Below are 227,886 nucleotides of genomic sequence, written 5' to 3' on the forward strand. Positions count from 1 at the left end.
CAAAGGTGAGACTTTTGTTCTCTCTACTAAAGAGCTAGTAGCAGTAACACTTTTAAAAACACATTCAGACCCAGTTTACTTAAATCTGCAAACACAGATCAGCGCTTCTGAGTCTCAGCAATTTTAAGAAGTGTAGACCTCAGCTCCCAGAATTCTGGCTGGGGAATTCTGGGAATTGAAGTCCACACATCTTAACATTGCTGAAATTGAGAAAACATTGATCCATAGTGACACAAAATGAGTGAACTAAATAACACAGTGACACAATTTGCACAGTACATTGGGCTATGAAATGAGCTTTACTTCCGGTTTAGCAGTTTGACCTCAGTTACTGTGCCTTAGAAATGACTTGTATTATGAAAAGTATGATAGCTTGATGTGATATTTTAATTTCCCCTTGAATATCACCCCCCCCCCCAAAAGGCAGTGTGAATTAGTTTTGGAAATTTAGGCCAGAAACAAATATCTAGGGAAGATGGAGTGACATTGTGTGCATCATGATGTTGTATGCAAATGACATGGATTACCTATTTACTTTATTTGCAGAAAGATGTCATGATTCGCATAACCTTTTGACATAATTGTGGTTTCTATCAGATGTCTGGGACCAGAAATGCAAAGCAATACATCTAAGCTATGTTTTAGTATGATAGATCCTCATTAGAAAACAAGGGCATTTCTATTTAAAGATTTACACCCTACGTATGTTTGCCTGAGATAGAACACATAAGAGGACAATTTTTGCAAGCTTGTGTGTTAATTTCAGTGCAATCAGCAGGTTCTGTGCATCTAAACCATTGTGGTTCCACTTTTATTATCTCATTGGAATTCATATAGAAAAATCCTGTGGCTCTGAAAGATATTATTTTTATAGATTAATATTTTAAAGTAATAACGGTTTCCAGAAGATAGCAGTGTAAAAACACATCTCATGCTGTCTTCAAAACTGAAGACTATTTTCATCAATTGCATGAGGTTTTATCTCAGAAATAGTTTTTGTTGCAATAGTTCAGCCTTGGAAAATAGGAGAAAAGAGTTTTAACCATTGCTTGGCCCAGCTCCCGCCCATTCAAAGTATGGTAAAGGGAAGAAAACAGAAATGTGACTCGTTTTAGCTACAGAGTGTCCTCGATTTAACAACCACAATTCAGCCCAGAATTTATGTTGCAAAGCAAGACAGTTGATAAGTGAGTTGCACTGCATTTTATGACCTGTTTTATTTTATTTTTGTTAAGCAAATTATTGCAGTTAAGTGAATCACTCATGTAGTTGTTAAGTAAATATGGCTTCCGCCATTGACTTGTCGGAAACCAGCTGAAAAGTTTACAAATGATGATCACATGGACCCAGGATAGTACAACTATATAAATACATGCCAGTTGTCAAGTGCCCAAATTTTGATCACATGACCATGGGAATGCCGCAATAGCATGAAAAACAGATAAGTCACTTTTTTCAATGCCATTATAACTTTGAATGGTCACTAAACGAGTGGTTGCAAGTCAAAGACTACTGTTCTGTATACTTACTAACTTACTTAGCAAAACCAAGTTCAACGTATTAACTCTGTTACTATAGAATGAATTTACTATATGTTTCAGCATAATGGAAGTGAATGTTTTGGTGAGCCACAAATATTTTCCACCATTTCTGAAGTGAAGATTCTCTGCCTATATAAATTGATAAATGTAGGGACAGTAAATTGATAAAAAAGGACAGTTCTCGAAAGTATCAAGACAGCGCTGACAAGGAATATGTTTCAAGGTTACATGGAGGCTAGAAAAGTACTCCATAAGTAACACAAATAAAAAGGTGCATGTAGAAAAATGAAAACAAGTTTGAAAACAGTGAGCTTTCCCACTCAGTATTTAAATGGAAAAATACAGTACCTGAAATTGGATCCGATCTATTTTCAGAAGAAGAAATAAGATCATCCATATTCCTATTTGTTTCTGCAACTAAAACAAATAGGAACGACTATCTGTTGAATTATATAAATACAAACAAAAGTAGATAATGACTTGTGAAACAGACGGGAAAATACTCCAGCCTGATGTAGAGGCATTGAAGAGGTTGTAAAAGTCCTATTAGTATAAGGTGACATAACCACAGCCGTTAAACGCTAAATTATGAGAAAGAGCTGGAGCTCTCCCTCTGGCTCATTTTATTTATTATGGAAAGAATACTTCAAACAGAAAATCCAGCCACACTGCTAAACTCCAGATTTTGTTGACTGTAAAAAGACCAGAATGTTTCAATTCTGTGTTAAACAATGGTATATTCAAAATCTGTTTTGCTTTGTTAGAGATAAATTTGTATTTAAACCACATAGTGTCATATCCCATTGGAGCCCAGTTCAGAGGAGGAAAAGTTGGAACGGAGACAGTCCAACAGAAATGGCATGTCTCCCTTGGCATGTTTAGAGAAGCCAGGGGCTGAGGACAATGCTGTCCTCAGGCCCCTCAGGCATAGGGGAGGCGGTTGACCACATGGAGAGTTCGACCAGACAGACAGCTGCCTGCACAGACACAGGAGAGGATCACTTGCTGACAGGCAGTGGTGCTGATAGACCTCTGATGAGGAACAGCTGCCTCCTCCACTCGATCCAAGGGCACAGAGAGTTGAGCATAGGCAAGCCCAGAGAAGGGCTACAAAGCTATTCTGGTGGAGGTTGACTCACCCTCCTCATGAGGAACACCTGGAATGGAGTAATTTAAGGAGAAGCAGTGGAGAGTTAGTCTTTTTCAGGAACAAATGTTTGTTTGGGATTATACTTCCTTGGCTTTGGCTTGTGCCTTTTTGGCCTTGCTTTGAGGACTGCCATTTGTCTTATGCCTGGACCTCGCTTTGTGGACTTTCCTGGTAATATATGGACTGTTGTTTGGGGGACTGAATAGAATAGAATTCTTTGTTGGCCAAGTGTGATTGGACACACAAGGAATTTGTCTTGGTGCAAATGCTCTCATTGTAAATAAAAGAAAAGATACATTCATCAAGAGTCCAGAATCACAAGGTACAACACTTAATAATAGTCATAGGGTACAATAAGCAATCAAATCATACTAGGAAACAGTCCATATAAATCGTAAGGATACAAGCAACAAAGTTACAGTCATACAGTCACAAGTGGGAGGGGGTGGGTGATAAGGAGTGATGAGAAGATTAATAGTAATAGGAGTGCAGACTTTGTAAATAGTGTTGAGGGAATTATTTGTTTAGCAAAGTGATGGTGTTCGGGAAAAACTGTTCTTGTGTCTAGTTCAGTGGTTCCCAAACTTTTTCAGTCCACCGCCCCCTTGGTGCTACAAACTCATCCTCCATGCCCCCCACCCAGGGGTAGGATTCAAATTTCTGTGGGCATGGCCTAATTTGAGGGTGTGGTTTGCTGGTCACGTGATTGGGTGGGTGTGGTTTGCTGGTCACGTGATTGGGTGGGCATGGCTTGCTGGTCATGTGACTGGTGTTGTGGCTTGCTGGTCACGTGAGTGCGGTTTGGTGACTGGCAAACCAAATACAAGTGGTCCTCACTTAATAGCCAGTTGCTTAGCAAGTGTTCTAATTTATGACTGGCCTCCGCAGAACTACTTGACCTGTTTTTGGAGTTTTGACAGCCATGCACACATATATACACATACTCCCTTCCAACCCTGCTGGAGCAGGTCATTGGACTAGAATCGGCAAAGCATCTCTGATTAGATTCTAGTAGTGAATAGAATCTAATCAGAGATGCTTTGCCGATTCTTCTAAAGTGCACTAATTTGCATTGTATTTCAGCCACAACTTTCCTGAGAACTTTAAAAACAGGCCCTACTTTATATACCCATATGTTCAGAGGCTAAGAATCTGAACACAGGATTTTATGCTGCAGCACCACACAGGTTTAATAAAGTCTCCCACAAACATTCTGTTTTGGATCAGGTTAAAAATGGGTTGAATTTAATGTTACTATAGCAAATGAAAAGGGCAGGCTATAATAAATATCAATATATTTTGGGCATACGTCCCATTGGTTCTATTACTTAACATGGGGAAAATTATTTGTAAGAGTTGGTTGTCAGACTGCTAGCGATTCGAGAAACAAAATTCTCCTTGTTAATCCACATGGCTATATATCAATTCTAAACTGAATATAAATCAGTTGTTGAATTCTTCTCATTTCATCCATCTGTCTTGTTAAACGAAATTTTGTGAAAATTGGGCTTACAAAAGCACTACTTTCAATTTGCACGGCAAAGAAACTGACAGTTGTTTACAAATAACAATTTCATCCATTTCTGCCCTTTTAAGTAAGATAGAGAAGGATTCGACCAGGTTATCTGCCTTCATCAAAGCCCTGCCACACTCAGCATTCCCTGTGAAGTGGAAGGATTTGCACATTTTGTCCAGTGTGCCATAAACACAGCTAAATCCAGCAGGTGCAACATGGTCTAGTTACATCAGAATTCTGATGCATTGGAAAGCGATTGAATAAGAGCAATAGTAACGATCAGAGAACATGCCAGAGGAGAGACATGACATCGCTTTTTAAAGAGGTAGCGAGTTGACATGCAGGAGATTATCAATCCAGAGTGCAGGAAGTGAAAGAATGGCTTGTATTTTCAATTGACTCTGAGGGCATCTCTACTTATTTACTAAATTTATATGCCTCCTGTTGTAAACTCAGGCCAGTTTACAATCTGATCAAAGAATTTTATAAAAGATTAAAACAGTAAAACAGTAAAAAGCAGCGTTACAATTAACAAAGAAATAGCTAAAATAGCAAGAGCAGAGGTGGTATTCAGCAAGTTCTGACCTGTTCTGGAGAACCAGTAGCAGAAATTTTGAGTAGTCCGGAGAACGGCAAATACTACTTCTGACTGGGCCCCCCATCTATTCTCTGCCTCCCAAGTCCCAGCTGATTGGCTGGGTCTTCCTTTGTTGCCCTGCACAGGAGAATGGAGCTGGAAAGCAGGTTAGTGGGGCAGGGATGGAATGGGATTTTGCAGTATCCTTCCCCTGGGGTTGGGTGGGAATGGGGATTTTGCAATTACCTTCCCCTGGGGTGGGTGGGAATGGAGATTTTACAGTATCTTTCCCCTGCCACACCCACCAAGCAATGCCATGCCCACCAAGCCACACCCACAGAACCGGTAGTAAAATTTTTTGAATCCCACCACTGAGCAAGAGGTATACAGTGTGGACTGAGGTGGGATCTTCTGTTTAATACAATAACCACCTTCAGCTCAACCCAGCCTCATTCGGGCTCCAGGCCAAGCCAGCAGAGCCAGGTTTTCAGGCCCTTCTGGAAGGCCAAGTGGTGGATCTCATGTCAAGGTGTATGGAGTTCCAGAGGGCAGGAGCTAGGGCAAAAAAAGACTCTTCTGGACCACACCAGTTGGAATTTATAGCTGACAAGAGTCCACAATGTGTCTCTTTTGCCAGTACAAGTACGCAGGACCATTCCCATAGGTGTGAGACAGTTCCTCGGGTAACTTTCCAATAGTAAGACCAGTGTACAGAACGGAACCAATTGCCTAAGAAAGAAGTCCTAGTGATTGTAGTAGCGAAGCAAATATTGGACATTACTATCAGGGACATTTTAATTTGGATTTCTTGGTTGACAGAGGGCTGGATTTGATTGCTGGAATGGGCTTCTATAGTTTTAAGTTCTATTATTGGTTGCCAATCCTGAATGATGTACATTGTAGTCTACATTGTAGTTTTAAATGATTTTTTTTTAAAGTGGGAGGAAGCTCTTTAAGATATTATATTATGCCTTGTGACTCCCAAGGGACAAGTTCTAGATGAGCAAACAAAAATGATTTATTATCCAGAATACAAGGCTAGTAAATATGAAACTGTGAAGAAAGAAGCTGGCATCTCCTTCCAGCTCTGCAGGCATAGCTGAAAATAATACATTTTTTCTCTCTCTCCAAGCAGAGTGGACAGAGAACATGAGATCAGTGATGCCTTAAAAAGAAATGAAAAGTACAAATCTGATGTGGGTTAAGGAATGGATAACACTAAGAAATACTAGATTGTTGACATTAGAAGGACATGATTTGTTGTTGGGGTGGCATGCTATTTTATGGTACAAAGGAACTAAAACACAGGGGTATTTTAGAAGACATTACATACGGGAGTCTCTGTGGTTAAACTGGGAGAAGATTAAAAGACAATGTTATTTGAAAATTCCAGTCTGGCTATTGACTATTGAAGCATTTTCGTATCCTATAATATACAAAAAGGAACAAACAGTTAGATATGGTGAAATATTGAATGAAAAGGGTGAACTTAAATCTATGCAAAAACTAGAGGAACAAGGTATAAAGATGAATTGGTTTTCATATGTGCAAATACATTCAAGGTATGATAAAGATTCTAAAACAGAAGGTTTCTATGATAAACTGACTGATTTAGATAAGATTTTGACAGGTACTGATGAAAAGGTGATTAAAAAATTGTATGGATATCTATTAGAAATTAAACTAGAAGAAGAACAAGTTAAAGAAACTATGATTGCTTGGGGGAAGAATTTTGGATATGGGATTGATTTAGAGAAATGGCAAAAATTGTGGTCTCAAAATTATAAAATGACAATGTCAACAGCATATAAAGAAAATTTGTATAAGATGTTTTACAGGTGGCATTTTCCCCCAACAAGAATAGCAAGAATGTTCAAGAATAAATCCGAAAAATGTTGGAAATGTCATCAGACACCTGGCTCATATTACCATATGTGGTGGACTTGTGCGGATGCTAAAAAATACTGGACTAAAATCCACGTGTGGTTGGAAAAAATGACAAAGAAACACATAGACTTGAAACCAGAGATATTTTTATTGGGAATTTTACCTGACATATATAGTAAAGACTTGAAATACCTGATTGTAAATGTATTAACAGCGGCTAGGATTGTATTTGCTAAATACTGGAAAAATGAGAAAATACCATCACAGGAGGAAATCATTAAGAAAATATTGGAATGTGCTGAAATGAGTAGATTGACATTTGAAATTAGAGAACAAGAGGATAAACAATTTTATAACATTTGGGATCTTTTCTATCAATGGTTAGACAATAAACTACAGTAATGAAATATGTAGACTTTTAGAAAATAATAAATATATAAAGATGTACTTCTTTCTTATTATATCTGAGCTATGCACAAATGCTAGCCTAACAGGTAAAGCAGTTTGCTTTACTGGAAGTCTAAATGTTGTTTCTTAAGATATTTTTATTACATTTCATCTTGTCATTCCTCCAGGGTGGATCTCAGGATGATCTACATCGGACTGCTGCATTTTATCTCATATCAACAAATGAAAGTAAAGGAAAGAATAGGTGAAGAATCATAATTTCTATCACAGCTGGAATATAAAAAATGGTAGCCTTTCTTTCCAGGAAGCAATAAAATACAAACATGTAGTATGTATTTAAATTAACCAAAATATCACCACTGTTCACATGAGAAGAAACTAATGGATTAATCATGCACTCTTGCACATTTTAATTATACGTTGTTGTTTTTTAAAAAATGAAGGACACAAGTACAATTTCATCATCTGCTATAACTGAAGTTGATATTATCACTTATACTGTCTGTTGGGACAATAACTATAGGCCATATCAGTTAACTGTACTTTTAATTGTACTTTTTCCAGGACTACTTTCCAACCTAGAGTTGGCTTTTTTAAGGAATTATTAAGTTTAATACCATTTTAGGGAAAAAGCTTCACACTTAATATAGAACAAAGTATGTCATCTTCCAACATAGCAAACATGGGCTCCTAATGTTTACTCTATCTTCTAACTGATACTATTAATTATTTCTGTTTTTCATTCTTGAAAGTTAACAAATGTTACACTAAATTATTTAACAAAGATTAATAACATAAATGTATGTTATAGTAATATGTTAACTTAATACTAATAAATAAAATGGTGATAAAGAAGTTATTTGTCCTTGAATAATATAGTTATAATTATAATAATAATCCTCAAGAACAAATAGTTCTTGTACCAAATATTCTATTCTTTACTTCCAAACTTTCACACTGACATTTCTGCATTCCATTCTAATCAGGAAGTATTCAGGATTTTAGAAGGAAATGTTTCTAGTAAAAGTAGAACCTTTTCTTTTTTCTCTCTTCAACACCTCGGTTTCTATTCTCCATAATCCAAAGCTATTTTTGGCTATATATAGTAGATATAGGACAGAATTGCAGGCATGCTTTAAGTTGTTTTTTGCAGCCAATATTTCTTCAGAATTTCTTAAGAAATGTTGCTTTATATACATGAGTGTATAAAAAAATGTGTTATATTAACGCAATATTTTAAGATGACTAGAATTACCTGGTAAGTCAACTCCGTGATGCACCTCTCATATTTGCGGACTCCTATCTGAGACTCAGTATTTCGACGAATTTCTGCCTCTAACTCATTTTCTAGCTCACGAATGAATCTGCACCAATACAGAAATATTGTTAGATTGGGTTTACCATAACACTGAGCTCAAGATGAACAAATACATAGATTGTAGATGTAACTCATTCTCCTGATTACTGATAATCTTCCAATTAGTCTATTATGTCATTAGAGAGGATACATTTTTTGCCATTTTAAAAGGTTCATGGAAAGTTTTTAGAATGGGAAGAATGTCAGTTCATCTGTCAGAAAACTGATGTTCCCTTTTCCATTCTTAGTTGTACATTTTTACCCAAGTACTGTATTGCTAAAATTCAGCTATATTGTTTCATGCTCTAGTGGTATGGTTTCAGTTTATTTTCTGATAGATGGAAAGAGGTTCCAGAGGCTCCCATTATCATATTTTATTTATTAGCCACCCAGTGGAGTCTGAGCAGTGTACAAAACTGAAAATCCATAAAAACAGGTATAATATCAAACCAAACCAACAGCCTAGGCTGCAGCAATGTTATAAACAACTCAAATCAAACAAAATAGGGACCCTAGTCAAACAATAATATGTCTAAGCCCAAGACCTTATTGGGCTTTTCAGAGATGTTCATAACCTTAGCTGAGAGAACACAGTCCTTGTCTCTGGCGGGATACTGTTCCAGAAGGTGGGGCTGCATTAGAGAAGGCATTTTTTTCCTTAGTCCCGCAAAGATGACAGTGTTTATTAGAAGGGACCTGCAGTGTATTCATTCTGCTCGGACATATCAGTCAGGGAAAAATTATTGGAGACAAATAGTTCCTCAGATATCCAGTCCCTTTTTTATCAAAAGATTATAATGCAATTCAGTTACTTTCTTCTGAATTTTGTCCCTACAAATGGGGTGAGAAGCATAGGACCTAAGCTATATGTTGTGGTTTGTAAACCATATTTTAGAGTAAAATATGTGAAGCCTATGGGCTATGTGTCATTGAGTTTGTAATTCAGGAAATTAACTATATATAGTCCATGAGATTATGGATCTGTGCAACCCTGTAATTTGCAAAAATGTTGGCACAAGGCAGCTATATAGTTTAATTATGGGAGGCAAGAAACAGGATCCTTAAAAATGATATCAAATAGAGGATTAAGTTGAGGAAGAGATATACCAGTTTTTCCTTGAATTAAAATAGCAGAGAATCCATACATAGCCCAGTCAATGTGGAGGCTGAACATATATATATATATATATATATATATATATATATATATATATATATATATATATATATATATATATATATATATATATATATATATATATATATATATATATATATATATATATATATATATATATATATATATCTCTTTGGTTATTCGGGTTTTCTCCCGCGTAAGATTGGAAGTTATCTAGGCAACGTTTCGATGAAGTCTCATTCATCATCTTCAGGCTTGTGTCTTCAGCTCTGTGCTTCTCAATCTCCACTGCTGACCAGATCTTCTCAAACTATGCCCAACACATTAGTCTATGTTTAGCACCAGGTCTTGTAAACATGGAATTCAGTTGTCTTCCCCTCCCCCCATTTATGGCATTGAGAATCTCCATTCACAGATACATTATCATGATGGCCCAATAACTTGTAGTTATATACCCTGAAATGCATTTACTCAGTTTCGACATGCACACCTGAATTCCTCCAATTCCTGTCACATTTAAACCGAGGCAATCAATTTATTTCAATGTTCCCCTGCTGACAAGATGTACTTCCATAAAATAAATTGGTTGTAGAAAGAAATAAAGTATCAAGGCTTATTCATTATTTCAGCATTAATGTATTGTGATGTTAAATTCTGATATCTTCTCACTCCCTTAAATCCTGACTTCTAAATACTGACAACAGAAATGTAAAAAACTAAAGTGAACTTAACAACATGTGTGGAATTTCTATCATCTATAAAAACCAGATTGTTATGAGCTGTGTCTCTCAATGTTGAGCAAGAAGCATTTGAAGTCAGTTGTACCCTTTCATCTACTAGTAGGCCTTTATAGTCAGTCATAATTAGTCTATTGTGCTACTTTTGAAGATCATCTAGAACAGGGCTGCCAAACTCTCAGACCGCAGGCTAGATGTGTCATGGGTTGGCCACAGCCATGCCCAGTTTAGCAAAGGGGGGGAAAGTCCCAATACGTCATGTGATGCCGCCATGACGTGAGTTTGACACCCCTGATCTAGAAGCTACATCTGGTTCAAAATGCAGCAGCATAAGCAATCTCTGTCACTTTTCTTTAAGCCCATGTGTCACTAGTGCTTTGTGAGCTGCATTGGTTGCCAGTTGTCTTCTCGGTACAATTCAAGAGGCCAGTTATAATATTATATGTAAATAATAAAACATATACTGTGACATCTATAAAGTTCTTCATGGCATTGGACATGGACACAAGAGAAGCCACCTAGCTCCCATTTTTTCTGCCTGCCTGATACTTTCAGGTAGCATAGGCGCACTCCATGTTTCCTCAGATTATGACCTGGTAAAACCAAGGAAGGGATCCTTCTTTGTTGCTGACCCCACCTTCTGGAACAACAACACACACTCCCTACGATACAAATGGTGTCCATTCTTCTGGGATTTCAGAAAGCCCTTAAAACCTGGCTCAGTTACCAGACTTGGGGTTAATATATGTTGTGAGGCCCCTTCGAAATTTTATGGTTTATAGTTGTTTTTAATCAAGAATGCTGTCCATTTTGCTTTAACTGTTTTAACTGCTTATTTATGTAACCCTCCCAGAGTCTACTGAGTAGGCAGACATAACAAATTTAAATAAATTAACAAATAAAAATAATAAAATGAAGGTTAAGCTATTTTGGAACCACCTGACAATGATGCAATTTGATATTATCAGACCATTGGCTAGGTTTTAATAGAAAACTTGGTAAATTAAGAAACAATGTATTGGGTGGATCACCTTCACCTATAGAATATTAAAGCTAGGACAAACATTTTGAAGTTTGGTGAATTAGAATTTTAAACAAGGCTAGTTTCCTGGCTTCACTGTCTCAGCTTTGCATTTTTCACTGTTGTAACGAAATCAAAGGACTTGAATTTTTAATGATGCTTTTCAAAACCCAAAGCTACATGACTCAAATTTACAGGCTGAAAGATTAGTCCCAATGGACCTGACTTTTCATCATTGCTTCATATTACTAGAAAAAAAAGATCCATATTCATTGAGAGTGTTTTTATTGGCAAAATGTTGTTAACTCTCATTTATTAATAAAACTAAAGACCATGAAAAATGACAAGGCTCAGGGACACATTAGTTTACATTCCACCATCTGATGATTTATATCATGGTCTTGTACTAAAAAATTATACCATAATATAATAAAAATAAATAAATTGGCTTTCTAATAATTCAAACTCAGCTACACCTGCATACATAATACCTCTTTCCTGGTCTATTGCAAGATATCATTTTGAGACTTCATATTTGCAAGTGTATTAAGAAACATTTCTTGTTTTTAAATGCAGCCCATTACAGTTCAAAGCAATTGAGAGGCATCAGTTCAGGAAAAAATAGAGTTAAGATTTTTCTCACTGGAATGATTAACCCTTTCCTGCCAGATTTCTAAGAATTAAGTTCTTAATCAGGATGTACCAATATACTAATTAACATCCAGCTATGAACCTAGTGATAACACATCTATGATCTAAAGTGCACTAATTTGCATTGTATTTCAGCCATAACTTTCCTGAGAACTTTAAAAACATTCTGCATAATTCTGTGCTGTGAAGGAACTTCTCTACACTTATACTTCAGTCTAAGACATTTTAAATAATCAGATAAGAGGACTAAGAAAAATATCTCAGAAACTTTGTCTCAAGTCAGACCTCTGCAGTGGTGGTATTCGACTGGTTCTGCCCTGTTCTGGAGAGCCGGTAGCAGCGATGAGCAGTGGAGACAGAACCAGTTCTCTCAGTTGCTCTGTGTTTGGCCTACCCACCCGCCTGGGATCCCACACTCACTTTTATGGCCAGAATTCAAAGCGCAGCTGCTTTGTGCGGCGCAGAATAGTGCCGTGCGGCAGCTGCTGGAGCGACTGGCATCGTGCAGGCTTGCAGGAGGCGACTTAAAACGCCTCTGCGCCTGCACAAAGTGCATGTTTGGTGCACGCATGCATGCAAAGTGTGTACACGCGTGCAAAGCGTACCTACCAAGCCATGCCCACCAAACCGGTGGCAACTTTATTTGAATACCACCACTGGACCTCTGTCACCATGATAGATCTCTTGTACAAGATTTCAGAGCTGTATTTTATATATTAAAATATATTCAAGAGACTATATGAATGGAGAAAAATTATTTTATGACCATTCCCATGTTGTTGTCTTTTCCCCCCCCTCTGTTGCATCAGTATTTCTGGATAGGAGTTCCCAAATCATTTTGCATTCAGATAAATCCTGTGCAACTTTTATACACTGCTCAAAACAATAAAGGGAACACTTAAACTACACAATGTAACTCCAAGTCAATCACACTTCTGTGAAATCAAACTGTCCACTTAGGTAGCAACACTGATTGACAATCAATTTCACATGCTGTTGTGCAAATGGAATAGACAACAGGTGGAAAGCAGAGGCAGTTAGCAAGACATCCCCAATAAAGGAGTGGTTCTGCAGGTGGTGATCACAGACCACTTCTCAGTTCCTATGCTTTCTGGCTGATGGTTTGGTCACTTTTGAATGCTGGTGGTGCTTTCACTCTAGTGGTAGCATGAGACGGAGTCTACAACCCACACAAGTGGCTCAGGTAGTGCAGCTCATCCAGGATGGCACATCAATGCGAGCTGTGGCAAGAAGGTTTGCTGTGTCTGTCAGCGTAGTGTCCAAAGCATGGAGGCGCTACCAGGAGACAGGCCAGTACATTAGGAGACGTGGAGGCGGCGTAGGAGGGCAACAACCCAGCATCAGGACCGCTACCTCCGCCTTTGTGCAAGGAGGGACAGGAGGAGCACTGTCAGAGCACTGCAAAATGACCTCCAGCGGGCCACAAATGTGCATGTGGCTGCTCAAACAGTCAGAAACAGACTCCATGAGGGTGGTATGAGGGCCTGACGTCCACAGGTGGGGGTTGTGCTTACAGCCCAACACCGTGCATTTGCCAGAGAACACCAAGATTGGCAAATTTGCCACTGGCGCCCTGTGCTCTTCACAGATGAAAGCAGTTCACACTGAGCACAAGTGACAGATGTGACAGGGTCTGGAGATACCGTGGAGAACATTTTGCTGGCAGCAACATCCTCTAGCATGACTGGTTTGGCAGTGGGTCAGTAATGGTGTGGGGTGGCATTTCTTTAGGGGGCCGCACAGCCCTCCATGTGCTCGCCAGAGGTAGCCTGACTGCCATTAGGTCCCAAGATGAGATCCTCAGACCCCTTGTGAGATCATATGCTGGTGCGGTTGGCCCTAGGTTCCTCCTAATGCAAGACAATGCTAGACCTCATGTGGCTGGAGTGTGTCAGCAGTTCCTGCAAGATGAAGGCATTGATGCTATGGACTGGCCCGCCCATTCCCCAGACCTGAATCCAATTGAGCACATCCGGAACATCATGTCTCACTCCATCCACCAATGCCACATTGCATCACAGACTGTCCAGGAGTTGGGGGTAGCTTTAGTCCAGGTGTGGGAGGAGATCCCTCAGGAGACCATCCGCCACCTCATCAGGAGCATGCACAGGAGTTGTAGGGAGGTCATACAGGCACGTGGAGGCCACACACACTACTGAGCCTCATTTTGACTTGTTTTAAGGACATTACATCAAAGTTGGATCAGCCTATAGTGTTTTTTTCCACTTTAATTTTGAGTGTCACTCCAAATCCAGACCTCCATGGTTGCTAAATTTGATTTCCATTGATAATTTTTGTGTGATTTTGTTGTCAGCACATTCAACTATGTCATGAACAAAGTATTTCATAAGAATATTTCATGCATTCAGATCTAGGATGTCTTATTTTTGTGTTCCCTTTATTTTTTTGAGCAGTGTAGTTCTCTGTTTCATTTAATCATGTAACAGTTGCTGTAATAAATTGAACCGCATGATCTTTTATTAATTTTAGTAGCATCTTTGGCCAATACGGCAATATCTCTTGAAATTGGAGAACATTTCTCTAGTATATGAACATATAGTGTATCCGATTTACTACTATTCCAAATATCAATTATACTTTCTTGCCTGAACAGCAAAGAAGCCTGGCTATATACATCATATTACAAGCCCAATCATTGATGAATGTTTGAGACCTCCAGATCAGAAGAAAACTGTTGGAACTGGGAATGTCAACATACTTTCATAGTCATTTCTCTCCCTGAAAATAACTTAGTGAGAGTGGAATTTCTGGAAGAGGGTTCATCGTAACAATGACTAGTAAGAGGAAATTCTTGCAGATCTTTCCCCACCCGCTCCAATTCTTCAACATACAAGGCTGAAGGTTGAAGACTCTATAGCAAATCTTCTTCTTGTAGTACAGGACTTAACCACAAATCTTGCTGGCACCAAAATATTTACCAAAAAACCCCAGATGATGTCTGTGCAAGGCCAATAGAAATGAAAGACAGAAATGGCAGCATTCTCATGAAGTTGCCAAAATTTGTAAGATTTCTCACAAAGTCATAAGCAAGAGGTATAAAATCTTGCAGGACTTCTACACAAGATTATAGGACTGGATTCATAAAAGTCATACCTGAGATTTTGGGCCATTTTATATAAAAAAAAAACATGATACCCAGTCTTGAGAAAGAATACCAATCTCTGTTGGAACAACTGGAAACAAAAAATGCCAAATTTGACCCAGAGATTTGATAAACCAAAAGTTGGAATGTCTAATGATTGATTCACACGAAATGATTAACACATTTCGAACATTTGCTAAACAGTTTGGAATAGATAGCTGTTTAGGAAGAAAGTGAATAACCCCAGGATGAAGTGATCTGCTTACAAAGACTTTATTGAAAAAATAATTCATTTTTAAAAGATTCCTTGCAATGTTGAACAAGACCAGAGTACAGAGCTTCAAGAAGCACTCAGAAATTACTGAACTGTTTTGCTTCTTGCAAAGCTTTTCGTCATTGAGGTGGGAGGGGCAATCACCTCCCAGCCTTACTCCCGAGTTGCCCCCTCTGCTTCAGCTGCTCTCGCCTTCTAGCAGCTCTGTGCATATGCGCATTGGGAAAAGGCTCCCCAGGGTCCTCTGCCTCACTGCTGCCAGCTCCGAAGGCTCCAAAGGGAGCACCCCACTCCCAGATGGGCCTGGCCCCATCCCTGCATTGGATGCAGGACCCTCATCCAAGTCATCTCCAGACTCCCTGACTGGTCCCCCTTTTCCCCTACTGTCCAATACCTTTGCCGTCTGCACTGAACCACAACATTACCTCCTGTTGAAAGACAGAGTATCCATAGTATGGAAACTTCAGTGAAGGATGAAAAGTTGTTCTGAAAAAGCAATTTATGAAATTCATACACGGGGGGGAAAAAACTCTACAAAATATTTAATGGCCATGGCAGTTACCAAGATTTGCATGGTGACCTGGAAGATGTTCCCTGTTTTAGACTGGTCTTAAATTTAATCTGTTTTACATGTTTCTTTTAAAAAAATGTGATTGACATGTTGGATGAGTAAAACCAGGTATATCCAGCTTAAATAAAACTATCAGCTAGAATATTCCTCCTCTTCCTCCTCCTCATTTTAGCCATTGTCTACCCACTGCAGGATGAAGGCCTCTTCCGCATGTTTCCAACAATATGGTCCTGAGCTTTCTTTTGCCAATTGGGCCCACAATACTTGCTGATACTTCCACATATTAATGAATAATAAATTCTAGGATATGATCTTGTATTTGATAGGAAAAATGATTCACAGGCCATAATTAACATCTTTTAATGTATATCAAGTATTACACATATTAAAACACAACATTTAACAATAAGATTCTTGCATTAAGATAGCTCTAATACAGGAAAATTTATTTTTATAGTGTATTAGACAGTGGTTTTAAATAACTTCTCTTTATAAAATAATAGGCATTTTAGGCACAACATATGAGAACTCTATCCTGCTAAAGTTAAAAAAAAAAAAAAAGATGAAGGAGGTAGGGCTTTTTCCCAAATTTCAATGAGATAAAAGCAGGATGTGCTTCTGACAGATTGTGCCGCATGTCAGTATATTACTTACAAAAGTAGAACCTTAAAATAAAAGTATCATTTTTTTTTTTACAAAATTACAAAAAGTAAATTATTACAAATCCTAATTTAATAGTTCTCACTTCCTTTAACAATATCAAGTTTAATTTAACCTCCCACCGCCAAAAAAAGAATTGGCATTTTAGTTTTCATATATTCACACCACCAGACTTTGTTAAAATAAACCAAGCAAGGTAATTAACACAAATGTAACATGTAAAACATTTCTCAAAAACAGAGTTAGAAATATTGCACATAGAAGAACATGCAGAACAGGTGAGCTTATACACGTTTATGAAGTATTTAAATTTTTTTTAAAATGGCAGAAATAAGTGAAAAGAGATTGGAAAAGGGATTGTTAAATGTTAAATTAATAAAGCACTGAGATTAGCTTTAAATGTATTAAAATTAACTTAGGTCTACAGCAAAGCATTTTGTAGGTATCTAGTAAAAAATAAAAAATAAAGGTGTAAATTTTTGATCTTCATAGATCACTTATAAAAAGATGAAGTTATTTATGAAAACCTTTCCATTATTTAGTGGATGGTAGGTATGTCAGAACAAGCAGTGCACATTTAACAGAGAATAAAAATTAAACTTAAGATGTCAGATGGATATCCAAAACTGTAGAAATTTAACATTCTCAAAGGTACTCTGCAATGCCAAGCCACCAAATGACACGAAAGACAGTTCTAGCTTAATAAAGCAAGACACGCTTGAGAATGTATTAACAAGAAAAAGTATATTTCCAATGTCAGAAAAAGAACAAAATAAAATTTCCTTTCCAAGAAAGGAAGGAGGCCCTTGATACCCCCTTTATATGGTTTCCTGCTTAGTGGAGGAAATCATACAAAATGGAGAAGATTATGTAAAATGAAAATGAGTTAAGTTGTTGAACTACAATTAGTTGTAGCAGATTATTTTTTTACTCAGAGATTACACATTTGACCATGTTTTCAAGTCAGGTAATAACAGATTTCTTCACAACACCAGGACAGCTGGTAATGGGCCAGATTTCTTATTTTCTCAATCAAGTTTTGGGAATCATGCCACCCTTTTCTCCTTTCCATGTATCACAGGCTCTGCACATTGCTAGAGGCTCAATGTGCTTTGTGTGTATTTGTGCCAAAATCTGCAAGATTGAGGGCACGGCATCCACCCACTGTTCCCTTTTGTATCCATATACAGACAGATGTACCGAAAGGGCAGGGCTTGGATTGTGAAACAACACCCACCAGTCAGAGATCCCACCCCCAGCAGGTGCTTTAAAAACAAGCTAACCAATCAAATTCATTGTACGGATGTAATAATGGGCATAATTTGTTCATAATATGAAGGCTGAATTGGGTGTTGGGTACAATGCATTTCTTACTAAGGCTATTGAGCAGCTGAATAAATGCACACCAGAAAATGATTTATTCAGGAAAAAAACATATATTTTAAAATGTGTAGTATAGGTAGTCCTTGTTCAGATACCCCCATTGAGATCAGCAACTTGGTTGTTAAGCAAAGTGGTAGCTAAGCAAAACCATAACTGTGCTGATGATCTTACTTACACAAATCTTACATTAAAGATCTATGAAGGCTGTAAATGCAAAGATTGATAGCAAATTTATTTTTTTTCATCATCCTTATTTGCAAACTGCCTCTAAATGAGGAAGTCACCAAACAAGGACTCCTGTAGTACTCATCCTGAAGAAACTTATTCTCTCCACATATAAAACATTTGTACAAAGATAAATCTCCCCATCTTTAGTGCTCATAAATATTTTAAGTCCTTTACATTTTTGTATGTACAATGAACTCATATGATTACAATTTTTATCCTGCATGTAAAAATACTTTGCTGCTCATTTATTTTGTCAATTTACAATGCAAGGATGGAAATCACTGGCCGTTGACAGAAAACAGGTTTGTTTAAGTCAAAAAACTTTTTGCATGAAAGCTATATATAATCTGTTAATATATATTCCTGAGACTTCTGTTACGTCAATAATAAATATACATGCTTGGAATTAAGTCCTTTTATTTATTCTGATATCAAACTAATCAATATCTCAAATATTAGAAGTAATAAAAAAAGAAATGCCTATTGGCTGATAATGCATGTAGTCAGAGAATCTAGATAGAATTAAACTGAGAGTCAATATTCTTGTCTAATTCAAAATAACTGCATTTTTTCTACTTGTTTTATTCAGAAGAAATGTAGCAGAGAATGAAATCTCACTTATAAAAGTTTATATTTCTCTAATAAAGGCAGAAATGAGATACAGTCCACTGAGATACAGGTAGTTCTCAACTTATGGCTGTAATTGAACCTGGAATTATGGCCGTAAGTCATGGCAGTAGTCAAATAAATAGATCATATGACTGTGTCCAATTTTACGCCCTTTTTTTATAGCGGTTGTTAACCAACCTAATGCGCATATTTTTCCCAGAAAGCAGAAGTAAATGCTGGTTTCTAGGGAAAAAATGCTGAAAATCAGGGTCTCACATGACCACGGGACAACTGCAAATGGCCATAAATGCATGCTAGTTGCCAAGCCCCCCAAATGTGATCATACAATTAGGGGAAGTGGGCAGATGAGCAGCCATTAGAATTTCAAAACTAGGCCATAAGTAGTTTAGGGGAGGTTCATTCTAAGTTCAAATGATTGCAAAGTAACCAGCCATAACTAAGACTATTATCTGTACTTCCCTTTAGAAGTTATATGGAAATGAATGGCATTAGGCCAAGATCAGGGGACTTAGCTACTTCTTAACTTTTCTAATTGAATTTGCATGAGGAAAAAAATTCTATGTCTATTTAATAGTTTATAGTGATTCTTCTACCCCTTACTATATATGAAATATGAGAATTTTTCACGCTACTGCTGAAATGTCTGTTTTATATGTAATTATATCACAAAAAACAATTTCTGCCCTGCCGGCAAATTAGAAATTAAAAATAGTTCTCCATGTCATTATCAAGCAAGATAATGAATAAATCACAACTGCAACCATAGGAAGTCTTTACAGACAATTTAGAGAAAATGGTTAAGATATTTCTTAACTTCAACTAATATGTATTTAGTTCCATTTTTAGTAAGACACACACAGAAAAATTTTCTCATGCAAATTCAATTAGTAAGAGAGATTTGTCTGCAGACTGTTTAGCGTTCTTTACATTATGTCTTTTCACAATACTGCATTTTTTGAATATAAGGCGGGCCAATTTGTTGAAAAGAAGATACATGCACTATATAACAGATCAACAAGAGATAATCACATTATCCTAGACAATGTTATGTTTCTGATGCATCAAATAGCAGTACAGTTTAATTTACACACATCATAAGAAAATGCCAAGCTGAATCCTAAGGGCATATTGGTAGCTTCCCTTCACTGAATTGAAGATTAATATTCAGAAATAATTGAGAATCGTGAACAAGGGTGCTAATAATTCTTTTGCTGTGAATTGCACCACTTTTATACCTAAGACATCTTTTTCTTTGTGTTTTGTAAGTCTAATTCTTAAGCTCATTTTAAAATAGAGTTCAAGATAAAAATGATAGAAGCTTTAACACACTTTCTAAGTAACATATTACATAAGCCAGAACAGACTGTACGGTACCAGGGTCTCCTATGCAACAATTTTCTTTTACAAAGAAAAGAATTTCAATATGAAAAACAGGAAGACTAAAAATGCTTAATTTTCATCCACTTTTCTTTTCTTTCTTTTTAGAAATCATGGACGAAAATAGCAGAATTTAACAGACAGAATAAAAGCATGGAAAAGTTTAGCATTCCTTCCCCTGTCTCTAGTGATTCTTTTCTTTTCTTTCTTTTTTTAAGTCCAAGAATTCTCTGTGTAAGAGTAGCTTGCATGAAACTTAGTATAAAATGTTTTATAGTCCTAATATGTTTTTATTATATGTAGAAATCACACATATCTATGATGGCAAGCTTGCAGAGATTCCAATAAAAATTATGCATTTTTCAAATCCTACTAATTTCATTAGGATACATTAAAGTTAAAATAATAAATTAGGTAGTAATAAAGTTTAATAAATACAATGGGCTTTACCTCTCAGCAAACATATTGCACTATGAAGCAACGTGAAACAGTTCACATTAAGTAAAGTATTGTTAAATTCTTTACTATGACTAACTCATCCTTTCAATATGCAGGTTGTCTCCTGCAACAAGCTACAGTAATCGTAACGACAAAAAACAACAACAACAAAACCCCTTATTCCAAAGAAGTACTTTCTCCTTTATTGATTTATTTTAATGCTAACAAAATTATCACGAGTGCAGATGGAATTCAACAGTACTTGAAATTCCCCAATTAGTCATATGTTGATTAATTATGTATGGAAAAACTGATCCTAGAGTGATGCATCATGGCGCCTGAAACATTGCAAATGTAATCCTACTTATGTTACAGCATAATCTCATGCTGATTTCTACATACATTGAACTGAGTTAGTAACTTTGCAGCCTTATTAATCTGGATGCTGCTAAAATTCTAATCACTTTCATTTTAAACTGGGTAAAACGGTGCATATAAACTAAAGGAATGCCTGTTCCTTTTGTTCTTAAACTGGGAAAAAAAACCAATCCAGAGAGAGACAAGTCTCCCTGGGCTTATTGGCCATCTTCATAGGAATTGAAATTTGGCAAATTGTATAAAACATTTTATGACATAAACATAACCACAAAACAGTTTATTACATAATAAAAAAAGTCATAAAACATTTCCTGTGTTGATGTTGGTGCCATACAGCTCAACTTGGGCTATTTTCAAGGAAAATACATCTCTGAATGGATGCCAATTTTTCCAGTGAAGACAGAACATTAGAAGTTCTGTCTCTCTTGAATTTGGTAAGGGAATATTTCTGAAAGGATGAGCCAGCGGATCACGGGTTGTTTAGTAACAGAGACATTATGCAAGACTACTACATTTATACACAAAAGTAGAGTGATTTTACTCAGTATTCCATATTGCTGCTGATCTATGCAAATTATAAGTTTGGGGGAGAATTAATACTGGACCAGCCCTGGGAATTTGAGAATTCAGGGCTAACTTGTCAAATGATGCAGGGTGTTTTAAAAATTAATTTTACAGAATCATTTAGAATTGTGCTTAAAGTTGCTCCATTTGCAGATGTTCTGAAATTAGACAGGACAGGCAGGCAGGGTTATTCAGTAACAATTACAGACAAGCTAGTCAAAAACTTGTGGAACAGCGGCATAAAGCTATCGCAAACTGTCAGCTACTGCTTAATAATGTGAAATATTTCAAGTTTGAATTTCCCTGACCTCCTGCGGAGAGATCCCCGACTGTAGTGCTAAAGTATCTTTCCCTGAAGCTCCAGTAACAGAAATGGCAGAGAATGCTGATGAGAGAATATTTAATACATGAGCTCTAATCTGATACAAGGGAGCAAACGGAACAGAAGCAAAAATGAAACATAACAAATGACAGAAAGATTATGTGTACAATAAAACATGGGCTATTTCTATCATACATTTGATGTATATGGCTTTACTACAGTCATAATCCAACTTGGGGCTTCTTGGCATTGCTCTATCAGGCAAACTCTGCACAGCCCCTTATTACTGTATAACAGGGGTGTCAAACTCACGTCATCACGACAATGTCATGTGATGTATCGGGACTTTTTTCTCCTTTGCTAAACCAGGCATGGCCATGGCAAGCACATGACACATCCAGCCCGCGGGCTGAGAGTTTGACAGCCCTCCTGTATAACAATGATACAGTGATTTACTTATTGATTTTATTTATCTATATCCCACCTTTGCTATTTTTACAAATAATTCAAGGCAGTGAACATATCCAACACACCTTCCTCCTCCTGTTTTCCCCACAACAACAACCTTGTGAAATGACTTGGGCTGAGAGAAAGCAACTGGTCCAAGATCACCCAGCTGGCTTTGTAGGCTAAGGTGGAACTTGAAACTCGCAGCTCTTGCTTTCTAGCCTGGTGCCTTAACCTACCTAGACCAAACTGGCTGTCTTTGTCTGAAAGGTTTTTAAGAAGTTAAAGTTTGTTTATTATTGGCAGCCTGATTTTACCCTTCTTGTTTCCCGAAAATGTGGGATATACACTAAGAACTACAAAGCATGGCTTACTTTTTATTGTTTATTATTATATTATAAAGTCTTTTATCTTTCATGAGCTTTTAAGATTCAGCTCATACAACCAGCACAGCTCACCCTTTAATGTGGCCCTTGACACCCTCCATAGGTACCATGGTAGCCCACTGTACCAAGAGCCAGGTCATTAAAGCATGCAATAATACCTTCTTTCTAGCCCATCAAGTACTGTGGCCTCATTCTATAATAAGACATCATATTACTCAACATTTGTGAAAGTTAATCTAAAGAAATAGTTCACTTATATATAGGAAAAATTACAAACAGAAAAGTGCTATTTCTGAATCATAATGACCACATGATGGTCATCTGGGGGACAGCACAACACATCCCTTTATGTGTGTCACAATCCACACTGAGAAAAACAAGCTATCTTCAGCAATGTATAACTTGTTTTAGATTTGGTGTACAGGAGACTTAAAAAAATTAATTGAAGATGAAAGAAGATTTGAAACAAGTCAAATAGAAATCTCCCTCTTAATATAGGATGCAGGAGCAGCAAAAGCATTATATTTTCCAGCTTATGCTAAATTTCAGAAACTGGGTATTCTGCAATTTTGATCTTGCAATTCTTATGGCCACTGAGACCACCAATAGGTCTCTTTACTAAACAGTTGTTAAAAAACAAAAGCAGAGCCTTTACATTGTAAACAAGTTTGAGAAGACTAGCCTACAATAGAAAAACTGTAATCTTTGTTTCATTGGCTTTGACAGATTTTGGGAAGAGGGCTTTCCTTCCTGATGGAAGGACACACAAATAAAAGAAATTCTTAGGAAACCATGTAAGAATCTTCAATACCAAGCCATATTTATAAGACATTATCAGTCCTTAAGAACAGAAATACCAATACCATGACTGCAATTCTATCCACTCACCTTAATGTCTGTATTAAGCTATAAGGCAATTACATTTAAATAATTTCAAATAATTTATAGCACCAATTGCCAAGAACCATTTAGTGAGAAGTCTCTCTCTCCCCCATGTGTATGTATGTGCCTGTCTGTCTGTCTTTTGGAGAGGAAAATAAAAGAATCGTATCTCTAGATTAAATAAGCAAAAATAGCTTTAAATAGAAAAACTAGGGAGATGTTAAAAGCTTTTATCTTGTATTTAACCAAAATCCTAGTGTAATTCCCTCTTAAACAAGATGATTCACAGTGAGAGAACAACAATTTGTTCAGTCCTAACAACTAAGTTTGAAATCTGGCATCACGGAAGCACTAGTATGAACATACCACAATGAACAAATAACATGTTATTACAAAGCAAGTCAAATGTGGGATTATCAGAATTCTCATTAAAACATCAAACAGTTAAAAAAGAAAAAGAGTTAAAAAGAAGCTTTTATCCATAAAAATCCCATCATTAGTTCCTAACTGTGATGATATTGCTATGATACTTTTGTTATAAGTAGTTTTAGTTGGCACACGTTTTTGCAGTCAAACAGCTTATTAAATAAAATATCACAGTTCAGATTTTTTCTAGCACACATTCTTCTGAATAGGTATTTTTTTAAAAAAATATTCTAATTCCATTCAAATACAAGACTCATCATAATAATCTAAATGATAAAATACCGTATTAGGAATTAAAAATAACCCTTTTCGTTTGTAAATTCAATCAAAAAATCCCAGTGAATTTGAATGTATGCTGTAACCTTTAGTCTATGTGTTTTCTAAGAAAACAGGTCAAACCCAGTACTATTTTCCATCCTCTTCAACTGCCTTGCTTTAGGTTTTCAAATGGAGACAATCACATCCAGATAAAGTCTGTCATAGGATTCCCTGAAGCATAAGATGAGTAGAAGGCTTAATAAGCAGGAACCTGGGAGGCACCAGTTAAACCAAGAAAATTCTATAGGGAAAAAAAAAAGTTTAGTTATTTGTGTAACACTGTATTTCACTTTAATAAAGCAGTAATTCTAAAATCAGGCTCACAATCTAGACTCCACAATACTTTCGGGGGCGGTGGGGGAACACTTTTAGCCTCAAAGCTAATCTTCAAGTGAAAATTAACCATCTCAAAATGAGTATTTTTTACCAGAAGGAATTGGTCTCATCAACAACAGATATTGGGAGAAATCATGTCATTAGTGACTTCTGAAAGGAGGACTGGGAGAGGTTTTTCTATTAGCTATCACATTTGAAACACAAAAAATTAAGTGTACAAAATTATGTTTCTGGAAAAAAATAAAATTGCAAATCAGAACCCAAATTTTAAAACAACAGTTCTATCATTGAGCTAAGGGCAATGCAACAATGAAAAGTGAAGAAACATCCACTGAGTTCTCTATTTCTCTAATTCTCTCTACACATTTATAGATCTAAAAACCCTGAAAGTATTGTGGATAAGGTCAATCCTATCTCTACAGGCTAAATATAAAATACAATGTATTTTCTTTAAAACCTTCATGTTAAAGAGGAAATATGCAATAAACCATTGCTACCAGGGACAACTATATATCTTAATGAATGGCTAATAATGCTATTATTGCTTTTATTAAAAAAAAACCACTTAGGGAGCATTATAGCAATAAAACTAAAGATAAAAAAGAAAGCATAGACATAAACTTTAATACAATTAAAGTCAAAATCAAGGATAATTAAGTTTGGAATGCAGTAGCCGAGAATGGAACTGATGAAAAGCTCCCATTGGCATCTCCCAGCAGTTTTACACAGAGTTTAATAACCTTGACAACAAGAGAGAATATCTGACTGGAAGTTCCAAAACCATTGCAAAAATCGGCCTCTAACAGCCATCCCAGCAGATGCTCACAGGGAGATATCATGGTTGAAAGTAGTTCTATTAGCTGAGCATCTGGTATGCTCTCAAACATACACCCAAATAAATTATCTGAGTTTTTTGCATCACACTACCATGCGATACAATTAAGTACACACCTCTCTAAAATACATTGAATAATAATAGGCAGAGCTAAGATAGCACCGTGGAAGTTAATGAGGATATTTTCAAACTCTCTTTACCCTTTTGAAGCTACAAATAAAATTTGTTAAAAAAAAAAAAGAACTTGCTAAGGTGAAGTTTTTTATTTGGAATTTAAATGAAGTAATCTGATAAGAATACACACGAAACATGAACATAAATATACTTTTTCTTTATCAAATTGTTTTGCATGTGTGTGTGTGTGTATGTAAGTATGCATATACTGATATCTATATCTATCTATCTATCTATCTATCTATCTATCTATCTATCTATCTATCTATCTATCTATCATCTATCTCTATCTCTCTATCATAAAAATACAGCTGTGAAACACTTATTGCTACATTGGGAAATTGATTAGAGACAATTTACAGGAAGAAAATAATTGCATTGTTTCTTCCCCCCACAGGGAATTAGATTATTGAAGTATGAGACTGGATTAGTTTTATCACAGGTTTAGATTGCCAGCTACAAATGTGATGGGTAGCAATAGCATTGCACTGATCCTTATTAAAATATGTACATTTAATAATAATCTCCACGGTGTTTAAAGATATGCTACTATTCCAATTTCAAAGGAATGCTTCCACAAAGATGTCAGTCTCTAATTGACAGACAGTTAGACAAACGGATGGCCCAGTTTCAACATTAGTAGAAGATGTTATGCAGTCTACTTTGGTGAATGAAATATATTCCACTGGTAAATTTATATGAGCAAGCATTCACTTCTTACCTCTATGGTAGAAACTAAAGAAAAACAAAAGAACTCCCATGAACATGTTATTTAGGAAGGTGACCACGCCGCAGGTAATCCCTTCAGGAACAGGATAGACCGTTTCCACAAAAAGTTCAAAGAAGATAGGGACACTGCTATTCAAGAAGACACCCAGCAAAATGCAGGAAGTATAAAGTGTGGCTGCAATGAAAGTACACAAGTTCAGTTATTCTGTATGACTACAACTCTGCTACTGTTCTACTGTATAGTTTTGTAATAATAATAAACTGATATGAACCTTTTTGATCAGATTTTTATAACTTTAAATATGAGGCATACATAGGGCTTTCACATAAACCATTTTTAGTATGTTAGGAAAAGAGAAAATCAATTTGCCAATTATTAATGTAGATGTGCAGATTTCCTGCTAGCAAGAGAAATACAATAATTAGTACATTTGAGCCAGTATGCCAGAAATGCAATCTAAACCAAGTTTTATACCATGCAAATGTGTGTATTCTATGTAAACCCGGATCTCTAATCTTGAGATTACCTCACTAGCTGACATATAATTGTCCATATCCCACTATGCTTAAACTAGTTATTGACATTATGAAAAAAGGGTTAGAATCAAGAATAGGTGCTACACGAATATAGATTAACAACGAATGTGTATGACCAGTGCATGAAATATATAGAAGCAGTTTGGTCATACAAATTTAGAGGAAAGGTAAGACCAAAAAAGTCATGCCTGGATGAAGTTACAAGGCTGTCAAAAAGAGAAACAAAGCCTTAAAGGTCTAAAGGCAATACATGAGTCCATATATTGATGTGGTAGAAGCAAAGATGATTTAGAAGGATAAAAAGTCACAGAAAGGTGTATTGTAGGATACAAAACAGATTTAGCTATATTTTCTTTCTGTGTTTCTTATATGGTATCATTAATTTTGTTTTCTTACAACTTATTAGTGTTCCCATGCTTTGCACAGTGCGGCTTATGTAAAAAGAAAATAGCTTGAGACAATACAGTATATGCGTGTGTGGTTTGTGTGTGTTTCTGTGTGTATGTGTCTTAACTATATTATTTGAGTATGTATAAATTTGATCCAAATATATTTGATCCAAATGTGTGCAATGATATATTGTACAATCATAGCTACCTGAAGGACAAAAGGTATATTACTTTGTTCACATAACATATAACTGAGTAGCCCAGCTGTACAGAAGAAAACTGGAGTTTCTGAATCTACCTTCTGTAATTGAGCAGAAGGATTAAGACATCATTTTTATTTCTCTTTGTAATGGGCAGATGTCACCCCGTGGTTTGTATATGTTTACTTAATGAGCAGAGAATTTACTGGTGGACTAACAAGTGGACCCAATTGAAAATATCTGTAGGCACTTGTATAAATCATCTATGCATACAGTTGTGTACATATTCTCAGAATTATTCTGACATCCTTTAGTCAGAATTACTGCAAATATATTACAACAATAAATGAGCTGTTACACAGACAGACCTGCAAATGTTCTTGCTGTCTTGAGTAAATATGTCTCTGATGGGCATTGGCTAGCTTAAACTTCTTGTTCAGAACAGTAGAAAAGTACACGAATACCATCTAATAAAAATAATTTCCCAATTTAGTAATATAATTCACTCTCAGGTTTCTAAACCTCAAGAGGCCTCATTTTTCCATGACTGAATATTCGAGTAGTATTTAATTGAAAGAGACCAATTTAATATTTTTACACAGACTCTTCTTGTATCAGAATAATATGTAAATAGCAGAGCACACTCTCAATGAGTTTTGTGCTTTTCCATTTCTGCTGTAGCATTGGCTCTGGTGAGATAAAGCTAGATCATCCAAAACAAAACAAAACAAAGCAAATCAATTCAACAAATGTGGTCTCAGATGGAGCAAAATAAATTTCTTGATAGTCCAAAATAAAAATCTTAGCTCCTGGGCTTTATAAGTTATTAAGAAGAATAACTTTATTCTCTTTGTTGTCCGACTGCTATTGGATGGATATAAACAATAATGGTATCCTATCCCAAACACTATGTGTCTGCTTTACACTTAGGTAATGTGCAGCCTCACTTGCATACAGAAAGGTTTTACTTTTTAAAGAATTAGGTCAGAGGGTCTGGACTGTGAATTCTTAGACTGAAGTTATTATTATAAAAAATGTAGCTTATTCCTTAAATATAAACATCTATATTTATTTTTATTTTAATTACTGAGTTCATAGTTCCTAATATTCACTAAGAATAACATTTAAAATTTGTGTAGATATTCTCAGAACATGTATCTGGTTTGGTGAGAAGGGATGGGATTCTTCAGATTTTTCTATAATACAATCCCAAACAAAATAAAAAAAAAGTGATCAAGGATGCAGAATGTTATTTGAAAGTGCTCAAGTCAACTGTAAATTATGCTGTGCTTATAGCAGTTCCCTTCCCATAAATATTGCCATGATAAAATGACCATTAGGTTACATAGAATACAGTGTCTTGACTGGGAGTGAACTTGGCCATTAACAACAGAGTTTAATTCCTCTGCCACTTTTTTTTTAAAGTTGTGCTCTTTCATAGCTAGAAATAAAATTTCTTGTGTTGCTGGATGACACATTTGCTAAAAGAGTTAAGAGGAAAAAGAAAATATTTGCTTTCTAGCAAATCTGGCCTTCAAAGACAATATACATGTTCCAGTGGGCTCTCAAGAGGCTAAGAGAAGGGTGGGAAATCAGATTAAATCCAAAAGCTCTTTCGGGGTAGGGGAAGGCTAGACTGCAAAGTTACAATGACGTTTCTATCAAGGCAAATATAAACCAGAAAACAAATGTTCAACATTGCATTTTCGCTGTGGAAACTTTGTGTCTAGCATTGTCCTAATGTAATTAAGACAGTTAAGGCAGAAGGCTTTTTATAATTGAAGGCTAGTGTTCAGTCCCCTCAGTTTCAAGTCCTACTAAATAACAAGTCTTGAACCGTATGCCAAGATTGGTGCAAGTGGAATATTTTGCCATTGTACTAACCTACTAATTAAAGTGGCATTGTTAAATGAGCTAGGGAAAAAGATGTCAAATAAGAAGATTTCAACTATCTGGTCCAATCCACCCTTTCCTGTCCATTTCTATTTTTTTTATCTCATTAATCCTGATTACCACCACACGCATATACAGACAAGTTACACAAAAACATACAGATAAAAACCCCACATCTATTCTGGTAACATCATCACCCTCATGAAATCTTAAGCAAGCTGAATAATATTGAATAATATTGTATCTTTGAGAGTGGCACACCAACAAAGATCCCCATTCACAAATATATTATGATTTATGAAAAACAAAGTTTAGAAGGTAGGAGGCACAGCAGTTTCTCTTTTTAACACGTGCTTGATTCCCCCCCCAAAGAAAACATTAAAAAAAACATGACATGCTAAGAAAAAAAATCTGGAAAACAAATCACATGGACTTTGAATAGAACAAAATAGGCTAGCTTTTATACGCATTGTGGCTTTATGTTATCCTTTTGACTCCTGTAACCAAGTCCAAGATTTTTTTAACTGAGAAATCATTAGCAGAGCTAATAGATTTTTCAGTAATCAATTTATGGAAGCAGTCTATTAAGAGAAATGATAGCAACTGATTAATTCTAACATTTATTGCAATACTATTCCTTTGGTATTGTAAGGAAAAAGAATTGAATACACTGACATAGGCGTCTGGATGTGATTTAAGAAAGCCACAATTTCTCACCTTTACCTTTATTTCATTAATGCCTAGGGCAGGGACTTCAGTCTTCTATATTGTATTTTCTACTGCTCAACCTTACACCCTCCTCGAAATATGTTGGACTGCAACTGCCATCATCCACATGCAACACAAGCAATGGTACCAGAGTGGGGAAAGCTATTAGGTTGTGTATTTGGGGGGGACTTTGAATATGTTTACTGAAAAGCAGAGCCCAGACTTCTAAACACACACTGCAACTAGGCCAGCTATCTTGTGTCTTCTTCTTTTTCCCAAGGACTAGGAAGGCCTCAGCCCTGATCTATCAGGGCTAAAGATTCAGAAACTTTCAACTTAATAACAATGTGGTTCGTTTGTTTGTTTATCAAGTTCACATAGCTGCCCATCTCACAAAAATTGACTCCAGGGGACATACAACAATAAATGCATATTAAAAAAGTCATTATTAAAATATAAAAATCATTATTAAATTGTAACGACCAGAAGGCATAGGAAAGAGTGAATATTAACCACAATGCTGGAGCCATCTTAGAATGTCTCTGGTTCCATGGGATGCCATGATGACATAGCCAGGTCTTGAGGGACTTCCCTGGAAAGTAGTTATTTACATAAGGACTTTTTGGGGGGAAATGTAAAAATTACTCAGTTTAAGTAATGGTAAATTACTTGGGGGTGCAAGCCGATCTAAACATACACCCTTCTCACACATCCAAAAAGGCCAAGTGTGCAAGAATATCACAGCCTTGGTCAACCACAGCAATTTGCAGAAATGGGAACTTCAGTTCCCAGAACTCATAGCAATTGCTATGCTATGTGGTGAAGTTGGAAGTTGGTGGTTACGTTTAGAACTTGACTTGTTGTTCCTTATTCAACCGGCTCTTGAGAAAAGTTATTCTGGAGCAAGCAGGCCAATAGGAAAGTTCAAGTTATAAAATTTTGCCTTCTTAGAACTCAGTACTATTTTAGCTTTGCTATACCAGTAATAGCCAAGAGATGATTCATGAGTTACTTTTCTGAAGTCTGATTGCTGCTTGAAATTGCTGTGTGTATTAGCCTTCTGCCTATGGCCAGCTGGCTGCCACCTGGTACACAATTTATTACTGCTGTTTATAATGGAGTGAGGCAAAGGAGGAGGCTGAACTGAAGAAAAGGATTTGCCTCCATAACAATTGAATCCATGAGCTTAAGGGAAGCAGGATATCCTTCATAATTCTCAGCAGAGCTGAGAAAACTAAAATGATTCTATAGTCATTGTAAATTGAAATGACAGGCATTAGGAATTCATAACAAGGCACAATCCATTCAAAAGTTTTTCTAGCTATTAGTAGTCATAAATATATCTTAGGATTCAAAGAATATATCTAATATCTAATATATCCCCCTCATATATCTAAATAAGGACAGCAAGTACATAAATATATCCAGTTAAAACAAATGAAACGTAAAATACCCATAGCATCTGCTTCTATTTAGTAATTTTATTATTTCCTCGTCTTTATGTGCATGAATGAATAGTTTATACAATAATGGTGAGCAAAACTAAGCACAATTTCTGTCAATATTTATTAACGAAGAAAACTTTCTTCCTCTTGATAAATCCTAGTGATTCCTTTAAAATAAAGACACTCATTCAGCCTGCATTACAGACTATAGAATAATAAAGAAGGGACCTTCATGGTCATCTAGTCCAACCCCCTGCTCAAGCACTTTCCTGACTTTAAATGAGGTTTATTTGCTCTAAAATATACTACTAAAATTCTCGTTGCCATGACTTTTAATTGGGTGAAACAGTGCATCATAGGACAACAATTTTTGAATCAAGGCTAAAACATATGAAGAACAGTTATAAGAACTGGGCATGGCTAGTCTAGTGAAGAGAACTCCTTGAGGTGACATGACAGCAGTGTTCCAATACTGGAGGAGCTGTCACCAAGAAGAGGGGGACAATCTATATTCCAAAGTACCTGAAGGCCAGACAAGGAACATCGGATGGAAACCGATCAAGGAGATTTAATTTGGAAATAAGAAGTTTTCTGATAGTAAGAACAATAAATCAATGAACAAGCTTGCCTTCAGAAGGTGTAGGTGCTTCATCACTGGAGGCTTTCAAGAAGAGACTAGACAGCCATTTGTCAGAAATGGTATAGGATCTCCTGTTTGAGCAGCAGGTTGGACTAAAGGACTTACAAGATCCATTACTACTCTGTTATTTTAAGGCATCTCAAATTGGCTAATGTACATATGAGCCTGGGACCCATATTCCACAGGAAATGAAATTTGGAAAAGTTATGGCTGCTCCATAACTGCAGTCACATGATCTTCATTTTGAACATTCTGTGACAGTTTCCCAGCCAATCTCACAATTCTCTGTTCCCTCCCCCACCCAGGAGCAGGGAATTGACTCATCCTTAGCTCTTAAAGAATCAACAACTTTCAGGTAATGAAGAAGGGCCTGGATAATTTAGTTGTTTTTGTGTGCCCCCCTTTTGGCATACAAACATGCACGTGTTCAGGAACAAAAGGCAGAGACATATTGCTCTATCCTTCTATGTTTTTTTCCACAACAACCAGCAAGGGTTGTGGCTGAAGATGGGAATAAAAACTGTGTCTAGTGTCAGTTAAATACATAAGCCACTGCACCCTTTATTTCTTGCCTAACCTGTTTTGGTTTTTTAACTTCCTACTCCGAAATTGAGCATAGATTGGCTCCTTTTTGGACTTTTGGAAATCCTATCCTATCCTATCTCATGGAACTATTTTTAAACTGTCTTTCACAGCTTCCTACAACTTCCTACAACTCAATGGAGAAGCCAGCAGGTTTTCTGAGGTGAGAAAAGCAATACACAACATTGTGGTAAAATAAATAAATAAGTACAAATAAGACAAAATATTTGTCAGCATAATCATGTCATGTGGAAAGAGAGGGGAGTTATTATTATGTGATGAAATCAAACATTATTGGGATGTGGTACAGAAGAGGAGAGATGAAGAGTTGAAGGAGAAAAGGGAAGAACACTAATTACTGCATGAGTTCCTCAACATGACCACACTAATTTTCAACAACAAAACCTCAACAGAGAAAGATCAAGGCAAAATGCATGATTTGTAAAATGTAATATTTCTGGTAATGTTGGTATTATGGTCAAAGTCTGCCTTCACTCTTGTGCATCCCTATTCCCTGGAAAAATGACCAAATTCTGCTGTAAAAAGGGAAAAGACAGGATAGGCAAATTGCAGCCTCTATCTAATGAACTCCTCAATTTATATTGCAAAGGTGAACCTATTAAAATGAGTTCAGGAAGAACAACAGACAACTCGGGTGGTCCTTGAATTACAACAGTTTGTTTAAAGACCATTCTAAGTTACAATGGCACTGAAAAAAGTGACTTATGACTATTTTTCAGACTTACAACTACTGTAGCTTCTCTGTAGCCACATGATCAAAATTCAGAGGCTTGGCAACTGACTCATATTTATGGCGGTTGCAGTGTCCCAGATCATGTGATCACCTTTTGCGACCTTATGACAAGCAAAGTCAATGGGAAACCAGATTTACTTAGCAATTGATTTACTAACTTAACAACTGCAGTGATTCATGTAACAACTGTGGCAAGAAAAGTTATAAAATGGAACAAAAGTCACTTAACAACTGTCTCACTTAGCAACAGAAATTTTGGGCTCAATTGTGGTCATATGTTGAGGACTACCTGTACAACTATCTCCTTCAAATGAAATCCTTTGATGCTAAAGATGTCCTTTCAACGAGGAACAAATAGAATCCTTCTACAATTATTCAAAAGCAAATGTCACATCTGACATTTAACATCAGACTCCAACCAGCAAGTCAAATTTATTCAAATTTACTTTATGAATTCTCAAGACAGCATCACAATGATGGCATTCAACATGATATTGCTGATTTATTGGAGAAACTACTACATCAATGAAATGTGTACATTACGTCCCTTCAACTTGCAAAAGAACAAGTTGAAGACATGCCAGAAACTTCCATCGTCATTAATCCTGACTGAAGACCAACATTTGAACATGAGAGCAAATTTAATGCACAAATGGAGTAAATTGCTGTCATTATAACCCTGAAATCATAGCACATTACGCAGAAAGAATGAGGAGATGGTTTGCAAATAATTTCAAAGTCCACCGCTCCTACAACAGCTTTCAATATATACTTTTCTTTCTTTGGACTGGCATCATCAGCTCCAGATGATGAACAACAAGTAAGTAATGGCAATGCATTAGTTGTGTCTATCAAATAATTAACCATGAGAATGAGTTTAATAACCTTCAAAGAGAGAGATGTCTATTCCAGTAATATGTGGTTGATATGACTGCTAAGGCTAAAGGCAAGAGGCTGAGTTACACAATATCAATCTGCCTACGGTCATTCTGTTTCTCTGTTAGGATAAGGAAATATCTCTGAAAGGATGACCCAATAGGGCATGAGTTGCTGGTGTGATATAAAATTAGCTACATAAAGTTGTTGTGTCATTCTGATGCTTCACCTGGCTAGAATTACCTGAATAAATTACCTGAGTAAATGAAGAAGCATCTCTCTTAAATGACTGTCTTCAGCTCACTACTATGATTAGGAAGATATACCAATTGGGCTGTACTGAAAGGCTAATATTGAGCATACAGCAGAAGAAAGACTCAGAAGAAATGGTAGTAGAGAAGGAAATGTGTAGAAGTAGAGAGGCCAGATAGGTGTGGAGTGGTTCATTCCTAGTAGTGTCTTGATAAAAAAAAAGTCTTCATACTTTAGTATATTTAGAAAAAGGAAAAGAGGAGAGAAAAATCACAGCAGAATCAGGATCAAATTAGGCAAACATTTTCATAATTATAGAAAGAATAGCAGAAATTCTAATAGCTGGATTGTGGTAGTAGAAATGCTCTTAGTTGATCGATCATGGCTAAGTGGCAGACTTGACTAGAGCCGTGATTTTCAGTTTCATTATCAACATATTTTAGAAAATTCCTCATGCTAGAAGAAAGCAGAATATTTAATTTGAGAAATATGACCCTATGGAATATGTATCATTAACATAGTGGTGTGCTTATAACAATACCTAAAATAGTTCCATGCGATATGGCAAAAGTAAAATATGCTACAAAAACAAGGAATTTCACAGGAATATTAGAGTAGGGAGATCAACATTGTAAGAGTATATTTTACCTACTAAGACTGGCCAGTGTTGAAGCTGTAACTAGAAAAAGTATTTATATAAAGATATGATTATAAATTTGATTTATTTGTGAAATGATTGTGCAACTTATTTAACGCTTTGGAAGACTATGTTCATGCCTGATGATGGAAAAAATGCCACCGCTGTTCCCTTAAAGAAGTACAAAAAATGAGAGAGTAGGGAGTTCGTGTGTGAAATGCACTTTGCGAAAGCTTTTGGCAGATTTTTGATTGTAAGGTCACAGAGGTGGCAGTGAATAAAATTTGTGAAGTGGTGCAATTCTATGCTGGGAAGGAGGTGTGCAGACTGGATTTTACTCTTCAGGAAATAATGGAGAATTATATGAAAGTGATAAAGTAAGCTTACAGCTTATAGAATGTTTAGAACAGATGCAGAATAAATTGGATATGCCTGATATACAAAACGTTTGCACCAATATGGAGTTGAAAGTCAGGTTCTTCAGTGTAATAACTGTGGCGTATAAGAAATAAAGCATGAGAATCATTGGTATGCTTAGCAAATGGTTCAACAATGGCAAGGAGGCAAAGCCAAAAAATGATTGTTCCCTTAGCTGTTAAATGCACAAGGAATGTGTCAGAGTATATTCATGAACTGGAATAGAGCATGGTAACAAGGTCAGCAAATGAATAGGCACAGCAACTAAGTCAGCCAATGAGGACTGTTTGGAAACTGAAACTAGGAGTAGCCTAGGCATGGCTCTATATTAAGCTCTGCAGCTCTGAAGCTATGTTAAGCTCTGAATCTGTCTATTGAAAATGAAACTGCTTTTCTCCTCTGCTGTGTCTCCCTTGCTTGTCTGCTGAAGTTAAGTTGCTGTTCTGCTCTGAACCTGTAACATGTCTGCTTCTGTTGGAGAAATCTACAACTGGTATTGTAAAATTTGTAAAACAAGTACCAAACAACAAAAGGGTTTGCAGACTAAAAGCAAGACTTTAAATTGTAACCAGAACTGAGTCAGCATCTAATACAGAGTCTGCAATTATGGGTGTTAGAAGCTCCCAGCTTTGGGTATCAGTTGATCCACAAAATACTGCATTCTGGACCAGATATAATTTATAAATATTCTTCAAAGGTAGCCTTATGTAAAGCACATTATGGTAATATGGTAGTCTATTTGCACAATAATAAGGACATGAGTTCTGTAGCCAGGTCCTCCTGCATCAAGTAAGGCTGCAATTGGCGTTCCCGCTGAAGTTGGACAAAGGCCCCTCCAGTCACAAATCTGCTCTTTTACATCTAATGCTTGCCTGTCCAGAGATAACACTGTTACCACTGGTGAACCCTGATGTATAAACAGCAATTCCATCTTGCTTAAAATAAACTTCAGCCTGTTTTCTCTCATCCTGATCCTTTGAACCACCAGGGCCTGGGATAGATCAAGAACAGTATCTCCTCTACATCCAGGAGTAGTAAGGTATAATTGATTATCATGAGCAAACCTTTGATACTGCACCCCAAAACTATCAGATGATCTCCCCATGCCCAGGAAGCTGAGTAAAGGAAATTTCCTTGCCTACCACCACCTTGGAAAATAGAAGAATCATAAATAAAATACCAGAAGATCAAGGAGGCTATGTTTGACAAGAAAAACATAATGATTAGGAACTATACTATATATAACTGGCAAAAAAATAGAGCATATAAATGAATTTGTATAACTTGGTAGAATGTTGATTAAAGATGTGAACATGAATGAAGAAAAATTAAGAGGTCAAATACTGGTAATAATGTATATAGCCTGTGATCTATTGTGAGGAATAAAAGTTTGTCAAAAAGCAAATATTGTTGGGTATAAGAGTGTACTTCTGCTGCCTTAATAATATAAAAATGAATGTTAAGTATGCCAGGAAACATAAAAGGAAGCTGAATGAAGGTAAGTGGTTTGCTTAAGAAGTATGTGATGAGAGAAGTGGAGACTGAGTCTATGGGTGATAAATGAATGTGGACTGCAAACAAAAATAAGTGGCCAATGTGAAAGAAGTATACCGAAGGAGTTTGATCAATGAGGCTAAAATTGCAAAGCAAACATGTGATGCAAGAATGGTTGGCTGAATGGAAGGCCAAGAAAGACATAATTATAAGAAGGGGGAGGGGGAAGGAGAGAGAGAAAGAGACACACACAGAGAGAGAAATCTGAAAAACAAGTGGTACCATACATTTGCAAGGAAAGAATGATATGGAGAGGTACTGTGGCAAGTGGTGTAGATTTAAACAAGGTTTAGTTAATTTCCTTTTCTTTTCTCTGATGTCCTTCCTTTAATTTCTTTTGACTGGTATTTCACCCTATATGATTTGCATCATACTAGAAATCATGATGATAGATAGATAGATTTCATACTAGAAATCTATCTATCTATCTACCTACCTACCTATTAAAAAATGATTTCCTCCAAAGATAAGAACAGCATTAAGTAAAAAAAAAATTAAGGTGAATTTCACTCATTTTCAAAAGATGAATGCAACTGAATTCTAATGATTTCTTCCAATATGTCAAAATCAAGAACAGTTAAGAAACAACTGCCACTTGCTATATCAAATTTGGAAGGTTTCTTGTGCAATGGTTAAAATGCAGTATCGCAGGCAAAACTCTGCCCATTGCCAGGGGTTCGATTCTGACTGGCTTAATAGCAATAGCACTTAGACTTATATATCACTTTACAGCGCTTTACAGCCCTCTCTAAGCAGTTTACAGAGTCAGCATATTGCCCCCAACAATCTGGGTCCTCACTTTACCCATCTCGGAAGGATGGAAGGCTGAGTCAACCTTGAGCCTGGTGAGATTTGAACTGCCAAACTGCAGGCAGCCAGCAGTCAGCAGAAGAAGCCTGCAGTACTGCATTGTAACCACTGCACCACTGTGGTTTAAGGTTGAATCAGTCTTCCAAGGTCTGACTCTCTAAACTGCTTAGAGAGGGCTGTAAAGCATTATGGAGTGGTATATAAGTTTAAGTTTGCTCTGTTATCCTTCAGGTGTATGGTCAACAATTCAAAGAATATATATGAAATGTACAAGAAATAAGAATCTTTTGCTGGAACTATGAGAGTTTAGTCATGATTGAGTAAAAGGACCTAGAGTTGAAGTTTTCTACAAGCACATAAACTCTTGTATCGGTTACAGACCCAGATGTTTATTGTCTATGGGGAAAATAATCTTTCTCTTAAGACAGTGGAGTTATCCCTCATAGCTACTATACAGTCTAGGAAGAAAACACCAATAATTTTGGCATTCTAAAGAAGGCATCTTTTGGAAATTAACCGAATGGTAGCACAACACTCCAGAAGAGCAGATACAGTTACTTGTTTAACAGCCACCCATTCAGTGACCATTTGAAGTTATGGTGGTGCTTACAAACTGTTCTTTGTAGTTGTAGCTGGAACTTAGCTCACAATTACAACAGTCACAGTAACTTGTAGTCATGTGATCACCATTTGCAACCTTCAGTTATAATTGAATGAGCAAAGAAACATTAAGATTTAGTCATTTACGTACTACAAATAACTCATAACAGCTTGTTATTTCTGCACATGCTTGTTTCCACATAAGCATTATATATTATACAATCATAAAACGCAACATAGTACACAATTATCTACCGAGTTCCAAGTCAGCTGGGTTTAAGGATTATCATTAATCATTTTCTTTAATGTTTACAATTAACTAAAGAGATCTTAAAAGCCTTGTCAAAGACACTTGTTTAATGAACATAAGAATTTCCCCTTTCTTGCTTTAACCCACAAAGTAAAATTATAGGCTATACAGCCTATTTAGTCTAAGAAATTCAAGGACTTCCCACATTTAGATTTCACATGTATAGCTTAAGTTTATATCTGATAACAATCTTCTTTGTTATTCTGAAATTGGCTTAATAAATGTAAGAGTTTTATAATACATCTTGAAAAATATTGATGGTTTGAGATAGGGAACAAAGTAATTTTCCAATTTCTGCTTGGAATAGAATTATGAGTCTGACTTCAATTTATATTTTATCGTTTCATAGTGAACTACACTACCACATTTTCCTAACATTCTACATGGTGGAAAGCCATTACTAAAACAAATATTTGTCAAACCTGGAAACTGGCATTAACATACCTGTAGTTAAAGGAAGGTGAATGACAGTTTTTAAACATGTCAAAGTATACCAAAAGGATGACAGAGTTGCTCCTGACAGTAACAGAAGTAGGATAAGTTTCAGCATTCCTCTGATAAAATCGGCAAACCTACAACATAAACCATAATTTTAAAATCATTCATACAATATGTGATAAAAAAGTATAGATTAGCTAACATACATTACCTAAAGTGCTAGATAGAATTATTAAAACAGTGTTTTCTGATGTAATGGTTTGTTCTAGAAAGTTATCAATAGACACAAAGATGCATTACAATATATATGATAATTTTGAATTACTAAAATGAGCCTTAGATATACGGGTAAGTCTATGTTTTACTTTTATTTTATTCTTGGCTGAGAAAAATATCTTAGGAAGTGAAACAATTTGCTAAATATTGGAAATTAACCCTTCCCTCCAATTAATGAGGCATTGTAAATGGCTTCATACTATTTTTCTCAGTTCAACATCATCTTGAGCTGAGTATTTCTGCTAAGTTCAATGGGCTGGGCTAGATATAAAGTTTGATCTCAAAAGTATTGGAATACTCATTTTCACCCATTTTTGTAGAAACCTGGATTATTTTAGCCATTTATCCTGGATTACTCTAATGGGCTGATGAAAAATGACCACTGAATTAAGACCACTTATTATTATCACCAAAAAGGGATAACCAATTTAAATTTATTGGAATAACAGGCAAACTGGTGATATGTCAGAGAAAAACAGTGAAACCATACTGTAATATAAAATTATTTAAATGAACAAATCACATTATAATGAAATGCTTAATGAATCACAACAGAATACAATTATTAATCAAATAAAACAACTGAAACAAAATTTCCTCAACTACTTAGGGAATAATAAATGATGAATCGGGAACTATTGAAGGAATGATGAATACTAATATAAAATTAAACTTTTGCTAACTTCATTTTTTAAAATCAGAATGTCTTTCCATCTTATTGCGAGACATTAAAGGTTGGGGTTACAAAGAATTCAGGATCATATTTGGTGGCATCAAAAAGAAATACAGTAGTTGCCTCCTTTTTAACATTAGCATTTTTATAGACAATGGTATCTTTTAATGAAAAAGGATTTTCATGACCTAACTGGCTACTAAGTTTCTGATGTCAATCCTGAATATCATTTATTATTTTTCCCTAGTCTATATATTTGGTTGTTGTTTATGTGCTGACCTTTCAAAATTGATATTAAATTTATACATAGTTAGATGAAAGCATTACTTTTTTGCCTCTGGACTTTGCAGTCAATAATCTTATTGATATATGAAAATATAAATGGAACAGGTTTAGATTCCCTTCAATCATGAAAAAAGTGCAGAAACACTATCTGCTCAAGATTTTAAAATTATTTCTCCTAAAGTGTAATATATCTGTGATTTATTATTCATCAGATCTTTCCATGAATTAAAGCACATTGCAACTTCAGATTGTGGCTGAGTAGAGAGGAGCCCAATGAATATTTTTGAAAGCTAGTTCAGGTTCTGGGTCTTTAAACCAAGATGATAAGGATCCTTTAAAGATATGTTAGTTCAAGCCATGTTCCCCAGCAATCTTTCTAGTGCAAAGGTAGCCCAGATCAACCATCATTGTTCAGATTCTGTCTTCCAAATAGATCTGAACCCTCCTTCATCACACCCTTAAAGCATAAAAGTGACTCAGGCTTCATTTATCAAACATTTATTAAGTCCCTTGTTCATATAGCTGCAGAAAGTGGCTAGACTCACAAAGTTAACATTTTCTGAACTGAAAAGGGACAGCCTTCTGACTTTGTGCCACTTGGAAGACACAGGATCTTTGCGTTTGGGAGCTGAAGGACAGAAGACAATTTATCAGCTTGCATTAATTTACCAGCTTGCATTACAATGAATTGTTTGTATTGATTTTTATAGACAATTTTTATAAGCCTCTTAGTGTCCTATGAGCAAGTCATACACACTGAATGATATGTAAGCCAAGTGAATCTCTCAGACATATCTGCTGTTGTAGGGGAAGGGGAAGAGGACAGTACCCGATTTAAAGTTTCTGAATGAAAAGTAGTATATAAATTAAATAAACTACCTGGAAATAAATAAAGACTATATTGACCCCAAACCACCTAGCTATAGGCCATTCTGGTTGAAAATTCTGGGAATTAAGGTCCCAGCTTTCAAGCACAGCTTTTATGTGTAAAGTCAATGTCTTTTTGTTAACATTACGCACAGAGAAATACTTCCTTAATTATTAGACAACAACTGGCACTAATAATTGCCATTTCAGACCATGTCTTGCATTCCAACTGAGGCTAATAATATGCCCTAAGAAACAGCATTCTGCTTTTTTCTATCTAGCAACTAACATTCAGAAAAATTGGTCTAGTTCTAATTTATTCTCCACTCACACACTTTATCACGTCTGCTGTTCGTTTCTTTTCCTCCTTTTTTTCTTTCCAACAAATTGCAATGTAGCCCTTGACCTTGAGCTTCCACTGAGAAAGCAGTTCAATTCCTACTACAAGACACCATGGAGCATATTGCTGTCACCCTTTTAATTTGGACCAGTATTTCATGAACTAAAAATGTCACTTTGTATGCATCATTTAGTTCACAGTTTAATTAAATCTTTAAACCCCTCTCCTTATTGCTATAGATATCACCCTATGTTGCAAAGTTATTGCATTTTGACTTTGCTGTAGTTTAATGCTGAAGGAAATGTTGAGCTATGAAGGACAAAACTTGAAAAATAACTCTGGCCATTATGAAATATGACAAGAAAAATGCTATTTGTGTGTGTGTGTGTGTGAGAGAGAGAATCAGGTTGATTTGCAATGCTATGCAATTTAAGTTAAAAAAAAGTTTTTCTTTCCTTCCCCAACCCAAATTAGCTTCGTTCTATAGTGAATAAGAAAAGCATACAATACCTACCAGCCACTAAAATATCTATGGCTCTTCAATCATAAAAATCCCATATAAATTATCTCAAATTTCTGGTCTGAAGTCAGGAGAGTGGCATAAATCTCATGTGGAGGAAGGCGCTATATACCACTGGTAACAAAATAATGAAATTTGAGAGCTCATTTTCCAACTCTGCTTTCCTTTGACAGGCATAATTTTGTACCACAGGCACAAACGTTTCTATTAGATGCAGAGATTGCTTCACATCCAAATGATAGCTTCGGCACCATCCAACTGGAAAGAGGTTTAAATGTAGTGTCCTTTATAGATTGCATTTAGCCAGTAAATAATACTCACCAGGTGAGTGAAATTATATTGCAATTTATTGCAATGGGTGGTGGAAGGATTGGGATTGAATTATAGTGTAGGATGGAATAAATCTCCACTAGAGTTGTAAGAGGAAATTCCAGAGCTACTAAGCAAATTAGCAACTCTTGGAACAAAGCAAAACAAAGTCTCCACGCTTATAGATTATTAGAAGATATACCAAGCTGCCTTCAAGTCACAAGATCATCACAGAAATCCATGAGCCTGTCGGACCTGACAAAAATCATTATCTAATTTTCCTAATTACAACTTTCAGCAGATGATAGTCAGCAAAGACACTGATTTAATTTTATACAGAGAAACTGCTGAATAGGTCTAAGGAATGGGAGTCATTCATCAAAAGAAATAAATTGCTACTCTTTTTGCATTCAAAATTCTGTGCTTGAAGGTTTTGTAATTTTTCAGTCAGAAAGAGGTATTTGGCAAGAGGCTGTTAGCTTTTTATTAAAAGCACAAAAAGTTTGAAGTGCTGGAGTCAACAAAAATGTACTCATTGCTACGGAATCTGAAACCACTTGTTAGCAGATAAAAAGACATTAACAGATATTCTGCTACTAAAACTGAGCTACAAGTTTGAGTAATTAGTTTCTCTCAAAAGGTCAAAATTTACATAAAACTCCTTTGGCAAACCTTGAGAGGAGTCATCATAAAGCTAAAAAAGAATGGCCACCCATTACAATACACCAGCAAAAGAACGAACTATCCTTTGTATAAAAGATCCCATCACGTGGTAGAAGAAAAATCAATGTGATACAAGGCTTTGCTGACTTAAAGCAATAAGAGGCTCCACATATTTATAGTTGTAATTCTATGTCCTTGTTTCATTTCCTCGAGAGTGTTTTATCAAAAAGCTCTGTTCTCCAACAACCAGATATCTTATTTAGCAAAATCTAAATAAGCAATTCTATTTTTAGATATTTATTTGTCCAAGTATAGCACTGCAACCTTAACAATGAAAAAAGTAATTTTCTAAAATAAGATAAATGATTTTTTTAAAAAAAGTATAGCATCCAATTCTATTAGTCATATCCAACAGCCAACTATATTAGTTGTATTTTGATAGAAGAACCATCCAATGCCTTCAATAATATGGATTATCTTGACCCCACAATTTAAAGATATCTGCAAGTTGTTAAACCATAATCAGAAGCTTTAAAATTCCAGTTGTCATTGTATGTGAAGGAGGAAAAGCATGAGGGATTGAGAATCAGTGTACTGTACCCTCAATCCTTCTTATCCACTGGGGATACATCTTGAAACTCCCCCGCAAAAACAGAAACCACTGATACCAAAGCATTTAAGTGATTATAATCTGTACAGAAATGGAAATCTTCAAATATTTACCTATCATTTTGTCAGAAATATCTTATTCCATCAAAGAAGAAACTGCAGCTACAACTATTCCTAGCAATCTTATCTCTCCTTTCCTGATTAATTCTTTTTACTGTATATGAACACCTACATACAGACAAGTACTGTTGGAGTAAGGCCCCTTTAAAAAGAAAACCAATAGGATATGGCAACTATGCAGTTTTTCTGCACATCTGTAGAGTTTACACTTTACCACCAAATCTGACATAAACATGATGTCAGATTTGGTGGTAACGTGTAAGCTCCACAGATGTGCAGAAAAACACATCTATTTAGATATAATGCATTTTGATTATAGATTAGTAATCTTACTAAAGTAAACTAAGATTAGCTACTCCCAACCAACCTTAAACATAATTTTTTTTAAAAAAAATCCTATGTTGCAATTATTGCTATATAGCACCAGGAGTGAACATGATAATACTTTTAATTTTAATATAAGCAAATGCATTTAAACAGATTTTAAAAACCATGTTGAAAGCAATCAGTTTTCAAGCGAAGTGTGCAATTCTTCACGGCTAATTTATTCAAGGCTTCAGACCACCAGAGGCCGCAACTGAAACAAGCAGTGCCTCTTTTTCTAAAGTGCCATTGTTATTCCTTCAAGCCCAAAGGAAAGATATAAAGGAATTCAGAACTCAGTCTAGCCATCCATCAGCAGGACAACTCTTCGGGAAAAAACAACCCAATGGTACCAAATTTGGTGAGGCTGGAAAAAACTAGACACACACAAAAATACACACACACACACACACACACAAGACTGAGACTGAAAATCAGTCATATTCTGTCTAGGATTGAGGAGAAAAACAATCCAGAATAAAGTCCTTTCCAGATATCTTAAGTGAGATAGTTGCTTGGGAAGATCTCTGACTATTGCTGACTCCTCCATGCAATGTTCCTCTCCCTTCCTCTTCCTAGTCTCTGACACAGAGCAGTGCATAAGGACTCACCCTGTGTATCAGAAGGCACACATATACAGAAACACACAGAAGTATTCTACAAGGGAAAGTAAAATCTCTCCTCCACCTCTTCTCTCGCACGTCTCACGCACAAACTTTTTAGTTTGCTACATAAAAGGTGTTTCCTATGGCCAGTGCTGATAAGAGGCCTGGAAAGCATTCTAGAAACCATGATCTGCACAATTTTCATAACTTGTTTTCTTTAACATGAAGGAGCTAAGATGGTGAAGAGGCGTATAAATCTTTCTTTAACTTCTCATTTTCAGTCTTAAAGTTCTTTCTTTCAACAAACTCTTCTCTTTCTTATATACAAAAGACACCAAAGAATGGACAAATAGCTCTTGAAACTGATGTGAACTTTCAGAAGGCTTTGGAAATTAGGCACATGATGACATGAAATTATAAGGTTGTATGAGTTTTTCATACCAAAGATCTTAAAGGAGTTTTGTTGAGATAGGAAATAGGAAAGAGATAGGAAAAAAACTCCTTGATAAAGAATAATTATGCAGTATAACAAGAATTGTACCGTAGAAAATATTAACCATATGATATAATGAGGCACTTTAAAATTATGCCACTGTAAACAATATCACAGCCATCAAATCAAATCAATTCATTTGAATCAAATCAATTCATTGGAATCACGTGTTTACACGTAATTTATTTATAGCATTCCTGTTTCATGTTCCAATACAAAATAATGTGCAAGTGACTTAAACCATAAATTAAAACAATAACAATAAATACTAAGTCATTGTTTTGAAAGCTTATCTGGAGAAAAAAATCTGATCCAAGTTTGATGAAAAAGGATGAAGAAGAAAGAATCAGAAAGAAACAAAGGTGTAAGGCACTGACTAGTTATTCAAAGCACAGGAAAATGAAATGTTTAAAAAGATATTTATTTGATTTATTCTGCCTTTATTTTTTTGTCAACTCAAGTCATCATATACCTACCATACCCAATGCTATCACTTATTTTTATTTTTATTTAGTTTAGTTTTGATGCTTAAACAGTAGGCCTTTCTAAAGATAGTTCCTGGGTAGACTTCTGAAAATAACCTCAAAAGAAAGGCACATACAAAAAACTACAAAGAGCTTAAAATTAGTTCTGTGTTATCAGATATGCAACAAATATATCCTGCTAGAAAATGCTGATCTGGAAAATTTCACAGCTCGGTAAGTTATATTATATTCAGTTCTAACACAATGAATGTAAACTAGGGATGTTTTTTTTTGTGTGGCCATGAATAAAGGGGAAGCTGAGGCTATAAAATGGGAAGGACCACATTAACTAGTATAGGCAGGGCTTGCTGTTTTCAAGTTAAAATGGAGAAAATAAAAAAAAAAAATTATAAAACAATTTCCAAAACCACACCCCCCCAAAAAAAAAAAAAAAAAAAAAAAAAAAAAACCCCCCCCCCCTTATAATTAAAAAAAAAAAAAAAAAAAAAAAAAAAAAAGAAACAAAAAAAAAAAAAAAAAAAAAAAAAAAAAAAAAAAAAAAAAAAAAAAAAAAAATTACCCCACCCCCCCCCTCGGAAAAAAAAAAAAAAAAAAACCCCCATTAAAAAAAACCAACCCTTAATATCTGAACTACAATCAATAGTTTCCAAATAAAATAAGATCCACAACATACATTTAAATCATGGTTTAAAGCTGTCTTATGATCATAGCCAGCTTGGAATAATTACTTATAGTTTCTGATTTGGAAGAAAAGAGAAGGTATGGTTACATTAACATTTCTAGCTAGTTTACTCTTGTGAAATGCAGGAAAAAGTTTCATGTGGGCATATACATTTTATGGATATGTGATTTATTCAGCCATGAATTTCATCATTTAATCATAATCATATACATTAATTCCTTTTTGCATAAAAGTTCATTAAGCTGAACAATTTATATGACTAATATAATTTGGGAATACAATGATAGTAACAAGTCATTATAACATCCTCTACTTCTAAACATCTTTTGTATTAAGCGTTTTGATGTGATATTCAGAAGTTCACAACTCACACCTAGCCAATGGCTTACATTAATAGAAATACAACAAGACTTTCACAAGATGTTTAAATAATTCACTGTAACATTCAAACCAGCCCCATAATATCCAATTCCCCCCCACCCAAAGAATCAATCACAGCTGTAATGGAAGAGATGAAAGCAAACACGAGCAAAATACCCATTGTTTCTTCATTACTTCATATAAGTATTCTCCCACCTTCGGATGCAGTGGAAAGAGAGTGGTTAAATACAATAATACACCCTGCATAGTTTGATGATTGAACGAATGGGATTTTCAGCATTCAGAGACATTTTTTAAAAAAAGATAAACCAGGCAAATTACTACTCTAGATAGAAGATGAACATATTTGTAACCTATAGAAAATGATTTGTTCTTTTTACAATTGTCATGGAAGAGAGGAAATGATTTCAGGGGGTATTATTTTAGTATAACTAAAACACAATTTCGCTAAAGAAAAATAAAAGAAAAAAAGTAAAGCTTACCTTGCTAGTGCTATGCCAACAACACAGCCGCCTACAATGGACCAAAATCCAATCCAACCTGCATCCACCTGGAAAAAAAAAACCAAGATAAAGAAATATAATGTTGTTTCTAGCAGCACAGAAGGTAATTGGTTGATATTTGCTATTTGTATATAATTATTTTGGAGTACAGCTCGGAAAGTAAATTTCTGTTTGGCTATTGATTGATTTATTATCAATTAATTTGCCTAATCTCTTTCTAAACCATCTAAAGAAGCAGACACTTTCTTGAGACCCTCAAGTCTGGTTTCTCAAAACCCTCTTGAGAAAGCAAATACAAGACAGCATATTCAGTGTATGAGATATATTTTAGGTTGAGTTCAATCTGACAGAGGCATCCACAAGGGGAAGGAGGAATCTGTCCCTTTCATATGTGCATTGTGACATTGCATGCACATACAAAAGGGGCAACACTTACATTTCAAGAATCTGACACTGTTTTCATCAATTTGACAGAAGCATCAGATCCTGCAGACACCTCTAGATCTACTCCCAATCAATTTCAATATTAAGCATTAGGAATATGATCTGTTGATATTTTTTTAAAATCTTTCTGCCACTTTTCTCCTATAATTTTCTAAAAATAATGTATAGTTCAATTGATATCATTTTTCCTCTTTATGATATACAGCTGTTTATTTTTCATACCCTGAAAATACTACTATTTGCTTCAGCCTGAGACAAAGCACAAACACAGCAATATTGAAGCAATTCATGGTGATTTCTACCTCAATTCCGTTTGACGGAAATCTGTACCTCACTCTGTTCTTGATTAAAACTCCTCTAATATGAATTTGAGGAGGTTCTTGAATTCAAAAGGTCCAGTGTTGACATGGCAGCTCCAGTGGTAGGATTCAACATTTTCTTACTACCGGTACTGTGGGCGTGGCTTATTTGGTGGGTGTGGCTTGGTGGTCATGTGACTGGGTGGGTGTGGCCAATTCAATGTCACTCACATCAAGGGGTGCCTCACCTGGCCCTTCTCCTCCCAGCCATTCCTTGTCACCTAGCCTCAACTTATCTATAGTTCTGTAAAAATGTTGTTCACCTTTTTTTGACTTTATTATCTTCATACTCTAGATGTACTTTCATGGATCACTGAAAGGAGGAAATGGCTCACATGCTTTACCCGAGAGTGTGATAGGCAACAGGCTTTTAAGGGGCTGCCACAAAGAAAGGGGGACAATGCATTTCCCAAAGAAGCAGAATGCAAACAAGCAGCAATGGATGGAAACTGAACAGAAGAAGCAACCTAAAACTAAGGAGAAACTTCCTGACAGTGAGAACAATTAACCAGTGGAACTGCCTGTCTCCAAAAGTTCTGGGTGCTCAATCACTGAAAGTTTTTAAAAGACTGGACAGCCATTTCTCCATGCCTTTCTTCCTTTCTCCGGGGGAGAAAGAGGACGTGGGGAACGGAAAACTAGGAGAGCAATCGGGGCAAGTGAGCGACCAGGCGACTGAGTCGGGGGCATGGCCAGCCAGGGGTCACCACCGGTTCAGCGACTCATGCCAAATAACCGCTACCAGTTTGCCTGAATAGGTGCGAACCGGTTGAATAGTACCTCTGGGCAGCTCTCAGAAACTTCTGGCATTTGCCAAATATCTTGATGGGAAGGCATAGTATCAGAATAGGCAGAGCTGTCCTTAAATAAGAGTTACCTTACAATTAGAACTTCTTCTGACATCCCAATTACAGTTTTACGGATGAGTGTGAGAAACATGGAAGAGAAACATGGACCTGCTTTTGCTCATTAACCTACTAGAAAGACTGAGATTAGGTAGGGCAAGAATGGGTCTTATTAAAACTGAGCTCACAGAAGACCTCTGGGAGCTTTTTGAACTTTGTCACTGGTCTGATCAAGCAACTACTAAGGTCAGAAACAATAATTGAGGATGAAAAGAAAATGATCAACCATGACAGAGTTAGACTAGGTCTTAGATAAAGTTTGAAAAGCAATTAGATCCTATTCATTGAAAGGGGATAGGAAAGCATTCAGCTGGGACTTTGAAGGGGATATAATCTTCTTTTACGCACATTTCTCAAGGAACTTAAAATAAATAGGCAGTTGTATGCAAGAGTAGCTTATGAAAAATTCTTGAGTAAACTTTATGTGGAATTCCTCTAAGGAAACAAACTATAAAGGTACTCTAATAATTTTTTTCCCCTTCATGCTAGTGGGAAAGCTTTGGTTTTTTAAATTCACACTTGTGAACTAGCAATGAAATTTGAAATTACTATCTCTCTCCTCAAGGCCAACAAATTCAGGTTCAGGCTTTCCCCAAAGTTGACTTTTCAGACCCTGAGGCAGCTCAATCAAGTTCAATTTCTACAATGCCACTTTTAACTTCACAGAATGTCAGCCATTCTGCTTGTTATTTTAATTTTAAATCACAAAACCAATCTTTTGTCAGCAAACCATAAAACACACACACACACATGTGCACCTACTTGGCTTATGTGAGCTGGAGTTAATATCCAATCAAGAACACCAGACCATCCTGAGAAAACCCCCAATGGTATTGCATAGGCCAGAGCAATCATCAAAAACCGGGGATTGCTAGAAAGTAAAATATATATATATAAGCAGGTTTGTCAACAGTAACAGATCGAATTTCATTGCAATACTTTCCTCCTCCAATTAATCCTCAAGGACACAACAGGCACTAAATTGGACAGCAAAAAGTTACAGTTGATGAAATTTTGCTTAATTTACTTGGAGTTATGACGCAGCAATCGTATTTAAATGATGTTCTTTTTCTAGCAACACTGTATATATATAGATTTTATATATATAGAGAGAGAGATCTATATATATATATAGATTTTCCTGGAGGCTACATGTGGATAGTACAGCATTCTAACAGGCAATTTAGTCTAAATTATCTTTGGCTCACTTCAGGAACATGACTGTGTACAATTAAAGCATATCTACTGAGGCAAAACCAATTAATACAATATTTTGATGTTTTACTTAATGTTGCTGTTGTCAGGCTCTCATTTTCAGTTATTGTATTTGAAAAAGATCAACCACATTTCAGAGATATGATTTGTAAAATATGTTTCTCCTTCATACTTTGAGTTCAGCTTCTGTTCTGTTTCATGGTCAAGAGAATTTACATTGGCTTTTTACTGAACTATCTGAACACTACCACATGTAGAAACAACGAGAACCAGTCCAGAGCCAGTAACTAATAAAAGCTTTGCAGTCAAACATTTTTTCAGTTTCATTTACTGTTTATATGACATACATATTCCAGTTCTTTGAATATGCATCAGTCTGAACAACAAATGAAGAATATACTCCTGCCTGCTGCTCCATTTGTATTCCCTCTCCCAGTGGTACTTCCTTGCAATCACTCATGAAATGTAGGTAGTCCTCAACTTAGGACCACAACTGAGCCCAAAATTTATATTGTTAAATGAGACATCTTTGAAGTGAATTTCATTTTACCACCTTTCTTGCCACAGTTATAAGTAAGTCACTGCAGTTGTTAAGTTAGCAACACAGTTGTTAAGTGAATCTGGCTTCTGCATTGATTTTGCTTGTTAGAAGGTCACAAAAGGTGATCACATGACTCTGGGACATTGCACCTGTCATAAATATGAGCCCGTTGTCAAGCATCTGAATATTGATCACATGACCACTGGGTTGCTACAATGGTCATAAGTGTGAAAAATGGTTGTAGGTTACTTTTTCAGTGCTGTTGTAACTGTGAATGGTTATTAAACAAACTATTGTTAAGTCATGGACTATCTGTATGGACTGCAATATAGTTGGGCTATAGTATCAGACAGCATTTTGCTCTTTTTCACTTCACCTTCCTGTATTGTTTGTTTGTGTCAGAAGCATCACAATTAAATAAGGCATGCTACACAACATAAAATACAAAATGCAAGATTAAAAAATGTACAAGTTAAACAGATCTTGCCCAGAAACTAGGAACATGAATTGTGTCGTGTCACACTGCCATGAGGCCCTTGAGTGTGCACTGGAGGACAATCCAGAAGCACAAGCACCCCTCCTATAGATTCATAGCTTGTAAGGACACTGTTGGGAGGGGGGTTGTCCTAAAGGGCAAACTGGTTGAATATCCAAGCTTAGGTTCCAGGTAATTATCCATGTGTATATCTGTGGCCTTTCAGGAAGAGTAAAGATACACTATATCACACTTATTAAGTGCCTGAGAAAGGTATCCACACAGAGGGAACAAATTTATAAAGAGGCTGCACAGAGATAAACTATGCTTCCCCTCTAGTAATCTGGTCTCAACATGTGATTTTAATAGTTGCACAAAATTGCCCAATGCTCTATTGTTCCCTCTATTTGGATATGGTGCAAAATCTGACAATCAGCATTTTATATGAGACTCTCATAAACAATAGCAATAGCTCTTTGACTTATATACCACTTTATAGTGCTTTGCAGCCCTCTCTAAGTGGTTTACAGAGCATATTGCTCCCAACAATCTGTGTCCTCATTTTATCCACCTCGGAAGGATGGAAGGCTGAGTCAACCTTGAGCCTAGTTAGATTCAAACTGCCAAATTGCAGGCAGACTGCAGTCAGCAGAAGTAGCCTGCAGTACTGCATTCTAACCACTGCGCTACCACAGCTCTTAAGTCACAAATTTCATCCATTTGATATATAAACTGAGCCAACATTCATCATGCCACAAGGAAATGAATGTGAAATATATATATATAATATTCTAGGGTAGATATATCCCTACATTCAATTTCTATGGCTGCTCATCTCAACAAATGATTTCAAATCAGTTTCTGATGTTCTGTTAGAAAATGGTTTATATGTGGTCACGATCATATTGTGGAAACCAGCAGGGTTTTTTCTCCTTCACCTTTACTTGACACTTGAAAATGAGCAGTTTGTTGCACAGTCAGTCCTGGCTTTGTCTTTACTGTTCCAGCTGAGCTCTTCTACCTCCTTATCTAATGATATAGTAAATTTGATTTCCATCTGGCAATATGCATGTATACAGACGCTGTTCAGTTATTGGAAAACCATGTTAGCAATGAAAAGATAATTGGACTGGTAGAAATTTATATTGATAAGTTGTTTTTCTGCCTCATTTTGATTTCCTAGGCCAAACAGTCCAAATATATTTTTTTGTCTTCCATGTTCTGTATATTTCAAATTGAACTTGATCATATAAAACTTGACAAATTTTTCTTCTTCTACATCAGTGGTTGGAGCATAATGAAGTCTACTGACTGCACTTTACCCAAATATTGTATTTGTTACATCCTTCTTATGGAAGAAGTGCCACACCTTTGTTTTTCATGTCCCCGAATAGTAAACAGTATAATTTTCTGACTGAAAATGTCCATTTCCAAACCATTTCAATTCATTCTTGTCCAATATGTTAACATGTAGTTGTTTCATTTTTATCTTTCACTGTGTTGAGCTTTTCCATGTTCTTATATTCCATGTTCCTACTATAACTGTTATTACAAGCTCAGATTTTCTTTTCCTGTCCAACAGCATCAGCAACTAGTTATCCTAAGTCTTTAACATAGCACATTATAAACATTTAATGCTCAAAAGGATCCTTAGCTATTTATTGATAGCATATTAAGTGCTCTCCCTATCATCCAGAATTTTATCATCAATCACTTTATCCTACCTATCCTTGTGGTTTTCTTGATCAAATATAGGAGTGGTTTACCGGTCTTCTATGCAGTATGAAATTATTGTCTTGGTCATTCTTACTATAGTGATCATCCTCCACTGACATGTTCTTATATGGTTGCTGCCCAACAAAGGTGCTTGTTTGCTTTAGCTAGACAACTGGGATGAACTTCATCTCTTGGTTGACTCTGTTGGGAAAATATACCCCTGGTGTAGAATCCAGCATTCTTTGCTCATTCCTCCCAGGAACACCCCATTACAATTAATGAGAAAGTGCAGAAGAACTTGAGGAGGGAATGTAGAGATTGTGTGTCAGTTCTACAAAACTATATCTAAATACTTCATACAACATAGCTCAGTCAAAACTAGATCAACCTCCAACCAGTGTTTATCACTCACTGGATGAATTAAATATACTGCCAAATCCTGAAAAGGTAGAATACCTAAATTCTAGTATATATACACTGAGGTCTACTACTTTGTCCAAATTGCTTTGTATATATGGGATAAACTACAAAGTGATAAAATGAATTAAGAAAACAGAGTATAGGAGTGAACTAGAGAAACCAGAGTTTTTATCATCTATTCACTAGTACAGTAGTAGATACAATACAAAAAGAACTTGAAAACCTCCAGTGATGAAGCACCTACAACCTCTGGAGACAGTGATTAATTGTTCTGTCAGGAAAATTCCCCTTATTTCTAGGTTGAACAACTTGGTTGAACAATTTTATTTACATTGTTTTCTTCTATGGAAGAAGAAACAGAAAAAGTACATTTTTGGTAGGTAACTTCCATTATTCATCCATCAGCAAAGATATAACTGTTTCTTAAACATTCAACAAAATAAGTTTCAAGAAAAAAAATGCACTGAATTAGATACCAATAATTTAGATGTGTCTTAAGTAGCAAATTATCTGTAAAAATGTCCTTTACTAAAATTTCATTAACCTATTGAAATGAATAATGGCTCTGACCTACAAAACACATATGAGAAAGAAACATAGCTTCATTTAAGTGAGGCATTTTCACACAAACTTTTTAAAGGGACACTGTTATATTTATAGCATACTCAAAACAGATGATCTGATGCAAGATAGTACTATTTCATATTTATAAAAAATGCTAACTAAAGTAACGTGCTGAAATAGCAAACAAGATGCCCCCAAAAATCACTCAGAGGGATGCAAAATTTTCTTCTAATAACAATTCACCTTCAATGCTCACTAAAGGGAAGCTGGGGAAATTCTTTCATCAACCTCATTCTATCAAATAAACATTGGCTAACAGAAAAGCCCCAAAGAATCAGCTTTTGTGTAACATGAAAGAAGGAAAAAGCGCTGCTATCTGCTTAGAATGGTATAAATATTGCTTAACTGCTTACATTTGAAAACTGCAGGACAAGATAAAGCTTTAGCCTATATATTCATTCAGTGTTTAAGAGTTTGCTCTTTATTGTAGATACAATAATATCATTCAGTGGGTATCAACACTGAATGCATAAAGAAGTTTTGGCAAGTTCATGTTTCCTAACCAGTTGTTTCGCAGTTTATATGTTGCCAACGGAAATAATTTTCTTAAATTCAAAACTACATAATATGTGAATGATGAATGTAAATTTTTTCTTATAATAGAAGAATACCTGATATACTGAATCCAGTTATAAGCAATGTTGAACTTGGAAGAACAAAAGGTTCAGGTTTCAGAGCAGAAATTAATGCAATGTCTAGAAACAAAAATATCCCCATGCATGCAACCAAAAATATGGATCTAGTATGTATATGACACTTTTGTCCTAATAAAAAAGGAACAACTAGAGAAGACACATGAAACTATCCACAACACCTTCAAAGAAATAAAATTCATTAAACAACATATTCTCATCAGCAGAGGAAATGACCAGCAAATCAAAAATACAGTTCTACCATCACACTAACAAAATGCTCCACTGCTAAAGTAACAACTCAACACAAGAGAAGCTATGTAGCAACAGTATTTAAATGAGCACAAACACACTGCACAGCTCAGAAAACTAGAGAAAAGGAAAGAAACTGCCTATAAATTTTTCAACAAAATAGATACCCATGCAACTTTATCAAAAAGTGCCTGACCACTCAACCCACTACTACAGCACAACCAACACAAGCTATGAAAACAACAAAATTCCATATGTCAAAAATATATCAGAAATAACCAACAGATTATTATAATCACATATCATCACCGTAGCACACAAATTAACCAAATCTCTCCAAAAATCTTGGGTAAATGAAAAAAACCCAAGAATAAAAAACAGGAGACATCAAAATATACTATGCAAGGACTGTTTTCCTCCCAAATTTTTTCAATTTTTTTTTTCAAACCTTTGTCAACATGTGTACAATGAGATTGGTGCAGCCCCCAACACAAATACATCTCAGTAACTCATAGTGAAAGAAAATCCCTAACCCAGTAATCATACTAACAAACACACAATCCTCTATACATATATGTGCATAACATTACATTATATTATATTGCACCAATGTGAACACGTTGCACCATCCCTGCAAGTCTACATAGTTATACATAGTAATACTACATAGTTATTATGTTATGTTGCATTCAGTAACAGTCACTATGTAGAATAGACAGGCAGAAGACCAGCAGAGCACATCTATAAATATCAACTAGGAGTCAGAAGACATGATAAAACTCCCTAATTACACAATACATGGACAGACTTAACCATGTTTCAGTTGAGACTGATGATCATAGATCATAAATCAGCAATCAACAGACACACAGGGATAAACCACATTTTCACACTAGTCAAGAGACAAAAAAGCTAAAAGGAAATGAAAAGAGAACACCTCCTCTGCAGCAATCAACATTCAGATAAGCCAGACATAAGAAGCAGTAAAGAAGACCCTAATCAAAGAACTACGAACTCAGACACACAATCAAGAAATAGCTTAATCAACAAACTATCAAGGAAATCCCCTCCTGACTGACAGGGCAATAGCGCTTTGATTTATATAGCACTTAGACTTCATAATGCTTTACATCCTTCTGTAAGCAGTTTATAGAGTCAGCATACTGCACCCAACAATCTGAGTTCTCATTTTACCAATCTTGGAAGGATGGAAGGCTGAGTCAACCTTGTACAAGTCAAAATTACACTCCTGGCAGTGAGTAGAGTTAGTCTGCAATACTGCATTCTAACCACTATATAAGCAAGCTATATAAAGAGAGCAAATCCTATTCCCTTCTAGAACTGAAAATCTTATGTAGTCTGGTAACAAAACATTTGCAAACAAATACCTGATCTTGGACATCACGAAGAATTCCACAGTTCAACTCTGAGTTACATATCATCTTATTAGATCCATGATTGATCTGTAAATAACAATAGGCCTCTCTAAGCAGTTTACAGACTCAGCATATTGCCTCCGACAATCTGGGTCCTCATTTTATAGACCTTGGAAGGATGGAAGTCTGAATCAACTTCTGCCAACTTAGCAGTTCGAAAACATGTAAAAATGCAAGTAGAAAAATTGGGACCATTTTGGTGGGAAGGTAACAGCATTCCATGCGCCTTTGGCATTTAGTCATGCCGGTCACATGACCATGGAGATGTCTTCAGACAGTGCTGGCTCTTCAGCTTTGTAACGGAGATGAGCACCGCTCTCTAGAGCCGGAAACGACTAACACGTAAGTGTGAGAGGAACCTTTACCTTTACTGCATTCTAACCACTGCGCCACCATGGCTCCACTATGGATGACACTTCCTTCCCATAGATAAAGGAGTTACAGTATGCAGTTCCTACTTCAGTTATTTCCTGAAAAGATTTCTGAATAAGCCTTGTGCCACTTTGGAAGAATTCTATCGATGTTGTGGTAAAACTTGCCCACTGAATAAGGAATCAAAGAGTCTGGAGATGAATGCTATAAATATATTATTGGCATGCACATCTATAGTGATCACTGACCTCCTTGCCAAAGGAATGCAAAGGGTCCTGAAGCCCCAAAGGTTATAGGTTATATGCCTTTAAAAATGATACACGAGGAATAGAAAAGTAATGTAAATTATAACATGAACCTTACAGCTGGAATGCAGAATCAGATAAGAACGTGCAGGGACTTTAATACTGAATTCTACTTTTCTAAAGAGACCTCAAGCTTTCCCTTTCTTCTAACATAAACAATGTCCTTTACTGTGCCCATGTATTGACCCTTTTCACACCTGGTTTGTATTATCTGTCTCCTTCCATCTAGAGTAATCAGGCAGCTTCAATGTGTGTGCTCCTTCTGCTGCACAGTTCACAATTCCTCATAGTAATAATGTCTGTAAGTACAAATATGTTATATATTTACTACCCGGGATATCCATTTTTCAGTATGCTTCCCTTTTTCGGGGAAAGGTAACAAAAATAGATATCTAAAGCAAAATATATAAAAAATACAGATCTTAAGCTGTTTCATATCCAAGAATGAATAAAGCTAGGTGAAAAGAGTTTGAAAGTATTCACCATTCAATATTTATATGTATATAACTTTCATGTGGGAACACCTTTTGATATACAAGACTATATCTTCATATTTTCTGATGAAGTGAATGAAGTATACTTCTTTGAAAAGAAATTCTACGATTGGTGCACTGCCATGGAGAAAGCAATATTCATATTGGAAGGCAAACTACCTTTGAGACCGCAAGCAGAATATCCCCAACTGATCCTTGTGGACATATTGAATGGTACTAGTAATATTTCATTCTTGACTTCCAAACAACCTGTTTACAGACTACAGTTAATCTCTTAAATTGAGCCCAGCAGCTCAGAGATAGCCTAGACAGCATGTTCAACAGGTATTAAGACAGGTATTTCATCACTTAGCCATCCAACAATCAGGAAACTCTATGTGTACTTTTAATGTGCTCCAGGCTATCTTCAGGAGTGCATAGTACCATATAGAGATAATTATAAGTACTGTATGTTAAATATATAACTTATAGATGTTCATATAGAGTCAGAACAAAAAAGAATCACAAAAGATATCCAGGTTCCAAATTGTTAAGAACATTAAAGGCTAACAACCAACATTTTGAATTGAGTCTGAAAAGTAATTGATAATCTATATAGATCTTGAAGTATTACAGTGATAAGATCACAGTAGCGTATGTTCAAGTCAGCCACATAATTCCATTACATTTCATTAAATGAAGCTTCCAAAGACTCTTCTTTAGATTGTACTGTATTAGTATGAACAAGATGTAACAATAATGGGGGTAACTGTGTTCAAATTAAACAAAATATATAGTTGGCACTAAACGAAATTATAAAAATATTATTTACTTTTACTAATTATACCAGCAATAAAATAAATCAGAAAAATAAAAAGGACTTTCAACCTATGTACTTGATCTTTCAAATAGAAAAGGCCTTTTCAAGGTAGGTTGAATCTGGATTCCTGACATAATTTTTCTGTTAATTTCAATCTTACCTGAATTTAGTCTCAGTTTATGCATTTTTAATTACCCATTATTCCTAGAGTTACCTGACAAAACAATATTGCTGAGGCTTGTCAACATTCTAGTGGTATCTCATTGAAAAAATTCTTCTGGGGTGTTTCATGTGGTATAAATAGAGCATATTATAAAATAATTTTCTGAGAACGGAAGAGGAGGAGGAGGAAGAGGAGGAAAGAGAAGAACCATTGAAATAATTTCTCAGAAAAGTAAATATGTATCATTAACAACAACAAACCCCCAACATATATCTGCACGTAACTGGGGCCATGCAGATCTGACTTTCTGAAATCATTTTGTTCCTAGCTTGGCTATTCCAATATGGCTATTCTGGTAAAGTGGTAAAGCTGTTTTCAGTAAACTAATTCTTTCTTTTTGTAAGTGGTATTCCAAGCAAAAGAAAGAAGTATGCTTTGTGGTTGGACCACACAAATCTAAACATATCACTTCAATATCACCCTCAGCTACTCAATAAATAGGAGGTTGACTTAATAAGCTAAAGAGAAAAAAAATGCTTCAGGGTGTTTTCATGTCAGCTCTTTCAATAGTCCACAAATTAGTCAGGACTTTAAAAGAAAAACTGACTAAGGTGACAGAAAAATCACCAAGTTTATTTAGAAAATTATTCAAATCCATAAATCCTTATTAAAATAAGTACCTCCCATTGAAGCCAATAAATCATGAAAAATAAAAGAATCTGAATCGTAGGACAGACATTTTAGGAAAGCCACCGGGCTTGCAGAGATTCATGGGAACACCCAGCCTATTTTGACAAAATCAAAATAACAGGATTACATAAAGTTCCTCCGCTCTCAGATCATCAATTCCACTCACTGAAAATATCCATATAGTAAACCTATCTGTTTGAGAAGTCTAGGCCAGCTGAATATTGCCCCTAAGACAAGTCAAGCTATGGGGGGGTACTATTAAGCAATGGGATGGAACACACTCTCTGCATGGTCCTAGCAGAAGTGTTGAAAAAGATGGAGTAACTAGCAGTAACATTCTCATTCAGAATTAACTCCTGGATTAAATATCTGACTTGGCATTAAAACAATGGGTGCATTAGGTTAGATAGTACTACTTGTATTTCATGGTAGTACTTCATGGATAGTACTACCCATGAAGAAGCAAGGGAAAATATTGTGGTTGATTCAGATTATGTTGGTTTTCTGATTTACTGATATCAAAGGGTGATATTCATGTCAACCTGAGTCTAAACAAGAGGCCTCCTTCTGGGGCATTATTTGAGAATGTTGATGGCCCTTTTGAATTTCAAGATCTTCGGGCTACAGCTATTATGTGCAGTAGGTTTATGACAATTGAATTTTCTGAAGCATAACTGGGTAAATTTTGCTCTTCCTTCTAATAAAAACACATTCTCATTGTACTGTGCTGATTATATCTGTCTGCATCCATTATGTACAATACATGGTGCACTGATGGTTCAATGTGATTATCTTCAATAAAATGTTTATGAGACAAGGAGAATTAATGCAGTCAAATAGTATGATTCTATAATACATGATGTGCACATAACAGCTACACTACACACCAACAAGTATAAACCTTCTACTGACTTAAAATTTTAAAAAACAGCCCATAATTTATTTATTTTAATTTTGCTCCAGGGAAATTTTTGCATTCCTTCACCCCCCGACTTAATGTTTTATTAAATATTTTATTCATGCTTAATAATGCAATACTTTTGTGTAAATTGTTTTATGAGATTCATCAAAAGTACAGTATGCATAGCCTACGGTAATTTGTTGTGGGCTGACATAGCAATAAAAATACCGTTTCTCATATTGATGTTGCAAAGTTGCCATCAATGCTGATACTGCTTCATGTTCCTCTATTTAGTGTTGAAAATACTGAACTAAAATGGGGAGATCCAGGTTCGATTCCCCATTAGGTATATATACTTTTTACTGGATCAGTCAGAATCTCCAGTCTACGGGGGAATTCTTACTTCAGAGTTATTGTGAAGTTTTTTTAAAAAAGGAATAGAAGAATGCACATCATCTTGATCTCCTGGAGGAAATATATTGAACAGTAGGAAGAACAGGACAGGAGCCAGTTGCATTCAAAACACATACACATGATCTTCACCACAGCAATAGCGCCTAGCTTGAATTGGTGCAACATTTTTGCTAGCACCCTGGAATCTAAGACTGCTGCACACATAAACAGAAATTATGTGGAAAATCTGTGGCTAAATAAAAATACTAGATTTATTTATCATTGTCCAAGCTAGTATTTCTGGCTATATGCGTCTAACAAGCAAAAAATAAGAAGCCAAAAACATATTTCGCATTGTATTCTGGTTTATTAGTTGGGAATTTCAGTTCAGATACAACTGTAAACAAAAAAAGTTGCAAAGATTCTAGGTTATTTTAATTGCTCCCAGGACCATAAAAAGTCAATGAAGGCAATGAAAGCTATTTGAAAGTAATAAGCCAGAATTCAAAGCAATTTCATTTTTAAATGTGAAACAGATATACAGTTATCTATGTTTTCTTGGTTAAAATGAGTTTACATCGTATGATTAATTAAAAATGAGCTCCTTTATAAACCTCACTCATCTCATCAATAAAGCCTAGATCATCATTAAGTTTTAAGTGATCAGGAAGTTTCCAATACATAATACTGCATGTGAATATATTCGTACAACAATTACCTCTAAAGGTACTGGGTAAAATGTCTGCCCTCAAAATAATGAAATCTGCAGTATATTATGCTGCATTGAATACATGTGATGCATTATCTGATCAGGTAAAAGCAATTCCCCATGAGTGGATTACTTCTAAAGTATTGCTTGGGAGAAAAATATTAATGAAAGGTATCTGAAAGATAAGGTGAATAAAGAAATGGAAATAAAGTAGATTAGTGTGCGACTATAAAACTCGAGTGGTTAACAATGAATTAGACTGCTTTTCATTAATCAAAGCCTCAAGAACCAGAAACATGTATTATTTAATTCTCAATTATTTAATTATTATTAAAAGGTTAGTATTTTTTTTTATAATTCACTTTTTAACTTTACAGGAATTTCAGATTCTCTGTCATGAATCTGAGGTCCTTTCTACTTTCATAGTTCTCAGGTATAGTTCTAGAGTATAAAATGTCATGCCAGTAGACATTTTATACTCTACCTCCTGCTCTAGTTGCTATTCAGGTTTTTATTTGACAGTAACATTTTTACAATACAGCTTGGTGACAGACAGGATGCAGGCTCTCAGATGACAATATGGGTAAGAGTGCCAAATGTCCTAAATAGAATTGCCACTTTCTTTTTCAGCATCTTGGATAGGACACAATTTATATCAATCATCACATTCTGCTTCCGATCACCAAAAAACAAGTGGCAAAGAGCTTGTTTCTTAATCAACCAAATATTCAGTTCATGCAGTCTCTGTACCAACATTGCAAAAGTTCTTTGCAATAAATACTGTATATCTAGAAATCATCTCAGCTCTCAAAATATGCAAGTAGATAATGGAAACAGCAGAACTGAGAGAAATGCATGTAAATAGCAAAGTAAAGTGACATTTTCAAATAGCAGAAAATTAATTATCTGTTAATGGCTTTACTGAAAAAAGGTGGGGACTCATTACTGTAAGAATACGAAGAACAACAACAACAAAGAAACCACCACCATTTATTACCTCTCGGTAATAAATTAATCTTCCTGAGAATTTGTTTTACAGAAAATAATTTCATTGTGGGTCTGCCATTCTCAATAGACAGATGCATTATGTACTGTTTGGAAACAAAATAAATGCAGTACCTATTTTATTTTCTAGTCATAGTTGGTTATTAATGTGAATTTCTCTTTTTTGGTCTTCAACATTTATTAGGTACCCTTGTCCATAACACTTCAAGCTAATGCTTAACATAAGAAATAACTATATTACATGTTGTTCCATACTAATTAAATGAGATTCCACAATTTCAAAATTTAAGAAACTACAACAGAACGCTGTGTAACATTAAGGGGTAAATAAATAAATAAACAAACAAACAAACAAATAAAGGCAGAAATTGTATTGATTTTCTATCTAATTTAGCTATCGTGTACATACCTGAGCAGCCTACAAAAACTTCTTCCATAGCTGAGCCTCTGACTAGCTGCAGCCACGCTGGGTGGAAATGGAGGACGTGATGGAAAGTAAGCTAGTGCTGCAGAGAATATCACAGCCACAATGCCAAATTCTATGGGGACACAATTAAAGAAATCAGAGGGAAAAAATGGATTATAATAAAATATACATACATTGCCCCAAAATGTTGCCAACCTGTTTTAAAATGCTATGGGAACAACAGAGAATATGATCTGGAAAGCAGCTTACTAGATCCATGGAATGATCATACAAATATTGTCTGATTGCAATCCCCATTCACTAAACTATAACAATAGCAATAGCACTCTAAATTTGACAATCAGCATTTTATATGAGACACTCATAAACAATAGCAATAGCTCTTTGACTTCACAGTGTTTTACAGCCCTCTGTAAGTGGTTTACAGAGTCAGCATTTTGCTCCCTACAATCTGGGTCCTCATTTTATCCACCTCGTAAGGATGGAAAGCTGAGTCAACCTTGAGCCTAGTGAGATTTGAACTGCCAAATTGCAGACAGCCGGCAATCAGCAGTAGTAGCCTGCAGTATTGCACTCTAACCACTACACCATTATGACTCAACAATCATTGTAGGGCTCATTACCTATCCTTTCAATAAACAATAGCAGTAACTCGCATTCATCACAGAAATGGAATAAAATGGCAAAGATATACACTGAAGTTAAGTACATACATTTTCGTTTAAAAGGGTCAATATATACATTAAGAATTAATAGCAAACTAAAGCTACAAATTCAAATAACAGAAAATTAATAATAAGTTAATGGCGTAACTGAAGAAAGCAACAGGCTTTTGTTAAGGGACTGAAATGAATGAGGAAATAAAAACACTTTAAGGAAAAGGAAATATAAAAGACCTCCATGAGTTTTTCCTAAAAGAAAACTGCAGTTACGCTATGCAAATCAACACTGAGATATACTTTTGTCATGCTATTAAATATAAGGAAAGTTAAGCCGCAATGAGATTATCATACTTTAATTTCAAATGAAAGGGATGAGCAACATATATCAGCCAGCAGAAATAAACAGTACAATCAATTTTTTTGATTCATCAAATACTTGGTTTAGCAGACTTAAAATGGAAAGACAAAATCTGCTATATATGTTGTACAAAAATCCTATTCCCATTTTATAAATGCATAGAATATGTAAAATGCACAAAAACCAATTTGGATTTAACAGACATTCTGCCTTAACAGAACCGCTTTCCCTCACTATTAGGTGTTTAATATCTGTTAAATTGAAAATCTATTGGATTATGTAAAGAAAATTAACTTTTGAACACAAATAAATAATAAAAGAAACACCCACATAGAATTCAAACAGATAATGAGTCTACTGGAATACATCACTGTGCATATAATTTGATTTTCTAAATATAATGGTACAAACCATCTGGATGCTTCAGAGAAATGTTTAAGCATCCAGATGTTCTTAAATTCAACTTCCATTGACCATGCTGTGCTTGGGAACTGTAGTTAAACAATATCCAGAAGGCTACTTCACTCTTACTTCAAATGAAATCTATGTAACAGAAAACCAACTACAAAAATATTTCTCTTTTCTTTGAAAGCTATATCGACCTATTTATTTTAGAGAAGAGTTGAAGCCTTCACTCGTCCTCTAAGAGATCTCCAATGAAGCTTCTATAACCCATAATCTACAGAATCAGATGAGACAAAATATACATGAAGTTGAAATAACTTTAGTAAAAACCTTACACTGATTTACAATATAAAAACACCCACATAATTTTATATGAGGACTGTATTTTATTGATGTCTGAAAAGCAGAGCTGGCAGTGAAATACCAAAAAAAGAATAGGAATGTCAGTTCTATTTTAATACAACCACATACTAGTGGAAAAACGTTTGACAAGTGAATTGAATAGGTACGGTTGGTCACATTCAAGAAGATAACATTTATAGCTAGGGTTTGGTATTTTAATATAAAAAGCAAGTAATTCTATTATCTCTATTCTTGTAGCAAGAGACATTTTTTGCCAGATACATCACTAGAGGGCAGTAGCAAACCCGTAACAGATGTACATAATGCAGTAAAGTATAAAATTATTTATTAGTTACCTGCAAACAATACAGCCTCAATGCGGTCTTTTATGTATTCAGGACTATTTCCAAACACAGGTGGAACTGTTGATGTGCTATTTGGCCCTGGAACTACCAAAGGTCCTACTAAAAACGCACATGCTGCACCCAGGTAACTGATCAACGATGCAATAGCTGTGGCAGTGGCACGCTCATCTGGTGAAAACCATGTAGTAGAAAGAAGTGGAGAAGCGCTTGTTACAGTTGGGCCTGCCAATCCATTTAACAGCTGTCCTCCATGTATTAGCCTGGAGACAAAGCAAAAGGGAGAGACATACAGACTGAATTGCCATACACAAACTCCTAACAGTGTTATAAAAATCTATAGGAAAACAGTTCAATTGACATCTTTATGCTGGGTTTAAATGAAGATTTGACATATGAGCTTCAAAGGGTGGTTTCAAAAATTGGCATGAAGACAAGGATTAAAGTCAGCAGCCTCTTCAGGAAGTATATGACATCATTTTGCTGATGTTGTAGGCACTAACCAATAAAATTTTCAATATTTGCTATCAAGTGGATCATATTACCTCCCCCCAAGTAAAGACTAGTATTCAGTAATTATTTATCAGAGAAACCTATTAATTAAGAAATAGTCTCAAAAACTGCCACTCACATTGGGGTAATAGAAAGAACACTGGTACTATATTGTATATTTGAATAAGAATATCTACATCTGATGAATATGTGAGGCATATTCATTTTTATGCATGTGTTAACTTTAATTTTCACTTACATTGTACATTAAGCAAATGAGAATTGAATTATGTAAAGCCAAAACATTGCATATAGACTTCAAGACTTTGATAAAAACAAAGTCAACAGCAAATGCTAGTGCAGAACACTGAAACACTTCTTTATTTTTGCAATATTAGTAATAATGTTTCATAACACATTTTTGCAACATACACAAAAGGGATCTTAAAAAGGGGTGGGAGGGAAAATTACATCACACTCTTGTTTTCAAAAGTAAAAAAAGACAAGCAATCAATAAAGAACAAAAAGAATTAAAGAAATCTGCAAATCTTCCAGACCAAGAAACCTCAAACCAATGAAATTGACTAAACTATGTAAATGCTTAGTCTCATAATCATCATGTTGGGGTCTGAATGCAGTAATATGCTGTTTCTCTATCTATCTCTCTGTCTCTCTCTCTTTCCTGGTTGAAGATACTCCATTGCAGGAAGCAGAACTAAGGAGAACTAAGTGGACAGGAAAAACAACAACTGAAGCATCTAAAGTGGAAGTTCTGTTGCTTTTGATATATAGCTCTTGTCAGAACTCCAAGTATTCTTGCTGGGCATGTGCACATAGACTCAAGACAAACAAACAATCCCAGCACTATTTAATTTAAACCAGTACAAAAAGTCTTCGACTTATGACAATTAAGCCCCAAATTTATATTATTAAGCGAGATAGTTGTTAAGTGAGTTTTGTCCCATGTTTTGCACTTTCTTGCCATAGTTGTTAGGTGAGTCACTGCAATTGTTAAGCTAGCAACATGGTTGTTAAATGAATCTGGCTTCCCTATTGACTTTGCTTGTCAGAAGGTTACAGAAATGGTCCTGGGACACTGCAACTGTGATAGATATGAAACAATTGCCAAGTGACCATGGGGATGCTGTGTACAGTCATAAGTGTGAAAAAAGGTCATGTCATTTTTTTCAGTGCGGTTGGAACTTCAAACAGTTTGTAAATAAATGGTTGTACAGTAGGACTATCTGTATTTCATACAGAAATACTGCAAACACTGGCTCTTCCAATTTCATAAAGGTCCTGAATTTTTTTTTAAAGAACTTTATGTGATGAGACTCTAAAGTCATTTGAGTAGGAGTTGGTTCTAAAATGTAGTAGTTCAATGCAAGGCAGCTTACAATGTCAGCTGGCCATTCTGACATGTGGGAAAACTAAGGTCTGGTTGCAGGATCAGACCAAGGACATAGAAGCATGACTTCCAATCAAACTGTTCAAATAAATAACTATGGGTTTTGAATAATGTGATGATCAGTTACTCTCTAGTAAAATCTTGGACTGTTCTGGGATTGTTGAATACAACAGAGGAAAATCTCTTGGCTTTGGCTTTTCAGTTCATGCCTGGAAGTTGCATTGTAAGAGACTCCAGGTCAGGTGGCCTTAAAAGGAAAGAATACATACATAAATTATTGCCGCATGTGATGGTATCAGATATTCAGGATGGCAACACATGTGCTTTTTACATGGGAACTGAATGACTGGTTTTCCTGCTTTCCTTCAGAGACAGAATATAGTATTAATAGGTTCTTACTGTCACTACATGTCAGTGTTAGTTTTTAGTGCCAGTTCTCGATAGTCCTGTTGCATGAAATTTACAGTTTATTATCTGGTACTATTGATACTAAATTTTACAATTATCTATTCTGCAGGACTTCAAACCTTGATTTTCTGATGTTCCTTTTCTGAGTAGTTTACAGAACTAGGTGCTCTTGGTTACTTCAGTCTGCAGTATCTCACTGAACTCTTATCTTTTATTCATTTATCAATTGAAGATGGGAGTCCATTTAGACCAGTAGCCTCAAGCAAGGAAGAAATAATGCTGGGGATTGGATAAGCTTAGCACAGGGTAGAAGAGATTCAATTTATAGTTATTTCTTTTCCAGGTTCTTTCCATAAACAGATAATTTTGCATTATACCTACCATCAGACCTATCCATTTCTTATTTTTTACTGCTTTTTATGCATTCCAAATGTTTCGTTTTTGTGGGACAGACACTGTGAAATACTGTCTAGATAAAATCTCTTTACCATGCATTTGAATCAATTTCACTGATTTGTGAACTCTGAATTAAACTACTTTCCGCTTGGGGGTAAGATCATTTACCTTATCTTCTTAGAGACAAAATGAAAGAATATATTCAAATATAGTTTTACAGCAATCTATTACTAATGGGAGAGCCAAATTTGCCGTGGCTAATATAGCTGACAGAAATATGAATCCAACAGGACTTGTACAGATTTTGCCATCTGTGGCTTATGTTCACTGTAGCTGATTTCAACCTGAAAAGCTATCATAAGTTTTTCATATAGTCCATCACCCACTCCAAAAACTGCTTTATGCTTAGAAATATTTATTACTGTTATTCCTCCTCCCCTTGTTTATGTTGCCCAGAAAGAGCAAAAAGTGACTGCATTTTTCTTCAGATTTCACACTGCAATTTAAGTTTGAGTCAGAAATGTTAAATGCCTTGTATATGAAATATGAAGATTGAAATACAATTTTGTTCTCTATCTGCCCCAAAAGGAGAAAAAAAGGCCTTTTTAAATATGGTCAAACTAAGAGTAGCATTTTGATAAATTCCTGTACCCTGGGCTCTGCTCTTAGGTTTGTATGTGATTTTTCCAATTTTCATTTAATTATTTTTAGATCTCAAGCAATGTGGGGAGTAGCGAGAGTTCAAGACTAGGGTTTTCATAATATGCTTGAGGGAAAAATCATGGAAGAAAATATGAGGCCATTTCAACAGTTATGAAATAATCAATTATTTAACCTTTCCCTTGAGACAGAGGCTCTGACTTTATTTTAGTAAGTTTAGTATTCATACCAAAGCCCTTTATTTAGCATCCATTTTGCATTAACTTTACTTTTAGTTATTAAACTGGAAAAGCAAGATTAGCTTCAAAGAGCTGAAGTGAACTGTGTATGAATACATCACATCCTTTGAGCTACATAAATCATCATTGTATTTCATCAAGTCCAAAGTCAATTTGTCAAGAGGCATGGGGTGGACGCTAGGTAGTAATTACACACTAATATTTGTGCTAATATTTCCTGTTAGCAATGCAGAGTTTTTTATGTGCTGGCCAAGGCAAGCTGAAACATCTACTTAGTCTTTGGGACAGAAAGGGAAGAAAGATGGCTGAATCAACACAGTTTTTTTTTATTTTAAAATCTAATAAAAATAGTATACCAATTGGCCAGGATGAGTGGATTATATTTGCTTTCTAAAATACATGATGTTGTTGAAAAATCATTTTAAAAAAAACAAAACAGTAACACATGCACAAGCACAAACACTCAGACACATAGTAGCCACATGGTAATTCCAGAATATTAGATTATTTATTAATAATCAATAACTATTATTAATTATTGCAAGACCTTTGAATTGTTCAGAAATGAAGGAATGTAAAAGAGGTCTTTCAGCTGAACTCCTTTGTATATTTCAGAAAAATAATGAAACTAACATCACTCTTTATTGCATTCCCTCCCTTCTCCTCCCCCTCGAGAATGATATACCAGCTGTTTCATTGTAGCTCACTACCTGGGGACAAAATCCCCAAATTTGCCCTGCAAAAGGATTCAAATTTACCCTGCAGAGAAAATGTTTTCCATTGCATAATGAACAAACTTTGGTGTAAAAATGTTGGCTTGGCACTACATTAAATTCAGCTGATGTTTTTATTTGTATATTTGATTTAGGCACCGCCTGTCTCCAGTTTGACTCTGGGCTGCTCAGGATATAATATAAAAAGAGACAAATGAATATACAATCTTGTAGAAAATATTAAAATAGGATGGCATATCCAGTCAGCCCTACCAAAATATATCACACAGTCAGCAAGGGGCTCTAACCACCCTAGCTGCGGAGAAGAATCAGATCTTTTAACACCTTCCAGTATGCCCTCAGGGCGGAAGTCCCCCTGCATCTCAGGGAGAACTTCATTCCAGAGGTCAGGCATCACGGAAGAGAAGGCTGGCTTTCTGAATCCCTCACAATGACCCTGTTTAATTGAAGGGACCTGAAGTGAGAGTTTGTTTAGCTATTTTCAATTCTGTATGAACAAAGAAGACTCCAGGAATAGAGTCTATACCAGTCAAAAATCCTTTTTTTTTTTTTAACTTTTGTGAACTTGGTGCTTTATATTGTATTAGTTAGGTTTATTTTCTGTCTGAAGATGAATTGAAAATAATCCTCCTTCCATTTCTCCTCATAGCAACAACCCTGTAAGGTAAATTGGATTCACTGTTCCAATGTCAGTGTATTTCTATGACTCAGGGTGGACTTGATCCTGGCAGTCTCCATTGTCAATCCAACCCTTTAATCACCATACTAGACTGGATTAAAACCCAAGAAAATAGAAAAACTAGAACTAAATTTGAAAAAAAAAATTATTAAAATGAAACTTTGCATCATGTTGTTTAGTTTTACATTTTTCTAAAAGAAGAGACAATTCTGACGTTATATCCTTAGAGTTAGGGTTATATTTACTCCTTTTAGCAAAGTGAAAAGATTTTTACACAGAGGCACCATGACTTGAATGAGGAACTACTCTTAAACTGAAGAGAGAGAGAGGGAGAGAAAGAGAGAGAGAAAGAGACAGACAGACAGACAGAGATAGAGAAGGAGGCATAGCCTATTTCAATTCAGAAAGGTTTTGATGCTGAGTATGAATAACTTGGCTCAAATGCATTTGGCCATCCTTAAAGTTGTTATTTTACTGAAAACTTTTCAATTCTGAAAATCTTGCTATTTAGAATCTGACTGACAACTTGTCAAGCAAGAGCCAAAGATTTGCAATAAAGCAAATTCTCCCATAACAGGCCAATTCCATGGCATTTCTGTCAACATTCTGACAGTGAAAAGGCAACAGCATAATGATACAGCAAGACCTCTGGCAACACAATGACAATTTTTCTCAATCTTTCACATCATAATACTGTGTTATTGCAGTCTGTCAACCTCTTGAAAATGTTTCTTTGATCAAAGTTGCATCTAAGTTCAAAAGACATCGCCATAGGGAATCAAAGCTAGGAAGCAACATTGAGATAACTGGGGGGGAGGCCATCCAAACATTTTCCAAAACAAAACATGTAAACAGTAAACAATTATTTTAAAGATACACAAAGGAGCTTTTAATGGGTAACTTTTATTTCATATGAACCAACAATATATATAAATATCAAGAAGAGTTTGGTAAACAGCCACGTGTCTGGTCACCAGACAATTAAGCAAGAAGTTACTAGATGTTGGAACACAGAGAGCTCCTTCTTAAATTGTTAATATCGACTGCATTTACTTGAAAGAAAAACAACTCCGAATTTAAGAGGATTTCCCCAAAAGAGAAGAATACTAAGATAATCCTGACACAAATACTGTGTAAAGCCATTTCCCCACCTTGCCAACTTCAGCAAAATAACAACCTTGGAAATTCTCTATTCCTATGCAATAAATGTATGCATGGGATATTTGTGTATCCTTCTGTGCAAATAAACTAATATATGTATCTGCCAAGCACATATTTCCCAAAAGGAAAATTTTATTACAGTGATACCTCGGTATTCAACTGCTTCAAAACTCATCAAATTCGATACTTGACTCATTTTCACGTGAATGTCCCAGTATTCGTTGTTTGTTTGGTACTTTTTTTAATTGTCTTTTTTATTAATTTATAATATAAAATACAAAAATACAAAAACAAATAACGGGAAAAATAGGGGAGGAAAAAGGGAATGGAAGAGTGTAGAAAAGAAGGGAAAAAGAAAGAAAAGGCATTTGTTTGGAACTTGGTGTGCTGCAATAGGAAGAGGGAGATTGCTGTGGAGAATGGACAGAAAGTTGGTCATGTTGAGAATGTTACTACAAAGGAAACAGTGGATATCCACAGAGGGCAGACAGGAAGTCACCCATGCTGGAATAGGAAAAGGGACAGACAGCCGAAACAAAAGGTCACATGGTGATTCACATGATTTGTTTGGTCTCATTATTTTTAATACTTGTCGCCAATTAACGACAAGTATCAATTAACGACAAGTATCAAGATACCACTATAATTGAATTATTGTGTGTGTGCCTTTGAGTCAGTTTTCTTGCCAAATTTTAGAAGTGGTTCTTCCTAGGGTTGAGAGAAAAGGACTGGCTCAAGTTCACGCAGCTAGATTTGTGCCTAAGACAGTACTTGAACTCAAGTCTCTCACTTTCTACCCTGATGTCTCAACCAGTATAACAAAGCCCATGAATTACCTACTAATTCATATTAATTACTTGACAAGTAAGAGACCCTATATGCAGACATAATTGACCAGCACATGCATATGGCAAGCATTCATTCTTATATTTAGCAACATTGAGGTGTGTGTGTGTGTGTGTGTGTATCTCCTTCTAAGGGGAAACAGGGAAAGAAAAGTTAAAGAAATTGATAAATGTGAGATGGGGAAATGCTAACTATATTATAGAGGTAGAAAGAACAACAACAAAAAAAAAGCACCTCATTATAGAGTGTTACAATAGGATGAAATTTACAGGTAATCCCCTCAGCTTGTTTGTAGCTAATCTTCAGGCATATCCTCCAGGGTATCCCCACTTTGCACTAGTAATCTCTGCAAGAGAATCTGCAGTCTGTCCCATTTAATTCCAAAATGTACTTCAGAGCATGCAGAAACATGACACACATCAACAATCCAAAACACTTTGAAGCACTTCCAGCATTTTCCCAAGATTTTACATGACTGCCCCTTTGTAGCAAGGATCCTGGGAGAAGGTATTGTTATTTTAAAAACAGATGTTACATTTAGGCCCTGAGTGCGCCAAAGTACATTTTGGAATCCAATCTAAATGCATCACGTAAGTCCTAGGACTCATCTGCATATCTTGCTCATCTCAGTATGTGAACTCATCAATTCCCGAATATGTGAATGCATGCTGTGGTTCTCAGCCTGACTCTTGCCTATTGTGAAGGCAGCCACTGCTGATCCTTTTTTGTTGCATAATCAAAAGTAGTGTTTTCTAATCTCTCCGGGCACAAATGACACTGGGCCATCTGGCTGCAGGGCTTCATTTCTTCCAGGCAATGTCTCCATTCCAGTTGGCTAAGAGGTGCTTTGCTAGCCCTTCCCTCCAGTCACTGGTTGCTTCCCTCTGCTGCCATTTTATCCTGGGCTGCTAAGATTAGTGAAACAGGGTACTTTTTTTGTTTGAACCAGTCCACTAACAGATAAAGATTACTTAAAAGGTTATGGCAGGACCATAACCAGATTCTGACCAGTTCTGGAGAACCGGTAGCGGAAATTTTGAGTAGTTCAGAGAACCAGCAAATACCACCTCTGACTGGAGATTTTACTGTATCCTTCCCCTGCTACGCCCCCCAAGCCCACAGAACCGGTAGTTAAAAATATTCAATCCCACCACTCGGTAGGACTCTTCTAATTTGGCTGCTACAGCTGCAATCGACAGCAAAATGCTTAAAATGATTATTAAATCTTTAAAAGGGCATTTTTCTCTTAGCTAGTTCAATGTGCTAAGCAATGCTATAATCTATTTTTCAGCATCTGTACTCCATGCCACATACATTTATAGATTTTCAGAGGTCTAATTATGAAGTTTTCCTTCTTATTAAAATAAAACATAAGACATTTTAAAATCAATACTCCCAGTATGCTAATGGCATAACTTTTTGAAGCTAACAAATGTTTCTAAAGTTAAATGCTTGTAGTAGACAAATATGACTGCTTGTTCATGCAGAATTCTACTTTACTGATGTTTATGTCTCAATATTTATGGGCCCTCCCTAGTTTCTCTTCTCTTATCTATGTCTCTTTTGCGGATAGCATATTTATGGGCAGGTCACAGCATTCCCATGAATTACCTCTGCTTCATGAACTGCACTGTTTATTGGTGGGCTTCCAATAAAATTCAAGTTGCTGGTTACGTTGCTCTTTTCCAGGCATAGGGCTTGGTTATTTGAGGGAGCACCTATTTCCTATAGTTCCTGCCCAACCATAATGTCTGAAAACGTCAGTATTTTTATTTATTTATTTATTTGATTTGATTTGATTTGTTAATCGCTTACAAGGTAATAGATATAAAAATAAACATGAGTATGAATACAGGAAATAGGTACAAATAAGTGGGGACAACAGGACAGGGACAGTAGGCATGATTGTGAGCTTATGCACACCCCTTACAGACCTCCAGGTATCCTCCAGGTCTCATCAATTAAACAATGGTGGGACTCCAAGAAGTGGGCTTTCTCTCTCATGGCATTGCTGGAACACCACCCGAGATTCACATAGTCTCTACCTTGGCCCATTTAAATGAGTCCTTGATATCTGGCCGTATCCCCTGGCTATGAGCTAGAATTGTTGGCAGATCCTTGATGGGGCATTTTAGTTATTTGATTGATTGTTGGTTTTCTCCACAGTTTCTTTTGGATTCTATATTCTTCCTGCATCTTCATTGTTTTTACTGTTGTGTTTTGTAAATCGTGCATCAAAGATACAGTGCTTAATTCTGTCCTCTTGAGAGTCAGCAACTCTTAAGACCTTCAAAAGATATACCAGTCAGTTTAATTTTTGGCTAATCTATGAAGGATCTTTGTTTAATGGATCCATCTACAAATTCAATCACAAAACTGCTCTTTTCAATGATGTATTAACCAAAGTGTGTCAATGTTATGTGTTGTGCATACCACCAATCAGCCCCACCTCCTCCTATTCTGCACAGAAATGAGATATGTCTACAGTTTTTATAACAAATACTTTACTGATTTTTTTAATGAAGAAAAGTAAGCCAGTGCCCTGAATACTGTGCTAAATTTATTAATATTCTGAAGATCACTGGAGTATCAAAAATCTAAGCACTTTAAAAACAAATGAATTAAACATAGCTAAAGAAACTTAAAATTAATAACTAGGTCATGAAGATATAGTATTATACAGGTACTTATTTTATTAAAGGGAGTGATAAATTTCACACTTCAAACAATTTTTTAACGTTCTCATAGGTAAACTACATGTGGAGAACCAGATTTTGTGCACTGCTATTGGCAGTGAGTAGTGAGTTAGTCTACAATACTGCATTCTAAGCACTAAGCCACCATGGCTCTCCTATACATTAAGGAGATCCTCTTTTCAATGTAAACTGTCAGAGATGAAACCAACACACAGGACATCACTGCTGTATCAATCACAATTTGCAAATATACATGTATCATTTTTCGTTCTATATAGTTATTTGGATTAGATTGATTGGGATAAATTTATGTCCCTTCAATATATTAGGGATAGAAACTGAATTGTTGGTGTGACTACATACAATGACTAACACTTATATCATATATTATATATTATATTATTATATTTTATTAACTTTTTTCTCTATTTAAAACAATCATTCTGCCACTTAATAATTTGGGATCTTTATCATATATTCCTTATTGTGGTTTCCTACTGATAAAATAAATTATTAGTTTTCTTACCATTTCCTTGTTTCTTGGTTGGATACAGGTATACATCTCAGGCCAGCACCTACTACCATGAGAAAGGATGTTAGCAGCACAGTTTTCCGGAGGCCTGCAGTGGGGGAAAAGTAGACACTGCTTTAGCAAAACATGGCAACCTTGGCAAATATCAATTCAGGAACTGGAAAGTTCAAATTAATCAAGTACAACACTGTTAATAAAATCCCAATGATTAAGATAATAAAAACAGTGTTTCATCATAATTAAGGCCAAAATAGTGCTTGACCTTATTACACACAGTTGCCAAGCAAGAAGGCATGAGGGAAATAGTCTTATACTATTGTTATGTCCAGCAACTAGTGGTTAGAAGCGTATTGTTTTCAGTTCTGAAGGTATTATAGACATGGTTTATAGCCACATTGAGCTTCATCCTCTATATATATTTGTCTACTTTCCTTTTAAAGCAGTGAAGACTGCTGATCATGACACAAGCTTGTATTACTGAATTCTACAACTGAATTACATTCTGTACAAATAATATTGGAAAGATATGCATGCAGCAGGAACTCTAAGATACATGGAGGAACTATTGGAGTGTAAATCCACATTGCATTCCTTAAGAACATAAGGATAGCCCTGCTGAATCAAGCCAACATCCGTTTTAAATCAGCACTTGGTTTCTCACAATGGTCAGCCAGATACCTCTGGAAAGCATAAAAGCCAAACATGAAGGCATACTCCTCTTCAACCACCAGCCATTGTTTTCCTGATATTGGTAGCTGAAGGAATGTTGCCCCTTACTTCGTGGTATTAAGTACAATAACAGCCCTTAATAAACTTTCTTTCTATATTCTTGTGGATTAGATAAATGCTCTTTGAAATGCATTCAGGTCAATGATCATCATTGCATGTTGTGGTAATGAATTTTACTAGTTAATTATGTGTTCATATAAAGACATATTGCTTTTATCTGTTTTATATTTCCTCCCAATAAATGTTATTGGAAGATCCCTGGTCCTTATGTTCTGAAAAGGAATTTGTTTTTATTTTCTCTGATCTAAACTATGATTTATATCTTTTCCACCTTTTTTCTATGCTTAAATGGTCCTCAAAGTTCTATCATTTTCTCATAGGGAAGGTGTTCAAATCATGTTCTGGTCCTCATCATCATTTTTCCCAACTCCAGCTACTTTTTTTATAGTTAGCAACCAGAATCACACAGACTATTACAGATGTGGACATATCTGATTATGTTTATTTTCCATCCTCATTTTAATGACCTCTGGTGTGGAATTTGTGTTTTCCCAAATCCTGCATACTGAACTCATATTGTCACTGAACTAACCAAGATATTTTTCTTACTAATTTCTTGGTTCAATTGTCAACATTTATACATGTGAACTTGTAGTGTGAAGGTGGACGTTGACTTAATGTGCATCTGTTTACACTTAGTTCAGCTAACTACATTCATTATTTACCTGATCAGTTTTATTCATCAACTTCTAAGAGCTCTTTGCAATCATTTATGGCTTACCACTTGGAATAAATTGGAAACATATGCAAATCTGCCCAACTAATTGCTTATCCCTAAGTAAGTCAAGATCATATATAAAAATTGAAAAGTACTGGTCCCAACTCAAACCCTTGAAGGACTATATTTCTTACTTTCCTCCATTCAGGAAAATTCCTGTTTATTTCTACTCTATTTTTTCAATAGTTGGTCCATTAAAAAAATCTTATCACACAACCACTAAATAGATGTTAATGAGGAATTATATCAAAGGCTTTTAGAAAATCCCAGTATACAGTGAGGATTAAGTCACCTCTATGCACATGCCTCGACATTCATGTTCCTCTATGTGCTTAGTTTGATTACCATGTCTACCAATTTGCCTGGAACAAACTTCATCCACCCACCCATCCAATTTCTATGACTTCCCATCACAGTTAATTACTCTGAAGCTGACCAGTCTGGTATTCTTATGCATCTCCCTAAATCCCTTTCTAAAATTAGCATCATATTGTTTGCTTTCCAGTCCTCTGGCACCCATTCTGATTTGAAGGTCATTATTTTGTTTTGCCTTAAATTCCCATTTGATATGTAAGAATTTTAGAATGGCTGGCATCAGGACCTGGTGATAGGTCACTATCTCCTAGAATACCCTGCTGACAACTATAAAACATGTATAGAAAATGTTTTATTAGTGGCCTGCCAGTTGGGGGAGGAAGCAGGGTCAAGGGTGACAGTGAATTACTTGTCTCAGAGTCAGCTAAGCCCAGGTCATGCCGACCTGTTGACTTCCAGTAAATCCTTTGAAGTTTTGGGAGTATGGCTCAAGACTCATGATTTAATTGGAGTAACTGCCAGAATCCTGACCACCTGCATTGTTAAACCAATTTGCTTTAGCTGCTTTATTTCTCCCCCTCATTCCCCACCCTCAAAAGTCAAACCCAGCTTGGGTTACCTATCTTATGTCTGCTGTAGTAATGAAAGATGAAAAAAAAAATCAGTTTTCCTGCAATTTTAGTATTTTTCTTGATTTAATATTTTTACTATTTTGTTATCTAATGGCATTCACTTTTCTAGCTGGTTTTCCTTTCAGTCTTTTTTATTAACTCCCTCATTTTTCAGGATTTTCTATTTTTGTAATCTGATTTGGCTGTGCTGGACCTGCAGGCAATTTTCATGTATGGTAAACCTAAAGGTATTCGTTCTAGCAGTACCAACTCTATCTCCAGTAGTACTCAATGACCTTTTGTGAGACGGTTGGCTTTCTCTACTATCCTTTATTTTTCAACTTACTGTAGTTGTTTGCATTTGCACTTTAGGAATTTTATATTTAGGAATTCCCATCCACCTCCATTTTTCAATAGCTTCTACTGCTATGAAATACTATTTATCATGCTTTGACTTTCTCTCTTATACTCGGTTTCTGTTACTTCCATTTCCTCAGTTAAGCCTCTCTTATTGGTTAGTATCAAAATCAAGGACTGTTGATTCTTTTCTGCGTTTCTCCACTTATCAAAGAAGAAAGTCATCAGGAAATGTTTATACGTTTTGATCATTTTGCTTACATTCTTCTATGGCTTTCCAGATGTATCATTTTTCAAATTCAGTGACCAGAACTGTACCAGTATTCTAAATGCTGATGTTCTATAGATTTATATAAATGTATTACTGTACAATATAAACTTGGTGGCTTTCCTTTCAATCCCTTTCTTAATAATCCCTGCGGAGTTAATAACTTCCTTGAGCGCTATTCACTATAGAGTTCCCACATTTGTAGTCAAATGTGACTGTGCTGCACCCTGCAGGAATTTCCTATTTGCACGCATGTTTAACTTAATAGTATTACTTCAGTAGTATCAACTATGCTTCCAGGACCATTACAAAAGTCCCATGTTCTTCTATAAGGAAAAGAAGGCAAATTGGTTTCTTTTTTTTACTGCTACAGATTTTCAAACACAGCATTTTGTTGTACATTTTTATGAGAGATGTGGATCAAACATAAGTAGGTAGAAGCTTAATCTGCTCCTTATCCTTGTGCTTTCCCACCTTGGAAAATCAATGCTTTTGTGTCTTTAGCTTTACCATGAGTTGTGTCTCCTGGACACACTGTAATGCACTAGAATACTAAAAACTAATTCTATAGGCATTTTTACTAGACAACTGAGTTCACAATACATAATATTGATTTAACATGTTAAATATGTTAGAAAATATCCACAAAGACTATTATCCGCTTCCTATTTCTCTTTCCCACACATTTTCCCCCACCTGGGGAGGATAGTTGATGGATTTCCAACAACTCAAAATAAGAATGGATAAGAATGGAGCAGAAAGCAGTATTTTTTTTCTATTTTCTCACACTTCTTCAGGCTAAGAGAAAATTAAATAGAGGCACACTGAGTTTCAAACCACACAAAATACCTTTCTAAGCCTTTTAACTGTGTTGAGTTCCAGATGTACTTATTGGGAAGATATCTGTATGAAGACCCTTAAGGTATTTAACTGAACAACAGACATCTATATTTGTTTATCCATACTTACATTAATCTGTGTGTCACTAGAAGCTAACTCTGATTTGAAAATGCATAATCAGTTCTTCAACATTTTTAATGCTAAAACCTTTTTTCCTCGTATTGCATGCTATATCATCAAAGTCATGCCTCAATTAAGGCATTATATCTCCTTAAATATTGCATATTTTCTCTATACCATAAATGTTGACAAATGCTGTTCAAGAAAAGAAAAAACTAATGCTAGAGATTTAGAGAATATGAACAAGTCACAATTGAAAGCCGAGGAATAGTATGAACTGTTACGATCAATTGCTCTGGCAAAAACCAGAGTCAACAAATAAGTCTTTATGAAAACCTATTGAAGATGTAACTCTAATCACAGTAACAGAAGAAAGAACCAGTCACAGCTCGGGAAATAGAGATCTTTATAAAAGCATTTTCAAAGATTTCAACAAAAATAAAAAGATCTGTAATATATTTGCCAGGAAGCAGAGTCCTAATAACAATTCATCCTCTTATCAGAGTTCAACTTCCTTTCTAGGCTCTCCAACAATGCAATCTGGTTTCTACTATCTTCCAACCAATTCTCATATCAATGGTTAAGAAGCCTGGCTGGACATCATCTTTTCTTAAGTTTTCTTTTCTACACCTAGGATTAAACATTTTAGTTTGCTTGCTACTTAGTGTGTACTCTTCCACTGTCTACATTCTAAGCAATCTAATGCTATAAGTGTGATTTTACATCATCTTACAATTTGTAAATAGACCAACGCCAAGTATCTTGGATTTAAAGAACTTTTAATATTTTTTATCATGCATAGGTAGCCTTGTCCAAATGAAGAAGTATTCTATGTGAAAACTTAATTTAATTTTCTAATGAAAATTACAGTGGAGAATTAATCCTAATCTTTATAAAGGTGAATAAACTATAGACATCAGGATCAAAAAAAAGATTGAGTACCACAAGCTGAGTCTAGTTGGGCAAGGTATACTTCATACAGAAAGACCAATCACATTCTGTTCAAATATTAGTGCTGGCTATTTCCCCAAACACCATGGGGAAGAACAATATGTTGCAAAGAATAAACGAGGACAGATATTTGATGCCCACATAGTAACCACAGGAGTGAAACCGCTCTCTGCTCTCCGACTTAGGTGAATTGGAAAATTGTCAGATAACACTGATCCATTTATTGCTTGGAGCTGCTGTCTTGTATTCCTTCTTCTCCAATATTAAGCCACTCTAATCCAATTTGATCTCATTAAAAGGAGCAAATCCTTCTTTCGGTAGCTGTAATTAGGAATCAGAGAGCTAACTGCCTGGTTACCTGGTGAGGAAGCAGTGTTAATAAGCTCTTGACATCAAGTGGTTTGTGTGGGAATTGAGGATTGTTTGAAAGGGAACAATAATCATGGTATCCTTCTGGACTGCACTTATGTACAAGAGATTTAGGATACCTTTCCACAAAGTTCTGCTCCTCCCTAAATGGGTGGCTCCAACCAGTGTGTGTGAACCAGTGAATGTGGGGGGATAAGGATGGAGAGATTATCCAGACAACCATTTTCTTATGGAGTTCAATCTCATATTTTTTAACATCTACATGAAATCAATGAGGGAGATCATATATTCATTTGGAGTACAGTGTCATCAATAAGTTACAGTATGTTCTGTCCCAGTGTATAGAGGGTTTAGATGGGATGAAACAGGCTGAGACTCAATCTCAGCAAGATGAAGTTGCTGTTTGTTCAGTATGGTATTCTGCTCTAGAAGGGGTGGGATGGTGCGGCACTGTCTCTGAAGAAGCAGGCCTGTATCATGGGATTCCTCTCAGACTCTAATAGCTACTGCTATGTGAGCAGATAGAGGGCACGGGGAAACTTTGCCTAATTTCAATTGGTGTGCTAGCTGCAGCCCCCTCCTCACCTGGAATGAGTGGACTTTACAACAACTCCTAATATCAGTATTATGCCTGCAGTGCAGTCTACATGAACTGCTTTTAAAGACCATTCAGAAGTTTCTATTTGTCCAGAATCTGCAGCCCAATTATTTGCTGGCACTTGCTCCTAGAAGCACATTACAGCTCAGCTCAGCTCTGGTCTCTGCAAAGGCTTTATATTAGCTGCTGTGCTGATCATTATCAATAAATTCTGCATGGCTTGGCACTGAGGTACTTGTAGGACCAACTTCTCAATCCAGAATCTACCTGCTTGACTTTTGTGTCAGAGAAATTGTTAATAATCTCCCATTTTTGCAACGTATATGGAGTGGACTCTCTTAGTTGCTGCTTTTAGGTGATACCATCTACATTTTGAAATGACCTTCCATTAGAAATCAGGTTGGCCCCGCATTTTTTGTCTTTTGGAAACTTTTGAAAACTGAATTACTGTATTCTGGGGGGCATATGGTGAATAATAGGAAGCCCTATCTTGTCTAATGTTATGTGTAGTACTTATAAGTTATTAAGGTCAGGTCTTGAGTTCTTATTGTTTTCACCACATATGTTGTTGTTTTTTTTAAAAAAAAATCCATTTAATTTCTGTAAACCACTGGGCTTCTTTCGTTTGTACCATGTAAAAATATGACACATAAAGTATACTGTAATCGGGAATCATTAGAATTATGTAACAGCTCCCAACCTTATTCTGTTGACCTTTCAAATTGGAATATTCACTGGAGACCAAGTTTATGACCTTGACTATAAGTTTGGTGACCCAATATTCAGCAACATTTTCTATGGTAATCCTCATAATCTAAATCCCAGATAGAAGATTCATAGCACTTAAATTATCTTAGCACTTAAATTGTCAACATTTTTTAAACTGCAGTGTCCACTCATGGTGCTTAGTTTTCTTAAATAATCTCCTGCACAAAATACTAGAAGAAAAAGTAATATATATTGCATTATTCCTCAGATAAAACCACTCAACCATATAAGCAATCTACAGTCCATTCCTGGAAAAGATGCTGCTACTTCATGGGCAATGATTGATAGTTTTATACCCACTTACAGATAACCATTTAACATAAAACTATTTACCAGCAAGAACAAATGACATTATAAGGCAAGCAACAAAGATTTCACTCATAGCAACTGTGGAATATATACATCATCATTCTCTATGCCAGAAAGTGCTCACTGCACAATTTATCCAAATTCTACATATAATAAAACCCAAATCAATTCCCCAAAATATTGTACTGTCTTTGAATTCAAGATGATGATCCTTGAGAAAAGGAATTGAACAATGTCATAAAATAAATAAGCTAGAGAACTTCAGAATATTTCTTAGTTTTAAAACCATGGTTTGTTACTAGATAATGTGAGTTAACAAACTCATTTATAAAAGGCTATCTGTGTAACATACTTTTTTATTGTTACCATCTACTGATAATTCTGCCTCTCATTTTTCCATTTGCCATTCTCCCCTTCTCAATAGCATTCTCTCTCTCTCTCTCTCTCACTCACTCACTCACTCTCTGTGCATGTGTGTGTGTGTGTGTGTGTGTGTGTCTGGGCACACACACACAATTTTATTCCATGTCTCATAAAATATATTAAAATCCATAAACGTTAATGTGATTGTACATATTTAAGGTGTAGTATAACACTTAATGTTTTGGTAGTTTGTTCACAAATGCTGAGTTTGGGCTTATTACTTTAGTACTTCTTACATTATTATTATTACATATACACATGTAAATATATATATATATATATATTATTACTTTAGTACTTCTTACATTATTATTATTACATATACACATGTAAACATATATATATATATATATATATATATATATATATATATATATATATATATATATATATATATATTATATACACATGTAATAATCAAAGTTAATGTGCCATCACAATTTGCAATAATTTTTAAAAACAGGTTTTACAAATGAATGTGATAGGGGTTCAATGTGAAAAGAAGACACAGATGGAGACTATTAAAAACTCAGAGTGTTTCTGAACTTCTAAGGATCATTAAGACATTACAAAGCATTATAGTTAAGTGAAACAGTATTAAGAAGATTAGAACGCTATTTTTCAGAAAAGAGAGTTTTAGTCAAAAAGGAAAGGTGTTTATTTCTGAGTATTAAATAAAACAATTTAGCATTTTTACTGGAAGATAAAATGTATTAGCACATAAGAACAACTGCTACCATGTTTTTCATAAAACAAGGCCGGGTCTGAAAAAACGGCTACGATGTCTTTTCGGGGGTGACTTAATCCCCCCCTTGCATCCTCGGGTGGGTGGGCATCATCGTGGATGTTGGCCTTGGCAGGGCACCCAATGCTGCTGCTTCCTCTTGGAGCGTCCTCTTCTGTTTGGAGTGTCGCCACCGCATTTGGATCTGCCGCCGCTGCATTTGGAGCTGCCGCGTTTGGAGATTGCCGCCACATTTGGAGCTGCCGCGTTTGGAGCATCATTGCCACGTTTGGAGCTATCACCGCCGTGTTTGGTGTTCCAAACACGGGCGGCGGCAGCTCCAAACATGGCGGCAATGCTCCAAACAGAAAAGGACGCTCCAAGAGGAAGCAGCAGTGGAGGGCACCCCGCCAAGGCCAACATCCACGCCGATGCCACCCGCCCACTGACCCGGCCTGCAGCAAAGGTACTTGGCAGGAGTAGGGAGAAACACGGTAGATGAGTCCAATATTCTGTATCTCAAGCCAATCAAATACCCCAGGTGTTTGTAAGCACAGAAGGAACATAGCCCTTTCCCTCTATTGTCACACGGCAACTGGTATCTGTATGCACAGAATCCCCAATCCAAAGATAACATTGAGTCTTCAAAAGCAACAGCTCTTCACAGACATATTCTCCATGAATTTTAAAATCAATCACTTTTTTATACTATCCAAAGGTTAATGCCATAGTACATCTTGTAGTAATAGTATTTCATAAATTAATTACTTCCAGGTGAATCAGTGCTTTCCTTGTGCCTTTTATGTCTTAAAAAAGGCATTGGGTTGACTTTGTACTAGTGTTCTGAGAAAGGGGAAAAACTTGAATAAAACCAACCCAGCATTGTATTACTGAAGGAATTCTACATGCAAAGACCATGCATGAGCAAATGTATGTCACACCAACTAACAAAGACATGACTGGCTTTAAATTTTTTACCCTTCCTACTTCCTTGTTATTTTTGCAAAATTAAAAGATACAGTACATATAATTCCCATACAGCAACACACTGCAATTTATAATTACATCCTGTGTTACTCATAAGTTATTTTAAATAACAAAAACAAGATGCTCTCTCTTGATTATTCTCTGGGTTGTTTTTAGCCCATGGTATATTGTATTTATAATAATCAATTAGAATAAGAGATAATGTTGTAAATATCTTCTAATTTTATACCATTTCTTTTCTTTCTGTTGAAACAAGGACAGATTCTACAAATGCTTGCCAATCAGGTTGGCAAGGCAAAGTTTTTCCTGCCTTATAAAGTCCCAATGCTTTCCCCAAACCCTCCAACAATTAAGAAATATTCCTGAATAAGGTAAGGAGTGTGGCAGGGAACTTGAGAAATGAATATGCAAAGTTTGGTGAAACAGCTCCTTACCTTTATTTTTTGCTTTTGTTTCTAAAAAAATATTTATGTAACTCCTTAGCATAAATGTAGATGATCCCTTCTGTCTATGTATTCAGAACAGAAAGGAAGAACACCGAAGAAGACTTTCAGAGATGAAACCTGTTAGGTCTCAGAAACATTATAGAATATACTTAATTTTACAGATTATATGAGAATACTGTATGTTCAAGACTTTAAGGAACCCTACTCATTATTGCTCATAAGATCCAATCTCCATTCTAAAACTGAAAGATGTCTTACATTGCACTTTCTCGATCATCCCCTCCCCCTCAGAACTCTTATCAGGCTGACTGACAAACATGCCTGACCCAGTCATTCTGTGACTTTTTGTGCTCAGGAAACACCATAACATACCCTGCATTATACTAGCTCTATACATTGACAGTGTTAGGCCCCACCCAAAGACAACACAATGCAATCCAATAGAGTCTAATGCTTACATCTAATGGACAGACCCTTGCCAAACTAAAGCCACATTAACCTACTAGATATATCTTAAAATATTCTAGGGTGTGGCTACCTTGAACCTCTTCCTCTCTCCCTCCTCCAGCCCTGGACTGTGCACTTTCATAATGTAAACCTCTCTATGAAAAATCTGTTGCCAAAACTCTCCCCCACTGTTTGTCCGGGTGCACATTCCATCACATACAGGTCCAAATTGATCCTTCATGCCAGGGGAATCCTGCAGCCAATTAGGATCCTCTTTTGTATGGAAGAACTCTACACTGTGCATCTAGGTGCATTTATTTATTTAATTTCTAAACTATCATAATGATGGGCTCTTAGTGACATACAAGAATAATTAGTCATCAAATATCCTTGGTGTACAGTAATATATAATTACAAATTATAAAAATTAAAGCAATAACATAATCTGACCAATATAAATCTGTCTATGCTGTTATCTTAACTAATTAAGAAGGTCCTCTGGGAAAATTCTTTTTTAAATTCCTTCCAAAAGCACAGTACTATGTAGCTTCTTGGGGAAGGTTGCTCCACACATAGGGGTCTTTATGGAGAAGCACATGTGCAGAAGAAATGTTTGATGAACTAAGCACTTCACTGGGACTCTCAATAAGTGATCTAAAATAAACAATTGAAAATATGAAGATAGTATAGTGTCCCTGGAAGGAAAAGAGGATCTGAAGCGTCGGGGGGAGGGAGAGACTAAGTATCATTAGTTTTTTTTAATATTTTAAAAAAGGGAACAATGGTAATTTCCAAGAATAAAGATCCTTTGCTAATAAAACAATGGACAGTGATGTTCCTGTTTAGCAGGACAAGAACATTGTTTATTTTATATGATTGCAGAAGATGCAACTAGAAATTTCCAGAAAAAACTCAGATAAGACTATTCTCAAGGAGGATAAATATAAAACTTTAACAATGGTGTAAGGGAGAAAAATAGTAAAAACAATAAGCAAGCCTATATCTAAATCTTGGGGAATAAAATAATAAAAAGGAATCTATTAGAACCAAGCAATGACTGATTTTCATCAACTCTCCTTTACAACTACAAAATAGGCTGAGAGCAGACTGAGTGTCTTTATAATGTGGCTTTTGAGGATAAATTCAGAATCCCTTGGTGACAAAAGTTCAAATCTTGAAGTTCTAAAGATGGCACAAGATAAAAAAAATCTCATAAAACCTCAAAAACTCGTGAGATATCTGAATCAGATACCCAAATGCAACTCTATACAATACAAAGATTTGTGCTGGGTGGGGGGAAGGGGAACAAAGCAGAAACTACATAGAAACATTTGAGCAGTAATGTACAAAAGTGAACTCATCTAAATGATGAAGAATGTGCAAGGGTAGCACAGGGATGGTCTCAATGAAGATTCAATATCATTAATCTCCTGCAAGGGAAAGACGCTTGAACAAAACTGAACTGAATCCTTTTGCAATTGCCACTTCAATCATTTCTACCCAAAGTCCTGTTATGAAATCTTCAAGTCCTACGACAGTTTACTCCTTTTCAAGGGGGAGCAGGATATGAACATACTAGCCTTGTCCCACTCTCTCACTGCCCTTAATGGAAAGAGAATGAACATATGAAATGAGGTTAAAAAAAGTAGAAAAAGTTGCTACATCTTTCATAGAATAGAATAGAACAGAACAGAATACTTTATTGGCCAAGTGTGATTGGTTACACAAGGAACTTGTCCTGGTGTAAATACTCTCAGTATACATAAAAGAAAAGATACATTCGTTAAGAATTAGGAATCATAACATACAACACTTAATGATAGTCATAGGATACAATCAGCAATCAAATCATACTAGGAACAGTCAATATAAATCATAAGGATACAAGCGACAGTTACAGTCCTACAATCATAAGTGGGAAGGGAAGGGTGATAAGGAGTGATGAGAAGATTAACAGTAATAGTAGTGCAGACTTTGTAATAGTTGAACAGTATTGAGGGAATTATTTGTTTAGCAGAGTGATAGAAATAAATACCTGGCTAATAGAAAAAAAAATCCCTGGATATGGAAGGTGCTTCATTAATGATTTCACATATTCTTCTAGATTCCTAGTTCTGAGATTTTATTCCACAAATATAAAGTGTTTTTCCATGTTCTTCCATGTTTGGAGGGAAACTCCTTTCTAATACAGTAAAACTACAAAACGAAGTTGTTACACTTCAGCATTGTTCACTCTTCAGCATGGAAGAAACTCTGATATGTATATGCTTTAACTGCTTTAATCACTAAAACGCACTTTCAATTTACCGTTTTCAAGATTTGCTAAATTAAACAAATGTAACATCTTTCACACTTTTGTAATCCATTCTGGACCCCCTTCAAATCTGTGTATCTATTTCACTTTTTTGTCAAGAATGTAATCTTTTGATGGTAACTCAGTGGACTTCTTTTGATTAGGCATATCTGGAATTGCTTTGTAAACTGTTAATTTTAAAATACTACAATTAATTCAGAGCCTGGGGACATGAAAAGATAAACCACTGAAATAATGTAAACATAATCGAAAAGGCACACATGTGGATGACTATTTCTATGGGAATAAGCAAGAATTTCTTGTTTAAAAAGTTACACTTAAAAGCCTAATTGCTGTCCTTGCACTTTCAGCTGAACTAAGAACATTTAGTCTTGGGTGCCAAAGGCAAAATTGGCTGGAGAATTATGGGAGTTGAAGCTCAATACAGCCTTTCTTCTTAAGTTAAAAAAAATCTCTTTTAAAATTTACATATAGGTTTATATAATGAAGCAAGTGCAAATAGTTTGAGGTGTTTTACTTCCCAATCTGTATTCGCTCTTCAAAGCTATGAACAACCTGAAGGTTCAGATGGTGATTCTGACACCCTCCCACTTCTGCCACTTTCAACTAGCAAACCAAACTAAGGGTACACCTGCTCTGTGAAAGGGTCCAGAGAAGAACAGCATTTACTGAATCATTTGCACAGGTTTAAAGTATATTAATGTATGCTTCCAATTAGCATTCCTTTATTATTTATTTGCTTTTGCTTTTTGTTTTTTATTTTTCTTTTAAACAAGTTTGTTCTGCAAAACGAAAAAAGAAACATTAAGTTAGAAAAGGAACAAACATTTGTATTTTAATACCAACTTTTACCTCCAACCTTCAGTGAAACCCCAGTATCATTTTGCTGCTGACTTTTTGAAAAACCAGAATCATGCTCTTCCTAATTTTATATCAGTAAGAAGTCTTCACGAGTTTTATTTTATTGTCAAGATCTCATGTTCTCTGGTTATTTTTCGATGTTCTCTGTACTCAACTTGTCATTTCTCTTTGTAATCAAGACTTGCATGGTCCAGGGGCCGAGTATCTACAGGACTATCTTTCCCCCATAGTTTCGTTCCATCCATTAGGATCTAGTAAGGGAGAGTCCCATACAGGCCACACTGCATTAATCCAGCCAGGAGATAACTAAGGTATACGTGACTGTGAGCAGAACCTCTGGTCCAACAACAGGTACAATTGGTGCATCAGCTGAAACTGTGCAAAGGCTCTCCTGGCCACAACTGTTCCTGTTCCTCCAGCAGGAGTTATGATTCCTAGAGACTTCTGGCAAAATTTAAGGTGCAGGTTATCACTGTTCAGTCTGGTCACATTCTACAGTATTTCCAATAGCTACTGCATGTTCACTAAAATTTTACAAAGTTATGTGCACTTCAGGTCCCTTTGATCAAAACTGTCCTCTATTTCAGTGGTCCCCAACCTTTTTTGTACCAGGGACCAGTTTCAAGCACAAACACTTTTCAAGGACCGGGGGAGGGAGAATCCGAGTTTGGTGGTTTGCTTGCAGGCGTTTCATTACCTGACTAGGTAACATCTGATGTTGTTACCTAGTGGGTAATAAAACGTCTGCCAGCAAACCACCAAGTTCAGGAGCGCCTCGGCCCTGCCTTCCTCAGCCCCATCCCTCAGGTGTCTCCCTCCCTCCCTCAGGTGTCTGCCTCGTTCCTCTCTCAGTCACTCTCTCGCTGCTCCACCAGCCCAGGAAGAAACTGCTTCAAAGAAGCCGGGGGTGGCTTTTCCTGTCGCCGCAGCTCCTCCAGCGCCCGTTTACCCCACCCGCCCGCCCACGCGCGTTCAATCCACAGTGCTCCGTTCTGCCTGCCTGCCTTCTTCGTTTCGGAGCAGCTTGGCTGATAAAAAGAGGCGAATAGTTATTATTCTCAGCCGAAGCTGCTCCGAATCAACCAGAAACAAGGCAGGCAGGCAGGCAGAACGGGCACTGAACTGAAGGCGGCGGGCGGGGGGGGGGTGAACGGGCGCTGGGAGCTGAGCTGCGCCCCCGGCTTCTTTGAAGCAGTTTCTTCCTGGGCTGGTGGAGCAGCGAGAGAGCGACTGAGAGAGGAACGAGGCGGAGGAAGACTGACCTGAGGCAGACAGGCTTGCTTCCTCCCTCCCCTTCTTTCATTTGTGTCCTTGATCCCCGATCCCAGCAGCATTCACCGAAGCGAAGAAAGCCGCCATTTTTTTAAAAATTTTCTTTTTGCGGCCCGGTACAGAGTGCTCCACGGACCGGTGCCGGTCCGCGGCCCGGTGGTTGAGGACCCCTGCTCTATTTGGGTTTCAGAAGTATATCTTCTGTTGTAGTTCCTGCCCCCTAGAACAGCATGTTCCCCCACCCACCCACCCCTAAGAGGGCCACATGGCTCCCATTCTGATGATATTCAGAAAGTTCTTGGCTATTTTCCTAGGCCTTTGGGTAAGGTGTTGTTGACCTCAAACAACTTCTTGCTTGTTACATACAGTGTATGATTTCTTTTCTGCCCGTCTATTTTTTTTATCTTTTAAAATGCAGATCATTCTGACTTGGATGGACTTTAAACACAGTAACTAAGTAAATAAGTAAGTAAATAGTTCCAATTCTTCTTGCCGTCATACAGTGACATAAACGTACTGTATTTCTAAACTGTAAATGGAAGGTTAATTTCCAATTTACATTAATCTTTCAAGAAAATATTCACATGTAACAATAAAAAGACATTTTCACTGCATTCTATACTGTAAGAATGTTGTAGCTATAATGGTATTAATATTAGTTACTCTTCTTTCTTATCACCAAAAATAGTAGGCTAAGATTACTGAAAAGTTTACAAGATTATTAATGGTATGACCTATGTAAAGAGCAACATTAGGTGAATGAGCCCTAGAACTTTTGAGGGATTAGGCCACTCAGTGGGGATAGAATGATTCAGAACAGCCAAATATCTTTTCATCAAACACAAAAAAATCAAATTGAACTTCATGACTACAACATGTGGTAATGCGCTTTCAACTTTCAAGGCTATTTAAAGAAAAAAGAAGCCAAAAACGAGCAATATCCATGACAGAACTGACAAAGCCTCTATGACTATAAGCAATATCACTCGAGTACCGGGAAACTAACAGGATATCATTATTGCATCATACCCTCCCTGTAAACACTTGATAGCTTACATCTGACTACTACTGAGAAACAGAACACTAAAATTGTTCCAGAAAGGCACTGTTTATTATGGCTATCAAATTGCTTAACAGTCACTATTTCTTGTAAAATTGGCTGATTCTGTATTTACTTCTATGCTAAACCTAGAATTTACTTCCATATTTAAAAGCAAAATCAATAATTTGAAAACTAATTTATGCCTAATATATTAAAGAAGAGTAGGAAAAAAATAGCATGCTAACTATTAAAGTGTTGAGGCTAAGGTTCAAATCTACCTTCAGCCAAGGAAACTCATTGGAAGATTTTGGTTAATCTCCATATCTCAAAAATTGAGATATGCAAGTATCTAAGTTTCTGAAGGAAAGATGGGTATACATGTAATAATTAGGTAAAATCTAAAGAATCTTCAATGCTTTACTGTTATTTTCTAGGAAAAGTCCATGGAAAAGCCTGTGTGTGAGTTTGTTCTGCCTAATTAAATTATCTGCACTAAAAGGTAATTCAGAAAATCAGGATAGAGGCATTTTGGAGAGTTAATGTATTTTCCCAAACCAGAATATTTTCACTACACATTAATTAAAATATATTCAAAACTCAAAAACAGCAATTTATGCTGCAAGTATACACATTAAGACAATCAATATAAGCTCTGAGGTTCAATCTTTAATGAAGTCTAGATTCTTTCTAAAAACTTCCTGGAGATTTATGCTGACACTGAGCACAGGTGGACCCATAATTTTGACATTTCATAATATAGCTACCCAATTTTAGAGAGCGCTAACAATCCCAAATACTGTTCACTTATAAAATATGTGGACATCATAACATATAAACAAACTTTTATAGAGAACAAGGGGCAACCACAGGATTAGGTCTTGATAAACAACATTGCATCTCTTAAGTGGGGTCCCTTTGTGCCATTTAGCTACAAGAAAATAGCTCACAGAACCCAGTTTTTACATTTCACTTTGATATAGCATTCAAATATCACAATTATAGAAAAACAATAATCAAAATAGCTAAGCTGTTCTTAATGTAGTTTTGTTTCATTTCATCTTAGTTTTAATTGTTAATTGTTTTTAAACATTTCTGCAAAGTATTTGTCACTGATGGGCAGGTCATTATTACTTTCCCCCCTCGTTGTCTCTTTCCAATAATCTTCTTATGAATAAAAAAACTATTTTAGTTAATAAATATTTCTCTGTATAATCAGTCTTACAATAATACTTGACCATAAAGGTTAGCAATCAATCTAATTCATTCCCTTACTTTCTTTCAGTGATGCTTACCTAGCAATTGGAAGGCAATCACACTATTGTCTAAGCTAACAGGTTAACGGAAGGCTGCCTGAAGAGGAAGGGCTTCATAGCTTGGCTTGGTCAGAAAGATCAACATTTCAATATCCAATAACCAAGAGTGACTACTTCCATTCACTTGCCATTCTTTCTCCTTCCAGGGGGATAATCAAATTAGGTTCAGTATAGGCTACAAGAGGGCAGAAAACTGGAAGTCATGTCTTTCAGATACATAAATGGCAATATTAGCATGACTTCTAGCTTTCCCTTGTTGTATTAAAATGCAAAGAGGATCTGGGTTTGCTAAGATAACAGCAAGGCAACAGAGGACCCCAGTCCCATGGCACCACACTCATATGACACCTTTTACAATTTTTATTCAGCCAGCAGAGACAGTAGCAGCGGTCCTTTTGAACTCCATTGCTATCCCATTCTCCACTTAGAGAAGCAAGTAGCAGAGAGGCAGCTATAAAAAATAGTATTTGTTTAAATCCATTTGTTCTTTTTCTTTGCAGCATGGTGGGTAGGTGGGTGAAACATTAATATGGCCCTCTTTTTCCCACTAAAAAAATTCAGCAAGAAAATCATGGATTCTTTGACGCATGCCCTAAAATATATGGACCATTTGATGAATGCTTATATGAAACAAAATAAAGCCCTAAAAAGCACATGGTCTATCTAGAGCAGAGGTCTCCAAACTTGGCAACTTTAAGACTTGTGGACTTCAACTCCCAGAATTCTCCAGCCAGCATAGCTGGACAATTCTGGAAGTTGAAGTACACAAGTCAATGTTGCCAAGTTTGGGGACCCTTGATCTAGAGCCTATCTATGGCCTATATGAACTCTTTCACTATGAACCAGTATGGTAACTCAGGTCAGTTGGAAAGGTCCTTCTGAAGAGGTTCCCAAAGGTATGGGGGTAGCTTAGCTATCTAGTCTATAGCGGAGAAAGTTTTCTCCAATGTGTTTCCCAGACTTTGGACTGTCTTCATCAAGGTGGTGTTTTTGGCCCCTACTCTCTCAGTAAGATACAGTGATAATTACAAAAGTCAGTCTCTGGTCTTTCATTTGACCTGGACTGATTTTGATTATAGGAATTATAATTTCAGTTCTGACCTTAATTGTATTCTTTTTATTTTTAGATGATATAATTTGCATTTTTGGGTGCTGCAAGCTGTCCTGGGTATGTATTAGTCCATAGAGAAAGGACCAAATTTAATAAATGTCTCAAACGCTAGACATTTGTTTACATGAAAATTCTTTTTTCAGATGTAACACCTCACAAGAGAAACTGGAGGAACGCCAGGGAAACAGTACACGGGTTCTAGATCCATAAATATCTGTCCACCCCAAGGAATGGAAGTCAGGTAATTAAGGTTATCAAGCATTCTTTTCTCCAGATCTTTTGAATTGGATGGCAAAAGCTCCGTTTTTCTTTCAGGAAAGCAACCCAACTTTCCCGATGTTTCGGACTATAGTCATAACCAAAAATCAACATGGGTTTGTCAAAATCAGATCATGCCAGACAAATCTTATTATACTCTTTGATAAAGTGACAAAATTAGTGGACCAGAGAAATGCTGTGGATATAATTTACTTGGCCTTCAGTAAGTCATTTGATAAAACAGACCACAAACTACTACTTGATAAGATGGAAAAATGTGGGTTAGACAGCATCACCACCAGATGGATTCGTAACTGGCTGACCAACCGCACTCAACGTGTAGTCCTCAATCGAACTGCATCTAGATATAGGGAAGTACACAGAGCCTCAAGGCTCTGTTTTAGGCCCAGTACTCTTCTACATCTTCATCAATGATTTGGATGAGGGGATAGATAGGGAACTCATCAAATTTGCAGACGACATCAGATTGGCAGCAATAACCAAAACTCCAGAAGATAGGCTCAAGATACAGAAGGATCTTGACAGACTTGAACATTGGGCACTATCTAACAAAATGAAATGCAATGGTGAAAAAAGTAAGGTTCTACATTTAGGTAAGAAAAACCAAAATGCACAGGTATAGCACAGGTAATACCTGGCTCAATAATAGTAACTGTGACAGGGGTCTTGGGAGTCCTAGTAGACAATCACTTAAATATGAGCCAGCAATGTGCTGCAGCTGGAAAAGAAAGGCCAAAAAATAATAATAAAATAAAATAAATCTCCCACCACCCTGAAGAGGCTGGCTGAGGATGCCAGGCGTTGCCACTCAACACATCCGAAAGGCACCCGGTTGGGCCGGTCTGCTTTCATCGAAGGCGCCTTTCCCGTCTCTGGGGATGGCGGCTCCCGGTACAGCCGCCCTCGCCCTTCCCTTCCTCACCCTTCTTGTCCATCAGCCACATGAAGGCGAAGCAAGGCACGAAGCCGATGGGCCCCCAGAAGACCAGCAGGGCGATATCCAAGCTGGAGAAGTCGAAGGCCTGGCGGGCCGAGTTCTGAATAGGGCCCCACGTATTCCACACCAGGCCCTGCACGAAGGCCAGCAGCGAGAAGAGCAGTAGCACCAGCCAGCGCCGCCCGTACACGCGGCCCGGCACCGGCGGCAGGCGAGGCAGGGGTCCCGCCGGAGGCGTCCCTCTGCCCCGCGACTCCGCCGCCGCCGCCGCCCGATAGGACTGGCCATGCTGAGCAAACGGCGGCGGCCCGGCGGGCGGCGTAGGGGGCAAGAGGGGCTCTCGCTCCTCGGGGCTGCTCCAGGCTGAGCCCATCGCCGGGAAGGCGGCGAAGGCAGTCCCACCTGCCTGTGGCCGGCTGCTATCCTAATGTTACCCAACAGCGGTGGCGGCGGCGGCAGCAGCGATGTAAGCAAACCCCGCCCGGGCTAGGAGGCAACCTGGCCAGCCGCATGCGCGAGGCAGGCGGGCCTCGCCAAGGCGCCTTCCCCGCCGAAGCAGGGACGGCAAGAGAGAGGAAGGGGGTTGCCCTGTTGTTTGGGGGGGGCTTTCCAGATAAGCGGGGTTACAACTGTCCCTCTCCCCAACCGGGGTGCTTAGGGACAGAGGGCAATGTCGTCCCACCCATCGGGAGTCACTACCCCCCCCCCCCAAGTCGGAGTAGAGTACTTTAGCCTCTCCACGGGAGAAGTGGAGAGCCAGTCCACGAAACCCGTCGAATTACAAACAAAAAATGGAATATTAGCCTTGTTGTAGCGAAGTGTCAATTACCAGCGCGGGAGTTTTAATCTTGGCTGGAACTGGGGGAAAGGCCAGTTATATTAATACTCTTCGGCGACATAAGGAAGGTGAAAAGAGGAATAATTGGAAAATAAACGCTGGGAGCGTCTTTAGGTGGACCGAAGGCAACAGAGAAATAAGCCCACGCCTGTTCCCAAGATCCCGGGACAGTCTCCGGAATGCGAACTTGAAAACAAAGCCACGTGATTCGGCTCAAATGATCCCTCACATGATCGCGGGTAGAGGAAGGGCTGACCGGTGACGGTAAAAGGGTGAGCCGAGGAGGAGGAACTGGGAGCGGCTTCTTTCTCTCCCGCCCTCTCGGACAAGGGATGGAGTGCGAAGCGGTGGCCACGGAGGTGGCCGCTTTGGAGCCATTGCACGCTGGTAGGTACGCCTGCCTGCCTTGCTGTGTTAAGCCCTGTTTGTAGAACTTCGCCGAGACACGTAAAAGTAAGGAGTTGATTAAATGATGATAGCCGTTTTGACGAGCCGGCTTTTCCTGTCCTGTCAAACTTACAGGGCTCGCTACTTCAGTTACTTTCTGTCTCGGGAATGAAATGGAAAAGGACTGAACTTCTTTCAGGAATTGCTGCCAATCGCTGCGTTCTCCCGCGCTCCTTTTTGCGTTGAAGCGAAAGTAGTCACAGCTCTAGAAAATATGCTCAGCATTTATCCAACCATCCGTGTATCCATCCATCCAAGGTGCTATTTATTACTAAAACAATCCTAAAGCGACGATGTGACAACTTTTAAACAATCATAAACCTCTAGAAAATCCTCACATCTTAAAACTTACAAAACCTCCTGCTAGCTGGAACAAATAAAAGATCAATATCTATATTCAATATATAACAAATACAACAACATTATAACAAATACTATGAGTATCAAGAGAACTGATTTCAGTTCTGCTCGATGTACATGTACATCTTACTGTACAGCACAATGAGGATAGTCACGTCAGTTCATATATAATATCTCCAAGTGAATGATGGTCAGTCCCTTAAATATAATTTCTGTTATTAGATATTAACAAATGTTTGGAGACTAAAATATTAAAATCCAGCTATAGATGCTTTTCATTGGACATGTCTATGGAATCTGGTAAACGTATATAAGGTTAGATTCAGATATGTAATTTGTTTGACTATGCAATTAGCTGGGTTCACTTACCAATTTAAACTAACCCACTTTTGTTCATCTTCAGCCAGGCCGTGAGGGAGAGTGAGACTCCTCACTTCCTTCCATCTGGTCTATTGCACTTGCTACCTTTTATTGCTTTTATTTTATTTGACTGTTGTGAGCCACCCATAGTCATTGGAATCAGGCAGCATACAAGTTTAATAAATGATGATGAACATGATACTTGAACCAAGATAGTAATTGGTTGCATGCACATTCTCCAATCAATTCATGTTTATCAATTGCATTACTGTAATTCATCCATTGCCAACCCAGTGATCAAGAATAAAGAAAGTTATTAGGCCTTGCTTTGAATATCAGGTTCTTCTATATTGTTTCCTTTCACTTAAAAGTTGATGTAGCTGTCAAGCTATTTTTATTTTTCAAACACAATGCACTTTTCACTTCCACAAATTATACTTTGTGAGGTTTTTTAAATTATTTTCTGCTGCTCAGAAGAGGTGGGTTGAGGTTTCACTCAAGTAGAGTGGAAACTTGAATATACTCTTTATGTAGCTACTCCATTTTTAACTCAGACATTCTTTACCTTCAAAATTGTTTGGATATTTTCATTTTTGTGTCAAATACTGATGGCAGTTTAGTGAACTGACAATGCTGAAATAATATTTACCCAGGCTTCCATGTTACTGCAGTCAGAAGACTCTGAGCAGTATACAATTCCTGAATAGAATTAAGGCTAAACTATTATACTGCAACCAGTAATAATTTAAAAACATAACTAACACAACTGTATCCCTATCTCTTACATCCTGTGGAATAGAGTAATCCTTCTATTAAGTCCCATAAGTCAGTGATCCCCAACCTTTTTGATGCCGCGGCCCGGTACCGGCATCAGCTGGGCACCGCCATCTTTTTTTGATGAAAACGTGCTTCCGGTGAGCTTTCTACCCGGAAAAACTCACCGGAAGCACTTTTTCATCAAAAAAAGATGGCGGCGCCCAGCAAGCCAGCGGCCCGGTAGGAGTTGTTCCGCGGCCCGGTACCGGTCCGCGGCCCGGTGGTTGGGGACCCCTGCCATAAGTCCTACAAAAAAGCCAAGTCTTTACTGCTCAGAAAAATAGATTAGGAAAGAGGCCATCCTTATGTTGCTGGTGAGACTGTTCCAGAGGAGAGTATGTCAAAAAGCTTTAACTTCAGGGTCCCTGAGGAAAACATTCTTGTGGAGAAGGGATTGCTAGAATACCTTCTCTCACAAATTATACCCGAAGCAGGTGATCTCAGATATAAATGTTAAGAACTAAGTTGTTGTGGATGCATCAGATTTTTGGTCCATCTAGCACAATATTGCCTAATCCATCTAATATCAGGATTAAGAATCCTGAAACATTCTATGTCGGATGTCAGGTATTGCATCTTAAGTTATTTTGAATATAAAGCATATATTTTACCAAACCAAGAATATATAAGTAACTGTTGAGTTTTCAAATTCCTTTTTATGAATTTATAGTATCTTTTATTTTCCCTGGGCATAATGGATTTCGGGTTCTGTAGAATAATTGTTTTCACTAAGTAATGAGTAGCTGTAAGAAGCTCTGGTCCTCTTCCAGTGAGAGGAAAGATAGGCGGATTCAGTTTGGTCTAGAATTTTATTTTTCTTAGAGAGTCCTGAGAAGGATGTAGGTGGAAATTTCCTGATAAAACGATTTAGGTCAAAAAGTTGTGAAAAAACTGGAAATAATAGAGTGTGTAGAAGTGTATGGATAGAATTCATTTTAGTACTTCTGGCTCAGTTATGTAGCTTTCTTTTTATTCATATTTATCTTTCGTGTTTATTCATTATTTGTTTACTAATTAATGACTGCTAGATATTCTCTGCAGATTTAGTCACAAATAGCTATTAATTAAGCATTATGGAGGAAATTTTTAGGTTTATTGTTACTTCATTGCTGGGCTTGTTTTAGCACAATGCATCCCAAAACAGTTTCAGTCTGATCACTCTGATTTAAAGGGGAAACTGGAGACAATTATTTAAAGGTCTGGTCTTGAGGAAGAATTTCGATACATCTACAAACCAACATGATGGGAAAAGTTGTGCTAAACAATAAGTGTCATTGACAACCTTGAGACTTGCTCTTAAGTAAACACCGATAGGATTCAGCTGTGAAATTACTTTTAAAAAATTGAGATGGACTAGTATTATAGGGTATTTTTTTCAAGAGACTCCTTCAAAGGGAGAAAACATAGAAAACTTATTTCTTCGTCTCTTAAGGTTCTTTGTCCCTGGTGGGCATAATCATCAGAGAAAGCAACAGAATGGTCTGCATTGCTGATCAATGATTTCCCCAATCAGGGAAAGTTAACAGAGAAGTTAATATAGTAATCAGACAATTATGAAAAGTTGCCTTGTAACTTCCCAATGTGGAAATGATAGAGAAGAAGCAGGTAAAAAACAGCAAATGAGTTAGTATGGAAAATAGAATTTTCTGCATTTTACACACTTTTTCAGAGCTTCTTTTCCTCTGCTGATCTATAACCTAAAAGTATCAATTGGTTTTCAACAATTTTGTCATGGAATGTTGTTGCAATTTAGAATTATAGTTCTTGGACCCTTTTTTTTTTCCTGGAAGTTCATAACTTGACTCTTGGTGTTTTATCCATCAAACATACTTTGATTTTCTCTGGTCTTTGGCATATAGCATCATGGTTTAATTCCTTTTAGCATGATGTTATAGAGGCATTTTGGTGTAGGGCATGGGTCCCCAACCTCCAGGCCGCAGCCCACTATTGGGCCGTGAGCCATTCAGAACTGGGCAATGGAAGTGGCAGACGAGTGTGCATGTGTGTGCATCCCCACTTGCGTGAGCAGCGGACAAGTGTGTGCGCCGTGTGCCAGCCACTCACACAGAACCATGTCCTCTCCTCCCCACCGGTTGGCAAAGCCGGAAAGGTCGGGGAACTCTGGTGGCTTGGAGTCTGGAGAAACCTGGATCTCAGCTTAGAAATAAATCCAGCTGTGTGATTTAGGCTAGTCACTTTCTCTCAGCCCTAGAAAGGAGGCAATGGCAAATCAATTCTAAATATGGAAAAATATTGTCAAGGACCTGGTAGTCTCTGAGAATCAGACATGATTAAAAGGAAGAAAAGGAAAGGATGATGTTGCCCCAACTCCAATGTGTTGCTCTAGGGAAAAGTAGGGAATAAAAGGGATTTTCTGAATGAAAGCAAGAAGTAAACAGAAGGAAGGACATTGATAAATTCAGTGTATCTTTCGTGTCTACAAATAGAAATGCAGAAATGTTAAGAATATAAATAAGACAAGTAATTTAAATGTCTTAAAATAGAACTTCTATTTCAGGATAGATATTTCATGTTATTTGTACTTACTTGTAATTAAATAAATCAATAAATCAATAAATCAATAATTAAATCAATAGCATAGCAAGATGGCGACCAAGGCAGCTGCATAGTCACGCCGCTGTGAGCCCGTAGGAGAGAAAAGCACCAGTATCAACAGGAATATAAGTTACAAAAGTAACAAAATACATAGATACAGGAATAGAAGTAACAAAGTAACAAAATTCACAGATTAGGTCCTCGAGATCCACAAGTAGCAGCGTAAGGACTCGGACAAAGGCAGCCAGCCGATCTGGAATAAGAAGATCCTGCCAGGGTCCAGGAATCCCGTTCTGAGCAACCTTCCTTTGTCGGGTAAGGAGATCGAGAGATCTACTGGAAAACGACGGGCAGGAAAAGACGGAGGAGACCCGATACCGCTGCCGCCGCCGCCGCTTCGCTCCGGTCCCGCTTGCTGCCGTCTTCGACTCTTGTGACCGCCGCTTTCCTTTGTCAGGTAAGGAGATCGAGCGATCTGCTGAAAAACTTGAGGAGATGACGGGCAGCGAGGAAGGAAAAGACGGAGACGCCGCTGCCGCTGCTGCCGCTGACGCCGCTGCCGCTGCTGCCGCTTCGCTCCGGTCCTCACTAAAGCTGCCGTCTCCGACTCTTGTGTCCGCCGCTGCAACCGCCGTGAGCTCCCGGGGACTGGTGAGAGAAGGAAGAAAACCCAAGAAGCGCCGGCCGGGAAAATCGCTGGGTGAGAGCGCTCCAACTTTCTCTCCCAATTCGGTCTCCTGTTGTGGGTCGCTCCGGAGAGGTTTCCTTCTGGTTCTAAGTCCCCGTGTGAATCTAGAGAAAGGCGATTCGGTAGCCACGTTCTCCATCCCTTGAAGAAATTGAAGAGCTCCGAGGACAGTAATCCCTTCCTCACGATCTAAAAGCCCTTAAATAAGAGTGGAGGGGTACGCCATTTTAACTAGGACGAGCCCCTCAGACAAAGAAGACTCCTAATACTACCTCATCACCTCAAAACTTACAACTTTTCTACCTCATCACATATACCAACGATTAGATTATCAATTTCTATAAAATATTTTATTAATGGTTTAATTGATTTATTGTTTTTTAACTGATTAGTGTGATTAGAGTGTTTAGTACAAATAGTATGATTACAGACTAGTTTAAAAGACCAAAATCCATGCAATTTAATTGAATAGCAAAATCTTTGATTTAGTGGATTTAAATGAACAGTGTGAGTAATGATTAATGTAAATAATTGACTAGTGATTAGAGTAATTAATTGACCAGGCTGATTGTTGCTTAGAAATACTATCTGATTTGAGAGATTACTACAATAGATTGTTTGATATTGTTTGATGTAATATTGACTATATAGATTACCCTAAATTGTTCATTTAATTAATTCAATCAACGTACTATTTTACCAATATTACCATGCCAAAAGAAAATCCTACCTCAAACCACAACTCAATGAGAAGACAATCCCCACCAATGAACTACAAGACTCCTGCACCAATGAACCTCAAGACTCCTGCACATGCCTTAAATGCTGCAAAAATCTAATAGATAATAAATACTCCATCAAATGTTCTCTGTGTAAAAAATACACCCACCATGACTGCTTGGGATTACCTGAGCAAATGATTCGATACCTAGAATCATCCAATGAGTTTCCATATTTATGCAAATTATGCATATCCAAACTAAATCTGTCTAAAAGAGATGATACCGCCGAAACCATCAAAACATCCCCAAACATTGAAACCATTGAAACATCCTCAACCATCGAAACCATTAAAACATCCCTCAACACCATATTAGCATCCCTGGACGCCGTAAAAGAAAGAATAACCAACCTTGAAAAAAAAAGACACAACACAAAAACCTGAACATCAAATAGCCACAAACCACATCTCCACCCAACAACCACAATCCAATCCAAAACCCAATCCACAAATAAACGCAACCCAGACAAATATTGATATCCCAATCCTCATCAGAGAAGCTGTTGAGCGTGAACGGAAACGTCCAAACGCCATCTTATTTGGACTAGAAGACAGCATTGTCAATGATGACATCACAACTGTCCGAAACATCATCAGAGATTACCAAGCATCAACCATCTCCGGCGATGAAATACTTGACATTTCCGCATTGACCGAGAGCTTAAAAATAGAGACGGCTCTGTGGCCCCACGCTTGTGCAGGATCATTTGCAAAAATGAATCAAGCAAACGTAAACTCATTTACACTATAAACTCACTCGCCAAAACCAACACCAACCACAAAAACCTCCGTTGCCGCCTGACTTAACCATACAGCAACGTGCCCGCTCCCGTGCACTCCGCATCGAACTCAAAACCCGTCTAGACAATGGAGAGAAGGACCTGTACATTGACTACCATGCTGACTGCATCAAAAGTAAGACACGCAACCCAATACCCAACTTTTACCCTCAACCACTACCCTACCTCAACCACCCACCATCACCACCCACCATCAACCACCCACCATCACCCAAAACTACCCACCACCCACCATCACCCAAGACTAGGCACGCACGCCCCAACTACCTCAATCCCAACTGCTGCCGGACTTAAATGCAAACTACTCAATGCAAGAAGCCTCGTGAATAAAATACCTGAATTTCTCATCCTCTTAAATATGGCTAACTTCGACATTATATTTGTCTGTGAAACATGGCTCAATGCATCTCTCCCGACTCCATTACCACAGTAAGAGACTATCATGTTTACCGATCAGATCGTGAAAATCGTCGAGGAGGTGGTGTTGCTATATTCTATAAAAATCCTTACATCTAAAAATATCCAAGTTACCCAGGAGCTTGCCCTTCCTGAAACCATCATCTGTGAACTATCCTTAAATATCACAATTCGATTCTTACTATGTTACAGAGCACCTGATTATGACATCGAACATATAAACAAGCTAAATACACTACTAACATGGGCTACATCCTGCCCATACCCTTTTATCTTTCTTGGAGATTTCAATCTACCTCATATTGACTGGACCCTAAATAATTGTACAACTGAAATCATACACACAACCTTCTTCAATGCTATTACAAATCTAGGTCTTGAACAACTAGTAACCAACAACACTAGACTGAACAACTGCCTCGATCTCATCTTCTGCAATAGTTTGAATTTAATTTACCGAATACAAACCAAAGAACCCTTTTCCAGTAGTGATCACAATATGATTGACTTTTGCCTCAACATACGTCCACGCAAAAATCACCACAACGATGTCATCCCTAGTTGTAACTTCAAAAAGGCAATTATGATCTTATAGATAACGATCTCTCATCCCTCGATTGGCAATCTCTATTCACTGGATGCAATACTGTTGAAGATCATTACAACATATTTTTACTTGAAGTCAAAAGAGTCATCAAACTATATGTTCCAACAACAACTCCAATAAAAAAACAAAAAGCAGATTACCCATATCAATAAGGAAACTTCAATCCAAAAAGAGATCACTCTGGCGGAAAAACAAATCTGGTCACGTTGCTAATTTCAAAAACCGATATAAAAATTTATGCCACCAGATAAAGACCGAATGCACCAATTACCACATTAAACAAGAGGAAAACCTTCTAAGCACCAATTCCACCCGTGCTTTTTACAATTTTGTAAACAACAAACTAAAAGACTCAAGGTCCATCCCTCCCTTGATAGGACCTGATGGTAAAGACTGCAGCGACGACACCATTAAAGCCAACATCTTTAACACATTCTTCGGCTCAGTGTTTGTAAACAGTAATGGATCATGCCCAATGTTTCCTAGCCGTACCACAGACAACAATAATGATCTAATACATATCGATTTTACAGTAGACAACGTTGAAAAAGCACTACGCAACCTAAAACCATCTCTATCTATTGGACCGGATGGAATATGTGCCTACTTCTTAAGAAAACTATCCGCTGCCATAGCCAAACCTCTAAGCATAATCTTTGAAAGATCTTTCAGAACCAGCTCCTTGCCCAACCTATGGTTACAAGCCACAGTCATTCCCATCTTCAAAAAGGGAGACCCAAGCCTAGTTGAAAATTACAGACCAATCTCCTTATGCTGCGTCACCTGTAAAGTCATGGAATCAATTATTAACCAATCCATCATCCTCCATTTAGAGACAAACAACCTACTCTCCAATAAACAATTTGGTTTCAGAAAAAAACTATCCTGTAATCTGCAACTCTTACACTGCAAAAACATATGGACTACTCAACTCGACCAGGGCAAAGCAATAGACGCAATCTACATAGACTTCTGCAAAGCCTTTGATTCAGTGGTACACGACAAACTACTCCTAAAAATAAAATCTTATGGTATCTCTGGACAACTGAATAACTGGATAGAAGCATTCCTGTCAAACAGACAACAAATGGTCAAAATTGGGAACGCCCTATCAAATCTAGTACCTGTCAATAGTGGTGTTCCCCAAGGCAGTGTTCTAGGACCAACTCTCTTCATAATCTACATAAACGACCTTTGTGATCATATCAAGAGCAATTGCGTTCTCTTCGCTGATGATGTAAAGCTGTTCAATACCACAGACAATACTACTACCCTTCAAAAAGATCTAGACTACGTATCTGAATGGTCTAACATATGGCAACTCCAAATCTCAACAAATAAATGCTCTGTCTTACATATTGGTAAAAAAATCAGAAAATAAAATACAAACTGAATAGTCAAGATCTTGTTGATGACCCAAGCTCTGTAAAGGACCTGGGAATACTCACCTCTAATTATCTAAGTGCTAGAGCTCACTGCAACTACATAGCCAAAAGGCATTAAGAGTTGTTAACCTAATCCTACGTTGCTTTTTCTCTGGTAATATCTCACTACTAACCAGAGCATACAAAACATTTGCTAGACCAATACTCGAATACAGTTCATCAGTCTGGAATCCTTATCACGTATGTGATATTAACACAATTGAGAAAGTCCAGAAGTATTTCACAAGAAGAGTTCTCCACTCTTCTACCCGTTATAGAATACCTTACGCCACCAGACTCGAAATTCTAAAATTAGAAAACCTCGAATTATGCCGTCTTCGGTCCGACTTAAGCATGGTATATAAAATCATACATTGCAATGTCCTACCTGTCAATGAATACTTCAGCTTTAACCATAACAACACAAGAGCACACAACAGATACAAACTCAAAGTAAACCGCACCAAACTTGATTGCAGGAAATACGACTTCAGCAATAGAGTGGTCAATGTCTGGAATACTCTACCCGACTCTTTAGTCTCTTCCCCAAACCCCAAAAACTTTAACCTTAGACTGTCTACTATTGACCTCACCCCTTTCCTAAGAGGTCTGTAGGGGCGTGCATAAAGCGCACCAACGTGCCTACCGTCCCTGTCCTATTGTTTCTCTTATTCTTTTATTTTTCTTATATGTACCCATTTCATATATTCACAACTATGTATACACTTGTACTTATTATCTTGTAAACAATTGACAAATCAAATAAATAAATAAATAAAAATCATAACTGAAATAATAAAGTGTAATTAGAACATTTTAAATTGCTTTGCTTTGTAGTGCCGTGGCCTGTATTTGGATATTCCTGCAGTGGTCTGACCTTTCCTCCCCAATTAATTTAACAGAGTATAGCACTCAGTGGGCTTTTTCTAGGCTATAATGTCATCAAAATTAGTTAAAGGGAAAGAATGGCACTGTTGATAAATTGATAGAAGCCAAATTAATTTCTTCTTGCAGCCAGTTGATAGCTTTCTTTCACTCTCAGGACAAATTCATTTGTAAACATGCTAATTTCATTTGTTCATAGTGATGGCATTGTTACCCTTTCAATTTTTCACTTCATTGTGTTCATGGAAGTAGATTTATTTCTTTAGCCTGCTTGCAATATCTTTAGGCCTTCCTATAAATAGGGAGGTTTTAAAATATGTTACAGGTGCAGCAGCATGTTAACATAATAGGATTGGCTGATTATATTACACTGAGTAAGGCATTTATGCTATGGGATATTGAAGGATTCTAGTCTATATAAAATCTATATGAAAGGCAGGAGTGGATGGAGAGGGCTTAGAGAACAGTGATGTTACTATGCTCACAATAACTAGATTTTCAGAATCGAGAGAAAGCTGTGCAGGATCATGGAAAATAACTACATGCAATGGTGGATTAGGTGATTGGGAAATTATGAATAAGACTTCCTCTTTGGGGGGGAGTTAGGGACATTGTCTACTATGGACCAAACATGCCATTTGGAGATCTTCCTGGATCTGTTGCTTTCAGTGAAAGCCCAGGTGTTTTTGATGAGGAATTGTTGCCCTTTTCTGGCTGGCTCAAGGTAAGGATACGCATATTGATCCACAGAAATGATAACCTCAAGTTGGGAGTATTGTAAATATGCTTTATATGGATTGCCTCTGAGTTTGACCAGAAGCTGAAGGTGATACGGAATGCCATGGCAGGGTTGTTAAAAGTGTAACTCTGTATCACATCCCTTCTAAATAAACTGCAGACAAGACAAGGGGTGGGACTGGAATCATCTTACTAGAGTGGTTCTCCTCCTTCCTAAAGAATTCTAGTCAGTGGTGTTCAGGAGGCAAAAGATGGGTCCATAACCTCTGGAATATGCGATGCCACTGGGTTCAGCATTCTCTTTATTCTTCTTCAACATCTACATAATACTGCTTGGGGAGATCACCTGCCAATACAGAATTATATGTAGTGAATAAAGGGGATGGCCTTCAAGGACAGAGAGAAGATCCATTACCAAGACAGTGATTAGATAAATGAAACTTGAGCCCAAGCCAAAAAAGTAGTTTGTGTAAAGGTGTCAGGTACCCATCCACTCACTCCTTTTAATGGAATTAAAAAGGGAGGAAAGGAAGCATGTTCATACTTGCAAGATTTTATAACTTAATCTGTTCTATCTGGTGGGGCTAACATAGTAGTCTTTGGTGTGCTGAGGACATCCAGCTTTATATTTAAACCCCAGTCTAATTGGTAATGCAGTCAAGATGCTGCTTCAGTATCTGGAACCTGTTAGGTTTCAAATGTTGAAGGAATTGGAATATGGAAATAAGGAGTTCTTTGGTATGTTAAAGCCATGCTATTCCTGAGATTTCCATTTTTAGTATTGTATGGGGTTGCACTTTCGTGCGTCAAACTGATTTGTGATCTGGGGGTCCTTCCTGGCTCTCAGGCTCTGCTCATGGAGCCATGAGGGAGAGCATTGGCAAGGAGCACCTTTATACAACTTCATTTGCTATGAAATGTACAACTTTTCCTAAAGTAGGAGAAATTTTTCTCAGTCACTCATTCCTTACTCAATAATGTTTGGACTATTAGAAAGTATTTTACATTGGGCTGTCTGTGAAGACAACTTAAAGCTACAGTTGGTCTAAAATGTAGTAGGGAATAACTTCACAATCTGCTGATTTGACATTAATTCTTTTAAAGTTGCTTTGGTCACTCTTTGGCTTCCAGATGCAATTCGAGATGTTGGCCGCCTCTTTTAAAGCCCTTCATGGTAAAAGACCTGGATATTTGGCCGACTGCCTTCTCGTAATTAGTTCTTGTTGGATGGAAAGGCTCAATTTTCTTCCCTTCAGAGATTGCTATCTTTAGGAGCAAGGTGAAAGAAGTGGATCTTTTCAATTGATATAATCATCTTTGGAATATTATTCCCATTGTGATCCAGATGACCCTTATTCTCCTGGCTTTCAAGAGCGCCATCAGAATTTGGCTTTTCAACAGAGCTTGGAGTTATAGGGGAATGTTATAGGCTGCTTCCCTCCTTTAATCTGGAGTTTAGTGGATGTAGAGTTTCATTTATCTTTGGTGCTATGCTTTATATTACAATGTGATTTGTGTTTTAGTCAACATACATAGAATGGCTTCTTATAAGCGTCTCAAGTTGGTTTTGATTAAACCATCATATAAGCCTGTAGATAAATAAATCAATAAAAAATAAAGCAAGAGGTATGGGGTGTGTGCTTGATTTGTAGTGGGATGGCAGACCACCAGAGCTATAGACTAGACTGGAAAGCTAAAAAAAAATGCAAAAGCAAATCACTCCTATATTATAGATGAGGAAACTATGCGTATATACCCATGAAGACAGAGGGAATTTAGCTCAATATTAAGGAGATTTAGATACATAAGACTACTTTGTGAATCCATTAATAAAAAGTTGGTAATTAATTTTATAAGCATAAATAAAGTCGGTGGGAGAGAAATGATTTGACAGTTATAAAAAATGTACATCTTAAACGGTTGCACTTGCTATTGAAAATAATAGTAAAAATTAGATTAATCATGTTCCTGAAGACAATAAATGGATAAGTGTGTATGATTTAAATTACAGGGAGCTGCCACATGGCCATTTCATCAGACCCATCAACATGAGGTCTAATTTTAAGCATATTTCTTTAGAAGAAAATTTCATTAAATTGAATATACCTTAGTGATAATGTGCAGAATATTGCATATTTAAGTGATTGAGACCCAAGTAGTTGGTTTCTGTTTGACACTAATTAAACATTTGAGAATCCTTTTGGTGTATAGAGGTTCCCGCGATAGCATAAAAACCAAGACATTGTGAGTTCCAGACCTGTCTTAGGCATAAGAGCCAATGATGTATCTTGGTGCCAGTCCCTCTCTTTCAGCCCAACCCACCTCATAAGACTGTTGTTATGGGGAAAACAAAAGGCAGGAATATTAGGTATGGTCACTGTCTTGGGTTGACCAAAGTATATTTAAAAAGACAGGATAAAAATATAATAATAAATACTGAACCAAATTTAAATGACCACAGACTCATTTCAAAATCATATACTTTGTGGTTATATATATTTTTTCTTTATGCAGGTAGTCCTCAACTTACAACCGGTTGCTTAGTTCAAAGTTCCAAGCGATTTACCTGGGGGTTACTTATGACCCGGATTCAAAGTCCTGACAGCCCCCTGCCCCCTTGCAGTCACTTTGGATGGTTAGCAACTGGGCCACATTTATAAAGGTTTGTAGCAAGGCATAGTCATGTTATTACATTTTACAATAGTTTTACCAAAACCTGGCATGTCCTTCCAGTTTTCGGCCAAACTATACCCATAGCAAACCATTGGTTTGTTTAATGACCACAGCATTTGCTTAATGAGCATTGCAAAAAAGTTCATAAAGTTAGGTTGCTCATGTGACAAGCCCAATGATGAATTCTACTTAAAGTCATCAAATTTATTATATGTTGTACATCTCAGTAGGCAAAAATGAGAAGAGGGGAAGTGCTCAATTGAATAGAATTTGCAGGAGTGAGATATAGTAAGAGCTGTTACTATGATACGATCCTTTCCGCAAATATGTTTCTTAACCATCTGACCTCACTTGCCTTTTACGTAACCATATTATCAGTAATTTTATATTTCAGCTCTCTTACAGGTTTTTTTAAAAGTAATCCCATTGAAGTGAATGCAGCCTATTTTTAGGAAAGTGAGCAATGACAGTCTTAGGTAATCCTACAACAGGAAATACGCTTCATTTTAGCTCAGTGGGGTTTAACAAAGCAGACATATGCAAGATTTCGTTCTTTTTACAATTTACAGTAATGCACGGATTCCTTTTTTAATCTCACAGTTGATTCCCCAGTCTCCAAGATGTTATCCTGATAAATTATTATATGCTTGTTTGAAAAACAGCTGGATATCACTTACTCTAAAAATAGGTTGTTATTTTAGTAAGACAGATTCTTTCTTTGGAAAATTATTCTAAAACCTCTCAGTTAAACCTCATATTTAATCAGTGTGGTATGCTGGAAGAAGACAACTCCTGGCATGAAATGAATTCTTCTAATTTGCTAAATTATTCAAAATAATTGACAGTACATTTAACTTCTTAACAACTTTGAGACCACTTTCCTGCAAAAATCCTGCTGTGCTAAATTCTTTTATTTTTCCATGTTCTGCACTATTCTCAACAATTAATTGAGAATTATTAATAGTTTTCTCTTGTATTTTCAGGATGCTTTACCCCCCCCCCCCCCAATTTCTGAATCAGAATTAATTTCCCAAAGAAAGTATAATGCAATGAAAAGGTGAAAACACAGAGATCAAAATGACATGTTCTTCCTACTCTCTTGATTTAACATTGTTCACAGATAATACTAATAATGAAGGTGGAAAAAAGGGTTTCACTAGAGTAGTATGCTGAATATTCATTAAGGTCAAATAGTGGGTTAAATTAGATTATTACTTTATATTGAGAGACATACTATGTGGAAGAGGAAAGAAAGAAATTGATTGACTAGACTAATATATTACTAAGCCAAAGATTGCCGTAAATATATCACAGTTGGCTATGCTTACACAAAGTTAGTCATAGTTTATGAGCTACAACAGGTGAGTTCATACAACATGAGCCAAAAGTTTAAAACTTTGTATAGTATTGTATGAAAATGCTAAATGAACAGAATCCAGCCACTGAAAGTAAAGGTTATTAAATATTTCCTCTGTCATAGGCCACATTAGGACTTAAGAACATAGAAAATATCTAGGAAGAATGAACTTCATTTGAGAATGCTAGCAAAGTCAATATGGAAGCTGATTGATTGATTACGTGCCATCAAATTGCTGTTAGCTCTTAGCAATCATATACATAGATTTTTTTCCATGATGATCTGTCCCTTACCTGGTTCTTCATCTCTTCCAACAGCATTCCCATCACCACTATAATTGAGTCCATCCCATGTGCTGCTGCTCATCTTCTTTTTCTCTTTCCTTCCACCTTTCCCAGCATTTGAGCCTTTTCCAGAGAACTAGGTCTTTGCATAATGTGTCCAAAGTAGGATAATTTGTGCCTTCTCTTGTCCCATTTTTTCAGTGTGCTCCTTGATTACACTTTGATTTGTCTTGTTACACTCATTTAATTTCCATGGAAATCAGAGTATAATAATAGGAGTAGATAAGGAATAATCTCCTTAATACAAGGATTGTCCAGGATCATCTACCCTGTGGGCAAGACTCCAGGAGAGAAAGGGATGGGTTCAGAAGTCACTTTTGCTCCAAATAGACTTATTCTATGCATGCCTTTTATTGTCTGATAATACAGGTTACATTTTGTTGATATTGTAGACTGATTATCAGAATACAATTCCATGAAATAATCCAATAAAATAAAATGTATGTAACTCAGGTGAACTGTTGGGTTCTTCGGGCTCTCTGAGCTTTGCTGTTTTCTTTTGGACATTTCATTACCAAGCTAGATGACATCTTAAGTTATGGTAACAAAATACCAGTAAGATCATACCAAGCTCTGATCATACCAAGAACCCATGAAATGAATCCAGATAATCAAGGAAGAAAGGACACAAGTTGAGGGGGGAAAGCTATACTATTGAGCATTGTAGAGATGTAGACTTTGCTAGGGATCAGAAATCCATTCTAACCGTTATAAGCAGGGTATCTGCAAGATACCTCAAGCAGAACTTCTGAAGAGGAATATTTCACAGTTATGACCATAAAATGTACACAAATAAAAAAATACAACACAGCATTTTGTTTTTTAAAGCTGTTGCTTTCCATAAAACGATGTATAAAACTGCCAACAGCAATAAAGTGCAAAATAATATTCAAGTGTTGGAAAAAAACTGCTTCTGAAGTCAAGGCTTTGGCTGAACAAAAATATTTTCACTTGTTGGTAGACATCAGACTGGGCCTAGGAGAGTTCCTGAGCCGGAGGAAAGCTGTCAAGATCATCTAAATTTTCACTAGAGATGCTTCAAAAAGCAAAAAGAAGCATTTCTAAGTAGAGGCAGACACATTTCTTCAGAAATATCTACTTAATTGTAGATTAATAATGGCCAGATTGCCTAAGAACTACTTAATTTGTGTTTTTTATATTCTATAAAAGAGGTCTATGGTGGCTCATTTGAATGCAGAGAAAAGGAGAATGTGTGACCCACCCGATCGTTGATAAAATTATAGCTACCCACAAGCCATGCATCCCAATTAGCCATGTCTACTGAGACTTCTGGGACAGTAGTTCCAACAGTATATGGAGCTCTACAGGTTTATTAGCCCTAATGTTTCATGCACGGAGGTGAGATTTAATGAAGAAAAAAAAAACAATTTTCCCAACTTCTACATGTTAAACAATTTGTATATTGCATTTGTTAAGCCTGGATTCCCCAACGGGTGTTAAGGAAAACAAACTAAACAGAATGTGCAGCGAAGTCAGATAGGAAGACAGGTAAATGTGTGAGATAAGCCTTCTCGTTAACACGCAGTAAAAATACAGATACGCTTGTGCTATCAAAATTATAATTTATTCCATTTAAAATTATAGCATAGTCATTATAAACAGTCCATTAGTCATATACCAAATTCAGTCAAGTCTTGTCGAGGATACTCTAATTGCAAAGTCAAGTGTCGAATAGCCAGTGTCAGTACACATATAATAAATTTGTCCAAAACTTATCTTCTCTCCGTTGAAAATATCTTCAAAGTAATCCAACACTTCTTCTCCTCCCGATCCAGCAAGAATGCAGTCATCAATCCATCAAGTAATTAGGGATCATTAAGCCAGAGAGAGAGCTGCATTGCCTCGCTTCTTATATAGTGCTTTTACAACCACACCCTTAATTACATTCTTGCTGTTAAAGTTACACACACTTTAACTAACAAACCATGATACCATATTTATTATTTTTACCCAAAACAGTTAGGGTAAACAATGTTATCCCTAACAGCATTGACATCACTAGTAAAGATTTCCTGCATGCAAAATGATCTGTGACCATTTTCCATTGAATTTGAAGGTAATTAGACAGATATTTCAAACATTTCAGCCCTGTCAACGCCCAGGGAGGAACCCTTGAATCTCCTTTGATGGCTGAAAATGGAAAGCCATCTTAGGGTAGGACACAGATGAAAACTATCACAAAACCCTTAAAATACAAGTACTGAAGTTAAAAAAAAAAAAACCTTGGAAAATCCCAAGTGTTCTATGATTGCTGGAGAACATGAGAAAAGGCAAGTGCTTTTATGATTTGCAAGAAACTATGCAGACAGACTGGGGGGTGGGGGGAATGAATAAAGCCATGCCTGCTGTTTCTGTCCTTCTGCCAAGTTCCTTCTCTCATCTCCCTGTTAAGCACAGGAAGCTGGAAAAAGAAATGTGGCCTTTCAAAAGGTTTGGTAAGGGTAGAAACAGCTAGGAGAAGCCCCTGCTGTTTCTGTTCTTATCTAAATGACTGTGTTTGAGCAGTTTTTGCATCAGGAGCAAGAGGAGCAAAACATTTACCCTCTGCAAGCTGGTAAGTGACATAGCTGATGCTTGCAACTATTCTCCCCTGGTAGGCTAGTCCTTTCACTAAAAGTTAGGAGGAGGACCAGCAGAAATGTCGCTTTTTCCCTTAAAGTTTTAAAGCTCAACAGGGCTATTTATGAATATTAAATAGGCCATGGATGAGGTGTCACAGTTAGGAGACTCGCAGTCCAACAATTTGAATTTGCCCCTATGGAGATGCTCTTTTTTTAATCCGTCGATCAGTAGCAATTCTACATACAAAACTAGTTTGGTTTTTTCAAAAGATAGATTGGTTACTCTGTGTAATGAAATAGTCTTGCAAATGCAATCAGCCACATTTTTTTGGGAACCCTTGCAGTAAATGTCAAATACAACTGTTTCTTGAAGACTTGATCAAAAACCGCAGAAATTGTTAAAAAGCCTCCCTATTTGTAGAGATGAAGTATGTGCTTAGGATTTGGGTGATTTGATATGATGGCCAGATGTGACAGAGGTCAAAGCAAGACAAATGCTTCAGAGAGTGCAGGGACAGTCACTCTGTCAATCATTATCCAAGCCACTGTTTTCTTAGTGTGGTCCTACGTACCTTGAGACCTTCCAAGACTCTCTCAGGTCTACAAGATCAAAATGTTTTGTCAGTTGAAACATAATATTCAATAATATTAATATTCCATTAAATAATCTTGAGAAGCAATAGCTGCACCAATTTCAATTTTAAACAAAAGCTCTTTTGGGGTCCTCCATAATTTTTAAAAGTGAGAAAGGGTTGTGAAAGAAAAAGAGACATTTATCTAACCCAAAGCTCTTCCCTTTCCCCTACCAACATCATTCAGTTGATTTTGGATTTCCTGCAGCAAGATGAAACAAACAAAATGTTCAAAAGTTATATTTATATAGTTACTTACCAAGCACATCTAAATTATATTAAAGTAAGCAAAATATATTTACAATCCCCAAGGCACATCAAAACATTTGAGCACCCCTAATGTTTGGAAATTGAAAGTTGAAAAATTTGATACACCCTACAATGAGCATGAGGAAACCTTAAATCCAAGCCAGCTCCTCCTACAAAAAGGCCAACTTTAGAATTATGTTTGTGTCAGGTTCTGGTTTTGTAACAGTGGGCATCCATCTTGGAGTTTCTATACAATATGTGTATTCCCCTAAGATCCCCATAGAGTGAGGAAAGGGGGAGGCGGGGTCCTATCTTCAAGTCACAGTGAATTATTTTACAGTAGTGAGGCTTTCCAATCGTAGCTCCTCGGGGAAGGAAGCTAAAATGATAGATCATAGGACTAGCCTGGAGCTCAATGTTCTTTGTTTGTCTTTATACCCAGGAGCAAGAATATTAAAGCAGTCTTGTGAAAGGCTGCGGAATTGTGAAGGTGTAAACCTTGAAAATACTGAGAGTTCATGTCCTCCTGCCATTGTTTGTTCCACATCCATCATCTCCCCCTCTCCCATCCTATCTCATTTTGTGCCGTTGGTGCCAATTATGGAAAACAAAACCACCTTTGCTATTTTTCATTCATCGTATCGCCCTCACTCCAGCCCCAAGCCTCACATTTTGCAAGATGCTTGCCTAGAGAAATAGCTATGATATATCCCACATTACCCCCATCCAGTCTATGTAGGGAAGGAAGGAAAAATAAAGAACTCCTGTTTTTCCAAACCTTGGGAAAACATCTCACAACATTAAAAAAAAAATAAAGTATGAGAAATAAGCATAACTTTTTCAATGAACTCCAAAACATAAACCCTACTTCATTCAATACTGGAAAATGTGCTCTATATAAGCAAAAAATTCACTGAAGGTTAATTTTTTTTTAATGTTGTCAACAGCTCTCTTTAATTTTTGTGCATGTAGCCATTAGTATTAAATAGCTTTATATCTTGCCGTTATTTTGTACAGCTTCAGGCAGCATTTGTAATCTGTCTTCCCAACAACAATAACCTTGCGAGATGGGTTGGCTGAGAGGGAAAATCACCCAGCCCAAACTATGCAGGGTTTTGTGCCTGTGAGGGGACTAGAACTTGCACTTTTCCAGTTTTTAGCCCAGTACTTTAATCACTGCCTCAGGTTGGCTCTCCATTTCTTAAAAGTCTATAGAGATTCTCAGTCATCCAGGTTATGGTTGTCCCAAAGGTGCTTTTTCATGAGGAAACTGGACTTTCTTGTTTTTTTTCTTTTCTTTGAAGATGTTTCACTTCTTATCCAAGAAGCTTCTTCAGCTCTGACTGGATAGTGGGGAATGGAAGGATTTATATTTCTTGCGGACAGCGTCCTTTTAAAGGGTCCTTAAGAGAATCCTTTAGAGGGCCATTGAAGCTCCAAGTGCTTCAACAACCCTCTAAAATGTTGTCACTTTTACAGTTGAGGTAGAATCCTTTTTTTCCCCCTTCTAGACCATGGGTGTCAAACTCAATTGCGTCACATAACGTATCGTGACGTATTGTGACTTTTTTGCCTTTGTAGAGTTGGGGTGGGTGTGGCCTGTGCATGATGCACTGGACAGTTTATTTTGTAAGGAACAGAGATATGTCTATTGTCTTAACAGCTGTCAATGGGTGAGGAAGAGCTCACAGTCTGTTTTGAAAATATGGATACCACACCATGGATGGAAGACAATAGAAACATGGAATATATTTAATTTATTTCAGTGTTTCTTATATCTTTGTTTCAGAGTTGTCCACACAATCTTGCTACTTTCTTCAGACACTCTACCACCATGGACACTCTAGCTGCTTCTGTTGTGGAACCTGCCATTATTTTATCATTAAATAAAACAGTGACCTAAATAACAGTGACCTAAATGTAGTTAAGAAATGCAAATAAATTAAGAGCAAGGGGACAATAAGCTGCCTAATATTTGGAGAAGAACAGATAAATTAATTTCCTAATTTACTGTGGTGTACACTTTACCACAAGCATCCTGACCAATATTTCAAGCTAAAATTATTTAGCATCATATAAGCAAAGTTAAAAAAAAGTTTGCAGGTGGCAAAGCTTTTTTATTTTCTTTTGATCATCCATCACTATTGTAAAGTTTTCTATCTTCCCAGACTGATTCTTGAAAGACATCTGAATCCAAGCATATTTAGATCCCATTTTAATAACTGGGGATAGTTCATGTTGACTAATGTCCATACTGACTTCAGATTGTGACGCTTGTCTCCTTCATAAGGGGAAGAAGTAGGTGGCTCACTGAGGCAACTGATTTTTTGTACCCATTTGTTTTGGCTTAGATAGGTTTAAATTTACTTACCAATATGGGAACAGAATAATACAAAGAAGCAAGATCTGTGGTAATTGTTCCAGCAGATCCTAAAATCTGCAGGATTAATTGATTCTGGCAGAGCAAATATAAGAAGGCACCTGGATTCAAAGAAAAGTATTCCAGCTGCCAGCCTGGTGAAGTTGTGAAAACTTCCTGGACAAACAAAGCAGTAGCTCAGAAAGATGAAAGCTCCTGGTCTGATTAATGCACATGAAATGCTTTGCTTATGCTTGCAGCTCCCTGGAAAGGATGAGTGATGTACTATAGTTAAATGACCTACCCTTGAAAATGCTTCCCTGATCATGCTGACGGGATGAAATTAGCTTGTGCTTATAACAGTGTGTTGGGTTGCTAGGCTAAGCTTCAAACTGATCTAAAGGGATGAGGGTGAAAAGAGAAGCTTAAATCCCAGATGGGGTGGGATCAATTGGTGAGATGTTGCAATGAGTTGAGTTCTGGGCAATCAGAAGAATTCTGTTTTTTTGTACAGAGGCTGACATCAACAGTTAGATTGCAATTGTTCTTCCTGGATACCATGTCATAAAAGAAGCATTTGGCTTATTATTTCTTTATTTTCACGATAGAGTTGTCCTCGTTTAGCCTCTGTCTCATTTAGTGACCATTCACATTTACAACAGTGATGAAAAAGTAACTTTGCAATCAGTCTTTGCATTTATGACCTCTGCAGGTCTATAAAGTGAAGGAAAACTGAAATAAGATCGTAAGTACAATCGTGTTTTCACTTAGCAACCTTTTCATTTAACAACTGAGTTGCTGGTCCCAATTGTGATTGTTAAATGAGGACTATTTATATTTATAGCTTGCCCCAATCCTAATGAATAATTTGGCCAATAAAGGGCCTACATAAACAATGGAAATCAATAGTTAAAAAGCAAGGACATCAAAAGTTTAACCTAAAGGTCAACAGATTAATGGAGCGGTGTTGTTTGGCCCTACAATGCAAATGTTTTGAAAAATACAAGTATTTTTAAATACTTGTAAAGTAGGGACAAGCCATATTTCCAGGGAACAAAAAGGAGGGAAAGCACGTGCCATAAAATAAAGGCCAGCACTGAGACAAAGTTGCCTGGGTAGAATCCCATGAATCTCTCAAAATAATAGAAAGTTAACATTTAGCATTTTAATTATTAATTTGGGAGAAAAAAAGATACTCAGAGCTGTAAAAGGAAAGAGAATAATTTGATTTAACAGGTGTACTTGTCCCAATTCAGAGGAATATAATAGCCCAGATTTTTAGTCAAGATCCACTACAGCAGCCGCCGCAAGTGGTTATTGGTTCTCCATCTCTACCTAAAGCTAACTAGACTGTGGTCCATCCTGAAACTCAGAAGATTTCCTGAAGGGGTAGCATGTTAGGAAAAAGCACTGTGGTTTTTGTATCTCCTGCAACGGGCATCACATGTACTAACAAGGTGGTGCAGTTTTTATCGCACTAGGGTTTTCATCAGAGAATAAAACTGGGGTCATTCTGATTGGAGTATCTCTTCCTGCTTGATCATCAGTATTCCCATTTTTATCATCCATTCTGATAGTGCACTGAAGGAATGGGGAGGGCTTGGCATCTGCCAAAAAGTTGTCCTGGATTCTCTTTTTTGCCATTAGTGTTGGGAACAACAAGCAAGGGTTTGAGGTTTTTTTTTGTACCAGTAAGAAAGAGGATTTCTTCATCTATTTCTGTGGCAAAAGATCTATGTTCTTTTCTGGTCCCTAGTATCCCTTTCCAGAGACCTAGAATTTCAGTCCAGATATATTGCACATGATGAACCTTTGTAGAAAAGTCTATAAAAGCAAAAGGGGCAAAAGGACAGATGTCAAGCAGTTAAGGATAGTTTAACTAGGAATCATTGCATTTCACTGGGAGACAGTGCTAGAACAGCTGCTGGATCATAGAAGGCTACCTCTGTACTTCATTACCATGAAATAAATGGGTGTCAGGAAGCATGATAGAATTCTAATAAGTAAAATAGAATCTAATACTTCAGAAACAAAATGCCAAACACTGTCATTTTTAATTCATAAAAATATCCTGGAAACTTGTTCTCTTTTATTATCATGAAATATTTAAACACACACACACACACACACACACACACACACACACACACATCTTTGATCTTTAATCTCTGGTCAAGGTGACCACAATAGTATGCCCGATAACAACTAGTTAATCCATTCACAATGGCAGCCTGCCAGGAGTTGTAGCTGTGTCTGCAATTGTTGTTCAACACTGGAGGTGTCCTCTTGTCTAATTTTGCTTTCTGTGCATTGAGCTTATTGCCTGGTTACTGACAATGTTCCCTTTTGCAAGGCTGAAACGCAACATTTGGCAGAGAATACATCTCCTGTGAAACCCTCACTCCTTTAGATATGGAGAGCAGAGGGTGATGCTAAGAGCTTAGTCTCACTCCTGCCTTCTCAGTCTTAGGAATATCATGCGATCCAAATTGCTCCTTGTGAAATATCACAAAAATGATACTTGATATGCAAAACCAAAAAGTAAAAGATGACAATTAAATCCTTGTGGGTTGTTGTTATTGTTATTGGGTTTTTTTTATTCATCTGAAGGCACGGAACCTACCTAATATTCTTGCTTCCTATTTTCCCCACAATAACAACTCTAAAAAGAGGCTTTGGCTGAGAGAAAGTATCTGGACAAAAGTATCTGGACAAAAGCTGAATTTCGTGCCCAAGAAAGACCTAGAACTGACAGTCTCCTGATTCCTAGGCCAGCTCCTTACACCAAACTGGCTGTCAATCGCTCACAAAGCAAAATGTATAAGAGTGTTTGTAGCTCAGGGTTGAAATGAGGGGTCCTTGATGTTCTCTGAGCTGGGTTGTTTTCTTGAAGACATTTCATTACCCAACCTAGGCAACAGTATCATCAATGCTAGAGTGAGAAGAGTTTGTAGATTTGTTACAGTCCACGAACATTTCTGCTGGATGAGATTGAGGGACCATCATGATCTAGCATTTGGTTTCTTAATGTGTGGTCAACCAGATTCTTTGAAGTACTTGTAAGCAAGGGACAGGCACATAGCCTCCTGTCACCCATTCGCCTTCAAGTGGAATGTGGAGGCATTTTGCTCCTTGTACATGGAGTCTAATAGCCCTTGATAGGAATGCATCCCCTGACTGCATTCAATCTCCTTTTAAAGCCATCCATTGGACTCACCATTGCAACATAGTGTGGCAATAAATTATGTTGGTTAAATCATCTACTCTTTTTAAGAATACAATTCCCTGATTCTGATGTTTCCCCCCTCCTTGCTCTGGTAGACAGTAGTCCCAACTTTTTTTAAAAAAAACTTCTTCCAAAGAATACTGAGGCTTTATGAAATTCTAAAGCAGGAGCCCAGAATTCTAATTTGAATGGACAGGTACAAAACCTCGGGCGATTTCATGAATACTTAACACGCATTGCCCAGTAAACTATGCCAGACTTTTCAAACCGGGTTGCATCGATTACCATAATTCCCAGACGGTATGGCTGGAAATTAGAGAAGGTAATGTCTAACACACCTGAAGGAAATCAGTTTAAAGGAAGCTACTTTATATAATCCCGTGCTTAACAAAATTTTGATAAAATAATAAATGGCATAGCACCAACATTTTATAAGACTTGATAGTTATCTTTCCTCAAACTCAGTATTGTTCTTGCCAGTTTTGTTTTTATATTGGAAATGGTTTTATTCTATTTAAAGTTATTGTTCTGTGGCTTTACTTCTTTCTATGGCTTTAAATTGCTTCTCTAGTTGCTAGGGGAATATTGCTTATTAGGAGTAAACATATAAATAATCCATATAAATAAATAGCTTCCTGTTTGAATTGTCATTTAATGAAGAATAAAAAAGTTGGTTTCATTTGCATAACATAAAAATGTTTTTAAACAATTATCAATGTTCTGATTATTTTAAACTTCAACTGTTCCCTAAGGTTTGTTACCTATGATTGCTACCGATTTTCAAAAGTCTGAGAACCACTCAATTTTTTAATACTGAAAAGTGGAGTAGAAGTATTTTTGGTGAATTAGCTTTTAATTTTTCCAGTTGTTATCCTTAATAATATTACTTTTTTTAAAAAAAGTATCTTCAGTGAACCTTTTACAGATTTTAGCATTCTGAAAGCAGGATGAAGGAGGAAACTATTTTCTTTGATCCAACTTTCAGAAAGTTTTGTGATTTTCAATTACTTTGAACAAGCCAAAAATATTCTTCATCTTTTCAAAAACACTTTTAATTAAATAGCTACTTGCAATCATTGTTCGATATTGGAAAATATTTTTATAATTTCTGGCTATAACTTGCTTTTTTATTTTAAACTCTATAGGACGGTTATATTTGCATGAAAAAAAGGTCCTTTCATTTAACAATTGCCCTTTAGGGCAATTTTTATAAAAGTGCAGAGTTTATTCAAGGCTGCCAACATTTTACGATGACAGTTTCAATGGGCATATAAATCTAAGGTATATACTGAAATCTAGGATTAGCATAGACTTTGAGGAGGCACACTTCATGTTTAGTCTTTTTTCTTTTTTTTTAAGTTGAAGAGTTTTTTAAAAGTTTGATACTGCAAAAAATATTTAATTACATGAAACTGATTGCATCAGCATATTCAGCCATCTCATGACAATACCTTATACCAGCTTTTTCAAAGTTGGCTTCCCCATGTATTAGACTAAAACCCGCAATGAATGCCCAGTAACTAGGGATGATGGACATTGTTGTCCACCATAATCAGATTGGGGAAGATTGCTATATATAGATGTATCTGCATTTGGAAAAGCTGTTTTTTCTTCACTATATTTCCTTTAAACAGTCAGAGACGTGCAATTAATTTCAGATTAATTGTAAATCATGGTGCTATGCTGCACATTAGAAAACCATTGTTGAATTGTTATGTACATTTTAACATATTCCTGTTGAGATGGCATCAAAATTTGGTGAAACAAAACATTTGAAGAAGCAATAGATGCTTTATATTTTGATCCTGCAATTGTTCTCATATGATAGCTTAAACTTGATATCATACTCTGTTTCATTTGTAGGTGATCAAGTCAAACCGTTTACACCAGAAGAAGCTAAAGAAATTGTGATGACTCTTCAAAAACCAGTGGTCTTTAGCAACATGACCTTCGATTGGCCGGTACTTCGTTGGAATGTTACACATCTGGCTAGTCTATTGGCTGGAAAGAAAATAGTTTTTAGAATAGGAAGGAAGGACACAGGTAGATAAGTACAACCTTCTTTCTCATTTCTCCCTGTACAGATTTAGTACTTCAGGTGTATTTTCTCCTTAAAATAAATGGGAAATACTACAAGATGGTTCATAGTAATATCATTCATTTTAAAATGATAAAGAACAATAATAAAGCATGTCCATTGTGAGACGGATTAGCAACAAGGTGCCCTCCAAGTATACAATGAAATGAAATGAAACATCCATTGACATCCATCCACTAACCAGTATTCCTGAAAGAAAGAAATTCTTTCTTTTCCCTTAAGGCTTCCTCTGCATCTATTCTAAATGTTTGGAGGGATGGGAAGAAGTTTACCTGCATGAATGGAAGTGCGCTGACATAAAGTTTGACATTGCTTTCACTATACAGGTAGTCCCCGACTTACAACAGTTCATTTAATCACCGTTCAAAGTTACAATGCCACTGGAAAAAATTGACTTATGACCATTTTTCACGCTAACGACTTTTGCAACATCCCCATGGTCGTGATCAAAATTCAGATTCTTGGCAACTGACTCATATTGATCCTAGTTTCATTATCTTGGGGTCATGTGATCACCTTTTGTGACCTTCTGACAAGCAATGTAAATGGAGAAGCCAGTTTCACTGAACTTATGTTATTAACTTAACAACTGAAGTCATTCACTTAAGAACTATGCAAGAAATGTCATAAAATGGGGCAAAATTCACTTAACAAACACCTCATTTAACGTCAGAAATTTTGGGCTCAATGGTGGTTGTAATTCAAGGACTACCGATAACAACTGACAGTACAACGTATTTGTTTACATTGAACATTTATAATTTTTAATCCACAAAATGCTGTAGATTCAATAAAACATACTGTAAAATAACTATGTATAAATACATTGAACATAAAGGAGTTAAAGGAAGTACCTCTGAGTACAGAGTATATCGTTCGCTGTTCAAAAATCCTGTTAGAACTCTAGTTGTAAATTATTGTTTAGAACCTGTCCATAGTAAATAGAATACATATTAAGAAGGGATTTTATTACTTCTTCAGAAACGTCTGTGCTGTGTTTATTGTTCTGAGCTATGTTGATATACAAGTACAGTTGGGATTGGGAGAACACACAATGGCCAATCCTGCTTAAGCAATTTTATTTTGAGTTCCAGAAGTGTCTGGGATCCAAGGAGTTGTGATTAAGCACCAATATTTATTTCCATATTGAAATGAAAATGCGAAAATACTGTCTTTTATTATTTATATGGAACTTATCTGATTTTATTCATGTAAAGATCTCTAGAATCCTTTGATGAAAGATGCTGTTTAAAATGTTCTACCTAGAAACATGCTTGTACTAAAAGTGATCACTTTTACTCTAGGTCAGTGGTTCCCAACCTTTTTTTCGCCCCACACCCCTAAAGAAATTTCACTCGAACCTCGCACCCCCTGAAATAAATAATAAATAAAAATGCCAACATATAGCCAATATCCTATTATTTACCTGGACTTTTCTCGCACCTCCTGGAATATTGTCTCGCACCCCCAGGGGGTGCGAGCACCCCAGGTTGGGAACCCCTGCTCTAGGTTATATAGATGGGCAATTTCTTCTTCTTTTATTTGCTCCCTCCCCTTAAATGCCACACTTTTAGCTTTGTAGTAATCTATATATAGTAAATTTGGTAGCAACATTAATTGAAAGGGAGCGTATGGAATACTCAGTTCTAGATATAAGATATTATGATAAATACATTCAGGTCTGTAGACTACTCCCCATCTTACGATATTTAAAAAGGAATAAGAAGCTGAGAGAGTTAGCCTAAAGTGCATGACTTGATGCAAAGCATGAAAATTATGACTATCCTATCGCTTTCTATCATTCGGGTATCTTAATGAGTGCAGGTTTTCATGCTAACTTCATTTAAAAAAACTTATTCCATTATCATTGGACAACTGTACCTAATTGATAATTTTTAATTATTTATCATGGAAATATGAATAATTCACAACATAATGAATACTTTTTTATTTCTTGCTGAATCAGAGGTAAATTACTCAAAATCTCTGTTCAGAGGGCCACAGAACAAGCTATATAATCTTTTGACTTTGTCAGCAATAGCCAGAATTTTGCACATAAAATATCCAAGTAAATAAATTTAATAGTTCTTGCAAGAATTTGCAAGAAATTGAGGCTAGCTGAGATGACAGATTGTATACTAAATTCAGCCAGCCCAATGTACAAGGTTTTGAACCTACACCAATATTTCTTTGCTGGCTTTGATAGCTAAACGAGTAACATTTGAATCCCAAAACATCTGGACGGTACCAAATTGTCTGTCTTTGAAAAGCACTGGAATGAACTCTGGATCTTGCTTCCCTCAGCTTTTGCCCCCTTTCTTTTAGAGCAGATGGATCAGGCCCATGGTACGTTATTTAATTTTTGTTTATTATTTCTTATATAGTCCACTTTCATATCAGAGGCAGAACACAGTTGATCTTATTTCTGTGAATCTACTAAAAACTGCAGATTAACTGCATTTTTAAAAGAAGAAATATTCATTAAACTTTGCATTTGGACAAGAGCCAAAACTTAAGGGGAAACTCTTAAGTGCATACTTTTAAAAGAAAAGTAATTTCGGGTTTTATTTTTGCTTTTGTTTGAAATAAGTCTGAATATTTGAGAATCTCATAGCAGCCATTCCCATGCAGTCAGAATAATAAGAGATGCCTTGCTGGTAAGAATGAAAAGCATCCATACTGTAATTAAATAACTGCACCTGATGAGTTAAATGAAGAATTAACAATTGTTCTGCCATTCATGTATTCTGCTGCAATTTGGTTTCCCCAGCAACAGTAGTTTTGGCTAATGTGTAATATTGTGCATTATGTTTTTGGGCGGATGGACTAGTTCCTGTAATGAGAAATCAAAGTCTGATAAGCCATAAGGATCATTGCAATATTGGGGGGATAAAACACCCCCTTTTTCCTTCTATGGGAAAATTTCGGGGTGAGGAAGAAGTTCACTTTATACAAATATTGAGTTTGCAAGTACACTTTCTAGCTCTCTTTACATTTCTGCATTTCAGATAATGCAAAACTGTGCATGATTACGCAAAGCCAAAAGTAAGATTAGTTCCTCCAAGCCCTTCCGTATCTACTCTGGATAAAATTAAGCAGTTTTATCTAGAGTCTTAATTGTTTGCGCAGTAATAGATTTGCATTCCACTTACAATATTGTCAATTCTGTTGAGGTTGGCACACTCAGGAAACAAGAAGCACCCAGATTTCGGGAATACTGTTTATTGCAAGTAGGATAACTTAACAGAACCTTGAAAGCCTGCCAAAGCAAGTCTCCAGATCAGCTTATACTTGGCAAAATTAAGGTGGAGTTACAGAGTCTTTTTCTCATGCTTTCCCAGTCCCCTGGACTAAGGAATAATTTATGTAATGGTCTTCCATCCTATAATGGTCTTGTTTCATCCTCTGTGTTCCCAAGGTTTGTCATACATTCTGTTGCATATAGGAAAACTTACGCTATAAACTTTATTATATAAATAACACAGTAGAGTTTGCTTTGTGTCAAGCTTGATATCTGATGACTTTACAGACAAATCACTGTATTGTCTTGCCTTAAAAACACTGAACTGATTAGGCCTTGCCTTCTTCTGAGCCTTCCATTTACTTATTTGCTTACTTTCCCGACTAGGCACCAATCCTAGTTTTTTTTTTCTTAGTAGTTTTCTTAATGGTTTCCCTTGAAATCCTAATCAGGTCTGACCCTGCTTAGCTTTTTGAGATTAGTAGTGGGAAGTCAGTAACAGTCAAGCCATCTGCTTTCTCTCTAATATGACATTAGAAATTCAGAATATTGTCCATATGAATATAGTTTTACTTATGGGACATTCTCACTTTATGAAGTGGGGAAGCAATTCTTGCCCATTTTTCCAGATTACTCTAACTCACTGTATTTCCTTAAAGTCAGCTCAAGGGTTGGGGAAGCCTCCAGAGCAATATGGCCAATTGCATCGGGGCCAATGGGAAATAAAGGGAATTGACTAAAATTGCTCACTTCCTTCTCCATCAATTGGCAATGTTCAGAGGCTCTCAATATTCTTTATTATTCCAAGAAGAGACATATCCACCGGCTCTCTAAATAATATTTTTGGAAGAGTTTCGTGCCCCCATCATTAAAATTTGTCCTTGCCATTGATGATATTTTGTATAGAAAGGTCCTTGTCATTTTGATACTGCAGCATTATCCGCCTTTTATGGTATGAATTAAATATAATCATACAAGATAAAAGAATGCCAGTGGGTTGAGAGAAATTGTAAAAGAAGGAATTTTGAAAAATAGCAAACAGATGTTAATACGCACCTTTGTTATATGCAGTAATGTTGAAAAATGTCTTGCCAGCGTTTAAAATCTGTTTTGACTTTTAAGCTTTAAAGAGAATAAAAACAGAAAGGGAATCTTGCTGGAGGAGACCAAAAGCTCATCTAGTTTTGTACAGATTTTTGTTCACAAAAAGATGAATGCTAGTGGATTCAAATATGCTTTTCATGCCCTGGTGTGTATATTTGGCTGATCTATGAAATCCATCCCTCAGAAATCTATAATTAGTTTTTACAATGATCTATGTCTTTGAAATATAGATAAGCACAGACTTTTGATTGTATGTGTTCAGAGTATTGCAGCATAAATTCAGTGCCAGAAAAGTAAACGCAGATGGCTGAGTCTTCATTTAACTTCTTTATAAACACAAGTAAATTTTACAATACCAGTTGTAGATTTCTCCAACATGGAGCAAATTCAAACAGAAGCAGACATGTTACAGGTTCAGAGCAGAAAAGCAATTCAAGAGCTCAGAAACAGACATCAGTTTCACTTTGTTTCAGCAGGCAAGCAAGCAAGATACACAGCAGATCATTTTCAATAGACAGATTCAGAACTTAACATAGCTTCAGAGCTGCAGAGCTTAATATAGAGCCATGCCTAGGCTACTTCTAGTTTCAGTTTCCAAACAGTCCTCATTGGCTGACCTTGTTACCATGCTCTATTCCAGTTGATGAATATACTCTGACAGTATGCTATGAAATCGTTTTCAACTCCTAGCGACCATATAGAGAGATTTTTCTCCATGATGATCAATTCCTAACCTTTCAAGTCTCCCAGTGGTGCTTTCATTGCCACTGAATCCACCCACCTTACTGCTGATTCTTCCACCTTTCTCAGTATTTTCTAGAAATCTAGAAATCTGGGGGTTCACATAATGTGTCCAAACTAGGATTATTTGAGCTTCATTATTTGTGTCTCAAGTGAGAACTCTGAGTTGATTTGTTCAATGATCCATTGGTTTGTTTCCTTGGCTGTCCCTGGTATTCTCAGGAATCTTCTCCAATACCAAGATTCAAAGGAGTCAATATTCTTCCAATCCTGCTTCTTTAAAGTCATGGAGAATACCATACCATACTGTCCGATTCTGATCTTTGTAGATATAAACACATCACAGCATTTGTATTTTTTCCAAGGCCTTCGTGGTTGGTCTATCAAGTACTAGCCTTGATGTATTTCTTGACTGCTGGTTCCTGTACTGTTGATGGTTGATCTTAAAAGGCAGAACCTATTCATTACTTTGATATATTCATTGTCAGTTCTAAGACTGGTTATTAATATCTGTTGTCATTATACTAGTTTAGACTTTATATTTAATTTTAGTCCCATTTTTCCCCCTGTGCACTTTAAGTTTTAGTTTAGCTTGCAAAGCTTGGCATCCTTGTTTGCAGATCTTGGCATTTTTGGCTGTCAGGGAAGGGACATCAACATACAGTGCAGGTTACATTTTCTCCTCTTCCAGTGTTAAAACCAACTCATCTTTTTCCTGATTCAGCTTTTTTTAATATACTGTATATTCCATATGTAGGTGGAATAGATAAGGGGAGAGTATGCAGCCTTGTTGCACTTTTTTGCCAACCTGGAGTCAGTCTGTTTTGCCACATTCTGGTCATGCCGTGGCTTCCTAACCTGTATATAAGTGCTCATGAGAACAAGAAGTTATTCTGGGATTCCCATTTCTCTGAGCACTTTCTACAGCTTGATGTGAACAACACAATTAAGGGCTTTTCTATAATGAATGAAGCACATATTGACATCTTTTTGGCTTTCTTTAGCTCTTGCTATTACTCAGTTTGGATCAGTAATAATGCGTCATATTCCTCTGTCTTTTCCAAAGCCAGCTTGAACATCTGGCACCTTTTCTTCCGTGTAGGGCTCTAATTGGTGCTTGATAACCCTAAGCATTATTTGCTAGCATGTGACAATAAGGATATTGTATAATAATTTGCACAATAAACCTTTTTTTGCTATTGGAACGTAGATTTATCTCATCTAATCAGTTGGCCATGGTGTCATTCTTCAGATTTGCTAACATATCTTGGTTAATATTTTGATTAGTTCTTCTGCTGCTGCTTGCCATATTTCAGTAGGTATTACATTAGTTCTTGTAGCCTTCCCACTTGGTAATGACAGAGTGCTGATCTAACATCAACTTTCAGTACAAGAGGTTCTTGTAAATAAGGAATATTTTCTAAGGTACCTTGGATGTTGGCATCTCTATTGTACAGTGTTTCAGTATACACCTTCCATCTTCCTTAGATCTCTTTTTAATTGGTTACCATCTGTCTACTGGCATCCTTTGGCATATTAATGTTGTTCTCCTATGTATGCAGTACAATGCAATGAGTCATGTGTAGATGTGTACATTGAGGAAACAAAACAACCACTTCATAAACATATGGCACAACATAGAACAAACCCATCAGGACTAGATTCAGCAGTCCATCTGCATTTAAAAGACAAAGGCCACTCTTTTGTGGCCTTTTGAAGATAGCAAAGTCCACATTTTGGACAGAAAGGACCACTGGTTTGAAAGAGGGGTCAAAGAGACCATCTATGTCAAAATTGAACAGCTTTCTCTCAACAGAGGGGGAGGGATATGACATCATTTATGTCTAGTCTACAACAAGTCCTTTCAACAGTTCCAAGAAGATGCCACACACATTTGCTCTACTCAGGTGACCCTGATGACACAGATAAACCTCCAGGTAGCCTCAACAACTCTCTAAAAGAATGCAGATGACCAGGAATATAAATCCATTCCCCACCATCTAGTCCATCTATTGGTATCTTTGTCATTGACACTAAGGTGATCATCTGCTTCTGGTATCTTTCTGTAATTACGGCTGCTCAATATAGACATCTCCTTGGCTGAAGGATAATCTTCACACTTTGGGTGACACTGCTGGGAATAAATACTCCTAGTGCACAATCCAGCATTATTTTTTGATTCATCCCAGGAACACCCACCACCCACCACCATAGTGCAGCAGGTTTTGGGTTGGATAAACATCTTATACATTATCACAGTGATTCTCAACCTGTGGTCCATGGATCCCTGGGTGGGGCATAGTTTCATTACAGGGGGTCTTGAAAGCTTGAAGAAATGTTTATTATTGAAATCTTGAGTTAAGTCTTGGCCATGACCAAAAAGGGTATTTAAAGGGGGCCCGTGGTGAAGAAAAACTTAAGAACCACTGCATTATCATAAAAAGTTTGTTAATGCCTCGGTGCCCCAGAGAATTAAATACACTGTAATATCTACGTCTATATAGCCTTACCTTTCTTTTAAAATATTCGGAGTAAAGCACTTTTCCAAATGAACAATGAATCTATTTTGTGGGGTAAAAGGTCAAAAAAAATGTAGCGGTACTTAATACTTTTATGGGGAAATTATTACTTTTTTAGTTGTGGCAATAGCCTACTGAATTTTCATTTAAACAATCAAGGAAAAAGGCATTTAAAATATTTATTTGGAACATCATAGGCTGACTCCCAGACTATATGTACAACATTTTCTTCTCTCTTATGAATACTGTCAAGGAGAAAAGACAGAAAAATATCTGGCTATTTATTTTCGATATGTATTTCAGTTCCCAAAAGCTCAGATACTGACTGGTTTGACAGCATACAGATTCAACACCTGTTAAAATCCAGACATACTAAATGTCTCCACTTGTGAGCTGAACAATAATGTTTTTGCTGATGAATACAGGAAAGAGAAATGTTTCTGGGGAATATTTGGGGAACCTGCTGCTTGTAATCCAAAGTGAACTCTAGACCCTTGGTTTAAAAAAATGTCATTGCATAAAACAGACGCATTAATTCATTCATATGAGGTTAAATCACAATGGTGCCACTGATCCTCCAGCTTTTTATTTCATTTCTCTTTCTCAGAAAAATACAACAGGCAGTCTGAGTGCAAAGGATATCTAATTCTGGCATTATAGAAATGCAAGAAATAAGAACGTAATTCAGTCCCTCTGATATGCCAGCAAGGCTCAAAAAATTCTGGCTTATAATCCTGGAAGACAGCTGTTCATCCATGCCCACAGCAGCAGCCAAGATGGATCAGAGATTGACTTAATAGAAGGCAGCAACGTTGTGTTTCTGTGGACTAAAACCTAAGCTTCTTGGCTGGAAAGGAAACATTTCAGGAATCTTAACAGAGGCTCATATTCAAAGAGCCTCACAACTAGGAAATCAGTATCTTCGAATGGCAAATGAAGAGAATTTCAAAAGCAATTGAGAACAAGGCATAGACTCTAGGGCTAAAACAAAGTTCTCACTGAGGATGCCTAAGCAACACTTTGAATCTTGACAGAGGTTTTTAAGAGAGTTGGAAAAGCACTGAATTTCTGCAGTGCTACCAGTCTTTACATTAATGGCACTGCAGAAGCTCAGTACTCACTGTCACTTAAACCAGGGGTCTCCAAACCTGACAACTTTAAGACTTGTGAACTTCAATTCCCAGAATTCCCCAGCCAGATAATTCTGGGAGTTGAACTCCACAAGTTTTAAAGTTCCCAAGTTTGGAGAGCCCTGACTTAAATGATGGTGGGCACATTCATTGATCATGCACCAAAATCTAAGCCCAAATTTGCTTGGATCCTGAAACAAATGTGCAATTGTTGGAAGATTGGATTGCTGCTCTCACAGATGAGGTTACCTGTTACTGAATTCAGGAAGGCAGTTCTCTTTTCCTACTGGCACTATGCATTTTCGGTGACTATTTATGAAATACATAAAGCAAGCAGCAGGCTTTTGGTTATTTCTTCTTCTAGATTTCATTTATATATCAGTAAGGGTCCACATGAAGCCCTGATGAGATTTGGTGTCAACATTATGAAAAATTCAGAAACTCCAAAAGGGATAAACATTTATTGAAAGAACTTGATATAGTTTAAAGGCAAATGCAAAACCTCATTTACAGACTTAGGCACTAGAAAGGCTCCCAGCAGTAAAAGAGTTACGCATGAGCGTTGTCATATATGCTGCATCTTCAGCTGAAACATCTATAAACTGCTGTAATTTCATTTGTGATTTTTATATTGCATTTAACCAGCAGTCTGAGGCTGAGAGAGAAAGTTATTGCTTTCTCTCCTAAAGTGCTTTGCTTCATATCTGTCTTTTATTATTGGTGTTGTGCTTAATGTGCATGTAATGTTGTCTCTTCTGATATAGCTACGGCTCCTCTCTTCGAAACGGAGTGTGCGTATGCAGAGGCAACGCTCGATGATTTTCTGGCCTGGAGTGGAAGACAGCAACCTTGTCCTTCTGGACCATTCAGTAGTTATGATTTGTGTAAATACTGGATGTATGCTGACTATAAGTACATCGATAGGCTATTTGAAGACAAGCCAGAACATTTTCAGGTACATTTACTTTCCTTTGTCCTTTATTTATCTCATCAAAATGATAGAGTGATTCAGGAAATCCTGATTATTATAGAATTTTTTTCTGATATACTGAAAAATTAGTGTGCTGTGAAGGTTTTAAGAAAAAACATTTTATTTTATTTTAAAATATTTAATTTTATTTAAATGAATATTTAATTTCATTGCTAGTTTTCTTCTGAAAGATTCAAGAGCTCTACAGTATATATGAGCTTTACCAGTTCCATTATCATAGAATCAAAAAGTTAATAAAAGTCATATGGGCCACAATCCAATTTTCTGCTTGAATATGAAATCTAAAGACAAAGCTTCCCTGGTAAATGGCTGTCTACTCTTGGCTTGGACGCCTTCATTTGGAAGAGGCCCCATCTTTCTGAAGAATGTATTTTATTGTCAAACTATTCTTACCATCAAGAATTCCTTCTGTTATCCTGAAATTCCAGACAGTATCCTTCTGTAACTCAATCTCGTTAGATCATTAGATGTGGCCTATTTTCTGTCACCTTCTGCAGAAAGACCTTGAAGGATGCTCGAAGAGGACTATCACATATCCAACCAGTGTCCTCATGCTAGACACACTTACTTCCTTTATACATTCCTAGTAGCATTCCCTAATCAATAATAACCATTCCTTTCTTCTGAGTTCAATACAGTTAGATATAATGGTCTCTTCTTACAGCATTGCTTCCAGAATTGAATGCAGTGTCAAAATAGCCCATGAAGATTATTGGGCAGAAAGGCAATAATTAAGTCAAGGTCATTCATTGAACGTCCTTCCTTATCAGATTTTGACCAGCTCTTCCATACTGACTATAAATTAATCACTAAATATTTAAATCTCACAAACATATGCTAGGTAACCTTATACTACCCTTTAAATATGTTTTCATACTTGATTCTCCCTCTCCAAGCTGTAGGATAACAACACTGGCTTATCTTATTGGGCTGTTAGAAATAATTCTGATACATTCAATGCAAAGCAGTTTAGATATTCAATTAAATATATTTATAAATAAAACTATATATGTTGAACATTATATGTTCAGTGAAAACACTGTGTGATTAAAAACACAACACATAACCTTCAAACTCTTTTTGGATCATAATCCGTAGAATGTGAGGAGCTGTAATGGGATCTGTAATCCAAGAGCAGTTGCTGGATTATATGTTGCCTGTCCCTGAGGTAAATGGTAAGAATCATTATAGCTTTATAGAGAGGTGAGATAGAAAGGCTTTCAATAAATACATTTAAGAAACTGGAACATCAGACTTTGCTCAACATTTATTCAACCAGAGGAAGAGAGAGAGAATGAGAGATCTCATTATCTGTTCCTGGTGAAGTAGTTTGTGTATGACAATGATACATACCATCAGGAGTGTACATTCACCCAAAGCCACCCAAGATGAGTAGTCATTCATAGAAGAGGGGACAATATAAATATAATCTATTGGAGAATGGCAACCTACTGCAGTATTCCACCAATGAAACCAAATGAAGAATAACCAATAGTTTCATGTCAATGTGGTTCTGAAAGATGAGCTTCCTATGCTACTCATTAAAAAAAATGACAGAATGAATAGACTATACCAACCCTATGCAGAAAAAAAGAAATAGTAAGAGACATTATCTTCTAAGCTCAAAAATGCACAAGAATGTTGTCTATAGCCATGAAATAAAGAGAACCTCTGCTGCTTGGGTGAAAGACTTTGTCAGATCTAAACAAAATAATAAAAGAGTAGAAATTTCACACTGAAAGCAAACCAGTCTGTGTTTTTCCCACTCAACATAGGACTATGAAAGCGGAACCATAAAAAAAGATGAAGAAATATTATGAGCCTTTGAGATGGCTGGCTGGAGAAAATTGGTTGAGAATTTCTTGGACTACAGAAAAAAATAGATTAAATAAATCCAGACTTCCCACTGGAAGCACTAATAATGAAACTGAAGTTTATTTTGGACCTAACGATGAGAAGGAACAAATCACTGAAGAGAGACTCTGATGCTTAAGAAATTCAAAGGCCACCAAAAAAAGGCAATGGAAGATAAGGAAACTAGATAACTAATAGCAATAGCACTTAGACTTATATACCACTTTACAGTGTTTTTACAGCCCTCTCTAAGCAGTTTACAGAGTCAGCATATTGCGCCCAACTGCCTGGGTCTTCATGATGCAAATGATACAAATATGAGTTCTCAAACATTCGGAAAAGAGACTGTAGATAGCCAGCACTGGCAAGAAGAGTCAAAGCAACTGAATGGCTGAACAATGACAACAACCACCAAGAGAGCAACAGACAAAATGGCAACAGGAGTGAAACATTTCCTGTTCCTCTTTTCTCCCATGTAGCAAAGGCGTGTTTTAAAAATGCCTGTATATTGTAATCTGATTTGGTCACAACATGAAGAGGCGTTTAAAAAAAAAATGCTTAAGATACTGAGTATTATTAATGCCGTTAAACTAGCTGAGCAATTTGCTTCCATTGGTAACTTGTCTAAATTTTCATAGTGATCTGCTGCTTTGCATCTAGTTTTTATTTATGTTTTTTTCCTAAGGTGACTTGAAGGGTACAAGAAGGCAAGTTTACCTATTTTTTTGTTCACCATGATTAATTGAGCCATTTAGAAGTTGTTTGAAACTTAGATTGCACTGTTTATCATTTACAGTTATGTGGCTTAAGGTAATGATTCTATTATTTTAACAGGCAAACAATATCTCATGTCATCCAGAATTTTTGTTGTTGTTTTTGTTGTTAACTTGATATCACATTACAAACTTCTGACCAATAAATCAAAGGCAAGATAAATGTGTGGAGCTTAAATAGAAATGAGAGCTCTTAAAATGACATGGGTATATTAGCTCTGTTGTAAGTAGTAAGCAAAATAAATGTAATTCAGAAGTAATGTGCCACTTGTTATGGTTGGGATACTTGCATTTGTTTCAGCTGCTGATCTTTTTTCTTGCAAGAAAAGAGAATGCAGCCCATTGTGCCAGAATTTCAGAACTTACCAATTCCTTTTCAGTTCATGGGATAAAAACTATTTTGCCCATAATCTGTCAGATATTTATTGAAGCTATATACTTTTTTTTAAAGGGGAGTTTTCTGTTTTAATCTAATATTGATTATGTTCTCTCTCTTTGTCCTCAAGTTTCAACAGAATGCAGAAACCAGTTAGGTGTGAGATTAAAGTGTGGAATTGGCTATTACTGTTAACTTTATCACCGAAATACTTGGATTGGATTTAAAATTTTATGGCTGTGGAAAGCTGGAGGAGTAATTTTTTCTTTGAGGTTTCTTGAAGCTTCTGACAAATGTTTGCATTTGTCTTTTATATTTTTTTTCTTGTAGATCAAGTAATATCCTGCTGTTACCTCATTAGTGGGCAGCTTAGCATTTACCTGCGTGATTCTCCAGTGTAGAGTCTCAGAAAAATAGATATAATCTTACAAAGAGTTAAAACTGCTTTATAGCAAATCGGGATATATTAAATGTTGCCAAGGTTTATCTCTGAAGCTGGAAGAAGAAAGCTAAGAGAAAGAATTTAGGAGAGATAGTAGGGTTTTATATGTCATATGCCATGCATATATGAATATAGTGCTTCATGCTGGAGAAGCTCGTGCTAATACCATAAAATTTATATAGTATTGAATGTGAGGCAGTATTAAAAGGTCATGCTGTGGAAGAAAAAGTATTTCTGGATTCTGGGCCATTCTCTGAAGAAACAGTTCTTGTTTTCAGAGGCCATTTTGTTTTCTAGACAGAAAACCAAAGGCCACAAATATTATTTCATGAAAGAAATGAACATACTTCTATCTTCACTACTCTCTTCCTTCTTCCACCTTCCCTGCATTCTTTTTTGGAAGAGAAGTAAATGAACAAATCAAAATGCTATAGAAACTGCAGAAAGCAAAATATGCCAAAGATCAGTATATATATACTATTATATAATATACTATTATATTTGCTGCATACTTCCTTATGTGGTATGCAGTTGTGGTGCATTGAAAGAGTCAATGTGGTCTAGCTGTTAAGATGCAGAACTAGGAGTATGGACATCCAGGTTCAAATGCACCTTAGCCATGAACTTTATTGAGCATCTTTGGATCAATTGCTTTCTGTCAGGACAACCTACTGTACTTCACAGAGTTATTGCATGGAATATTACAGGAAGGAGTGCCATGTATAGGAAATTGTATGCACATTTCTTTCTCCATTGGTAGCATCAAATAGAAATATTCTGATCCAAGAATATAAACATATATCATTGGGTCCTGCACAAAAGAACTTACCATGCTTCTTGTTTCAGTTATACACTCACTGTATCTCTCTATGCTATGAAAATTAGCAGTTTACTCAAGGTTGAGGAGATAACAGCAGACAATCAATTCATAACAAAACAGGGTCTCTGAAAGAAGCTTACTTGAGTAATTTTCCCTTAACAGGAATGCACAGAAGAATAGTCAAATCTAGTCTAGAATTCTGAGAACATGGTCATGATTGCCAGTCAATCTAGAGATGGCATTAATGATTGTCAGTCAATAGATGGCATTAGTGATGTCCTCATCATTGAAGAAATTGGTGTTGATTCCAATTAGCGAATTGGAATGACCTTTGGCTTATTGGTTTCCTTTCATTTTTCAAAATTATTTTCAGGAGATTCTAAAAATATGCCACTATTAATCCCCCCAAACAAACAACATTATACAATAAAATTTCTTAGATTTGCTGTACATATAGCAAAAGTTGTAAACTGATATGTTACAAAGTGAAAGAAGAGATCATTTGGGGGGAAAAACCAGTGGTAGAACCTTTCTTCCACGGTAAGCCAAGTAAGATATTTACAGTGGACTACAAGCACCTAGATTGATTCTTTGTTTTGCATGCTATGTACCTGGACAGTTCTTATCTATCTTCAAAGAACTTTTCTGAATGAACCTTGATAATAGGTATCCTCAGCCACTCACAATCAACAGTACCTAAAGAGGAGGAGGTTAAAAACAGGAAGGTGGCATATGTGACATCATGATCCAAACCCCACTCATTTTATATAGATGTTGACATCACATATGTACAAAAGAGATGAAACTTGTGCCACCACATATATCATCATACATATGTACCATGCATTGTAATGTTACAACTCAAGTACCACAATAGCAATAGCACTTGGACTTATATGCCACTTTACAGTGCTTTATAGCCCTCTCTAAATGGTTTACATAGTAAGCACATTGCCCACAACAATCTGGGTCCTCATTTTATCCGCCTCAGAAGGATGGAAGGCCGAGTCAACTTTGAGCCGGTGATAATTGAACTGTCAAACTGCTGGCTGTCAGCAGAAGTAGCCTGCAGCATTACATTTTAACCACTGTGCCCCCATGGCTCTAATGATGTGAATTATATCCATTGTCTGGATTGCCTGAGGATATGTATTGGGTGATGTCCAAGCCAAAATTTTGTCCATTGTAGCTGAAGTCTGCTAAAAGTGATTTTGTAAAATCAAGGTTTTATTGTATAACCTTTGCAACAGGACATTAAATGGTCTGACTTTGGATTTCCTGGAAGAAATGGAAAGGAGAGCACTCTATGGATTGGCTCCACTGGAGCAAACACACCCTGTCATTTGGATTCCTATGGTTGCAACTTGGTGCTGCAGGTGCAAGGCAGGTAAGAAGGAATAGACAATTGCTCTATTTACCACCCTGATAAAGGGATTCCTGATTTTTTTTTGTTTTTACTTTTAAACTGCTCTGATGTTCAGAGCTTTTTTATGGTGCAAAGTGCCTAGGCTCATTATTAAGAAAGAGAAATGTTTTTAAAAGAGAAAATTGGTATCAGTGTTAATTAAATCACTACATTAATGTTCATATAAAAATCTTACTACTTCTGAGACAAATAGTTACAGTATGCTTATTTATAGATACAATCCCTTGTTTTCTCTCTCTCTCATCCACACACACAAATATACCATATGTATTCCTTTTCTGAAAAACATTTCTTTAAAAATGTACTGATGCTGGGAATAAGGCTACTTAATTTTTCTATTGTTCCCTTCTGATTAGGTCACATTGAATCCATTCACAGGGTTTTCATGCATTAATAGTTAACACAGGCTATGCAGATAAGCTGTAGCAGCCAATGACAAGCAGAGTTGAGCATTTAATAGTGGGACACCATAGGAATAGCGTTTAGGATTATATGCCACCCCATAGCACTTTACAGCACACTCTGGGCAGTTTACAATGTAGAAGCATTATTTGCACATTGCCCCCAAAGAATCTGAGTCCTCATTATACAATCAAACAAACTTTCTTTTTTCATTGTGATCATTCCTTTTCCTTGGCTTCCCTTTTTCTCAGGGGTTACACAACCTGAGGTTCCAACACACCTCAAAAGCCCACCAAACATTGCTTCTGACTGGTCATTTATAAACCGAGAAAGAGAAACATATTAAACACATGGGTAGCAATCCTATTTCAAGCATTTCTTTTAAAATTACATTCAGTTTTAATCCCGATCATGCCACTTTTTTTTGGGGGGACTGTTGCTCCTAGCAGAATTGTGAAAATTGATGTGGATATTGGCAATATGTAGTGCTGTATAATTTCCATTGACCAACAGGAACATGGGAGCTTGTATCCTTTTATTATTTTATTTTTAGGGCAGACATTCTAATTTTGTTTTATTCAAATTTCCCTTCTCAGTATTTTCCTCTTTGATTTTTTTTAAAGGGGTGCCAGAAATGTAACGCAGCATTCCACAGTAATATTAGAAATTACATTTCAAATAGTTTGGAAATTGCCTTTTTCTTTATTGATGTGCACAGACTTTCTTTCAACTGAAATTTTTATTAAGATTTCTTTCTTAGTTCATTGCCAATTGAGACTCTGCCGGTGATCTGAGAAGTTGAGATTTCTTTCAAAGTGCACAACTTTACTTTTAATGTGTTGGATGTTGTTTGCCATTTAACTGCCCATTCCACAAAACCTTTAGGCTTTAATAAATATTTGGGAACATCCCTCCCTTGTGTCTTCTCTTGTAAATTTGCTCTCTCTGTTATGATTTCTAAAACTCGTTTATGTGCTTGTTTTGCTCTGGTTTGCAAGTTGAAAATGCAGCATTATGGCATACGTACCCACAAACCATTTAGAAAGCTTGTGTTTTGCAACATTAAAATATGGGCAGAAGGTTTGTGAGTTTGAATGCAGTGAATCCACAATGAGGAGAAAGCTGAAAGGTTTTATTGAGCAAAGTACACCAAAATAGTAACTTTAATTACGAAATATAATATAGAGCGGAAAAATTTATAGACAAGGCAATGTTGGACTATAAATATAAGAGAGATTCTTACAGCTCTTTTACATCCAAGCTTCATCCTTGTCAGAGGACATTCCATAACTAACACATAGCACACTCTTGAGGCTCAGGCCTGTGCTTAAGCTAACCCATGGGTGGGTTTTTCAGCTTATACAGTATGGGACTTCATTTGTTTACATTTCTAATTTAGCACATATATTGTTTCTGCTTCTTGGGTAGCAGTTATTGAACACTTGTGTGAAACAGTACTTAGGTTATCTGCAGATAGTTGGCCTTGGAGTTGAAAGAAAACAAGTATTTTTAACCTAGGCTTACATAAGAGAACAGTTAATCACGGGGAGCAATTGGAAAGATGCAAAGGCTTGTTTTGAGAAATCTGAGTCATTCTATGCATATAGAATACCAAAATATCAAAATGAGGTCTTTTTATAGTGGAAAGCACAGAGAAGGACTGCATCCCTCAAACTTTCTTGTCCATATAATCCTTTTCTGCTATAGCTCTTCAGCTTGAAGATAGGATTGTAGCCAGTACCCCAAGGTCTCCAGAAACAGTTGGATGTTTCACTTGAGTAGGTATACCACGGCTGAAGCCTCACTAGATGTAAAGAAACTTGTTTTCAGCTAAACGTGGATCGGAATGTAGGAAGTTGATCTTTACAAGGTTAGATGGTCTCTTGAGCCTAATTCTGATAAGTGATATTCTTCAAGGTCTGTCAGATGGAACCCTTTTACAGTTTTGCAATCTGAAGCTTTTAACTAAGGGTGCCAAAGATAGAGGACAGTAAATGCAAAAACATGTAGACCCTCCAGCCTATAGGTTCCTGCTGTCCCAGCACACCAATATCTTAATCCGTCCCAAAGAGAAATAGCATGTGCTTGTCCATCAGAATTGAAGCAAAGCTTCTATTCTTTTCAAATAGCCCACTAAACTCTTAACAATCTGAGGAACGGGGCGAGGCATCTTAGTCATTTAAGGGAAATATAGCTGATCTGATCATTACAATTTTGGACATTTTGTCTCTTTTAGCTGAAATATGATGGCTGTTTCCTGCAGCACAATCCTCAGTGAAAAATGTCCCATTCCAAATTACAGTAAATGCAAACGATTATACAAAATACTTTGTAATGTGTTAATGGTATTCAAGCTAGGATTGATACATAAATATCAAAATAGTAAGACTTAACTATTTATGTGGCATAAATTGTATCAAAATAGTAAGACTTAACTATTTATGTGGCATAAATTGCAGAATAAGTAACAATACACAGAGAATGTTACCATCTTGAAGACTAGTATTCTATTCTATGCAAAGCTGATTTATCAGAATAAAAAGACAGTAACACATTTGTTGTATTGTTTTTCTTTGCAATATTATCCAAGCACATCCAGTCCAAATTTATAATTTGAACTGAAACACTCTACAATGTTCACAACTGTTTTCTGCAGACTTCCTCACTTTAGAATCCTCCAGAAATGTTGGATTTAAGTCACCATGATCATTTCTCATGCTATGGGGAGCGGTTAGACAACACATCTAGAGAGGACAGGTTAGTGGGGGGAAATGGATTTACCGTGCTTAAGCTATATGCACTTTTACTAAATTTGGATTCAAATTTTAACCAAAAAGGCAGTTCGCTTTATGCTAAGTAATAGTGTGCTTGGTTTGCTGTAGTATGCTAAGTGAACACACTTATTGTGATTTTTGTCATAAAGCATGAATATTGTAATGGATAATGTGGATGACCTTGGGGAAAAAGTGGAAGAGATATGCTCTCTAGAAAATCAGACAAGAGAGGGAAGAGCCCCCAAGGCGTAGTGGTTAAAGTGCAGTATTGCAGGCAAACTCTGCCCACAGCCTAGGGTTCAATTTTGATGGGGCTCAAGGTTGACTCAACCTTCCATCCTTCTGAGGTCAGTAAAATGAGAACCCATATTGTTGGGGGCAGTATGCAAATAATGCTTCTACATTGTAAACCACCCAGAGAGTGCTGTAAAGCTCTATGGGGCAGTATATAAGCCTAAACGCCATTGCTATTAAGGGTCAGAGATAGAAACTGAGGAAGGATCTGCTCCAATAGATCAGTTAAGAGTGATATTTAGAGGTTCGTACTTTCACACTTGCAAGATTCTGTTAACGAAGCCTTACAATACTGTAGAATTATATAATTGTGTTTCCTGTCTGGTTTTCCTGGGATGGTTAACAGATATGCAAACTACAGCTTATCATGATGTGTGAACTTAGGCACAATTTGCCTACTTGCACTTGTACCGCATATAACTTCAAGTGCAAGTCCATTATCTTTTTCCAGGAAAAGGTGGCATCTGTATCCACCTGAAGACTCCAGGCTACTTTACCCTACCAGAATTCCCTATGAAGAATCTAGTGTATTCAGCAAAGTCAATGTGCTTAATCCAAATCTGAGGCAGTATCCATTGTTCAAAAAAGCACAAGCTCATGTGGTTACACTTGTTCCCGGCCAGGTATTTTCTCTGCCCTTGTTGCTTCTTTTACTAAATATCAAATTGAATGAATGAACTGAATGTGAATGAGCTGGAACATCTAATTTAATTTGTTTGTTTGTTACATTGTTATACATCGAGACTCATTTTGGTATAGTGTTTAAGGCACCAGAGCAGACACCAGGAGACAGCAAATTCTAGTCCTGCCTTAGGCGTGGAAGTAGCTGGGTGACTTTGGGCCACTCTCTCACTCTCCGCCCAATTTTCTCACAGATTTGTTGTGAGGAAAATAGGAGGAAGGAGTAGTAGGTTTGTTTGCCCCCGTCAGTTATTTATAAAAAAATAAAAATGTATGTATGATGTATGTGTGTGTTACAGTTATTATATTGCTACAGTGGTAGGGGTGGAGTGGGGGCTGGCCACATATGCCCAGTTAATATCATTTTGTCTCTTCTAAGTGAAAATTGTACTTTGTGAAACAAATGAAAGAAGATCTGGGGTATATTTCTTGGTATGCCAGCAACTTTGAAGGTTCTTAAGTTTCTGAGGATGGAATAGAAGCTATCTCTGTTTTGAGAGTAGTAATTTGCTCAGTTTGGACCTTGGTTATGCAGATCCAGCCAAAAACTTTTACATTTTCATCATGATGGATAATTCCATAATGGAAACACTTGCCCAGCAGCTATCTCACTTCTATTTACAGCATGCATTAGCATTCGAATGCAAGCTTTCAAAGTAGTTTTAACAAAGTCATGTGAAAGTTGATTAATCATACTTTACCGGACGAGAAGACTACAATAAATGAACAGCGGCCCTGTGAAGGATTTTTCTATTTGCCAGAATTTGAGGGTCTCAGCCCCATCAGCATGATGCCTTCCAAATTAATTACTCACTCCTTTGTTCTAAGTATAGCTTTCATTACATAATGAGCTACTTTTCTTAGATTTGGGTTGTAGCCCTTTAGTCTCTGATGTCACTCAGTCCCTGGAACGTGTCCTTTAGGGCAATATGACCCTCACACCAAAGAAAGTTCTTATCCCTGCTATATGTACCCACCTCTATTCACTTTTGGTATTTTCTTGGATGTGCTCCAGCGTAGTCATGTATAGAATTGCATTGATGTCCTTCCAAACACTTGTCATTGCATTATATTACATTCAGTATGGCATGAAAAATGGCTATGATATGCAAAACATTCCACATTAAACCATTTCAAATTTGCAGCACCCCATTTTTCAGCTTGAAATCCTTTCTTTTGAGTGTGAAACGGCTATGTCAATTGCAAAATGGGTTGTTTTGTATATTCTTCTAGTGGGTTAAACTTGAAACAGTGTTGTGCTTTTGAAACACAGCTGTTCCAAATTCAGAATACTTCCAAAACGCTTCTAATGGCCTGTTTCAAACTCACAACTATTATTTCACACTCAAAACAGAGTGTTTAGAATTTGAAGCAGTTTAGATTTGAAATGTTTTGCACAAGCCAATAAATATCTTACTGATGCCAAAATCAGAATAAACTCTCTTCTGATTTTTCTCTTCTTCACAATTCATTTTGTTGCTTTTTGTTATGTTTCTGTTCTTTTTTAATGATAGCAAGGAATTGCCTTGCATTACAATTGGAAATTCAGCGCAGACTGTCTATTTCAGTTATTGCAAATGGTAATTGAAGCCGGAGTATCCCAATTTTTAATTAAAGTTAAACTAATTAAAAGTCAAATGTTCAGAATTGAAGACTTGTAGCAGGGCGCCCAAAATTCCATGACACAGAGGAAAAGCTGAAGACCAAAGAATGCTAAAATTCTCTAAGGATATCATTTCAGAAATACATGATTGAATACAATTCAACATGCAACAAGATTAGGTCAGGATTGTCTAGTCTGAAAGAGATGTTATGAACCAAGATGATAAAATCCTCTAGTAGTAAAGGAAATCATTCTTTTAGTAGGTACTATTCAAAAGAAATCAAAAATATTATGTCTGCAAATACAGTTACTTGAAAGTTTCCTATCAGCATTACATTACTAGATAATCTTACACTGTTCTCTATTCTTATTTGGCCATGAACTGTAATGTGATGAACTAAAATATCACAACAATTCGGGACTGGAAAACTGAAATAAAGGTGTGTTTTGAGATTCAGCATAGCAGTAGTTGGGCACTAGATGAGATTATTAAAAGAAACTTAATGTACCTAATGCCATCTTCTGGCCACTGTGTCTCATTTCACTACTTACCCTGAACTTGATGGAACTGAGCAATCTTGGTTTCTATATATATAATAATGCATTATATACATATAATGCAGCCTTAGCCTTATTTTTGGATGAACAGAAGCCAATATAAAATAGTTTCATCCATTTTAGAAGATTCATCTAGTCAGTTACGAAGGCTAAACAGGGTAAAATTATGAGGTGGCTTCTTAAATCCTGCCCTATATTTCAATTTTTGACATGATCTTTAAAGCATCTGTGTGATTCCCACTGACAGCCAAGTTCTAGTAAGGTTCTTTCTGCATCACTCTTGCACCTGCAGATGATAATTTGAGCCTGTGGGTTTATAATTGCTTCCTCAAAAATGACAGGAGAGCAATTTGAAAGATGCCTTTGTGAGCCTCTGAGAGTTTTGTTTTGTTTTTGTGTTAGTAAAATAGCCTTGGCTAGCTACCTAACTGAGTATTGAGAAAAACCACAGGCCCTCAGAAGTAGCAGCAAGAGATATAGACAGCAGAGTGGCCTCATTTTCACACATGCAGAACTCTTCTTTTTCCATTTGAGGAGCACAAATGTAAAGTGTAAATCAAAAGCTGTCATCAGGTATGGAGAAATGATTTGATAGGGGATTAAAGGGGACTGTAATCTCCATCTTGTTCACACTGAGATTACATTCACAACTCAGAGGTGACTATTTTACCTCAGGGAAAAATAAATCACACCCACCCTCTGAATAAACATAGAAAAGCTGTGGGCAGATTTTATATGGTGTAACAACTTACTTCTCTTGGAACAATAGTATCTATACTTTCTTCTCCAGTGAGAAAACATGAGAAGAGATACGAGTTTGAACAACCATTTTATGGAGGATTGTGAGAGTTGAATTCAGGGCTTGAAGGGGCCAAGTGGGTTGACTTAAACAGTTCTTGTTATGTGCAATTGCCTAATTGCCAGTTCAGTGGCTATAACATTCATTATTCATTATTCAGCAACTACATTGGCTTTTTTAAGCTTCAGGGGTACATTGTAATATCCAATCTACTATTCTGTTCTTTTCCTTTCCTATTTTCTACTGTTACAGGTACAATCATACTAGCCAGACTAGGAAAAGCTCATTCAGGTGATAATATCATAATCCTAAAAAGAGCCATGACTGTCTTTGAAGTCATACACACATGCACGCATATATCCAAACTCTTCTCTCATGTCAAATCATAGATCTATATCATGAACATGGAGGAAAGAAATAATATAAAAGCCTACATGAGTATAGATTTCTCTGCCCAGTTAGGGAAATGTGGATATGTAGACTTCCCTAATCCAGAGTGTGGTTGGTTGAATCTGACTTACTGTGTTGTTTGAATCAAAGCCTTGTTGGTTTGTACACATTGGCTTGTGGCTTAGTGCAGGGGTTGGCAATCTTAAACACTCAAAAAGCCACAAAGGTCCTAACCGGAAGCCCCCTGTTCAATTCTGGAGCCGACTAAAAGTCTGGGATGAAAGAGCCCTACACGGCTCCAGAGTCGCAGGTTGCCAATCCCTGGCTTAGTGTGTTGTGTGAATCCAGTAAATTGTGGATTGGATCCTTATTTCCTCCAGAAACACCAGGAATTGAGAGGCGGTTCTTCTTAGTCACAATTCCCTTGCTCCATGGCAACTTCCCAACCCCCAGGTTAGGATGGCTCCCTCCTTTTTAACTGTGTTTGTGTGTTTATTTTACCTGCCCAACTCCAATGGGAAATTTAACAAAGCCAAGACTTTCTTTTCTGTAGTTTTTGAAGCAGAATGTGCAACATAATAACAGAACTACAGAACTGGTTTTTTAATATGATTAGTTTGGCATTTTCTAGACTTATTATAGATAATATTTTTAATGCATTGTTTTACTGTTTTTGTTCCCGTCAGCCATCTGGAATTATAGATGAAGTGGCATTGGAATGCACATACATAATCAATCTTTAAAATTTGTCTTACTTAATAACAGAAGCTTTGTGTGATCTGTGAGAAAGTCCAGTTTGTCCTTTCAAATACCACTTTCCGGGAAAGATAAACAGGCAAGAGATCATATTTTCATTCCTAACTTGTGACCATAGTGTGAAACAGGATGGCAAAATAAATAGACTATTGTTCTGATACAGTGTGAGTCTTCTGATGTTTTGAACTAATCTGATCTTGCTCCCCAAAGTAGAGTATAGATTAGAATTTGGCAGGCCAGGTGGACTATGCGTTTCTGCTGAGGTTTCAGTCTACTTCTGATCTTAATATCTAAATGAATCAAAATACATTTAGATGCCCTGGTGATTATTAGCTACTGCATTTGCATTTCATTCCTCCAACAATGTTCTCTATGTCAGAACGTCAGTTCTGATATACTTCTATGTGCATTTTATGGTCTCTTAGCTTTTAATTTATTGATACTTCACTTACTTTCACAATTCTTAAACAGCTCAGCATGAAAGTGTAAAAAGATAGTCCTTGACTTACAACCCATCACTTAACCAAAACTATGACACCCCCCCCCCAAAAAAAGCTACTTACAATCCTTGAATTTACAACTGCCACAGTCCCTGGTCACATGATCACATTTTAAGTGCTTGGCAACCAGCACACACTTATGACTGGTTGCAGTGTCCCATAGTCACATGATTATGATTTGCTATTTTTTTTTGCCAGTTTCTGGCAAAAAACACCCATTTGGAAAAGGGATGTGTGATTCACTTAACAACCATATGATTTGCTTAACCAATGGTAATTCACTTTACCATTGTCATACGGATGGTCAAAATCCAGTCACTTGGTGCCTCAACTTATGACCGCAATGACTTAACAACTGAAATTCTAGGTTCCACTGTGGTCATAAATCAAGGACTAACTGTAGCGACAGCCATTGCTTGGTCTTTTGCTGGATTCAAAAATATATTATTTTTACTATTTATTGACTTTTTGCAAACTATAGTAAGTTCTTGCTCAGCCAGTCTTCCAGCTGATTAGCAGATGTTTTTGGAAGATATACAGTATATTTCATTTGATTATTTCCCAAGTATACAGTGTACAATCTACTTACGTTATGAAATAAGAAGTTAGAAGATTGAATTGGAATTGGTAGTTGAATTCCTGAGCAATTACACTCTAGTCTGCAGCATTTTGTTGAAGTTCCCAAATGTCTTTTCTAATGTTTCTTCCACTTTTTAAAAACAAATTATTTACAGGAATGCTTTTTACTTATTTTGGAAGATGAACATCTGTTTCTAAATAATTGATGGCATTCTTATCATAAACTAACAGTATATTTATGTCACTCTCATGTGATCACCCTATACTTTATGGGTGATGTGTGGGTAAATGAATGTTTAGGCAGGCTTCATGATAAAATATAGGATAATCACATTGAAAGGGACTCTAGATAAATAAGCTTTCCTCAATGTGATATACTCTTTTCAGTGGAATAGTGCATAAAATCATATGCCAGATTTATATGTAAATATATATTTCAATAGTTACATTGGCTGGATGTGGCAGAAGCCTGGCTTATCATTGATGACATTTCCTGCAAAATCTTTGTGGGTTTTCGTGTCTAATACTTTGGATGAATGTCTAACTGTCTTGTATGTGTCTTCTTCAGAAGTATTTGTACAGGAGAAAATGTAGTGTTGGGATCCATGGACTCTTTGCAGCTTGAAGTGACAGCTCCATTAGAAAAACTCTTGAAATATTATTTGACTAAATTTTGCCTGGACCTTTCTAAATCCAGTGAATTAAAAGAAAATTCTAACTCCTGCTTATATATGCACGGGTTCAGGTTTAAACCCCTGTTGGAAATAACCTCTCATCCCAAATGTTCTTATCAGTGACCCCCCCTCCCCAATAGTAAATACTGGTTGAATAAGACAATGAAATGTTTTCCTTCTAACTGGAGATAGGACGGTTTTAAAAATAGCAAGAACAAGTGAAACATTGAGATCTTGAAGTACCTTGACTACCCTATTCAGCAGTAAGGCTGCTGATAGAGGGCTTCTTGCTTCAATTTGCATGTCATCAAATCTCCTAAATTCAAAATTACCAGATTGCTTTCAGAGCCAGAAGTTCCACAATTCTGAATACTGTTTGCTAGAAGAAAAATATGGAAGAGGGCTTACAGACCTCTTGCCTTGTTTACAGACTTTCCATTGGCGGCTAGATGGTCACTGTGGAAAAAAGGTGTCCCTGCTTCCCACTGTAGCCTGATATCAAATTTCTTATGCCCAACTTATTTCTAGAATATGTTTCAATCTGTCTATTTTTTCAAAAACCTATGGCTTCTTAGGTTTTCTTTTTTTTTTCCCCCCGCCCCAGGCTCCCCCCGGCCAAGGCCCAACACCCCCCCCCCCCCCCCCCCCCCCCCCCCCCCCCCCCCCCCCCCCCCCGGCCCCCCACCCCCCCACCCCCCCCCCAACAAAAAAAAAAAAAAGAACTTCTATTAAGGGGCGGACAACCCCCCCCCCCCCCCCCCCCCCCCCCCCCCCCCCCCCCCCAAAAAACTAAAGAAGAAGGAGAAGCCATATTTGATGAACAAATTACTCTGACTGGAGAAGAGAAAAAAGCAAGAGAAAAAGGGGAAAAGGTCTTTAAGATCTGGAAAAATAGCCCAAAAAGAGAAGAATAAGGTGAAAAGGGGACATTATGTTAAGAAACAACAGAAAGGGGGAAAGCAGAATAAAAGGGAGGTGGAGAGACAAGGGGTTAAAGAGGATAAGGAGAAGAAGAAACAAGAAAGAAAGGAAGGGATGAGAAGTCCTAATGGTGGGGAGCAAGATGTTAAGAAGCAAATTTTTTTTAGAGATAATGGCTAAGCTTTATGGTTAAAGGGATTCTAGAAAGGTACATAAGATTGCATTTTTATACTTGTATTTAGAAGTAAACATAGAAAATTAGAAACAATATATAACCTAAAATGTGATAAAATATTTAACATAAACAAGTGAATTTTTGTTAAGAAAAAGGGAGTACTGTAATGAAATATGATTCAAGATTGTGATGTGGGGGGGTGTAATAATCGTGGAAAGCATAAGTGTTCCCACAAAGGCATGATATTCAATTGAAATGGATAAAATGTTTAAGATATAAATGATTGTTAATATTAATAATTAGAAGATGGTATATTAGCAAACCCTTTGTGAAATGAGATTTGAAGTAGAAGAAGGAGGAACATTTCAATGAAATATTGAGCTATAATATGTGATGTGGGGGAATAATTTTGAAAAATAGGGCTCTCATAAAAGCATGTGATTTAATTGAAAAGTAATGAGTTAAACATCTAAGATATGAATGAATATCAATATTAATGAATAGATTTGTATTATTTTTGATAATATAGTATAATTTTAGAATGTACCAGACAGAATCCCAATGTATGTTATGTATTTTATATTAAGTACTATAAATATAGGGGAAAAAGATAAAGGCATCATACTCCATATAGTGTATAGGAGAAGTACTTCTTCTTTTTTTTTAAAGAAGAAAAATAAATGATTGGCTGGAATAGAACAGACAAAGAATAATAAATATTACGATATGAATTGAGAGGAGATTAAAAAAAAAATTGAGAAAATTTAAAGGAGAGGAGAAGTTATATAGAAAATTGAAAATGTTAAGAAGATATGAAATGGTATGTAAAATGAATATGAAATTGAACTTGTGTCTGTACCAAGAGTTTTAACCCGGGAATAAGCAACTTTCAGAAAAGAGATTTTTTATACTTTTATGTTTTGTGTTTATGTGTATTTATGTATTGTTTGTCTTGAAAAATAAAACTTGTTTTTTTAAAAAAAACATGCAAATATAATAGAGCCCATCTATCCCAATTATTTTTTTGTAGCACTTGTTAAATGAACAAAGTGGTTGATAAGTGACCAATTGTTTGCTATTGGTTTTGGCAAAAACTGAAAGTGCCATTTTTTGGCAAAACCATTGTAAAAGTCAGATGATCATGGGATGCTGCAAATGGCATAAACATGACCACATTGTCAAGTTCAGTCAGATGAATATGGATCTGTTCCAACTTTGGATATGGATCATAAGTCCCATTTTTCAGGTAGTCGTAACTTTGAATAGTCTGTAAAGCAATCAGTCATAAGTCGAGGACTAACTGTCATTTATACCAATTCATTTCTTTAATTTGTGTTTTTCACAGAGTTTGATTTCATGATCGCTGACTAAACTCTGATTTTAATAGGGCATATTTTATTTTTTTCACTTTTTATAAGGTACCAGATAATTCATCTGCCTGGAAGAGTGGGTTAGAGGTACTGCAGAATATATTATCCATAAAAGTCATAATTCCTTAGATGTATCAAGTGCAAGTGGAGATCAATGATAAAAGATTTAAACTACTGTTAAAAGTATTTTTTCAAGCCTTTCTGTTTACATTGTACTCTTGTGCAACATACACGTTTGTAAGAAAAGAATTTACAACTTTTCATTTCTCATTTCTTTTTTCAGGTCTTGTTGGTTCCTAGACACTGGTGGCATTATGTTGAGTCCATTGACCCCATCACCGTTAGCGTTAATTCTTGGATTGAACTGGTATTTTTCTCTCCGTTTCTTAAAATTATTTTAAGATTTGACTCATTTTAATGATTTGACTCATTTTATCTGTTAAAATTGCCAGCTGCAAACCATATGGAGCAACCTGCATATTCACAAACAATCCACTGATAGCATAAATTTTGGGGGGTTAGTTTATAACAAAGATTGATAATAAAAAGGATGTTTTATTGGCAACTTTCCCACAATTTCATGCTAGAGTTTTTCTCCATAACGATCAAGGCAATTAAATGAGGAGCTCTTAGTATGGAAAGCATGTGTGCTACTATCAAGCTACACTCTCGGCCATGACATCTGTCTACCTTATTGTCAATTAGTATTATGCATATGTAGGTACAATAATTGCAGAGCAGTTACTAGAATAATTTTTTTTCTTCCATTCCCCTCCTGTTCCTTTTGGTTTCCCTAGCACTGAATCATTGAGGCCCACAAGAGGCCCATCCACTTATAATCTGTAACATACCACATACATAAATTATGCTACATAATTCAACATTTTGATTGCATAAATTTTAAATCAAAGTGATGCAGGTAGAAATGAGACCTGACAGGATGATTTGTAACAGACGTAGACACGGTATCTTCATCCATCTGACATCAAATATGTGGAGAGGAGAATGGAAAGTGGTATCATTGAAGCTTGATGGGATTAGAAATCCATTCAGGCTCTGTTTTCTTGTGTAGTTAAAAATCTATACAACTGTATTTCAACAAGTTTGACAGATCTCAGAGCAGTTCTTTTTTTTAGCACCGAGCCAATAAATCTACATCCTTTGATCAGGAGACAGATCATTTGCAGAGGACATGGAGGAGGAAATTTGAAATACCGTTATTGGATAAAGAGGGTGCCTTTATATTTTGTTGAGAAAGTAGATTAGTATGCAGCTGAGTTGATATGTTAAGAAATACTGGGTACAATAGGGTGGGAAGCTGATAGTTCCCCATTGGTGTCTAATGGTCTCCTAGGAGTTCCAGTAGGGAGGGATGCTAGGAATTGTGGTACATTAATAACTGGATGGCCAGAATTCCCACCCATCCCCACCCATACTGGATGCCTTATGCATTATTTCCCCACCCCTCTTGATATAGCGCATATATTTAAGAGTTCAAAAGTAAGCAGGTTCAATACATTCCAATTTTGCTTGCCATAACCGCTTTTTCCAAATTAAAAACCTCACAAACAATATAAGTTGAGCATGGAGGTTGTTTAACTTGAGGACTGCTGGGACTACACTTTGTGGTGACAGCCGATTATATCCTATTATCCCCAGAGATGATGGCAACATTCCTTTCTAGATGTAGGGTTATCCATCTTAGAAAAACAAAGCATGACATAGATGTTAAAAAAGTAATATCAAGAACATTTCCATTATTCACTCAAGCAGTACTCTGGCTTATGGCAATAAGCAGCTGCTATCATATTGATATGATAAGTGAATGCCATGCCAGTTTCAACCGCTCTACTGATACAATTAATTATTCTACTCATGCTTTACAATAAGAGGAGCAGGGTTTAGTTTGCTTCTGACACATTGAGACCACGCCAAAGTTTGCATTCTAAGATAAGTGATTAATATTATTCATGGGCTTCATCAGGCAGAATGAACTTTTCAGAGTTGCAGTAGCCTGACAATTTTCATATGGCTAAGATAAGCTGCTCTAAATATGCATTATTTCAGGTGCTAAAAGGTGGAGGCTAAATGTTTCAGACTTAGGAAGCTGTGTTGTGATAAAGAGTCGGTGGGAAACTATATACAAAGCCTGCAAGAGAAAGTAAAGTCTCTTATCCCTGAATGGTACCAATTTCTATGGAATGTCCACTTACTCTGAATTTACAGCTTTGTATCATAATTCTATATATTTCTGACTGTATGACTTACCTTGTGGCCATGAGAAAAATGAGCAGTAAGAAAAGCTTCCCTATATATTCAGCAGCAATAACATTTGAAATAAAATTGTTAAGACGTAATGCAATTCTAAATTCTACAAGGGTTTCTTCTGAATCTGCAGAGCTAGGATTATCCAATTTATTAATGAAAGAGACTTAACAAAAAAAGCATTGTATCCAACCTCTAATAGTTCACTTTTTTGTGTGCCTGTGAGTCAATGTTGACTCTTAGCAATTGGCTGGACAAATGCTTGTAGTTTTCTTGGCAAGATTTCAAAAGTAATTTGCCCTTGCCTATTTCCTAGGGCCTAGAGACAGAGGGAGGGAGAGGGGGGAAGGGAGAGGGAGAGAGGCTAAATCATACAATGAACAGTTGAGGAAACTGGGAATGTCTAGTCTAACAAAGAGAAGGTCTAGGGCTGGCATAAGTATTTGATGTGCTGTCACAGAGAGGGGGTCAATCTATTCTCCAAAGCAGCAAGACAAAAAGTAATGGATGGAAGCCACCTAGAGCCTACCTAGAATTAAGGAAAAGATTCTTGTCAGTGTGAACAATTAGTCAGTGGAATGACTTACCTCTGGAAGTTGTGGGTGGTCCATCACTGGAGGCTTTTAAGAAGGGGTTTGGCAGCCATTTGTCCGGAATGGTATAGAATCTCATGTTTGAGTAGGGAATTGTCCAACTGTTATTCTATATTCTAGTTTTAAATACCGGGTTGAGCGGGGAGGAGAGCAAGACAGAGAGAGCATAACTCGGCCTCCTGGTTTCTAGCCTGTTGCCTTAACCACTACAACAAACTGGCTCTTTGTAGTGCATTATACTGCACTAATATAAGGGAGGTTTGTACTGCTTTAACTTGAGCTACTATCCAGGGGTGAGAGGGAATGATATATGATCTGCATTGACTACATTGCCCATACAGATCACTTCTGTGTTTACAGTGTGTTTGTAGTAGGAAACAAGGCACAAGGGCTTCTCTTGAATGGTTTCAAGCAATCCTGTCACATGATATAAAGCTCAACCTCGGATGTAGGATGCTGAAGCCTGGTTGGAACTTAACCAGAATTTGGCTTACCAGAAAGCTCTGTTGATTTGTAAAGTATAACTTTGCATTCTTTCAGGCAGATATGAGTTATATGATTATAAATATGACATGGCATCATCAGAAATGCAAATGGCCTATTAAGTCTGCATAATGATGGCAGTAAATGCAGAGAAAATAGGAAGGGGAAAAGGAGGAATTTGGGGGGGGGGGGAGAGTTTCTGTGGGAAAGTTGCAAGCTACTGATCAAGAGCAAAGGTTGCATCTTGCTATCTCTTTGCTACATCCCCGTTTTCATATGTAAATTCAAGCAAACAAGCCCCACTTCTCCATTCTGCCTTCAGGACTGTACTGTAGGCCACCAGTACCATTTTTATGCAATGATTTTGTTCCTTGTTGCCCCGGGAACTGTCTTTAGCTCCAGGCAGTTCAGCTAAACATGAAGGCTTTGCTTTCCTAGGCAGCTCATCTTGATGAAATCCTAAATTGGTCTTTGTATTTCACCTCCTAAAGGCACCCAAGAAAGACACAACACCTTGTAGCATGTAAGAATCAGTCACGGAATTCTTGTTTCATCTTTAAAACACTGCATGCTGGTATCCTTCATTAAAGCCAACGCTGCTGTCTTTTTCACCCTTCTGTTGCCGTGTGAGACTGCAGTAATACATTAGTGGGCTGGTGATACTGTCAGATGACAGCAGGCTCTCTGGAATTTATAATTTAGTAATAGCTTGCAAGGCATTTGTGTTCTCCTAGTAATTTGTGTGTGAAGGGGAAAGTATATGTGTGTTTAACAGCTTAAATCCTTGAGAGATAGAGTTTGGGACATGCCTTTTTGATCTTCCTAAATTAAAGATTCTATATATTAGATGATATCCCCCTGGTATAAATTAAGGTTCGTAAGTCTCAATTTAACAAGACACTAATGCAATAGAACAACTGCCAATTAGGAAAAATTATATAATTGTTTGATCAGGCGGCTTTTATGGGCATTTTATGAAATTATGAAATCCCAGATAAAATAACAAGGTGTATTTACCCTGTCTGCTTATTTGAGAAATCACAGATCCTTTTAACACGAGTGCTATGATTTGTATAATATAAGAAAGTATTCCAAAGCTTCTAGAGCTGCTAGATAAATTTTCATTCTTCAGAATATTAGAGATCCCTCATAATATGATAATGAAATGAAGCATACTTCCTCTCTACCTCCATACCCCACTAGTATTTCTCAGCCTTGGCCACTTTTAGATTTGTGGACTTCGACTCCCAGAATTCTTCAACCAACAAGACTGGCTGGGGAATTCTGGGCGTTGAAGTCTACACATCTTAAAGGGGCCAAGGTTGAAAAACACTGGTTTAGACCAATGCCAAAGGAATAGTCACAGCTTCAAAATACATTGGACTCAGCATATCCAAATGTTTCTTCACCTGCTAACCAAAGTCTTTTCCATATATTCAAAATATACCATGTTTTCCTTTCTTTTCCCCCCATAGGATGCAGATCATGAAGTCCGCATAGAAGAGGCAATAACTCGAACAATGATATGTGCAATCAAGTCTGCAGAAAATCCCAGTGACACAGATTCTTGGCTCAACCCCACAGAGGTTTTCCCCTTCATTTTATCTTCTAAAGTTTTTGTGGCATTTTTGCCTGAATTATATATCATTGTAAGGTTGACAATCCCTGCCTCAGTTGTATGCAGCAATGATTAGCATCTCCAGAGTGACTAAGTATGAATCTCTATGGCTGTTCTATTTGATCTTAGATTTGATACTAAGCCAGAAATGTGATATTGGTCCAGACGGAGTACTACATCCTTCTCTAAGATATAGATTTTGCTATTATCTCTTTTTGTAACACTATACACAATCAGTGGATTTAGCAATCTGAGAACAGTAAATGTTTTGGAGTTGTCAGATTTTTGGAGGACAATGTAATAAATATTGATTCATTCCATGATTTTAGTTCAGCAATGTTTGTATAATCTCATTTAAAAATTATTAACATTGTGCTATTTAGAAAGCTTAAAGTATTGAAAATAAAAGAATAGTAGACATTTTATCAATTATTAATTGCCATTTAGGATGTCAGAGTAACAAACATAACTCTGTTATGTTTAACTTTTAAACTGTTAAGTTATTATTTAACTTAAATTCAATAAATAAAATTTAACTTTTCATCCAAAATTATATAGAAGAACCACTGCAATTCACATCAAAATATTAGTTATTTGATAATAAGATTCAACAAATTAGCTCCTCCTCCTACGGGAAATGTAGTTTGTATGTTTGGGAATGCACTTTAATAAGTTCATATATTATTATGATGGTGTAGGATTTTGTGGGAAAGGAGCACTTGGCCAGGGAGAGCTTCAAACCACACACCATTTCCTTCTTATGGACATGCAAAATCAAACATGAACATGGAGTTGGTGTTTCGCTGTCTCTCTTTTCTTTCACTGGGGTGGTTTGCTGTGGGTATGCATTTCCTTGGATGCTGCTAACATCCCATCTCAGTTAATGGGGTTGGAAATACTTTTGGGAAATGCCCAACATGTTCTTTAGTGCTCCCCCAGCTGAGTGAGAGGATTTATGCCTCAACCATAGCATGGAGAATTCACTTTTAGAGGGAAGAATAATGAACAATAACTCACTTACACTTCCTGAGTTTTAAATGGGAAAGGGGCTACAGAATTACATGGTGCCTTCAAGTGTCTGCCCAAAGCACAGAGATTTCTGGAAGTCTTTGACTACTTCAGTTAGTTTCAGTTAGTTCCAAGTGCTTTTGCATGCTGGTTCTTACGTTTTGATACCTTTTATTTTTTGTGTTGTTTAATTTGGGGGTCTTTGAAGATTATCTTTTTAAACTGCTTTGTTTTCTGAACCACTTTTAGTTCATAATTTAAAAAAAGCAGAGATGTAAGTGTTATAAGTGTTATATAAAATATAATTCCTTGTGTACCCAATCACACTTGGCCAATAAAGAATGCTAGTCTAGTCTAGTCTAATCTTCAAAATAAAGGTGTATGTTCAGATGAACTCAACTGGCAGATTGGATGCTCCTCTCTCATGATCCCATATATGCTTGATTGGATGGGAAGAAGTTAACCTCATGACATGGGATGTAGCACAAAATATTTTAAATGAAAGTAATACTGTGTGAATCTAACTATAGTACTTCTTGTAGGACAAGAGACAGATTTAGAGAGCATCCAGTCATATATTTTCAGAAATAGAGGTCAACCATTTTTTTTCCAATGTGTTTGAGTCCAGCACTGAGAATTTTTTTCAGGCTGCTTGAGACTTGCTGTAAAAGGTAACTTTAAAATTTTAATGAAAAAACTTTAAAATTAATTTTTAAGACCTTATGGTCTTAACATCTAGCCTAGGGGTGTCAAACTGGTGGCCCACGGACCAGATCCGTCACGGCCAGGCCATACCCACCCAACTCTGCGAATGGGGAAAATGTTGCAAAACATCACCTGACAGCAGAGGTGGCATTCAGCAGGTTCTGGCCAGTTCTGGAGAACCGATAGCGGAAATTTTGAGTAGTTCAGAGAACCAGCAAATACCACCTCTGACTGGAGATTTTACAGTATTCTTCCCTGCCACGCCCACCAAGCCATGCCCAGAACTGGGTAGTAAAAAAAATTGAATCCCATCACTGCATGACGGCAACGTGAAACGGTGAGTTTAATACCTGTGATCTAGCCCATTGGTTTTAATTAAATATTTTTTTCCCAATCCCTCTTTTTTTTTCTCCATCCCAATTTGATGAAGAGTTTAGAACAATTCAAATGCTGATACAGTATTTTCTAATATTTTAATTGATCCCTATAGAAACACCACTTAACTGTGAAGTTTACAAAAAAACCAAGGATGCTTTTTTTCTCCTAAAAGAAATAAATAGAAAGGATGTTAAGATACTACGGCTTTTCAAATTCAAGGATGGTGAGGTAAAAGAGTTAAAGCGGAGAAAGGAGCAGAGATAAATAAAATATACGTATGTATCCATGTGTATTTGTATGTCCGTGTGCATATATTTAAATCCTCACAAGACAAAAAACGAAGCAAATAAAAATAATGAGGATAGCTTCTGACGGGGAACTGCTTCAATAAATTATTAATATTAACATTAATATTAGTCATGTAGATATTAGGTTGAATTCTATTTTCTTTCTTTTTGCCAGGTTGAGGTAACCTCCCATAACACCAATCTTGAGTATTTAAATAAAGCCATGTCTGCCTATTTAGAACATCAGAAGACAAGTGTAATTAAGCACCAGGTCCCTCAAATGCAAAGTACTGATGGAATTCTTCAAGAGTCATACAAGAGGAGGAAAGTACAGATCAATACAGAATCTGAGTGCATAAAATCTAAACCCTGTGACTCTAGCAGAACAGTAATTGAAATAGAAAAGCTGACAACAATTCCCTTTGGACAGAGCCTTTTTCAGGTTTTACCACAGTCCCAGGAAACTTATCCAACTGGAGTAGCTGAATGTGACAATAAAGACCTTGTCAGTGAAAGTGAGAGACATTTTGGAGAATTACATCCTGCTGGGAAGACATCTGCAATGACTACTGATTCTGGAACCCTCGTGGAGGATCTAGAATGCATGACTACCTTCCCACAAACTCTCGTTTCTACAAATGATTTGCTAGATTGTGCACTGAACCCACAAGTCGTGAGTTTAATAGCTCGTCTTTTATTGGAGAAAGTGAATGTTCTGAATCCATTGAAATAATAATAATAATAATCATCATCATCATCATAACAACAACAACAACAACAACAACAACAATGACTAAATGTACTCTGGAAGGTCCTGAACTTTTGGAGAACTAAAAATAAGAATTGAAATGCATTTTAAAAAGTACAAATGTAGACTTCCAAATAGTATAATGTTTAAGCCTGTAATATGGGGCAGATAATACAGTAGGAGCATAATGGTATTATACACAATAGCAGTAATCATAATAAATATTTCACCTAAAGGTTTATAGGCTTTCATAATACTGTACCATCTTGGGAACTTTTGAATAGATCTGTTAGGTTAATGACATTATTGTTCTGACATGTTAGACGTGGCTCCTGAACCAGAGAGAGAGATTAGTTTATCTAAAGCCAGTAATCCAGTAGGTGATATTGAAAAAGTATTTCCAATCAGAAGCTCATGTTTTTACAGAATTAACTCAAAAGAAGTGGGGGACAGTTACAATATGTCTACTTTTCAGGGATTAAGTATTTTTCCTCCAGCCATTTAATTCCTAAATGGCAAATGGACTCTAGTCTCCCCAAATCTGTTTTTATCATAAATGCATTTAATCTTTGCCATACATAGTATGTCATTCATTATTTTCCATCTAGTCCATGCAGAAGGAATGAACCTGGATGGGCAAACATTAGTAATAAATATTACCACATGCAAGGATGTGTTGTTAGATCAAGGTTCTTGATTGCTGTGTCATGGTTTTCCATGGAAGTAATTCCCCAAACATACTTGCTTGTTGACAAAATTCCTTAAGCAAAGCTGTCCTTTCTTAAAGATGGACACTTCAACCTTTTTCAATTCCGTGCCATCTAGATATGTTGTACTACAAAATCCAGCATCCCCTTTTGTAAGGAAGGCTATAGTAATATGCTGTGTGCTACATCTTCTGTAGCCATAAAAAAGCCCACTTCATCATATCATTATGTTATTTACTGATTATTTTCTTTCTACTGAAACTCTTGTTGATGGACTACAGCTTCACACAAGCATATACTTGACAGATTTCTATCTTGCCTTTTAAAACAACAGCTGTTAATAATTACATAACAGTAATTTAAGACATAAAATAAAGGACCAATAAAATGCAAAATAAAAAAGGCAAGTAAAATATCAACATAATCTCTAAAATCTACCCCTAAACTCACCAATGCTTTAATAGATATGCTCATACGCACAAAATATACAGTATTATCTTGTCTAATGTTTTGCTTCACCACTAGAATTTGCTTGGCTGGTATCGTTACAAAACAACTTCCAATTAGTAAATGCACAAAGCACCTAAGATGTAAACACAAGCTTAGGTTTCCCATCTATATACTCCAAGACTTCCCCTCTGGGTTAATGCCTTGAGCACTGAAAATCTGAAAATTCTTCTCAAATCTGTGGATTATACCCATTGATTTGTGACTACCATACATTGCTGGAGAAGGGAAGTGAAAATCAATAGGCAGAAGAGATCAAGACGTATTTTCATTGCCTGTGCCTACAGCAAAGATTTGTTCCAAGCCACATTGATTGTCCTAAAATATGAATATTGATGCCCACTGAGTTACGAGTTGTTCTCCTTGGGTACTAACCAAATGAACAGTGTTTTCAGTAGCATTACCAAACAGGACTGTTCAAAATTGGATGTAGTCCTTTCTTTGCAGTGCTTAAGGCTTCGGCACTGATCCTGTTAATTGTTCAGAAAAGTCATTCAGAGTTCCTGATTACAATCCAATATATAATTAGACTTCCAAATCAACTTATCATGGTTGACTTTATTGAAATACCTGGAAACATATTCCAAGAAAGAATCCCATTCATGTAGTCAAAAAAGATTTTAGTTCAGCTTTATTCCATTTTTAAAGAAGTGATGCTTTGCTTGGTGCTAAATTTGAACTAAGTTCCCAATTTAAACTAAACTTGACAATCTTAACAAGCCAGATTTCACCAATGGACCATGAATTTGTCTTCTGAGGCTAACCCAGGGGTCAGTAATTTTTTCAAAGCATGGAATGGCCTCAGAAGTTTGCTGCAAAATTAAACGCCTGCTGTGCTATTAATTTTTTAAACATCAATAAACCAAATCAAAGTGTCAAATATATGAAATAAATAGCCTATTGAACAAGTGAGTTCTTTTGACTATGCAGGAGTGGTTTTTACCAGCACTGGGTCATGGTTAAATAGTTTGAAAAGAAACCCAGCAAGGGCTGAGGTAAGTTCTAAATATTATACAAATTATTTAACTATGGTTACCCAGTACCTTAACCACTATAATGAAAGTATGTAGGTGCTGACCTACTGTACGTTTCAGAATTGTGAGGCCTTAATAAAGTTATCCTACTTAAACAAGTTCAGATCCATTTTTTAAAGATGCATACTGGGCATTGACAAGACACATCTGCCAGTGCGGTCAGACCAGAAACAGGTATCCACTCCTTGCTTAGTCATTTAATAATTCAATTTTGTACATACTGGCAGAGGATCCATTAAATAGACCCTGACAGACTTCACAAAATATGCTTACAAGATAAGTATGACCCAAATGAGTGGTTCAGTAGCCTAGAGGTGGAGCTCTCGCCTCACAATCAGGAGACTGTGAGTTCAATCCTAGGTAGAGGCAGATATTTCTCTCTCTGGGCACGATGAGAATATATCTGCTGAATATAACTCTGCATTGGTGACAGGAAGGGCATCCGGCCAGTAAACACTCAGCTCCATTCAGTTGCCCAGACTCCACCCTGCAAGGGATTATGGGATCATTAAAAGAAGAAGATGATAATGATAAGTATGAGTCAACTCCTGGATCAACTAACTTTCTAAAATCATTTCACAACATGGGTTTTCTATCCAGCATCTACTCAAGAGCCTTCCAGGTATGGGAAATATTTAAAACAAAGAATCCTGAATATTAGTGCTCAAACTGACATAGAATTATTGACTTAAAAATAGATCCTGGATTGGTTAGCTAAGAATAAAACTATTTTTTCAGCTTGACAAAAACCTGTCATTGAATCTGACACATATTTTAAGAAGGGCCTATTCTAGAGCAAGATTTGAATTGTCCATGGTCAAATATGGATGCTTTCACCACTCGCCATATTAGGAGAGAACCTGCATATGTGGTACCCTAGCCATTGAAAATACTTCTCATATTTTGTTTTAACAGTCAATTATATGTCCCCACTAGGCCTCCATGCTTATCATCCCTATTGGAAAGAATAGCCCACTGGCATTTGAATCACAGATTTTTCTATTTCCTCCTGGCTCAAATGCACGTATTGGATCTAGAACTGCTAAGTTTATAACTAAGAATCTGATACATTGAACAAATTGAATCTTCCTGTGAGGGAGATTCATTTATCTGATTATTGAGTCTTTGTATTGCCACATACAGTATGTATTTGATCACTCGTTCCTCCTATCTATTTTATTTCAGAATTAAACTTGCACTGTATTTTTTTTTTATTAATAAGAGTGGTTGTTCAATAAACCACTACTACTTTCATTAGTACACAGCACACCAAATATTTTATAGATTTATTGATTGAGTATTCCAATACATCTTTTATATATACAGTATATTTCTTCTTAAGAGGAAAATATATTATGGATCTCAACAGTATCTATTGCTGCCACTTCTGCCTCACTTCTTCTTTTTCTTTATTAATTATTGAATACTCAAAGTTGCTGTAGTTTTAACTTTTGTTCCTGCTATATTGCCATATGGCATTCAGCTTAATGTGTTTATTTGATTTATTTACAAGTGATCTGTTCCATGCCCCAAACCCTGTAGCCTTCCAGATGTTCTGTACTATTATTCTCACCAGCTCCAGCCTGCACAGCCAATGGTGAAGTCTGCTGGGAACGGTTGTTTACAACATCTGGAAGTCTACAAGTACTTCAGCCTAAGATTATTTGATATTTTTTTGTATTCTTTTACAATAAATTAGTTTCATACTTGCACAACCACCACTACAATTATGGTAATTTAAGCAATATTAATCCTAATATGCCTCACCTTCCATTAAAAAAAACTTCTTCCTAGTACTCAAGTCGTTATGTCAGTCCTGAAGCCATTTTGGAAGCATCTTCAGGACTGCCACAGCAAGGCCAGCCAGAGCTGTGGAAACATGAGGTAGAGATAGCTGGGGATGTGTAGCCAAAATAACATTCTTTCCCATGGAACCAAGGACACTCTACCAGGTGTTGGAGACGCGTGGACCAAAGCTAGCCAGGATTGGGGCTGCGACCTAATTGGACCATGTGACCATGTAGGGGGAAGAACGTTGTGGTTTTGATTTGGGTGGGGAAAACCTCGGTGTCAGGGTTCCGACAGATGCTCTAATTAATTCAAAGAAAGCAACTCGAGAGCAAGCAAGGAATGCTTTACGAGTTGACACTTGGGTCCTTCAGAGTTGGGTTTTCCCCAGAATGCCAATATGACGCCTCATATGCCTAAGAAATGTGTCCTTTGAGGAATATTTCTGCCTTGGAGTTGTGATTCCATTGGGTGTGTTAACTGGAGCCCTGACATTAACTCGATTCTGACATATTATGCTCCTATTGTTAAACTTGGAATCATTTCTGATGAAGATGTTGACAATACCCTTCCACAAAACATCCTTTTGACTTTTTTTTAAAGAAACCATCCCAGTTATCATAGGCTAAATTAAGTTTAATTCTGTTTACATTGTTTTTTAATCATTTGTCCAGCATATACAAGTCATCCAACGAATGCAGGATTGATCCAAAAAGGTCGCTGCCTGATGCAAAGAGCACTTGATCTGAATTCATCCATTTGAACCTAAGCGCTGAAGCAGCAGAGACACGAATCTGGTCTGTTTGTGACCACTTTCCATATTTTTAAAGGGGGCTGTCCTATGACATCTTAATTCTTTTCCTGGATAAATAGATGCATTTCCTTCAAATCTTTTCTGAAGCATGTTCACATGAATTCTCAGAAACATTGTTTGCTTTTTGCTTTGAGTAGTTTGACAATTTTTCCTAGCATGCTATTTAGCGTCCAAATGGTTGTTTGGATGGATATTTTGAGTCTAATGGATTTTGTATAGACTGAATTGAAATGGATTCTAAAAGGATGTCCTTTAATAGTAAACTATCTCCCATTTTGATAATGACATGGCTTCGTATCTCTTTGTGGATTGGTATGAATTTTCAGCTAGAAAAAAAGATTAGCTGAAATATTTCAAATGCATGCAATGTAATGGTTATTAGCAGTGGCAAAGGGAAAAGTTTGAGCTGATTGCTTTAGAAGAGTGAGTGAAAAGAGAGAGAGAGAGATCCACAAGAACAATGGACACACATTTACTACAATCATCCTCTTTTAATGACCCCATAATCCCTTGCAGCATGGAGTCTGAGCAACTGAATGGAGCTGAGTATTTACTGGCCAAATTTCCTTCCTGTCACCAATATGGAGTTAATTTCAGCAGATATAATCTCAGTGTGCCCAGAGAGAGAAATATCTGCCTCTACCTAGGATCGAACTCACAGCTTCCTGATTGTGAGGCGAGAGCTCCACCTCTAGGCCACCGCACCACTCAACACAATGCTGGATACATTTTTGTGTGTGTCGATTTAAGTGTGTATACACACACAGCCCAGTCACAAACCACAAAATAACAGCACAATCGTAGGACTTTTGACACAGGCAAAAACATTCAAAGTCATACCTCTCAGAATGGCCAGCTTCTGTTCTGAAGGCAAAACATCATTTTTTAAAAACCTGCTTGTTTTCTTTTTGCTCAGAACAATCAAAACAGCTCTTTAAACACACACACACACACACACACCAGGATACTTCAGATGGATTTCTTCCTAACAAAAATTGTGCAATCATTTCCCCCTAATCCTCTACACAGTGTTCTTTTGATTCCTCTTACTCTTGACAACCCCTTGAAATATTCCAAGTTTTACCTGACACTGAAAAATGCTTCCCTCCTCTACAAACAACACTTTATTTTGCCTCTAACAATAGGATTTGCTCCAATTAACGACAAAGCCTTTCCTGAGCCACCAGGAAAGTCTGCTATGGGTAGAAAAATGGGGCTCGTCTAACTGCAACCTTGAAATATGTAAGCACAAGCTCGTTTTTTTTTCCTGAGAAAAACCACCTAGAACTCAACCTTAGGTTATTTGCTGTGGAAATTATATTATGCTTTTCCCCAAGTTACGTTCCATGTCACTAGCCTTTGCTTTTGACAGAAGATATTGGATTCTTAACTTGACTTAAAATTGGAGTTTTCCACTACCTTTTCATAGTTCCTTGAACTCATAATTGCTTTGCCATGGTTGAAGACCAACGATTGGTCATATTTTCCTTTCTCCTTATAATATTTTCTATCGCTTGCCTCGTAGAAAAGATCACTCATGTAATTCCTTTTCTTTCTTTCTTTCTCATGCTTAGATTGCCAACTTTTATTTTCCCATGCTTGGGATTGCCAATCTGTCTTTTTTTTTTTTTCATTAACTAATCCTTGTTTCTATATCTTTGATCATTGTTTGATTTGTAGCCATTAGCAGCCAGCCAGTGCGGTTTCATGGTTAAAGAATTAGATTTAGTCCAAAGAAGCCAAAGCTCAAATATTTGTCCTGCTACTTGATACTGGCCAATCAGTTTTTTATAACCTGAAGTCACAAGATTGTTCAATGAATAAAATGGGACAATTACCATGGATGTCATTGAGGACTTTCAGGACAGCTACAAACAGTGCATAAACCTACTGTAAGGTAGCCTGCATGAGAAACAGCATCCACAGTCCACATCCCCACAGGTGAGAGATGGCTCTTTGGCCCATACATAGATTTTGAGCCATACTAGCCCTACCCCTCCGCCCATCCTCTCAAAGAGAGAAATTCATGGGAAAAAGCTGAGTGAAGATGGGGCATTCTCAGCAAACTGGTTGACATTGGAAATCTTCAAGAAGATGGAGAATTCAGGAAATTGAGCCATAGGACCATTCATTTCAGAAAACATTCTATTTCTGTAAAACTAGATAAATGTATGTTTCATTAGTGGTTTCTTTTTTTAAAATTTTCTATAGTGTGCTTTGTCTATGGGGATTCTCAGTCATCTAGGTCATCGTTGTCCCAAAGGTGTATTTTAAAAGGGAACTGGACTTCATTTTTTCTTTGAAGACTTTTCTCATCCAACAAGGTTCCTCAGCTCCAATTAGATGGTGGGGAATGGAAGGATTTATACTCTTTGCTGACAGCTGATTATTTGCATTCTTTTAGAAGTCATTGAGGCCACCTGGAGGTTTATCTGTGTCATCAGGGTCACCTGAGTAGTGTAAATGGCTGTAGAGTAGAGGTGTCAAACTTGCAGCCCATGGACTGGATGCGTCGCACACAGACCATGCCAAAAAGTTGCAATACATCATGTGACAACAATGTGACACCACGAGTTTGACAACCCTACTGTAGAGCCTTCTTGGAACTGTTGAAAGGACTGTGTTGTAGACTGGAGGTAGATGATGTCATATCCCTGCCCCTCTGTTGAGAGAGGACTGCTCAATTTTGACATACATGGCCTCTTTGACCCCTCTTTCCAAAATGTGGTCCTCTCTGTCCAAAATGTGGACTTTGCTATCTTCAAAAGAGTGGCCTTTGTCTTTTAAATGCAAATGGACTGCTGAATCTAGTCCTGATGGGTTTGTTCTATGTTGTGTCCTATGTTTATGAAATGATTGTTTTGTTTCCCCCAATGCATAGATCTGCACATGGCTCACTGCATTGTACTGCATATATCACATTGCTCAGTTTGTGTCAGGGTGTTTTATCCTTGGGGTGGATAAAACCTATTGTACTTTGTTCATATCTCAGGTTAAGTTCATCAAGGTACAATCTTTTCCTTAATGCTTGCTTTTTTATTGTTGTGTTCTATAAGACCCCTAGAGTTGTAACAGGTTTGGGTGGCCTATAAATCCCATAAATAAATAAGCAAACAAATAAATACATTACATTTTTGGAGTGCAAATGGGAGTCAACCCAAGAAGAAAGTAGGAGGTAGGATAGCTCAGTCTTTTTTGCCTTCTCATCCCATTTTTGCCCCCCAAGATTTAATGTTTTCTTCCAGTTTTTTTCCTTTAACTGGGCAGCCTTTCTTCCCATCCTACCTTGTCTACCTCCTGCCCCTCCCATTTTCTTTTGTGGCAATTCTGAATTGGTTTTTGGTTCCTGTGTATGCATTTGATTCTCACTTGCACATTTTATTTATGTCCTACTGTACCTACTTCACCTCTTCAAGCTGTGAACTTTGAAAGTTTCTGCAGGGATCTTGGCTGTACTGAAAGTCATTGCAACTTCTCTACAACTGCATTTGTACAGCAGCTGTAAGAAAAGCAACCCGGAAGTACAGAAAGAGGTGATCCAACAGGAAACCAGAAGAACCAATTGGAACCACCAGTTTGCTGGCATGAATCACATTATTTCAAGTTGCATCATCCATTGGCTTCAATGTGCTCTATGCTATCTGCACTGGATTGGAATAAATTACTTCTGGAGTGGAGCATCCTTGGAGTAGTCCAGTTTTGGCCACTTTAAGATGTGTAGACTTCAACTCTCAGAATTCCCCCACCAGCATGTTGGTAGGGAGAATTTTGGAAGTTGAAGTCTACACATCTTTAAGTGGCTGAGAGTGGGAAATACTGGATTAGGCAGTGACATAGTGTACAGGCAGTAGCAAGCAGACATGTCTTGGAAATGTCTAGTGAATTGTCTTCACACTGTTACATGCAACAAGAAGCTTGTGTGGCTTTGTCTACATATTCCAGATAGAACATCTGTAATATGTAATATGTGTCACACTCCTCAAACAATGTAATCAAAAATAAATAAAACTGACAAATTGCCAACTAAGGGACTTAAAAATCATGTTTGTTTTTACAACAGTTTGGGATGTTAACTATGTTGTTACCACTAAATGCTTAAAACTCTTTTGTAAAAAACTTGTGCTAGCAAGCAACTATTAAGGAAGAGAAACATATGTCTGTTTTTCCAGCATTAGTTCAGCAAACCAGAAAATAACTTGATTTTCACAGCTAGATTAATAACATAGCCATGAAAGGAACAACACAGCTGAATATGGAAGCAACAAAGGAACCATGGAAAAAGCTGGATTGATTTGACATCAATTGCTATTGCTCAAATTTCTCTCTGTGATAAGCGTAAGATATGCTTGTCTATGAACCAGGTTCCTAAGACATCTGCTGCAGTTCTTCTTTTAAAGGGTCCTTTCCATTTAAAGGAATTTAAGGATACGTAGCTTAAATCTTGAGTCAGTTTGGTGTATTGCTTAATGCTAGAAACTGGAAGGTCTACTCCTGAGGCACAAAGCCAGCTGGGTGACCTTGGGCCAGTCACTTTCTCTCAGCCCTAGGAAGGAGGCAATGGCAAACCACTGCGGCAAAATCTTTGAGAATTGGACAAGATTGAACGGGCGTGGAGGGAGCTTAAATCAATAGCAAGAGCAAAAAGACACACAATATTTATACCTTTACAGGAACATTGATGATTTTTTTTCACATTGTTTTTTATCACTTGACAGAATGTCATAATGGTCTTGAGAGAGAGGGAAAGGATTGATTTTAACACATCAATCCCTTGCATAGAGGGTTCTCTCAGACCCCACATTTATTTATGTGTTGACTCTGTGTTTATTGCCTCTTTTTTCACCTCAACTTTTTGTCAGAGAACATACATTCTTCTACAATTTACCCAATCTCTATGGAGTTCAGGCCCACACATAGTTTTTCTGCCAGGTTTTTCCATGCGATAAGTCTGTAAGATATATGAGACTTGGCAAGAGATCAGCTGGGCTGAGGCGACTTAGCCAGCCTCATGGCTAAATAGGAACATCAAGTTGAGTTCCTGCAATCCTGATAATTACTGATCATGGCTGTTTTTATTTTGCTATTTTCAGCAATAGAAGCAGGTGTTCCCTTTATGTTTTGAATCATGATCAGACATATACCCAACTTGTGCCTATTATAAATACAATTACCAATATACATTTTTTCTCTCTACTTAATGTGAAATTGAACTGTTGTAAGTCACTTTGTACCATTTTTAACAATATGGAGCAGTAGGGTGGGGCACAGAAAAGCTAAATATTATTGGAAGAAAGTAATAGAGTTTGAGGAATACTTGAGCAAAATAATTGTCAGCCCTGAAGCCATTTTGGAGCATCTTCAGGGTTGCTACAGCAAGGCCAGTTGGAGCTGTGGGAACGGGAAGGGGGAGATAGAGTTGGCTGTGGGTGTTTAGCCAAAATAAAATTCATTTTCCTGGGAACCAAGGACGTTCTCACCAGGTGCTGGGAAGGTGCAGACTGAAACCAACTGGAGTTGGTACTGTGAACTGATTGGACCATGTGATGGATGTGTGGCCTGGGGGCAAGCGCTTTGGGTTTTGATTTGGGAGGGGAAAACCTCTGGTCTTTCAGAGTTGGGTTTTCACCAGCTGTGCCAATATGACATTCCTAATAAATTCATCCTTTGAGGAAACTCCAGGCCTCAGAGTTTTGATTGCATTGGGACTGTTACTTGGAACCTTGACAATAAGCGTAACATATTTGATGGTTAAGAAGGGTCCATTTTTATGAATAACAGGAGTTATGTTTGCAGTGAATGATTTTGGACTTGCTGAGATTGGATCGGATGAAACCCCTTTATCATTTTTTCTTCTAGATTACCATTTGAATTTGCTTCTTTACGTAGCATCTGAAGTACTATGTGAATTTTGAGCTATTGAAGCTAGGTAATGATTGACTAAAAAGCAACACCTACAATATACCTTCTGTTTCATAATGTTGAATTTATGGTAGATTCCAATTTTGAAAAACAGTTGGGATAACACATAAAAGACTTCTATACTTCCTGTGAACAGTAGCAAGTCTTTTTTTCCAAAGCAATATATTACAGTTAAAATAGCCAGTTTGCCCTTTGTTGTCTCTTATATCACCCCTCATGTTTAAAGATAAGCAAAAATCCTTTGCCAGCTGCATAATTCCTAAAAAAGCATATTCCTCTGAAAAATGAAGCCATGAAGCCATGAAAAGGTTTATTCCTTCTTATAGTGTTAATAAACAAGCATTAAAGACTGCTAAAGCCATTGCAGTCATAAAAGAGAAGCAAGAATATGTAGGCACATATTTCAGGGATGTTTCACAACTTTTTTTTTTCAATACCTGGGGGAAATACCCCAGTTTTCAGCACTCACATAGACAAAACACTGAAATCCTCAAGATTCCTGCATATTCTTTATTTTGTTCCAATTTCCTCCTGCAAGGTGGTCAATAGATAATTGAAGTAGGCAGTTAAAAGCTTTTTAAGTAAAATAATGCCAGAACTTGGGACAGTGAGATGATTGATATTAACATTTGAAATGCTTCCATCTCCGAAGGCTTCTGGGCTGCTTGCTTCTAACGTTATGCAATCTGTGAGCTGCAAATACACTCTTCTAGCATTATGGAAGCTCCTCTGAAATTTATCAGCTATTCTCCCTGTCTGGATTGCCAACAATGGAGATTGGCCAGACACTCGATAGGCCCCAATGCTGCATTCAGAGACATCAGGACTCTGGAAAATCCCATTCTATTTTCGGCATGTGAATCTGGCAATACAAAAACTGAAAAAGTCAGCCATAGGTCAAGAGATTTCACATTCATTGCCTGTGTGATGAACACTTGGATCACACAACTCTGAAACTGAAGTAATGCTGAGTATCTAGATAGAGGACACTTTTTTTGATTCCTATCCTGAATATGAGTATGATGACATCATGATACAAAAACATATATCATTTGCATCATTGGTGCAATGATGCCATGATGCACTCAAGGCTACTTGCTTTGGTAAGATCCTTAGACTTTGTACAAGGTGAACCTTGTCACAACTAGGGCTAATTGCTTGTGTTACACATTTCACCATTCTATCCTTGTCCTGGATGCCTGTGAACTCTCCAGCAGAAAGACAAGTTTATTGCATTGGTCTGGATGAAATCCTGACATCTGCACATGATCCTGCTGAAGGTTGATTCTTCTGAAGCAAAGATATCAGCTTTGTGCTTACAACCCACTGCTAATTGATGATGCCAGAGGAACTGGAACTGGGAACATGGAATTAGAGGGAAAATCGGGAGTGGCTGGCTTGCCTGACTAGAGCCAGTTAGAGTGATTTATATGCACTGTTCAGATTAAGGCTACCTGCTTCCTCAGAAGTGGCAGCTCCCATATTTGCTCAAGCAGCAGACATGTTAAGGAAGGGCTGCATGTTGTTAGGAATGAGATAGTACAATCTCTTTAGAAGTGGTTTTAGAACTGCCTTCAGAAGTTGTGGGTGTTCCATCACTGGAGGTTTTAAGGAGAGATTGGATAACCATTTGTCTGAAATGATATGGGGTCTTCTGATTGAGCAGCGGGTTAGATTAGAAGACTTCCAAGGTCCCTTCCAACTCTGTTATTTTTATATCATGTTTGATGATGACTGAGTACATACGGGTAGTTTTCTTGACAACAATGCAGAAATGGTCAGCCATTGCTTTTTTTCGATATTTCCCCTCCCCCAACTTCCTAACTTAACCTCCAGCTCAGGAATGCCTGGGATATCTCTCACCTACATGCCAATTAGGCTTTATATATTTAATTTTTGACATCAGCCAAGGTCAACTATATTCTGCCTTCAGTTTAATTCAGCTTCATTCATGGGCTGCAATTTAGGGTTCAGATAGAATAGTTTCCCCATGGTGAAGATCTCCAGCTGTGCTGGGACTGAAATTCCCAGGGAGGATTCTAGGAGATGCACCCCCAACATATGTTTTCCTGGAGGGCGAAGAAAACTTAACTGGTCCACTCTGTTCTTCATTGTGCAGCTCTTTGCCATCTGCATGAATCATCTTTAGCAATTAAAGAACTATTGTTGTCAGCTGAATTCCACAACACAATCTTATAAACAATTTTATCTATAATTATTACAGAAATTAAGCAACTTGAGTGAAAATAAGCAACTGTAATGTAATTATTTGCTACAAATGAACACAAATGATCTCAATATATTAAACATTTGTTCCAACAGCTGCTGAAATTGATCATCATTAAGAGTGCCCTTGGGCCAGGCAACCCCTTAACAGATTTGTTAGTGTGCTCAGTTTTGCATCTTCAGTTTCTCTTCTATGTGCCAAACTCTGGTTTTCTTCCTCCAGTTTATTGTTAGATATTGGAATTGTTCATGTTTATTCAAAAGTCTACTCCATCATTTAAAAATCACTAAACCTGAAGTACTTATATCAGGTGAAGTACTTATATCAGTACTTATATACATTCATTTTAGTGGCACTATTGCTGAACACCCACTAAATTCACATGTTTTTTTAAAAATTTTTTTAATATGGATTCAGTCCATCGAGTTACAGACAAGAAGGTGTTTTTTTTTTTTAATGGAAGGGATGTTAGGAGCATTAGGTAAGCTAGAAAAAAAGAGATATAGAATGCTGGAAGAAATATGTACAAGTGACCTTTCTAATTTATGTATTATCATTATCACTTCAAAAATGTTTCTAAATTCATGGGGATTTGGGCCTTCCTAATATCTCATTCATAATTATAATTCATAAAATAAATTTTTTGAGACTGATAGCACTGATCACAAACTAGTAGCATTGTTCACACAACTAGTAACCCTGATCATATAACCAAAGTTAGTGCATGGAGGAGAATTTGGAAACATGGGATTAGCAAAGGGGTACTTTCCATGTCTTCCTGGTTGCAAAGATTTGAATTGCTTCCCAAAGGACTCCATTTTTAGGCCAACTCGTGTTCTTTTGAGATGGTTAGAACTTCCGCTTGAAAAAATGGTGCTCTCTATTGGCAACTATTATCAGAAGCATTAAAAAGTCTGCCCGGACCAACAAAAGGATTTAGAAAGAGGATGGTCACATCATATTTGTGGACATACATTCCAGAACAGCCTTTGGAACTAATCTTATTGAATGTGTCTTGTAAGGTCTTTCAGTTTGTTAATAATATAGCTTTGGATCATTTTCCTCAATAAATAAATGAACAAATATAATGTTTTGACTCATTTGTTCATGACTCATTTGTTATCTAGTTTTAGAACATGTGGTGAACAGATCATGTTTTAGGTCATATTTATGCAGACATATTGAAAATTCAAACTGGTTCACATTTAAGTACCAATGTATACATTTACAAAAACACACTTTCAACCAAGGATTTGTCCTCCCTATTGGCAACTATGACACCCTCTATCTTCTTAATTTGTAGGCTTTATATTCTACTTGACCTTTTATTTGTGTGGCCTCAGTGGTTTTAGTGTCACACTTCAATATTTGCCACTGGTGAGTCAACATAGAAAAAGAAACATATTGATATTTGGACTTACATTTAAAAATTCATCACTAGAAACTGATGCAGTAGCATCCCTGAGCACCAAATTCAATAAATGAGAAAAGCATGGGACAAAAATCATCAAGGATCTTACTCTTGGAAGAGTATCTGTGCTCTTATGTGCTTTCTTTTTGCATTGGCACCATTATTATTATAGTCCTGACCTCTTCTGCTTTTTAAGAGGCCCATTTGTCATACCAGCTCCTGTAGCCCGCTCTCTGACAGTCACATTTTCTCTACCTTGTGCTGTTGTTACAAAATGCACCATTAAAGCCATTTGTTCCATATGGCTGATTTAGGTGTGCATTCCAGTATATTAGAGAAATCATACAATCTTCTCTTGAAGCTGATCATCTGTGGTGGCCTTTAACCTTTGTCTTATCTCAAGCTCTTTCCATCAATGGACTGCTTTCTGGTGCTTTAGTGCCTCCTCATGGCATGCCAGTTTTTCCTTTCTCCCTGTAGAAACTAATGTGGCTGTAACATTAGACTTGAGGATGCCGTTTGTCATAATATAATACTTCTGGACAATTATCTGGAATAATCTCTACAATGTAAGAAAGAGGTACAGTTTGTCCAACTGGAGAAGCACTGGGTTTCAGCACAAGAAGATTGCTCACCTTATCTCAGCTCTTTGCCACGAACTTTTTTTTAAAATTAAGTGTGAAGAAGTCCAAACTTCAATGTAATATAGCACACCCTCCCCACACACCCCATCACAATATGTACTTGGGAAGTGACCCATATGGCAGGTAATTTCTATTGTGGCATCTTGTGCTTTGGAACTCACTCAGGAAGAAATGGGCTTGCATCGAGATCTGACCAATGCAGAATAAGATAAAAGTACTGCTTCCCATGATGGCAAGTCAGCAAGTTTAAGACTTGTGGACTTCAACTCCCAGAATTCCTGAGCTAACATGACTGGAGGAGGAATTCTGGATGTTGGAAGTTCACAAGTCTTAAAGCTGTCAAGTTTGATTTAGAAATTATATTTCTGTGCACCCCTGCAGCCATGTTCCATTGTTGGCTCCTACTTTGTTCTGAACTACTATCCCAAATTCTTTTTTCACACATTTTATCTAGCCAGGTATTCCCCCACTGACCCCAGTGCCTCTGCATTTCAGTTCTATTTCTGAGTTCCATTTGTCTCTGATAAACTTCATTTTACTTTTTTCAGGTTGTTCCTCTAACTTATAGAGACCATTTTCAGTTAAGCTATTAGCCATCCTACCCGCTTTTGTATCAGCTGACAATGTATAAATATTCGTTTTTTGTTATGAGGGCCTAGGACCTCCTGTTGCAAGCATTGTACTTGTTTCTTTATCCAGTATGATGAGGAACAGTGAATAAACATATTTGAATACAATTTTCAAGCCAGCTCCATATCCACTAATTGTCATGCCATTACCTACGACAATTAACTACTCTGCTAATCAGAATAGATGTTAAATATTCAAGGAGATAAATTATTATTTGTGAAGTCAGTAAACACTCTCTGACAATAATGTCCATTGTAAATTGCTTTGAAGGTTGTATGACTTGTTCATTTTGCCCTGGGGATAAATTTGTTGGAGAAACAACAGCTATTTGAGACAGGGAAGTTAATAAAGACATACATGTTTTTCAGTTGGCTTAATTCCTAATAAAGAGAGAAAGGGAAATGTTAAAATTACTGGGTTTTTTTCAGTTCAGTTTCCAAATCCGAATTCAGTGTTTATATGTATTTGGGGTGTAGATGGTATTTTTTATTGTTAGTTTTACTTATTTCTTTAGTTTAGTTTAGTTTAGTTTAGTTTAGTTTAGTTTAATTTAGTTTAGTTTAGTTTAGTTTAGTATAGTTTACAAGATTTCTTGTCTGCCACATAACTGTTGATTTGTAACTGCTTTGAAGATTTAGGTAAACTCTGAGGCTGTGGAGTTGTTCATTTTTTCTGTTCTCCATTTGTTTTTGTTTTTTTCTTGAGAGGTTGGATTAAATTCCAAGATATTTAGGAATTTATGACTACTTAATTACCTTTATAGAACAGTGAAGATAGTTCAAACCGATTAGCAAAAAAAAAAAAAAAGAATTATTAATATAATAAATAAAATAAAATGAGATGTGGAAAACATAGATTACCGTATTTGCCGGCGTATAAGACGACTTTTTTGCCCGAAAAACATGCCTCCAAGTGGGGGGTCATCTTATACGCCGGTATATCCACTGCCGGCTTTCGGAGGCTTGTTGGACGCAGCGAAGGCGCCTCTGGCTTCCCCGGATCCCCTGCGTCGCTTCCGCTCATCCCGCCGCCTCGCTCCGCCCGAGGCTGCAGCCTTACTGCTCTTCCCACGGCCCCTGGCACTCTGCCCTGCCGCTGCAGCCCCGGGATTTCTGGAGGGCGTTTCCGGTGGTGGGGGGTCGTCTTATACGCCGGGTCGTCTTATACGCCGGCAAATACGGTATTTTGTCAGCCCTCAGGTACTATTGTCCAGATCCTGTTAACCAGAATGTCATGAGATGCTTTGTCAAATTCTTTGTTGATCAAAATAAATATTTATCTACAGGATAATCAAACAGATTAAGGAAGTTGCCCAATCAAAAATTAAATTTTAGACTGGAAAGACTTTATTTTTGACAAATCCATCCATGATTTAGTATTTAAATTGTTTTGAAACATATCAAACAATTAACTTGTTTTGAAACTAATAGATCTCTTTGTGGTCTGCTCAAGTTCCATGGAGTCTCCTTTTCCCCATTGTTGAATAAGGTCAATTAATATTTGTCTTTTTCCAGATCTCTGGCATTCACCAGCTTGTCAACATTTTTCAAATATAAAGATTCAGCAAGACCATCATCAAGTCTCTCAGAATTCCAAGATAGAGTCCATTTTGGACTGGACATTGATATCCCTTCATATATTGTCTTATGAATATTACCACATACTGTAAAAGTTGAGCCTTCAAAAGCTCTATTCCAGTCCCCCCTGCTCTACACATTTTAATGTTTCGAGTTGAAGGCTGAAATTGGCCATTAACAGCTCACCAGAGACTGCATTTCCAAAACTAGGCAGAACCAGATCAAGGAAGTAGAAGAAAACTCAAATTAAGCACAAGCAGAAGAAAACTTAAATTAAGGTTATATGAAATTAAGCTTAAATTAAGCTTATTTGATGAAATTAAAATATAAGTGAATTAATGTAGTATGGGAACAACTTTGTGACTAATTCTCAGGGGTCTGTTCCAGTCTTCAGGATGACTACTTGAGAGTATGAGGTCTTAAGCTTGGCATTCTGGTGTGAAATATCCCCACAGTTTGTATGTACAGAGAAGCTTGCATGCACATCTTATATGAAAAATCTCTTAAAGTTGTTTTTTTAAAGTTTCTTATTTGAAATACTAACAGTAACATACCGGTTGCCCTTAACTTATAATCACAATTGAGCCCAAAATTTTTTGGTAAGCGAGACACTTGTTAAGAGAAACACTGCAGTTGTGAAGCTAATTACACGGTTGTTAAGTGAACCTGGCTTCCCCATTGACTTTGCTTGTTGGAAGGTTGCAAAAGGTGATCATATGACCCTGGGATTCTGCAACCATCATAAACATGAGTCAGTTGCCAAGTGCCCAAATTTTGATCACGTAACCATGGGGATGCTGCAACAGTCGTAAAGTGTGAAAAATGGTCATAAGTCACTTTTTTTCAGTGCCATTGTAACTTCAAACAGTTGCGGGGCTGCGGCTATTGTAATTAAACTGTTGTAACTTAAGGACTGCCTGTGTTAAAAAGCATGATGATGGGGGTTACTAGAACCATTGTCTTACTCAAATATTTCTGTGTAGTTATGATTTAAAGCACGACTCTCCAACCTTGGCAACTTTAAGCTTGGCTTAAAGTTGCCAAGGTTGGAGACCCCTGATCCAAAGGACAAATTTCCCAGTCTAAACTTCTATTACAGTTAAAATCAGTTCAAGTCTCCTTCAACCTGTGCTCACCTCTTGACAGTGTGGTTATATGCAGTTTTCTTTGCCTCAGTACAGTAGCTGTATTCAGGATATTTCCTCAGTTCTATTCTAGCCCAGAATCCTGAGATTTCTGCCTTGTCTTCCATCCAAATACAAAAAGCAAATCTAGATCCAGCTCTGGTTAGCTTTTCTAAGATCAGGCAAAATAAGCTAGAGACTACCACTTGTGATAAATGTCAGTTTATAAAGTATATAGTACAAGAAAATGAGGGGAAAAAATCTGAGTCAGTTTGAATAGGGAAGAAGAGGATTTGACATGGAGACTATTAAAAACTAATCTAATCATAATCTAAATAACTATCATTATGTTTTTGGATTACGTTGTTCTATTCTGTCTATTCTTGTAGTAAATTTATCATCTGGATGGAGGAATGGAATTTAAAAGCATCAAATCCCATCTGATTCTTACTGGCTGAAATAACATATTGTAGACGTCAAAGAATGGGTGAGAGGAAATTGATCATTTATATAACTGTGGAAATAAGTACTAAGGTAGTCTTTGAAAATTATTTTAAAGCAACAAGTAAATGCAAGAATCTTTTTAAAATCAAAAATATCAAAAGAATATCCCCCAAATTTCTAGGAATATAAGTTTCATTTATGTGTTTATTAATAAATGGGGAAACTCTTCAGAAAAAAACTTTTTAAGTCACACTCTTTGCATATCCTAGAAGGATATCAGGAGCTAATATCAATAGCCACCGTGTTTCTCATAAAATAAGACCGGGTCTTTTTTTTTTTTTTTGAGCCCCGAAAAAACGGCTAGGATGTCTTTTCGGGGGTGACTTAATTTCTTCCCCCACGCACACCTCTACCTAGAGCGCCCCATGCGCACTCACCTCTCCATGAGGCTGCCACTGGAAGCTCCCCAAAGGTAGAGTCACCAGCCGCTTCTATCGGCCGGTAGAAGCGGCCTCGGGGCAAGCACCCACGCGCACTCACCTCACTGTGAAGCTGTTTCTATCAGCCAATGGAAGCTCCCCAAAGGCAGAGTCACCAGCCGCTTTGGGGTGAGGCGTGGCTGCCCACAGGGCGCTCCTGAGAGGAGCGCCCCACGCGCACTCTCCTCGAGGCCATTTCTATTGGCCGATGGAAGCTCCCAAAAGGCAGAGTCACCAGCCGCTTCCATCGGCCGATAGAAATGGCTTCGTGGCAAGGGGAGTGTGCATGGGAGAGTGGCTGCAAACTTTTCTTAGCAGAAGGGAAGCAAGCTGAGTTTCTCTCTCTCTCTCTCTCTCTCTCTCACACACACACACACACACACACACACACACACCACCCCTGCTAGCCCTCATCCCTGCACCGGGTCAGTCAAGCCCTTCTGGTGAGGGAAGGTCTCAGCATCTGCGGGGTTCCCACTGCCGCCCTCCCCTCCCCAGGCCAGACCTTTTCCGGGCACCCTGCCAAAGTCCCAGGGCAGCCGACCTCCCTTTACCTGCTGCTGCTGCTGGTTTGGAGAGCGGGGGGGGGGGCTGCCAGGGAGGGAAGAGGAGGCAGCAGAGCTCGGCTACCCTTAGAAGGGAGATCGGGCGGGCTCCTGAAAGGAGACACGGGAGCGGTCCTCATAGGAATGCGGTGGGGAAGCGGGGTAAGTGTGAAAGGGTCGCTGCCGCAACACAGGAGGGTGGGAGGGAGCTGGAGCGAAGAAGGGCAGGAGAGGAGCTAAACCATCCTTTCTATTGCTCTGGTGAGGGCCGAATATTTGCAGGGGCTGGTTGGAAAGGCCTAATTTTAGTATGAACCTTGAGTCATGGAGGGGGGGAGCTGAACGTCGAAGGCACTCTGCAAATGATCCGAGGCAATCCTGCCACAGCTCACAGGTGGCATTGCTAACAGTTGGGGGGAGTCTGATAACTTCAGCGACGCCTCCTTCTCTCTCTCTCTCTCTCTCTCTCTCTCAGCGCCTGAGAGAGCGCCCGTCATTAACCAATTAATCAATGCCAGCCTCAGAATCCCTTATTTTGGCATAATTCGGGATGAGAGAGGAGCCATAAAACCAGGGACTTGGCGACAAGGTGCAGGTTCTTTTTTTTTTTTTTTTGATTGAGTTCAATCACGAGACATTTCTTGATTTCATCAGACGTCAGAGGCGTTCAGAAGAACTTTTGAAAAACTTGTGGGTCTAACTTTGAGAAGCAATGAGTTTGGTCCTCTCAAATGGCGGAGGTTAGGGATGGTCTTTGGAGACCTCCCCTCTCTTTTAGCTGAGGGAGACCCGGGCAATTTTAGGCTAAAAGCTGCCCCGGAGAGATTGATCAGAGAATGGGCAAGAAAGCAAAATAAGAATACATTTGGGCTAAGGCCATTTCTCCCATTCCCTCTGTCGCAATCTCATAATTTTCATCCAGACACAGATACACGTGTGCTTTCTCTCCTGCCCCACTGGTAGATTCAAAGACAACTAATGCGTGCTCCCCTCACCACGAGGCCGTTTCTATCGGCCGATGGAAGCTCCCCAAAGGCAGAGTCAGTAGCCGCTTCTACCAGCCGATAGAAGCAGCTGGTGACTCTGCCTTTAGGGAGCTTCCATTGGCTGATAGAAACAGCCTCGTAGTGAAGGGAGTGCGCATGGGCACTCGCCCCAAGGTTGCTTCTACTGTCCGATAGAAGCAGCTGGTCACTCTGCCTTTGGGGAGCTTCTATCGGCTGATGTTCTATCGGTAGTAGATCAGGGTATTCTAGCCTAGGCTACCTGCATGGCACTCCTAAAGGCAAGTTTCTCCCCCCCTTCCCTTCCCCCCCATTTCTCTTCACCTCGTGTAGTTCTCATGAACGATGTGAGAAATGGTGGGGAAACGCATGGTTTAAATAGTCCTAAATTTGGAGGAGGGGGCTTAATTTCACCTCATGCCTAGAAATCATGCTGGGCCTTCCTATTGGTGGAGGCCGTATTGTTGGAGAAACACGGTATTAGCATTTGTGTAGAATAAACTATAGTCAATAATGGTGATTGGTGCAATCATTCTCATTTATTGTGTGAAAAATCAACTCTGTTTCCAAATTAATTACAAGTTATTGTAAAAAGCAGGTAAGTAAATTGGAAGTCTTTTTCTTTACGATCCTGGTTAGATTTATCACTTGTTCATGAATGGCAGTCCTTCAAGTTGATTGGAAAAGCAGTTCTGTTTGAGTACCATTTTTTAAATGGCATTACCTTAAATGTGCCGGGAACACATAGGACAGAGACTGACTATGCAAATTGCTAAAAATGGCTTGCAGATGCAGATTGATGGATCCTGAAATGTAAAACATAAGGATTTGCTGCTCAAGATCTGTAGTTATTCCAGTGTAAGTATCCCCAACCAACATGTTGGGGACTACATTTCCCAGAATTTCAATATTGTAATATTTCCAATATAGTCATGGTTAGACTTTCATATTTCTAACTCATCTGAAAGGCTCTAGAATGAAAAAGTTTATTCTAGCAAAAATTGTACAACCCATGTTTCCTATTTACCCCAACAATCAGGTTGAACATTGGTCCTGTGATACATCAAGATGAACACAGCACATGTGCCTTGAGACAGGCCCAGTATGCTGGTGTTATTGAAGGCTTTGATTCATAAAAGGAGGAAGGAGTATTATGTATGTTTGTCCCATTGAGTTACTTCTCAAGTAATAAAGGGAAGAAATAAAATTCTAACAACAAACAAACAACTTGTTCCTTAGATAGAATTTACACACCAATAGCCACAATTTCCTTTTTGGGTTATCTATCTTCCTACCTGGTCAATTATTCAAATTTCCTTTACAGTAGGGAAACATAAACTTAAAATTGTTCTTATTTATTACATTTATATGCCACTCATCTCACTATCAACGACTCTTGATAACATTGTTTGCCAGGCAACCATACTATAGGACTGAGTTGAAACAACCTCAACATATTGCTAAACAACTAACTAGGTAGCTAAACCATCAAGGTCCTATTTCAATCTAGTAAATGGTATTGGGATGCAAAGAAGAAAAGGATTCTCCTGAAAAGTGGATACTTGATTTATTTGCTTCAAAAACACTCCAAATCAGGACTTGTTAATTTATGAGACTGAATTTAAAAACCTCAAAAAATACATAACAGTATTACCAAAGAACCTGGGATAACCCCAGTCAATACAGATGAGATTAGAGCTCTTAATAATTAACTTCAGGCTTCCCGAGAAGATGGCTGATCATGTCATTTCTGATAAAGTTAATGAATTGATAACATCAGTATCTTATGGGATTTGCTTATTTTGTGATGCCATTAATCAAAATGATTGTTTTCTGCCCTTGTATAAATGTATTACTTCTTATGTCATAGATTATTATAGCATCCATAATGATATGTATTTCTTTTTTTTTTTCCTATTCCAGGGCTTGGCCCTTCATCTTCTCTTTGATTCCACCAAGCAGCAATGCATCTTAAAATGTACTGGATAATTCCACTGGTCATGCTGCAGATGTAGAATGAAACTCCACAATCCTATGTTTTCTTAACAATTCATGATCTTTTTTAAAAGAAAGCTAAATGGAATTCCAAATGGCTTTAAGCAAGAGTCAGCCCTCTTTACTATTTCCCAGTCATATAATTTATATATAACCTTCTGCTTGAGGGGCTGCTGTGAAATTCAACCCAGACAATTAGAATTCCCACAAAGTAATGTTGTCTAGGAATCTGACTCAACAGTGGTACATTTTTCAGGAGTATAATAAATCTATATGTTCAACCATCTGCCAATTTAGTATGTAGTTGACAAAGATATCATCTGTACGTACAAGAGCATTGAGGAAACATGGCCTTCTCCTCTAGGAACACTCCCGACTGAGGGCCGATTGTAATTTCAAATTGACGCATTACGATCGTAGTTTCAATGATGCTTTAATTATGGTTCTGTGTTTCTCTTCATTATTGCTGGAGACTTTAGACATCTTTTTGAGTAGAGAGGCAGGATATCAGTTCCAAAAGGAGGAAAAGCTGCAAAGAGGTTATAAGCATGCATTTTAAGAAGGCCTATATCTTATGCTATGGATGGCTGTCTGAAAATGCTCAGCTTGAATTCTTGCAAGGTACTTCAGTCCCAGAAATGCGTATTCCTTTTCTTCTGAAATCTGACTCCCAAGGGTCTCTTTGTTTAAATGGTCCAAGAGTTTTTGCTAAACTACCTTAGCAGAACTTGATGGATGGATGGCTAAATTCAGTGCCATTAAATAAATCATTGTATAGTCTCAGCAACCAGTTAGATATATTCTCTCCAAGATCATCAGTCTTTGGCTGGTTAGGTCTCTTTGAGATGCATTCATTGTTGTAATCAAGACCATCCAGCATCCAGCTGGTCTGCCTAACATATTTACAATAACTAAAATGTAGGAACTGCTTATAGTTTTTGGTCTGCTTTCCCCACACCCAGAAGCTTGCACTCAATAGCTAACTCCTGCTTTGTCCTTTCTGAGTTTCCCCCCATCATGTATGATGTTCGTTCTTTTCTCTCTCTCTCCAGTTCATTGATTAGGACCACATTTCACTACCTAGTGGACATTTGTGTTCTTTTTCCTCCCTCAATTTTTGGTGTTTTAGATGGATGTCTTCTCCGTTCAGCATATTGTCATGATTCCCATTTGAATGCTAGTAAAAGGTCACTGAGAAATGCTCACTCATAATCTAGCAAGTGAAAGAACATAGCCATTAAATCTGACCATCCAATCACTAACAGTCTCCCTCTGATTGAGCAAAGGAGTAACTGATTTATAGTGGTTTCAAAATGCCACATTATATATTTGTGGCAGCAGCAGAGAAGGTAATGTTTTTGCAAGATATTTCTGTGATGTCAGCAATCCAACTGCAAATCTGCCTTTCCAACATTTTATTACCTACTCCTAAAAACAAAAATTCTTCATGCTGCAAATAAAACTTTGCAGCCAAGTTCTTGATTTATATAATTTCTTTTTCAAAATAAAACAGCACTGAGATGATGGTAATTTTCAGACTCTTATACCTAGTAAATGAATCCCTAGTGAATTCAGTATGTACATACATTATAAGTGTGCGTGTGTGTGCATGAGAGAGAGAGAGACAGAGAGAGAGAGAGAGAGAGACAGAGAGAGAGAGAGAACATACATTATAAGTGTGTGTGTGTGTGTGTGTGTGTGTGAGAGAGAGAGAGAGAGAGAGAGAGAGAGAGAGAGAGAGAGAGAGAGAGAGAGAGAGATGGACAAACAGACAGATTATGGTGACGTAGCAAATATGGATCGCAACTGATTATGGGTGTCAACTCCTGAATTAAAAAGGGAGCTCAAAAGAGCAGTTCAAAATCTCTGAGAACTAGACCCAGGTCATATAGAACTATTCCTTGCTGATTTGGAAATTCACCTTATTGAAGGAGAACAAGGTGGAGGAAGACTGGGATACTGTGGACTTCAGACAAGGCCTGGTTCTTGCTGTCAGCCTGCAAAGTACAGCAGCATAAGTTTTGGGATCATGAAAAATGCAAGGCTTCCCAAACCCACCAGCTCCAGACATGAAGATCCCTTACTGTTAGGAAGCATACTAATTATATTTTTCAGGCTTCCAGGTGCTAACTCAATATAACCACGCTTGCTTGCGACAGCATTAAGTAAGACTGAAAATCATGAATCCAGGAGTTGCTATGATAGGAGTGGACAAAATGGAAGAAGAAGCACAGGGAATTCTCCATGTCGTAGAGAGATGGCAGTGTAAATCATTTCCGTTTTTAGCCTGTATAATTGTCCCTTACATCTTTACTGCCCCACCCCAGGAAATAGGGCATTCCAAATGACATGAGTGATTGTAACTTATATCTCCCATAAATTTACCTTGCCTTGGTTCTCAGTAAGTGCAGACTACCACATTAAAAGCTCCCAATTTACAGTCACACTTGGCAACTTTGTGACATTCAGGAAAAGTCTTCTCGGACTGACAAATAAATTTATTTTACTTTCACATGCAAGTAGATGGTTCCTGAATTTACATTTACTTTAGGGCATGCAGCAGCATTGATTTTTGAACCCATATACATAAACTTATATAATACATAGTAATAGATTTTCACTGCAGCCTACTTTGGTAAAGTCAGACTGATGATTAACAGTCAAAGCTGAGCCTGAGCAACCATGCAAGAATGCTAATGGTTAAACAGATCAACATCTCTATGGAAATGGCATCTAATATCACAAAGTCAGGACAGGATTAAATTCCAAATATGGATGGTCCTGGCTATATAGAGAATCATGTTTGGGAAGTCCAGGGTTTACTTTATCCTTTTGGTTGTCCAGAGTTTTCAATGCTGTGCACCTTTTTCTGTTGTAGCGACTGTATTTGCAAATCTGGTTGTTTTGTTGTTGTTGCTGCTGCTGCTGTTTTTTTTTTTTAAACAAGTTTTTATTAGCTTTTAAAGACAAACAAAACATAAACCTTATACACATTAAACCTCTTTCCCTTGTGAATTTTTACAAGGCAGATAATACAATATTTTATACAATGTGATTTTAATATTTCTTCTCATTAAATTTAATCATCATATTCATATTTCCCTCTGTCTTGTTTACAATTATTCTCCTCCCGCTTTCCTCCAAGGTTTTACCAGCTCTCACATAAACAGAAACACACAAAACACATAAAGTAAAACTTCTTTTTCAAAAAAGTAGCTTGGCCCCGGATTACCACTCTTTGTATGGACTTCAATTAAATTCATATTCATCTTATATGCCATTACCTATCTTAATTACCATTCTGTAATTTCTTTGTAGCTTCTCCCCGCTTTCCTCTCTTCTTAATTCTATTTTGTTTATTAACTTAATTTAAATCATTATATTTCTATCCTTTGTCCATTATTTTCCAATTATCTATATATTTCATTCCCCATAGTAAAATAAAAAAATTTCTCCTGAAATCACAAATCAAAGTATGATGCCTTTCCATCGCACCTCTAAATTAACATTTAAGGTAACTCCAAATTCCCTATTTGATTCTGCTTAGTACATACTACTTACAAAAGAAAAAAGGAAAAAAATAGTGAATCCATAACATAATTAAATATATCATCAAACATTAAATCTCATAACATTTCAATTATCTATTTCAAAAGCAAGTATCACAATAATATATTCATACTAACATCCACGCAATAATCAATTAAGCTCTACATTTAAACTAAATATTTTAAACCTTATTTTATTAAATCTTAAATTCTACCATTATTAAACTTTTAATATTTTAGTCTTTACTCAGATCTTATAAAGTTATAATTTTTTATTTTTAATACAAATACTACAATACTATCATATGTACCTTGCAGAATCCTTTTAAAACCAAATTATATTACCCTTTATCCCTAAAAAACCATTTCTTTTTCACATCTTGTTTAATGCCCTCGTGGCCTTTTTCCCCCTTCTTCCTCCCTGTCTTATCCCATCTGGTCTTTTTACCCCCCTTAGCTTCCCCTCTCTGTTGTATTTCTCTTCCCTTTTGCTTTCTAACCTCATATTGATTTTGCATCTTATTTTCTTCTTTCTTAAATATTTTTTTAAGTCTTATATCCTTTCCCCCCCCTTTCTTTCTTCTTTCTTTCTTTCTTAAGCACCTCTATGGGTTCATTAAAGATGGCTTCTTCTTCTTCATCTTCTTCCATCAATTGTTGTATTTGCTGATAAGTAGCAAGCGCCATTTCTAAAAAGCAAAAAATTTGCCCCGCATCATCTTTCTTTATTTTGCCATATTCCTCTCTCAGTTCATCAGCAGATAAAATCATTGTAAATCCTCTTCCTTTTCTTAAAAGAGCCAAAGATATTTCCAAGCTTAAAGCAAGTCCCAAAGTCCCAAAGTCACCAAACAATCCAAACAAAGCACAAAGTTCTTCCCTTCTTCCTGGGTTAAAATCAGTTGCAAAGGGAGAAAAAGAAAGCCAGTCTGTATTTTAAGTTCTTATTGCAGTAACTTCCAATCTCTAAAAACTTCCAGGCATCTCCTTCAACAGAATCTTAGTATAAATTTTTCTTTTGTCGTCTCTCTTCCCATTTATAACCAGAAGCTTTAGATTTTTACCTTTTATAGAATAGTAGTATTTTCAGCATTCATTCGTTAATTCCATGTGGAAGGAGAGTAAACTTTCACTTGAAACATTTTCACTCGCCGCTTGCCAATCTCTTCTGGAAACAAAGTATCTTTCAAACAAAAAAACAAATCTCAGATTTCAGGCTCTTCCGGTTTGTCGGCTTCGGAGGCGGTGGGGTTTCGCGATCTCTGCGATCCCCGCCGCGCTAGCCGCGCTTGGTTCCTCCGACCCAGATGGGTCCGGAGGATAAGGTTGCCCCGTAGAGGCAACCGAAGATAGGGAGGATCCGGACAAGGGGTTGGGGTATTTGCAGACCCCTTCCCCACCCGGCACAACTTCCTTTTCTCAAGTCAGTCCAGCGGCGGTCAGCAATGGCCGCCACAAAGAAGTCAGCGACCGGACAAGATCGTGCTGGAGGAAGAAGGAGAAATTTTTGAAGCGAAAGTTATTTTGGCTGAACTGGGATTAGAGGATATATTTAACACCCTGAAAGCTACTGCTGCTGTTTTTAATTATGGGAGGAAAGTACTGAAAAGCAGGTATTGAAAAGTACTGAAAACACTTAAAGGAAAGTCACTGTGACAATGACAAACCTTTCTCTTGATTCCTTGGACAAGGATTACTTATGCCTGGGAGACATGAAGGTTAATATTAAAGGTGATAATGCCATGTTTGCTTCTCTTATTATCTTTCACTCAAAGCAGCTAAGACAATATTAAAACATAAAATCAATACACAATTACTGAAACACATTTTCACCAAGACAAATGCAGCACATAGGGCTCATCTCAAAACTATCAACCAGATGAAAGAACAGTAGGATCATTGTTTTATATAAAACATTACTGAATTAGGTTTCATGTCCTAATACTTAATAAACTTACATTTCCTCTCTTTAACAGAGTTGGAAGGGACCTTGTAGATCATCTAGTTCAAACCCCCCCCCCAAGCAGGAAATCCTACAAATAATTATCACATTACCAACACATAATGAGTACCATCACTGAAAAAAGCTTTCAGCTGTTCTTCCGGATTTAGTGATGAAAAAGACCATTCACACCGAACAAGTAGTGAGCTTTTATTCTCCTTCCATTCCAAAACATCGGGTAACAACTAAGCATAATAGTTTCAAGTCAGTTCTGGCTTCATCTGCAGCCAGAGCTGTATTTATGCATGTCATACATTAGCTAATTACCTAATCAATGCATCCATTGCATTGATATACAGGTTATGTACCAAACACCATTAACACCTATATCTCGGTCACCGACACCATCCACCACCCTCAATACCCAATGATTTCTACATGGACAGTCTTGCTTCTTTCAATAAGCCATGTTCCGCCCCCGGCATCCTTTTGGCATCTGATGTTATCAAGCTGCATCCATCTGCACTCGCCATCCTGCACTATAGGGAAAACGCCGACTAAATTCATTGGATATCACGGCCACAGAAGAGATTAGTCCAGGCACTGTATGAAAACACTCCCACGCCAGTCCTGCAGCAGATGCAAGACCAAGGTACGGTAGGACCACGGACTCCATTGTCGTGGCTCCATGGAACCATTATGGGAATCACCTTGGAGTCATGACAAAAGCCTTCTCACAGCTTACAACTGTGTCTCTGAAGGTACCCAAGAATAATGCAACAACTATTTCCAATCTGGTGATCATAACCAGATCCTGAAACCAAATAAAGCAGGCCTGTCAAACTTGTGGCCCGTGGGCTGGATGTGTCACATGTTGGCCATGCCCAGTTTAGTGAAAGGGAAAAGTTGCAATATGTCACATGACACCACCGTGATGACACGAGTTTGACACCACTGAAATAGAGTGATCATTAGTTAATTAATTCAATAATGCTTCTCTTAGGTAGGAGAAGAGGGATGCAAGCCCAAAAGGCAGTTGCTTTCATGCAATTCCAGTACTGCACAAATGTCAGCATTTTCCTATAGTTCAATTATACTGGAAATGGTCAGATAATTTGTCTCTAGAGTCCTCAACAACAGTGTTCTGACATGCCTTCCAGAATGGTGCTTTCCTGTATCTTGCTGATTTCTTGAGGAGTCACTGGAAGAAGAGAGTGTGTTTGTAATATCCATAAGTACACAGATTGAGTTTAATAGAAGAGAACGTGCACTACATAGCTCAGGGTTGAACAGTTGAGTTCTTGGTGCTTTCTGGGGCTGGTTGTTGGCTGGCAGATATTTCATTAACTACTTAGTATCATAATCATCAGTGCAAGTGATTGTGGGGTTTGCTTCCTGTTTATATACTGCAGCTGGCTCCGCCTGTTTTGAGTAGGGGTGTGGTGTTTGCCTATTGGTTTCTTGATTAGGATATTGTTTTCTACTCAGTTGTTACTTGGTTCTAATCCCTGTTTATCCAAGTGTTGGCTGCTTATTCAGGTCTTGGTTGCTGGAGGTGATGTGTTTTGGTTTTTTTTCCTTATGTAAACAGGGAGGAAACTCAGATGACATCTCAGATATGTGATCTATAAAGCCGTGAAGATCCTTGTCCACTTTTCCCACTAGCCTTTGATCAACATAATTAGGAGAGAACCAGAAAATAGATAATTATTAATGATAGGAAGGAACAAACTCTGCTCTTTGCCAGGCAGGTGATAATTTAATTAACTGATAGTTAAGTATAGTGGGAATTGTAATGACAGATAAATGGAATGACTTCCCACTACTAATAACTTCTGGAAATCAGAAGTATAATTAACAAATGATCACTCTATTTGGTTTTCAGGATCTGCTTATGATGACCAGATTAGAATTGGTTGTTGCACCATTCTGTATTAGAAGGGTATGAGTGCAGAAGCGAAGTTGGTAAGTTTTATATGCATATGCATGAGAGAAAAGTATTTGTGTGTGGATGGCACTTATTTGTACACTACTTCTAATATTCCATTTAGTAGTCTCAAGGCCAAATGACTGCCCATTCTTACAAGAGAAATGTCTGGATTTTGGTGGTAGCTACTCACCTCCAATCATGTCTGGTCCAGAATCTAAAAATGACCCAAAGCTAGAACTTTTATGTCCTCTTGTTTCTAAATTATTTAATGTTCCTTTGAGTGGTCCATAAGAACATATTGGGTCTAGCCCAAGAATGACATAGACAGTCCATCCAGATCTTTATTTGTTCACACCCAATAAACTGAATCTTGCCAGACTAAACTTTTACTATTTTCACTCTAACAGATGAGATTCTGGGAGATTCTAGGGAGTAGCTATCCTAAGTCTCTTTGATTCCCTCAGAAGCCTATTATATTTTATACACCTTAAGACTCTCTTTGGGTGTTGTCAGAATAAATGGAATTATCATTCCATTTATAAATGGAATGATAATTCTTTAGCCTCTACTGGCATTCTGGTACTGTCTTCAAGTTCAATTCTGGCATAATGCACTTCCTTTCCTAATTGCTCTATGGCAATTTCTAATCAGAGCAAAGAATTATGCCTATGGATAATATCAGTGGAAATATTAACAGTCCAGAAGCCTGCTTAAGCGTGGAGAAAATTCCTAACATTAAGAACGAATTAATCAACAAACAGATCAGATCACTGGGTCCATTTATCTGCTGATCTCTTTGGTTTGAAAGACTATAGTTCATGTCCTCCTGACTTATTACTGGGACAATTGGCATTGACATTCCATGGCTATTTGCTTAAGGGAAAATGAGAAGTGAATAAAAAGACAGTGATGGGGAAACCATTTCAGCAACCCACCATTTGCCGAAGAAGAATTATCCATTAACAGCTATGGGAGTTTTTAGCTCAGTATTCAGAAGAGATTTTTCGGTCATCCTTGAACTTTATATGTATCCATAGCCATTTGGTCACTGCAGGACTTTGGGTCTTTCCCCACTTTCCTCTGATCATGGCAGAGGAATACTTTGGCAGCATCTTTGTTGTTACCTTCATCTCATGCCCATTCTATGAGTGAGACAGACTTAAGTTGTTTGGGGATCCCTACTGGCATTATAAGAATTATCATTCCATTTATTCTGACAACACCCAAAGAGAGTCTTAAGGTATATAAAATATAATAGGCTTCTGAGGGAATCAGATGATTGCAGGGACTTGAACCAGAGGCAACAGAGGTAGGATAGGGATCAAAAAAAGGGCACAGCAAACTTTATGCTGATATAGAATAGGTAGAAAATACACTTTGGTCTAGTGGTTAAGGAACCATGCTAGAAACTGGGAGATCTGTGAGCTCTAGTCCCACCTTAGCCAAGAAAGCCGGTTGGGTGACTTTGGGCCAGTCGCTCTTGCTCAACCCACCCTACCTCACAAGATTTTTGTTGTGAGGAAAATAGAAGAAGGAAGGAATGTTACATATGTTCAATGCCTTGAGGTTTTTTTAAAAATAAAGAATCATAAAGGCAGTATATAAATAAAATAATAAATAAAATAAATTCAGCAACAGAGCAAGATTCATTGTAATAAATGGCAGTAGTTACCAGCTACATATTAACACTTCCCTTAGGTCCAGAATCCTGTCTGAATACTCAAATGATTCTGCCTGAGACTCACTAAGAGATCTATTCTTTGAGGAAGCAAGTGAGTAAAATTTTCCACTCTTTGGCCTATATGAAGCACTGGGCTCCACCAACTATATCCATATGGCAAATTTGCAATTTATATAAATCACTTTGCTGTGTGGTAGATAAAAGTAATTTGGGGGGAAGAGAGACAACTATTTGTCCCCCCCCCCCCAAAAAAGTGCCTGAATTTATGTCTGCTGGAAGATATTTTTAATGGATAGTTGTTTTTCAACCAGTGTCATTAGTTCAATGGTTTGAGTTGAGGAGACATATCGCTATGTGCAATAGTGACACCTGCTATTTTTGTGACGTTGTGCTAGAATACCTGATCGGAAAATAAGAGTCAAGGACACATTAGTCTCTGCCACTTAAATTGTTTCCCAATACTACACAATATTAAGTCATTGTGATAAAATAAAATATGACCAAAGTGCTAATTGTTTTTATATTCTGTAAATATGCTTTAGGCCAATATAGTATCTTCTTAAAGCAGAGTTTACAGCAGTGTAAGCAGCAGTTTAAAAATAATCTAGAACTAAACATGCAAATGTATTTACAATTACAGTCTCAGTAATTAAATGATAACACTACACCATTATTGCCTCTGATATGAAATAGGAGCTTGTTTTTCCCTCTAGACTCCCAGTTTAAAATTGTATTTTAAAGACACCTATTCCTCAATAACTACTCCAAAATCATCTATAATCCTGTCACCTTTGGATAGTTTCCCCCAGCAGCATAAAAATATCTCCTCAAAACTTCAATAACAAGAAACAAATAAGTTGGGAAAGGAGGATGCTACAGGTAATCCTCAAGTTACAACTATTCATTGCACGATCAGTTGAAGTTATGATGGTGCTGAAAAAAATGACTTATTATTGTCCTTATGACCATCACAGTATCTACGCAGTTACATGATCAAATTCAGGGATTTGGCAATTGGCATGTATTTATGATCATTGCAGGATCCTGGAGTCACATGATTACCATCTGCTACCCTCACAGTGGGCTTCTGACAAGTAAAGTCAATGGGGGGGAGGGATTGATGAGATTCGCTTAACAACAAAACCAGCAAAAAAGTTCTTAAAATTGGCTGTGGCTCACTTCATGACCACATTGCTTAGCGATGGAAGTTTTGGTCACAACTGTTGTCCTAAGTCAAAGACTATCTGTATTGTACATTCATATGTTTATGTGAATATTTGAAAGAGACGGTCATGCATTTCTATTCCTGAAGAATTTGTGGGGTGAAAAAATCTTCTAAATAGCTTTAGTTTTTAATGCATTCAACAAAACAAAAATATCCATGCAGGCAGGGGTGGGATTCTATCAGTTCGCACCTATTCGCTAGAATTGGTTGTTAACATTCTAAGCAGTTCAGACAACCGGTTGTTAGAAGAAATTACTGGCCTATTCCTGTAAGGAAGGCAGGAAGGAAACATTCTGGTGTTGCTTACAGAAACTGCCTCTCCGTTAATCCTTATTACATTCTTGGCAGGACTAGACTTCATGTCTCAAGAACGTCTCTGGAGTTTTTTCCCCCCTCCTTTGCTGGTACTTTGCTTGTGTGGAGTGACCATTGAAAAAAGTGACATGATCGTTTTTCACACTTACGACTGTTGCAGCATCCCCACAGTCACGAGAGGCCAGGCGAGAAGATGTGTGCCTCGATGTGAGTGATGTTGAGTTGGCCACACCCAGCCAGTAACATGACCACCAAGCCATGCCCACCAACTAAGCCATGCCCACAGAACCGGTTGTTAACAAATGTGGATCCCACCCCTGATGCAGGGATACACACACAATCACACATGAAAAAATAGATTGCCCCAACAATTAACATAATTTTAAATTAACTTGATTTGCCACCCATCCCTCTTTTCAGGATATTGCAAACATATTTTCTTTTATGCTTATCTTTGCTCCTGACTTTGTTTAAGCAAATTGGTGAGCCTAACCATATGGGGACACACTCCAAACAACTGTTGAGTTAATCTTTTATCTTTTCTCATTTGCCAGTATACGTTTCAATTGTGCATATAGCTATCCTCAAACATATTCAAGTAAGAATATAATAGGATGAAAAGAAAATTCATATCAGAGCTATGGTGGCGCTGTGGTTAGAGTGCAGTACTGCGGGCTACTTCTGCTGACTGCCTGCAATTTGGCAGTTCAAATCTCACCAGGCTCAAAGTTGACTCAGCCTTTCATCCTTCCAAGGTCACTAAAATGAGGAGCCAGATTGTTGGGGGCAATATGCTGATTCTGTAAACCACTTAGAGAGGACTGTAAAGCACTGTGAAAAGGTATATAAGTCTAAGTGCTATTGCTATTGTTATCTAGAACAGGTCCAAAATAGGAATCAAATAAGTCGATTAGAACCTTATCTGGAACCTCACAATGCAGCTTTGTGTACTGGCCAAGGTACATCATTATTGTTCCTTCAAAACTCACAAATTGTCATCTCCAGTCTCAAAGAATGCAAAGCCATCACCACTCAAAGAAAACATTTTTCAATATTCATAGCTTCCCCAAAAGTGTCTTGTACAGTAAGCAAGTTTTAGATATAAAATAATACGGATGTAAATCAGGGCTATCAAACTTGTGATGACACGCTGTTGTCACGTGATGTATCACAATTTTTCCCCCTTCGCTAAAATGGGCTTGACGCATCTGGCCTGTGGGCTGCGAGTTTGACACTCCTGATGTAGATGGATGCCTCTACTACAGGAATGGACCATGACTGGTGCTCCAGATGTCATTAAACCCATCCTGCCAGTCCAAATTCATATGGCCAATAGTGGTGGTTGATGGAATCACAGTCTAAGAATATCCGGAATGGTTTATCCTTGCCTGGCAATCTTCTTGCAAAATATTATGGTGACACTGTAAGAGTCTGTCTATGCCCATTTAAAATGTTAACATTTCCTCTGTTTGACATTGGTATGAAACAGCCACATTCATTGACTTTAAAATGTTAATAGGAATGAACAAACACAGGGATTTGCAAATCCCAGCAGAGTTTCTGAGTGCTAAGGCCATCAGAGAACTTGGAGTGAAATTATACAAGCATTTACAAAGAAGCTGGCTAAGAGGTAAGTCAAATGGTAATTTATTCTTTCCAACGGGAATATTTAAATGTACAAATCTGACCAAATGACATTGTATTGGAATCCCAATGGCTATTCAATAGAGCATTGACCAGACTCCATCAATTTCCCTCTCCCTTTTTGATGATAAAAGAAAATCATTAGGACATTATTCATAATGAAAAAGGAAGGACTTTGCATGGTGCTCAGTTTTGGTGACCTATGGGAGCTGCATATATCTGAATGAAGGCTGAAGCTACTGTATTCTGTGGGGTTATATCTGTATTTTCATTCCTCTTTCTTTCTCTCTCTCTTGCAATTTCAATTTTTGATTCTAGAAGGTCATCATCTCCAATTATAGTGTAACTTAGCTAAGAAAATAAATACAAATATAAAAGTTGCAGTTATCACAATGAAAGGCCAAATGTCTTTTAAAGGGCATTCAAATCCTCGCGACTGAATGCACGTTTCTGAAGTCAGAGTTTGCAAGTGGAAAGTTCTCTGCTGAACTGGGCAGTTGCAACTTAGAAGCAAACAAAAAGGAAATGGTGGAGCAACCTTTGGAATGAAATCGTATGCCACTTTGCATAAAGATTGACCTAGGAAGTTCTTTCCTATGCCCTTTTAAGCTGACCCTATTCTATGCCTGTGACATTTAAAGGCGTATCTGCTGTTATTGTTTAAGCTGTTGCTGCCCAACTCTGCTGGGATTTGCAAATCCTCTATCTCTTCATTTCCATTAGCATTTTAAAGCCAATGAATCTGGCTGTTTCTGAACAATGTCAAACAGAGGAAATGCTAACATTTAAAATGTCTGTTGGCTTGAATCTAAGCCAGTTTAGATCTTAATCTTACAAGGCATTCAGTTTAGAGAACAGACTATCAAGTCCTCTTGCTGAACAATTCTCTGTTCCTATGCCCTTGTCAGAGGGTGGGCATGTGTAGGAATAAAAAAGATTAGAGGGCTGGAGGCTAAACCATACAATGAACAGTTGGGGGAACTGGGAATGTCTAGTCCCATGATGGCGAACCTATGGCACGCATGCCAGCGGTGGCACACAGAGCCCTCTCTCTGGCCATGCGAGCCCTCGCCCCAGCTCAGCTCTGTTGCGCATGCGCGCATGTGCCTCCTGATGGCCAGCTGGTCTTCGGGTCTCTGCTGTGCATGCGTGGGAGTGGGTTGCATGGGGGGATTGTGCATGCATGTGTGGGGGAGCAGGGTGCATGCACGGGGCATACACACATGTTGCATTTTGGGGATGTGCACGCTTTGGGCTCTTGGTGCCAAAAAGGTTAGCCATTACTGGTCTAGTCTAACAAAGAGAATGTCTAAGGCTGGCATAAGTATTTGAGGGGCTGTCACAGAGAGGAGGGATCAATCTATTTTCCAAAGCACCTGTGGGTAAGACAAGCAGTAAGACAAGTAGTAATGGATGGAAGCTATCTAGAGCCTACCTAGAATTCAGGGGGAAAAAATTGTCAGTGTGAACAATTAATCAGTGGAATGGCCTTCCTTTGAAAGTTGTGAGTGCTCCATCACTGGAAGCATTCAAGAAAGAAATTGGCAGTCATGTGTCCGGAATAGTATAGGATCTCATGCTTGAGAAGGGAATTTTCAAGGTCTCTTCCAACTGTTATTCTGTATTCTAGTTTTAAATACAGGGTTGGGGTGGGGACAGAGGGGGGGAGGGAGGGAGGGAGGGAGGGGGGAGGGAGGGAGGGAGGGAGGGAGGAGGAGAGAGAGAGAGAGAGAGAGAGAGAGAGAGAGAGAGAGAGACCAGAATGCACATATATATAGGCATAGTTATCAGCTTTAAAAAGTTGTACTGCCTTGATTCTTTTTTTTTTTTTTTGAAAATTTTATTTGGGTTTTCACAAAAACAAAATACAAATAAAACATCTTTTTTTTGAAAATAGCATGGTCCCAGGTTATCACTTCTTCATACAGACACAAAACTCAATTTCATGCTCATTTTTTATATTCTATTCCATATCTTATTACTGTTTTATATTTTCTACATAGTTTTTCCCCTTTTAATTTTCTCAACTTTATTTTAATTATCTCATCTCAATTCAAATCATTATATTTATACTTTTGTCTGTCCTGTTGCAATTTCATATTATCTTTTCTTATTAAACAAATTTTTCCCTGTAGTTACCAATTGGAGTATGACACCTTTATATCTTTTAATTTTATCCATTCAAACTCTTATTTAAGCTTCAATGTATAGCTTTAAGATTATAGCATTCAATATAATACATAACTTCCAATCAAATTCTGCTTGGTACATTCTTAAAATACACACTATATTCTTAAAAAGAAAAAATTATATATATATATATGTAAATAAAACACACATTCCATTCCAATTCAATTCTATCATTAATATTCATTAAAATCTTAACATCTTTAACATTTCTTTTCAATTAAATATCATACTTCCTTGGGAACACTTATAAACTTTCCATAGTTAATTCTTTTTTTCCATGTTTCTCACTTATATTTTTATAAATCATTACTAAGAATTAAAATGTTCCCATTTAATTCTCTCAAATCACTTTAATTCATTTATTTATTAACAAACATTCCACTACATTACAGTAAATATTTTATCCATCATTTTAATCATATTTTCTAAAATTATTTCTGTTTGTAATATAACAATGCTATCTTATGTACCTTTGCAGAATCCCTTTTGCAATTAAATTTTCACCCATTATCTCTAAACAAGCTTATGGTTACAATCCTTATATCTTTTCCTTGTTTCTCCATTTCTTGTTTCTGTCTTTTACAACTTCTTTTCCTTGCCTTCTTCTCCCTTTTCTTCTCCCTCCCCTTTTTACCCCCTCGTCTCTCTACTTCTAATTCTCTCATCTGTAATCCCCTCTTCTGTTGCTTTCTAATATTATACTTATCTTTCAAATTATTCTTCTTCTTTTTGGTTGTTTTTTCTAGTCTTAAACCTTTCACTCTCTTTCCCCCCTTTCCTTTTTTCCCCCCACTTAAAATTATTTGATCATTAAAGATGGCTTCTTCTTTGTCCCAATCTTCTTGTTCTGCAAGCGTTTCTTGTTGTTTCTCATAGTTCCAGATCTCCATTTCTAAGAATTGAAATACGAAGCCAAAAGAACCTCTCCCTTCTTGTGCATCTTCTTTCCATTTTTTAAAGTTCCATTTTCAGTTCTTCTAAGAGTGATGTCATTTTAAACACTTTTAAACAACCACCCGATTAGTTTTAGTCATTTAGATGCAAAAACCAAAAATCACCAAGTAATCCAAATAATCCAAGGCTGTTTCTTTCTGCTTCTTTTTTCCACTTTCTCTTCCTGGGGTTCTATTATTTTGTTACCAAGTTTCAGTTAGGATGTATCTTTGGGGAATCTTGTTAAAGTTTCACTGTGAATTCCTTTAATTACAGTTACAGTTACAGCCGCATTAAAAAAAGCTTTCTTTACCATGAATGCTTTAATAGCACAAAGGCTATGGTTCTTATAAATAGAAGGTTGGTTCAAAACTTGGTAGAATTTTTAACAGTACTTCTTCTTTTCCTGAGGTTCCTACATTTCCTTATGCTTTTAAAAATAAATTTAATCATGCAAAATCTCTTTGTTTTTCCAATCACCTAAAGTAGAAGGGTTTCATTCCAGCACTCAACGCTTACTGTGATAATATTATAAACAAACATGTCTCCATTATATTTCACATATTACACCACAGGGCAAACCTAGATTCTTAGATGTTTTCTAAGGAAAAATAAAAACATTATTTTTCCTTAGAAAACAACTAAGAATCTAGGTTTGCCCTGTGGTGTAATATGTGAAATATAATGGAGACAAGTTTTCTAAGGATGTTTTATACGTTTTCTAAGGAAAAATAAATGAAAGGAATACAAATTGGAAATAATTCTTCACACTTATAAATACATGGACCGCAATTAACAGTTGGGACTCAATGGGAGGGAAGAGTATAATTGGTAAGCTAGTATGTTTTTAATAATGTTTTGCTGATTTTTTTTCCTTGTCTATCAATATCATTTTTTTCTTTTTCTCCTTTATGATTCTTTATATTTCCTTTTCAAATAATATTTTTTTAAAAAATAATGTATGTAATTGACTTGTTGATTTAAAAATATTTTCTTAGCATGAGCAGAATAATGGGATGCTCAAAAAACCTTCATCTTTTGAACTTCCGGTTTGTCGGCTTCGCGAGGGATTTGTCGGCAGGGATTTGCGAAGCTGCGTGATCCCTGCCGCGCTAGCCGCTTCTGGGGCTCCGACCCAGACGGGTACGGAGCTAGGCTGCCCTGCAGGGGCAGCTGAAGGTAGGGGGATCCGGAGAAGGGTTTGGGGGTGTCGCAGACCCCCTCCCCGGCCGGCAGAACCTCCTTTTCCCAGGACGGTGCAGCGGCGGTCTGCAATGGCCGCCACAAAGAAGCTGGCAGCCGGGTAAGAATGCGCAGGAGGAAGTGGAGAAAGTGCTTGAGAGGAGAAAGTTTTTCTTGGCTCCTAGGACTCTAAGACATATTTAATAAAATTCCTGAAAAGTATGACTTTCTGAATAATACCTGCCAGAAGAGGAAAAAAGCGGCTGTTTGAAGGTGCTGAAAGGATAGCTTTCCCTCTTTTCCTACGGAATAAATAACTGGATATTAAGAAACCTATTTTTTTTAGGTGAAAATTGGTTTTAAGCGATGAGTGGGAAGAGAGAGGATTAAAAAGAAAATATTTGTATGCTAAGACTTTGTTGGAGCAGATGCCTTAAGGATTTGAAGACTAGAATATATTGCAATAAGATTTTAAACAGATCTGGACTTTCTTTCTCTTTGATTGATATTACCCCAGAAGGAGAAAGTGAGAACTCTGCCTTGGTTTGGACTGACTGATAACTTTGGGACTGTTTTATTTTTTTTATTTTCTTTTGAATATTCTGGTTGTTGTAAGAAGAAAGAAGGGAAAAGAAAAGAAAAGATTTATAATGGCTCTTTCTGTTGAGGAACTAAGAAAAGAATATGAACAAGCAAAAAAAATGATAAAGATGGTGTGGAAGAAGCTTTCCTTTTTTTAGAAATGGCGCTTACTAACTATCAACAAACATTACAACAGATGAAGACAGCAGAGGAACAAGAAAGAAAGGAAGGAGCCATTTTTAATGAATCTCAGAATTTGATCAAGAAAGAAGGAAGAGAGAAAGAAAAGAAAATAAGAGAAAAGAAGAAAACTAAAGGACTTAAGGACTTAAGATCTAAAAAAACATTTAAGAAAGGGAAAAATAAGGTGCAAAACCAATATGATGATAGTAAACAAAAGGGAAAAGGAATACGACAGAGAAGGGAAGCCGGTAAGACAGAGGCTAGAAGAAGGGGGGGTAGAAAGGTTTGTTGGGAGAAGAAAGAAAGGGAAAAGGTGGAGAAAAGCTACAATGTTTTGAAATTAAATGGAAAAAAGGAATTTTTTATGGATAATGGATAAAGTATAATTTTTTTTAAAAAAAAGATTTTGCAAGGTACATAAGATGAGATGGTAGTATTGTAATGGTTTAAGAGTTGATAAGAGATTAAAATGTTAAAATGTTTAAAAATGATTGGCTTTAAAGTTTAATAATAGGGGAGGTTTAGAATACTGTTTTAATTAAAGAGTTTAATAAGATTATGGTATTGATGTTATTATAAAATTTTTCTTATAGTATCTTTTTTTAATATTTGGATTTATTGTCTAATTATGTACTTAATTATGTTGGATGTATTAGTTAGATAGAATGTACCAAGCAAAATCGGATTGGGTATTGGATATTATTTTAAAGATTAATTTGATTAACTTAGGGGGGAGATAGAAAGGCATCATACTCTGATTAATGATTTCAGGAGAAACTTATTTTCTTCTTTTTTATAAGGAATGAGACAAAGGGATGATAAAAAATGGACAAAAGATACAAATATAATGACTCAAACTAAGATGATTAATTAAGATAGAATTAAGAAGGGTGAAATATGTGGAGAAGCTAATATAGAAGGCTTAGAATGGTAAATAAAATAAGTAATGATATGTAAGATGAGCATGAATATAATTGAAGTCCATGAAGAGAGAGACACCTGGGTCCAAGTTACTTTCCAAAAAGATTTTTTTTATGTTTTGTGTGTTGTGTGTATATGTCTTTTTGGGGGGGAGAATTAGTAAAAACTTGTAGAAATATAGAATGAGAATAATGGTAACTAAGTCAGAAAGAAACAGATGAAATAATAATAATGATATTGAATAAGAGTGAAGAGAAGTAAAGAGAAATTGAATAAGAGGTTTTGGTATGTTATATGGAAATGGTTTAAAACAGAATCATAATTTATCTGACTTGTTAAATTTACAATGAAAAAAGGTTTAAACATGTAATGAATAATGATAATTTGTGTGTTTTAAAAATTAATAAAACTTGTTTAAAAAAAACAAAAAACCTTCATCTTTTCATATAATTAATTTTTCCCCATTATAATTACCCTGTTACCAATATTTACACATTTCTTGTGCGTGTGGTCTTCTTCTCTCCACAGCTATGGGTGTGGCAGTTTAAAATCCATCCTCATTTTGTGTGAGATTATTTATGGGCCGCTTGCATCACAGACTGCTCAATAAATCTGATACTTGATATGGTGTGCTGAAACGATGAAGTATGGGAGAGAAACTAAAGATGGAATTGTGAATGAGAAAGATTCCAGAATGATGGAATGTCTTTTATGCTCTGAAGCAGAAATAAATCCACAATCTCTTTTGCATCCAGCCTCTTGCACTGGGATGGATTAATGTTGTTTATAGTGATTGGATGATATACACAATAGCTGCAGGTCTGAATATAATGATTTTTATTTACTTTATACCGTATATGCTGAACTTGGACTTCAGCACAGCACACTTTTCGAAGAGGCCCTAAGATATAGGAAGTTCCTTTACATTAGGTCAAACTACAGCTTTCTTGGCTATGGGGACATGACTTCCATAATCTTCTGCCACTATACAAAAGTTTTGCATTGGATTTTAGCTTGATATGAATAGACATAGCTATATTTATTCAGATTATTTAGCTATTTAGATTGGTTGAATTATCTGGGTTAATAGAATTGTTACTTTCTCATATATCTAATAGGAATTTTATAACTAGATATGTTGACATCCTGTAAAAAATGTGATTAGGCTGAAAAATTAATTCAGGAAGCTCCCTTATCTTCTTAAAACTATTTGACCCTTCTGTCTAATTTGTTTTTCCAGTTTGGAAGCTGTTGACTATGCTCTTGACTATTATTACCATAATGTACTCCGACAGTTCTTTGTGAGTGGACATGCTAGTCAGGGCTGATAGAACATGAAACCTTCAAATCTGGAAGAACAAATATTCCAAACTGGCTGCTCCAGCATGGCATTTCCCTTATATTTTGATTGGCTTGGTTATTGTGTGGGATACATCTGCCTATCTCAAGTCTTTGGTAGGGACAGAAATGCCAAATCTAAACTAAATCTCTGGCTGACTGTGTGACCAACCATAATAATAACATCAGAAGCTTTGTGTAAAGATTAATGGCATAATGGAAGACACAGTTGCTGGTCAATGGTGACAAATTGGGAGAGGTTAACATTAAAAAAAAGGAATCTTTCAAAGAGACTCACTATCGCCACTACTGTTCATTGTTGTACTGATTCCTCTGTCAACAATACTGAAGAATACCTTATGCCACCAGACTTGAAATTCTAAAACTAGAAAACCTTGAATTACGCCGTCTTCGGTCTGACCTAAGCATGGGATATAAAATCATACATTGCAATGTCCTACCTGTCAATGAATACTTCAGCTTCAACCATAACAACACAAGAGCACACAATAGATACAAACTCAAAGTTAACCGCACCAAACTTGATTGCAGGAAATACGACTTCAGCAACAGAGTGGTCAATATCTGGAATACTCTACCCGACTCTGTAGTCTCTTCCCCAAACCCCAAAAACTTTAACCTTAGACTGTCTACTATTGACCTCACCCCTTTCCTAAGAGGTCTGTAGGGGGCGTGCATAAGCGCACCAACGTGCCTACCGTCCCTGTCCTATTGTTTCTCTTATTCTTTTATTTTTCTTATATGTACCCATTTCATGTATTCATAACTATGTATACACTTATACTTATTATCTTGTAAACAATTGGCAAATCAAATAAATAAAAATAAATAAATAAAGTCAGGCCATGGCTATCAAACATCAAAACATCTGCCAAATTATCCCACCTTCTTTATGGGAACAATCTGAAGCTGTATGGAAAAACACCATCTGAACAGGAATCACTGCTCAACACTGCATATACAGCCAAAGGAGTTTGGACTGGACAAATGTGCCACCATTACCATCAACAGGACAAAAATAGTAAAAACCAAAGAAATCAAGATGCCCTGTGGAAATAATATCAAGGGTCTGGATGAAGACAATCACTGCAGATACCTGGGCATCCTTCGGGCTGACAACATCAAGCACACTGAAGTCAAGAAGAATATAGTGTTCAATGGTTTTTTGTAAAAAAAATTATTAGAAAATGTGCATATTAGAAAAGATTCAATCTAAAAATTAGGGGAAATACACAAAATGTATACATTGGGGGATTTATGTTCAAGACTATAAATAACAATAATAATAATCTATTAAATTTATATGCTTCCTCCCAGTGACTCTCAATAGTGTATAAATTGTTAAAACCATTTCAAAACAAATAACAGTATAAAACTGCAAAAGGATCACAAAAGAAAGGAACAGAGATGGCAGAGAAAATAAACCTGGATAGGAACCAGTGGTGGGATTCAAATTTTTTTACTACCGGTTCTGTGGGCGTGGCTTGGTGGGCGTGGTAGGGGAAGGACACTGTAAAATCTCCAGTCAGAGGTGGCATTTGCCGGTTCTTTGAACTATTCAACATTTCCACTACCGGTTCTCCAGAACTGACCAGAACCTGCTGAATACCACCTCTGATAGGAACAAAAAAAAGAACGCTAAAGAATGACAATTATCCTTGTCAAAGGCTTGCACAAAAAGTCACATTATCAATATATAAATGTATTGCAAACATTGCATTGAAAATGTTAAGGAAAAATAAAAACTAATGATAGAGTTTGAACCATATTTTAAATTTACAGGCTGATGAGGAAAGAATAAATGTGACTCAAGCCTGAAAGTCTTACCCTGGTCAGAAGTAGGCTGAGTCATCCATCCTTTGTTGATGTTAATCTCAGTAAGGAGAGTAATTATCTTAATGCACCAGGAAATAGACATCTCGAGACCAACAGATAACTATCAAATCAATGGATCAACATCAATGGAAAAGAAGAAAAAATATTTATAGAAAAAGCAATTAATTTCCAAAGTGAAGGGGGAAATGAAGACAAATAAGGTATGTTTGCCTTTTGGCCTGTGGCGGAAATCTGCAGCACATTAACTCATAAACTACTCACCCAGAATTTGTGTCCTGGTTAAAAACAAAAAGTGGGAGAGCCAGCCAAAGAAATAGAAAGCAAAGAGTCCACTGAACCTGATCTCTCTTGTTGCAGAGCATATGGTTTAGAATTTTGTCCTGTCTCCTGGGAAGACATACTGTTCTTGCCTCCATTAGTGACTCCCCCACCCACCATAGTTGCATCTGCTCCAGCGATGGTATTTAGCAGGTTCTGACCAGTTCTGGAGAACCGGTAGCGGAAATTTTGAGGGGTTCAGAGAACCGGCAAATACCACCTCTGACTGGAGATTTTACAGTATCCTTTCCCTGCCACGCCCACCAAGCCACGCCCACAGAGCCGGTAATAAAAAAAATTTGAATCCCACCACTGATCTGCTCTAAAGAGAAGGGCAGATTGTTGGGATTTGGGTTTGCTTTGAACAAACTTAAATGATTCTCTTTTAGATAAAAGAGACGGAAAGGAAAGTTAGAGAGAAATATGCACACTTGAGCTAGTGATAAACTTGTTCCGACTTTTAATTTCTGAGCCCATGTAAAAGGAATCAGAATGGAAACTAATAGGAAGAACTATTGTTCTTACTGTTTTGAACCCCTACATTTTGACTTCAAGTCATGCCAATTGAATGCTTTCTTCTTTCTCCAGAAAGTATCCGGCAGATAGATCCCACAAGTAAAAAAGGAAGAGGACTTTTACAGTTCCGTCCTTCCTTTCCATTTGCTTAATTCTCCAAAAAACATTTTGCAGGGATGCTCCAACCATCTAGAGTAGGCTTTAAGAAATGTAAATGGTTGCAGAAAGACAGTGGAGTCATCAGAAGGAGACCTAGTCTATCTCCCTAGCAGGAGCTGGCAGAATTCCATGCTGCAGATGTTGTGCTACCAGCAAGGTCATTCATTCATTGATCTCAAATTTCATAAATTACTATCCCTGACATAATAAACCCACCATATATCTTTACCAAAAAACTCAAGTACATTTTTATTGTGGATATTATTGGGATGTATCAAACATCATTAAAAGAATTGAAATCTCTGGATATTTTAGAACTGATATCTCTGCAATAATCTTAATGTAGATTTTAAAAATCACTGAGGAAAGTGTCATATAAGAATATGGAATAAATGCAAACTCAGATTGTGCCCAAATATCCTTTTTTTGTTTATTTGTACATTTTCATTTAACATACATAGGTGCTTTGTGAATAGTATATTGTCTGCGTCAATTGCTTACATATTAATGCTTTCCCAGCTCCTAATTTCTACTTCTATTATCCAACCATTTATAAAATGAATACCATATTTGAACATATTCTGTATCTTCCCTCTCTTTTATGTTTAATGTCAATCTATCCATTTCAGCACAATCTAATATTTTTTAAATTACATCTTCTTTTCTCTGTGTTTTTTCATTTTTTTAATACTGTGCAAATACAATTCTTGCTGCCATCAAAACATGCAATATTAAATACAAATTTCCCTTATTATATTTTTCTGGTACTATACCTAACAGAAATATTTCTGGCTTATAATCTAAATGCAGTTTTAACATTTTTTCTAACCATGTATGTATTTTTATCCAATAATTCTTTGCTTTCACACATGTCCACCACATGTAATAGTACCTCTCCAGTGTCTGATTACATTTCCAGCATTTGGCAGACATGTTTTTAAACATCTTTGCTAATCTTGTCGGTGGTAAGTGCCACCTATAAAACATTTTATATAGGTTTTCCTTATAAGTAGTTGTCATTATCAGTTTATAGTTTCTCTCCCAGAGTTTTTGCCAATTGTCTAAATCTATGGTTTATCCAAAAAAATTTGCTCATGCTATCATTGTCTCTTTTACCTCATTTTTAAACTTAATAGAAAACTGTATAGTTTCTTTATAAGCTTTTCATCTGTTCCTAACATTATTTGATCCAATGTTGTTTGCTCTTTATACCTTTATGGGTCTCAGTACAAGAAGCATTTTACAGAAAAGAAATAATAGATAGAGAAAAATGGGTAACATTTTACCGAAGATTTATTAATAGAGGAAGAGGAAGAACTCAAGGTGATGCCAAGAGAACAATTGATTACAGAGAGATATAGTTTTCAATGGTTTTCATAAGCAGAATTAAGACAAAGATTCAATATAGTTAAATGGGCAATTGGAATTGAACAACATAGGATAGAATTTGATAATGGATTATGTACAAATCATGAACGTGTAATTGCAAAAATGGATAAACTTTTAGTAAGGTTTGAAACTGGAGAAGAACAAGTTAAGGATAACCAATGGGCTACCAATTTTAATTATTATAAACAGACATATGGAAGAGAATGTGGGTAAATGTGATGAAATTCACAATGTGCTATAAATTTAGAGAGCATTGGTATATGACATTGGAGAAACCATCAAAGATGTATAACTTCAAACCAAATGTGAAAAATAAGAGATATTTTACCATGCATGGACTTGTCAAAAACTAGACATTTCTACCAATCAATCAATAATTCTGTGATATTATTAGGTAATTTATTTTTACCTTTTTGTATTTGATAGTTATAGTATATAATATTATAAGATATCCTTTGTAAATTGCTGATATGTTTAACATATGTAAAATTTATTTATTTAAAACATTTATACAGCCATCAATTTTTCAACCAACACTGGGCCACACCCAATCAATTAAAAGACATATAAAATCATCTTAAAAACTATAAAACATAACGAGTTAAAACGTAAGACATCAAAAACAACAAACATGGTGCAACAAGATGCTGTGATAACTCAAATTCTGTTAGGTTCTTTAAAATACGTTTTTTTCTTCTGTTATTGGTTTGCTTTGGTTTAGTTCTTATGTCAAATATTCCCCTGAAATCTGTGTAACTCCCACCCTAGTGTGGATAGATAGAGCTTTGTGAGATGTGTTCTGGGTGTTGTTGTTGTTGCTTTGTTCTTTTTTGGTCCTTTATTTATCTTGTTTCTGATTACTAATTTTGTATTTATTGCTATTATATTGTAAGCAAGCCAGAGTCTGCTGGAATCAGGGTAGCATCTAAATTGGTGAAATTAAATTAAATTAGATGCTGTTCTTCATTAATTGTTTCTAGTCTTGCATGATTCTTTTCTATTGTTATATATTATATTCTGGTATTTTGTTTATTTTTGATAGATGATAATTTTTTTTTTTTTGTGTGTGTGTGTGTAATACATTTGACTACCTAAGACAAAAATAAACAATAAATGCATACTTTTTCTAGGGGTGTCTGCAGAGTATGGTAAAAAAAAAGTCAAGATGATGGCCACATTGTAGCTCCACCTGTTTTTTTGATGTGAATTGCATACCAACAGTGCATGTAAAGCCTTGCCTGTTTTTATATGCATCACAACTAAAAGTGTAATTAAAGTTCCAACTGTGTATTATGTCTGTGATGCATATACTGTAAATAACAGACAGAGTTTCAGTCACACCATTGTGACTGTCACCTTGCTTTTTCACACCACAGCCTGCAGCCCCCTCCCCCTGCTATTGTCATTCTACACTCTGCACAGAATTACAGTAGACACCCAAACAGGCCATCTGGAATACATAGTTGTGCTGGACAGGAGAGAGGAGCAGTCTCAGGATGTTCAGAGAGAACACCAGGGAAGCTGCTGTGATTCCCCACTTCTTCTCCTCTTCCCTGCCCCCAATGGATCTTCCCAGTTGTGGGATTCAAATTTTTTTACTACTAGTTCTGTGGGCATGGCTTGGTAGGTGTGGCGGGGCTTGGTGCATGTGGCAGGGGAAGGATACTGTAAAATTCCCATTCCCTCCCCACTCCTGGGGGAACATTACTGCAAAATCCCCATTCCCTCCCCACTCCACTAACCTGCTTTCCAGCTCCATTCTCCTGTGCAGGGCAGCAAAAGAAGACCTAGCCGATCAGCTGGGACTCGGGAGGCAGAGAATAGATGGGGGTGGGGCCAGTCAGAGGTGGTATTCCAAACTACTCAAAATTTACACTACCGGTTCTCCAGAACTGGTCAGAACCTGCTGAATACCGCCTCTGGATCTTCCTTCTGCATCCATTGCCTCACTCTCCCTGTTGGGTTGGGTTGGTCTTGTTTAGACCTATTTGCCTTCTACCCAAAGTGCCACTATAAATGAACCACATCTAATTCTGCATTGGAATGCAACCATTTACATTTGAAGTTGCGATTCAGGCTGAGTTCCCTTAAGCACATTCCCAGTGAAAGTGTACAAACTCCACCCTATGGTCAGAAAGTCCTGCTAAACCTGGTGAGACTTATTTCTGGACTATCCTGCATTAGAGCAAGCAACCAGGAGCAGCTAAACATCTGTTTTAAGAATTTGAGCCTTAGCAACAAAGAGAAGTACCACTGATGTTTGTTTGTTTTTTGAAGTCTACCAAGGTTCCTTAGTGCTATTAATCATATTATTTTGATTAATGGAGCTGAACTAGCTAATCTGGGTTAATGAGTTATTAATGAGACTACACTAGAGACTTGGAAGATCATAATCATCAAATGAGAGTTTTTCTCTCTCTTTTTTGCCCAATAGCTTTTTCACTTATCTCATCTCTACTCCAGGATCACAAATGTCCTATTTTTGCTTTCTCTTCAGGCCCATCTTGTCAGCGATGTACAGCTGTGCCTGTCATCAATTATAAACAGAATGGAATCATATTTCACTTCCGATACTGTACTTTCTTGAAGGGGCCAGTGATGGAAATCAATGATTGTTTTTATTGCCATTTCTCAATCCCCTGCTTTAAAGTAATTCATGGTGAGGCTGAAGCCATTCATTTTACTAAGCTGTTATTAGAGGCCTGATATTATTCTGCTCCATTGATCCTGAGGTGATGGAATAGCAACTTATTAATTTGGGGTCACATGTTTTAGCTTTCAGTTTTCCTTAGAAGGCTGAATCCTTGTGTGGTTTTCAGTAGGCCTGTTTTTAAAGAACTGGGACTAGAATAGACATTTTGTTCAATTAAGTGTCATGTCTGCTATTCTTTTCTTTATTTGTATTTCAAACACATATTAGGTAGTTTGGAGGTGGGTATTAGGTGGCTTGGTGGGCGTGGCAGGGGAAGGATACTATAACATCTCCAGTCAGGGGTGGTATTTGCCGGTTCTCTGAACTACTCAAAATTTCCGCTACCAGTTCTCCAGAACTGGTCAGAACCTGCTGAATACCACCTCTGTTCTGGACATTCTGCTCTTCTTACATTTTTCTTGGAATCCATTTTTTATAAACTTATTTGCATCTATTAGACCTGACCGTGCCAGAGAAATATTTCGTGAATCCATCTACCCGTGCACAACTGAAATAGTTTAGCTCCTATGAGGGGGGTTCCCCTAGTGAGAGAGTCTTTAGTGGATTCTTTGATTCTGAAAAGGACAACTTGGTTTCTCAGGAAGTGTAACTACTTCCTCGAAAAACAACTGACAGTAGAAAGTTTCTAACTGGCTGGTTCAGTTCTGATTGGAAAGACGGTTGTACACTTCCTCTTCCCCCTTACAGGTTCAGGAAGCTCGTTTAGGGAAAGACACCTTGGAGCCTAAGTGCAAAAACATATGAAAGGGTGGTTTGTGTATATCACAATACAACAAGGCATATTATGTTATTGTGGCTAATTATGGATGCCTATGGTTGAAACCATCTGGGTAGGGGACACAGTTACTACCTGCCTCTTGTTTTGGTAATGTCTGGTTTCAGCAAAATTTCTTGTGATGTTTTAAAAACAGGCTAACACATAGACATCGGTGCATGTAATCTGCAATCTATCCTAATATATAAACTTTGTCAAACTGTCTGGGTATCCTTGATAAAGACATTGAACTTTATGTCTCAGGCCTTCCTCTCCAATATGTGATAAGAACATTGTTATCTTATCAAGCTGTTGTGAGAACCAATGATGAGGGAAAGAAATGGTACCTAGGGAATGATCAGATAAGAGAAGGTGGAACCTACATTCACTTAACAATCAGAGGAAGAAACTTACAAAGAATCTGCCCTAATTGATTAAATGGTTAAAGATGGTATTGGGAAATTTGTACCTTTAAACATGCAAGACTGTATTAATGTAGTCTTACAATAAAGTAGATTTAGATCATCCAGTCAAGTTTCCTGTTTGAATTATCTGGGAGGATTGACAGAATAACAGAGTTGGAAGGGACTTTAGATGTCTTCTAGTTCAACCCCCTGCTCAAGAAGGAGACAAAGTATTGTTCAATCTCTTCTTAAAATCTTCCAGTGTTGGAATACCCACAAATTCTGGGGGCAAGTCATTCCACTCATTATTTTAATTGCTGGGAATTTCTCATTAATTCTAGGTTGGTTCTCTCCTTGATTAGTTTCTATCCATTGCTTCTTGCTCTGCCTTCAGGTGTTTTGAAGAATGGGTTGATCCTCTCTTCTTTATGGAAGCCTCTTAGAGGTTGGAACACTGCTATCATGTCACCCCAGTCCTTCTTTTCATTAAACTAGATATATCCAATTCCTGCAACTGTTCTTCATATGTTTTAGCCTCTAATCCCCTAATCATCTTGTTGCTGACATATACACATACATATATTCATGTTCACATAGATTATCAGCTTGATATAGATGGAAGACTTACTTGATTCAATGATCCTGAGTGTGATGCTTGCATATAAGAAAGCTTCTGGTAGGGTCATCCTTACTGATAAAATAAAAAGAAGAGTGGCAAGGCTATGGGTAACCCATAATAAAGTGAAGATTCTTCAGGAAGGAGGGAAGCCAGACCACCTAGAAAAGAAATTCAAAAATCAAACCTGGAAGAAGGCAAAAGCAAACTTCTTCCATGCTGTTGCCCGAAAAATGGGATGGCTAAAGTTGAAATACTTAGATCAGTTTCAGTGCCAGATAATAAGCTAGCCTAGCTGGAAATCACTCATCTTGTTATTGGAGAAGAATGTTGACCATTCATATCTACATTTGGAGGTGATGGCTTCCTGAAAGTTAGTTTGTACACTGATGGTGCTCATACTGAAAGAGAAACTCTTTGTTTCACAAAGACTCGTGGAATTAGAATATGGAATGTGAGAAACATGAAGTAAAGAAAACTTCAATACAAAAATGAAGCATGCTAAACTAGAGGTTTTTGGGAATAAATGAATTTAGATGAATGAGAATAGGTCACTTTAAACATGATATTACATAGCAAATTATGTAGAGAATTAGACCATATGGGGGAATGAAGTGACAAAAAGAGCAGTGTTTAAGCAGTGCTCAAGTACAACTGAATAAATTACATCTATTAGAATTAATATCCTGTTAACTTAAATATTACACATCCAACATGTACTTATTACAGATAGAGTGGTGGAAGATGCTGAGGGATTTTACAGCAAACTTCAGAGGGTCTTAAATGCAATATCAAGAAAGGATGTAGTAGTACTAATGGAAGAATAGAGGGAAGACAAAATTGAAGAAATTAAGGCATCTAGGATTAGAAGAATATTTGGCCTGGGCAAATACAATAATACAGGAAATAGATTAATACATTTTTGTGAAGAGATTTCTTTATTGCCAACACCTGCTTCAAGCAGCCAATTCTACCTAGGGACATCACAGATGCACAACATTAGAATCAATTTGGCTGCTTAATAGGAAACAGAAGATGAAGGACTAAAATCCAGTCAGGCAAAGATAATTCCAGGTGTAGCTTGTGGAGCAGCCCATGAATCATTTATCTCCAATACATGGGATTAAATTTAGAAAATTAAAGAGAGCTATATGTCAATAGGATTTGACCTGGAAGGCATACAATCAAAAGATAAGGTGTAAAGAACAGATTTAATACATTTAAATGATGTGAAAGAGAACCGGAGGAGGTATGGGAAGAGGTAAGAGACTTTTTAAAAACAGAAAAGCAGAAAAAAACAAATAGTCACTAGAGTCACTATTTCAGGCAGATGACTATCAAAATTATATTTAAAGGCCTCTAGTGAAAGAGAATACTTGATAAGATAACCTATTTCCCTGGTTGAAAGTGCTTCCCATTATGACATTTTATCTAATAGCAACCTAAACCTACTTTTCTAAGCTTTCAACCCATTCTTTCTGGATTGTTCTCTATAATAATCATGTAGAAATGTGAATACTGCTGTCATATTTACGATATGACCTATGCAAAGGTCCTTTTTGTAGACTTCAACTCCGCATTCAATACCATCATCCCAGAAATTCTTCATTTTAAAGTGATTCAGGTAGCTGTGTGTGTCCACACTTGAGGGTGCATTATAGGCTTTCTGAAAGAAAGCAGCAGGTGAAGATAGGTAAGAATCACATTGAATACCTGTTCACTTAGCACAGACCCCCCCACCCCACCATTACTCTTTTCTCTGTATATGAATGACTGCATCTCGAAGGATTCCTCCGTTAAAGTACTGAGGATTGCAGATGATACAACAGTCTCTGGTGTCATTCAAGATGGTGATGGATCTGCATACAGACAGGAAGTTGAACAACTGGCCCTGTGGTGCAGCCAGAACAATCTGGAGTGGACCATACTTAAAACTGTAGAGATGAAAGTGGATTTTAGGAGAAACCCTCCTATTCTATCATCTCTTACAATATTAGACAACACAGAATTAACAGTAGATACCTTCAAGTTTCTGGGTTCTATTAATTTCTAGGACTTGAAATGGACACTTAACATTCGAACTATCATTAAAAAAGTACAACAAAGAATATTCTTTCTGCATCAACTCAGAAAGTTCAGATTGCCCCAGGAACTGTTGATGCAGTTCTACAGAGGAATTATTGAGTCTAATAAAAGAGAATATTTGCACTTCACAATTGACATGAGGAGACTTTGGTACTCTCTGAGCTTGCTTGTTTTCTTGCAACTGTTTTATTACCCAAACTAGGTAACATCATCACTAGCATTGATGATGTTACCTAGTTTGAGTAATGAAATGTCTGCAAGAAAACAAGCCAGCTCAGAGAGCACCAAGGACCCCTCATTATTGAGTCTGTCATTTGTACTTCTATTACTGTCTGGTTTGGTACAGCAACTAAACAGGACAGGTAAAGGGTTCAACGAATAAGTAGGACTGCAGAAAAAACAGTTGCAACCAGCCTGCCTTTTATTGAGGATCTGTGTGCTGCATAGGTCAGAAAGAGGGATGAGGAAATACTTACAGACCCATCACATCCTGGACATAAACTGCTTCAATACTTCCCCTCAGAATGCCTCTATAAGGTATTGCATGCCAAAACAAGGCACAAGACAGTTTTTCACCCATGCCATCACTCTGCTGAATTACCACAGTACTATCTTATGTCTCATGTTGTATGGCTGTATTATTATCTTTCTCAACTTTTCTACTACCTTCTCCTATTGGTATCTTATGATAATACCCGTTGTTTTACAATTACACTGAAAGCTTATGCACTGGAGACAAATTCCTTATGTGTCCAATCATACTAGGCCAATAAAGCTATTCTATTCTATTCTATTCTATTCTATTCTATTCTATTCTATTCTATTCTATTCTATTCGTATTCGTATTCGTATTCGTATTCCATTCTGTTCGATTCCGTTCCATTCCATTCCATTCCATTCCATTCCATTCCATTCCATTCCATTCCATTCTATTCCATTCTATTCCATTCCATTCTATTCTATTCTATTCTATTCGTATTTGTATTCGTATTCGTATTCCATTCTGTTTGATTCCGTTCTGTTCCATTCCATTCCATTCCATTCCATTCCATTCCATTCCATTCCATTCCATTCCATTCCATTCCATCTATTCTATTCTATTCTATTCTATTCTATTCTATTCTATTCTATTCTATTCTATTCTCCCGAGTCTTTTCTATTGTAGATAAACATACCCAGTTCTTTTAACTATTCCTTCTAGGATTGGTTTCCTGTAACTTTACCATTTTGATTGCTCTCCTCTGAACATTCCAAGTAGGACCTGACCAAGACAAACTAGAGTGGAACATTTATTTTTTTAATGGCCACATTAGTAAATCCCAAAATAGCATTTACTTTTTTGGCAACTGCACCACACTTGCTGGTTCATACTCACTTTGTGCTCCATTAGAATACCCACTTTGTTTTCACAAGTATTCCTGCCAAGATAGGTTCCCCCCACCCAATACTTATGTCTTCTTTTCTTTTTCTCCCTAGATGCAGGACTTTATATTTCTTTCTGTTGAATTTCATGTCATCTACCATTCAAGCCTATTCAAATCTTCTTTCTTGCCATAGCTCTTAGTTTTGAGTCATCTGTAAATTTAATATCTTCTCCTAATCCCTTCATTTAAGTCATTGTATCATAAAGACACAATAAATATTTTGTCATTTTGGCATTGTCATGACTAGCTAAGGATGTCTCTGATCCATCTCGCTCTCCTTGCATTCTTCTTCCTCTCCTCCTCCTTCTGTTGCATTGAAATATCACACAAAATCCCACTCTTTGTACTAACAGTAGTAAGAATGCACAGACTGGAACAAAAACCAATAAACTGATCTTGAACCAAATAAAAACTTACTGTTCCTTTGAGGCTATGATCAGCAAACAAGAACTCCCATACTTGGGACATATTGATGCAAGAGTGTGACTGACTAGGACAGAGGTATCAAACTTGTGTCATCACATCATCATGTGACATATCGTGATTTTTTTCCCCTTTGCTAAAATGGGGGGGGAGTGACCAATTAGTGATGCATCCGGCCAATGGGCCATGATTTTGACACTCCTAGACTAGCGGGAAAACAATTATGCTTTGCAAGATTGAGAGAAATGGAAGCCAAAGACAATTAATCAAATGGTTGGACTGGATCAAACAAACACAGAACTGTCTTGTAGATGAGTTGTAAGTTATTTCTTGAAACACTCTGGTCAAAGTAGTCAATATTTTTTGTTTGTGACCATAAACAGTCAAGTTCTGCTTGATAGCCCTAATTAGCTGCTATATTAATTCTAGGAATATTTTATGTTTGTCACAGTTCCAGCTTCTGAGTGTTGTTTTTAGATTTACAGAGCTTTAAAGGCATTGTTAACAATACATTATCCCATGCACACATTGCACATTATTTCAATAGTTTAAGTCAATAAGTGATTTAGAAAACATTTAAGAAATCTATAGAAACAGCAGGATGGCACATTGATATGAGTAATATATAGGATAGGAAATATGTTGCCCGATACTTTTAATATATTTTATGCTCAAAATGATGCATCGCCTTTGGAATCAAATTTATCCCTATTTCAGTTTCACTTCATGTGCTAAATCACAGTCAACCAATACTTAATTAAAGTTTTCACCTGCACTTGGTAGGCGCAGAATAAATCAGGTCAAACTGGAAATAAATGTATTGAAAGTAAAGCTCATTTATCAGTTCAGTTAATTATAAAACAAAACAAACCTTTATGAATATGTGCCAAAGGAAAGCCTTTCATTTGGTCTATGTGTATTTTTATACGCAAAGAATTAGGACCACATCAGCTGGGCATGTTGCCCCATTAAGAACTGTCCTACATTTATGTCCTGTATGTTCTGCAAAAAGAAAATTGTGTGGACAGTTATCCACAAATATCGACATGCTGATACAAACACTGGTTCAATACACCTGGAATCTTGTTGTAACCCCATTGTAATGAACAGAAGCTGCACAAACCCATGATAGTAGTTAGACATTGCATTCATGTTCATTTCAATGGGGCTGTTGACATTTCTAGTTAGATTATGCCCTCTTGCATTTGATCAATATGACTACATATCCTTGGTAACACATGACTGCACAGGACTAGCCATTCTCCATTATTTAGTGTTTAGTTTTAGTATTACCTTGGATATAATAAGTCCTCTTTAAAAAACAGCTGTACCTGAATACAGTGGACATGCAAAATGCTAATTCAATCTTCCTCCATCTCTTTCCACAATAGGGGTTAAGAGAGATTTGTGGGGAAAGGACGTATTGCTAGCAGTGTCCCTGAATAAGCTTGCTAAAACTGGCTGCATTTATGGAAGGAAAAGGCACCTCTAAAATGCCAACCTGTGAATCCTTTATAGATTTGCTATGGCACACCCTTCCTAAGCATATAACACATCAATTTATTGGCAGTTTCTTGTTCCAGCTTCATATGTAAGAAGCATTGTACATTACACGCATTTCACTTTTGCAAACAATAAAAAGTCAGAACAATAACATTTAATCAGATTTGTTCTCGTTGGCATTTTGTGATATTTACATTTGTTTGAACTCTTTGATGAGATCATACACATTCACATACCAATGACAGGCATTCAAATGTCTACCAAAATATCAAGTATCCTAAATCAATGTTAATTGATAGAATCCAAAGCCTTAGTTCTTGTTGTTGTTATTTTGTTTCTGATCAAAACTGTAGTCTTTTCTTCTTTTCACATTTAAATACTATTTCCCCTTTCCTAAAGGAGAAAATCCAGATAAATCACCCTTCATAGCCTCATCTTCTTGGACCACCCTGCCTTCCATGGCAACATCTAGCTTGTTTCCTAACAGAAGCACATCTGCCCTATTCCAAACTCAGAATAGTGATATTAACAGCCATGGTGGTGCAGTGGTTAGAATGCAGCACTGCACCGGCTGCCAGCAGTTTGGCAGTTCAATTCTCACCGGCTCAAGGTTGACTCAGCCTTCTGAGGTCAGTAAAATGAGAACCCAGCTTGCTGTGGGCAATATGCTGACACCGTAAACCACTTAGAAAGAGCTGTAAAGCACTGGGAAGCGGTATATAAGTCTAAGTGCTATTGCTATTAATGATAGATGTACATATTTTGTGATTTTTGCCTGCATGATCAGGCCATGTTTGGTTTAGCAAATTTCCTCCTTCCATCTTTGGTCTCATACACAGAGCTATATTGCCATTCTTTCACCAAAGTTCAAAAGCATAAATTTTCTTTCTGTCCTACTTTTGAATGGAAATTCTTGTTTCCCTAGAGTGTTGTAAGAAAACCAATTGGATGTGTGATTCTGCATGATTTGTAATTACAAACATAGCATGGCACCTCAATTTCCTTTTCAAGGTCTTCATTCTACTCTCTCCATTGCTAATTCATGGTGTATGTTTTGACATCAGGTTTCTTTACTGTTGATAGTTGATTCTGGAAAGTAGAAGCTATCTATCACTTCAATATCTTCATTTTTCAATTCTTAAGCTGGAAGCTATACCTGTTGGCCTTTTTAATATTGAATTTTAGTCCCATTTTTTTCACTGAGCTCCTTGATTTTCATTACTAGGGTTTGTAGACGATTTGCATTTTCAGCTATCAGAATAAGGTCATCAATATAACACTGGTTATTGATGTTTCTTCCTCCAACTTTAAAACCACAACTATTTTCTGTCAATCACGCTTTCCTCAATATATATTCCACATATTGGCTGAATAAATAAAGGAACAGAATATTGCCTTGTCTGACACGTTTGCTAACCTGGAGTCAGACTGTTTCACCATGTTCTGTTTATAATGTGGCTCTCCACCTAAATATAGGTTTCGTGTGAGAACAGTAAGTTATTCCCATTTTTCTGAATGTTTGCCACAGATTGACATGATCAACTCAACTGAAGGCTTTTGTGAAGCACATGCTGAGATATTGTGGGTTTTCATTGTCTTTCTCAATTATTTCAGTATATATGTCAATAATAATGTGTTTTGTTCCTCAGCCTTTTCAAAAACTAGCTTGAACATCTGGCATCTCATTTTCTGCATGGGACTCTAATCTGAGTTATATGATCCTATTATTATTTTGCTTGGAAATTGTCTGATAGTTTGTACACTCTGTTAAGTTTCCATTATTTGGTGTTAGTATAGAGACTGATGTCTTTCAGTAGCGAGTAAGGAAGGTGACTTTGACGGGAATATGCAGATGTTGTTGCCTAGGCAAAAAGAGCTAAAGCATTTTAAAACTCCAAAACATCCAGATAATATTCAGAAGCAGTTGAAACTTCCCACATTTACTGGACAATGAGGAGAGAAGTAGACTTCTAGTGTTCTGATTGACAGCATACTGTCAATTTCAAATTTGATCATGAAATTGATTAGCTTACTCTTCTTCTGAATCTGTGAAAGGGTTGGCTAATAGTCCTATTAAAAAGTTATCAAAAAAACCCACCATGTTGTCATTGATTGCATTGCAAGCAAGTATCATTCTTGCTTTATCCTTCCTAAATATGAAAGCAACACCATTTCTTCTTTCTTCTTCATGTTCTGAGTAATAAACAATGTGAATGTCTGATTAAAAGTGTCCAGTTCCAGTCCATCTTAATGATCTGATGCCTAAAATGTCAATCTGTGTTGATTCAACTTTTACTGTGTTGTGCTTTCCCATGTTCAGGCTTCTTATGTTCCCACATCCTCACTGTAACATAGTCTTTAAAGTTTGGATTTTCTTTTTCCTGCATGGCAATATCATTGACTAAATGGTTCAAATATTTTAATTTAGCCATATCACAAGTACCTTTAGTACTTCAAAAAACCTTCAGCACTTCCTTCATAGCATACAGAGTGGCATCCAACTTGAGGGGTCCATCACCTGGTTCTATATCCTTAATCACTTTATTTTTTCTATCATGTTGTTTTTCATGGTATACTACTGGAGTAGTGACCTCTCCCACACAGTATGAGAGGATGCCATTGCTGTTGTTACTAAAGTAATAAACTACATCCAGAATCTCCCAATAATCTTGCTGTTAAATATGGGTGCCTGCTTGTTTCAATTGGACAACTAGGATGACTTTCATACCTGAGATTATACTGTATATACACATATTCTATGTACACAAGAAAACACAGCACCTATACCCACAATGAGGGAACATAGCAAGATTTAGGGTCAGGAACTAAAAGAGCAGGAGTGGTAAACAACAGCAACAATAACAACACATAACTGAATATCAAAGCTACACCTGCAGGGGAATAAACATTTCATAAGAAGAGAAAGCAGGGAAGATGGGGCTTCTCTGAGAAAAGCAGCTTCAAGGTGGGAAATTCCTTGGGGCGCAGGTGGAAGAGCACAAGAACAGGTTCCTTTCAATTAACTTTTCCATTATGCCCATCAGTTTCAGAGTTTAATGGACTTACGATTGACCAGTCCACTTACCCATTTAAAAAACAGGAAATGTAAGTGACTGCAGTATCTGAGATTCTGGTTTATCCCACAGTGAATAGAACTGCAAAGCTGCTGCTAAGCCCGGGATCTTGAAGAATTGGGTGCAGTCTCTGAGTAGACCTGCCAGAGCACTTGTACCTGAGCACATAACCGCCACTTCAAGCTTCCTCTTTCATGGGCCATGATTATTTCTTCCACTTTCCTCTCCCTCCCCCCAGATACTACTTTTATGCCATAACACTTGTGCTGGCTTCAGACTGTAGCAGCAATGACCTGGGAGGTCCATCCTGTGGGGCAGGGAAGTCCAACAGTCACATAATCAAACCCCTGCTCATATTTTACAGTGTCATAATTTGACTTCTTTCAGAGAGCAAGGGAGAGGGGGAGAGGGGGAGATAGGGATGGGGAGAGGGAGGGAGAGAGGGAAGGAGAGGGAGGGAGAGGGAGGGAGGGAGGGAGAATATATTTCTGGTTGTGAGGACATGTCCTCAGCAAATGGAAGGTAAAATGTCTCCATGATGTAGTAAGCAGACAATGTGGGTGAGCCTTTCCTAGCCAGCTCAAAGTGCTTTTAGACTGCCTTCTTAAATCAGAGAAGATTCATTCTTTTATTTCTGAGAAGAAAGTTAAAAAAAATAGGAATTAGCTTTGTTTCAAGTGAAGCCATGTTGCCTTTGTATTATCTGCCTTTAAATTTCACCTCCTCAATTCTAATTCAATTAGATCTTGACAGCTAGCAGATGATACAACTTCTATTTAATTAGCACTCCGCCCCACAAGGTCCAACGTTCATCAATATTTCTCTCACACAGATGCAACGTCTTTCAGTGTTCCTTGATTATTCTTTCTATACTTGGATGTACAGAACATCTTGCTAATGCCACATCTATTCATCAGTGAGGAAAACAAACACAAGGAATGAATCAAGCTAGCAGAGCTGAAATACAAAGAAATGTACTGCCATACTGTGATGCAAAACAAAAGCACAGCTGGTATAGGGCAGAGAAGAGACTAAGACTAAAGACCCGATGGGTCAGGAAAAAGGGCTAAGGTGCAGCTGTGAGGTCAATCTCCACAGCTGCTAGTGAATATCATCCTTCTATTCTACTGCCCTTTATGAAGCTGTCAGATCAGTCCCCTAGATATATCTACAATCTTGCATTCAGCTTCACTGGTCACTATGTGCAAGGTTGAGATAAATGTTCTGGAACACTGGCAGGGATTTTGTTGCTACTTGGAACATGATACTGTTTACAGCGGTCCACTGCCTGTAGTATGGCATCCTTTGGGTTCATAATATAGCCATGGGCCACATAGATTTTATGGTGGGAGAAGAACTTATAAATCATACAAATGTTATATTTTATGTTTAGACTTATGCTGCTTTTTAAAAATCCATTGTAAAAACTCAAGATTGGAAGATGTGAAGAGACCTAGCCCATAGAATTACCGAAAGTCAGACACAATGAATGGATATCATCATCATCATTATCATCATCATCATCTTCTTCTTCTTCTTCTTCATCATCATCATCATCTCATTTGCATTTGTGAAGGAAAGTGTTCTGTACGGTCATTACCATTCTTGTAGAACCGCGCAGTGATTGGTCAAGACGCACGCGCGCGAGCTGATTGGTCGGCGAAGCGGCACTGATTAGCCCGCCGCGAATCTCCCGCGATTGGTGGAAACTAATCGCGGGACATTCAAAGCGGTGCCATTGGCCGCGGCCATAGCGGCCAAAGAATAAAAGCCGCCGCTTTTCTTTCGGACCCGAGCGATCTTGGGAATCAATAAATGAGCTGAACTAAAGTCACTGGCTCCGAGTCTCCTTCCTTGCAACGGACACAACACTGGCGACGAAGGTGGGATGCCAAACCTGATCCCCATCGAACACGTGTCCTGAGGAAACGAGACCGACGAGATGGCCAGCATCGTACCGCCCGCACCCTTTAACCTGGCTACTGAGGATTGGCAATCGTACACCGACCGATTCCTGATGTTCCTCGAAAGTAGCAATCTAAAGGATGCAAACGGGCAAAAGAAAAGAGCTGTCTTCCTCACACACTGCTGGCCCGCAGTATTTAAGATGACAAAAGCCCTCGCGAAACCCGAGGACGTAAAAACGATGGACTGGGCGATCTCGAGCCATTGCTCTGAAACCACTATGCCCCAGACGTGCCCACCCTCATCAGGCGGCACGACTTCTATCGGCGAGACCAGCGAGCGGGCGAGAGCATTGGCGACTTTGTGGCTGACCTGCGAAATCTCAGGGGCATGTGTGGGTTTACGGATATGGACGAGGCACTCCGAGACTGCGTCGTCCTGGGGCTCAGAGATCCAGTCCTCCAGAGCTGGCTGATGGTCCAGAGACCGCCCAGAGACCGCCAAGCCGAAAACCGATGGAGCCGAGACGGACGGGGCTGACGAGACGGCGGGAACTGGCGGAGAGAGGAAACCCACCAGACGGTCGTCATCGGCCACTCATCCAGCGCAGACGCCCGGAAAGTATATGTGGAAGTGGGCATCGAGGGCGAGCCATGCAAGATGGATGTGGACTGCGGTCCTACCTCTCCATGGTTGCATGGCGGGAAATCAAGTGCCTGGTGCCCACGATCCACAGGAGAGGACTGGAAAGCCAGAGCCTAATCCTCAAGGACTACCAGGGAATCGCATACTGGTAGTCGGGACAGGCCAGTTCGAGGTAACTTTCAAAGGGCGCACAGCAAGGCTTCCCCTGACGATCGTGGACCGAGACCGCCCCAGCCTTTTGGGACTGCAGTGGTTCGCACCGCTCGGAATCGAAGTAACGGGCATCGACCACATCGGGAGGCCGACTGGGAGGAACAACTCGCAAGGGACTTCCAGGAAGTGTTTGATGGCACCTAGGCAAGTGCCGAGGGCCCCTATTTCATTCAGCCTAGACCCCAGCGTTCCCCCAATATGCCTGAAACCATGGCGGGTACCATTCGCACTCCGGCCAAAAATCGATGAGCAAATAGACAAGCTCATCAGACAAGGGTCCTCGAGCCAATCGACCATGCCCGGTGGGAGACCCCTATAGTCACCCCATTCAAGCCCGATGGGTCGGTGAGAATCTGCGGGGACTATAAGGCCACCCTCAATTGCGCATTGCAACAGAGCGCCTACCCGTCCCAGTAGTGCAGCACCTCCTACACTCACTGGGGGAGGCAAGGTCTTTGCGAAGCTCGACCTGGCGCAAGCCTATCAGCAGCTGCCGGTCGACGCAGAAACCGCCGGGCGCAAACCATAGTAACCCACCAGGGGGCTTTCCGCTGTAAGAGACTCCAGTTTGGAGTCAGCGTGGCCCCAGGAATATTTCAGAGCCTCATGGAGAGACTCCTGCAAGGAATCAAGGGGTGGTACCCTACTTGACGACGTACTGGTGTCGCCAGCCAACCAAAAAGAACTGGAGGGTCGCCTGAGGGAGGTCCTAAAAAATTCAAAAATGCGGGGCTGAAGGTTAAAAAGAAAAATGCCAATTACACACCGAGAGGGTCGAGTTCCTGGGGTACCTTTTAGATCGGCACGGAATTCACCCAACCGAGAAAAAATCAGAGCAATCAAGAAGCCCCCAGGCCGAAGAATAAAACGGAACTACAGGCATTTCTAGGACTGCTTAATGTTTACAATGTTTTCCTGCCCCAGAAGCGACCGCGGCGGAGCCTTTGCATAGGCTCCTGGACAAGGCGGCCCCGTGGACTTGGGGGAAACGCGAGGAAGCCGCCTTCAACAAAACCAAGGACCTGCTCACCTCGGATGCCGTCCTCATCCAATACAACGAGACCCTACTGCTAGCTGTCACATGCAACGCATCACCCTTTAGGCGTCGGCGCCGTCCTCAGCCACACTCTCCCGGCGGAAAAGAAGCACCCATCGCTTCTTCTCAAGGACCCTCACCAAACCGGAAAGAAACTACAGTCAGCTGGACAAAGAGGCCCTGGCCATCGTTGCCGCCGTCAAAAGGTTCCACGAGTACATCTACGGCCGGACCTTCACCATCGTCACCGACCACAAGCCGCTGCTGGGAATCCTGGCAGGGAACAGGGCCACCCGAACATTCTATCCCCAAGAATGACAAGGTGGTCCGAATTCCTTGCCGCCTACAGCTACTGGCTCACACACCGACCCGGTAAGACAATCACCCACGCAGACACCCTGAGCCGCACGCCGCTACCGGACGTGGACACCGACCCAGCACCCACGACGGCCACCCTTAGCATAGAGACTCTGCCCGATCTACCCATAACCAGACATTGCCCGTGAAACCAATAAAGACAAACGTCTGGCACGGGTATTACATTGGGTAGAGAAGGGGTGGCAAAAGGACGACAGCACGAAACCTTCAGGACATTCTGGAACCGCAAACAGAACTGTCATTACAAAAGGTTGTTTACTTTGGGGGACCGGGTTGTTATTCGGAAAAATTACAGGGAAAGGTATTGGAATTGTTGCATGAGGGGCACCCAGGCATCGTTAGGACAAAGGCCTTGGCCAGAAGTTACGCCTGGTGGCCAGGAATGGACAAACGAATCGAGGCCTGGGTGGCAGCATGCAACAGATGCCAGGAAACCAGGTCCAGCCCTCCTGCTGCCAATCCTGGAATGGGAAACCCTAGGGGACCATGGTCCAGGATTCACATAGATTTTGCCGGGCCCACGAAAGGCCACACTTTCCTCATCACGGTAGACGCTTACTCCAACTGGTTGGAGGTAAGCAACATGAGAACTACCACCACGGAGGCCGTCACCAAGGAACTCAGCAAACTATTCGCAACCCACGGCCTCCCAGACGTCATCGTATCCGACAACGGGCCCCAATTTACCTCGCTGGAATTCGAAAAATTCCTAGCAGAGCGGGGGATAAGACACGCGTTGACAGCGCCGGCACATCCGGCGGCGAACGGGAGGGCGGAACGGATGGTTCAATTTACAAAAAAACTATCCAAAAGATAGAAAACAGGGAAATCCAAGAGAAAATAAACAAAATGCTTTTTATACAACACATAACCCCGAATACAACAACCAATAAAAGCCCGGCAGAACTACTGATGGGAGAAAATTAAGGTCCCCACTCGACAGACTGCACCCCACATACAACCCAGAAAAACCCCCAAACTCCTCAAGCAAAGACCGAATATTTAAAACAGGCGACGCAGTATACGCGAAAAACCTCACCGGAGACCCACTCTGGGTACCAGCAACCATAACCCAAGTGACAGGTCCACGCTCGTACCGCTTACAGACAACCGATGGACAAGCATGGAAATGACACATCAACCAATTAAGGTCAAGAACAGCCACGGAAACACAACCGACACGCAAACAGAAGCAAACACAGAAGGAACCCCCAACACAAACCAAGAGGGGAGGGAAGGCCCCAAGGACCAAACCCCATGAGAAAGAAACCAGGAATACTCACCGCAAGCAGCCAGCTCGACACCTCACCAGGGAAAAGCAGCCAGGCCAGCTCAACCAGCCCAGAAAGACCAGGAAACCGCAGCTCAACCAGACTGGGTAGACCGGGAGGGAGCTGCGATGAAAGGCCCGGCTCAGCCTTCCAGACGGTTCCATCAACAGGGCAGAGAGCAACACAGAACCCATCCGAACCGGCCGGGAGCCAAGCACCAACTAACCTGCGCAGGTCAAGTAGACAAGTACGTAGCCCTGCCTACTTACGGGACTATGTCACGTAGGACCCTACCAAGAGGGGAGGGGTGTTCTGTACGGTCATTACCATTCTTGTAGAACCGCGCAGTGATTGGTCAAGATGCATGGCGAGCTGATTGGTCGAGCGAGCCGCACTGCTTGCCCGCGCGAATCTCCCGCGATTGGTGGAAACTAATCGCGGGAGATTCAAAGCGGTGCCATTGGCCGCGACCAAAGAATAAAAGCCGCCGCTTTTCTTTCGGACCCGAGCCGATCTCGGGAATCAATAAATGAGCTGAACTAAAGTCACTGGCTCCGAGTCTCCTTCCTTGCGATGGACACAACAGAAAGCATTTATTTATTTTTCACGTGTATTTTAGTCCACTTCAATGTCACTTGGTCTGCGTTAAAGCTTACCTTAACTCTTAAGTCTTCCAAGATGCTTATCTATACCTTAATCTTTAAAATGATGCTCACTCTGGTACATGAGATAACCAGAATGAACAGTTGACAGTTTCCTCTCTCCATAGACAAAGGAACAGGAATGAGGTGCTCACAAAGGGCAATCTGGGCAGTATCACCAGGGTCTTGAGAGATCCTATATCTTCAGAGCAGATGACTCTTTCTGCTCATGTCTCCTGTCTCCTATTAAGCAAATATATCTTTCCAACTGAAAGTTTCCTTCAAGAATGGAACAAATATAATTTGATAATAGTTCAGAAGCAATACTCAAAAACATTTTGAGAGGGACAGCATAAGAGATAATAGTGACAGGAGGATAGGATAGAGCTTCCGGGTGCAATTCAAGGTGCTAGTTGTCATCTTTAAAGCTCTTCATAGCTTGGGATCAGGCTATCTGAGGGACTATCTCTTGCCGGTCACATTTACCTGACCCATCAGAGCATAGAGGCAGGGAATATTGCGGGTCCCATCCTTGAGGGAGATACACCTGGTGGGACCCAGAAGAAGGGCCTTCTCCATGGTGGCTTCCTCCCTCTGGAACATCATTCCCCCAAAGATTAGACTGGCCCTCACTCTGCTTCTCTTCCAGAAGGCATTGAAGTCCTGGTTCTGCCAGCGGGCCTGGGGAACTCGGAGTGGGATGGAGCCCATTAAATGGCTCGTGTAATCTGCTGTCGCTGGTTGGGGGAGGGGGATGATTTTACTATACTAATTTATATTATTGTTTACTATATTAATTTATATGCTGTAAGCTGCCTTGAGTCACCATGGCAAATAGGCAGCAATACAAGACTAATGAATAAATAAAATAAATAGGGTTCTTTATCGTATGAATCACAAGTACTGAAGACATGATATCATCATTGACTTAAAATGCAAGTGCTCTTAGGCAGGTACAAATACTTATAGTGGAAGACTCGGAGAATTACCTAGCTCAAAGGCCTGGCTTTCATTCGGTTGAAAATGGAGAGAGTAAGATGTATAAGTTTTATAACAGAGCCTCTGGGAGCTGGTGAGAGGGCACTGCTGGGAGAAAGTGTGGACAGTTGACTTGGAATTCCCCAAATGAGAGTATGGTCAGTAGCAAGTTGTGACTGGTTGGAGTGGCTGTTGCCTCCTTCATAGAAGACAGTCTTCCATTTGAAGCAATGTGAAAGGATTGTTCTCCCTTGAAAGTTCCCTTCTTTGAAGGGCTGTGCAGTCCAAAGAGATTTAAAAGTTAAAGTACAAGATGAATAGGCAGCACTGAAAAGCCTTGAAATTTCCCACCATCAATTTACAGGGAACAGGCATTCAGGCCTTGGTCTTTCCCAAATGCTGCTGGGATTTAAATTGCAATACAGTATGAATACAGAGACATTGAAAGAAACAGAAATGTGTTTCGCTGCTATTTCTGAAAACTACAACTTTGGTTGATTGTGATTAAACAGGAGGAGTTTTTGGTCGTCTTAGGGAAGGGAAATGGTTTGGAGTAGGAGCCAAGGGCAGAAATGGTTTCCTTAGTTAATATACATTGATAAGATGTAGGAGAAAAACAATCTGAGCTGGAAGGCAGGGTTAAATGTGTCATCAGCGTGGAGACATTTCATTGTCACAAAAGATCTCCCCAAATTCCACCAACTCTTTATCTAGCAGCAAATTAGCTTCAACCATTAGTTGGCTAGAATGTTGTACTAGAGGTAACAATAATAAATTCTTCTTTCTGTGCTTTGAACTTGAGGAATGTTCCCAGTTTTTGTGCCTGACAATGAAGAGTTATGCTTCTTGCCACTGGCTCAAAAACCAGATGTGAAAAAAGCAGTCTTTTCGGCAAGATCATGCCTTGTTGGCAACTTCAGACGTAACTTCCTAGCAAGTATGCCAATAATCCTGCTCCCATCTTGAAAGGTTCCCAGCCAAGTTTTCATTCTCGCCTGGGAAATATCTGCACTGGTTGTATGCTCCATGCCTGGCTTCTTGCAAGTGTAAAACTGTGTTTCCACTGGCATCCAGCTCTTCTCAATAAAACCAGTGAGGCTGCAACAATTACAAGCATCCATGAAGTATGCCAGTGCCCTCTGGCCTGGAGCTAGAGATTGGCTGCCCTTACACTAGTTCTTCTTAACAAATGGAGCATGCTGTCAATTTTCTAATTGAAGATTGACCTCTAGAGATGTGGGAGGATACAGCTATTCCCTTTTCTCAAACTAGGAGCAGCCAGGGCTGATCTTAGGGAAGGCAGGTGGCTCCCCTCCCTTGCACTCTCAAATGACATCTTGCACAAGCACCATTTGTAGCCTAGTCATTAAAATTCATTGGACTTCAAAAAATCAATTACACTGGGACATTTCATAGATTATAAACATGAATGATGATATCTTCATAATTAATGATTATAACCGAGCAGCTTTCATTGTTTCCTGTCTTGTGGTTGGTCTGATTCTTAATCTATGTTGGTTGCTGATCAGAAACACAAAACCAGATAATAATTCTTCCTGCATCTGGCTGGAAATGGCCATTTAAAATTCCTGATAAAGTTTATTTGCCCTACTTTATATCCCTCTCTAGCCACAGGTGGCAAAATGCATCTGCCAAAGACAACCAAAAATGACAGTAACAGGGGAATTCAGTGCATGCAAACTTTCTGATTGACCTCTCATTGACAATCAGGCTTAGCAGCAGTAAAGTTTGCAGAGCGATGGAAAGCAATCAAACATAGCTTCATGCAAAGCATATTTTGTAAGAAGAGGAGGCAAACATTTTGCGGAGGGGAAGCAAGAACACAGCAAGCGGAGATGTAGTGCAACATGAAAAGAGATTCATCACACATATGGAGTTGCTCAAATGTTCTGGATTGTCCCCCATTCTGGAAATATGTGTTTGCGTGTGTGCACACACACACACACACACACACATAAAACCCCTGTTAAACCAATGTTTGGTTCTATGCTGCAGTTTTTTGTACATTTCCTGCTTTAAAGTGGCAGAAAATTATACCAATATAATTCTGGCTGGGACCCAGAAACCCCTAAAACCCCACTTCTAGAATAGGAGGACTACTGAAAAAGAATAGAAGCAGCAAAGGATGGAGACAAACTGTATAATTAGTGGTATATAATGGTCATAACCAGCATGTCCTTTATGTTACAATAAAAAGGTCAGACTATTGAACACTATGAGTTATGGCACAGGGCTTTGCTGGTGTTTGTGTTCTACATTTACCTCTGTGTTTTTGGTCATTATTCATTTTCACAACTGTCCTTCCTTCTATGCAATCAATGGGCTACATTTTTATCCTTAGCAGGACAGTTAAAAATAAGAAGCTGGCATGTTGAATGCCACCTAGAAAAGTTGAATTTGGTTCCTTCAAAGAGGGAAGAGAGTGGAAAATACACACAGACATGCCCAGGAGATCTTCAGGGCTGTGATATGAGTAGGCTTATGATCACAACTGAGCTCAAAATTTCCATTGCTAAACAAGACAGTTTTTAAATGACCTTTGTCCCATTTTATGACTTTTCTTGCCAAAGTCCTTAATTGAATCACTGCAGTTGTTAAGTTAGTCTAAAGACTCTCCTAGATTAAAATTGCCACCCCTGGCCCCAAGTTCCCCTCATACCCAAACTATCTCTCTGTTATAACTGGCCATTTTTGGAATTTCCTTTTTACTTAAAAAAGAAATAGGATATCTCTGCTTTTCCTGCAGGAGTCTAAGGCTGTGCATTCTGTACTGTATCCTCCACCAATCTATTTCTACAGTATATCAAAAGTTTTGTGAAGTCCAAGCTGACTGACTTGACAGGGTGGAATTCTTCAACATTATGCTACATTGAAGTTTCCTGAAGCCTTCCATGTTTCCCAACAGTATAACCATCCTAATATAATACTGTATATTGCGTATAATATAAAGCAGTTTAGTAGTAGTCAAATAAAAGAATTCTACTCAAGTCATTATGGGGCCAGACTATTTCTTTGTACCTGGAGTGGAGAAAACATTGAACCTAGGAAGACTTTAAATAGGGATGAATTAAGACCCTCAGCAGCAACAGCAGGGACCTTGGGTTTAATTTAGTTGTTTGTCCAGAAGGCTTATTCCATTTGCAATTGTGGATATATAAGACCTGACTGCCCATGTTCAAATAAACACTTTAAGTGAGATCACTACTAATTGCAGCTTGAGCTGCCAAGAAGATTGAAACTGCAAGCCCAGGAAGAAGAAAAGGTGAACCTGTTCATTTGCTTTCTTAAACGTTTTCCAACTGTCACATCAATAATGCACTGAAGAAGGAAAACCTGAAGTAGTATGCTCGGCACACAAGGTAAGATGTCATTTGATTG

General features: G+C 37.4%; 2 protein-coding genes across 7 annotated transcripts; one reads left to right on the top strand and one right to left on the bottom strand.

Moving 5' to 3' along the window:
* Positions 1-20,845: 20,845 nt before the first annotated feature.
* SLC49A4 (solute carrier family 49 member 4) lies at positions 20,846-94,990 on the bottom strand. The gene is made up of 9 exons (XM_026665458.2): positions 94,493-94,990; positions 75,333-75,426; positions 65,082-65,350; positions 62,941-63,070; positions 50,152-50,260; positions 47,661-47,728; positions 39,514-39,641; positions 26,458-26,640; positions 20,846-24,632 (listed from the first exon to the last, which is right to left on the bottom strand). The coding sequence occupies exons 1-9, from the start codon at positions 94,878-94,880 to the stop codon at positions 24,517-24,519; spliced, it is 1,485 nt and encodes a 494-aa protein (XP_026521243.1). The 5' UTR covers positions 94,881-94,990; the 3' UTR covers positions 20,846-24,516.
* A 673-nt stretch (positions 94,991-95,663) lies between these two features.
* On the top strand, positions 95,664-158,660 carry HSPBAP1 (HSPB1 associated protein 1). 6 transcript variants are annotated; one of them, XM_026665462.2, is made up of 8 exons: positions 95,664-96,050; positions 121,510-121,689; positions 131,244-131,434; positions 136,986-137,122; positions 141,083-141,254; positions 149,921-150,004; positions 154,454-154,564; positions 157,150-158,660. In XM_026665462.2, exons 2-8 carry the CDS (start codon positions 121,557-121,559, stop codon positions 157,705-157,707), a joined length of 1,386 nt encoding a protein of 461 aa, XP_026521247.2. In that variant the 5' UTR covers positions 95,664-96,050; positions 121,510-121,556; the 3' UTR covers positions 157,708-158,660. The 6 variants fall into 6 exon arrangements, with proteins under 6 accessions (XP_026521247.2, XP_026521248.2, XP_087806357.1 ...); XM_026665463.2 differs by having other exon boundaries at positions 95,664-95,798; XM_087950231.1 differs by having other exon boundaries at positions 95,664-95,732; positions 154,454-154,690.
* The last annotated feature ends 69,226 nt before the right edge of the window (positions 158,661-227,886 follow it).

The sequence above is a fragment of the Notechis scutatus genome, chromosome 1 (assembly GCF_049901735.1).
Source record: "Notechis scutatus isolate UNSWTSFEM ecotype Mainland chromosome 1, rNotScu1.2, whole genome shotgun sequence".
Lineage (NCBI taxonomy): Eukaryota > Metazoa > Chordata > Lepidosauria > Squamata > Elapidae > Notechis > Notechis scutatus.

Bases quoted from the DNA above. Each gene is read 5' to 3' on its own strand.
- SLC49A4 (XM_026665458.2), bottom strand. From the start codon at position 94,880: ATGGGCTCAGCCTGGAGCAGCCCCGAGGAGCGAGAGCCCCTCTTGCCC. The intron at 75,427-94,492 runs GTGAGGAAGGGA...CCCCCACTGCAG, and splicing joins GTGGCTGATGGACAAGAAGG to GCCTCCGGAAAACTGTGCTG. The intron at 24,633-26,457 runs GTAAGAAGTGAA...TTTTCCCTATAG, and splicing joins CTTTAGTTTCTACCATAGAG to AATTTTCTTGGTTTAACTGG.
- HSPBAP1 (XM_026665459.2), top strand. From the start codon at position 95,678: ATGGAGTGCGAAGCGGTGGCCACGGAGGTGGCCGCTTTGGAGCCATTG. The intron at 137,123-141,082 runs GTAAGAAGGAAT...ATCTTTTTCCAG, and splicing joins GTGCTGCAGGTGCAAGGCAG to GAAAAGGTGGCATCTGTATC. The intron at 150,005-154,453 runs GTATTTTTCTCT...TTCCCCCCATAG, and splicing joins TTAATTCTTGGATTGAACTG to GATGCAGATCATGAAGTCCG.